Here is a 243,793-nt window from a genome sequence, read left to right as displayed (position 1 = left end):
GAGAGAGAGAGAGAGAGAGAGAGAGAGAGAGAGAGAGAGAGAGTGTGTGTGTGTGTGTGTGTGTGTGAGAGAGAGAGAGAGAGAGAGAGAGAGAGAGAGAGAGAGAGAGAGAGAGAGAGAGGACAAAGCTACAGTACAGATGAGATTTCTAAGCCAGAGTGTCCCAGTAATGGGAACGCTAGTCCTAATAGGAAATAAAGACTGTTTGGAAGGGGTACTACGTGCAAATATCCAGTCTCAAGTGGAGGGCACCAAAGGAGCTAAGGGCCCAAATGCCAACGTGAGAACTGCTAAAGGACTAGCAGCTCTGTGCTGGTGAAAACAGACAATGCTTTAGGGACTGTGCAGGGCGGTTCGGTGGTTACAGGGCCACAAAGCGTTTACATACAAACATACCTAGGCACCCACAAAATAATGTAAATAATGCCACCTGGCAAGGGATGCTCAACGCCAGGGGTGCCCTAAGCAAAACAGCACGTGATTTACCTTCAGTCGGCTTTTGGAAAAAATATCCAGGACTTCAAGGCGCAGCTGGTCATGGTTCTTATTTAGAAATTTGTGCACCTGTAAAAATGAAAAACATGCATGTCATCCACACAGGCAATGATTGGCTGATCATAACATAAGAAAACATAACGTGCATTTGTAAATCACACGTTCACCCAGAAGGGTATCTTGGCGCTGACTAACAGATGTTTTATTGTTATCCAACTCAATGCTACTCATTTTACCGACCTCGGAAGGATGAAAGGCTGTGTGGACCCGCAGGGATCTGAACCTGTGACCACGAGGTCGATCACAGGCCCCTATACTAAGCCACCAGACCCGGCTTTACATAAACAGAAAATTACCGGTACATCACCTGCAGGAGCATTCAATAATTTATCACACAATGACGCAATACATCTCAAACTGGGATTAATTACTGGATCTGAAATCCAGTTATTCACTGTTTTTACCTCACAGCAATGAAAAACAAAAGTGGGGTTCACTGCTGTTACAATCTCAGGGACATTCTGCACCATATGTTCGCCATATGAGTAAAAGGAGCCCCTACCTTACCCAGATGTTTGACCAAAGCAGTAGACTGAATTAGCAGCTCTGGTATGGACAAAGGCCAGATCGGCCGTATTGAAAGGCTAAAAATTGACACGGCCAACTAAGGCTTGGGCGAAGAGGCGAAGCATAGCACTCTTTAAGACCACAAAGAGGGTATGTGAAGGTTGTACAATTGGCCTAATCCTATGTGTAACATACGGAACTGATTTCAGGAGGAACTCCCTAGGGAGGTGCTTTAAATCAGTGCTGAATTTGCAAAAAAAAGTGCAGAGCCCCAAAGTGTTTCTTAGTAGCATGATGCTGTCGGATGCCAGAGTTGTCGAATAGCAAGGCTGCTAAGTCTTGATTTCACCTTATGCTTCTTTCTGCGCTCATTCTAAACTTCCTGTCTCTTTATTTCACTTTTAAATCTATCTCTTCCTACTTCTTTCTCTCTTTGCTGCCTCACTTTCTTTTGAACTGGTTCAAAGTCGAATGAGGCAAAAAAAAAAGTCACCGTCTCCAAACATGTTATGTTATTACTATTTGATATACTCACTCTCGAAGGAGTATATCGACACTATGCTGATGAGGCGAAAGTGGCACTATTTAAAACAACCATGTTTTAAACATCTTCTGAAAATTCATAAAGTTGAGAAAGGTGCTGATGTGAAGAGGGAGATTGTTCCTGGTGATGCAGGGCCAGTTACGAAAAAGATCTGCCCCCAAATCTGGTGGTACGAATGGGTGGGGTCTGAGAAGGGATTTGTTTGAAGACCTTAACTGTCAGGAAGGCTACTAGCTAAGTTCTGAGCGCAGGAAAGCAGGTTGGGTCTGGGATAAGACCTTGTGCATCAGACAGCAAAGCTTAAAGATCATCCACTTTCTAATAGGCAACCAATGCTTTTTATTTTTTTTAGCATGGGAGCCAAGGGCGACCGAACTGGTAAATTAAAGATTAGCTGAGCAGCAGTATTCTGTACGACTTATAGTTTAGCCAGCAATGTGTCATTTGCTGCTACAAGCAGTGAGTTACTGCAATCCAGACGATTGGTTATAAAAGCTCATACCAGGGTTTTCCTAGAGGTGGAAGGGAGCCAGGAAAAAACTTTATTTTACAGCCTCATTGTGGCGATGCAAGTGCTGCATGTAGCATTAACTTAATTCGTCATGGATAGTGTTTGATCTATTTTTACTTCAAAATTTCTCACCACTTGCTTGGGAGAAGGGGCTGAGAACTCATGAGCTTTGCCGAACAGCACAATCGTGGATTTCTCACTGTTCAGTTGGAGATGGTTGTTAACCATCCAGTCAGCAATTTCCCTCATGCAATGCGCGAATTGGCCTTTCACCTTGTCTTTCACACATATTGATTTCCATAAAATAGGCCGAAAGGTTGTTACATAGTTCCAGATGACGTGTAAATGATTCTTAATCTTCAACACGGCTTAGCTTCACTAGATAACTAAATGCTTAATTTCAGGTGAAAACAAGTTAGTCAAGAGTGAAGAATGGAAACACAGATCACAATTTTCCATGAAAACAACAATCAAGTAATGAGTTGAAAATGGTTGTAAAAAACATTAATAGCTTCAACAGAAATTAAGAGCCATGTTGTGTGATGAGGTGGGGGCTAAGGTTAGATGGTGGTGGTGGCAAGATAGCGGTGGTGAGGTAGTGTTTGGGTGGTGACAGGGTTCTAGTTGTTATGGTGATGGTGGTTAGGGAAGGATGGTGTGGTGGGTAGGGAAGGAAAGGATGGTGGTGGGTAGGGAAGGGTGGTGGTGGTTGGGAGTGGTGGTTAGGATGGTGGTGGTAGGTGGTGGTAGTGGTGGTTGGGGTGGTGATTGTAGGTGTAGAGCGGTGGTGGTAGGCTTAGTGGTGGTGGTGGTTAGGGCTGTGGTGGTAGGGTGGGTGGGTGGTGGTGATGGTTAGTGTGATGGTAGGCTGATTAGGGTTGTGGTGGTTGTGGTTAGAGTGGTGGTAGTAAGGGTAGGGTGGTGTAGTAAGGGTAGGGTGCAGGCGCGGCCCGTCCTTTAGGGCGGAGGGGCCACGCCCCCCCACCTTTTGCCCCTCATGAAGAGTGTCTGTCAGGCTGAACAAAGGTCAGCCTGACAGACACTCTTCATTTTCAGCTCAGACAGCCAGGAGCAGACATACGCGATTTGCGCAGACTCCTGGCTGCCTGAGCTGAACTTTGCTGGGCCTCGAGGGGAGACCAGTCTGGCCAAACCAATGAGTGGGCTTGGGTCTCACGATCCTGGGGGACGTAGGGACACCAGTGGTTCTTTTCTCCTTGGTCTGAGGTGTCTGGGTGCAGAGCTGCAGTGGACCATCGGGTCTCCATCAACAGAAGCGGTCGCGGAGAAGCAGGGTCTGAAGAATCAGGCTGCGGGTGCCGTCTGGAAGTGAGAGCAAGCTCAGGATAGGCTTCATCTCTGGAGGGCCTGGGAACCATGCTGGCACAGTTGGCTCACTTCAGCTTGGGCTAGGCGGCTTGGGTGCAGTACTGCTGTCCGGTGTCAGGTTTTGGCAGTCCCGGTCCTCACAGTTCTTTGGGTGCCTGCAGATGCAGGGATGCAGTTCCTGTGCTCCAAGGGAGTTCTTCTTTGGTGATTTTCAAAGCACTGGCAGCTCTCCTGGTTTCTTAGAGGCTATAGCGGGAGGACAGGTCAGTTGCTCCTCAAGGGTCGGGTGCAGCAGGCAGGTTAGCAGGGTTGGCTCCAAGTCCGTTGTGCTCCTTGGTTCTCGGGTTCAGCTGGATTCTTGTCCACTCCTTTTTTTGTGTCCAGCAAAGATCTGAAGTCCTGTTATCAGGGGGTCCCCTAAATACTCAATTTAGGGGGTGCGTTAATGGGAGTGAAGGGTAGCAGCCAATGGTCTACCTACCCTAGGGGTCACTACACCGGCTACATGACCATATCCTTTGGAGAGTGGGCATCACTCTGTTCCATAATTCCTAGTTCCACCACACTCAAGATGGCAGAATTCCTGAAGCTGTGTTCTTTTAAGGCTGGTCACCCTGGGAATGTGCCAGCTGGAAATGCAACATGCTGCCTGCATAGCTAATTTTCCCACCTGTCCAAGTGCCAGACGGGCCCGGGGGCGGGGGTCGGCATCTCCCTCTGCAGAAATCAAGTTCTGAATACCAAAGGCGGTAGGCTTCTTGGAAGCTTTCTGCCTTGGAATGCAGATTTGCAGGTCAATCTGTTGGGAGGGCTGTGTTAACACCTGTCCCAGAGTAGGCTTTGTTTCTGATCTTCAAAGAGCACAAGGCTCTCACCCTTGGTGTCAGATTCTTGTCTGTTGGTGGCAGACTGGCTAGAACTAGTCAGTGATCTCAGCAGCAGTTGGTAGGTTTTCAGGGGGCACCTCTAAGGTGCCCTCTGGCAACATGTATCAATAAAACTATCACTGAAACCAGTGAGGGTTTATTAATTTGAGACGTTTTATATCAAACATCCCTATTTTCACTGAAGCCATTATGTAGCTGGGGAACTCATATTGACTAGTGTCCTGCACATGTACTTAAAATGGCTTCCCTGTTCACTAACTATGCCTAAGATTCGACAAAGACACAGTAGGGGCATATCTACTCTTGCAGATTAGTCCACACATGTAATATAATGCACCCTGCCTTAGGGCTGTAAGGCCTGCTGTAAGGGTGACTTACAAATATTAAATGCAGTGTTTAGGGGACATGGCACACAGGCTGTGCCATGTTGTGTTTTCTCTGTTTAGGGAGCACCTTGTCACGTGGCCTGCAATGGCAGTCTGCATGAGGTTGGTGCTGGGTCCCTTGAAGTGGCACACGTTTTGCTGCAGCTCTTAGGGGTCCTCTTCAGTACCCATGCCCTAGATACCAGGGGTACTAAAGTGCCAGGCCACTTGGAGACCAAGTGTCAGTGTGTGTCAGTGACCAGGTGCATTATTTTGGGGAAGGAGCACTGGCACTGGGGACCTGGTTATCAGGAACCCAGTGCACTTCAGTCAAAGTTGCATCAAAAACAGGCAAAAAGGGTGGGATGGGGGTAATGCAACCAGAACCCAGCTTTCTACAGGAAGGATGTCATGAATATGTATAGGTGATGGAAAACACATTATTAACTTGAGTGATCATTGACAGGCTGAAATCACTGACCATAAAGTCTGACTTTTATCTAAATGTCAAGGTGGAGTCCCATGTAAAACTGGACAGTTGGGCAGTAAACTAGAAGCATTTGGACTCATGAACCGACTGGAAAGAATAGAGATAAACTACGTTTTGCTTCATTCAGTTTTAGGTTTTCGCTAGGCAGGGGCAAGTACATAGTTGTGCTTTATGTCAGTACTCTTTTCCTATATGTTTGATAATGGTGCATATTTCATAGGCATTGATGCATGTTAATATTTCCTTTGTGTGTGCACTGGGGATATGAGTGTTTGAAAGAAGTGCTATGCCACAAATGTAGGCTTTTATTAACATGGGCTTCTTATCTTCAGTTTTGCTAACTGAAGAGTACGTTCTAACAGTCACCTTTTCGCTGCTCACTTTGTACTAGACAGATAAGTATTTGTCCAATCTATGCAGCATTTCAAAGTATCTAGAAATCTGCTTTCAGGATGACTGTGTGTGTGGTGGTGGTGGAATTAGAGATACAACACAGTAGGATCTGTATGCTTCCTAACAAACAAACAGGAACACTGATTTCTGACCAGTGTAATAAATGAGGGAACCGAACGGAGGCGGGCTTTGTGCTGTGTAGACTAGAATGTATGAAAAAGTTATAGAACATGCTGGCAATTGTGGCAGGGCAAGCAGACTTGTTATTGCTGGAGAGAGATGCTGAAAACCGGGTCTTCAATTTGAGACCTATTAGAGTAAACGTTTGGGGTTGGGTTCACATGGCACAGTAAATATTATTACATAGATGAATGCATCAAGCTGAAAGCCAGCTGAATGGAATACATTTAAGAATTTTACAAACAAGTTAAGAAAATGTGGTGAACAATGTTTGGGCTGTACCTAGTTTTTACCCATGTTTAATTTCTGATTTCTGGGATATTTAGTAGTATGGTGATAATCCTTATGTACATTACTTGTATTAAAATAGCACATAGTAAATTTGAAAACTTAAAAAAATGCTGGCATTTCTTGTGTACTAATTATGTGATTCAGGGACTCTGTCATACCACCTATAGATGTAAGAGATTAGCTATTTTGTCTGAGTCCTAGCACCCCAATACCACAAAACATAACTCATTTGGAGGTAAGAGGGACACCTGCAGTTTTCCTTTTCTCCACAAAATTCTAAAGGCCTCATATTCCTTTTGGTGGTTAGGGAATCTATTATGTGTGACCCCCAAATATATCGGGGTAACACGGTATTTCTTGTAACTTAAAATGCAGCTGGGTGTTATCTGTATGGAAACGAAATCCCGTGTTAGAGTGGGAGAAACCCATGTGGGACTTCAAAACTGACAGAAGCAAACCAGACTACCCGGAGAGGGGCAGTTTTTGTTGAAGAATACGATTTGCTTAACGTAAGTTCTAAAAAACATTATGAGTAGTGTTTGACACTACATAACCCACATCAGCACCTCAAAGTAGTGCTTGGCAAAGGAATGAACTGAGGCAAGTGGCAATTTACAGCTCTCTGGTATTGAACGTGTAAGTTGAACTTTATAAATATTGAGTAAGTGGTTGCAGTGACATGTTCCCGTTTGGGATGAGGCATCCTGTTAACCTATTTTTATTGGAGTCCTCTGGAGACAGGAAAGGAAGCAATATCCGGCAGTAGGACCCACACCCTTGCACATGACTACTCTCCATTTCGATAGTTGATCCGTCCACCCCGAGCTAGTCACGCAGCAGGGACTGGGTAGCAAGGGAGCTCTGGGAAACCGGCATGGGAAGCAACATTAGGGAATTCATTCCTCACTCTGTTAATATCCTGTACACCTTATGCTTTGAAGGTGTGTGCGCACGCGACTTAATACCACACAGCTGCACTGTAGGCTACTAAAAGCTGCCTGGTGTTCTCCTTGAGGAATGTGCTCTTGGCATACTTGGCAGCTGTCTCCCTGCCAAGTGACAGCAAAAGCAAATAAGGCCACTGCCTATCTTGATGCGTTTCTTTTAGAAAGTGCCTTCCCACCGTGTGCTGGGCCTACAAACACAATCAGTTAGTACATACTTCTAATGTTTGCAGTTGTGTCAATGTAATCGCTAGGGTCCTTCTGCAATTCAGGCTGTGTAAACTTGCACGCTTTTGAGTATTCCAAATCCATTGACAGGCGCATTCCCGGCCTAGACACGGTCAGAGAGTTACCCCCAAAACGGCGTAAAACCCAAGACGGGATGGGAATAGTAAAAAAAAAAAAAAAATCAAGGATGTGTAGTGAAAAGGGTTTTTTCAAGCAGAAATTATATTCCCTCTAGAGAAACCAAAAAAGTTAGTAAGTGTAAGTGCGCTGGGTGATACAGATATATGCACAAAGGGACACTTGCGTGAGTAATTTGGAATGTTTCCAGAACTGCTCCTGGGAAGAACTCCTAGAATAGTCAGTGACTCACTAAACAAGTATTTGCAATGCATGGATCTCGTGTTTGCTCGACTTAGAGCTATTTGCTTTGTAAATTCCAAACTGGACTTTTCTTGCCACCTAAATTGAAAATGAAAAGTAAAACAGTTGACATAAGCAAGCCGATTCAAAGCGCCACTGATGAAGCAGAAAATGAAGGTTTTGATTTATTATAGCATAAACGTAGTGTGAAATAATCATGTGTGACTTTAACCGAACTAATAAAGATTGTACGGGGACAAAATGTGCCCTCAGAGTAGTTTGCCAACATTTATAAGCGTGCTTTATATAACGTGGTGTATTAGAATTGCACTAATCCGACATAATCATAAACGTGTGCTACGATTTGCTTGTTTGAATTGCTTTAGCTTAGCATGACTTTAGCGGAGGCTTTGGCCTAGTTGCCCGGTCTCACGGTTTAGGTGCTCGTATTTTTCCACTGTGCTAATAAACGTGTATTTTTGCTTGAAGCTGTACTTTTCCACAGAAGCTGTTCACATGCTTATCTTAAAGTTTCGTGCCAGCCTGGCATATTTTCTCTTTACTTCAAGGTCGACTTGCAGGTGCGGACAATGGAGGCTCTGAAAGTGAGCTAATTGGTAGACAATGTTGCAACTTGCGTACCCATCTCCAAGGATAATGTATGCTTAAGTAAAAGCTTGAGAACTGTCGTTTTTGATTGGACAATTTGAAGCTAACCTATGAACCCTCCAATGGAGACCCTACTGGATTCGAACTGTTGTCTATAAAAACCAGGTGCACGAGAAGAAAGTAGCTATTACCAGCTCGATACTACGCCATTTTGTAGACTTTGTATCTATTATGGCCCACTTTGCTGTGACGCCATTTTGAGAGACTTTGATGCTTTCTCTAATCGAGAGAAAGAGACTTTAAATGATTCTGGCCCTAGAGACTTTAACTTTGATTTGTCCCTTTGCATGAAGTAGTAGTTTTACTTTGCCGCCGTGAGGCAATTGCCCCGTCCACCCCTGCCCCTTTGTCCCGTCCCATGCCGATCGAAAAGGTACCCATGATGACCGAAGAACGGTACCTGTGAGACGAAGACTTCCTTGTATGCTGATCGTAATTGGTAAATATGAAAGGAAATTGTAAAATTGCATTGTGTTTCTTTTAGGTAACCAACTGCTGATTTTGATAAGAGTCCTAGCTAGGAGTTTTCTAAATTAATGTTGCTAAATTGTTTTTGCATGATGTCCCACATGCCGATGCTAATTCGAGGTTAGATGAGGATTCCTTTTGTCGCACGATGCAATTTGAGATCTTGTTATGCTGACTAAATGTATGCAATTAGCCCATTACAGATTATCGTATTAGTGCTTTGCATTGCCATTATCGAATGCCTTGTGATTCAAATGCTACATAGATTGCACTTGTTCCGCCGTTATGGACAGCTATTAATGTTCATATATGTTTATCATTTGGTGTTGAGACACATCTATATTGTGCTAGCTTTGTTAATATAGGGAAATAAAATTCACTAACTTTGAATAAACTGGTGTGGTTATTCCTGACTGAAAGGTCAGGGTTCGTCGAAATGTATTCTGGATTAATTGTTAAGTGTTATGTTGATCAAGGTATTGCCTATGTTCGTTATTGATTATTGATTTGATGCAATCGGTCGATTAAGAGTACAGAGAGTTCCCACTTAGTCAAAAGATTCATCGGCCTAAAGAGCGTCCGAACACAGGTAAATTATTACTACGGACCGCTCTATCAGTAGATGGTAGCAGAGGACGGTTACGTCTTTTGGGACCCTGTACTCTTAAAGTACATGGTGTTGAATTAACGCTTACGCCCTTTGAGACCTCATTCGACAAGTTGAATTAGATTTTTCTTGGATAAAACTGATTGACAGAATGATGATGGGCTAGGTCCACCGCGACTTTCCCGGGATCTCGGAGCTTGCGAATGGAGAGAATGGAGGTGTGGATTCGGCGTTGGCGGTACTAGTGATGGTATGAGTGAAGTTAGGGTTTTGCGCTTGCACAGCTTATTGCCGCAGGGTGTGTGAAAAGGTTGCGAGGATTTTTTTTCTTTTTAGAAGATAGCGGAGGTGCGACTCCGAGTGTAGAAGTAGTGAAGTCGTCGAACTTCATAGAGATAGCGGAGGTGCGACTCCGAGTGTGAGAGTAGGGAAGTCGTCGAACTTCATGTGCGTGTGGCGCTTTGTGCATAAAAAAAGGTCCACGTGGTTGTTGTTGTTGAAACGGGCCCTGCGAGGTCAAGAGACTCCGGAGTAGGTTGTTCTATGTTGTGGTCTGGGCGGTTTAGTAGGTTGATCGGGCGTGGTCAACAAGTCGGTACGTGTGTTAGGGAGTGAAAGAAACTTCGACTTCGGGCTTTGACAAGATTCTAAGTGCACTAGAACAGATCATTGACAAGTTGAGAGTAGATCTGCGGGTCAGATTTGCTTGCGAATGTGGGGACTGAGAAAGACGGAATAGCGGCCGAGGCTAGTGAAAGGTCCCTAAGGTCCTGAAGCGATTGTGTTACCCTTCCTGTAGTAAACCGACAGATCTGTTTTATTTTTGGTAGCTCGCGATACATGCAAGAAGTTGTTACGAGAGGAGGTGAGTGAAGGAAGACTAGCCGCGAGGCTTTGTCAGCCGCAGTGTGTGTGAGTGTGACGTCACTAGGAGCCGCGCTGGGATAGGTTGGGTGTAGAGAAGGGTCGCGCACGGATTGGACGCAGTCCGTGGGACTCGATTGGAAGGGGAAAGGCAGGTGAAGAGTATTCCGGGAATTAAAGTCACCTATTGATTACAAACTTTGTGAAATAAAAGGACGAGAAAATGAAATTCTTTAAAGCATTCAGGAGTGCGATGAAGGGGGAGTCTTACATTAAAGCGAGCGTAGGAGAGGAGACGCCGCCCGAAGGTACACCAGCTTACATTGTAATGGAAGAGAAGGGGGTAGCTCCGTGCCTTTGGCTAAAGCAATGGCACAAGTTGACAGAGAAACATGGGAGCGTAGCATTCCCGATACATGGGACATTCAATATAAGGATTCTAGAGAATTTGAGATTCACGATGTACGACATGAAGGTGCCTCCAAGGCCAGCACAGTTTGAGGCTCTAGCGATTTGGGAACTAATGGCCAGACAGCAACAGCAGAAGAAGTTTGAGACCAGGATGAGAAAGGTAGAAAAGACACTAGCGGACGCTAGGTGGGATAATGCACAGAAGGTGTGGAGGTCAGATGTATTGCAGGGGATAAAACTGTTTCCAGCAATTACTAAGGAAGAAGAGGAGACAGGTAAGAAAGCTACCTGTAAGACAGACAGGAAGTGTTCCAAGGGTAGAGAGGACGAGGAAAAGTTGAGAAGAGAAGAGGAGTTAGAGGATGAGGAGTCGATAATGCAATTGCTGAACGACCGTCCACCACCTTATGCGGAGGATGGCCAAGGTCCAAGTACCAGTTCTGCCCCTCCGGCATCGGTACAGAACAGTGAAACCCAGAGTTCAGGAGCATCATCGGGATCTAAGGACCCGAGTTTATTGTTCACCCCGCAGATACCGCAGGTTAGGAGAATATATCCAGATGTGCCCGTGTTAAAACCAGCAGAAAATTATCAGTCGCAGGTCCCAAGGTATTACAGCAGCGATAATTGTACGGGAATGATTTTAGACCCAGCCGCAATGGGAGGACAGAATGGTTACAACCAAACAATGGGACAAGCTGAATCAACTCAGTTTTTGATGCCCCAAAAGCAGATGCAGGGAGGAACTGCACATGCTCAGATGACGGGGAGTCAGATGGGCATGCCGGCAATGATGACCCATGGTGTGGGCATGAACATGCCACAGAACATGGGAAATGGACAGAACCCAGACGCGATATCACTACCCATTACTGTAGGTCCACCGGTACCTTTGTATAGTCAGCCTAACTTGGGTCCGAGCAGTCAGGGATCAATGCTGCAGAATGGGACCGAAAGGAGGTGCATAGAAAACACTCCAGGGATAACTCCGATAGCGGCTCAGCCAACTGGGTCTGGGTCCTTGATGGAGTTTAGTCCCATATGTGCTCAGTCAACACTGGTGAGGTCGAGCCCCCCACTGATAATACCCTTAACATCAAACACTGAAAAGTTGCCTCAACCATCGATGGCAGTCGATGTGAACGCCACGCTGATGGGGGTAAATGCGCAACAGCTGACACAGTGGTTCAACAGTCTAAATTCCACACAAAGTTCAGCCAGTGGGAAAGGAGAAGACTATATGAATAGGGTCAGGTTGAACATGGAAGCACAAGAATTGGTGGAAGGGACCATGGGTGTGAACAGGTTAGAGTCCTACACGGAAGAAGAGCTGAGGTATCTATGTCCCAGGATTACGAAGGAAGTGAACAAGGTACATAAGAGTCTGCAAGAAGCAGCTGACAGAAACGGGGTTGACATAGACAAGATGAAACACTTGAGCAGGAGCTACAGGTTAGATTTTGGGACCACAGATTTTGAACACATGAGGTCAGCAGGCATGAAGACACACCTTAGAGAATTTCTGCAGAGTGCACAAGTGTGGAGGTGCTTAGACAAATGGGAAAGCAGGTGGGTAAAGAGGAAGGAAAAGAGGAGGGACAGTGCTACAGAGCACAATGAGAAAAGACCGCAGAGTAGTGATACAGTAACAATGTTACCAATGAGGGAGACAGCAGGGGGAAAATTAGTACATGTACCATGGCACAGAAGCGACATTCAGTCTTTTACGGACGATTTCCCCAAACTGAGAGAGAAGCCGATCGAATGGTATCAACAGACTGACAGGTTTGTGAAGCTTGCTAAATGTCTCTGGGAAGATCTGAACACTTTGTTCGAGATTGTGGTTCCGGCAGATTTGTGGGAGGATTGCAAAAGAGCTGTAGGTTGGCCGACGAGTGAACCAGAGAGAGACAGGGAGACGGGCGCACCATCACCTATGGTGATGAGCTTGTACTATAAGGTGATTGAGCATTTGAAAACGAAGGTACCTGCGAAAAACGTGGATTGGCAGAAGATTGATCGAACTGCCCAAGAGGCTAAAGAGTCGATTCATAGTTATTATGAGAGGTTGTTGAAGGCGTTCAAGAATTACAGTGGCACGGAAACAATAGAGGCGAAGGACATGCTCCATTTTGTCTTCAGATTTGTGGAAGGGCTGAGGCCAGAGATAAGTCAGATGATAAAGTCGCATTTGATTTGTTGGCAATCGAAACCGATTGATGAGGTGTTGAATTATGCGAAATACTGTAGCGACGAAATCGAAGTGAAACAGAAAAGGTTGAAAGAGAAGGTGATGATGATGCAGCTTAAGGCAGCTCAAACAGGTTTGCAAGGTTTGCAGGGTTTGCAAGGGATGCAAGGGTTCCAACAGCAGGTACCGCAACCGCAGTTGCAGTTACAGGGAAACATGGCGTTTCAGCAACAGGCGAGAGGCAGAGGTAGAGGAGGTTTTGTGAATAATGGTCCGGATTTGAACACTGTTGTGACGGGTGTGCAGGCAATGAAGAAGGTGATGCCGTGTCACGTGTGCGGAATTGTAGGTCATTGGAAACGCGAGTGCCCGATGGTGGTGCAGGAAGGTGCAGGTGCAGGTGTTGGTCAGCAAAACAATGATGTCAATGCATTTCAGACAATGAGGGGACCGAAACTGAGAGGTCCAAGCCCAAATTTTCAGACCGTAAATCAATTGCAGGGATTACAACCTATGCAGCCGCAGCAGATGCAGATGCCTCGTATGCAGATGACGCAAATGCAGCCAATGCAACAGCAGTTACCTATGGTACCTAATCAGCAAATGCAAATACCCTTGGCACCAATGAGTCAGCAGCAAGTGATGGTTCCTCCACAGGTCTCGGGTCAGGTAATGAGCACAAATGGCACCGTACAACAGTTCCCATTACACAGTGAGAGTGGAATAAACAACGTATGGGAGAGTGAAAGTTCAGGAGAAGAAGGAGATTGTGTGCTTGCGGCATCCTTGGAAGTTGATCAAAGGGGTCCGTACGTAGAAGGAAGAGTAATGGGTCATTGTGTCTCGTTCTTGGTTGACACGGGAGCCACCCGTTCAACAGTTAAGAGCAGTGAAGTACCAAATTTGCCACTCTCAGGGAGGACAGTTCAAGTGGTGGGAGTAGCAAACAGACATCTGACGAACCCAATTACAGATCCGGTACCAGTCAGCATCGGTAACTATCAAGGGGTACATCAGTTTGTGGTATGTGACTCAAGCCCAATAGCACTGTTAGGGAGAGACCTATTGTGCAAATTGGGTTGTTCGATCATGTGTTCGAACGAAGGAATAACAATCCAGACGAGCAGTGATGGGGAAGAAGAGGACAGTGTAGAGGGGGATGAGGTGGAAACTGTCGATGAAGAGTATCCTCTGATTTGTCTTTTCCCGATGATAACTGAAGAGGACATCCCAGCTGAATTACGGGAAACAGTCGGAAGGGAAGTGTGGGATATGACAGGGAAAGAGGTGGGATTGATGAAAGGAGTGGAACCAGTGAAAGTCGCTGTAAAGCCCAATGCAATCTTTCCCCAGACCCCACAATACCACATGCCACAAGATACCCTCATGAAAGTTGCTCAACTCATTGACGAATTTGTAAAGCAGGGGGTACTGAAAGAAGTGTTAAGCAGTCCATGTAATTCACCAATAATGGGACTAATAAAGCCGAGTGGAAAGGTCCGACTCGTGCAGGATTTGAGGAAAATAAATGACATCATAGTCAAGTGCTGCCCTGTCGTACCGAATCCAGCTGTGATAATGTTTCAAATTCCTTGCGATGCCGAATGGTTCTCAGTCATCGATTTGTCACAAGCATTCTTTTCTGTGCCTCTTCATGAGGACAGCCAATTCCTCTTTTGTTTCAAATTCCTAGACAGAGTATACAGTTGGTGTCGAATTCCTCAAGGGTTTTCTGAGTCACCGTCAATCTTCAATCAGATTCTAAAGAAAGATTTGGAAGAATTAGAATTGCCATTCGAGTCAACCCTAGTACAGTACATCGATGACTTACTGGTTGCATCAAAGACAGAAAGTGGCTGCACAGCCGATACCATTGCTCTGTTGAATCATTTGGGAAGGAATGGACATAAGGTGTCTCCTTCCAAATTGCAGTTCTGCCAGAAGAAAGTGAAGTACTTGGGTCACCAAATAGAGAAAGGGTCACAGAGAATAATGAAGGAAAGAATAACAAGCGTACTTCAAATGAGTCCACCAAAGACAAGGAGGGAGGTGAGGAAGTTTTTGGGAATGGTGGGCTACTGTCGCCAGTGGATTCCCAACTTCTCGACTCTAGCGAAGCCTTTACTGAAACTGACCCAGAAGGATGCTTTGGATCAAATTGAGCTGAAAGGAGATGAGATGGATGCTTTTGTCGAATTGAAAGAGTGCATGTGCAGGGCTCCAGCTTTAGGTATGCCTGATTACACAAAGCCTTTCACATTGTTTTGCCATGAACGTGATGCATGTTCTTTGTCTGTCTTGACCCAAGCCCATGGTGGCGTAAACAGACCAGTAGCGTATTTTTCAGCTACTTTGGATCCGGTTGCAGCAGCACTCCCAGGGTGTTTGCGCGCCGTAGCAGCAGTTGGTATCAGCCTCACTCAGAGTGAAGGAATAGTGATGGGACACCCAGTAACAGTCATGGTCCCTCACTCAGTTGAGATACTTTTGACCCGCTCCCGAACGCAGCACATGACTGGAGCAAGACTCACAAGGTATGAAACGATAATTCTGGGCTCACCGAACGTGCAGCTGAAAAGGTGCACTACGTTGAATCCAGCAACCTTGCTTCCTGGAGAAAATGCCGAAATTGAGAACGCTGAAGACGTCGAGCATGACTGCCTTCAGGTGACTGAATTTTGCACAAAACCTCGACCGGACATCAAGGATACCAAGCTTGATGAAAATGACCAAATTCTTTTTGTAGATGGTTCATGTCTAAGAGACGGGATGGGGATTTTGAAAGCAGGATATGCTGTATGTACTGTAACAGGGGTCTTGGAAGCGGGATGGCTTCAAAGAGTCTATTCTGCACAAGTAGCAGAACTTGTAGCCCTCACAAGAGCCTGTCAATTGTCTGCATTGATGAAAGTCACCATTTACACGGATAGTCAATACGGGTTTGGGATTGTGCATGATTTTGGACAACTATGGTCACAAAGAGGTTTCCTGACTTCTTCAGGATCCCCAGTGAAAAACGGGGAGAGAATAAAGGAATTGTTACACGCCATTCAAGTGCCAGCTGAAGTTGCAGTGGTAAAGTGTAGTGCCCATACGAAAGGACAGGACTATGTGTCTCTGGGAAATGCATATGCGGATCAAGTCGCAAGATTTTGTGCCTTGAACTGTATATTACTCAGGGATGATTGGAATACGATAAATGAGCCAGAACTCGAACCAGCTGAAGCATTTGCCTTGAAGGTCGTAGATACAATAGATGAATTAAAAGCATTACAAAATAATGTCAGGGAGGATGAAAGAGATTCCTGGATTAAATCACAATGTATAAAGAGACAAGACGAGTTATGGGTTTCACATGAGGGAAAATTTGTTTTGCCAAATAGTCTCTTATCACAGCTTGCGCGGTTCTATCATGGGCAGGCTCACCTAGGGAGAGATGCCATGATAAGATTGTTCAAAACTGATTGGTTTAACCCCAGATTTCGTCAAGCTGCAGAAGCAGTTTGCCATCGATGTGTCACTTGCCAGCAGATGAACCCAGGAAAGGGAACAGTTGTGAACGCGAGCCACATTGGTAGGGCAAGCGGGCCTTTTAGTCGAATGCAGATGGACTTCATTGAGATGCCTGTGCATGGAGGTCTGAAATATGTGTTGGTGATTGTGTGCATTTTTAGTCACTGGATTGAGGCATACCCCACACGTAGAAATGACAGCCTTACAGTTGCGAAGCTATTGTTGAGGGAGTTGATACCAAGTTTCGGATTCCCGATCTCTTTAGAATCAGATAGGGGAAGTCACTTCAATAACGAGGTGATAAAGTTACTTTGCGAAGCGCTGAACATTGAGCAAAAGCTGCACTGTAGCTATCGCCCTGAAGCCTCAGGACTGGTGGAGCAGATGAATGGTACGCTGAAATCGAGAATGGCAAAAATATGTGCATCGACAAATTTGAAATGGCCTGACGCATTGCCCTTAGTACTAATGTCAATGAGAAATACTCCCAATAGAAAGACTGGATTGTCTCCGCATGAAATTCTCATGGGCAGGGCTATGAGACTTCCTGCAGTTCCTGCAAACGCGCTTTTGAATATTACAGATGATATGGTGTTAGACTACTGCAAAGGACTGGCTGACGTGGTTCGCTCTTTTTCTCACCAGGTGGAAGCGACCACCTTGCCACCGATCCAAGGTCCAGGACACGCACTGAAAGCAGGTGACTGGGTCGTGGTAAAGAAGCACGTGAGAAAGTCGTGTCTGGAACCCCGTTGGAAAGGCCCTTTCCAAGTGATCCTGACGACAACTACCGCTGTGAAGTGTGCGGGGGTTCCCAACTGGATTCACGCCAGTCACACAAAGAAGGTGTTGTGTCCCACAGATGAGGAAGTTGAAGCGCTGAAACTGCCAGTGCCTGATAAGACAGTGCTGAGTGCTGAGACAGAGCAGAACCGAACAGAAAACGAACAGGCAGAAACGGGAGAGAAAGAGATATTCTCCGAGGACGAAGACACCAACTCGCTTGGGGAAGACCAAGGAGAAAGTTCAGACAGCGACGCAGAAGCTGAAGGTGACAAACCACCTGAAGCAGCTGAGGGTAGCAAAAAGCCTGAAGCAGCTGAAGGTGACAAGGAGCCTGAAGCAGCTGAAAGTGATAAAGAGCCTGAAGAAAATAACGGTGACGAAGGGCTCGAGAAAGGTGAAAAGGCAGGAGAGCCTGATCAGAGGAGGGCTTTCCCAGAAGCAGACGATACAGAAAAGGAAAAAGAGAACGTGATTGATTCCCCAGAAGGAGGGAACGAGGCAGAACAAAAGGAAAAGGTTCAAGCTTCCACAGAAAAGACTGCAGGTCCATCAAATGGACACGGTGCAAAGAGAAGACTAAGTATCTCACCAATAAAAGAAAGGGGTAAAGAAAGTTTGAACGAAGGAGGAAGGCCAAAAGTGAAAGAGAAAAGAAAGGAAGTGACTGTCGTGGAACAATCGTCAAGTGAGGAAAAAGACTTGACAAAAGAGGAAAGTGCCAGCGAGGCAGAGTCGAAAAGAGAAGCAAAATTGAAAAGGAAAAGGATACCAAACAGGAGATATTCCGGTCCTGAATGGGCATATGCAGTCAATGACGATTGGACTGACGAGTTTGTATCTCTAAGCATCGAGAACGAAGAAGAAGAAGAGATACCAATAGAAAAGAAAAGTTTCATAGACTCTGTCGATTGAAAGAATAGTAAATGATATTGCTTGCTACAATATAACGTGAAAAAAAAAACAACAAAAAAAAACAGCTGAGATATTGCTAAACCGGATGAGACATTTGCTAAACCGATAAAGACTGAGTTATTGCCGAATTGAGACAAATGCTGCTAACCGATAAGTGACTTGGCCTTTTGAAGAAGACGGTGTGAACATTGCGCTCGTTCAGCTTTGTAACTGAATCGCTAAATAGTTTCATTTATAGGTGCTTCTAGCTCTCTGATTCTATACAGATCATGACTAGGTACGCTACGCAAAATAATAGAAAGAAATATTGTAAATATGTGTGTATAGGCTTGGTAATTACATGTGTACTAATAATAATGGCAATTGTGCTTGGAATGCATGGAAAGGGTGAGAGTGAGAATATTGAGGCTTCTACTTTTGCTCCTGTTACTGTCACTGAACTAACACCATTGAAAAGACTAGCATTGGATGAGAGGCTCTTGCACGATAAGAAAGAGCTTTCGTATAACGTTTTCTATCGCTTGCTAACAGAGTATGTTGAGACTATGGATGCGAAAGATTGTTACGTGTGTACACAGATACCGACATCAGTAAAGGAAGGGGTAATTTATCACCACATGCCTCTTACATATGGGATTACATGTAGTATAGTAATGTCTAGGTTTTATGGTCAAACTAACATACAGTATTTTTACTCGAATTATGATGTTACCTTTGCTTATGTTCCTATAATAGTGCAGCTAAGCCAGACTGCTAAAGATTGGGATGCTAAAATAATGAGGGAATTTTTCGAGCCAATGCAACCTTTTGAAACGGCTCATGCTCATAGGGAGAACCTTACTTGCTCAGTCTCTGCTGTAGAAATAAGCTTTTTAGATCGCACAGATGATAGAAGGGCACAAATGAAGGCGAAATTAGAAAAAGAGCTACATAAGAGGACTTCAGTAGATAACTATGATTTTGCTGCTATAAAGACACAAGGGAAAATAGCTTTAGATGCTTGGCATGTAGGGAAATTTTGTATATATCGAGGTGAATCTTATTACGACAATATTTTTGTAGGAGCGAGTGAGTGTAAACATACGTTTATTTTTAAGGCCAAATGGACATTCATGATGAACGGACTTGACCCTGTCATTCCAGGTGTATATTACATTTGTGGATATAATGCCTATTATCGTCTTCCAAAGGGATGGTGGGGGAGATGTTATTTGGGTATAGTGTTCCCAAAGGTTTATCAACTGGATGACATATCGATGATTCAAAAGACATCTGGATCCCATCGTATCCAGAAAAGAGAGACCGCAGCTGCTGTGGTAGGAGATATATTTGGAGCCATGATTCCTTCATTGGGAGTTGTGTTGAATTCCATCAAAATAAGAAAGTTGTCTACTATAGTGGATAACATGTTGACAAAGTTTTCAGGTGCTATAATCCTGATAGATGCTGAACTTGCAGCGGAAAGAGCTATGACTCTTCAAAATAGGCTTGCTTTAGACATCCTTTTAGCAAAGGATGGTGGTGTTTGCAAAATGCTTGGTGCGCGACACTGTTGTACCTATATACCTGACAATAGTGTGAAAATTAAAACTATGCTTGCTAATCTAACAAAAGAGAGTGCAGATTTGAAGGAACTGAAAGAACCAGGAGTGTGGGAGAAGGTTGGAAAGGGACTTGCTTCAGTGGGACATTGGATTGGGGGAATTTGGAATGGGATACTATTGAAAATAATAGAAGGAATATTAATAGTAATAATTTGTATATTTGGAATTTGGGGAATAAAAAGGGGAATAATAATGATTATGGAAAGAATTAAAAGAAGAAAAGAAGAGAAAATTATGAAAAGAATGGCAGAAGAATACAAAGCGCAAACTAGGGGAACTAAGAGGAAAAGAGAACTGACAGAATTTTAATGGAATAAAATTTGTGGGCGTGGTTTGGTGTGATGACAAGTAGTCATCAGAGGAGGGATTGATGAAGCAGAAAATGAAGGTTTTGATTTATTATAGCATAAACGTAGTGTGAAATAATCATGTGTGACTTTAACCGAACTAATAAAGATTGTACGGGGACAAAATGTGCCCTCAGAGTAGTTTGCCAACATTTATAAGCGTGCTTTATATAACGTGGTGTATTAGAATTGCACTAATCCGACATAATCATAAACGTGTGCTACGATTTGCTTGTTTGAATTGCTTTAGCTTAGCATGACTTTAGCGGAGGCTTTGGCCTAGTTGCCCGGTCTCACGGTTTAGGTGCTCGTATTTTTCCACTGTGCTAATAAACGTGTATTTTTGCTTGAAGCTGTACTTTTCCACAGAAACTGTTCACATGCTTATCTTAAAGTTTTGTGCCAGCCTGGCATATTTTCTCTTTACTTCAAGGTCGACTTGCAGGTGCGGACAATGGAGGCTCTGAAAGTGAGGTAATTGGTAGACAATGTTGCAACTTGCGTACCCATCTCCAAGGATAATGTATGCTTAAGTAAAAGCTTGAGAACTGTCGTTTTTGATTGGACAATTTGAAGCTAACCTATGAACCCTCTAATGGAGACCCTACTGGATTCGAACTGTTGTCTATAAAAACCAGGTGCACGAGAAGAAGTAGCTATTACCAGCTCGATACTACGCCATTTTGTAGACTTCGTATCTATTATGGCCCACTTTGCTGTGACGCCATTTTGAGAGACTTTGATGCTTTCTCTAATCGAGAGAAAGAGACTTTAAATGATTCTGGCCCTAGAGACTTTAACTTTGATTTGTCCCTTTGCATGAAGTAGTAGTTTTACTTTGCCGCCGTGAGGCAATTGCCCCGTCCACCCCTGCCCCTTTGTCCCGTCCCATGCCGATCGAAAAGGTACCCATGATGACCGAAGAACGGTACCTGTGAGACGAAGACTTCCTTGTATGCTGATCGTAATTGGTAAATATGAAAGGAAATTGTAAAATTGCATTGTGTTTCTTTTAGGTAACCAACTGCTGATTTTGATAAGAGCCCTAGCTAGGAGTTTTCTAAATTAATGTTGCTAAATTGTTTTTGCATGATGTCCCACATGCCGATGCTAATTCGAGGTTAGATGAGGATTCCTTTTGTCGCACGATGCAATTTGAGATCTTGTTATGCTGACTAAATGTATGCAATTAGCCCATTACAGATTATCGTATTAGTGCTTTGCATTGCCATTATCGAATGCCTTGTGATTCAAATGCTACATAGATTGCACTTGTTCCGCCGTTATGGACAGCTATTAATGTTCATATATGTTTATCATTTGGTGTTGAGACACATCTATATTGTGCTAGCTTTGTTAATATAGGGAAATAAAATTCACTAACTTTGAATAAACTGGTGTGGTTATTCCTGACTGAAAGGTCAGGGTTCGTCAAAATGTATTCTGGATTAATTGTTAAGTGTTATGTTGATCAAGGTATTGCCTATGTTCGTTATTGATTATTGATTTGATGCAATCGGTCGATTAAGAGTACAGAGAGTTCCCACTTAGTCAAAAGATTCATCGGCCTAAAGAGCGTCCGAACACAGGTAAATTATTACTACGGACCGCTCTATCACCACGAGCACCATAACAGCATGAGCGCGAAGGAAAGACAAAAGGAAAAAGAAATTTGCTCGTAGTCAAACGTATGGGCAAACATGCAACTATCCATGTAACACGGTTGATGGCCACAGCAGTAACAAATCTGCCCTAAGGAGGGACAAACGTAAAGCATTTACCAATGATAACAAAGGATTTTTGAAAGGCAAGCCCCCGGACGAATGACAGTGATGGGCTTGCGATGGGCGTGGTTAAAAGCCCTTGGATAGATTACAACAGGCCAGACCTGAAAAACCATACCGACACTTCAAAAAAAGCATTCACATATTGTAGGAAAATTCTAATTATTTAGGGGAATCAAAGCATGGGACTTTAACGGTTAGATATGACGCCTTTGTCAGAAATTAAGGAGCTGGGGGTGACAGGAGGCCGTTTACTCTGCAATCAGTCTTAAAGTTCAAAGTTTCGTTTTTCATATTTTTATTTATATTTTTGTTATAAAACAGAAGCAAAAATGTATTGAGTCATGCATCATGACAATACTCGGCATGGACCAACCTTTATCCTCATACGTGCCATCATTAGCTTCCTCAGTCTATCCTCCCACCATCAAATTCAGGGGTGGCTCTTCCGTTAGGGCAGAGGAACACTGTTCCCCGCCAGCAGCGGCAGCTGCTAAACCTTTACCAGAAAACAATAACAATCTGAATTTATTAGTGTTTTCTGGTAAAGGGGCGGTGCCACAGAGGGGACGAGCAGCGAGGGGGAGTGTTCAGCACTCCCCCTCACTGCGCATGTATGTTTGGCCAGCCTTCTCAGGGCAAACATACACATGAGCATCATCAGGATTGGCCACAGGGCAAGCTGGGAGCCTGTGCCTGCCTGAAGCGATGGAGGAGAGGAGCGGTGTGTCAGTAAGAGAAAGTAATTTTTTATTTATTTATTATTTAATTAAATTAATGTCTATTCCTAACTCTCCCTGCACCGCCCTGCCCCACCCCTTCTGCACCCCGAAAGCCGCTACTGGGCAAATTCCTGCTCATTGAAGTACAAGGTTTCTTTACATATGGTAGACAGTAATGGTTGGCACAAATTAATGGGCAGGCACACAAGCACAATCGTCAATTAGGGGGTCGCCGGAGACAGAAGCTGCTACTGCTGGCTTGTGCTGTTGTTCCCCCTGGCACTGCCTTTGCTACTCCAGTCTCAAGGACATAAAAAATGCAGCAGGAAAATAAACAGGATTCAAAGAGCCCTGGCGACTTTCAATAGTTTCCTGTCCCTGCCCTAAGAGGCTAAAATTGGGGCACGGCACTGACCTTGCCTAAAAGGGAGCACCATGTCACTTATTCTACCCAAGGCAACTTGGTGAATATCGGTCCATGTACACAAGCAGTACCTCAGCAGAACAAAATTCTTGAAACGTCACACTATAAAATGCGAAAGATGATTACTTACGGGACTAACATATTATAGTTAAGGCGTTCACGCACAACTGTGAAAAACCCTTACATCCTTGCGGTACAGTCAAAAGGCCAGATTTGCAGGATATAGATCTGGGTGAATAAACCCACCGCCATCCCCACTGCGCTTCCATTGCTGTAGGCAGAGCAACCCTGACAGCTGTTAACAGTTGCAAAACAACGGCTTCCTTGCCATCCTTGAACACCGAGGATCACCACCATCTCGCTTGCCTCGTTTTGACCATATGGCACAGAGGCAGCTCTATAAAAATGAACAAAACTGCCTTTGATCAATCGGATTAGTTTTGAATTTAATTCAGCTAAAGAAAAAAATCTCACTTCATAAACATTTTGCCAGAACTATAAATGGCCAAGGGAATTATGAGAGGACAAAAGAAGTTCAAGTAGGCAGGTCAGATGCTGCACTAAGTATATTTCTGTGCGCAAATGCCCCCCACCCCCCTCCCCACAAGATGCCTTATGTGGCATGAACCAGGGGCCTTCTCTTTTCGGTCCTTTGTGGGGCTTGTACAGTGTCAATTCATGGAGGTTAACCCACCGGCGTCGGCGGAAGTTGATAATTAAGAAGGCTTACTGATCTTTGACGTCTTTCTCTGAAAGGTTGCCACTCTCTTCTTCACCGCGGGGTAACTAGCTCAATAGATAAAGGGTAAAATATTTGTGTGAACAATTGCTCAAAAGCGTCATTGAAACCCAATGAAAACTGTTCTCAAGCTCCTGGGTTTTTTGCAGAGAACCTTTGAACCATTCTTTGCTTACATAAAAATAAGGTAATCATATAAAAAGAAAACGATATTTCAAATAATTGTGTGGAAAGGTATTATACATGTGACTCCCAGGGGAGTTTGTTATTGATTTTATGACCCAACCCCCGTGGGCATACTGGATACTGCCTGTATGTTGCCTAATGTTTGGGGAGAACAGCAAAATATGATGAATCATGTCAGCCTGACCTACAGGAATCTCATGACGACAAGTCCATGTTGAAGTGCTTCCTACAAAATTTTAGATTGTTTGAAATATTAAGGCTCACCTGCTTCAAAAGCAACAGTCTTATCTACTCCATGTTCCCTGGAAATGCTACATATGGCTGCCCTTCGCTACTGCCAAAGGTTGGTTTCCAAGTATCATGACCCGACGACTCAACGGTCTCTTGTAGTTCTAGCTTAATTCATGTGCAATAAGACCTTCTGAGGTTAGTAATCAGGTGTTTTTACTGTGACTGCTTTCTTCAGTCAAGAAAAGGACAATTGTTAACTTTTATAAAGCCCACCTGGCACTAGTCAATGAGGTTATTTTATACATTGCTCACTTTGATGGCACAATGGAGTGATATTTTATTCAACTGTAGTGTTACCAGTCTTAGTCACAGTTTTCTTCAATGACTTCATTCAGTGCGATGTATGGGCGGCAGAAAGACATTTTCTAGAATCAATGTTGTGTCAAATGTATTTATGCTAATACCACAATGCTGTTTGCCACTTTTGTTTGGTATATTGGTTTTAGACATACGGTCATTTGTGCCCAGATTTCATTCATAGAGCACACAATGCCTTTTCTGCTGGTTTTGGCTTTGGTGACAGTCAGAGCAATGTGAGGAATTTGTTCCCCCTCCTTGCAAGGCACCAGAAGCTGTTTCTGAAGGGTGTAGAGTAAATAATTAGTGTATATACCAAATTGATACTGTGCTTGAGGTCATCCATGACTAGCTCCAATATTTATTTTACATTTATGTTAGTTGTTCTTTGCTGCTGTCCAATGCTTGCTTTGGGGGAATTTCTTTATACATTCAGTCAGTCAAAATTGCAAAGATTTATTTTTTATGGCCAACTTCTTTTATTTTGCCAAGTCATCTTTTCTCACTTTCCACTCGTTTTATTTTGTTTTTGCTCATGGGCGTTCCTCTCAAAAGATGACAATAACCTTGTCTGAAAAATTGCAAAGCAACATTGTTTCTTTATTATGTGTAATTTATAAAATGATGCTTTAACACAATGGTGCAGTACACCCCAATTCACCCCACTACAGTCCACGTCACTCACCCCAAACCAGTCAACCCCCCACTCCAATCCTCCTAACCCACTTCAATCTAATCTGCCCCACTCCAATTCGCCCCACTCTAAATGAAAACAATCTGCCCCACTCCGATCCAAAACTACTTGACACAGGATGTGACTTGAGGCCCACTTTCCAAAGTTCCTCCCACAGACCCAGGTCAAAATCAGAAGGCAAGGAAAGGTGCATAGAGGCCCTCCTTTTCTTGGTTCAGCAGTTGTGAACTGTTTATTACAAACTTGAGACCTAGCTAAAAGCCTCTTTCGTGTTAGGATGTCATTTGTATCCATTCATTCTTTTTTATTTTTTTTTACTTATCATTTTATTGACATTTTCTGAATAACAATAGAGAACAGTATTTTGAAAGTGTTTCAACAATCTTAGCATTGCCATATAATGCCCTAATCTGTCAAGATACAGTATTCGAAGCAGGTGTGTGAACACAGCTTCTATCGTACCTCCTTTCTTCCATAATAGCACCTTTTCTTGTACTGACTATCTCAGTCATTAGTCCGATCTAAACACCATTGCCGGCAACTAAGGACGTAAAAACATCAGCACTCAACCTCCACCAATGGATCTCCGACTGCACTAATACATTGGCCCCCACTCAGGAAACCCTCTGACAAGTACCCTCCAACCCCCAAAAAACCAGCTGGTCCTCCCACACCCTCCAAGAGTCTGAGAGCACCTGCAGACGAATTGAGAGAAGATGGAGGAACAGCAAGACCCCAGCCCACCTCAGAGGATTCAAAACCGCAATCACCTCATGCCACCACCTCATTAGAACCACAAAGAAAATGGCCATTCAGGAACGCATCAATGCCAGCGCTCACAAGAACAAAGAACTCTTCATCGTGATCAAAGAGTTCACCAAACTCAGCAAGGACTCCACTCACATCCGCCACCCAAGACCTCTGCAACAAACCTTGCCACCTTCTTCCACCGCTAGAGCTTAGACATCTACCACAGCTTCACAACCAAAGACCCACCCACCCCACCCGCAACCACCGCACGCAAAGACTCCAGGTCCCAGCTGACCCTGCTCAACTGGACGATGCTCTCCACTGACGACACCCTAAAGATTATGAGAACCATCCCTTCCGGAGCCCCCTCGGGCCCGTGCCCCCACCACATCTTCAACCGAGCCGGCGCCAACATCGCCACGAGCTATGCTGCACCATCAACTGCTCCATCGAGTCCACCACCTTCCTGGAAGACTGGAAGCAAGCAGAAATCAACCTACTGCTGAAGAAATCCTCTGCCAACCCAGCGGACTTTCAAGAACTAAAGATCCATCTCTATGCTCCCCTTCCCAGCCAAAGTCATTGAGAAGGCCATTAACTCCCAACTCACCAAATTCATGAAAACCAACCACACGCCTCCCAATCAGGTTTCAGAAGCAACCACAGCACCGAGACTGCACTCCTAGCAGCAACAGATGACATCCATGTTCTCCTTGACCGAGGCGAAACTGCAGCCCTCATCCTCCTTGTACTCTCCGCCACCTGCAACACCATCTCCCACCACACGCTCTGCACTAGACTCCACAACTCCAGCATCTGCAGCAAAGCCCTAGAGTGGATCTGCTCAGTCCTCAAAGCCGAACCCAGAGAGTCAGGCTCCTGCCATTCTTCCTGTAACTGCCGTAGTGTAATAAGGATGCTAAGTTGGCCTGAATAAGGATCATAATTGCAATAAGGAGAAATTAATAAAAACATATAAAACTATCATATAAACCTAATAAAAACCTTTTTCAGAAATAAACTTTTGACAATAGACTGTAATTATAAATTAAGCACTGTGAGCTAAAGGTGTTGAAAGTGGTTGTACATATATTAAAATGCCTGGGATGGCTTTAGAATAATGGTGCCTTAGTATTCACATTGAACTGCAACAGCTGCGTGTTGGAAAGGAAAGCTTCAGGCACCTGCATGTGATTATTTACAAATAAAGCTCTGAGTAGCTAAAGGGGTTAAAAGTGGGTCTACATACATAAAAAATGCCCAAGATGGCTTTAGAATAATGGTGCCTTAGTATTCAAATTGAACTGCTGTGGCTAGAGGCATGGGGCATGGACCACACTGAGGGACCACACATATGCCAACGGGCAGGATACACATAAAATTGATGGTCAAGATCGTGCTGAAGACAGGGCAGTTATAGATGAAGGTAGCACATGGCAGGTGAAGCATGCATAGGGCACACAATGGTGGAAATGGATGGGCACTGGGAACTAGCAGAAGACAGTTGAGAAGGCTGCAAGAGACAACGTGCACTGGGGGAGCACCAACATGCCTAAAACTGTAGGTATACAAGGAGAAAGGGGCAGAATGCAGAAGTTACTGGTGCTCAGAATCTTGCACTGGATAGAAGCATGTATAAAGCAACTGGGCAGGAAAATGGCAATTTGTCACAATGTAGATGGATAAGGCATCCGAGAATCAGGCTCAGGGAGGGCTCTAAGACAGTTTTAAGATTTTGTTTTAATTTCAAGAGATTTTGCAAGCACTGTGCAGGAGAAACCTAAAAACATGCTACTTCACAGCAAAGAAACTGATGTGCCAAATGCGTTACACAGGGCTGATCAACGATGGCCAGACAAAGCAAATTAAATCAATTATAAAATTATATCTCGAGTACAGGTATTCACAAATGGAAGCACTATTGTGAAACATACTGAACAAGTAAACCAGGTCCTCAGAAAGAGTAAATAAAGTGTTTGACAACCAAGAATGACATCCATTGCTACTGTACTGCCAGAGCATAACCCAGGAAAATCACGGTTTGTGAGTTCACATCAGTGAATTGGACTTGTTGCCTCGCACACTGAGGCATAATGTCTTTGATACGATCATGCAGGGTGCTTGACTGCCACAGTTCTCTTTGGTATGTACGGCAGCAGGCTGGGTGTAGGGGGTATGGGTTCACTGTGGCTCTGTGCGCTAGTTCCACGGATAATAATTTTGTCAAATTCTGTGGCCTCCATAGTTCCCAGCCAATGTTTCCAGCATTTCACACAAAAGGTTGCTACTGCTCCTGGACCTACCCTCAACATTATCCATCTGATATATTAGGAGACAAATCCATTCCTGCATGTCCTCTCTGGCTCCACTTTTACCAGTCTGGTCTCGGGCTAAGCTACTTGCTCCACCATCATCTTCTGAGGAGCCCACTGTAATATGATGTTCAACAACATTGTGTCAATCTTTCTTTCTAGATTTATGTGGGGCCCTTAGATAGTCAGCTGCATTTACCAGTCTCTCCTTTGGTAAGATCTTGACATACTCTTTGGCAAAGATGTAACAGTTTCAAAGATACAGCATCTTTTATTTTATCTTCCTGGTAATGTAAAAACTCCAACTGTGGTTTTAAAGGTATAACCTCTTTTTTACAGGAATCTTTCAATTTTATGGGGATACCAATGTGCAGCCACCAGGACCACTTTTAGTCTGCCAAAACTGTAGACTCTTGTTGACTATGGAATACAAAGCACTGGGCACTAGTCAATGTCTCTTCTCACCCTGCTGTGTCTGAAGCGACATCATCAAGTAGGGCTGGGCTTTTCTTAGGGCTGGTGCCATTCTTCGACGTAGGCACTTTGACCCTATAAAACTCCACAGTCTTGTTTTTACAGATTTCTTTCAATTTTACCATTTTGTAAGCAGTACAACAAAATTCCGCAACAAACCAATGAGCTATTGGCATCAGAAATCACAAATATATATACATATATCTTATTATAATATAATATAATATGTTATCACTTCATTACACATGATCTTGATGATCACAAAAAGCAACACAAGGAAATCACATATAAAAATCAACTGTGCCACATCTGTGCTCAACCAACTGCCCCTCTGTCGCTGTACATGAAGCTACCCCAGGAGTCTTCCTCAAGTTCCTGGCATTCCTCTCTATTCACCCATATCTTTTTATGTTCATGGTGGCATCCCCTAGGCTCATATCACAAGATGTTTGATTCCTCCAATCCTGTGCAATATCCGTTTTGCCCACCGTGAGACCCAGTCATATCAGGTCATACCAAATGGAGTACTCACATAGGAACCTCCCAAGAGCAGGCATTACTACACCCATTGATGCTGAAATTAATCAGAAAGTAGTCTGACTATACCTGTGGAACAATGCTATTATAAGTTACCCCCACCCATGGGGCCAAAAATAAGGTCCAGCATGTGGGGGATCTTGGTGTTTAGAGCCTACTACTGCTTGCAAAAGTTAACAGCTCCAAAAGTGTTAATAAAGTGCACGGCCTGGGTGGCTGCTCTGCCCACACGTTAAAATCCTCCAATACTAAGAGAGCAGAAGGGAAGAAAGTAGCAACAACACAAAATCTAGAAATTAATCCGTGAAGGCTCGAAGGGGCAACAGGGGGCACTAACATACTGTTAAGAGGTTATTTTAGTCAGCTTTAACGGGCATGTTATTTTAGCAATAGTGCCCTTTAGCCTAATAACTCATTTTATTCAATTTAATTTCTGAGCAGAAGCTTCATTCTGCGGTGATGCTTTATTTAGTTAATCTCATAGACTTTTAGCCTAAGAACTGTTTTCATTCTGCGTAGTAGGACATTCTCATTCTGTGCCCTGCTTAAGGCTGTACTCCATATTGTTGTCAGTACAAAGTAGGAACACCACAATCTTTGCCACTTCACGAGAAACATACGTGTTCTTACGGATGGACAGTTATCTCAGAACACCAGCTGTTTTATTATAAAACATCCCTCTGCACCCTATACGTTAGAGTTAGAGGTCCAGTCAGAAAATTGCAACCGCAAGCTATTGCAGCTGTCTGCGGAGGCTTGCCGTCTTTTCCGCCCACATGGGAGAAGACTCTCAGTAGACCAACAGCCCTCTTCCCTACTACCACATTCAGGTATGGGGGATGGTGCCTTCCTAGGGATCCTGAAGGGCGGATTAGGGCTAACACTGCTGTGCTCTGGTAATGCTTTAATGATGTAGGTAGGAATTTCAACGCTTAGCATGCTGACACTATGGTGGGACTTTTCTTATGTTTCACTTTCCTTGTCACCGCATTGCTATTAGAATGTTTTATCATCCTAATCATTGCAGTACATGCTTTTTTACCTAGAACGCAGTTGATTCAATAAAGCACATTGAACCAATTTCTGCTTCTGTTTGTCTTTGCATGTGTGAGACAAAAGTAACTGAGGGCAAAGGAGGAGATCTGTTAGACCATGTTTTTCCTCAGAAATCAGAATGTCATGCGCACAGCTGCCACAAATCACTGTCACTTCCTGGTGTTGGTGAGGTAATTCTAACTGGCCGGAAGGGTAAAGCCGACAGTTGTCACAAGGTGTGGAACTGGACACAGGGCCAGATGTAGGTAAGTTAAAAATTGCGACTTGCAATTTGCGAGTCATAGCGACTCGCAAATTGCAACTCGCAATACGAGATGCAGAAAGGTGTCTCAGACACCTTCTGCGACTCGCTATGGGGTAGCAAAGACCCACCTCATGAATATTTATGAGGTGGGTCGCAGTTTGCGACCCCATAGCGAGTCTAGGCACTCACAGGGAAGGTGGCTTGCTGGAGACAGCAGACCACCATGTCTGTGACTGCTTTTAAATAAAGCAGTTTTTTTTTCTTTTTGCAGCCCGTTTTCCTTAAAGGAAAACGAGCTGCAAAAAGAAAAAATACCGAAACCATTTAGATTCGTTTTTTTCAGAGTAACTCTGAAAAATATTTTTGGTGGCATTCACAAAGGGGATGGGGTCCCATGGGGACCTCTTCCCTTTTGCGAATTAGTTACCATCCACTTCAAGTGGATGGTAACTGCGAGTTGGTTTGCGACCGCTTTCGTGGTCACAAAGCAACTCAACATCGCTTTGCGGTCGCAAATAGGAAGGGAACACCCCTTCTTATTTGCGAGTCGGAATCACATTTTGCGAGTCGGTACCGACTCGCAAAATGTGACTCTGCATCGCGTAAGGCTTTTTGCACGTTGCAAACTGCGTTTTTCGCAGTTTGCAACGTGCAAAAGGCTTCCTACAACTGGCCCTAAGTTCCCCACAACCTGGTGGTGCTGGCGCCCGAATCCAGCAGGCTCATTAGTATGAGAGCCAACACGACATGGTGCCACCAATGTTTGGTCAGGCCCTGAATTATGGATCTGCCTGAGTATCTCTGTCTCACTACATGCTAAAGGCACCCCAGTACTATATATGATGACATCCGTGGTATTGAGGATTTCCTTCTCCGCTAGATAAGTAGCACCTATTTTAGACTGAAGGTTGTTCAAGCGTGAATGTTAAAAGGATTAATCCCCAGTTGGTGTCCTTTCCTCTGAACCACTACATTTATTATGGCAAACCTGCAGGGGGTGGTAATTGCAGTAAATATGAGGCAACCCCGTAGGAAGCTAGCCCAGTGTGTGGTGGACACCTATGGTGTTACATCTTATACTGGGGCCAGGTAATCCTGATTAGATAGTGTTACAGTGCCTAGACAGCCAGGGCTCTCTAGGGTAGCTGTGGTGAGCAGTCAAGACTTATATAGAAGGCATGTGAAGCATTTGCAATACCACAGTAGGCACACTGTAACTTATCACACATGAAAGGAACTTCACAGTATTGCAAAACTAAAGGTACTTTACAATAGGCACACCAAGCTAGACTACCATTGGTATACCTCCCTCTAGGGGTATGAACACAGAAAATATACACTAGTATTTACTCAGGTAAAGCATAAATTAGTAAGGGCCTTATAGGGGGACCACACCATGTACTAAAACAATGGAATGCGAAAGGGTATCCCCTACTAGAGTGTATGGAGTAGTTAGCCAAGGGCTGGGGAAGAGTGGAACACCAAAAGGTAAGTACCAGTACAGTACAGTGGCCGGGTATGGACAGGTAAGTTACCTGGTTGTTCCATAGGCTAACATGGAGACATCGTGGTTGGAGAAATGCAGAAACAGTACCAGGCCGATGGAACCCAAAGGGGGATTCCGGGCAAGAAGGACCTGCAAAAGAAGAGGACATAGCCCAGTCCACGTAGGAGTGTCCAGGTGGGAAAGGAGGCAATACCCCCCTCCACCCTTCTGCAGCTAAAGATCCGGTTCGTGGGTGATCAATGAAGTCTAGCTGCGGGGTCCAGGAGCTGCAGAGGAGTTCCTAAAGTCGCCTACGAGCTGTCCCTCTATGGGCGCCGGTTTGCAGATGGGTCAGTGGTCTGGCAGACCACCAACAAACATAGGCAAATGGAAAAAAGCTGTTGGAGGTTTTGCACAGCTGTAGTGGACCAACAAGGTCCTAGGAACGCAACCTTTGGAGGGGAGTGCAGACTGACCCTCAGGATGCAAGAGAGCCAGAAGGACCAGTCAGAGCCCTCACAAGCAACCCACTGGCAGAAGGCACAGAAAGTCACAGTGAGGCCAACACATTCACACCTGAAGAGGAGACCTACATCGCTGGAGCTGCAGAGAGGACAGCTGCAGGGATGAGAATGCCCGTTCAGAGGTAGAGTTTTGGGGGCCAGTGCTACTTGGAGCCTGAAGATCCCTTGAAGCACGAGTCAACACGCCTTGGATGGTGCAACAGTTTCGGTGCACAGGGGTTCTGTCCCAGTGGCAGAGACAGGGGCTCACCATCTCCCACGTTGGACAAAAGGCAGAGAGGGCCCAGGATCCCTCAGAATCACCACCTGTGTTGGAAAATCTTCACACATCCGACGGATAGAAGATCCCACCAGCCGGACGTCTCTGCCTTAGGTGCCTGGCGATGCAGGGGAGTGACGCCTTCACACCAAGGGAGATTCCTTCTTGCTTCTTGGTGCAGTCAAAGTCTTTCTGTCCCCAGAGGATGCACAGCCTTGGAGATGTTGCAGAATGCTGACAGGAGCTGTGGAAGCAATGTTGCAAAGAGAAGACTTCTCGGGCGGTGCAGGCTTGTCTGGTTCCTGTTTAGCCCAGCAGCGGTTCCAGAGACCAGGAGCAGAAGATGTCTTGCAGAGAGTTCCTTGCAGTATCTTGCATGATGACTCTGGGGACCCACCCATAAGGGAGTCCCTAAATGGTCCAAAAAGGGGGTTTGGTCACTCTCTGAGGTGACCACGTATCAGGAGGGGTCATGTACGTCAACAACCTGGCCTACCCCAAGTCAGATGCTCCCAGAGGCTTCTGCGCATCTTGGTTCCCAGATGGCAAAACCAAGTGGCCATCTGGAGGAGCTCTGGGCACCACCCTAGGGGTGGAGATGGAGAAAGGAGTGGTCACTCCTCTTCCCTTTGTTTGTTTTGCAGCAGAGCGGGAACCAGTGGTCCCTGGACTGGTGCAAACCGGATTATGCAAGGACGGCACCAAATGTGCCCTTCAATGCAGTACGGGCTACCCCTCCCCAGCCCAGTAACACCTATTTCCAAAGGAGAGGAGGTTGCACTCCTCTGATACAGGAAATCCTTGATACTGCTGTCCCCTGCTCGAGCTGGTCAAGCAGTAGGAGGGCAGAATCGTCTCTGGAGGGGTGCAGTAGCGCAGGCTGCCCACAGACCCTGAAAGACTGGTAGGGGCAGAACTGGGGGATCCTCTAAGGAACACCCAGGGTGCATGGAAGCATGCCACCAATACAGGAATCAGTAATGGGGTATGATTCCGACATGTTTAATACCAAACATGCCCAGGTTCGGAGTTACCATTATGTAGCTGGACCACAAGTGGTGACCAGTGGCCAGTGCAGAGATAAAATGTCTTCCCCGCTCTTAGGAAGTCCATGGAATTGGAACTGGAGTTCATAGGGCACTTCTGCTCATGCATGGGTGCCCACACACACAAGGACCTGCACCCTGCCCCTAGGGCTGAAAGGGCCTACCACAGGGGTGACTAACAGTGACCTAGTGCAGTGACCAGCAGCAAAAAGGGTGCATGCACCATTGCACGCAGGCTGCAAATGGCAGACCTGCAGACATAGTTTGCAGGGGCTCCCCTGGGTGGCTTAATACATGCTGCAGCCGATTGGAGACCCCTGATTTAACAATGCTTTGGGTACCTAAGTACCATCTACCAGGGACTTACAGGGGTACACCAGTATGTCAATTGTGGGGTTTATGAGGTACCAAAACAACCAAATTTGGAGGAGAGAGCCCAATACTGGGGTCCTGATTGGTAGGATCCCAGTAAAAACAGACTAAGCACACTGACATCAAGCAAAAAGTGGGGGTAGCCATGCCAGAAAGAAGGGACTTTCCTACACCCCCCTCACTAATCATTTATGAAACAATGGCTTACAGCCCAGGAGGATGTCGTTGCATTTGTGTTTGGTGCTAAACCAGCTTATAGAATAGAAAGTTTCTACTCTTGGGTCAATTTTCCATCAGCTGATGGAAACACCTATACATTTCATCATTATGCACATGCTAATGCACCTGCACAATACAGAGCACACGCATGAATAGAAATACCTCGATCATTTCAAGACCACCAGAACTGGCTTGATGGCGCCCTATCCCATATAACACTACATGTTAGGCTAGGTCCTCTTAGTAATGATGGTCCTACCTGGCCTCAACTGGCCACATACACACCACATCCTGATGCAGACACCTTATAGGTAGCTGAGGTGCACCGCTTATATATTGAACTTCATTCTGCTGTGAAGTTTTATTTATTTTATCGCATACACTTTTAGCCTAGGAACTGTTTTTGTTCTTCTTATTAGGACGTTCACGCTCTGTACCCTGCTCAAGGCTGTACTCCATATTGTTGGCAGTACAAAGTAGCAATACCACAATCTTTCTCACTTCATGAGAAACATACACATTCTTGCATTAGGACAGTTTTCTCAGAACATCAGCTGTTTTATTATAAAACATCCCTCTGCCCCTATACATTAGAAGAAGAGTTCCAGTCAGAAAATTGCAAGTGCATGCTGTTGCAGCTGTCTGCTGAGACTTGACGCCTTACTGACCTACCTGGGAGAGGACTCTCAGAAGACCAACACCCCTCTTCACTACTACCAAATTCAAGTATGGAGGGTGGTGTCTTCCTAGGCATTCTGAAGGGTGGATTAGGGCAAACATTGCTGTGCCCTGGTAGTGCTTTAGTGGCATAGGTAGGTATCCAAACAGTTAGCATTCAGACAGTATGGTGGGACTTTTCTTATGTTGCACTTTCCTTGTCACCGCATTGCTATGATCATGTCTTATCATCCTAATTATTGAAGTAGATACTATTTTATCTAGAACACAGTTGATTCAATAAAGCACATTCTACCAATTTCTGAGATTAATGTAACGGAGAGAAATGGGTAAGATCTGTGAGACCACAATTTCCCTGAGAAATCAGAATCTCATACACATGTCTGTCACAAATCATCACCACTACCAGGTGTTGGTGAGGTACTAATAGCTGGCCGGAAAGGTAAGTCCGACAGTTGTTACACAGTGTGGAAATGGACTCAGTTCCCCACAACCTGGAGGTGCTGCCGCCCGAGTCCAGCAGTTTCATTAGTATAATGAGAGCCAACATGACAATACTATCCCACTAATTAGAACCGAGGTGGGCCTTGAGATTGAGAAACCCAACTGTTCTGCATTGGAAAAAGAGTGCAAACTCAGGTCTTCAACCTTTAAACCTGAAATATAGAGTAAGACAACCCCTCCACCTTGCTGGTGAGGACGAGTATGATGGAGGATTCTACAGTCCTCAGGGCAGGCGTCGGATATATCTGATGATGAATCATCAGTAACCCAGGTTTCAGGAATAACAAGTAAATCCAAAATACCCAAAATAAGAGTATCAAAAATGGCACTGGCATGTTTAAGTAAGAAGCGATTGTTGATTAAGGCACAAGTCAAGGTGCCGAACTAGGTGGGGGGGAGGCGAGGGGATCATAGTAGTCTACAACATTGTAGCCCACCATTACACAATTTCTTTGTGAGGGCTCCACTAGGGCAGAGAATGGGAAAAGCCAAACTAAGACTGACCAATAGTCAATAAGTCCACCTTAGAATAAACAATGCAATCTGTTGACCCATCAACAGGGTGAGATCTACCATTAGCTAAAAAGGGCTAGCATGGCTGGCACAGAGTGCAGCTGGAATGCCGACGGGCACAGATGAGCTTGCCTTCGGCACAGCAGGCGTCCTTAATATGGATGCAACAAGCAACTAGAGTGATTACCAAGTTGGCATCCTAGTTGAGTCTAGGTATGAGGAAATAAAAGTGGTGTTGGGGCGATGCGCACTGTGCAACAGTCCGATCAAGTAAATGTACTAAAATGTTATCTGGATCCCCAGAGAGACGCTGATCCCTCATATAATCACTCATCACACCACCCTACAACACCCAACTGATTGCCAAAATGCAAGAGTAGTACCCACTCCCTAATCACTCTATTGCAAGGTAAAAATCAAGCCAACATTTAAGCAGTACAAGTTAAAATAACGGTCAGCACAAGTAAAAAGAAATAATTATGTGAGCAGTACACAAACAGAAGGCCATTACCAAGGCAAACACACATCTGACATCCTTAAGTAGGACACTTCTTGCCCGCACATTGGGCTCCAACAACAACTAGACTGACAACCAAGATGGTGGCCTGGTTGAGTCTAGGTGTGAGAAAGTAAAAATGGAGCTGGGCCGATGCATACTCTGTGCCAGTCCAATCAGGTAATTGTAATAAAATATTTTATCTGTGCCACTAGTAATACCATAATCCCCCTTATAATCACCACCCGTCCTCCCTGAAACACCCAGGTGATCACAGAAATACTAGAGTAGCATCTAACCACATTGTGACAAGGTCAAAATCAAGCCAACATTTAAGCTGTACCAGATAAAATAACGGTCAGCACAAAAATAAAGAAATAATGATGTGAGCAGTGTACAAGCAGAAGGCCACCATGGAAGCTTTCATCCATTTGGCAGGTGTATAATCATCAGAAGATGAGAGAGCTACAAAGAAGCTAAAACTTTCAGGCGAAAGTCTTCTGTACTCACATTAACATGGTTAAATGAAGAAGTTTTTTAATTGATTTAAATTATATTTCTACTTCTATTTTTTGGGCCTTGAGGAAAGTTGAATGATCATTGCAGAGTTTATCAGAATGAATAATATGGGATCTAAAAGACTGAGGAAACCTTAGATAAATTGGGAGCATTAAGAATCCAGTTTGAAAAATGTGTTTTTTAGCAGCTTTGATCAAAAGTGTATACACCTTACAAGGATTAACATATTTGGCTTTTAATACCAAATCATACAGTTGGAGCCATTTCCACACAGCTGGAGCTCTACAAGTTTAAGTTTGTTAAGTTCACTGCTAAATCAGGGATCATGTCTGGGTGGTGCTTTGAACGTAAATGCATGGTGTTGCCCACAGTGCTATATAAGTATTTGTTAAAGCAATGAAGTACAATTTATTTTTCAATTGTTTTGATACAGTTTAAATGCTTTACACTTGTTCCTTTGTGTAAGTCTTGCTGCTCAGGACCACAGCTGCCCAAGGTTGAGCTGAAGATTTTACAAACGGAAGATAAGGGTCCTAAAGGGATTGGTAAGTGTATTACATGGTGAAGGCAGACAAACATACCATACAATACACCTCCTTTCCTCATAATGAGTAACAATAGCAACTCTTCCACCTTGCTTATTAAAACTACCAGCACTATAAATACTACAGCTAGGAGAAACTAATTTATCCAATTGAGGATGTTCCATTCGGAAAGTCATGATTCCAACATAAATAATATATTTCATCAAAGATGTCTGCTACAAGATGAATCTAGTAATGATCAGCTTTATCAAATCTCATTCTGGACAGTGCTATATGTGGCTTAGCCTAAGGGTACATTGTCGAATGGGCATGATCAAGGACCCATACCAAGGGACGATGGAAATAAAGATTTTAATTTAAAAAAATATTGTGGTAGTGCTGTCAAGCAGACATCTTTTAGGTAATAGTGCATACAGATCAGGAAGCAAATATATTAAAGAGGATTTGCTTGTTAAAGAATGAGAGGGACTGTGGGAGTCCGTGTGGGTGGCTGCTGGAGGCAGTCAGCCAGGGACAGATGCAGACAGGCTTGCCTTTGGCACAACTCCGGAGTGGCCTCGCATTAGCCCGATTTAGATAGCATGGCCAATTGGTCACTATATGAAAAACTAGATCTCCTCCTGTGAATTCGACTACTGAAAAAAACATGATGGCGGACATAAATAAAAAGATAAGATATTTAATGGGAGGCCTAGCGGCACAAAAAACTGAGTAAAAGTTTAAAAGGAAATGAAAAGTTAATAAGAAAGAGTAAGATTTGTTATCAGTTTTAAATTGACCACAATAACTACTTTAATAAAATAGGAAACAGGGACTGTAAAAAAACAAACAGTGCTCACAAAAAATGAAGAAGGAAATACGGAGCGCAACAAAGTCCACATGCAAGCAGCACACTATCGGTTTATAGTCTCAATGGTTAAACTCACATGCCGGCAATGAGCGCTCAAGATATGTGAGCTGAGTGAAGGGTGCAGCAGGCGTGATAGACATGGGCCAGGCATTTTACTAGGCCCTTCCACCCAAAGTCACTGAGCAGCCTTGTTGCCCCATTTTTGGTTCCTGCCACTGCTAATGGTTGTACACAGCTGCCTTGTGTAGTGTCTTGCGTGATTTAGAACAAACCCCTTATGGCTCCCTGAGGACTCCGTATTGTTGTCTAACATAATCACTAGAATAGAATGCTCGAAAGTTTGCTTTAGAATGTGGGATTTCACAGGTACACACAGAGGAATAAAGACGTGTGATTTACAGCTCTGTGTGTTGCCTAGCCATTCAGCGGGTACTAGGATGGGGAAGACGCTACAACTGGCGATGAGAAAGGGGATAAGTAACTCAAAGAAGAAAGTGCTCTCCTGGAGAGTCTGCATGGTCCAATAAAACTGCTTGTGAGTGCCACATGTGCCTTTGTCGAAGTGGCAAGTCAGTCGTTGGCGCATGTGGAGTCAAATCGTAACTCCAGCTGGTGTGAAGCGTGTGAATGGAAAGAGCTTCACGGAAAAGTCTATGCATCATTGGTCAAGAGAATATGACCAAGATCCTACAAAAAGCTACCAAGTTGCCACGCAAAATAAAGTTATATAATTTAATGCTAAAGGCAGATTCAACTAGGCTTACAAAGTGCAGTTACAGACAGTTATCAAAAATCAATTAGCGCTAAAGGCTAATCAACCAGGTGTAAGACAATACAAACTGAAGTATACAAAGAATAAAGTAAGGACTTACCAAGCCCACTGAAGAGAGCCGCTGCATCACAGCCGACGCTGGGCACAAGAAGAAGCAGAGAGGTAGTGATAAAATAGTGGTCAATATTTACAGTGGCCAGAAACGTAGGAGAAAGCTGCTCTGCCGATGGAGCCCATCAAGGACGACTCCGCAGGGCCAGGGCAGGGGCATGAATGGAACTGATCCTGATTTTCAGTCAGAGAGCCAAGGGAAAGCTCTAATCTCAATGTCAGTAAGTTACACACCTGTTTACAATGCTGCTGCCTTCCTCAAACCACCACCACCACCATTTGGCACTGCCAAAAGACAAATATTGGCAATAGAAGGACTTCATAAATAGAGAAATTTGAAGATTTCATTGATGCACTTGAAGAGACTGATAAGAGGAAGATTATCAAATATCTCAAGAATCTTGCTGGTGATAGTGAGAAAGAAAATGCTGAGAACAGACGAAGAAGTCACCTACCGTCAGATTAAGAATGTGTTGAATCACAAATTCAATCCAATACCAAATGTAAATTATGAACGATTTGTTTTCAGCCAAAAACGTCAAAGAGTTGGAGAAACAATCAATGAAATTGTGGAAGGACTTGACACATGCATCAAACACTAAGGCCCATTTTTATACTTCTTTAGCACCGTATTTTGTGAGTTTGTGCCGCTTTTGCGTAAAAAAAATGGCGCAAATGCGGCGCTAAAAAAGTATAAATATGGGCCTATGTTCAACAAATTTAATAATGAAGAAGCTATGCGTCAGAGTGATTGATCGATGCTTGTCCAATTCATTCAGCTGATGAATGCTAAGAGAAACTCAGTCTAGAGCGAGTGTTGATGACTGCTGGAGCTGAGGAATGTGCTGAAAAACAAGCTGCCCACATGAAGGCCAGAGGTTCCCAGTTTGAGTCAGTCATGAGTGTGATAAATAATTCGAAACAGCAGACTGAAAAATACACAATGATGTCTAGACGCAAAAAAGAAGTTGTGTTTCAGATGTGAATTTGCGTTTCCACTTGAAGAAAAGTGTCCCACCATTGGTCTGATATGTAAAGGCTGAAGTAAAGAGAATCAATTTGTGATGATCTGCAAAGCAAAAGAAAAATCAAGTGTGTCACAGAGCAAAGGCAGAATAGCCACCAGAACATTCCATAAGCAATGTTCGACGTGCACCCAGAAGGCCAAGTGGCGACATCAGTTGAGGCAAATAGACACTAAACGAAGTCGATCGTCACCTAAATAATTGCCAAACAGTTCTTGAGCCTCAATAATAAGTGTAAGTGAAGAAAGTGATTGTGCTATGTCAATGCTTACCTCAGAAAAACATGCACATGTTGGACTGATTGCCTGTGAGGAGAAAAGTCAGTCAAAGAAAAGTCGACATGTCGTAAATATGAAATCATACATACACTGGCTAAAGATTACACTGAAAATTAATGGATATTCTATACATTTCATCATCGATAGTAGTGCTTCTATAAATATAATGCCTGAAGAAAAATGAAATGAACTGTCTCAGTTACTGTGGCTCACGCCATCAAAGTCCAAAGTATACACTTGGGCTGCATCGACACCCATGAAGAGTAAAGGTTCATGTAGCATTTTGTGCATACCATATTGTACTTATCTTAGTATTTGCTCTGTGCACCCCTTCTCTATCTTTATTCCTCATGGAACATTGTGGGGTTGTTTTAGAATGGTCAGGATCACACAAAGGGAAAGGCTGAAGGCAGTTGATGCGGTTGGTTGAGATCTTCTTTTCCTACAATAAAACTACTCTTATTCTTAAATACAAGTTCCAGCTTATCATTCAGGAGTACCTATTTAACACTGTCAACAAGGGTGGTTGGGTGGCAGGAAGATCTCAACATCGAGACTGTCTGATATTTCATCACATCTATCGGGCTCCAACACGTCTACATATCGGCCTTCAAGTTGAAAGGTTAGTGACGGAATGCATGCCATGTGCAGCAAGTGAAAAAGCCCTAAAACCTAGAGTGTAACCTTAGGTAATTAGAAATTGTCCCAAGGGTCTGTGGAAAGAGACTGCTTTGGATATTTTGGGCCCAATTCGTTGTGATGGACAAGAAAGTTATCTCATTACAGTTGTTGATCTCTACTCCAGATGGTCTGAGGTGTGTTTTACCAGAGGGATCAAAACCAAACATGTAGTGGAATTCCTTAAGGAGCTGATAGGGAGAGAAGGTCTCCCAGAATTCCTCCTCACGGACAATGGAGTGCATTTGGTGTCTAAGGAAATGTAAAGTTTTCTGACTGGATGTGGAATAAAACACAAAAAAATGTGATCTCTATCATCCTGAAACCAATGGAATGATAGAGAGGTTCAATCGTGGTTTGAAGGAGACAATTTCTATGACAAAACATAACCAACAGGATTAGAGGGAGGAGGTGAGAAAAAGAGTTGAAACATTCAGGTTTGCTCCACATTCCACTACAGGCTAATATCCATTTGTTTTATTTAGGGGAAGACAGCCTAAACCTATAATTGAACCTGCGTGGGTGTGAGATTCTCTAACTAAACTAGGCAAGAAGTCAGTATCTGATGACTGGAAGTTGAAAAAGGACCAAAGAATGAGTGACAGTAAAATGCTTGGCTGCTTGAAAAGAAGCCTGTGGGAAAAGATGGTGTTGTTAAGTTTTCGAGACCTATGAAAGTTATCAAAGTTTTTACTAATGCAGTCAAGACAGAAGACCATTTTGTATGGAATCTAAATGAAGTTGTTCTCTACAAGGGAAAAACTATAGAGACTGATGTGACTGGCAACAATAAATTGTCATCAAGAAAGTCTAACAGAACAATCAAGAGACTTGCCTACTTGGATGATTATGTTAAGTAAGCCTTTAGAGTTTACTTTGCACACTTTGTTTTCTAGTGCATGGGAAAGGTGTAATCTCATTTGTATAGTTTTTTTATATTGTTGACAATATGTATCATAATATGTTGTTGTGATGTGGATCTATCCTATGCTATGTTATAAGGAGGGAGATGTGTGGCTTTTTGTGCATACCATATTGTATCGATCACAATAGTTGCTCTGTGCACCCTTTCTCTTTCTTTATTCCTCACAGAACATTGTAAGGTCATTTTAGAATGGTTAGGATCACACAAAGGCAGAGGCTGAAGGCAGCTGATGCTAATGCATCAGATCTTCTTTTCCTACAATAAAACTACTCTTACTTTTAACTACAAGTTCCAGGTTATCATAAAGTACCTATTCAACAGTTTGCTTACGGCAAAAGTGAAACATAAGAAAACTAAAGTCCAAGCACTGATCCATGTACTTTAAGGTACAGCAGCAAGTGCCTGCTTGCTCATGTTCAACACAGCTGCTGACATGGGACTGATTTCAGTGAATTATAATATGAATGCTCATCACAAAATATTAAGTCATCTCCCTTCAATGTTTCATGGTTTGTTTGTTTACATAATAATCGTTATAAACTGGTTACGTTCCTATTATGTAATGGTTTGGCGGAGACAGTTTTGGCTCTACCTAGTTTTGAGCTCAGTTGGGGAAAATGTTTATTATATCAATGTTATGACATCATCACATATATTCCAATAAATACATATAAAGAACGGCAGGACGGTATGGATTGGGAGAGGGAACAACACACTAATGATATATCATGCTGTCAGCACGTAATTACAATATTATCACTTGGAATGGGCGCGGAATGGGATCTATGCATAAAAGGCACAGAATATTGTCCCAATTAAATCGCCGTAAAACACACACAGTATACCTACAGGAATCACACCTCACCACCCATGAGGCGAGGAAACTCCACAAAAAATGGAGGTGGCAGCTGTTCTACACCTCGTACTCTGCGTTTGTTTGTGGGGCGGCTATATGGATATGATCTGGTGTCCCTTTCGAAGTAATAGACATGAAAGTGGATAAAGATGGCAGGTACACTTTGGTCAGAGGTAACTTAGATGGGAAGCCTGTGGTAGTGGGAGGTCTTTATACCCCAAACAATGGTCAGGATGCTTTCCTAGAACACCTATTGAGTGTCCTATCACAATGGGCGCACATACCCTGGATCCTGGGAGGGGAATATAATGCAGTATTAGATACATCCCTTGACCGCTCTACCCCCCGTTGTCGGGCACAAATGGGCAGAGACAGGCGGAGGCGCTACGAAAATGATTATGAGGCTTGGCTATCACCAACATATGGCGGGCACAAAATGAGGGGATGAGGGAGTACTCCTTCTACTCACACCCACACAAAGTGCACGTACGACTCGATCGTATCTTATGCACAAATACACTACAGACCCAGATGACCCATGCCACCTACTTAGGGAAAACACTATCAGATCATAATCCACTAGAATTGACAGTGAATTGGGGAAGGGCGTCCACACCGATTCGAACATGGCGATTACAACCAATGGTCCTTGAAGATGCAGTCCTGAAAGAGGAAATAGCTCAAGTAATAATAAACTTCTTTACCGACAACACAGGAACTGCTTCCTCTCCATTGGTAGAATGGGAGGCACTCATGGTGGTAATAAGAGGAGCGATGATGGGAGCAACGACGGGAGCACGAGCGGTTATAGCAAGGGAGTTAAAATGTGATTAGGGCCCCTAGAAAAGAAAGCAGTGCTTCAGACCCACCAGGCCCAGATGTTGCAGAACGCCAGGGCCGAACACGCAGAACTCCTTGAAAGACTACGAAAGGTGGCTTATATGAAATATAAGGAACGAGCAAACAGTGATGGGGATAAGGCGGGCACACTTTTAGCACGCCTTATAAAAGACGAGCCATCTCCCACTCCTATACTACACATCTATACTACATAACTAACTAGTATAAACACATAGGTGGAGTTAAACAATGCATTTCGAGACTACTACACAACTCTGTATTCGGCCCCACCAGCACTAGATCAGATACAGCTCAGTTCCTTCCTATCTGACATTACTCTACCGACACTCAGCGACACTGCCAAGCAAGTCCTAGGAGCACAGATAACGCAAGGGGAGATCCGAGAGGCCATTAAGGACATGGCTCGTAATAAATCACCAGGATCGGATGGTCTCCCATCCGAATTTTATTCCTCATGTAGCACAAAACTGGCTCCTCAATTGGAAAAATTATACCAAGCCTCGATGGCTGTTGGTCACCTCCCTGATACGACAAAGCAGGCAATAGTGACTTCATTACTAAAACCTGGAAAACTTGCAACAGATATGTCATCCTATAGGCCCCTATCATTACTGAATACAGAATATAAAATACTAGCTAAAATGTTAGCACAGAGACTCCTCCCCTTCATAGGTACCTTGATCCACACAGATCAATGTGGATTTATACCAACTCGTCCTAAATATACGCAGATTATATCACATTATAGATCATATGAGAGAGAGATAACCCCTAGCGGGTTGTATTTCCCTGGATCTTCACCAGGCATTTGATACCTTAAATTGGGATTATATGTTTGAAGTACTGAAGCGATTTGGGCTCCCGAATGACTACATACGCTGGGTGCGTCTGTTATACGCTGATCCCACAGCAAGAGCACGCACTGGAGAGAACATTTCAAACTCCTAACACATTTATAGAGGTACTAGACAGGGATGCCCTCTGTCCCCCCTGCTGTTTGTCTTGGCAGTGGAACCCCTGGCACACTGACTCCGACGAGACGCCGAGTCGTGGAAATTGAAATAGGCACTACAGTGCACTCAATATCACTATATGCCGACGACATTATACTATACGTGAAAGATCTAGGCCAAAACCTACAGTCTGCTGCAAAGATATTCTACGATTTCGCACCATTGTCCGGACTAGAGATCAACTACAATAAATTCATAGCATTCTTATTCTGTAAAATGGACATGGGTGACACAATTACCTTTGGTGACAAACCACTGCAGGTAGCCGTGGGCACTTTCCGTTACCTGGGAATCCAAATATATTGAACCCCATTGGATTTGTTAGAGGGCAACCTACAGAGAGCAATGGTTTTGCTTAAATCACAGGTCTAGTTCTGTATAACACTGCCACTGTCCATTGCGGGCTGACTAGCACTGGCAAAGATGGAAATGCTGCCCTGTATCTTGTACTACTTTATGAACCTGCCGGTGAGGGTGCCTGATGCCTAATTTAAAACACTCCATTCTATGTTGGTGGACCTCATCTGGGGGAACGGGAGATGCCGGATTAGCTTAGTAAAACTATAGATGCCGGCGGACCAGGGAGGTATGGGTGCGCCAGATTTTAAAGCCTACTGTGTGGCAGGCCAACTTCAATGGCTTGCATACTGGTTGGCTGGACGAAATTAACATGAGATAGAGTTCACCTAATCAATGCTAGATAGGGTCTGCCTACATTCGCTGATCTGTCCCGGATCCCGCCCCGGGGAGGCTACCACTTTTGTTATGAGCGGCCCTGCAGTACTGGAAGCTTGCTCCCAGATACACCACCGACACAGTTCCCTATGCCTCAAATATTCCACTGTTGGGGCTACCTGTGAATGTTGGAATACTGACTCAAAGTAGGATACAAGGGTGGACACAGGAGGGAGTAGATACTATTGGGATGCTATTCAAGGACCGTCAATTACTCACACATATGGATTTCATTCAGGAACACAACTTGCCTACCTCACTATTTCTGTTATATGCAAACATAGTACACTATATCAAAGACCACTGGGCTCCAGATGATATCAAGCCCCCAACGCACGATTTCATTCATACATTGCACATCACAGGGCACGGGAGACACCTAATCAAATGGCTTTATAGAGGGCTTAGAGTACATTTACAAAAGCCCCTAACACCGCTCAGAACCAAATGGAGGCAGACATGGGCAGGGAACTCTCAGATAAAGAGTTGTCTTCCATTCTGGTGTACCCAAAACAAGTATCCCGGAATACGAGGTTCAAGTTCATACAATATACCATACCACGCAGAGCGTATCTTACACCACATAGGCTACACATACTATTCTCGCCGGCATGTCCAAGATGCAGGGCGGATGATGCAGAGCTGCTCCATATGCTATGGAGCTGCCCTAGTATCACTCAATACTGGCACAACGTGGGTACATATTAGAGAGGGTGACGGGAAGATGTGACTGGCGGACGGCAGAGGCGTGCCTGCTCAGTCTATTCCCACACACCAAAAAAGGGAGGGTGTCGTCACGGTTTGCAGACTTGGCCCTACTGTTAGCAAAAAACCTTTTAACTAGGTGCTGGAAGGCTACAATAGCACCCTCGATACTACAGTGGAGTGCAGAGATGGTGGAGTGGGGCACAGCGGAGAGTAGCGCCCTCAGGCGGGAGGAGAGCAGGGAGCTAAGAAGACACCCGATGGCATTAGACTAGAATGCGTTGCTAGAAACTTTTAAAATAGCATGCGAAGATGAACGGGAGACTGACTGAAGAAATAAAGATCACTCATAACATATCACTGAGATTATTGAAGTCCACCTTTAGGAACTGAAGATTGGTGACACTAACAATGGACTATGGAGTTATTCTCTTCAGGTCACAAATACGCTGCGAGATCTCTTACGAGCTAGAACTATGGTGTGGTCGCGTGTTGCGTAGCGAATGGTTAAGGCGAGACACATCACTGCTGTGACTAACATATGAGAATTTGATGTCAAGTTTAAAGGGGAGGGGGAAGGGGAATGTTATTTGTTATTAGTTATTAAAAGAACGCATTACCAATTGTTGGAGTTATATATGCCATGATCATGCTAAATAACTATACATATGGCTGGAACGAGCCTCATAGACGCATTTTGACTTAAGGTTGGATGTTAAAGTTATAATATACAAATGTAAACTACTGTGACAAAGACTATACATAATAGGTAAAACATGCCGCAAAGCACAATATGCATGATGTTGTATAAACTGTGATGAAAACAATAAAAATGTGTTAAAAAAAAAATCATACAACGTACCACACAACCTGCTGTGAATGCATTTAACTATAGAAATAACATATTGGTTTTTGGAGCTATACAGAAGGAGCATGATAGATCCCTGACACAAGTTTGTCAATTACTCAGTGATGCATGCTTGACTTTAAATGCTGGCACGTGTGAGTTCAAAAAACACAAAATTGAAATTCTTTGGCCATGTATTTTCTGATGGGGGCATGACGCCTGATCCTGCAAAAGTACAAGCGTTAACAAATGCTGAACCCCCACAAGATGTCTCAATAGTACGTTCTTTTCTTGGAATGGCCGGCTATCATTCACAATACATTAAGGACTTTGCCACTGTCAGTGCTCCACTACGAGAGTTAATCAAGATTTTTTTATATTTTAAATGGTCAAGAGAATGTGAAAAGAGGTTTAACAGAATCAAACATGCCATAGAAAATGCTACAGAAATGGCATACTTCAATACAAAGCCCCATACTGAGATTGTTGTTGAAGCTAGTTCAGTTGGGCTAGGCGCTATATTTGCACACCATAGACACCCAAATGGAAGAACACATATGATGGCCTATGCTAGTAGACGTTTATCTCAAACAGAACGTGCTTACTCACAGCCTGAAAAGGAAAGTTTGGCTGTATTATGGGCTTGTGAACATTTCCATGTATTCCCGTACAGAAAGCCTTGGTGACTGATCATCAAGCCTTGCTGACCATCTTGGGCAATCCAAAGGCCAAGATGCCTCCTCGAATTGAACGAGGGGAATACGATTGCAAGAATATGATTATACAATTGTTCATCAACCGGGAAAGGATCAAAATCCTGCTATTTTTTTTTAGAGTGCCCATTCAAGGTCATGGCACTCCATCCGAAACGGTTGGGCGCCTACATCAATTTCATTGTCAAGTACACCAGCTGCTGTATTATTAGCCCAGATTGTCACTGCTACAAGTCATGATAGTGACATGGTAAAGTTGAAAGACATAATTACACATCAGTCGTGGAACAAGATCGACCTCTCAGTAATGATGGCGAATATCAAAAGTACAATAACGTCAAGGAGGAACTACCATAACAACCCATAAGTGAGGAAGGAGTTATTTTGTGAGGATCGAGAATCTTGATTCTAGTGAGTGATAGAAGTGGCTCACGAAGGACATTGTGGTATTGTTTCTACACAGAGAGCTCTTCAAGATAGAGTTTGGTTTCCATACCTAAATGAAAGAATTGAAAAGCAACTCAAGGCCCGTCACATATGCAAATGTCTGTCAACCTAAGTCACTCAACATAAGCTAAACATGTCATAACAACACAAACATGCCTAGGAGAAAGTAGCCATTGATTTCTTTGGTCCACTTGACAATGGGCATCATTTAATGGTGATAATAGATGAACATTCATGTTTTACATTGCTTGAAGATTTTTTATCCACAGCACTTGAATGGGTAATCAAGAAACTTGATGGCGTATTTGCAACATTGGGTTTGCCAGCCATTGGGAAGTTTGACAATGGTCCACCCTTTAATGGCAGAGAATCTAGGGAATTTCTGGAGCATTTTAATGTAAAGCATCAAAAGATCACACCATTGTGGCCATAGGCCAATGGCCTTGTTCAGCGGTTTATGGGTAAGCTAAAGAAACCAGTGTGCATGCAACTCGAGAAGCTCAATTTAAAATTGTATTGAACTCTACAAGCTTACTGTTTGACACCCCACTCAACCACAGGTGAAAGAGTCCTGCGAATTTGATGTTCGGGAGAGAAGTGACAACCAAGGTACCCATATGTACCACAGAAAGAGACACTGATAAAAATTTGATTAGTACGACGGACTTGGTTCAAAAACAGAAAATGAAAATGCATACAGACAAGAGCTGACATGTGTAAGACCTCTCATTCCGAAAAGGAGATTTGGGGATCGCTCGACAGCTATGGAAAAACACATCTGATGCACCTTATGATGCTGCACCTTTTCAAGTAGTGTCTACCAAAGGACACATGGTGACTGCCTGCTGACCAGAAGTCCTTTACCAGAGAATCTTCTCACTTCAGGCCTGTTTTTCATCAGTCTTCAACTCAAGATGGTGAAAGGAAGACTGACTGTGAAAACTTAATGACTGTTGCTGAGTCCTTACCATCACTGAAAATTTCTGACATTGAAGGGGACCGTTCAGCTTCTAGTAACCAGAGCGGGTCAACAGATCAAACAGCCCAGAAGATTAATTGAATAGATATAACTATACATGTTTCTAAATATATCGATATTTGTGTCTAATGATTTTCTAAAAATTAGCACTTTTTCATTTAACAGAGGGGGAGATGTAGTGTCTGGCAAGATTTAGAACAGAACCTTTATGACTCCCAGAGGACTCCCTATCAGTACATGATTTAATCGCTACAATAGAATGCTTGAGTTTTTGCTTTAGCATGTGAGAGTTTACAGGTACACACAGAGGAACAGAGACGTGTGTTTTACACCTCCTTGTGCGGCCTAGTCATTCAGCTGGTGCCAGGATAGGGAAGATGCTACACCTTGGATGGGATTAGGTTGGTTGTAATTTGTTTATTTGAGACATACAACCATATGAGAAGGTCCTGTCCAGAAGTGTGCCACAAATTGCTCCTGCAACTACATACCTGATAGGTGACAGGACCGGCATAGTGCTGCACAGTGAAAACTGGTAGAGGTACTTTGGGTTTTGTATAGCAGCGGCTGCCCCCATGGTGGTAATGGCACTTCTGCAGGAAAGTGTGATCTGTGGCCTGGAAAAAAAAGGATTCAGGTGAGGGGGTCAGGTGGAAAAGTAGGGCGAGTCAGACACCTCCACATGTATATGAATGTCAGACTTAAAAATATAGACATTCAGTCATGACCACCAAAACAAAGCACACATACCCACTCATCCAAGCAGATATCAGTCCATACAAACAGCAATCGGTCTTTAAGGCCTACAAGAGCCAGCTGGTGCCCCCATTCACAGAGGGGAAGGGGTCCCGTTTGCGAATGGGTTACCACCAATTTGAAATTGGTGGTAACTGCAATTGTTTTGCACCTGCATTCATAGTTGCAAAACAATCATGCACCCCCCTGCGACTCGCTATTAGGAAGGGATGCCCTTGGCACTCACCTTCCTAATAGCAAGTCACAAACCCTATTTTGTGAGTTGGTAATAGGGTACCGACTCGCAAAATAGGGTTGGCACATGGTGAAAGGCCATTTAGCTGTTGCAAAAGGAAAATTTAGCTGTTTGTAACTGCTAAATAGCTTTGTATATCTGATCCCTAAGTGCCTTTAGAGGAGCTGCCATGACGCCTGCACCTTTAAAGACTCAGAAATCACCAACAGAACGGAGGATATCTCTAAATATGGCAGGTTAAAGTCCACCAGGGTGTCGGAGAGAATGACTAAATGAGGACCTTGGTAAGGTACATTTAAAAGTAAGCAGAATCTCGAGGTCTTGCTATCTCTACTCTTGGAGAATCAAGTGCAACAACAGGACAACATGGTTATTCAACTGGATTGATATACTATCTTAGCCTCAGGCACAAAAATGATAAACAATAGTATCTATAACTGATACTCTCCAGTAACCACCTACTGCCACACAATCCAAAGCAAAGGCTTTACAATGTCCTTCTGCCAGTACTCCTTTATTGGAAAGAATTTGGAATGCTTCAAAACAGGTTTATTTCACGTAGTGAGTGCTCTACAACCCTTGACTGGATATGCAACAATGCAGCCAATTCACTGGGGTAATAAGGCAGACAGCACCAACCACACCAAACAATGCTGTCCAATAAACATGGCATCCAGCCATGGCTTTACCAAAACATGTTGGTGATAAAATGGGAGCAAGCCCATCCATCACAGTGGCATTCCCCACCAGCCACCCTTTTTGTTCTTCATGAGGTGCAGGACTGAAATAGAGGGTCTCATAGGACCCTATTTCAATATCAATTTATATCCTTTGCTTTGTGTATATGCTGTTGTGGCTATATTGAATTCTGGCATAATACCAAAGACCAGCATCTTTCTTCGCTCGTATTACCAAACAGCACAAAAACATGCAGATACTGTAGAAAGCCTACATGCCCTGGTGTTGCCAAGGCAGAACTTTATTGGGACACTTCATCAATTTAGAAAGCGTTAAACGTTTGGTATGACTATTTACTAGAACATTGCTAACAGTTGTTGGGATTTAGTTGACAAGTACCATAGACGAGTCATCATTGAAAATAATTATTTTAGAAAACTTTACAAAGAAAAAAAGAAACTCTATTCGGAGGGAAAGGTGTACCTGTTTTGCAGTGGAACAAAAACAGAAGCTAATGTGGACATTTAGAGCTGCATTGGGCTCAAACCATTAGTTAAAATTACATTTCTTCTGAGTGCTAACATGTCAGCTCCAGACCATGGTAAATAATCGGAAAAACATGCAAAAATAATCTGCACCTATTTTGTGTGCATTATTGGCATTTTTCACATTTTAGACACACCCCGTCGCCACAAGACGTTCATTGGCAAACCACAACCATACATAATTTACACTCAGCTCTTAAAAGGTTCTAGTGCTGAAAAAGAAGCCATTTGGGCCATTTCAGTACTGTGACATTGAACTCAATGCCCAGTATGCTATAAAACAGGTTAACATTATGTATAGGTAGTGGCCAAGATGGCGACCGGAGCGGACGCTTGAATTGGAAGCTCCGCTCTCGGACCATTAATATCCTAAAAAGATCCTGAATCCAGTGCCAGTCTAACACCAAAATCGCTCGCGGTGCCCCCCCAGAACTCCCACATGGAGATGTGAAGCCCCGGGGCCCGGAGTGAAGACGGTAATTAAAGGCGCATAACAGTCCTGCACACGGAGCACCGTGTGGCCTTATACACAATCCTAATTGAAGAGCTGAGCTGGGCTGCCCCACGTGCATGAACGGGAGCGGCTATCTGTGACCTGTGGAACCCGGCACTAGACACGAGGTGAGCGCGGCGGCAACTATCGGGGCCGACGCCTGCGGGCCCCGGGGGCCGCGACAGGACGATCGAGGCCATCGAGATCAGAGCGGATCCGTGCGGTCGCACGGAGGCGGCCCAGAGGGACGCCGTGGTGCTGGCCGGGCGCCCGCGAAACCGGACGCCGGCGCTGGACGCACCAATACGGGCCAACGTAGGCCGGATTGGAGGTATGAATAGGGCCCGGCGAGCTCGCGCCATGCCGTCTGCCGAGTGCCCGCGGACCGCTTAAGACAGCGGCCGCTACCCCAGTAGCATCCGAGGCGAAGAGTTGGGCGGCGTACGACATGGAGATATGAAGCCCTGGGGCCCGAAGTGAAGACGGTAATTAAAGGCACAAACCAGCCCTGCACACGGAGCACCACGTAGCCTTATACACGGTGCTAATCGAGGAGCTGGGCTGGGCTGCCCCACGTGTGTGAGCTGGAGCGTCTATCTGTGACCTGTGGGACCCGGCATTGGACTCGAGGTGAGCGCGGCGGCAACCACCGGGGCCGGCGTCTGTGGGCCTAAGGGGCCACGTAGGGGCGTTCGAGGTCATCGAGATCAGAGAGGATCCGAGCAGTCGTACGGAGGCGTCCCAGAGGGACGCCGTGACATCGGCCGGGCGCATGCGAGACCTGATACCGGCGCTGCACGCACTGATATGGGCCGACGTAGTCTGGATTGGAGGTATGAAGAGGGCCCGGCGGGCTAGCGGGAAGACATCTACCGGGTGGCCGCGGTCCGCTTAAGTTAGCGCCGCTACCGCAGTAGCATCCGAGGCGAAGAGGTGGGCGGCATACGATACGGGACAGACCCGTAACCCCGACAGTGGCGGTGACACAGGATACCCGGCCATAGGAACATCCTGGACAGAGTGCAGCCCCAAAAAAGGGCTCGGGTGCGACGGCACAATAAGCACTGCACTTCCTCCGGCAGCTAAAACCGTAGAGGGATCAGGCATAAACCATCTGGCCTACACACTAACGCGTCAACACCGAGCAGCTGATCTGGCACAACATTCGGCATTAAACCAAAGGAAGAGAGGAGGAACAAATACTATAACTACTGACATTAAAAACACATAGCACGGCGGTTTATCCACAACAGACTATCCATAATTAGCGTGTCCTCAATCTAACACCAACAAAATCTACACAGATGACCCAACTGAAGTAAAAAAATTAAATAAAAATAAAAAAATCATCAGAGAGGAGCGAACTCAACCATACTGGCCCTAGTAGAAACAAGCAACAAGCAGGAGCTGCGCGTGCTCCAACCGTTTATACCTGCTGGAAAAATGGTCAAACCAAAACTGCCCAAACCTGGGCTACAGTCGGACCGCGGCTCCCCACCAGATTTACAAATTACAACTATATCGCAAGTAAACGAGACTCTACGAACGCACTCGATGCAATTCGAAAAACTCCTGCAAGCAGTTCTGGACACTAAAACATCCCTCGAAAGTAAAATTGACTCTGCAATATCAGAAATCACCATACTACGGGCGGATCACCGCAAACTAACAGATAGGGTCACAGCCACAGAAACAACATTAGAAAATGTCCAACCAGAAGTAAATGACATGAGAAATAAAATACAACAACTGGAAGTCGAAATCATGCAGCTGCAACGAAGAACCGAAGACGCTGAGGGTCGCTCCCGCCGAAATAACATCAGATTCCTGGGCATCCCAGAAAGAGCAGAATCATCCAAAGCTGAAATATTTCTGGAGAACTGGCTTAAAGATATAATGGAAATACAGGACCCCACAAAAGTGCCAATCATAGAAAGAGCACACAGAATCCCAGGCAGACCGGGCGCCCCACCTCGCCCGCTGATAGCAAGACTCCTAAACTGCAGGGACAGGGACATAGTCTTACAACACTTTAGGACCTCAAGCACGGCCAGCATGGAGAATTGTATTGTCACAGCATACCCGGACTATACGAAGGAAGTGCAAAACAAGAGAGCATCTTTCTATAAAATCAAACAAGTCCTACGAGAGAATAAAACTACTTACTCACTCATGTTCCCAGCTCGCCTGCGGATAGTTGCTGATGAAAGAACACTCATTTTTTAAACCCCGGAGGACGTCTGGACGTGGGCTCATGCGAAAGGCTTGATGGAACCAACCAAAGAAGACAAACAGAAGGAGGACTGGATAACACCATACCCCCGACGGGGTAAAAAAAAGAAAAACACACCGACGCGCCCATCCAAAACACAAATGGCAGATGATCAGACGCAAGCCTTAAAAGTAATCAGCACTCTAGCGCGATCGCAGCTGAGCTCCAACAACGCAGCAGATCTTAATGACAGTAGCTCACAACATAGCTACGCCAGCCTCTCCCTCTCGCCGCTGATGGAAGGCCCAAATCTCACCCCGCGCACAGCCGACAAAATTTGAGGTCCTCTAGATGGCATCACCACGGCACTGATATATCACAATCACTGGTTCAAACAACAAGGGGCACTGAGCATGCGAAGCACCGATTTAATATAACATTGGAGACGGGCCGACCCACTGTGAATACACAAAACCACGGGAACAATTGTAGTGAACTATACAGAAATCTACAGACTGGCGCTGGAAATAAGCCATATGGAAGAGGGTCACGGGCGACAATGCGGCCCCTACTAACTCACGCCCCCCATTACCTGAACGGTACCTGAAAAGAACAAGACCACATTGGACACGATTTAGGCACCGGTTGTGCCATAGCAGTTAAAGTTGGGCCTCGCCCTATATATCCTTTTTATTACTATATGTTATTTCTCTCTCTTTACCCCTCTCTCGCAGGGGCATACACCACTTTCCTGGGGCTATTAACATTCTACATATTTAGGATGGTTTTCGAATGGGAAACTGGCACATCAAGCCGGTCATATACTGCAAAATATGCGCAGTCAACCCTGCTACTAAAGCGGGCTCAACGTGCGAAAGATGCCATAACATAAAATGACACACAGGGACACAACATATAACATAATAACATGGAATGTAAAGGGCATCGCTGGCGCAATCAAACGTAATAAGGTACGAGCATTATTAAAACGCCATCACATACACATTGCTATATTACAAGAAACACACATCACTCCGGAAGATGCCAAAGCAATGGAAAAGAGTTGGTCAGGACAGCTGTATGTAGCAGGGTCGTCGTCTTTTGCGAGGGGGGTTTTAATCTGGATAGCTCCCGGGGTCCCCTACACCGCAAAAAATAATATAACAGACAAGGAAGGCAGATATATCCAACTGATTGGATCGCTAGACGGGGAACCATTAACGATTACTGGCCTATACACCCCCAATATCAAACAGGGTGAATTCTTACAAACCACAATCACGCACTTGTCAAACACATTAAATCTACCCAGTATCTGGGGCGGGGACATGAACTGCGTCCCACATATAGATAGATCACACCCCCCATTAGTGGCGGCCCCAGTAAGGAAAAATTCACAAACACTCCAATCCTGGATGTCGGAGCGCCGCCTGATAGATGTGTGGAGACATCTCCACCCACTGACCAGAGAATACTCCTATCACTCACCTGTACACCTCCTACACACTCGCATAGACTTAATACTTAGTTCACAAGACTTGATACACAAATTCGCAAAGGCAGAATACTCCGCCAGAGTGATCTCGGATCATAGCCCACTGATAGCACACATCAAATGGGGTAGACCGCGGACACGAATCTCAACATGGCGTCTCCAACCAAGATTATTACAGGATCCCCCCTTCAGAAAAGAAATAGCCGCTCAAATCACCACATACTTCACACTCATTAGTGGATCTACGGAATCCAGAGCAAATGAATGGGATGCACATAAGGTAGTGGTAAGGGGCATATGCATGACAATGTCCAAGGGTGTACGCCAAACACTTATAAACGAAATCCGAGTGCTCGAACAAAATGTGAGATCCTCAGAATGTAAATATGCTGAGGGCACACTAGATAAAGCAGGCCTCACAGCACTGAGAATACCATTGAATGAAGCAGATCACCGCTTGAGGCAATATGACTATAGATATCACATGGCCCGCATGCACTCGGAAGGCGACAAGCCGGGCAGGCTCCTGGCATGGCTCCTGAAGAGCGAGCGTCATAATGCACCCATCGGTGCCATCCGCCTAAGCACGGGGGAAATCATAAACACCCAAGCCGAAATAAACTACACTTTCAAAGAATATTACAGTACGCTATATAGAGCGCACCCTCCTCCCTCACCTAGAAACTTGCATACGTTCCTCAGCGGATTACAAATAAACCACCTCACACCAACACAAGCGGAGGAATTAGACAAACCAATAGATATAGCGGAAGTGCAGCAGGCGCTAAGTCAGCTGGCACATGGCAAGGCACCGGGTAGCGACGGTCTCCCCATAGAATACTATAACATCTTCAAGACGCAAACATTAGCCCCATATTTAGAAATGTTAGCTGAAGCTTCAGCACGAGGCCAGCTAACTGAATCCCAACGCAAGGCGGTAATAGTGGTGTTGCCCAAACCAGGCCGCGACCCAATGGATGTTCGATCCTACCGGCCGCTCTCGCTATTAAACACAGATTGCAAACTACTTGGTAAAATATTACCAAACCGCCTGCTCCCCCTGATGCCAGAATTGGTACATTATGACCACTCTGGATTTATACCAGGCTGTAGCACATGTGTCAATATACGGAACCTAATACGTCTAATGGCAAACACCCCAGAGGGCGAATATGGAAGGGTAGCGGTGTCACTGGATATTGAAAAGGCTTTTGATACACTGGGCTGGCCCTTCCTGCTAGAAACACTTAGTCTAATGAGGTTTGGTAAGACATACACGAACTGGATCAGAACTCTATACTCCGAACCGACAGCTAGAGTCAAAACAGGAGAAACCATATCGGAGAAGTTCAGAATAGAAAGGGGAACTAGACAAGGTTGCCCATTATCCCCACTACTGTTCGCTTTAGCCATTGAGCCCCTGCCCGCTAGATTACGAACACACGCATCTGCATGGGGCATACAAGATGGTCTTAAGCATCATATAGTCTCTCTATATGCGGACGATGCATTAATATTTCTACGCGACTATGCAACCTCCCTTCCTGGTATACTTGAATTGCTGGATCAATTTGGCACCATATCTGGATTGAAGGTGAACTGGTCGAAATCCTGCGTATTTCCAATGCGCGCGATCCCAGAACCCTACCGTATAGACCACTCTTCGAGTGAGTTAAAAAGGTGTTATACCACATTTAAGGACCTGGGGATTAACATCTACCATGACCCCCACGACCTCAAAGAGGGCAACTTAGGAAGAGCGATCAGAGCCCTTTGCGGTTCCCTACCCTTCTGGTGCTCGCTCCCTCTCTCTCCAATGGGCAGAGTGGCTATAGCAAAGATGATTGTTCTGCCGCGCCTGCTGTACTTCTTCTCCGCACTACCATTAACACTACCAGCCTCTATCTTTAAAACCCTGAACAGCATACTGACGGATTTAATCTGGGGCAACGGCCGCCGCAGAGTGTCTCTAACCAAAATATGCCACCCACTTGGACAGGGAGGGATGGGGGCACCACGTCTAGAGCTATACTACGCGTCTGCCCAGTTACAATGGGTGCTTAAATGGCTACGCGACCCTGCCAACATAGAAGCACAAACCATACATAAAGAACTGGGACACACTAATATATTACGTCACCTAATGGATGGAGATGCACCACGATGCACGCAAAACACACTATTTCATAACGCACGGTGAATATGGCACCGTTACGTGATGGGTAATGACAAGAAGCCACAATATTCCCCCAATATACCACTACTAGATATACCTAAAGCTGGAGAGATAGCCACAAAACTAGACCTAACAGCTTGGCTGGAAAAAGGCATACAAAAGGTGGGTGATATGTTTAGCGGGTGACACATAATAACTTACGAAGCATTGGCGAACGCCCACAACTTGGGACGAGGAGACTTTATTACGTTTGGCGCGCTACGACAATTAATACGCGCCACATGGAACTGTGGTAACAACGAGCCCACAGTGGCCCCAATCTTACACGAACTACTGAGCGGCACACAAGACCCAATGAATATCTCAAGTTTGTATAGAACTTTGACCACACAGCTCACTCAATATCAAGAACAAGCTAAAAACAGGTGGGACCAAACACTGGGCACCACTATCTCACAACAGGCGTGGAATCAGACTCTAACATTGACACAGACCGTGTCACGCAACCCCAGGCTCCGATACACACAGTTTAACTACTTGCATCAGACATATCTATCACCACAACGACTGACACGCATGTTCCCCCAAACATCTCAGAAATGCACCAGATGCGGAACTGCCGACGCCTCCTTCTTTCACATGACATGGGAATGTCCTCCTATCTTAAACGCATGGAGCGACATAATATCCCAAATAACCGAATGGTTAGACATCCCACTATCCCTTAACCCGGAACTCTGCCTGCTGGGAATAAGAGACAGACCCAAAAGCAGAAAGCAAACACATAAATGCATAGCACTAGTCTTATACAGGTGACAAATAGCTATGCACTGGAAGGCGCCCAAGATACCAGGGATATAACAATGGCGCGCGGAGCTCTTGCATTGGGCAAAAGTAGAAGCATATTCACTGCAATCGATGCTGGACAGAGGGATCAAAGTTAAGGGCGCAGAAACCTGGAACTCCTTTGTAACAACTATGGAAAGCAAAGACGACAAGCTCCCCCCCTGAGAATAAACTTAATGAATAAGTAAATAAGTACAAAACAATCAGCAGCATATACCCAACACAAACCATGAAACATATCCCACACACTCACCAGCCAACAGCAGCCAACAGAATATCGCCGAAACCATCTGAATCGACCTCATCGGCTCCCAATACTCGCCCCCCCCTCTATTAATTCCCTCCTTATTTCGTATTAATATTTCTTACTCAGCTCCTATCTTGTTCTTCCATCCTAACTGTCTCCAAGCCTGCAACTTACAACTGCGATTTTCTGGCTCAGGTGCAAAATATAATTGATTCACTTTAAACGTTTTTACAAGATGACCTTTATTTTTCTTTCTCTCTCCTCTAACTTTTTCATTTTTGTGTGTAATGTTAAACAAATACAAATAAAAAGATATTTAAAAAAAACATTATGTATAGGTAAATATGAAAGGTTTGTGAACTTGCTGTAATATTTGAAGTGCTAAGCTTTGCTTTTATGCTTTTAATTTTATAATGTGGTCTAAGCAAAAATTATTGGATGAAGGTAGAGACACAGAATGAGTGGCGTATGTTGGACTTTACCCTAGCAAAAAGACTAACATGGGATCACCTCGTACCTGTCACTCCTATTCTCCATAATAAGTAAGAAATCAAGGACATATTGTGCATGCCACTACACACCTCTATAAATTCCGACAAATGAGACAAAGGGGGCATAAAGCCACATTTCAGACTGCCTGGCAACAGGAGTTAGGCATACAGCTAAATGGGGAGTCAGTGGCTGGACATCTTCACCAGACACACAAATGATAGTGTAGGAGGGTGAGGCAGAAGTGCGGCTTAGGAGGCTTTGGTCTTTGAGTAATATTGGCGTTTATTGTGCTAAATTATTGCAGAACAAGACACAATGTTCATCATTGAGTAGCTCCTTCTGCTGGACTTTGGTTTCTGGAGGGTTGACGACAAGATGGTAAAGTTATTTCTTTCCTTTTCTAAGGTATTCTGCGTCTCGCCCGCCAGCACCCGCAGAAGGGGACAATACAGTGAGCATTCTGTCCTTTGTCTGTTTCTGTCTAAACCACCACCATAACACCCAATCTAGTGGTAATTCGGACCGTGTCTCGGAGCCGGTTTATGAAAGAAAGGTCAAACCTCTATGCACAGGTGTGGTAAATAACGTGAGCGATATATATATATATATATATATATATATATATATATATATATATATATATATATAATAGAAAGAGGAGAAAGAAAGAGAATATATATGAGTGTGTATGTATGTATATATATGTTTATAAATATAAATATATAATACACACATATATATAAGATCTCGGGATTAGTAAATTTAGCTGTACTTCTCACAACCTGCCCTTTTCTTATAGGTCAGGGTGTTTCATCAGTGATGTCCCCGCCGCTCCTTTTTCTTTAAGTTATACGGAAGTGAGGGCCCGAGAGGAAAAATCTAATTATCTTAAATTCAAACCCAATGCGGTGTAAAAAGGCTGTCCCCTGACTACTCATCGTGTCTGCCACAACTCTCCATGTGTTGTGGCGGGCGTTAGCGTCTGGTTGGGTGGCTCTGGAGTCCACCACTCCTCTATCTACGTTTCCTCCTCCTCGGTCAGGTTTAATTCTTGCACTCCGTCTTGCTCCCTCGATATTGCCGTTCCTGCCTTGAGCTAGAGCGGGTCCTCCGGTCTCTCCTCGGCGCTCTGTTCTGCTTGCCTTTTCTCCTCCATGGTCCATGCACCCCGACTGGACCCGACGATGTTTCAGGTAAGGGGCTGATATTCTTTTCACAGATAGAGAAACTTCATTCAAATCTTATATTAATTATTCGGGAAGCCTGTAAAACTGAGTTTGATGAATCTGGGCAGAGGATATCAGCAGCAGTGATATCTCCAGTATATTACTGCAATGCCCCAAAACAGAGGAGTTGTAGTAGAAGGTACTAAAAGCTCATGAAGAGGACACAAGACGCCAAATAGATAAAGACTCTGAGGTGATCTATCAGAAGAGATTTACCCAATCTATATGAAAAAAGGCAGACTCACAGCAAACCTCCTCCAACCCGCGAAACAGGAAATGCTGGTGTTATTGGGGGAGACAACAGTGCAACCTTGAAGTCTTGGTGGGTAGGTAAGGTCATTACAGGGTTTGGAAAAATGTGTAGATAGGGATTGGGGCTTAGACGCTCAAACCTCTCGCAAGTTCTACATATTGTTGAACAACCCCATGAAAGAGACACAAGCGGACAGGGGTAAAGTGAGCACTCCAGATGAGATGGGAAAAATGATGCGCTCGGGAAAGGTGTGTCGGTTGATGAGTTCCAATGATGGCTAGTGAGGTGGGATAGGGAGAAGAAGAGGAGATGAGTGGTTGGGTGGATGAGGGCGTCCTTTTCTTGTTTTTCTTTTTGCTCCTCTTATATTGGCTGTGCTGTTCATTATAATTTGGGTGATGGCAAAGTCCACCGGATTGCTACATAATTTAAAACTAAAACTAATGTTTTCTGCACTTAGTTTTTATTCTACTTCCATCCATGGAAAGAGCTTGTTTGACAATATTTGCTGTTGGCTTTTCCTTTTGAGCTGCAGTTTTAGTCCCTACATCAATTCTCTAGCTTCAGTCTAGAGCCTACCATTTCCACAATCTATAGTCAGTGAGTAATTCATACCCTTTGAACAACAAATTTATTAGCATATTTTAGTCAGTTAGACTGAAATATGTGATTCTGACATTTCTCATCCATCATTGCAGAGGGTCCACCTAAAAAAGATGATGGGTCAAACTGGGGTCTTGGGGGTGACTGATGGGCACTGCAAGATTAGAGTCTTAGGCTGTTTGGGAACCGAATGAGAGGAAATAGGATATGCTGTCAAGCAAACATTCTTCTGGAAACCTTTCACATCAATCCAATCATCATGCTGTATAGGAAAAGCTTGAAAACAGCTGGTAAAAGATGAGTGATTTGAACATGTGTTAAAGAATTGTTACCTATAGAAAACAGTTACCTGTAGGTTGCATGCTCATGTCCAGTGGGATAGCTTACAAGTTTGAGGGTCTGCTGCAGCGATGCATGAGTAACAACTCTCAGGTCACAGGTTATAATACTGGGAACATAGCTTGGTGAACTGCACAATACATGGGTGTGTGCATGTATGTATGCATGTGTCTTTATACAAAGGTCATTTTATACAATCTTATGCTTCTGGTGCTGTGCATAGAATATTAATCTGCTCCTGAAGTCTGGCTGGAGCCAGCTTAGAGAATGGAATGTGACGAGGGAGCAGAGGATAACAAATGAATGAATGGAACCTTTCTGGAATTGGGAGGTAGGAAGATGAGCTTTTGGGTAATGAGCATTTCACGTGTTCCACCCATCAACCCAGCAACAATCAATAAAAGGCACCTTCCAGCATTCTGCAGTAGAGTTATGAAAGCTGAGAAGGGTAAAGGGACTCTAAATTCTTGCATATTCCCTACTTCCTCCTATTAAACATACAAATTACAAGGATGGATGTTGTGCACTTGTATTCTGCACTCCAGTCCAGAACTCTCCCTCTACCAAAAAACACAGAAGAGCTACCGAAAAGATAAACTTTGGTGTTTAATATGCTCTCCCCTTGCCATTAAAGATAAGGTATTTTGACACTGTCACTCTATACGTTTGCAAGTATCTGATAAAAAAAAAGGAAAAGGGAAAACTTCTTCTCTGCCAGTTTTGTTATTCCTGAGAACACTGGGTCCTTAGTGCTTGCCCTATGAGTCCCTCAATAAGTATGAGGAAATGTGGTGCTGCTGCATAATAGTGCTTAGCCCACACAATACCTCCCAAGAAAACAGCAATGCGTTTTGGGGAAAGAAAATGTTTTTCTGCTGCACATATAGATTCTCTCCAGCAGCTAGGAGTCAGGCAATGGGCAGAGGACCCACTTTAGGCTAGCCTGATGCAAGGGGCGTCTCTTGCTGTCAATTCCCTTAATTACGTGTGGGCAACTACACACAAATCGACCCCAAGGTGACATCTACTAGACATGAGGATGCTGAAGGATTAGTTTCTTATCTATAACTCCAGTTCTCTCGTAGGGGAATCTCTGAAGAAGTCATAAGCATTTGAATAGTTCCACCCACGTGCGGTATTCCAGAGTACTTCTTTACATAGGGGGTTATTACAACTTTGGAGGAAGTGTTAATCCGTCCCAAAAGTGACAGTAAAATGACGGATATACCACCAGCCGTATTACGAGTCCATTATATCCTATGGAACTCTTAATACGGCTGGTGGTATATCCGTCACTTTACCGTCACTTTTGGGACGGATTAACACCTCCTCCAAAGTTGTAATAACCCCCATAGTCTCTTCCGAAGTGTAGACGTTCATTTTGCTTCAGGAAGGCCTGCAGAGACACTTAAGAAAGAAAAAAACAGCAGCCTGGGCAAACAGGACACAGTGGTGTAATTCTTCAGATTGCACTTGGAAAAAAGGGTTGAAACGCCTATATTTACCCCTTCGCAGCCAGGCCTTTTCCCTTCCTGTGCCGAGCCTTTTTTTGGCTATTTGGGGCAGTTTGCGCTTAGGCCCTCGTAACGTTTTCTCCACATAAGCTACCCATGCCAAATTTGCGTCCTTTTTTCCATAAAATGGTACCTCACTTGTGGAGGTAGGACTAGCGCCCGCGACAGGAAATGCCCCAAAACATAACGTGGACACATCACATTTTCACAAAGAAAACAAAGCTGTTTTTTGCAAAGTGCCTAGCTGTGGATTTTGGCCTCTAGCTCAGCCGGCACCTAGGGAAACGTAGCAAACCTGTGCAGTTTTGAAAACTAGACACCTAGGGCAATCCAAGATGGGGTGACTTGTGGGGCTCTGACCAGGTTCTGTTACCCAGAATCCTTTGCAAATCTCAAAATTTTGCCCAAAAAACACTTTTTCCTCTGATTTCGGTGACAGAAAGTTCTGGAATCCGAGAAGAGCCACAAATTTCCTTCCACCCAGCGTTCCCCTAAGTCTCCTGATAAAAATGCTACCTCACTTTTGTGGGTAGGCCTACTGCCCGTGAAGGGAAATGCCCCAAAACACTATCTGGACACATCAAAATGATCAAGTACAAAACTACCTGTTTTTGCTGGGGGGGGGCACCTGCGTTTTTGGTCCAGGGCTCAGCAGCCATCTAGGGAAACGTACCAAACCCAGACATTTCTGAAAAATAGACACCTGAGGGAGTCTAGGGAGGTGTGACTTGCGTGGATCCCCCAATGTTTTCTTACCAAGAATCCTCAGCAAACCTCAAATTTAGCTAAAAAATCTAATTTTTCCCACATTTCTGTGTGGGATCACCACACCGGGAGACGTTTCATACCTCGTAACATTCCGCTTGCTCTCCCGGTAAAAATGATACCTCATTTGTGTAGGTGGGCCAAGTGCTTGTGACAGGCAAGAGCCAAAAACATGTCGAAATTGAGGGGGAACCAAAGCGGGTCCAAAAGGGCAGTTTGAAAAAAAACATTTTTAGGCTGACAAGTGCAGCAGAACATTTATCGGTATAGATAAGACAATGCTGGGTGGTAGGAATTTTGTGGATTCCTGCAGATTCTGGAAGGTTCCATCACAAAAATGAGGGGAAAATGTGTGATTTCCAGCAAAGTAAGAGGTTTGCAGGGCATTGTGGGTAAGAAAATGGTGCGGGTGCATGTGAAACACACCACCCTGGAATCACCCAGATGTTTAGTTTTCAGATGTGTCTAGGTCTTGTGGATTTTTCTAAATGGCAGCATCCCAAAGTCCATAAAGTGCAGCCCTCACCATTCCAAGTGGGACGATTTTGAGAGTTAGCCAAGTTCTAATGGCCCAAATGTAAAACCAAAACCCGAAATAATCAAATGTCCTCTTGCTTGCCGTGGGATAAGATGTTTTAGTGTGTGAAGGGAGAGCTGAAAGACTGTTACCCCCTTCAGTTGGGGTGGGGGGCATAACCATGCCCATATTGGTTGGTAGCCACCACCCCACTTTTTTTTTTTTTTTTTAATTCCCTGGCATCTAGTAGACTTTCTGCCCCCACGGGGTGTGGATCAGGGGTAATTGCCCCATCTGCCTACTGGTGGGCAGAACAACTTTGAACATTTCTCTTCCAGATCTGAGGTGCCCTGTCTAAAAAGCAACATATCACTCTCTTGTGGGGGAGAAAAACAACGTAACGCCTACCCATTCTGGAGAAGAAACGACGCACAGCCTCACTTGCGAGTAAGGAATCGACGCATTGCTGACCTTTCCGAAGCAAGCTCTCCCATGCAGCTTTATTCTTGACGTAAACCAGTTACTTTGTGTAACAACATTTTCATTGCTTTCTATGAAGTAAGAGTCTTATTATTTAAAAAATTTATATCTTGACTCATGTATGTTGGATTTTTGTAGTTTTGGTCTTGCTTGATTTAGATAAATATTGCCTATTTTTCTAATTTGGTGTGGTGTCCATTTTCTAGTATTTTCACTGTATTACTGTGTGTTTTGGTGAAAATACTTTACACATTGCCTTTGAGATAAGCCTGACTGCTTGTGTCAAGCTACCAAGGAGGTGAGCAGGGGTTGTCTTAGGAGTGTAACTCCCTTACCCTGACTAAAATGAGGGCCTCTGCTTGGACAGACTGCAAACTGACTGCCAACCAGAGACCCCATTTACAACAGGAGTACTCAATGGCTTACTTCCCTTCTTCTCCGATAGTACTGCCGGATTCACCAGCACCAGATCCTCCGCCTCCACTTCTTGCAGTGACTCCTGTACCACCTGTCCCTGTGACTCTGGCGCAGCCTTGTTCGTACTCCATGTCGCGCCAAAGGTCATGCCACCATAGACACTCATCTTCTTCCAGGCGATCCCCACACAATGGCTATTGTTCTCGCACAACGACAACCTCTAGGCATCAATCAGGACATATAACATCCTCATCTTCATCAACAAGACATTACTCACAGACTCGGACTCATTCACAACAACCTTGCATCTCACCAGTGGAAGACATATCCACCTTCCAGGAGGTGTTGGTAAGGGGAGCAGTAAAATTTAACATACAGATATCGGTTTCCACACCTACGACATCTGTCATCTTTGAGACGCTCCATCAAAGATTGGCATCAAGGGCACTGCTTCCATTAGTGCTAGGACTACTGGAGGAGTACTGGAGTCTGCAATGGTGCTTTCCCTCACTCCAGAAACCACTAAACCGTCTCCTTCTAGGCTACAGGCCTCCAGAACAAGAACCTCGGTTCCTAAGAGAGGATCCATCTCCTGACTTTGTAGTCATTCTAGCTGCAAAGAAGTATCATGCTAAGCTCCTGCTTCTTCCTTACCTCCTGAAAAGGAGAGCAGAAAGTTAGACTCAGTAGGGCACAAGGTTGAAATACAGCCACAACAACCATGAAGGCTGCTAGTGCCACCGCCCTCCTGGGTAGGTACAATACAGCGCTCTGGGCACTATCCCGCAATTTGCAGAAGACCTTCCCAGGGAAAGGAGAGAGGATTTTCTAGAAATAAGAAATGAACGTCCCACTTGGAATGGTGAGGGCTGCACTTTATGGACTTTGGGATGCTGCCATTTAGAAAAATCCACAAGACCTAGACACATCTGAAAACTAAACATCTGGGTGATTCCAGGGTGGTGTGTTTCACATGCACCCACACCATTTTCTTACCAACAATGCCCTGCAAACCTCTAACTTTGCTGGAAATCACACATTTTTCCCTCATTTTTGTGATGGAACCTTCCAGAATCTGCAGGAATCCACAAAATTCCTACCACCCAGCATTGTCTTATCTATACCGATAAATGTTCTGCTGCACTTGTCAGCCTAAAAATGTTTTTTTTCAAACTGCCCTTTTGGACCCGCTTTGGTTCCCCCTCAATTTCGACATGTTTTTGGCTCTTGCCTGTCACAACCAAATATTCAGTGCGGTAGCAGATTCCTCCTTGTTGGTGGCTCATCAATACTCTCATGGTATTGCCTTGAAACGTCACTCTTGGCTACGACTCACCTCCTTAACCTCTTAGCTGCTGGGCCGTTCCCCACACCCCCAGTGCTGAGCCCTTTTTTGGCTATTTGGGGTAGTTTGCGCTTAGACCTTCATAACTTTTTGTCCACATAAGCGATCCACCCCAAATTTGCGTCCTTTTTTTCCAACATCCTAGGGATTCTAATGGTACCCAGAGTTTGTGGTTTCCCCTGGAGGAGACCAAGAAATTAGCCAAAATACAGTGAAAATTTCATTTTGTTCAAAAAAATGGGGAAAAAGGGCTGCCGAAGAAGGTTTGTGTTTTTTTCCCTGAAAATGGCATCAACAAAGGGTTTCTGGTGCTAAAATCACCATCTTCCCACCTTTCAGGAACGGGCAGACTTGAATCAGAAATCCACATTTTTCAACACAAATCTGGCATTTTACTGGGACATACCCCATTTTTACTATTTTTGGTGCTTTCAGCCTCCTTCCACTTAGTGACAGGAATGGGTATAAAACCAATGCTTGATCCCGGAAAACATTTCTGAGAAGTAGACAAAATTCTGAATTCAGCAAGGGGTCATTTGTGTAGATCCTACAAGGTTTTCCTACAGAAAATAACAGCTGAAATAAAAAAATATTGAAATTGAGCTGAAAACAACAGCCATTTTTCTTTATGTTTTACTCTGTAACTTTGACTTTGCGATGTCAGATTTTTTAAAGCAATATACCGTTACGTCTGCTGGACTCTTCTGGTTGCGGGGATATATAGGGCTTGTAAATTCATCAAGAACCCTAGGTACCCAGAGCCAATAAATGAGCTGCACCCTGCAGTTGGTTTTCATTCTATACTGGGTATACAGCAATTCATTTGCTGAAATGTGAAGAGTGAAAAATAGGTATCAAGAAAACCTTTGCATTTCCAAAATGGGCTCAAGATAAGGTTTTGAGGAGCAGTGGTTATTTGCACATCTCTGAATTCCGGGGTGCCCATACTAGCATGTGAATTGCAGGGCATTTCTCAAATAGAATTCTTTTTTACACACTCTCTTATATTTGGAAGGAAAAAATTTAGAGAAAGATAAGGGGCAATAACACTTGTTTTGCTATTCTATGTTCCCCCAAGTCTCCCGATAAAAATGATACCTCACGTGTGTGGGTAGGCCTAGCGCCCGCGACAGGAAATGCCCCAAAACACAACGTGGACACATACCATTTTTTGACAGAAAACAGAGCTGTTTTTTGCAAAGTGCCTCCCTGTAGATTTTGGCGTCTAGCTCATCCGGCACCTAGGGAAACCTACCAAACCTGTGCATTTTTTAAAACTAGAGACCTAGGGGAATCCAAGATGGGGTGACTTGTGGGGCTCTGACCAGGTTCTGTTACCCAGAATCCTTTGCAAACCTCAAAATGTGGCTAAAAAAACACGTTTTCCTCACATTTCGGTGACAGAAAGTTCTGGTATCTGAGAGGAGCCACAAATTTCCTTCCACCCAGCGTTCCCCCAAGTCTCCCAGTAAAAATGGTACCTCACTTGTGTGGGTAGGCCTGGTGCCCGCGACAGGAATAGATCACACAACTGTCAATGTTGGTCCTTACATGAGGCAGCTGTTGACCCTGGGGTGATCCATTCCTGACGCAGGCACTAGGTGTAGGCACTCAAGTGGGTTAGTGTTTTTATCAGGACAGGTGAGGAATCACTGGGTGGTAGGAATGTTGTGGATCCCAGCATATTCCTGTAGTTTGTGTGACAGAAATGCGAGAAAAATAGAGTTTTTATTCAACATTTCAGATTTGCAGGGTATTCTGGGTAAGAAAACTATGGGGAATCCACACAAGTCACACCTCTGTGGACTCCCCCGAATGTCTAGTTTCCAGAAATGTTTGGGTTTAGTGTGTTTCTCTATATGGCCGCCGAACCCAGGACCAAAAACACAGGTGCCTGCCTTACAAAACCAGTTTGTTTTGCGATAGATAATTTTGATGTCTCCACAATACGATTTGGGCGGTGGAATTTGGGGCTGAAATAAATTGGGGAGCTCCCAAGAGAGCACTCTCTCTCTCTCTGCTTGCCGCCGCATTCACCTGCTCTCTGGGTTGGGCTAACCCACTATTACCCAGTTGCACAGACTGCTCGCGAAGGGACAGCAGGACTGTCCTCTTCACCTCCCTCATAATTTACTGGAAGAGGAGTTATCGAATGGGACTCCTCTGACTGAAAAATCACTCCCAGAGTCTGCGCCATTGTCCTATCCCTCAGATGCTGTCTCAGTATCTGATCGCTCAGTCTCTGATCCTATGTCAGAGCTATCCTCTATACCCCGAGTGACGGCAGCAGTCATCCATCAAGATGCCATCTCTGCTATTGGCTAAACTGTTGTTCTAAAACTCTAGCCTACGTAGACAGTCACAAAATCGATGGGGTGTGTGAGATACGTGCAACAGTAGAGGCCACCTTACCTGCGCTTCTTCCCTCAATCAGCACGTTCTTCCAAGACACTCAAAAAACACCTTGTCACATACCATTCGTCACAGTCTTTAGCACCTCCTGCGCCCAGTCCAACAATCATTTTTGGTGCTCCCACTCCCTCCTCCTCGGATTCCCTCATTACCACCCAGCAAAAGTGCCCTTCATCTCTCCATAGCCGCCCTCCACCCCGCACATACATTTCATTTGTATTATAGCACAGGTAATGGCTGACTTTACTAATGTACTCAGCTATTTACATAAAATACAGATTTGCTTTTTGCAGTAGGCATATAAACTTCTGCGCTTCTTTATGGCACTAAAACTGCCACTAGACAAGTCTGACCCTTTTGTAGCAGAAACATAATCACAATACTTACTTGACTTTTTTATTGCTGCCTAAAAGGTACAGATGAAAAGCGTCAGTTGAAGTATGTGCATTGCTTTGAAGACGCAAGCTGCAACTGCAAGACAACTGGTGGCAAATCACTTTTATATGTGGGTCTGGTTTTCCTGGAGGCCGATCGCAGTCCCCAGGGAAACCACACACGTATTGACAAAAGTGATATATATATATATAGATCTATCTCTATATATATATATATCTACATAGATATATCTATATATATATATATATATATATATATATATATATATATATATATATATATATACACACATATACATATATCTATAGATATATCCATGTAGATAGATATATCTACATAGATATATCTATATAGATCTATATATATATATATATATATTTTTTTTTGGTTGTTGTATGGTTTCCTTAGGGGCCAAAATGGCCCCCAGGGAAACCCTACAACAAATAAAAAAAATATTGCCCCCACAGGGGGTCGCCCTGCCCACGGGCGACCCCCTGTCCATTTATTTTTCTATTTTTTTTATTTAAAAAACCCCCACAATTTTAGCCCCGGGGGGGGGCGCAATCGCGCCCCCTCCCCACCCCCCAGAGTGCGCCTACCTTTAAAAAATATATATATATACGCCCGGGGGGGAGGGGAGCGGGCCATTTTCCGAGGTGGCCGACCCCCCACAAGTGAAATCCCGGGTGTCTAGTGGTGTTTCCTGGCCCCTCCCCTTTCTTACGAGGCCTTCCTGAAACTGTTTCCTGGCCCCTGATCGCAGCACAGGCCGTTTGTGGCCGTTTTACCCATCGGAGCAGGAAGCGGCCGCAAGGGGAAATCCACATAGTTACGTCACAAAGGGGCGGGGGGAGACACGGAAGAGCTTCTGTGTCTCCCAGGGAACAAAAACCTATTAACCCCCTCCCTGGTGTCGGCCACTGGTCGTGACCCGCACCAGGGAGGTAGTGCGGGCGTCGGCCCGCATTTAAAGGGTTAAAGTCTGAATCGCAACAAGGGATTTTGAACCTTCCATTTTCAGGATCTACCCTCTTTCCCAGCCACATTGACAATGAAATGGCTTGCATGAAGGCAGAAATGGAAACACTAATAGCAGTTGGCCTCGAAAGACCGAAAACACAAAGACCTCAATTCAGGCCTTACCAATGCCGTTTTTACCCTTACAGTGTTCCAGCCCCTCATTGGTACCAGGGTTGCCAGGAAACACAGCAGCAGCGCCCTTACCAACAACACCACCAGCAGAGGCTATCTAGAGGACAACCTTCACAGTAACCCACCCCATGGGGGCAAAACAACAACAGGGGCAAAACAATGAATTGTTCCTTCCCCCTCTTCTGTTACCCACTCCAGTAGGAGGAAGCATCTTACACTATCTAGCAGAGTGGCTAAAAATCACAAAAGATTCCTGGGTGCTCAATATTGTTCAGAATGGTTATTCTTTCAGATTCACCAGTCCTCCCCCAACCATACTACAGAAGCCATCCAACCATTATTTGCCCGTGCTTCAGAAAGAAGTTAAAATCTTGCTTCAGAAGAAAAAGGTAGAAGTCTTTTCCACAAACAACGGGAGACAGGAATCTACTCCAGATATTTTCTGGTGAAGAAAAAAAGACAAGAACTAGTACAGGTCCATTCTGGACCCAAAAAATTTTTTTAAAGGGAAAATGTTCAAATGTTGGCTTACATTAGATTTACGCTCAACTATGTCAGGGAGATTGGCTCTGTTCTATAGACCTCCAAGACACGTATTTTTATGTACCCATCGCAAAGAAACACTGCGAGTTATTGAGGTTTATAGTGGGGCAGGACCACTATCACTACCAAGTCCTTCCATTTGGCCTCATTTCAGCTCCCAGAACCTTCTCCAAATGCATGGCAGTAGTGGCTGCACATCTCAGGGGGCAACAAATTTTCATCGATCCCTATCGTGACGATTGCCTGATCAAGGCTTCAACTCACAAGAAGCCCAGCGTCAGTACAACTGGACTTACGAAGTACTTCAGCAGTTGGGTCTACAGATCAACCACAGCAAGTCTATCTCCAGACCAGTGCAGACTCTGCAATACTTAGAAGCCACTCCTAAAAGCAAAAGTGTCTCCTTCGGACGAGCGACTTATTGATCCGTCAGAAATGTCACACTCTAATGAAAACCTCTTATCCCACAGTGAGGTCAGTTTCCTTCCTCCTTGGCTCCATTGCCTCATGTATCTTCCTCACTCCGAATGCACGCCTTCACATGCGTCCCCTTGAGGAATGTATTGGGGATTAGTGGGATCAAGCAACAGGAATCTGGGAGGACAAGATCTCTCTCTCGCACACGTGAAACAGACTCTGACCTTGTGGTGCTCTTCAACTAACCTTCTTCACGGTGTACCTTTCCACCAGCAGCCACCTTCCCAAACCATAGTAACGGATGCATCACTACTGGGATGGGGATCATTTCCAAATACAAGGCTAATGGTCTCCACGGGAAATGATGTATCATATCAACCTCCTTGAGCTCAGGGCAGTCCACTGGGTGCTCAAAGCATTTTACCCATCATTCAGAACCCAATCCCTGCTTGTTCCGATGGACAACACAACCACCATGTACTACCTCAACAAGCAGGGAGGAACAAGGTCCAGACCTTTGTCTCACGAAGCCCAAGCAACTTGCAAATGGCTCACAGACAGAAACCTGTGGATCATGGCAACACACATGCCAGGTGTTCAAAATGTGCAGGCAGACGCCCTTAGCAGGGCCTTGTGAGAAAACCACGAGTGTGTCCTTCACAATAACATTGTCAAAGACATCTTCAGGCTATGGGGCACGCCGCACATCGACTTGTTCACCACCACAAAAAAAATAAAAAAAAATGACTTCGCCTAGAGGTACTTCCAACCAGGGAATCTAGGGAATGCCCTATGGATCAACTGGTCAGGCAAAGTTCTCTATGCCTTCTCTCTAATCCCTCTGATCCCGGCAGTCCTCCTCAAGTTGTCCCACTCTAGAGTCCCACTCATCCTGACAGCCCCGGAGTGGCTACATCAATGGTGATTCACAGACCTCCTTCACCGGTCTCAATGTCCACAACTAATGCTGCCATGCTGACCACTAAGATCTACTAATGAAATTCGGAGGACAGATGGCCCACCCCAATTTCTCCTCTTTGAATTTGGCAGCATGGCTAGTGCAGTACGGACACTTAAATCTGTCACAAGACTGCATGAATATTCTTAAAGAAGCTAAACGTCTGTCAATCCATACAACTTGCGCCTTCAAGTGGAAGAGGTTCTGCATTTGGTGTTTCCCCAGGAGCAAAGACCCTACATCTTGCCAGGAGGAAGCTACCCTTCCCTATCTCCTCTGTTTGACAACATCTGGTTTACAGTTTTCATCCATAAAAGTGCATTTGGCAGGTCCTACTGCCTATCGTAAATGTCCTTCACAAGCCTCTTTTTTCAAGATCGCAGTAATTAAAGATTTCCTTGAGGGTTTAAAAAAGATTTTCCTTCTCATCAGATGCCCTTTCCCTACCTGGGAACTTAACATAGTCCTTTCTCGACTACTGTAAGGTCTTCTTCAGCATCTATCTTGGAAAGCAGCTTTGCTAGTAGCTATTACATCAGCTCATAGAGTTAACGAAATCCAGGCACTGTGTGCTAATGAACCCTATACAGTTTTCCACTCTAATAAGGTGGTTCTCAGAACCCATCCGAAACTTTTTCCCAAAGTTATTTCGGATTTTCATGTCAATCAAACAGTTTCTTTACCCACCGTTTTTCAGAATCCTTCTACTCCAGTAGAGCGAACCCTTCAGTCCCTGGATGTAAGGAGGGTCTTGAGGTTTTACCTAGGCAAGACGCGCCACCTGCACAGATCGGACCAACTTTTTGTGAGCTATGGGTCAGTCCGCACAGGTTTGGCCACTTCCAAACAGTCTATCTCATGCTGGATAGTACCCTGAATAGTTTTATGTTACCAAAAGGCCAACAAGTCTTTATCTTGGCTTTAGCTTAACTGTCAGAACTAAGGCAAAGAGGCAAAGGGCAAAGCAGCTACAACCGCTTTGATGAAGAACGTCCCTATTGCTGAAATTTGTAAGGCAGCTACATGGAGATCTGTTCACACATTCACCAAAGTTTCTGATGCTAGGGCAGATGCTCAAGTACGACAAGCTTTCCTCGGGAATTTATTTAGCTAGTCCGATCTTCTGTACTCTGTTCTTTATGCCGCGTTTATTAGGGTTGGGCTTGCTATTATATTCAAATGCTTATGACTATCAATGGAGATCCCCTACAAGAGAAGGAATAGTTGCCTACCTGTAACTCCAGTTGTCTCGTAGGGGAATCTTCATTGAAGTAATAAGCAACCCTCCCTCTTCTCTGGGGGACAGATCAGAGAATAATATTGGACTATCACTGGTGCTTATTGTCAAAAATAACTGAGGCAAATGCCACCTGCTGAGCATGATGGGATACTGTTGATCTCTGACGCCTTAAAGACACAGTCACTGTTTTCCACTCACATAATAGCAGCCTCTGGGGCTACACTGCCTTTCTATTTTTCATCTCTTACTTTGTCAAAAAAAAGGGCTTGCAAAGGAGATTGGAGGTCTGGTGTAAACATTTACCTCAAATTATACATTTATTAAGAGTGTTTTTAACCCTTTTTTCTAAGTACAATTTGAAGAATTACACCACTGTAGCCTGTTTGCCCAGGCTGCATATTATGTTCTTTCTTAAGTGTCTCTGCAGCACTTCCTGAAGCAAGGCAAATGTCTAAACTTAAAAAGAGACTATGTAAATAAGTGATCAGGGATACCGCACATGGGCAGAACTCTTCAAATGCTCATGACTATCAGCGGAGATCCCCTACGACAGAAGAAGGAATTGCTGTGAGGTTCAAAATACTTGGGGTTTCACTAACCCTGTGAGCATGGAGAGGTCAAATCTTTGCTGTTCCATTTGTAGAAAAAGGTTTGAGACCTGATCATTCCACCATGGTGGATATTCACAAGGTGCTCCATAACCAACAGGTGGTCCTGGGGCGAGAAGGTGTGGGAGGGAAGTGTGCTGTTCAACTTAGGAAGCTCGCAACAATAAAGTAGCACATAGGTGACATCCAAGAATAGAAATTTGAAATTTTGGGGCTGTAAAGGTCTAGATTTCCCTGATCTTAGTTATGTCACTTAAGAGAGGAGGAAAGAGCTCCTGGGCATTATAAAAGAAAAACTGGCAATGAGATAGGAGGCCTCACTCTGGATTCTTGCTAAACGTAAGAGTTGCAAGTGGCAGAAAAATCCACGCATTTATGAATTCACTATCTGCACAAGACTTTCTGGAAAACAAGGGGTTGCATCATTGCAGCAAGAGGTCACTCAACAGTTCTTCTGTCAGATTCTTTAGTTGTACACAATAACCTGCTTGAGTCACTGACCAATAGTGACCAGGAATCTTGTAAATTCTCTAGTTTATAGAAGAGGGACAATGTTTGCTGCATCTATTCTGGAGCAGAGATGGCCACAATGTTTGCTGCATCTATTCTGGAGCGGAGATGGCCTATTGCTGTTGGAACGTACTTAAACACAACTGCTGGGACGCTATGTTTTGTTATAAGGGCGACTTATTATGTTGCGACACTTGCAAAAGTGATTTATACGTTTTTTTGTTGTTGTTTTTTTTACAGCCCAATTAACAAGATTTAAATGCACCTGGGGCAAGGCAGTCTGGTCATCAAGTATACGCAGGATCCCATGAGGTTTTGCACAGATCAGATCCAGACAGGATTCATCATCGGACCTAGAGAGCGGGATCCAGCTCAGTTGCTCCTGTCTGTACTCCATCTGGGGTGAAAGGAACAGACATGGAAAGAGTGAATGAGATGGCAGCCAAGAGGTGAGAAAATCAAATTGGTAAGCATGGAAAGAGGGAATAGGGGCTATGAAAAGGTAAAGTCAGTGGCTGGCAAAAGGTAGAAAGGACCAGATGGGGGTGAATGGCTAATCATGGAGAAACAAAAATAGGGGTGGGCGAAATGAGTAAAAGAGAGTCAAGGCAAAGGTTAAAAAAGAGCAAAAAATAGGCCAAGAAAGAAAGGTGATTGAAAGGAAAACGAAAGAAAACAGAAAAAGACAAAAAATCTAAAAGACGAAAAAGGACAAAGTGATCAAAAAGGCAACAGTGAGTGCAAAGCAAAAAAAACAAAAGGGTCATTATGACGCTCGCAGTCACTAGACTGCCAGGGTCACAGTGGCGGTCCCACCACTGTGGTCTTAGCGGCCCGACCACCACATTATGACGTGGCTGAGCCGCCATGGTCAAACCGCCGACACTGCGAAGCTGACGCCAGCCTGCAGCCTGGCAGCCCTGGCGGCTGTAATTACGAGTCCCCATCCGCTAGCCTGTCCTTGGCAGTAAACACCACCATGGAAAGGCTGGCGGAATGGGGGACCCGCGGGGGCACTTGGCATGGGCAGTGCAGTGGTCCCCATGCACAGCCACATCACGCATTCCACTGCCTGAAATACGGGCAGTGGAATGCACGACGGATGCTGCTGCACTGCCACATTGCAGGCAGCTCCATTAGGAACTGGCTGCAATGTTAAGGCCCACCGGGGAACACATAAAAGGGCCGGCGGGGTTCAGGCCGCCCGTGTGGCCTGATGGCAGTATGGCATTGGCGGGCGGCCTCCGCCGCCAGCCAATGTCATAATGAGTCCCAAAGTGTGAGAAAAGCCAAATAGGAATAAAAGGGGAATGAGGTGAAGGTCTAAGAGGAATAAAGAGAAAACCAGGAGATCGAATTGTAGCAGACAGGTCACTATGCCGAATTCTTTCTAATGAGTTACACATCGATTTAGTGATTCATTTGGCAACTGCACTCTGAAATCCATTTGGAATATGAGACACTTCCTCGCCATCTCAGGAATCAAAAATGTAACACAATTACTAACTACCCTTAAAGATGACTATTGCAATTCCCTCCCCAAAACCTCACACTTCTCATCAATCAGACATCCTCAAGTCTTGAGAACTTAGAAGCTTGCCTCATATCTGACTTTGGCTCTTAAGATCAAATGTGACTTGCTCTATGTACTTGCCTGCTGTTAATTCTTTTTTCCAGCACTTTATACAGTTTTTAAGTCTTCATTATTATCAAAAAGGACAAGAAATCAAAACAATTAACTAGATACTATTAATCTCAGGAAGTATTGAGCAAAAAAAAAAATGAAGTGAGAAGAGAGAAACAAGGGGGTGGTCAGCAGTCCATTTAGCCATGGGACAAAAAAGGATATAGTTACATTGTCGTCAATTTAGGCGATTGTTCCAGATTGTTAGAACGGAGGAGAGAACCATGGCTCCAAGTTTTCATTATCCTCAGCAAACTCCTACGGTGCTTCAGTGACCATGGTGTTATCTTTGGTGGATCAGGACATTCCGTAGAACCTCCCCTTTCTAACCAAGCAAGGGACATGTCTTGCCATTCTTCAACCTTTCACCAGGCTCTTGATAAAGGTCTTGAATGGTTGCCAAATTCTTCCCAATATGAACATTTTATCGCCCAAAATCTTGGTCATTTTTTCCACAGAGTAAATATGCCAGATCTTTGCTACTCATAACCCTAGTGGAGGCAGGGCACTTTGCTTCCAACAGTGGGCTAATGTTCTGCCAGTTAATAGGATTTTTGTGATCAGTCTTCTCACTTGTTGGGTATGCCCTGTCTTTTCCTGAATGGCCCAGCAATATTACAACTGGCTCAAACGGTATATGTATACCCGTTATATCCATTAAGGAATATATTATGGTCACCCAGTAAGGCTGGACTTTATGACAGTGCCATCAGACATGCCCCATCATAGCCCTCATCTGGCAGTTTCCCCAACATGCGTCAGAGCCCTCAAATTCGGCCTTAAGTCTGCCTGGGACCAGATACCATCTGGTGAGTACTTTGTAAATGTTCTCTATGTTTTGCACAAATAGAAGCAAATCGATCACTGCTGAACCACTCTAGTTCTGCCTCCCAACTCTACTTGTAGCTCTGCCAAATCTGGTTACAGGTCGTGTCTACAGCCTGGTACAGACAGGAGGTACCTCTCCAAATAGAGGCCTGCTCAAAAATTGTTTCTACAGGAGTTAACTTGGGGCAACCTTAGGCTAACCTCTACCTCGATCTGGCCCTTTTGTTTTTAAGGTTCCATTTTCAAAAACAAATTTCAGTTTACTTGGTGCCGACCCACCCACTTTTAAAAAACATGGGTAGTGTTGCCCTTAAGTAAAGTATGTATTATTAATTGTCAGGGGAGAACGTAGTGATGTTCCTGCTATGAACCAGGACCTCCCAGTAATCTGGTAATATTATAATGGTGTGTGGGAGTGTGCTTATGTGTGGCCTGTGATGTGCAGGGAGCCATAGCTGGTACGGTATTGGGGTGGGGGAGAGTTTCTTGTACAAAGAATGAGGGTTTCACCCTGACAGGTCTCATCCATTCAAAGGGCGGCCCAATCTGGGCTGCCCTAATATTTCATGAGACCGACGCTGCAATACAAAGTGCAGCAAGCGAGACTGGATCTCCCTCAATATCTGTCTAGAAAATGCTGGGGGAAGGATCTGCTTTACATATAGCATATGGGGAGGAAAGTAATCCTGATACTATTAATCCAGCAGGTCCACAACAGATACAGCCTAACCCTATGGTAGAGATCCTGAAAAAGGACATCTGGAGGAGCAGGGATAATGCTGTTGTACAAGGCTTTGCAAATAGCTGCTGTCCAAATCTCAAAGTAGAATAAGGGTCCCTCAGGTTGTGCAAAGCCTTAGATTTGCAAATATTGCTCACATTCTGTGATGGATCTTTTGCGTCCATACCCAAGGACTTATTATCAATCAATCAATATTTGTGAAGCGTTTCTACTCACCCGTGAGGGTCTCGAGGCGCTGGGGGTGGAGGGGTGAAGGGGGCGAGGGACCTCATCCGAAAAGCCACGTCTTGAGGTTCTCCTGAAGATGGTGAACGACGGGCTTTGTCTGAGGTGCAGAGAGAGGTTGTTCCAGCTCTTCGCTGCAGTGTAGGTAAATAATTGTCTTCCGGTGGTGGTTTTGCAGATGCGAGGGACGGTGGCCAGGGCCAACTGGGCGAAGCAGAGGGATCTGGCGGGGGTGTGGAAGGAGATGCGATGGTTCAGGTAGGTTGGTCCTGCGTTCTGTATGGTCTTGTACGTGTGGGTGAGATGCTTGAAGGTGATTCACTTCTCGACCAGTAGCCAGTGGATGGTCCTCAGGTGTTGAGAGATGTGTTCTCGGCAAGGGAGGTCCTGAATGAGTCTGGTGGAGGTGTTCTGGATGAGTTGAAGTTTTTTGATGTTCCTAGTTGAGGTGCGGCGTAGAGGGTGTTGCTGTAGTTGAGCTTGCTTGTGACTAAGGTGTGGGTGATTGTTCTGCAACGGTCTGCTGGGATCCATCTGAAGATCTTCTGGAGTGTGTGCCAGCAGGAGGAGGTGACAGAGTTTACCTGGCGGGTCATGAATACGGAGGAGTCAAGGATGATTCCTAAGTTGCGAGTGTGCTCGGTTGGCACGGGGGTGCTGAGGGATGTGGGCCACCATGAGTCGCCCCAAGCTGAGGTGGTATTTCCGAAGATGATGAGTTCCGTCCGTCTTGTCGGATTTGAGCTTGAGGCAGCTTTCTCTCATCCAGGTGGCAATGGCTTCCATTCCTGTATGAAAGTTCCTTTTGGCCGTGTCCAGGTCTTTGGTGAGGGAAATGATGAGTTGTGTGCCATCGACATATGACACGATGTTCATACGGTGGCTTCTGACGATGGCAGCAAGAGGGCCATGTATATGTTGAACAGTGTGGAACTCAGTGAGGATCCTTGGGAGACTCTGCAGTTGACTCCTGTGGGTCTCGAAGTGTAGGGCAGGAGTCTGACCCTCTGCGTCCTCTCGGAGAGGAAGCAGTGGATCCATTCCAATGCTCTTCCGCAGATTCCTATGTCATGGAGTCTGGTGAGCAGAGTGCTGTGGGAGACTGGTTCGAAAGCTGCTGAGAGTTCGAGGAGTATGAGTGCTACGATGTGGCCGTGGTCTAGGAGTAATCGGATGTTGTCGGTGGCTGCCAGGAGTGCTGTCTTGGTGCTGTGATTGCTGCGGAGACAATTAGAAAATCAGACAACCGCAACAAGGCTACCAGTTCTCCTTTAGAGCTGGGATGGACTCAGCAGGATCTGTTAGGAAACAGAAAGTCAACAGCAAAGAGAACAAGTTTAATTGTTTTGCCTTTAATGCTTATACTATGGATAGATTGCTTATTGTTTATCCTATATGTGAGGGGCTCCATGGCAAGGGCAAAAATGAGAGGGGACAAGGGGCATCCCTGACTCGATCCCATCGTAAGCTGGACACTATAAGACTGTTCACTGTTAATGTTTATTCATGCTGATAGGCCCACGTAACTCGCCATGATAAGCGTTGACTTGACAGCACCAATGGGAGTTTTGTATAAAAATGGGTTAATGACTCTCCAGTACACACTTTCAAAGGCCTTCGTCACACTGAGTGAGAGAAGGACCATTGGGGTTTTGTTTTTAAATGCCACGTCAAAAGATTCACTGCCAACCTTGGGTTGTCATAGGTATGTCATCCCTGAACAAATCCAGATAGAAAAGGAGATACAGGTTCGGTCTGATTAGATTTAACCTTATGATAAGAATCTTTGTGAATATCTATGCGCCATTGTTCAGAAGCACTATGGGCCAGTAGGACCTGCACTGCAAGAGGTCTTTGCCTGGTTTTAGGAAGCTTGTAATCACAGCTGTAGGCATGATATCCATGAGCTCTCCGGCTTCTCCCATATAGTTGAAAAAACTAGCAGAAGCTCAGCCTGGATATCTTGGAATGCTTTATATAAATACATGAAAAGCCTTCTGAGCCTGGAGCCTTATTCTGAGGCATCTCCTAAATGGCCATGCAAACTTCTAAAGTGCCTCGAATTCCAGTAGGATATCAGGGTGCAAGGCTGGAGGATTATATTGTCTTAGATAATTATCCTGTGCCTGTGCCTGTGCGTCTAGATCCTGCCACGATGCAACTCTCTGTAATAATCAGTGAACATTTTCAAAATATCTTGAATGAGTGACAGGATTGTCCCAAAAATGTTCATGCTAAAATATAGTCTGCCTTGCCTCCCTTCTCATAATACCTATGGTTGGTGTATATATTTGTTGACTATTTCTGCAATTTACAGGTGATCCAGTTCCCCTTGTGCCGTTGATCAGTGACTGAGCTGTATTGGTTTGGCAGTCTAGCTTATGTTAGTGTTTAGATCCACGATATGGGATTCTAGATCACGCTTCTTTTCTTTTGCAAGTTTCTGGAATGTGAAGTATGCAAAATCAGCTCGCCTCTCAGAACTGCCGTTGGAGCGTCCCAAGGTAACCCAGGTGGCGTTCAGCTATGTCGTTCTCTTGAAAACAATAGTAGATAGTGCCAGCTATTGGGACCTTAAGTTTGATATCCCTAACTGAAATATTGCTTAAACTCCATGCTCTCAATGTCGTAGGCCTGGGGACTGGAACCCTGGGGTGCAACAATACAGGCAAGTGGTCTGACAAAATGCAAGCCTCAATCTCTAATCTAATTTAAAAAATCAGCCTGTTTACCAGAAATAAATTTATTCTAGAATGAATTCTGTGCACTTGCGAGAAGTATAAACCAGTTCATTTGTGTGCTGTGGTGCCAAACCTCTAAGAGCCGAAGAGTTCCGAAGCCCTCAAACAGTGTCTGTGGTGTGCTATGAATGCCCTGACTTGGAATGGATCTTTCCAGGGTCCTGTCCACAGCTAATTCTCGATTCTTAACATTAAGTTCTGAATAACAAGTCCTCCAAGTACATTTCTGCCTGCATCAATTCTAATAACTCTATAAAACAGCTTCGCTCAGTGAACATGAACTTACTTAGCCCTCTTCTATTGAAAGCCCCACCATTCAGAGGCAGAGGATTCCGAGGCAGAGACCTCTGTTCCAGAATACATCTCCAGACACCTCACTTGTTAAAGTCCCTCACAAACTTTGAGGTTTACTAAAGCTTTTGACAACCTCCTAAACTACCTTAACTCGCTTCCACTCCAGATATTTTTACTCTCCTCATCTTCGTGGGGTGCCACATGTTGTACCCTATAAAAATAATAACAGAGAATGGCAAAGAAGGGCAGAATGGGTGGAGTGAAGAAAGGGCAGATGAAGGACAAAGCGAAAAGAACAGGGAGAAATGGCAAAAGAAGTAAAACTGTGATGCAAAAAGGGAAGGTAAAATGCAACTTTCTGTGAGAGTGAGAAAGTTAGAGAGGACGAGAGTGAGATTTCTGGCACATGTTTATTTGAACTGAAAAACTAGAAGGCACTCAGGTAAACATTCAGGTGAGTTTAGGGTGCATCGTAGGCACTACTGGAGGTGTCATAATAAAAGCATCAGACACTTGAAAACTTAAATTCTTCACAGCACAAGAGACTTCTCACAGATAACTGTGGCATGCATCAATGCATTGCCCAAACTATCACTGTGTTTTTAGAAGAGACTGCCAACAGGACATCTGTGCCTGCACAGGAGTGTGGCGACAGTCTGACTACTATCTTACTACCTCCTCCTGTGCAATGACCGTACGTCTGTAGAAATTCTGGAGATGTTCATTGGCAAAGTTGATGCAGAGTTGCTCCAGGCTGTTCACCCCTAAATCCTAAGCAAAGAAAAATAAGGTAAAATCAGCAATCCCCCAAGACTATGGTAGGCACCAGCAAACGCAGAACAGACTTGCACAAAAGTATTATTGTTAGTGAACACCCACTCTCCACCCACATAATATGAACCTGACTGTCAAAAGATACTGGAGCAATGTGATGAGAAGTCTCCTTATCCGACTACAGAGCCAGCCTTCAAGCACTGAGATCCTGCCATTCCATAATCTGTCTAGTGTTAAGGCATCTGAAATTATTGGGTATGGATATTTAAGACCTGGTTCTACAGGATGCGGCCGCACACCTGGTAAAAAAGCAAGTGTCAGTCTATTCATAAGGAAACTCACACCGTTTTTTTAACAAACGGTTGGTTCTCTAAAGATCAGACCACAGGATCGCTGCATCTTCACAATACTCACCATGCCTTCTCAGTTTAAATGCTGATATTTTACTAACAATTAGTTTGAGGTTTTTAATCCTTTCCCTGGCAGTATGAAAACCCTGATCACTTCACAAAGCCCTAATTATGTGGTAGCACACACTTTGAGATGGTGTGTGCTTGAAAAAGACTACATATTGTTTGGTTTGCTACTACTGTCAATCATAAGAGTTCCACGTATCATGACTACATATGCAGAGCCATTTTATATATTATAGGAACTGCTTTAAAAACGTTTGATTTACTTAATACAAGCTGCAATAAAAATACAATAGACATATTTGGTAGCACCAATAAGGAAACAAAGACACTTAACAAGTGCAGATCCTAGTAGGAAAATGTTACTTTCTCAGTAGGCATCTGTTTGTGGCATGTAGTGCTGTAGATTCACATATTTGGCATAATCCGGTCATCTAGTGTTGAGTTCGGATGTGTGCAAGTTGTTTTTCTTTAAAGAAAGTCTTTCAAGTCACGAGATAATGCGCATGGTCATTAACTCCATTGTTAGATTGTTTTCCCACATGGCGGGTGAGTATGAAACATGAAGCAAAGCGTAGTATAGAAAGATGTCCATGCAAAAACAGTTTGGGAGAAATAGTAAAAGTAACTGTAAGAGGGTGCTGCATGTGAATCTACAGCACTACCTGCTACAAACAGATGGTTACTGGGTAAGTAACCTTTTCCGTTCAAGGCATGTGTGGCTCGCGGGCAACACCTTAGGGGTGGTGCATGCAGGTGGGGCCACTCCCCCTATCCCTTGTGTAGTTTTCCCGCTGTTGCTCCTGCCGAAGTTGGGGGTCTGCAACAGGGGCGGCCATCAGCTGGTAGCAGCAGGGCTGGAGGTCGAGTTAAAAAGACAGTAAGCCCTCTGAAGCTCCCCGCCATAGCAGTGCACATTCCTGAGGGAGGGAGTGTTAGCACCTCCACCCAGGAAGGGCTTTGTCTGCAACCCAGAGAGGACTATCTCTCACCCCAAGGTTGTAGATTGGCTGTCTGGAGGTGGCAGGCTGGTTAAAACCAGTCAGCAACCATGCCAAGGTAGCTGGCTTTTGCAGGGGGCACCTCTAAGGTGACCCCTGGGTACATTAAGTAATACATTCAATACTGGTACAAGTTTGGATTTATCATTCTGAGTTGTTTGATACCAAACAACCAGGGTTTCAGAGTAGCCATTATGTAGCTGTGAAAGTCGTGTTGACCAGTGTGCAGCACATGTATTAAAATAGCTACTCTGTACACTCGCTAGGCCCAAGGTTTGGCAAGGACATAGTGGGGGTATATTGCTCATGCAACTATGCCCTCACATACAGTATGGTGCACCCTGCCTTAGGGTTGGAAGGTCCGCTAGAGGTGTGACTTACCCATAGTGTATGCAGTGTGTAGTTGGCAGGGCACACAGGCAGTGTGCCATGTCAAGTTTACTTTTTAGGTTTGCATCAGAGCACTCAGCCTGCACTGGTAGTGCTGGGTGTACTGGAATGCATGGCACCAAAGGGTGGCATAATCAGAGCTGCTGCCCCCAGGGGTCTACCCTTAGTACCCCATGCCCTGGGCACCTAAGTCCCTTTTACTAGGGACTTATAGTGGCAGCTAAAGGTGTTGCCAATTCCCTTTGCAATTGTTAGGGGAAGAGCACTGGCTCTGGGATTCTGATTAGCAGGATCTCAGTGCACTCCAATCCAAGTTGCATCCAGAAACCAGGCATAAAGTGAGGGGTGGGTGGGTTTGGGGGGGGGGGGAGGGTACTGCAACAAAGTGCTAGTTTTTCACACTATGCAGAGCTGGGTCTGGGAAAGGTCATCCTTTTAGCAGGTTGTTGGTGTTCCACCACTGCAGAGAGTGGCAAGCTTGATGGCCAACCAACACTAGATCTTCCGCTTTACCCTCCGCTTGAGTCCATTGGTGCGCTAAAAACTCCTGCAACGGATGCATGTTTAGTTTGGCATCAGGTACTATGGCTATACACTAAGCCATGATACAGAGGAGATGCATGACTGTCCTCACCATTACCTGTTGACCTGGTTGAAATTAAGGAATGATTGTATCCGGACAGTACTCGATTAAGCTAATCCTAGTTCTGAGTTGAGAATTGGCCCTGGGTAAGGTTGGATCTTAAGGGGTTGGAGGTGGGATTTTAAGGAATTGATTTAAATCTTAGTCCATGAAGTAGGTTTATGGTGACCCTTTGTGTTGGTGACACTTTTGACAAGCCATGCTTTTGATAAGCCACTCATCTAGGTATGGAAAGACATACATGCTTTGTCTGTGCAGGTGAGCAGCTACTACTGCAAGACATTTAGGGCCTCATTATGACCCTGGCGGCTGGCGGTAATTTGGCATGGGCAGTGCAGGGGCCCCCAGGCACAGCCCCATTGCGCATTTCACTGCCGAATTTCGGGCAGTGAAATGTGCGACGGGTGCTACTGCACCCGCTGCACATCAGCATTGCCGCCGCCTCTATTACGAGCCGGCTGCAATGTTGATGTAACTTTTCCGCTGGGCCAGCGGACGGTAACACTATTACCGTCCGCTGGGCCAGCGGAAAAGTCAAAATAGGGAGCCAGAAATACCGCCAGCACTGGCAGTATACTGGGGCCCGCAGCTTCGGCAGTCTTTCCTAAAGACCGCCAAAGTTGTAATGAGGGCCTTAGTAAAGATCCTGGGCGCTGTAGTAACCCAGAAGGGGAGCACTTTGAATGCGTAATGCGGACGCTAATGTTGCGGGAGAACAGGAATATGAAAATAGGCGTCCTTGAGGTCGAATCTGTGTCCATTAAATCGGCTTGTAGTTCTAATGGGATGACATCTTGAAGAGTGACCATGTGAAAGTGCTGAGAGAATGTACTCATTTAGCGGTCTTAGATCTAAGATTGGTCTCAGATACCTTTCCCTTTTGGGAATAAGGAAGAATAGTGAATGGACTCCTGTTCCCTGCTGTTGGAGTGGAACAGGTGCCATGGCTTTCCTTTTTTGAGGAATGCTTGTACTTCTTCCCTGAGTAGCTGTTGATACTGAGGGGAAGTCTGTGTTTGAGAGGTGGAATGTTGTGAGGTGTGGAAGTAAGCTCCAGACAATAACCATGTTGGATAATATCCAACACCCACTGTCAGAGGTGACGTTCCACCAGGCGGGAAATAACTTTTGTATTCAACCCCGGACAGATGATGTGTGATCGGGGATAATGAGGGGTAAGTCATGGTTTGGTGGTTGTGGCTGATGGTTTTGTGAATCTGCCCTTACTTTTGCCTTTGGAACTGTTACTCCTATATGACTTTCGGAAGTATCTTCTATGTGAGGTGGTTTGTGTTTGTGGACGCTGGTATGAGGTAGAGGGTCTCAGGAGAGGTAGTTTTGGATCCTCCACAGTACGATGGACAGCAAAAGGAGCCACAGTGAGGTGTCTGCAGCGCTCCCATGGCTGAAGCTGTCACTGTCTTTTTTTATTTTTTTCTAGTAATGTATGATAGCTCCAGTAGATTTTGCTGTACCTCAGGTTTAAACCCCATGACCAGAAGCCAACAAAGTCTGTATAGTAAAACACTAGAGTTTGTTCCCTTAGCTGAACTATCTACAGCATCGAGGGCACAACGTACAGTTGTGCTGGATATCAATTTTCCCTCAGAGGCCTAATTTTTGTGTTCTTCTGGGAGGCATTAGAGGAGTTCCTCCATCTCATTCCAATGGGCTCTATCCTACCTAAAGTGGAGGCAGATGGAATCTGCAATACACCAGTGATTAGTGGATTGTGCGGCTACTCTCTTTAAAGCGCCATCTACATTCTTGCCCTCCTTATCTGGTGGAGGGGCTTCACCAGATGTTTGGAAATTGGCTCTGTTGCATGCTCTTGCTATCACTAAAGGGCCTGGTGGAAGTTGACCATGTATGTATACCAGGTCATTAGGGGACAACTTATATTTTGTGTCCACAATTAGTGTTATCACCTTACAGGGTCATTGAATATGTCAGGTGTGTGACAGAGCATACCCTCTAGCACAAGTAGGTATTGTGCGGAATGCTGTGTGGAGGAAAGTGTTTAGAATAACAAGTCTTCCTCTAGGGGCTCATTGTGTAGTTGCACCTTATGGAAGCTGGCAGCCCTACCAATCAAGTTGTGGTAGTGTCATCTAGGGAGAGATGGTTTTGACGGGTATAGATCAGGGTCTTTATCAGCTGATGAGTCAGTATCATAAGTACCCCCATGGGTCATCCGGTGGTGAGGTATGAAAAGTGTGCCCATCATCTATACCCCTAAATAAGAATGTTTGACCCTTCAGGTGAATATGATGTAGGGACAGCTGTTGAAGCAGGTGGTGGGGTGAATGGTTTGCAACCGGTATAGATTGTGGGCTAATGTGTCCTTATTTGTCTTTTCCCTCTGTTTGGACAGAGGCAGGAAGTCCAAATCTTCTTCAAAAGACAGCTGCCTTTCAGAGGGTTGAGCAACAGTGTGTGGGGGTCTAGTAATTATCCAGCCTGTGTCTGAATGGATCATGATATGTTTCTGTCGAATATCTCTCTCTTCCTGTAGTCTTTGAAGCAGGGGTTCCGTGGACCCAGATAAATATATAGTTTTGCTGGTCATCATCGTTTTCCTCTCTAAAGATCTTGGCTTCAATGGGGCAGGTTTCATGCTGACAGTGTCCGAAATTGGAGTCGTCGAACCAAACAGAAGCGAAAGAGAGGACTGTGACCAACAACAATACTGATGGAAAGCAGGTATGAACCGAGAAAATGCAACACAATGGTGTTGAACCGGATCACATGTCCAAACCCAACAGGGGAGGAAAACAATCTAACAATGGAATTGATGACCATGCGCATTATCAACAATAGGAGAAGTTACATTGCCTTGTACTTTCTTCGAAGAAAAATAGCTTGCACACATCTGAGCCCAACACTAGATGGCAGGATTACGCCATTCATTTGTATCTACAGCCACACATGCCGTTTCACAATAACCCTGATTATCTTCCATTGTCTCAGTTCTATTGTCTTAGTTCTTTTGGTCTAAGTCTAGTAAGCTGAAATGGATAGGAAGACTTGAGAGTGGGAATATATTGCAGGTTTAAAAAAAGTAATGGGTCTTGTGGTCTATGAGTTGCTGTTAAATGTCTTGTACTAACTCATGTGCACAGCACCTGTTTTTTAAACTCATGGGGTAATCCTCAAATATAGAAGACAATGTAGGTGGCAGCTATTAAGAATTAACAGTGCTCAGACGCATATGTTCTTCAGTATGGTTTTCCCAACATGAGCATCAGACCTGGAACCAATATACAACACAGAAAGCCTTATTTGAAACAATATTGTAATGCACCTTTAGAGCAAAAACATCATCTTTCTGCATAATTTGCCTAGAAGCATAATTACAGATTTGCAGAAATGCTGGGTTATCAGCATTTTCACGGTGATAACCCAGCAAAAACAATTTAGCAAAATAAAAATACGAAGCTTAGACTTTACAGCATTTTTATGCTTATGTTTGTAAATCCTGCAATAATATAAAAGTAGTGCCAACTGGTATCATATATGAAATTTGAGAATTACTACTATGCCCTCGCCAACCTCTGAATGAGGTTGATTAGTATGTACATAAAAACATGGCTTAGCCCATGCCACTGCCATGCAGATCACCTCAACAAAAACTCTGCAAAGTCTAGAAGCCCCCAATGCTATTTCTTCATAACGACAAACTGTGTAATTCAAGCCTAATGAGTGACAGGTGGGGGAGGGTGTGGCGACAAAATGTCCAACAGGACACATGCCCATGTATTGACAAGTGAGATGTGCCTGAGACCAGTACAAACAGAAACTGTCCACTATTCAAGAGCTCAACCTGCTGGAGGCAAAGATTACTTTGGAGACGACAAGCAGTCATGGTATGTCCCATACTTACTGTTCCCTCACTACTGATGCACAAGGCAGAATCAGCTCCCTGCATTTGGCCCGATAGATGTATATAAGGACCCTGGAGGATGAGGAGTGGGCCATGGCTAGGCTGGCTACTCGTGAGCTTGCGATGCCCATGTTTCCACACCTCATACAACTCAAATTTCTATATAGATTTTATTATCCCCCACCAGGCTCTGAAGAGTGGGTATCATTGAGAACCCTGACTGTATGTGATTGTGGGGACTAGTTTCATGTTATTTGCTCCTGCTCATGCATAACAAGATTCTGGCAGAAAGTATGTGGGGAGGGGAGGTTTCATTATCCAGTGCTCTAGGAAGACCTGTAGAGATATTCCCAAAATTGTGCCTAATTGACATATGTGAGGGTTTGAATGATTCCACATATGAAATGATTTTATTGGCCTGGGGTATCCTGTCGCAAAGAGCAACATTACAAGGAACTGGAGCCCGGAACAAACTCCAAGCCATTCAGCTTATTATGTTATGTTACTGGTGTTTTATAGGACACTAATCACCTGTGAGGGTATCAAGGCACTCTGTAGCAACTGTGTGAGACCAGCCCTGGGAGTTGACTTGAAAACCCAGGTCTTTAGCTTCTTGAAAATGTTAGGAAGAGAGGAGAAGGAGGCTTTGATGTGTTGAGAGGTCATTCCAGGCTTTAGGGGCTAGATACGAGAAGGCACAGCCTCTCCTCTGCTTTATGTATACTTGGGATGTGTGCTAGCAAGATAGTGACTTAGCAGAGGTGTCTGGAAGGTTGCTAGAACTGAACGTGGCTGTTCAGGTAGGCAGGGCCAGCACTGTGGAGAGATCTGTACATGTGGGTGAGGAGTTTAAAGTGTGTGCGCTTGTGTATTGAGAGCCAACGGAGTACACTGAGGTATGATGTGGGCTCAGTGTGGGAGGTTAAAGACTAGTCTGGTTGCTGTGTTTTGGACAGTCTGCAGTCTTTTTGTGAGCTGGATGGTAAGTCCTGCATAGAGTGTTTCTATAGTGGAGTCCTCTGGTGATGAGGGCTTCATCACCACCTGGTGATCATTTTCCTGATGTTGTCTGATAGCCACTTGAAGATTTTCATCAGCAGTATTGAAGCAGGCCATGACCACTGTGTTGAGTTGGGCAGTTATGTTCAGTTTGTTTTCTATGATGATTCTGATGTTTAATACTTGTGAGCAAGGTGTGGGGGTGGGTCCAGGATCAGTGGGCCACCAGGTGTCCTATTGCTAGGTGTCCTTCCCAAAGACTATGACCTTGGTATTGTCAGAGTTCAACTGAGGCAACTGGATTTCAACCAGGTGGTTACTTCAATCATGCCAGTGATGAATTTGTTCTTGGTGTTGGGTTTTTTGTCAGAGAGGGACAGTATCAGTTGCATGTCACTGGCGTAAGTGAGGATATTTATGTTGCGTGCTCGTATGATGTTGGCCAGAATAGCCATGTGTACCTGAGCAAGGAGCCTTGCTGGACTCCGCAAATAAGTTCTCGTGCTTCAGAGGTGTAAGGGGGCATGCATACGGTTTGGGTATTACGGTGAGGAAGGAGCATATACATTTGAGAGCAAGTTCCTGGATGCTTGCTTCATGGAGTCGCTGGATTAGGATAGAGCGGGAGGTGATGTTGAAAGCTGCTGAAAGGTGTAAAAGGATGAGGATTGTGGTTTACCCTTGATCGAGGATCATCCGGGTATCATCCGTTGCTGCAATAAGTGTGCTTTCTATGCTGTGATTGGGTCCCAAACCTGATTGTGTGGTGTCAAGAAGCTGGTGCTTGGCGAGGTGTTTAGAGAGGGGCTTGTTGATAACTTTTTTTCCAGGACTTTGGCTGGGTAGGGAAGGAGACATGTCGGTTGGTAGTTTGCGAGTTTGGTTGGGTCAGCTGAGCGTTTTTTCAGGAGGGGATTGATGGCTGCGTGTTTCCATACTTCCAGGAAGGTGGCTGTACTGATGGAGCTGTTGAGGATGGGCGCGAAAGCCTTACTTATAGGGATTTCTCCTTTGTCAAAGGCAAGGTAATCACGGGGGTCTGCCAGGGGTCCCAGAGTGAATGGTCTTCATGACTGTTGTGGTTTCGTCTCTGCTAATGGTGTCCTATCTGGTGATTGTGTTGACTTCCTTTGTCACCAGGACACTTCTGAAGAGGGCCACGGGGTCCAGTTGTAGGGAGAAGATTCTGTATATGTTTGCAATTTTACTGCAGAAGAAATTCAAGATGTTGTTGCACATATCTTGTGATGGGTTGATGTTTCCGGTGACAGCTGTGGGTGTGGTGAAGTCTGACGATTGCAGATATTTCTTTGCTGCTGCTGGAGCTTCTATTTATCTGTTTGACTGGGAGCCTTCCTCTTGATTTCTCCGATGAGCTGGTGGTACCTGCTCTGGGCCTCTTTGGAAGCAGCTTTTTCTACTCTCCCTTTGCTGGGTCTCCATTTCTGTTTTAAGAAGCAATGGATTATTTTGCTGGTACAGAGAAGGAGACTTACCTTGCTTCTGGCTGCCTGAACAAGCAGGACAAAATATGGAACTGTTGGCGGGATTACTCACATTTAAATACATCTTGACTAAAGTAAGGTAGGAAAGGCTGGGTGCGACCTAGGGATTCTACTGGGTTAGTGAAGATGGGTCAATCTGCTTATGAACATCAGTATCTGTGTTGTGTTTCTGGAAAATCAATGAAATCGTTTTATAAAAAAATGAATAAACAGACCTCAAATCCATATATATCAATGACCCCAACAGTGCTGTCCCTCTCACGCGGAAGCAGCCAATCATTAATCCTCTCCAGCAGCCAGTCAAAGAGCAAGGAATACAGAGCTTTAGCGATGGAATCTCTGAAAGAAAGAAGGCAAAAGCTTAAAATGCAATCGACAAGTAAGATACGCAAAAATAAAGGGTGATGGGAATGTAAATAGAAGACACTGGAGAGGGGATATATGGCAGATCAGGGTGCCATGAATCACTGAAAGACAAACGCAGATAGCAAACGCCTGGAAAATACCTTGAGAATAAGGATCCAGGAGTAGAAGACAGTGTGCATGAGGGCCAAGAATGGGGTAAAGTGCCTTACAGGAAAACCCAATAAAAGAGGGTATTGAGAATTCTTATAAATTTACCTGAGACTTGGATGGGGTAGAGACTGAAAGCACATGGGTCCACGGACTGTTGTACAGTGTTCCGAGCAGACACCAAAGTCATCAAGAACTCCTTATCCGTTATGTGTAATGGCCTTTTGACATGCATTTGCTCGCAACTCTTTGTAGTAAGAAGCCTAGTTCATTTAAGGTAGCACTAGCAATCAGCTGTCCATGACTGGATGAACCTATTGGGGCATGGGAAAGGGCGTGGAGGTAAACCCCATCACCTGGAAAGTCTAATATTTATAGGTCATATATCTTTTTAGCACTATAATGCCTAAATTTCGTCTGGATGTAATAGGTTCTAAGACGATCCTGAGAAGGAATGCAAGTGAATGCAAGTGAAGAACGCAATCCAAGGAGCAAGTCCCAGTCAACATAGCTGCCCCTGCTACCTGGATGTTGTATTTCATATATTAATAAAAAAAAGACTAACAGTTATTGGTAAATCCGAGCCTGGAGCTCTGTCAGCATAGATCAGATGCTCCTGCCTTGCCATAAGGCATGCAGCTAATCCTCTTCACACACTACAGACTCCACGGAGCATGTATGTAGGAAATAGTTTCAAGGGAATCATTATCTTCTGTCAATATTATCTCGAATTGAACCTCTTTTTCTGCACTATACCATTCGGATGTTGCTATATGCATGTTAAGCTTGTATTCTGTGAAATCATATATATGATGGAACAAGTGGTGTAACAAAGCCCCCCGCAGTGTGCGGGCCCCCTCATCACACCACCTTAGCTAGGTGAAGAAAATAAACGAAACGCAGGTGATGCTAAGTAGACGCAGTTAGGAACAGATGGAGCGCGTGCCCTTTGTAAACATTTTTCATGCAAGGGGTCGAAGAGAGTAACTCCCAGAATTGTAAGATGGAGAATAGGATTCAGAGACAATGATTTCGAGATAGCATATGCAAAGGGGCAAGGAGCAAGGCTTGGCAACCATTTACCCCACTACCAGTGGAAGATGAAGCTATCTTTTGACAGGGAACAAAGAAGAGGCCAGTAAAAAGGTTAGAGAAGGAAAAGCAATTGTGGTGTATAAGGGATAAGCTGAGCAATCAGGAAAGGAAGCTGCAGACAAGACACAGATTAGTTCTACCAAAGCCAGTCTGTGAGATGATTGCACATTTAGCACATTGAGGGCCCCTGGAAAGAGTTTCTCTACTGCTATGATATGGGAAGTTCCCTTGTGGCCTATAATTTATGCGATGACTGAAAGTATGGTTAACATCCAGCTGTTGTAAGTGACAAACTGAAGGGGACAGGAGAGAATCTGTTCTCACATAATGTGGATCCCACAGACACATTGCCACGTTGTGCAAGAATATTACAGGCCCCTTTGAGCTGTTACCTCAAAGTGAAAGTATTTGGTAGTGGTTGGTGATTACAGCTTCAAGCAGTAAGTGGCTAAGAATGTAAGTAAGGCCAATAATGCATATGTTATTAAGTGCATTTAGTAGGAATTCGCGAGTGAAACTGTGCCACAGACCCCGATTATGGATAATGATGTTCAGTTTGTGTTGAATGACATTAGAGAGACTTGGGACGTGTGGCAGCACTCCATAAGGTGGCCCTATACTCTAATGTAGCCAATGGGCTTGTGAAGAGAATGAGCAGACTGCTCTAGTCCTGTGTGCAAAAGGCCTTGGAGGAAGTTGAACCAGTGAGGTCTGTGTTGTGTGAAACATTGTCAACTCATCTAAGAGCGCTTAATGCTGCAATATTTATGTTGCTGTTTGTAAGATTGAGATGGCATTTCAAGGGTCTAAAACGCTTGTAGCTGTTTGTAAAATTGAGATGGATTTCAAGGGTCTAACATACATAGGTCCTGCTCCAGCAGAAACAGGGACAAGAGCGCAGAGCAAATGCTCACGGAAAATAAATCGAAGTTAAAGGGCAGCAAAACATTTTATTAACAAATAGAGTTCGATTAGCAGTTCTTTCTCTGAAACATTTTATAAGGTGTCAATGAGGTAGATGGGCTAGCATTTCAAAGACAAAGTAAAAATTAAATAGAGCTTATATTAACATAATAAAGGATAAGTGGGATACAGAAGGCTCGAAAGACGCCTCAAAATGAAAATTATTCAAAGTATATTATCAATAACTATACAGAGCCTGGGGTGAAGGAAGAGAACGAGATATACCCAGATGAGGCCACTCTGCCTTCTGCCTCAAAGGCCCAAAGAGGCTGATTAGGGAGAGATATCAAAAAGGAAAAGTGATATCGGCTTTAACAGCGATAAGTCCATGCTCCTGTTTAACTACTATGTAGCTCTTAAAAGACCTTTGCGTCCACCAGAGCCCAGCCATCATCAACCAATTTAACTTGTTGAAAAGTCGGGTACAGTGAAGGAGACAATGATGAAAGCTAACAAAGCTGAGACACCCAGGGCAGGCCACAACCGTGCTGAATGTTCATGGCATCACCCAAGGAGGAACAAAATCTTTAAAAAAAATATCTTACCTTCCTGACTTAAGGGATTGATGCCAGGAAGGAAATCTTCCAGAAAAAAGGGGTGAAGAGTCATGATTCAGAGACTTGGATTTTTTAATCAATCTAGAATTTAAAAATCCAATTACTATCCATAGGAGCGTAGGTGAAAATCTAATTAACAGATGCTTGAGAAACTGTAACGCATATTTTGGTCTCCAATCCAGCTTGTAGACCAGTCTCAATCATGTGCAAGTAAGAAGTCATTCATAGGCTGTACAAATTCACCCCAACATTCGTCTCTGTTACCATTTCCAGGTTTTTTACTGATTCTCGGTTCTGCCAGTCAAGAGTATTTCATCTACCACCACTTTCCAGAATTTGATTGAGGGCATGAGGGCAGATGCCAGGGCTCAAGCAAACTTTAGAATCAAGCCTGCATCACCGAGACAGGCTGTTGAGTGTTGTGTCAAGAATATCAATGAACATCTAATTATTGATCTGTATCCGGCTTATAAACCGTACATTGAAATATAGCAGAGGCTTTGATTTACTAATAACTGGGAATTTATCGAATGCTGAGATCACTGTAAATTCTTCTTATATTTGACTTTCTCACAGTAATCAAAGTAATTAAATAGATCGATACCCACTGTGCTATGTTAATGGATTTCACCAGTAGCAAATTTATCTGAAAACAATTTGTCCTGCTCAGGGTTAAAAGGTCAATGCTGGCAAATTTAAATAGTGCTTCTGCCAAGCTACATAGTACAACCTAGTTACGACTCATGATACTGCCCTCTCGTACATCAGTTTGGTATAACCGTGGCCTGTAGTTTTGGCAAGCTTTCCTGCACTCCTGTACAGATTCTGTGAGCTGATCCTACCCGTTGCCTGCTTCTATAGTTTCATGCAGTCAGCAACAGTCTAAGAAGGAGAGAGGAGTCAATGATTTTAATAGTTAGCTTATTACTAGGCAGCGAGGAAATGAAAGTAGGGAGGGAAGGGGAGAGGCCTATGTCAAGTACTACAGTGCGATTGGGTTAGAAATAATGCATGCAATAATGGGATGTGTGAGGCAAAAGGGTATATTTGGTAAAACTGTGCATCAGGTATCAAAGTTACCTAGCATCGATGGCGCTCTCCACAGACAGCGGTGAGAAGATGCAATCATACGAGGTCTCCTGGTAGGGAGAGAAGAAAGCCGCTTAGGGGTATCACTAGTCATGGAGAGGATATACAACCCTACCACATTTCATATTCCCCAGCTAATGCCCTTGGTGACTTCACAACATATATTTGTTCTACAGTCGTCGATAAAACTATGACACTTGTTATTTCCATGGTTCACAATACCAACATAGCAAAATAGTTACTCACCTGTTCTCCAGTTTTGGAATCTGACACAGATTGGCATGGTTGAATCATCTCCACAGCTGAGCTGGAAGTTCCATTGTAACATTCGTATAGCAATATAATGTTAAACAAAGCCAAAAAGACTGTAAATATTGTCACTTAAGTAGCCTTCCTACCTCACTGAAAAAAGCCAAGCGTCAACCAATGAGGCGAGAGCACAGTGAAAACCACATTTCCCTAGAGGGCATTATCCTGCACATTTTGTAGCACTAGTGTCAATGGTAGGTGGGCCTCTTGAAGGGAGGTCGGTGGGAGTAGCTGAAGTTCTGAAAGCAGCCCTGCCAAGTACCATGCATCAGGGGTTAGTCTACCGCATTTTAATGCTAGTGTCCGTCTCACCACACTAAAATGTATTAGTCTTGCATACTGCAGCTCCAGGAACAGACATCATAGTGTGTGACAAAGTACTGCATATACAAAACCAGAGAGCGCACTTCAGCTTCTCCTGAGCTGCTGGCTCCATGCCTCACTGCAATTACCAACATGTGCTCAGTCAGGAGGGGTGAGTGTTTACAAAGTGTCAAACTGCTTCTACAGTGTTTCAAGTTGTCTCAATGAATAAAAACATTGCTGCCGGCCCGGTCTCTCTGGGCCACGTGGATCATGGATCAGTGAGTGAAAACACATGCCATGCAAAATCCAGCACCTTCTGTGATTTTATGGCATGTGACACCGCATGACTGACCAACGCAATGGCAGACAAGTCTTAATTTTTTTCCTTCTGTGCTGCAGTTGCCCAGGCAAGGTGGCATTGCACGACCGTAACAGTCCTCTGTGTGTTGGCCGTGCTGACACTGCAACAAGTGGGGTGTATGGTTTTTCCGCTCTCTGACCAGCTCTCCAGCCTTGTGGGCATAAGGTCAGAACCTATTGCTTATTTTGTGCTGGTGGTTTCTGGTGCTCAGCACCAGCACTTAACTGTCAACACCATCAATTATGACAGTCTACCACATGGTGGCACTGTTTGGCTAAAATAGAGATGAACACAACAACAGTTGTTTATTAATTAAATAGACATTACAAATAGCTAACACCTGCTGCCCAAGACATATTTATCGCATTGGGGTCTGGAGTAGTCTGAACTGTCACGCTTGTAGAGTGTGATGGCTAGTAGTTGTGTTGGTTCTGTCATTGGTGATGTAGTGTGGGGCAATGGGTGGTGCAAGCTGCAGTGGCTGCCCAACATTGGCCCGGGCACCTATTTTTATTTTTACACAAATTAAGCATTGTCAAACCTGCTGGCTGTTCATGTTTTTGACTCGAATTCAACAAGTTGTGGTCCTTATCTGCCCTCCAGTCACATGTGCATGGGTGTGGGAAGAGTCCCTGTAGTCCGATCCGTCAACGGCCAAGGGCACACTTAAAAGCGTCACCACCAGGTTGCCTACGCTCAGTCACCTGCCACAGGACTCCTGTGACCAATTGCACAATGCTTAGGACACCATCACAGTGAAACCAGGGCCTGCCAGCATGATCCCCAGCAGCAAGAACCACAAAGGCAAGCTTAGCTGCACAACTACCCTCTCAGAGAAGAGTAGTGAGATTCAAAATGGCCTGCAATACTGCATCCAAGAGAGCAACATCCAAAGTAAAGAGCTGCCTACCTGACAGGCACTTATCCTGCAAACAGCCTAGAACAGAGTCTGCAGCACGGTGGTGCCTAGTACTGCCCCTAATCAAAGACGCTCTCTGCCGGCCCAGCCTGGCAGTCACATTTAGTTGGCACAGGTGAGTCCAGCAGAACACTGTGATTTGAGTGCAATGGTGGTATTGTCAGAGTGTGGGGACCATGGAAAGGTTTGGCTGAAAAAGGACTAAATATTCTTATTCTGTCACAATTTTACAGACCTGCAGGTAACAGCATAAAAATAAACACTGCACACACCTTAAATGAAAGATAATTTCAAGTAAAGTAATCAATGGGAAATGCAGCCATTTACATTATGAACCTCATTGGTTAATGCAATCACTGGAAAGGGAGAGGGAGAGAGACAGAGAGAGAGAGAGAGAGAGAGTGTGTGTGTGAGTGTGTGTGTGTGTCTGTGTTCTTTTGTTTACTGGATCGGTCCCCATATCGTGGGTAAACACTGTCGGGCCCAGACAAACACCATCTTTGTGAGGACGGTGCATTATGAGGACCCGTCCCTGTTGTGTATTTAGGTAATTTTGAGCGAATTAATCAAATTACTAAAAGTGCAGTTATATTTGCCTCGGTCTGCTTTATAACCTTTCCTACTATCAAAGTGTGTGTGGAGTTAGAATAGTAAATACACACTTAATTACGGTCAATGGTCGGTCCTTATAATTATAGGTATTTTATGTTGTGTGTGCTTGTGCGATTGTGTGTACCTGTGTAAGAGAGAAAGAGAGGGAGAGAGGGAGAGAGAGAGAGAGAGAGAGAGAGAGAAGCCAGAGAAGAAACAGAATTGGATCAAGGTTGATGCAGGGAAATAGTGACTTGTTTTTATACTGCTTCGAAAAGACTTCTTTATTACTTAATAACATGTTGCTACAGTTGTTTTACAGTACAATAATCTTTAAAAGGAGCAGTAAGTTAGTAATCTATAATTTCAGGAGTTTTGCAGCAGTTTTAAGATCTTTTTAGAGTTTCTCATTGCTCAAACTTGTGTCATTTCATCAACATGTATCTTTTTTCATGGAATTCATTGTTTGTATTTACTTATAAGGAAGGGAGTGAATGTCACTCATAAGTACACTGAACCCATGAAAATGTCACACACAAGCAATCTGAAAACTTCAGCACTGTGTAAGAAACCACAGGAGGAGAAGCATCATTATAGGTAAGTAACAATTATTTTCCAGTATCTAGATCTTACATAGATTTACATGTCTGAATCAGAACAAGCAGTTTATTGATGCAATAAGCAAGCATAATAGTGGATAGCTGGTAAAGCAAAATTGGGTACATCTTACTAACATAGATGACAAAGGATCACCACATTTTCTCTTTTCGAGACAGTAGAGTTGAGTAAAGAGATGTTGATTCTTCCAGTTTGCTGCCTCGCTTATGTCTGCTAGTGGCACTCCAGCAACCAGAGCTGGAGAAATGGAAACCCCTTCTTGAGCAATATGCCGTAACAAGGCCTTGAAGAGGTCTGTATCCTTGACAGAACGTTATTGTCATTCAACCCAGGTGGCTAACAGTAGTTTGGAGATAAGAAGTCCTTTTTTTTTTAGGATTCACAAATGCCACTAATAACTGGTCAGGTTTACAAAAAAAACAATTTCACTCACTCATTCAGGTGAAAGTCAGTAGAAACATCGGGAACAAAAAAAAGAGTTATTCTCTTTGCAAAACTGGAGAAAGACTACTGTGTAGGCCTGCATCTCACAGATTCTCCTCGCTTATGTCAATGCTAGAAGAGGGGCGACCTTCCAAGATATGTACTTCAATTCTTGAAAAGTCTGTCATAGTTTAGCAGTAGGTTTTTTTCTGGATCCCTTCAAAATCCAGAAACAGCTGCAATATGGACCTTATTTGATAGAGGCATGTCTAAGGCCGGAGTATGTTAACTGAAGCAAATAAAGGAGCGTCCAGCATGACAATCCTGCTAATGGATGATGGTTGTGGTCTTTACAAAAGAAACAATCTTTTCAATTTCACTGTGTAAGCTTTGTTTGTGGACGAGGCTTTGGCCTATGCAAGTATCATTCTCAATTTGTCTGCAATATCTTGCTGGCAATCTCAATGGGAACAGCTTGAATTGATGGATAAAAACAACCACTTTTAAACATGGGTATTTTCAATGTTTGGGATCAATTAAGACATGAAAGTAAGGTTTTTGCAGGCTTAGTAGTCATGAATTATCCCTCCACTAGAATCTGAGGCATGTCCTTCAATGACACCATGCAAAATGTTATTTTAGGTATTTGTCTAACTGTTGATGGTCTAAAAAGAAGAAAGGTTAATAGAATCCTAAATTTCTCTGGGATTTGGAAATCTATTTTATAGGTCCCTTCTGTATCATGGAAGAAATGTTGCCTTGCAACAGGGTCCTCTTCTGTAGAGCTTTCAATTTCTTTCCCTCAGATATATACACAAATAACTGATTTCCACATGTTGCTCCTCGGAACGATCAATGTAAAAGCTTAAAACCATTTTGGGGCCCAGATGATAGATCCTCCTTTTCTCTTTCAAGGGGTGAGGGAAAGCTAGGAGAACGCAGACAGGGTGTTGGATTGTCCAATGTGAAAAAGAGTTAAGACTCTAGGCAAGAATGCAACATAGTCCTCAACACCAGCATGTCCAGAACAAAGGACATGCTGGTGTCCAACTCACAAAACTTGATACTGCATATATCTAAATGTGGTGATAAGATCTATCCAGGTTTCACACTGCTGGAATATGCACTGCACCACCTCGGGATGTGTTACGATTCATGGTCTATCAGATCCCATCTGCTGAGCTCATCTGCTCTGGCATTCAAGGACCATACCAGGTGCTTTGTGAGGATGCCCTGATGCTCCAACTCAAGAGGCGCAGATCCCAGGACCCCAACACCACTATTTGTTGCAGTACCTGATGGTGGTGGTGTCTGTAGGAACCTGCACAACCCTCAATCTGATGAATGGTAGGAAGGCCATCAAGGCCAAATGAATAGCTTGTAACTCCAGCAAGTTGCTATGGAATCGGGCTTCCACTGGAGACTAGAGTCCTTTGCTCTCCTCCTCCCTCAGGTGAACTCTCCAGTTCAGCAGTAACGTCCATCACCTTCGTCAAGAGAAGATGGGCAAGGGAGAGAGGACTGCCGCTGGTTTAACTGTGGTTGAGTAGCAACCACTGCAGGTCATGTGCAGTCTCCTTTTGAATTTGAAAGGTATCTAGTAAGGTTCCTTGGTGCTGGGCCCAGATTCCATTGCAAAACCCTCATATGCAATCTGGCATAGTTGACAAGGAGGCTACAGAAGGTTAAAAAGCTAAGAAGCCCAGAGCTGCTATCAGTGACATCCAGGACTGGGGCTGAAACATTGGGATCATAGCCCAAAGAGAATTTATTGCAACGGAAGAAAGGCCTTGAACGGTTTTACACCCAGAACGAATCCAATGAAAGGAAACCTCTGCAAAGGAGTCCAGTGCAACTTTGGCTCATTGATCGTGAACCCCAATAATGTCAGGAGGTTTGATATTGTCTGGAAGTAGTCTATGACTACAATTCAACAAGGGAGAAGAAAGCAAGAGGCTGCAGTTGCTGGGTCATGCCCCCTTGTCAAACTAAGCAACAACCACGGGTACCCTAAAGGTAAGGCAAGAAAAGGGATAATTGTGTTGTATTAAAAAATTCATAATTTAAAGGACGAAAGCAGAGCAATGATGAGACCTTAAAAAATTAGTTATGTAAAGGATGGAAGCCCTCGTGCCAAAAATGGCATGCTTCATCATAGGCCTCCTCCTCACACTGACAACATGCTGTCAATGTGGGCTACGACCCCACATCTGAGGAGAACACTCATGGGTGGAAAACCAAAGGGTTCTATGACATAAGATGTGGTTGAGGTGAAAATAAATTGTGGTGAAGAACAGTGATGGTCTCTCTCCAACTTAACATAGATAGAAAAGAGCAATTAAACGCATCTTGGCATGGACAAAATAATTTTATCCTTGTCCTCATATGGTACATTTAAAGACTTCGGATAGTAATTTGATTTTGGGATACAGTCTGCCTGTTTCAGCCCCTAAACCAACCCGTCTAAGATATGCTGCGGGCTTTCTGCGGGACCAAATCTCTCTGGATTTCTCTGTATTTAATGCATTGTTTAGGTTGTATGGTAAGGCTAGGATTGTGGAATTTGTTGTCCAGCAACAGGCAAGTCTGAGGATCCTTAAGTAAAGAATATGGGCTGTGGGTCTAAATCCTGTTTTCCATTGGTGCCCTGATACTATTTTGACCTATCTTCACCTGGGAGATGGTTCCAAAGATTTGTTACCAGTGGATTAGGCTTCGTCACAACGACTGGGATCTTCTTGATGGAAATGTCACCAAGGCAGTGTCATCTCTAACGGCGCAAATAGCCTTTTGGTGGGTATGCTCCCTATCAGGCATGAGGTGTACAGCTTTGGCCAAAATGGTGATGCTACTCCGCCTGTTTTATATCACCAACCTACCCCTTTACCTTGCAAGGCTGTTTTTTGGAGCACTAGATTTCCAGTTTGGGCACCTAACATGAAGAAGTGGTTGGAATAGGGTCGCTTTGGCCAAGCTGCGACTCCCAGTGGAACAGGGCGGCCTGGATGCTCTGAATTTTGTACACTATTAATGGGGTGTACAGATCCAAAGGATCACCTATTGACTTTCAGGGTATTTACTAGGAGAAAAAATGCTCTAGCAGAACCCAACTGGCACTAAATGAGCTGATCCCCCAGGGTACCAAGCTTGGGCAAGCTCTGCCCTGGTTGTTGCATACGGCTCTGAGCTGCTTTGCACGGAGCCTGCTTCTCACCAGCCTTATCATAAAAACTGCTGCCCACTTTCTTGACTTGACTTTACTCCTTGCTAAGCGTGCAGTCACCAGGAGATGGAAGGTTGCAGCAACCCCTCCACCCACCACCCCAACTCCTCCTTGCTTGAGGAATAGCGCCAGGCCACTGTCCTGTGGACTGAGAGTAAAGCTTTGCACAGACAAGAAATCAGAGGTCTGTGTAAGTGCCTGTGAGGGTGAGTAGGATGACCTGCTACCCACTCTAAAAGAGGCATCCAGAGATGATAATCTGTGGCTCAAATGTCATGCAGCTTTGGACGATTCCCTGGGTTTGTCATACATCTGGGCCCATGTATAGAAATGAGTCCAGTGTTGCACTTTTCTGAGAGCTCGTAAAGCATCAGTTAGTTACCTCCCTTGCAACTTACTCATGCCTCTTCCTGCACTGTGGCCCCAAACTCTCCTTCTCCTCCACTCGTTTTTTTAGGTTGAGCCTAGGCAGCGCACATACGCTGTCTCTCGAGACACACTGTATACACTGTATGTTTTGGACTTTTCTTGGTAATTTGCCAAATTGGATTGTCCTTTAGAAAGGCTGCTTTCTAGTGGGTAATCCTTCTTCTTTGTCCCTCCTTTTAGTTGTTTGTTAACGCCTAGGGAGCAGCGCCATACTACTGCTATTTTCCACTTTGGAGTTTATTGCTCTGTGTCTGGGACTATTTTTTTAATTTTGTGTTGTGACTCAGGATTCACGAGGGCACGTGTCAGGAGCGAGCGTGAAGCTTCACCTGAGTACCAACCGCTCTGCCAAAGTGAGCCTCAGGGCCCCACAAATCCACTGTACCATATTAACATGGCCAGTATACTTCTAGGCAAATCACAAAGAAAACTATAAGTCAGTGGCATAATACAACACCACCACGTTGGATTGCCTCATATTTGCTGAATTTCTCCATGCTTTTCGATAAGGTGACAACTGCCAGTGCAGCTACTTACACAGATCATCCGTAAATTTAGCCTAATGCACATTTTCCGTGCTGTGATCTTCTAACGGATCTCATTAGTCCATAATGTCAGTACATCCAGGTCACATGAAAACAGTGGATAGGCTGTGTCTTTTTTGCCGAGAGTCCTCATTTTGTAGGCTGCCCCTGTTTTTATTCTTTTTTTCTCTGGATTGTTGTGCATCTTTCCTTATTGAAACTTATGCTAGCTCTTCCTTGAAAGTGAGGATAGTGTTGCGGCTAGGATTTTGGCATCAATGAGAGCTGGTCAGCACTGCCGTACTACGATACCTTTCTGTGACTCTGCTGCTGAAAGGACTCCCAAGAGCGGAAGGAAGCCAGCTGGTTCAGGCGAATCTCTCATGCGAACACTAGGAGATCCTCAAGTATGCAATATTGTTGATGCTGCTTTGGAGCGAGTGCATAATCAGAGCTACAGACTTTGGAACCTGGTTCGAGTTTCTGTGTCAGCTCAACATCCTGTGATTCTGGGCAAATCACTTAATCTCCTCTCGCCTATAAAAGGAATCTGTCCTTGCATAATATAACTGGTGCTCAGGTAAAGCACTCCAAAAACTTTGGGTCGAGATTGCTGTACATAAAATTGCAAAAAAGAAAAGGGGGGAGAGGGGCTTCAGTCTTTCACAACATGAGCAAACTTCCTGTATCTTTTCTGCACATTATGAATGGCCTGTGTCGCTTGGAACGTGGTATTTTATTACTGTATTTATACTACCCTTATAAGGCACTGAAACAGATTAAAAATGTGTTGCTTGAGGTCAATGCTTGAGAGTTGCAAACAGTGCTTCACGTACAGGGCCTTGTGTAAGGCTGAATGATGATTGTGCAGATGGATACCCAGTCTCAAATTTTATAACTTACTAGGGATACACAATATGATTGAGAAATTGCTGAAGAAACGATGCAGCAGGATGATACTGTCACAGAAACGAGGCAGAAAAAACAACCATGCTGCAACCCAACCCAATGTGAAATGTCCCTATTTCTTAAGATGAATTTCTACAGTAGCTGCAGATGTATCTCATTTAAGAACAAATTGTGTATTCTGCATTGTGTTGTAGGAGAATTAATTTTAGACATTGAAGGTTCACAATGAAATAATCTTTTAATATGTACTGTGTCACTGCCAGGTTTTAAGTTTTATTTATCCAGGTTAAGTAGCGTTTTTTTCATTTATGTTTTTACAAGTAGAATACCAGCCCCCTCCAGCAACTGTCTGGTTTCAAGTCAAATGCTTTACCCTGTGGTGTTCAGTGGATCAATTAATAAAGATTAAGAAGATGCTCCAATAATAACATAAAAAATCACAAGCATCAGTCAATCACTCACAAGTTAAGACTAACAGTTGTACAAAAATAACACTTTAAATAGGTACTTCTCAATGCAGTGCTATAATGTGCCTAATAGGGTCACAACTTCCACGTTAAAGAACAGTAGATGTTGTAGCACCGAGGATTATGTGCTGGGTGGCTAAATACTTATAAGGTCCCAGAGGCAAAACCTATTGACTAGGCCAATGCTTGTTTTTTTTATTGCTCTATATCCTAATGTTTGGCACAAGTATTCAGACACATCCCTGCCCAAGCCACTGATGATATTCTAATTGCTTATCTACTCAATGCTCTAACATTGCCTACCCACTGCCTTTGGAGGGCGATGGTTTCTGTTTATTGTCTGTTAACATCATTGAGCCTCTGATTTACAATCGGACTGTGGATGAAGCAGCCCGTCACTTGTATTTCGGGCTTACACCGTAAAAATAAATATTTTTAGTGTTTGTGTGGCTCACTTTGTTGTGGGAGAGGGCTGTTTATTTCAGAGGGTGTTGGTTCATCTGAAAGGATCATACTGACCCTACCACTGCTTTGAGCTCATTAATCCATTTGTGTGTAATATATATTGTGCTAGAGGAGAAGGAATAACGAGCTTTGTTTACCTCTCTCAACTCTGTGATGTGGGTTATGGGGAAGATGTTAATTTCTCATATACAGGTGGTGCACCAGTGATGATGGCTCTAGAGTGGTGTTCGGGCTTGCTATTCCTCATTGGAGTCCGGCTTGTTTTGGAAATTATAGCCTTGTTTGGTAATTTGTTTTTTTAGGTATTGATAGCTAAGCTGATTGCTGTGTCTGTTCAAGTAGTTAAAGGCATCTTTGGCCAAGTGCCCCTGTTCTCTCTGTTCTGCACCTGTCATCAAACCCTAAAAGATCTTGATCTACTACCAGTATTTTGAAGCTACTGATGTAGCAGAAAATTTAGTATTGTGCCTAATTTCACAATGATCATCTATATGTGACAGTTTATGGTATACTAATGGAATTATTAATAGACTGATTGTAAAGTGATGCACTGAGAAGTAATGTAAGGGGGCTTTCCACTTAAACTACTCACTGAAATCTTGATGGTATCAAGATTAAACTACATGTTTGAAGAATGAATTTGCCATCATGTCATATTTTAGATTCTGAATTGATAGTCTGCATTGAAACGACATTAGATTTTTAATGTTAAGTGTTTTCAATTCGTATGCAAAGGTAGAGAGATGCAGTTCTGCCCCACATTAATGGAAATGAATTGACAAAGTTATTTTGTTTAAAGTTACTGTAACATGAATGCTAATGAAGATTATTAATGCTGAGTTTACAGTTGCATATCAAAATGTGTACTATTTGAATGATTAAGGTGCTGTTTTAATTCACTTGCATTAGCCTAAATGAGGCCTGCTAGGCCCTCTCTACGTGACTGTGCAGAAAATGTCAAGTCATTCTGTTAACGTGTGCCTTTCTTCCAGATTTCTTTCCCCTGAGAATGCTGGCTTGGTAAGAGGTGCCTATTGCTTTACACAAAGAGAGTATGAGAAAATGTCCTTGGTGATGGAACATCCTGGACTGTTGACTGACAAACTGTACAAATGCTTCAATCCTGCATGGAAGAATATAGATAGACACCAATCTCATGACAAACCTGGGAAAACCATTGTTTCAAGCTGGAGTCACATGATCGATTTCTATTGGATGTTGCCCCTTCAATGTCAGGTGGGCTGATGAGCTGACGAATCATCTTGCCCTATGACCTTTGCTATATCGATGCCCAGCTGGATTTTAGTCAGAATCCCTCAGATCCAAGAGCAGAATCCTTGGAGATGCCAAACCTGTAGTTCCCCTTGCAGAATCTTCCCTGCCATTCTTTGCTTCATGTTGAGCTCCTTGGATTTTGAGAGGTATTATCTTGTCTGTCACTGCCACTTTGAAATGTTGTTAGAAATGAGGTTTCTGGTTGGCTAGGGTATTCACCTCAGACAGAAACCACCACCCTAGTCAGGGCAAGTAAGATACACACCAAAGATAACCTGTGCTCAGCCCCTGGTAGCTGGCGCTGAGAAGGCAGGCTTATCTCTAGAGGTCATATGTAAAGCATTTGTGCAACACAGTCACACCAGTGACACAATAAATAGACCACAAAAGCGACTCCACACAGGATTATATAAAAACATACTTCTTATATTGTAAATATATCAATATATATCATAGACCCAAAAATGTCATACAGACTAAATATTGTGTACATTATGATATTATGAAAATGTAATGGGTTATCCTCACACTGTGGAGATCAAAAACATTAGGCACTCGCATGCCAGGGCCTGAAATGCAGCAATTGGTTCGGGACAACACCTAAATCCCCAGATGCCATCATAAATAGACCCATGACCACAGGTATTGCAGTAAAAACTCATATACATTAGGTATCATGCAAAACGCCCTATGTGTAGCCAAAATAAACACTTGTTGTGGGAAGTAACACTGCTCCCCAGAGCGCTTTCGCTCCTATTAGATGCTATACGGTAAAACATGTGGCCACAGACATGGATTAGAACTATCCAACATATGAGACAAGTACAGGGGTCGCACTCAGCGCCATCTCTCTCCAGACGAACTGTCATACAGGAACTTACTTCAGCTCATTTTGACTATGAAGAACTCCTTGTACTTGAGCGCACCCAAAGTAGCTGTAAAATGGCTTCAAGTGGCACAAAATCCTGCAGCAGGGACAATTTTCAAGTTACCCAAGTGGTCTTCAACCAAAAGTGCCCTGGACGCCTTGCTCTGCTCCCTGTAGAAAACAGTAAAATTCAAGGCACTATGCCTCACGGATAGGGCAATTAATGGGAGAGGGCCCCTTTTGATCAGATCACTGTTGACACTTTATACCCCAAAGAGGACTCTGAGCTCTTCCAGTATAGGTCTTCTAAATGTTCCACATATAAAGAAGGCCAGGTTTGGGGGAGGGGGAGATCATTTTCCTATCTGTCACCTAAATTGTGGAATTATTTGGCTAAAGGTCTGAGAATTGAACTGGGTGAAGCCAGATTTACAAAGATGCTTAAAACTTGGCTTTATGCTAATTAAGCTTTCTTATTACAACTGACAGGCAAAAAGGAGCACACACTTATCTTCTCAGCGCTAGGATGCTCTCGAGTAGCTACATGCTTTATGAATCTGCTTCACATAACATAACATAGTCCACTCCATACTATTCAGTTGAGGTAGGAGCAAGTGGTAAAGCTGTCAAAAATGTCACCCCGAATGTGCGTACTGCTCCAGTTGCACAAATCCCAAAACAAACAGTACAAGGTACACCAGCAAGTTCAGTGACACATATTCCTGAATCAAATCAACTAGTTCAAGGTGTTAGCACAGTTCAGCATGTACCGAGCCCTATTGTGAATCAGATGGCACCAAATTCTAATGGGTACCAGTCAGTGCAGACACATTATGCAAATCTGCCTGTGCTAAATTTTATTTTGAATCAACTTGTGCAAATGTTTAGCCCATGTCAGTCAATACCAAATGTTTTGCCAACCCAAACAGGACAAAGTTTCAGTACTGTCTTAACAGGACAGAGTGTAGTAATGACAGTTCCTCAGAATCAGACAAATCATTTTGGTCCAGATGCATTAACAGTTCCCTTGACTATAGGTCCAGTAGTTCCCTTGTATGCTCCGTGTACATCTGGATGCAATGCACATTCATTAAATATCCTGAGAGTTCCTGATATATCATTTACATCTGCTGGGATGTCACCAAATGATATGCAGAGATCAGTATATTCTAACAGCTCAGACATGGAAAGAATAGATTCTCTTGTGGGTCTGTTAACCCCCACACAAATTGCAGATAGGACCCCCATGACAAGTCAGACATGATTCACCCTTGAGGTTTCCGCAGACAGCCTCACCTTATTTTGTGCCCAGACAAGTGCAGGTCTCTAACTTTATTTGCAGCACTCTACAACGAGGAATGCCCTTTAACACTCCAGAGAACATGTCTATTTTTGAATATCCCAAGTCAGCTGACTGTAGATCTGTTAAGAGCAGAAGTTTAGCAGAACAATCCTGTGAGTTTACGAGGTTTCACTGCACAGCAGCTAAATGAATGGTTCAATAATTTGAGTCCTGATGGTGCCACAGGCATAACAAACTACAATGCTAGAACAGAAAAGAACCCAGAGATAGACAGATCGGTGAATGTGCCCAGACTGAAATTGGAATTCAATTAAATATTAGAACGTTAGATACAGCCCAACTGGAAACGTATACAGAAGACAAATTGCGATTAGTGCGCAAAGAAATTACACAACATGTAGGAGAGGCTTATGAAAAACTAGTGGAAGTTGCTGAAAAATATGATGGAGATTTGAAGAAATCAAAGCCCTTGAAAAGAAGTTATAGATTTGAGTTTGCCACAAAAGACATAGTCAAAATGAGATCCCCTGCAATGAAAACGCACATTAAGGAATCAATTACTTACATCCACAAATGGGGTTCTATAGATAAGTGGGAAGGTAGATGGAGGAATAAAAGAGAACAGAATAAAGCTAAGCCAAATGTCCCTCCGGCAGGAGTAAATCAAGCAGAGGACAATGTAAAATATTGCCAATGAGAGAAATACCAGGTGGAGGTTCTGTTCATGTACCTTGGAGTAGGAGTGATATTTTGTCATTCATCAATGATTACCCGAGATTTGTGAAACTTTCAAAATGCCTGTGAGAGGATTTGAATACATTGTTTGACACTGTGGTCCGAGTGATTTGTGGACTGAATGTAAAGTTAATGTTGATTGGTCAGACCGTGAACCCCCAAGAGACTCAGTAACGCCTGCACAATCGGAGGAAGTGATGAAAAGGTATCACAAAGTAATAGAATTTTTGAAAAATAAGGTGTCTCTGAAAGGCATTGATTGGCAGAGGACTGACAGGACAACACAGGAATCGAAGAAGTTGATTCATGTCTATCATGAGAGATTGTTGCAGGCTTTCAAACATTTCAGTGGTACAGAAACTATAGAAGCTAAAGACAGGTCATTTTGTGTTTCGATTTGTGCTAGGATTGAAACCAGATGTAACTGAGATGATCCAGCAGTATCTGATTTGTTGGCAGAACAAACCAATTGATGAGATCCTGGGGAATGGCAAATACTGCAGCAATGAACTGGAATTGAAAAGGAAAAAGTTGAAAGAGAAGGTTATGGTCATGTAATTGAAAGCTACACAGAAAGCTAGTCAAAACCCGCAGATGATGTTTAACACTGGTGATATGCAATGCGTGCAACAGCAGGAAAGTACTGAATTTACCCCTTTCAGGAAAAAGAATCCAGGTTGTAGGAGTCGCAAATAAACAGCTGACCAACCCCTTAACAGAATCTGTCCCCATAAAAATAGGTTCATTTGAAGATGGGCACCAATTTGTGGTCTGTGATTCAAGTCCTGTAAGTTTGCTTGGATGCGACCTACTGTGTAAGCTAAACTGTTCTATTAGCTGCCCACCAGAGGAATCACGATCCAGACTAATAAAGAGGATATCCCCTGTAAAACTGAACAACAGTACCCAAGTGTCACATTGTACCCAATGCTGACATTTAGTGAATTGCCCAAAGATTTGAAAGAAACAGTGACACCTGAGGTTTGGGATTTTTCAGGAAAGGAAATAGGACTCATTAAAGGAGTTGAGCCTGTAAAAGTAACAGTGAAGCAAAATGCAGTGTAACCAAAAACTTTCCCATATAACATAACCCCCAAGGCTATTGCCAGAATTATTACCCTGATAAATTATTTATTTAAACAAGGTATTCTGTAGGAGATATTGAGAAGTCCATGTAACTCTCCCATTATAGGGCTGCGGAAGCCCATTGGAAAGCACCGCATAGTACAGGACCTGAGAAAAATAATTGAAACTATCATTCCATGTTGTCCCATGGTACTAAATCTTGCAGTGATTTTATTCCAAATTCTATGTGCAGCACAATAGTTCACCGTGACTGATCTGTATCGAGCATTTTTCTCCACAAGTTGCAGGAGGAAAGTCAATTCCTCTTTGCTTTTCAATTCAGCAGTCGTGTTCTGGCATGGTGCAGAGCTCCACAACAGTATACCAAGAGTCCGTCCATTTTTAATCAGATCTTGAAAAAGAATCTAGAGTCACCTAAGATGCCCTATTATTCAGTCTTAGTGCAGCATATAGATGACCTACTTGTGGCATCAAACACTCGCAATCATGCAGGTGAGACACAATTGCTCCCTTGTATCATTTAGGAGAAAATGGACAAAGTTTCCCCAACCAAACTACAGTATTGCAAGAAAGAAGTCATTTATTTATGTCACCACATTGAGAAAGGTGTGCGGAAGGTGTCGCAAGAAAAAATCTCAACAATTATAAAAATGCATCCCCTTGCCACTCAGAAAGAAGTCTGTATGTTCCTGGGAATGGTTGGCTACTGCCACCAGTGGATTCCAAACCTTTCCCTTTTGGCCAAGCCTTTATAGAGGCTGACAGACAAGGATGTGTCTGATCGGGTACCATTGTATGACAACTGCATAGTACTTTTACAGGCCTGAGAGAAAGCTTATACTGCGCCCCAGTTCTAGAAATACTTGACTATAACAAATGTTTTTTTTGTTTTCCTGTGAGAGGGATGGATGTGCTCTCACACTTTTGACACAGCTGCATGGAAATGCGAGAAAGACAGTCGCATATTTTTCTACCACTCTTGAGCCTGTAACCTCAGCACTGCCTGGTTGTTTGAAGGCGTTCGCAACCCTTAGCGTCAGCACTGAACAGTGCCCAAGGCATTGTTGTGTTCCCCATTCCGTCTAAATATTCTTCACCCGAACAAAGACTCAGTATCTCACCTGTGATTTGACCTGTTATAAGCAGGTCATTTTCGCTCTGTCAAATATCAACCTTAAGAGATGTACTGTTGTGAATTCTGCTACTCTGTTGCATAACCATGTTGAAAATGCCAGTGAATGAGTGAATGAAGTTGAGCATGTCTGTCTCGATGTAACTGAATTATGCGCCAAGACTTGACAGTCAAGACATTCCTCTAATTGAAAATGACTATGGCCCTCATTATGACATTGGCAGTAAACTGTGAATACCGCTACTGTGACTGCCGCCAACATACCGCTGTGGAGGCGAACAACCGTCTGCCATATTATGACACATACACACAAAACTGACATAAAACAGCCACAATCACAAGTCCACCAGACCAACTGAATGTGATAAACTGTTGGTACTGCCACCCATACCATTATGCCACCAAAACAACACCCTCCAAATAACGACCCACAAATCACCACAGCAGACATTCAACGGCAGTAAACCATTGGCGGTGCACACCGCCATGGCAGATATGGCCACCCAAAAACAAAACAAGACAACATTGGCCAGAACCAAAAACCCACACCTGACACAAATACACCCACCCCACACTCACCAACAGCACTATAAAACACACCCACATCATCCACAATCCTTTGCAAACACAAGAACACCGCTACACTTTGCCACGCCAATCCCAGAGAGAACTGCACCTACATATCACAACCATCCATTCATCTGTCATGAACCACACACCACACCACACATCATCCTCCGCACAACACACTCCACACAACACACCCATGTCCCCACAAAGGCGCTCCTGGTTCACTGATGAGGATTTGCGGCTCATGGTGGAGGAAATAGTCAGGGTAGAGCCACAGCTGTTTGGAGCACAGGTACAGCAGATCTCCATTGCCAGGAAGATGGAGCTATGGCAGATAATCGTGGACAGGGTGAATGCAGTGGAACAACATCCACGCACAAGGGACAACATAAGGAAGAGGTGGAACGACCTAAGGGGAAAAGTGTGTTCCATTGCAGAAAGGCAACAACTCACCATCAGGAGGACTGGCAGTGGACCCCCACCTCCTCCCTCACAGCAGACAGCATGGGCGGAGCAAGTCTTGGCAATACTGCACCCTGAGGGACTCACTAGAGTAGCCGGAGGACTGGACACTAGTGAGTCAACATTTACTACCTATTACCCCCCTATACCTGCATGCCAAAACGCCCCCTCACTCTGATTCCCATCACCCCCACTCCATCCCACACTGTGCATCACCCCAATTACCAAACCTAAATGGCAACCCCTGCATGCCATACCCATTGCGTGCACATCCCTTCTAGCTCTGCATGCACACCCACCACCAATGCATGCACAGCATGGAGAACTAACAATCCCACAATCCATCACCACACACTACCATTGGTGGGAAAGCAACAACTTTGTCATTGGGAAAGCTAGGAACGAGGAATATGTCCCAGACATGTACCATAACACATCACTTACATCCCCACAGGTGCCCCAGCCAATGTCAGCGGCGAGGAGGTGCCATGGCTACCCAGTCCCCCACCAGAAGATGCCCCCAGTGATGACAGCAACTCAGGAGCTCTGGATGAACTCCCAGGACCATCAGGGACCACTGGTCAGTTGGCTACCCCATCCCACAGACAGTCTACCACAGAGCCCCCCCCCCATAGAATCTAACACCACAGCAGCCAGCCAACACCCCCAGACCTCTGTCCCCAGGACACTTCAATCAGTAGAGTGCCCACCTGGCAAGACAATGAGGGTCCTGGTGTCAGTGAGAGTGGGCACACTGTTCAGAGGACATAGGCACAGGGGGACAGGGGCAGTCAGAGGACAGCTGTGCACGGGGGGAGGACAGGCCCATGGAACGACCTGCCCAGGAGGCACTCACAAATGTCTTGGGGGCATAACAACAATCCAATGACAGGAAGTGTCAGGTGATCAACATCAGGCAGCAGAACCAGCGGCTGCAGGGGGTACACCACCAGGAGGAAGTGCAGCAGTTGCAGGGCCTAAATGTCAACATGGCCGCCATTATAGGGGTTCTTTGTGACATGGCCAACACCATGCGAAAGAACAAAGCACACTAGCGGCCCACTTCCACTAACCACTCCACCCAGCAGCCATCAACATCTGCTGCAGGTAGTGCACAGGAGGCCCTGCCACAGGACCCACAAGCCACCAGTACCCCCCCCTTGCAGAAGGTGAACCACCCCACAAACGTTCCCTGTGACCCAGACAGACACCAGAGACAGTTGCCAAGAACACCGCCAGGAAATTAGCCCCTCCAGAATGTCCTCCTTGTGTTCCACTGTGTCACCATGTCCACTTTGAACTGCCATTGTTCCCCTTCCTATGGCCTCTTGGACACTGGACCTGTGTAACTAACAGACTGGCCCACTACACTGGACTTTTCCCAACCATCACCCCACTCTATTGCGCTTTGCATTGTATACCTGATTTATGAATAAACACCCTTGGACACGACTTGAGTAATAGTCCTTTATCTGAAGGAAATGTACAATGTATTGAACTGCATTGAACTGCATGATCCTGTGCAAATGTCCTGCAATATGTTGCTCCATCATACATATGTGTCTCAGTAGTCTGTACACATCACAGCATTACACTGTTGTAACCACACCAACATATGTAATAAGGGAAGGCATAGGGGACAGACAGTTGGGAAGAAAAAGGTAGTGACTTGCATTATGCTACAGCCACACAGCACAACACTTAAATGGAGAAATGTTTAGTTCAACAGTCTTACTGAAGTGTCATTGGAGGTACTACTGTATTATATGTGTCCTGTTGTCAACATCCTCCTCCTTTTCCTCCTCCTCACTGTCCTCACTGTCCACTGTTGCCACAGGTGCATTATCACCCCCCTCTTCCTGCAGATAGGGCACATGGAGTCTGAGGGCCAAATTGTGCAACATGCAGCACACAACAACAATCTTGCAGACCTTCTCAGGGGAGTTGCATAGGGATCCACCTGTGAGATGGAGGCACCTGAACCTGGCCTTCAGGAGACCGAAGGTCCTCCCAACAATCCTCCTGGTACGCCCATGAGCATCATTGTACCTATTCTCAGCCCCTGTTCTCTGATTCCTAACAGGGTCAAGAGCCAGGACAGGTTTGGGTAGCCAGAGTCACGTGGAGGAAGTGAGGGACACACATTAGCCTGCACAATGTCATGGGGTATGACCCCTGAAGGCATACATTGACATATATTGGGTGGGGACTTAGGCTCACCCATAAGCCACACTCAGTTCCTCTCTAGTTGTGCCTTCAGTTGTGGGATGCTGCTATTCTTCAGGATAAAGGCATCATTCACCAACCCAGGATACTTGGCAGTGATGTGGGAGATGTACTGGTCAGCAAGGCACACCATCTGGACATTGAGTGAGTGGAAACACTTCCTATTCATGTACAACTTTTCATTGACCCTGCGGGGGACTAAGGCAATATGGGTCCCGTCAATGGCCCCATCACATGTGGTATGTGTCTCATTGCGTAGAATCCAGTCTTCACAGTGGGCAATTCATCTACCTTGGGGAATGCAATGTAGCTGCACATGTGCTTGAGCAAGGCAGCCAAAACCCTTGCAAGCACAATAGAGAACATTTGCTGTAACGTTCCTGCAGCCAAGCCCACTGTCACATGGAATAAGCCTGTTGCCAAGAAATGGAGCACTCATAGTGCCTGCACAAGAGGAGGTATTTCTGTGTGGAACAGATAGCAGGTATTAGATAGGGCTCCAATTGTGCACACATCTCTGTGATTGTGGCACTGTCCAGACGATAGGTGAGTATGATGTGCCAGTCCTCCAGTGTAGCCAAGTCCACAAGAGGTCTGTACACGGCTGCTTGCCTCCTCCTCCTCCTATTCCTCCGCAGTGGTTGGTACCTAAGTGATCCAAAAGTAAGAAGGGAGTGCAGCAGGAACTTTGGACACACAACATCAGTGTACACAGAGCATGTTTGTATGTTGGACACTGGAATTGTCTATGTGTGTACAGTTGACACCAATGACGCACATTTAAATCAATACATGTGTACTAGCAGTAGAAAATGGTATCTGCTTGTCCTGTATGCAGGGACAGGTGGAAGTGACCCCACTCCGCCAGCGTTAGGCATCATGGCGGGAGGCAGTCTGCACCACCGTGCAATTCCTCATTGGCTAACATGGGGCTCTATGGAGTACAGGAACCAATGATGATCAACGCCAGCGGTGACTGTGTTCACCGTCGCGGATGTGACCGCCATTTTCTTCCTACTACTTCACTTGATTCCGGACTTTCCACTGACTACACCTCCACTGCCTGTGCTGCTATTACCTGTGTCTAGTACCTGCCATGGCCCGTGCTACAGGGGAAAGGGCCCCAGTCTTCATGTCAGAGGAGTTGGAGTGGCTTGTGGATGGGGTCCTACCCCTGTAAGGGCAGTTATATGGGCCTCCACACCAACAGGTGAGTACATCATGATACGTTGCATGAGACATGGCTGCGTGTAGATGTATGTGTGTGCTGGCAGTGTGTAATTTGGGGGTTATGGCTGAAGGCAGTGTTAATGCAGAGTTACAGGTCATGTGTGTGCCTGATGAGGGGCAAATGCAGTATGTAGGCCATATATGTGACAGGCTGGATTGTCTGGTTCATGGTGTCCCTCTGTCTGTGTTTCCTCTGCAGGTCAGCGCCCATCAGAAGAAGGGGTTGTGGCGTGCCATCGCCAAAGACATGCGGACCCTGGGGGTCAATAGCCGGCAGAGCACCCACTGCAGGAAACGGTGGGAGCACCTGAGATGCTGGGCCCAGAAGACTGCAGAGGCCCAGCTGGGGAAGGCCTCCCAACGAGGGAGGGGTGCCCGTCAGAACCGGACCCACCTAATGGCCCGCATACAGGCGGTGGCCTACCAAGAGCTGCATAGGCGCTTGAGGGCATCGCAGAAGCCACAAGGGGGTGAGTAGAGTGTGTGTGACAACTATCATATGTTGACTGGCATGGGATTTGGGTGGAGGGTTCTAGTCAGTGGATGACCCAATATGCAAATTCAGACATTGCTGCATAGTCCAGCTTAGGTATTTTGGGTGCAATGCACATTTCAGATAGCTAGGTAGCTGGCTTTCCATGTCAGACAGGGCTTAGCTGGTCCCAGTGGGTGTGCAGATGGCAGTGTTTGGCTCCTACCTGATGTAGTACCAGCCAATGGTATGCTAGTGTGGTCCATACTGCCCATTCTTAGTCTCAGTGAGTGATAGTGATGTGTATGCCATCTGTGCTGCTGGTGCTGTGATTGACCCTGTGCTCCCTTTCTTTCTCCCCCCTCTTCTTTTGTCATCCTGTCCATGTGTGCATTAGCATCATCTGGCGAAAGAGCGGGGGCACCGGCGGGTGATGGAGCTGAAGCCCAAGGGACCCAGGAGGCAGAGTCCACTGATGCCGAGGGGAGCACCACGGGGGGGACAGAGGCTGATAAAACTGACTCCGATTCCTCCTTCGATGGGAGCTCCCTAGTGGTGGCGGACCCCTCAGGGACCACCCCAGCTATAGGATCTTCCGCCACCCCAGTACCAGCACTGCCCTTCCAGTAGCCCCCCACCGAGTTGCCCGTGTCTGCTCACCCAGGACGCTGGGTGTCTACTTCACCCCAGGCACCTCAGGCCCTGCCCCAGTCAGCCCTGCTGCCCACAGTGAGGAGGCTAATGACCTCCTGAGATCCATCTCTGTAGGGCAGTCAACCATAGTGAATGCCATCCAAGGCTGGCATATCAGATGCAGCAATGCAATGCCATCCTGGACTTCACCAGATGACTTGGATTCACAGTGGCTTGGCGGCCCTGCAGAGATCGTTTCAGGCTCTGGCCTCCTCTCTGACGGCAGCCAGTGTGTCCCTGTTTCTTCTATCCCCACTCCAACTACCACTTTCCAGTCCCAGTCACCTCTCCCCAAACTCATCCCACGCACGCATTCTAACAAGCATGCACCCAAAACAACAGACAAGACTCACACAGACAAACACAGACAGCACTCTTCAGTCCACAAGCACTCACACAGCCAACACACAGATGGACACACAACATCATACACTGTCTCCCCCTCCTCATCCTCCCTCCAGCACTCACACCTGCATGCACAGCATCAACAGTCAAAGAACCTGCCACCTGCACAGCCTTCCCCATAGTCACCACAACAGCAGAACCCCATACACACAACACATGTGCAGTCACCACCACCATCACCACCACCTCATGGAACATCCATCCACACATCCTGTTTGACCTCCCCCACCCTGTCTGCCGCCATCCAAAGTCACACAAACGCTCGCACTCAGAACCCCAACAGCCATCCACCTCACACACGCACACTGTCCGTGCACCTGCACCCAAATCCAGCACACCTCCTCCTCCTACAACCACTCCGTCTACCTCCAGTCCCATACCTCCTCCCACAGCCTGCCCCACTGGTCCTAAGAAGCGTTTCCTTTCCTGCCTTGGCCTCTTTTCACCTGCCCCCTCCCATCCTGCCTGTAAGAGAAAAGTCCCCCCCCCAGCCCAGTACCTCCAGCACCAGATCTAGCCCTGTTCCACCCCGTAAGACTTCAGCTGCCACTAAGGGGCACATAAGTAGCACTCCTGCCGGCCGCCCCAAGCCCACTCCTCCGCCCCCAACACGGAAGGGTAAAGACCTGCCCCCTCCCAAACCCAATGCCCCCTCCCAAAAAAATGCCCCTGAGGTGCCTGCCTATTTCCAACATGATGCCCCTGCACAGTGGAGTCCAGATGCTGTCAGGAGTCAAGCTGGGCCTTGGACTTTGCCCAGTGGGCATTGTCAGACTTAGGACTGGCCAATGGCCCTGCATGATAATATGCAGTTCTGTATTTTGTTGGGATTTAGGCTCTTCATCCTTCTGGATTACAGTGGTTGGAACAGAGGTATGTGTCCTGGCTTTCTTTGCTCCTGGGTCCTGTTACTGTCGATTTACTCTGCAGATAGTTCTGTGTGTATGGTGTGTATTTTGCGTGTGTGTGTCACTCTCCCCTCACCTCCCTTGTGTGCTAGGCAGCTGTACTCACCGTTGTCGTCTTCATCTGTGTTGGTACTCCAGGACGGTCATGGCATGATACAGCATCGGGAAGACTTCCAGTTCTGGTTCTATGGCGGCCGCGGACTCCTCTGTGTCTCTGGAGGCGAGTGTCTCCTTTTATATGATGTGTTTCTGCTAGGCTTTCGGTGGCGCTGCTACCGCCCCTGAAATCCTGGTGCTGTGTTATGTCATAATATGGTGGGCGGATCCTTGTCTTCCGCCTGCCTGGAGATTGCTACTGCCGTGTTCAGTGGTCGTACCGCACTGGCGGTTGGGGTGGAACATTGGCTGTCTATGGGAGGGATCACCACCATGGTCATAATTTGGTGGTCATTACTGGTGGCGGTACTACCGTCATCTCCGGCGTGGCGGTCACCTGACTGCCAATATCATAATGACCACTTATGTTATATTTGTGGATGGCTCCTTTTTAAGAGATAAATATGGTGCCCTGAGAGCTGGCTATGCAGTTTGCATAGTCTCAGGTGTGATTGAAGCCACCTAGCTTCGAAGAGTCTTTTCTGTCCAGGTACCCAGGTTGGTTGCACTTACTAGAGCACGCTGTGTTTCTGAACAGTTGAAAGTGACAATTTTCACTGACAGTCAGTATGGTTTTGATGCCGTTCATGATTTCGGACAGCTGTGGTCCCAGATAGGGTTTATCATCTCCTCTGGAACCCCTACCTGCAATGGAGATAACATTTATGATCTGTTGACTACATTACAGCTGCATGCAAAAATGCTGTTGTGAAGTGTGCTGCTCATAAGAATGAGGTGGCAAGATATTGCACCCAAAGATATACCTCCTTTAATGGAGAATGGAACAATGATACAAATGATGAAGCAAGTCAAAGTTCCTGCAAACTGCTGTTGATACCTGAGAGGAAGTTAAGAGACTGCAAGAAGTGACAGAAGAGAAGCAGCAAAGCTGGGTTGGAGCAGGATGTGTCAAGAGAAATGAGGATGATATTTGGGTTTCAAGTAATGGACGAGCAGTACTGCCAAATAGTTGGTTTCCACCCATGGGTATACACTATCATGGACATGCACACACAGGTGGAGATGCAATGATCAGAACCTTTAGAGAGACGTGGTTTAATCCCAGATTTAGAGTGATTGCAGAATCCGTGTGCCACAGGTGTGTCACATGCCAGCAGATGAATGTAGGAAAATACACACTGGTCACACTGAGTCACATTGGTAGATCAGGTGAACCGTTCTACAGGATGCAGGTGGATTTTATAGAGTTGCCTGTGTGCAATGGACTGAGAGAACGTTTTAGTCAATGTATGCATTTTCTCTTATTGGGTTGAAGCCTACCCCACCAGGAGAAATCACAGTCTCACAGTATCAACACCATTAAGGGAGTTGACACCAAGGTTTGGATTCCTGACTTCTCTAGAGTCAGACCGAGGAAACCACTTCATCAGTGAGGTCCTGAAGTTATTATGTGCAGCATTACAAGTTGAGCTAAGATTACATTGTTGCTAAAGACCTAAGGTTTCTGGACTTGATGAGCAAGTTAATGGTACTCTGAAGTCTAGACTGGCGAAAGTATGTGCTTTCACCACTTTGAAATCTCCAGATGCATCGACTCTTGTCTTGATGAGTACGTGCATTATACCTGACAGAAAGACCAGTTTGTCCCCCAATTAAATCATCATGGGGAGGGCCATGAGATTGCCAGCAGTGCCTGCCAATGTGCTTGAGAACATATCAGAAGACTTGGTGCTGGATTATTGCAAAGGACTGGCTGATGTGGTTTGTTCTTTGTCTCATCAGTTTGGAGAGGCCAAAGACAGGCGTACAAGGAGCTTTGCCATGAGCTGTGCTTTATGAGAGACATTTAAACCTTTATTAGAAGCTTTTGAACATTTACAACTAGAGAAAACTCTCAGTAAACTTTCTAGAAGATTGAGGAACTTTTTATGAATAATTTTAACTCTTAAAGAGACTACTGTTGATTTTTGCTTTGCTCACAAGTAAAAATGACTGAAATGAGATAGCGATGCACTGAAGCGCCTTTGCATTTTTGAGTTCTGATTTTTTAATTACATTTTTGGCTGCAAATTAGAGAACTCCTGACATGATACTTCAGAAGCTTTCTCACAGCTTCATATTTACTAACATTTATTTTTGAACCCAGTTTGGGAGGCCAAGGGCTACACAGGAGCCACTGTGGACCAACCATGGTGGTTGAGGTGATTTGGCACCTGCGCCCTGTGGTCTCTCCTAAGTTGCAGCAAACCGGGCCAAGTACAACCCTTTGCACACTTGACTCTCAGGGCATTGAGGGTCAGCAGCCAAAGACTTCTCACGGAGGTAGTGTGGGGAGCAAGAGCTCTGAACTCACCAGCCAAACAACATACACAAATAATGATGTGCATCCCAGTGCTTGCTTTTATCAAAAAGGCAGTACTTTTTAATTCCACAGCAAAACTAGATATACACAATCCAATTTAAAACCATACAGGGTTGTTGTACTTTGTGCTAGCAGTGAAGCACTGCAATCACCTTCCTTCCCGCTAACCATACCCTTTCTCTCTCTTGGGTCAGGATTCCACTATTGCCATCCCTTCTATGCTAATGGACCAAAGTAAGGATTACGCTCACATGTTCTCACACATTAAATTAGGTTGCTAACAATCTTTTTGCAGAAAGTCTAAGGTGGGGCACAACAGGTTCTTTTCCTCCCCAGGTAAAGCTAAGCTGTCGGTTACCTGTTGGTGCTTAGAAGCCATTTGGGATATGGGGAGGGCACGGGTGGTGCTCCCACTCTCTTGGGATGGGCTCCCCTCTTGTAGGAAAATGCAGCAGTTGCCACATGTAGGATGATGTTCACATGTTTGGCTCTAGGAGGCAGGAGAACATAGAAGCACCAGTCTTCACCAGTAGCCGCCTTCTAGAGGTCTTCCGCAGACTGGCATTCAGCTTGTGGTCTCCAGACCAAGTCATCAGGTGAAGTCTAGGGGCAGCTGCACAGTTCAGACTCTTTGAGCTCACTGCAGAAGCATTCATTCAAGTACCTCCTCTTCAGTGTTGGTGGCAGCACAAATCACCTGGCTTGCATCAGACTGACGAGTGCCATAGAATCACTAGATTAGCTAAATCGTATCCACAACTCCTCAGGAACTGCACAGAGACTGGGAGATTGTTTCACAGCACACATTACTTGTGGATTACTGTTTTGGGATTGTCAGCTTCCTGTGGGTATTCATGATGCCGGGAGCATGCTTGGCCTCTATGCCAGAACAGTCTCACATCATCCTGCAAGCACACTCCTTCCCTCTCTCAGAAGGCAAGCATGCTTCTAGGTGTTTCAGGTAGATAGTCAGCTCATCCAGCAGAAAGGTTTGACTTCAGGTGATGTCCCCCTCATCTCGAAGAGGTCTGCGGCTGTGAGGCATATTGCAGCCCAGGGTAAACAGCAGCTCTGTGAATACTCTATGGAGCACTGTCTTCCTTGGTAAATATGACTGAAACAAAGTGGGGTGGTTCACGTCTTAAGTTTATACTCATTCTCTAGACAGGGGATGTGGATTCACTGTGTCATGCTCCTGAACCAGTTTGGGATGCTTTTCTTTTAAATGCCATTTTCAAACCACTCCCCAGCTTTTGTGTAAAGTGAAGATTCTGAATGAACGTAGCACTGGGGCTGGTTCAAAGCAGGAGTACCCACAAAAGGGGCACATGAAGACTGATGGGTATTATCAGCTGTCAACAGAAAAGCCCTGGGCCCTTTACACACAGGAGGTTAGATAACAGTCACTAACACATATTCAGAATATTGCATGGAAAAAAAATCACTACCTTTTTTTTTTAAATCAACTAATCATTTCTAGAGCGCACTACTTACCCATAGGGTCTCAAGGCGCTGGGGGAAGATGAGGTGAGGGGGGAAAGCGGGAGGGGGATCCTCAGAGATCAGTTGAAGAGCCAGGTCTTGAGGTCCTTCTTGAACTAAGGCAGTGATGGCGACTGTCTGAGGTACGGTGGTAAGGTGTTCCAGCCTTTAGCCCAGGTATGAGAATAATCTTCCTCCAGCTGAGGCCTTGTTTATGTGGTGTACGTTGGCGAGTGAATGCTGGGACGAGTGGAGAGGTCTGGAAGGGGAGTGCCAGGTGATGCAGTGGTTGAGGTAGATGGGTTCACTTTTGTGGAGGGCTCTGTAGGTGTGTACGAGGAGTTTGAAGTTGATCTTCTTCTCAACGGTGAGCCAGTAGATGTTCTTCAGGTGTTCTGTGATGCATTCTCAGCAGGGGATGTCTAGGACGAGTCTGGCAGCGGCAATCCAAATTTGTTGCAGCTTGTTCAGGTTCTTTTTGGAAGTTCCAGAATAGAGAGCACTGCCGTAGTCAAGTCTGCTTGTGATTAGGGGGTGTGTCACAGTTTTCCGGAAGTTGGTTGGTATCCATCTGGAGATATTTTGGAAGAGTCCGAAGGTGTGGAAGCAGGTGGAGGTGACGGAGTTGACCTGCCTGGTCATGGTGAACATTGAGTCGAGGATGACACAGAGGTTTCTTGCGTGGTCTGTAGAGGTGGGGTGGGCTGCCGAGTGTAGAGGGACACCAAGAGTCGTTCCAAGCTGACGTGGAGGGTCCCAAGATGAGGATCTAGGTTTTGTTGGAGTTCAGCTTTAGGCAGCTCTCCCTCATCCAGGTGGTGACTGCATTCATCCAGTCTCTGAAATTCTTCATGGCTTTTGAAGGGTTCTCGGTCAGGGAGAGGATCAGCTAGGTGTCAGAGTAGGAGACGATGCTCAAGCCGTAGTTCCTAAAGATGGGGGCGAGTGGGTCATGTAGACATTGAACAGCATGGGTCTCAGCAATGATTCTTGGGGTACTCCACAGCTGATGTCAGTGAGTTCCGATTGGTGTGGTGGAAGTCTGACTTTCTGTATTCTGCCTGTCAAGAAGGAGTGTATCCATCGAAGAACCTTTCCGCATATGCCTGCCGAGTGGAGTCTGGTGCATAGTGCACAGTGGGACACTATGTCGAAGGTGGCTGAGAGATTCAGTAGGATGAGAGCTGCTGTTTGTCTGTGGTCGAGGAGGGAGCAGCTGTCATCTATGGCTGCGAGCACAGAGGTTTCGGTACTGTGGTTGGTTTTGAATCCTGATTGAGAAACGTCCAGGATGTTGTTGTCCTCGAGGTGTTGGGGTAGCTGAGTTCTGATTGCTTACTCAGTGACTTTAGCTGTGAAGGGAAGCAGTGAGATGGGGCAGTAGTTCTTGTGGTTTGTCGGGTCAGCTGTGAGTTGTTTCAGAAGTGAGTGAAACTCAGCATGCTTCCAGTCTTCGGAGCAGGTTACTGACTCAAGGGAGCAGTTGATGGACTTGAAGAGTTCAGGCGTGATCGAGGCGCTAGCCATGCTGAAGATGTAGTGTGGGCAGGAGTCGGTCGGGGCTCCTGAGTGGGTGCTGCCCATGATGGAGTGGGTATCAGTCACAGTGAGGGGTTTCAGGTGTGTAGGAGTCGTGGGGTTTGGGCTGGTCCTGGCAGGGATGTTATTGGTGGGCTCGGAAAGTCTTGGGGTCCGAAACGTAGATATCGTAGATATATTGGATATTCCAGTGGAAAAAGGTGGGCAGTCTGTCGCAAAGATCCTGCGATGGAGGGATGTCTGTGATTTCGGCTTGTGGTTTGGCAAATTCTTTGATGACATTGTAGAGTTCTTTGGTGTTGTGGGTGGTGGTGTTATACTGATCAAAGGAAAATTTAATTGGTCGATCAGAACCAACATACATTGAAGTATTTAGTTCAACATCTTTTCAATCTCAGCTTACGCTCATACACAAAAACAACTAGACTCAGTCAGGAAACAATATGTCAGAAAACAACTGAATTCACATCAGAATGGAAGAGTTCTACTATATCTTGTTCAAAATTGTTTTCACCAACTGTCTTTTTTTAATTTCAAATCCTGTTTGAAGAAAATATTGTGGAACTGGTCCATTCTCATGTGAATCTAGTTGTTTTTTTGTTAAAACGTACACATGTATTCACAGATGACAGGTCACATGCACAATGGAATGCTTTATATTTTATGTACTTTTGAAGTGTGAGTGTAATAAGAGACTGAAAAGCTTGTGAACTGAACACTTCAATGTATGTTAGTTCTGGTAGAACGATGAAATGTTCTTCTGATCACTATAAAAAAGTTAAAGTGATTTACACACAAGGTTTAGAATCCTTGTTGTTATCAGTTGTCATCAGCCTTCCTGAAACAGTAATCAAAGACAGACAAAAGGGAAGGACCTAGAAACTTCTTCAGCTTAAACAATAGAAACTGTAGTCCCACTTTTCATCCCCACCATCAACCAAAAGGCAGTGCTTAGGAAGAACTAACCAACAGATCTTTGCTAACAAAGTCTTCATGAAATTTCTAAAGGTAACCTTGTCTCCATCCCTTGTCAGTGTCCGGCTTTCCACCCTACAGCCACAGGAATGCAGGTCGTACGCTTCCACTGTTTGGGGAAGCTATCCTCACTCTTCATCTTGTGACATGCTACAAGCAGGGGCATTCAAAATGGATCCCACTGGCTTCATTACTCAGACTCACACACCCAGACTCAGACTGTCACTTGTTCACTCAACATGCACATAATAAATAACTCTGCTCTAGGTCTTGGGCCTCACAAAACAGCAGAACTCCACACATGATTGATATATAAAACAAGGTGTGTTGCCACCACTGCTTTACGTGATGCATCCAGAGAGTAGCCTTCAATCCTATGAGGGCACATTTGTTGGCCCATCAACCTCACAGGTCAGGTCCTGGAACTCACTTTGTCAGAGGCAGGTCATGGCTTCTGCTCTCACAAAAGATTAGGGTGACATGAGCGCCAAAAGAAAAGTCTGGATACCAGTTCCATATGCAGCCTGGCACTCGGGGCTTTGGAACACACTTGTATACTATGCAGAGAAGATTCTCATCCCCAAAGCTACTAATTGAGGTGGTGGTGTTTAGCCTGAAACAGAGATTTCCTGCATACACCCAATTGCAGCTTTTGAGCAAAAAAGTTCTAGTCAGCAGGAAACCAACATATCCACAATGCAGTGTGTACTGGTAGGCAGTGCTTAATTTGTAAATAAAAAAAATAATTAAATAAGTGCCACGGCCCTCGTCAGAGGACATTACAGCCTGCATCATCTGTTGCCCCTGCTAGAGCTGCCAATGACAGTCCCAACATAACTATTAACCGTCATACTGTTATAAGTGACACGTATACTATTCCAGGGCCCAAAAGCTATAAGAATGGCTTGGATGGTAGGTATTAGTCATTGTTAATGTATATTGAATTAATAAACAGTTGCTGTTGTGCTGATACCTAAATCAGACAAACAGCCCCACCATGTAGCAGACTGTCATAAGCGCCAGTGCTGACAATTAAGAGCTGGTGCCAGACAAAGGAACCCACCTGCTCAAATTAAGCAGTGTTGGTATAACCATTCTCTACATTTACAATTCACCAAAATAATTTTTTAGGCCTAAAAAGCAGTTACTAAAACTCAATACTTTGTCAAGAACTCCAATAATAAATTAGGATTTTCCTCATCTGTGGATGTGAATGGCATTTATTCTTACATCTGCTGCAACAGGAGTCTAGTCTGGAGACATTTTGAGTCACATACAGACTTCCTTTCTTCTCTGCACGCCTTATAGACCTCTCTAATCTACTGGATGTATCATGGTTAGATTTCAGAAATGTAAAGGGTGAGCCCCACAATGTCCAGTGAGTCATCACTATATTTGGACAGTGTGTTTCATCACATTTGGGCCAAGAATCAGCAACTCTGTGAAACTGTTTGTCGATAAACGTACTGGGAATAAAATCCAATCCCACCAAAGCTTCAAACAGAGTATTGCTTATAGATTGGTATTTTTGCTTGTCTCTCATCCTCTGAAGACCTCTTCATTTGGAAAGCAGTAGTTCTCCAATAAATGTATTCTTCAAAGATTTGGTGGTGCGGTACTGATAGCGACAATCAACTCAATTACATTTACATATTGCAGTACTGTAGTAATCCAGTATTCTGTTGATTCAGTACAGACTGTGAACCAAATAAATAAACTATGCTGTAGTAGTACTCACAGTGACCCGATGAGTGATGGCTTTTTGCAGTCGCTCTGCAGAGACATGAAGCAAACTAGAGACAATGCGAATTTCCGCATCATTGAAGATGGACGCCAGCTCATAGGATTCTTTCTACAAAAAAATAGGCATAAATTAAAATAGGCCTGATGTACTATGTGGCAAAAGACGATACTGCATCCCAAGGATTACTGGGTCAATAATCGGAATTTCCTCAATTGTTCACCTATTGCATATAATTTTACCCGATTGTGTTAAAATGCCCCTTTTACAGACGATAATAAACATAATATTCAGTGAATTGTTCATTCTCCAATTATTTAATAAGAAGATCCTGGACTGCTGTTGGACAAGTAAGCCCAGGTGTGGCAGGCACTGCACTTGTTGATGGATTTGCAAGCCTTGCTGTGTGATATGAAGACCTTGCTAACCCCTTCTGTGCCGCGCACGTAACGGTTACGTCCCGCGGCACAGTGCTCCTGTGCCGAGGACGTAACCATTACGTCCTCGGCACGGAGCCCGGAGGGAGCGCTAGCACTCCCTCCGTGGGGTTCCCCCCCACCCCCCAAGGCGGGGATGGAAAAGGAAGACCTTCCCCTTCCACCCCCACTCTCCCCCACCACCCCCATAATGACGTCAGCGCGCAATCGTGCGCTGACCTCATTACCCACTGCCGGTCGCACTGGAAGCCATTTTCTTCCAGTGCGATCACGGAAAAACAGGTAAGTTTCTCCTCCGGCAGGTGGGGGGGTTTGGGCCAAAGAGGCACCAGGGGAAAGGTAAGGCTTTTCCTTTCCCCGGTGTCTCTTTGAGCATTCCTGCTTCCCGATCGCATTGCAATCGGGCAGCAGGAATGCCCACTAGACGCCAGGGATTTTTTTATTTTATTTTGTTTGCATTGTTTGTGTGTGGGAGCGGCCCCTTGGGCAAGGGTCACTCCCTTTTGGGGGCATGTTTATGTTGGCCATTTCTATTATTTTTAGGCCGATCTGCCCCCAAGGGGGGCAGAATCCACTAGACACCAGGGATTTTTTTTTTTTACTCTTTTGAAAATGTTTGTATTTGGGAGCGGCCCCTTGGGCAAGGGTCACTCCCTTTTGGGGGCATGTTTATTGTGGCCATTTCGGCCTATGATTTTTAGGCTGATCGGTCCCCAAGGGGGACAGAAGCCACTTAGACACCAGGGATAGTGTGTGTGTTAGTGGAGGGGGGGGGCAACCCCTTGGGCAAGGGTCGCCCCCCTTTGGGGGCACGTGTACCAAGGCCATTTCTGCCCCCCTTGGGGACAGATCGGCCTATTATTGGGGGCAGAAACCACTAGAACGCCAGGGATTTTTAAAAATATGTTTATTTATGTGGGGGGGGGGGTGTCCCCTTGGGCAAGGTGCACCCCCCCAAGGGGGGCATTGAACTGTTGGCCATTTCTGCCCCCTTTGTTGGCAGATGAGCCTATTAGACACCAGGGATAGTGTGTGTGTTAGTGGGGGGGGGGGCCTTGGCCAAGGGTCACCCCCCCTTTGGGGGCACGTGTACCAAGGCCATTTATGCCCCCCTTGGGGACAGATCAGCCTATTATTTTTAGGCTGATCTGCCCCCAAAGGGGGCAGAAACCACTAGAACGCCAGGGTTTATTTATGTGGGGGCGTCCCCTTGGGCAAGGGGCACCCCCCCAAGGGAGGCATTGAACTGTTGGCCATTTATGCCCCCCTTGGAGGCAGATGGGCCTATTTCTTTTAGGCCCATCTGCCCCCAAGGGGGGCACAAGCCACGTAGGCACCAGGGATAGTGTGTGTGGTTTGTTAATTGTTTGGGGGTGGGCCCTTGGGGACACACTACTAAAGGTATTTTCTGCCCTCCTTGGGGCAGATAGGCCATTTTTTAGTAGGCCCATCTGCCCCTATGGCAGAATCCACTTAGGCACCAATTTCTAAATGCTTGATGGTGGGATGTTTGTCAACTGACGAAGTATTTGCATTTGTGATAATTTGTTTCCTCTTTTTTGTTCTAGTTCAAAGCTTTTGCTTTCTTTGCTGTGGCTCCTTGCAGTTTTGGCGGTGGTTGACCTGCGGTTTGCATAGTTGCATGTTTTAGGTAAGTAAAAACAATTTACTCCAAAGGAGTATTGTTGCCATGCATGAATGACATGTTTGTAGGTGGTGTGCAGAGTAGTTGCTGGTGATTCAAGCTTTTTCAGGCAAGTGAGCGGTATAGTTTTTGAGTTTATAACTCTTACTAATAAAGCTACACTTTATTACTTATCTTACACAGTGCTGGTTGTTGGTGGTGCATTTTTCCAGTTAATTTTAGTAGGAAAGATCATGGCTAGCCGCAGGATGACCGCTCAGCAGGTGGTTGGTATGCGTTTTGAGTCATTGTCTGATCATGATTATGAGACGGACTCTGCATCTGAGGCAGAGGAGGAAGTGAGGGATTCTGGCAGTGAAGTTTCTGCTGGAGAGGAATCTTCTGATGAGGAAGCCACACTCAGTGCAGATGAAGGGCCTGTTTCAGAGGAGGACACTGATGTGCCATTAGTGCAGCAACCTGGGGCTGAAAGGTTTCCTGTTAGAAGACCTGAACTCTGGGTTTCCCCAAACATGGAGCAGCCAGAGTTGCCTGCCTTTACTGGTCTCCCGGGGTGTAGAGTCAATACTGAGAAGTTTTTGCCAGTCAATTTATTTGAGTTATTTGTGGATGATGTGTTTTTAGAAGAGATTGTTGAGCAGACTAATTTGTATGCGGAGCAGTATTTGAGGGACAAGGCTGCTAGACTTAGGTCGCACTCTAGAGCTGCCAAGTGGATTCCCACAAATTTGGAGGAGATGAAAAGGTTTTAGGTTTGACTCTTTTGATGGAATTGATAAGGAAGCGATCACTGTCTTCTTATTGGTCTACTAGTCCCTTGATGGCAACAGCTATATTGCCTGCAACAATGAGTCGTAATCGGTATTTGCTTCTTCCTAGGATGCTGCATTTTATTGACAATGCATTAGCCTTGCCACAAGATCATCCTGATTCTGACCGTCTTTTTAAGATTAGGCCTGTCCTTGATAATTTTGTAGATCGGTTTTCAGAGGTCTATGTTCCAGGCAAAGAAATAGCTTTGGTCCTCTTCAAGGGTTGTTTGGTTTTTAGGCAGTACATTCCTAGCAAGAGGGCACGATGTGGAATTAAATTGTATATGCTGTCTGAAAGTAGTACAGGATATGAGTATAATTTCCATGTCTACACTGGTAGGGATTCCAGTATTGAACCCCCTGGTTGTCCTCCCACTTTTGGAGTTACTGAGAAAATTGTGTGGGAACTTGGTAGACGACTGTTCAACAAAGGTCACCATTTGTATGTAGATAACTTTTACACTGGAGTGCAGTTGTTCAAGGAATTGTTTAGAGTGGACACTGTTGCTTGTGGCATAATTTGTTGTAACCAGAAAGGCTATCCAAGGGAGCTTGTCTGTAAAAAACTTGAGAGTGGACAGTGCAGTGCCTTGCGGAATGATGAGCTGCTAGCTTTGAAGTTTTCAGACAGGAGGGATGTCTACATGCTAAGTACCATCCATGATGAGAGTACTTCCCCCGTGACTGTTTGGGGCCAGGTTGCTTAAGTGCGCAAACCTGTGTGCATTTTAGATTATAATAAGCACATGGGAGGTGTAGATAGAGTTGATCAGAGATTGGAACCTTATACTGCTATTCGTAAGTCTTACGTTTGGTATAAGAAGTTAGCAATTCACCTCTTCCACTTAGCAACTTTTAATGCTTTTATTGTGTTTAAGGATAGGTCTCCAGAGTCAAAGATGACATTTGTGAAATTTCAGGAGTCAGTGATAGAGAGCCTTATTGTGGTGGAACAGGCCAGAGTTCCTAAAGAAGCAGTGGTGGAGGATGTGGCTAGATTGAAAGATCGCCACTTTGCTGAGCACATTCCTCCCACACCCAAAAAAGACTTTCCGGCTAAGAAATGTAGAGTGTGTTTTCGAAGAGGTATCCGGAGGGAGACTTGAATGTACTGCCCAGATTGTCCTTCAAAGCCTGGGCTGTGTGTGGGCGGTTGTTTTAAGAATTACCACACCCAGAAGAATTACTGGGAACAACCATGAGTGTAAACTCATGTCTGTTTTGTATTTTCATGTCTTGAGTTTCATGGTTAGCATTTCTGTCATGTACTTTTGTGTTTGTAGTTTTGTAATTATTTCTAATTAGTTAGAGGTTTCTTTGTTAAAAACAAAAAGTGATGCCATTGTGTGTGGAGTGGGGCTTGGCTGAGGGTGTACATAGTGTACATATTGACTTGCTGTTGGCTACTGCAACACACTGCCAGCCAAACACCAGTCCACTCACTCCCATCAGCTGGTGTGATTGTTGTATCAGGCATGTGGGCGTATGTAAGTGATGGGCCCTTGAGTTGCGCTGTCTGTCGATGTGGGTGTTGTAATGTGCTGGGCCCGTGGCTGGCGGTATGAATGGTCTTGTGCGTGTCATGTATGAAAAGTGTGTGAATGGACTGTAAAGCGGTTGGTGCCTTGTCGCGGCTTTACAGCTCACAAGCTGTGAGTCATTGGTTCCGTTTTTTGCCTTTCAGTTATTAACAGTGCATTTCAATTTTGTGAAATCTCTTGTTAATAAAATTTGATCCACTGAACCATCACTCACCCTCGTGCCAAATCCAACCAGTATGTGTAGTAAAAATGACAAAACCTGCTCCGCTGTAATCAGGCGTCGCAGCACACCTGTGACACACTAGGTGCCTCGGGTGGGACCCCGATGATGAAGCATGCCACCAACTTGGTTGGTGGGTGAGGGGTCTTTTTCACATAACCTAAGTGCATTTCTTTTCACAATTTTAGTGTTTGGCACATCACAGACGTATGTGGACACATCAAAATGATATATTACAAAACTACCTGTGTTTGGGGGGTGGGGGGCACCTATGTTTTTGGTCCTGGGTGCGGCCTTCATCTAAGGAAGCCTACCAAACCCAGACATTTTTCAAACTCGACACCCCAAGGAGTCCAGGGAGGTGTAGCTTGCGTGGATCCCCCAACATTTTCTTACACAGACTCCTCTGCAAACCTCAAAATTTGCTTAAAAAAGTATATTTTTCTGGCTTTCGTTCGTACGATCACCGATCCAGCACAAAATTCCTACTCCCCAGCGTTCCCCTCAGTCTCCCAAGTAAAATGACACCTCACTTGTGTGGGTCCCCAAAGCAGAGTCAGCCTAAAGATGTATAAAAGAAGAATATGTCCTTATCAACTCGCTGTGCTATCCCCTCTATCTCTACAAGTTTTGGGCCTTATTCTGTTGCAGGCACCTGGTCCACCCACACAAGTGAGGTATCATTTTTACCAGGAGATTTGGGGGAACGCTGGGTGGAAGGAGATTTGTGGATCCTCTCAGATTCCAGAACTTTCTGTCACCGAAATGTGAGGAAAATGTGTTTTTCTAGCCAAATTTTGAGGTTTGTAAAGGATTCTGGGTAACAGAACCTGGTCAAAGCCCCACAAGTCACCCCATCTTGGATTCCCCTAGGTCTCTAGTTTTCAAAAATGCACAGGTTTGGTAGGTTTCCCTAGGTGCCGGCTGAGCTAGAGGCCAAAATCTACAGGTAGGCACTTTGCAAAAAACACCTCTGTTTTCTGTCAAAAAATGGGATGTGTCCATGTTGTGTTTTGGGGCATTTCCTGTCCCGGGCGCTAGGCCTACCCACACAAGTGAGGTACCATTTTTATTGGGAGACTTGGGGGAACATAGACTAGCAAAACAAGTGTTATTGCCCCTTGTCTTTCTCTACATTTTTTCCTCCCAAATATAAGAGAGTGTGTAAAAAAGACGTCTATTTGAGAAATGCCCTGTAGTCCACATGCTAGTATGGGCACCCCGGAATTCAGAGATGTGCAAATAACCACTGCTCTTCAACACCTTATCTTGTGCCCATTTTGGAAATACAAAGGTTTTCTTGATAGCTATTTTTTACTCTTTATATTTCAGCAAATAAATTGCTGTATACCCGGTATAGAATGAAAACCCACTGCAGGGTGCAGCTCATTTATTGGCTCTGGGTACCTAGAGTTTTTGATGAACCTACAAGTCCTATATATTCCAGCAACCAGAAGAGTCCAGCAGACGTAACGGTATATTGCTTTAAAAAATCTGACATTGCAGGAAAAAGTTACAGAGTAAAACGTAGAGAAAAATTGCAGTTTTTTTCACCTCAATTTCAATATATATTTTTTTCAGTAGTTATTTTCTGTAGGAAACCCTTGTAGGATCTACACAAATTACCCCTTGCTGAATTCAGAATTTTGTCTACTTTTCAGAAATGTTTCGGTTTCTGGGATCCAGCATTGGTTTCACGCCCATTTCTGTCACTGACTGGAAGGAGGCTGAAAGCACAAAAAAATCGTAAAAATGGCGTATGTCCCAGTAAAATGCCAAATTGGGTTGAAAAATTGGGTGTTCTGATTCAAGTCTGCCTGTTCCTGAAAGCTGCGAAGCTGGTGATTTTAGCACCTCAAACCCTTTGTTGATGCCATTTTCAGGGAAAAAACTACAAGCCTTCTTCTGCAGCCCCTTTTTCCCATTTTTTTGAAAAAAACGAAATTTTCACTGCATTTTGGCTAATTTCCTGGCTTCCTTCTGGGGAACCCACAAAGTCTGGGTACCTCTAGAATCCCTAGGATGTTGGAAAAAAACGACGCAAATTTGGCGTGGGTAGCTTATGTGAACAAAAAGTTATGAGGGTCTTAGAGCGAACTGCCCCAAATAGCCAAAAAAAGGCTCGGCACAGGAGGGGGAAAAGGCCCGGCAGCGAAGGGGTTAAAGGATGTAAATACATCCGTTGGAGTGTATTTTCCGGGCTTCCTATAGGTGTACATCTTGATATGGACACATGAGCCTCAGTGTAGAACATGCAGGAATCCCTGCTAGATCTACAGGTCTTACTGCTGAATGTGAAGACTTACTGTAGGAAGTGCTGGTTTAACTCTGGGGCTTTGAGGCTTTGGTGCAGTACATGTATTTGATGACCAGAAGCTACTGACTTTGGATATAAAGTGCAATTTAATAAATGTGCTTGTCTGAGAGGCAAATCCATGGCACCTACCTCAAAAGAGGTGAAGCATATGTTACCCAGTTGCAAGATGGATGCCAGCACAGCCCAGATGGAGGCCAGCTCTTCCTCAGAAAGGCCAATCATACGCAGGGATTTTCCCAGCACCAGGAAGTCACTGCCATCATCCTTTTCTGGAAGGTCACATGCTCTGCCCTACATCAAAGAGATATAGTATATATTGTAAAGCAAGTAAGAAAATATAAAAAGTCTAAACTTCAGAAACCATGCTAGCACATGGCACATGCAGAGAGAGTACAGCAGGTCAGGAGAGGAGTAGAAGAAAGGAAAAAGTTTAGAGAGGACAGAGGGCCACATGAGAGAAAAGGGAAAACAGTGTGGTGAAATCAGGTTTCCCAATGAGGAAGGTGGTGATTTGTTTTGTTTATTTATTTGTTTTCCCTTTAACCATGTTTTTCACAGGAGGAGGACTTTTGGCTTCAAGGAAGTACCGGTAACTGCCATTGTTGAACAAGTTACTTACCTTCAGTAAAGCCTTATCTGGTAGAGACACTGTTGCATATTCCCTATCTTCGAATTCTCCCCCATGCGTCAGACTGCATCCGGAAACCTTTCTTTAGCAGTACCTCTGCCCGTCGGTAGAGGGTGTTGTGCGACTCCGTAGCGACGTCAACCCCGGATTTGACGTCAGAGTCCATATAGTCCCATCCCCGACGCGCTGACGTCAGTTTCTTCTGTGACTAGAACCCACACAACAACGCGAACCCACATAGACACTGGCAATGGAAAAGTGTATACAACAAAAAGGTGGAAATAATAATGATGTTACAACCACTAACTGAAAAGCGAACAAAAGAATGCCCTGAAGTGAAACTGAAGCCAGATAACAGTTCACAAAGAGAGGAGGATGGGTGGGTTGATAAGGAATCTGCAGCTAGTCTGTGTCTCTACCTGATAAGGCGTTACTGAAGGTAAGTAACTTGTTCATCTGATAGAGACAACTATCCACAGATTCCTTATCTTAGAATTAGATACCAAAGCAATATCATCCCAGAAGGAGGGCTTCGAACACATCTCACCCAGTCTCGCGATAAACAACCGGTCAACTAAGGAGTAGTAAACCAGATATGAGATAGACAAAGGTGAGAAGAAGCACGTAGCTCACTAACAGAGTAGATGCCCCACAGATTCCAAGAAGATATAAAAAGTCACGGGCGTTTAAGAAATGTCCATGAAAATGAAACTGGAGGTGGAGTCACAAGAGGTAGGAACCTGAAGTGCTCCCAAGAATAGCCTGATGAATGAGGAGCAAAAGCGTCCAATAGGGACTGCTAGAGATAGGAACGCCACACCTATCAAGGGAAAAACCCCAAAGAGTAATTACGAAGGGAAGCTACGCATAGCGCTGCTTGCACTAGAAGCAGGAGCATCACGCTGAAAGAGATATGTACCTGACAGTGGAGTGTACGTGTCCAAGAACACCCAAAGAGGAAAAATGCGTGGACAGAAATAAAAAATGTGAGGCATGTAGAGACATCCGACAAAACACCCTAAAGGTGTACCAAGAGCATGTTACTAATGGTTAAGGTAGAAGGACTGGAAAAACCAGCCGGGGAACCCACATAGAGAGATAGACTTGTAAGAACATGGATATGCCCATGCAGAAAGTGTCCAGAGACACACACATCGTCAGGACAACACAGATGTCATAAACAAAAACAGAATACCATAGGAGGGATGTGATCAGAACCCTCGATTGAAGATGGCAGGATATCAAAGGCTCAAAACCTGAATATTGAGCTATGCTTATGCCCTTTTGTGATAAGATTTTCCTCAATGGGTGTGTCTCTACATTGTGCTTCTGTTCTTACTGTACCTCACAGTATCCGACGGTTTATCTGAGCAGGTGGTTCTTCCACCCTGTACTTCCTTTGATGTACTGCCCTTTTGGTTGATTTGTCTGTCTTGAGTGGTATTTATTCCCCCACACACTTTTTTTTGGGAAGGAAAAGCCAGTGCAGAAAACAGCTATCCAAGATTCGATCAACACTGAATACTACTAAAAGGAGTATATAAAGTTTGATTCCCAGAATGGAATCTATATACCAGACCTTAGAAACCTTTACGGTCACAAAGAAATATGTGATAGAAAAAGAGAAAAACCTTCACACCCTTGAACCAACAATAAGGTCGCAATGGTAGGGGTAGAAGCCTGCTGGGAGAAACCTGCATTAGGCGATAACAGGTAACGAAGAAGATACATACAGAAGGAGAAACAACCTTCCAAGACAGTCACAAAACCAGTCATGAAAGAATAGGGGTCAACAACATCCTATAGGCCCACTACCCATCCCCCTCATAGAAGGAAGGGAGCCAACAACAAGATCCATTGCATAAACCAATGGTGGTATACAGTATAACCCTGCCACAGTGGACTGATGAGTAGGAAATATGTCCACAGAATAGGTGGTCTATGCCTGAAAGGAAAAATGGCTTTGAAATCAAAGGCGAAGGAGCTAAATGTCCTAGACATACGTGGATGAGAACCCTCACTACTCAGTGTGAGCATCTGTGATCCTGGCCATGAAGCCAAACGGAAGTGCACCCGTGAGGGACTGTAACCATGACCACTACTCCACCGTAAATGTTTATACACAAAAGGGAAAATGTGATAACAAAAGATATCATCATGCAGAAAAACAGAACAATAAAGGGATTACCCTCACGACCAAGGCAGAAGGAAGCTGAAAGTTGGGGCCTCAAAGGGCAACAGCTGGTTGCCTGAGTATGGAGAAAAGATAACCAAAAAAGAAGATCTGTAATAAAAGTATTACTCAATCGACCAAAGGAAGTTCCATGGAAAATGGCCAGAAAACCCTCTTCCATAATGAAAATGGTAAGGGACACATGCCAAAGCAATCGTAGAAATCCTGAGACATTAGGAAACAAACTGCTCTCATAGGAGTACCAAGGAAGTTCAAAATAGGAAACAAGAAGCAGGAAGGAGAAGCAAAAAACTTACACCAATTGCTCTGAAGAGCTGGGGCTGAACACAAATCTCCATAAAAATCACAGAGATTGTAAGTAGAATACAACAGAAAACACGCCATAGGCGGAATGAGACTCAGTCCTCTTCTGAAAGAACAACAAAAAAGATTGACATATGTCGAACAATAGAGAAAAATGAACATAAATGTCATTGGCAGTACTGCAACTGCTGAACAGGAGCGGCCTGCACCATCAGATGCTCGTAATTGTGCCGCTACGCAAAATCTCCATGTTGGACAAGAACATAGAAGTAACAACTGAACCTGCATGGAGCAGGAAGTTGACACTGGATGTTAACTGACAGCAAAAGCACACTCCAGAATGATAGCACTGCTACAGGTGGTGCACGTTTACAGACACACCTGGAAGAGGACCCTCGTATCTCAGTAGAAGGGTATGAGACCATGAACACTATGACATGGTAAATGCTCCTTAAAGAAACTGTAGAAGAGGACCTGACATTAAGTCCCACCATGAGAATCTCTGAAGTGGCGTGCATGCACGCTAAAAAGGGATTTACCATCAAATGGCATATCAAGCAATGAAACCCGCACAGGTTCTGAGAAATTAGAAGAATGTAGCCAAGCTGTTCGCCATAGTGCTGCCAAGGAAGCCATAATATACCCAACAGAATCAGTGGTATCCATACCACAGCAAACACTAAGTTTGGCAGCCTGCTGACCATCCCGTACCAGGGGCATGAGAGCAGTTCTAACTGCGTCAGGCAGGGAGGGCAAAATATGCTCCACTGAGTCCTACAGAACATGGGAAAAGCGGGCAAGTGCTCAAGAGGTATTAGTGGAACGCAAGGCCAAACTATATAAGGCAAAAATCCTCCTACCAAAAGAGTCCCGCTGCCTGGCTGCTCACTCTGGTGGTACAGGAGCAATCTTAGTAAGACTGTGTGCATCCAAAGCAGTTTGCATCACAAAACGTTGAGTCGTCAGGTGCTGGAAAAGGCATGAAGAATCCTATGGGGCTGGCCTGTGTCTGTGGGAGATAAAACGCTCTACAGGGGGACCAAAAAGTGGCTTGGACCAAACTCCCAAGAGGATATCATAAAGAGCCTCACAACAAGGAAAGACCAGCTCTACAGAAGACTGGTCAGGATGTAATACATCAAGTAAGGGATCTGTGGACATTTGCACTGTAAGAAGCTGTAAATGCAACAGCTCCAAAACCCATTTAAACATACCTGCAAAAGCAGAACTAGCTTGAGTAGCCAAACCAGGGGATGATGGGAGGCTGGAGGCCAGCAAGGAATCAAGACCGTTTGCATTGGCCAAATCAAGTAACCAATCTGAGTGTAAAAGCGGAATGGTGCCTGAATGAAGAGGCTGAGGATGTCCAGGCCCCTCCAATGGAGGAACAAGAGGTTGAGGATCAGCGAATGAAGGAACATCCGACTCCAACAGTGCTACTCCCGGCGTCAGTGTCAACCGACGCCGAGAGGGAGAGACCTCAAAGGTGGCGTTGTCCGACTCTGGAGAGACAACAATAGGTGCATTGAGCAAATTCGTATGCGCCACCACTGCTGAAGATGGCATCAGAAGGGAGGAATCAAGCGTAGTCGATAGGAGCTGCAAGAGGCTGTGCATCGGTGCCAATCCGAATACGGAGTTGAAGTCGGAGGGCCCAACAGGCACCAAGGACAAAGCCACTGGTGAGGATCCCGTAGGGCACCCGCTGGCTCCTTAGGACCCGAAGGCGCTCCAGGGAGAGAAGGAGACCCCAAAACAGCATTCAAGGATGAATAATAGTTCCGCAGTTGGGCCAGAGTCGCCCCAGCGCCAGGATAAGGCGGAAGGGAAGGGGTCGACTCCTTCACAGACTCATCCTCAGAAGTGACAGGGGCGGTGAAGCTGGAGGAGGGCACGATTTTGCCTAAGTACAACGCTTACCTGGTGACGTCGTTGGAACCGGAGTTGTCAAGGGAGCCACGTGCAATCAACTACTAGAACGGTCTCAGGGATGCGAAGTAGAAGATGACGGATTACTATGCCTCAGAGACTCCTACGAAGACTGCAACACCCGCCCCGCCAGGAGTTTCATCTGCCACTCTCACAATGTCTTGTTTCCTGGCAGGCGTCACAGTCATCGGCGTTGTGGTGGTGCCTAGGCACCACATGCAGACGGAGTGAGAGTCCGTGACTGACAACTGTGGAGAACATGACCCACAAGGCTTAACGCCAGTAGGCATATACACTGTTCCAAGCACAAAAAACACAGTGAAAAAGGGAAGGCCAAAAATGGCCATAGAAACTGCTTCTGCAGATCTGATGTCAGCACATTAGGGGAAGGACTATATGAACTCCGTCGACATCATATCTGGGGACACCATCACTACGAGTCACACGACACCCTCTGCTGACGCGCAGAGGTACTGCTGAAGAAACGTTTCCAGATCCAGTCGGACGCCTTGGGGAGAATTCTAAGATTAGAAATCTTCGGCTAGTTTTCTCTACCAGATACAAGAGGTTGCATGCACATAGATGGCAGGAACTGGAGACTGATTTCCCAATCTTCCAGAATATGCACTTACAAAGGTTCAGCTCATTCTGAGAATATAAATTCTCTTTTGCATCATTTTGCATTTTTATAAACCCAAGGGGCAGAGAAAACTTTGGCGAAATAGGAATATGTCATGATAATCAGACAGGTCATCTGTGATCACCAGGAAGCTAAATAGCAAATTGAAGTGATGCAATTCGGCCTGGTTACGGTTCAGACAGGGAAATTGTGAGTACCAGAGATCTAGCTGGTATAAATAAAATCCGGTATAACAAGTAAAAATCATGGACCGACAGAGGCATATTTGGAAAACTGAGGCAAACAGAATTGCAAGTCTCTGCAGTCGTGTTTGGCAGGGTTATAAATGTTACAAACACAGCAGGACTGATTGTATGCCACCATGAGAGCACTAACTCTTTAGAGTTTGTTGAGAAAAACTTAGGGCTTATTAAAATAGTATTCTGAATGGTGCTAACATGTTTGTGTGATCGCCATATTATTTTCAGAGCTGATTGTTGACATTAGCCAAGCTAACAAAGCAGAGCATTGAAAACTTTCCACTCTGAAAGATGCAGGGCTACATGCACAGATTAGAATTACAAGGCCATCCTCACTTGTACAAATCGGACTTGGAAGGAAATAAAGATGGCTACACATACTTGCCTTCAGTGTGCTTCTGCAACAGTCTCGCGATATGAGAAACTGTGCAGAAGCTCTCCTACCCCACTACAGAGAATAATTGGAGGAGAAGGTATTAAGGAATGTGAGCATTTGGTCCGGGCAGACGCACAAACTGATTTCGAAGGTAGGCGACGATATCTACAGAGCTTGGCATTGAAATAAATAGGGAGTTCTAACATCCATTCTGTCAATCTAACAATCATGAATCTGTGAACACATAAGTAGATATTAGGTAGGGACTAGACTAATAAGAAACGTAGGGATGACTGATAAAATGTGTGTTAGTTTTCCTAATATAATATGACTGCTGAGATTACCACAATAATTATCATTATTCTGATACACAAGTCTTAAGTTATTATAAATAAGTGTATGTTGTAATATACCAACAACTGTGAATGCCTGCTGATTTTAGGGAGCAGGGTGGGGATCTATGTCTATATACAATTCTCCTCCTGCAGAGGTTTAGCAGTTGAAAAATATACAAACTGGACCATTTACAAAAGAAATAAACACAGGAATCCTCAAAGTGGCTCCTGTGGCACAGTGGGAGAGCCAATACTACAATATTCACTGCACTCGGGAAACTCGCCCCATAATGCTTTGCTGGGCATTTCTTTTTCTACATTTTTTGTACATAACTCACCCTGTGGTGGTCGAGACTACCATCAAACCACTCAGCATGAAGCACTCTTTCTATCTAGGTCATCTCTGGGTTCCCCACCCTAGGTTGGAGGGGAGAGGCAGGCAAAATAGTAAACTCTCCCACCATTGATTATATTTTTAAGCTCTCTCGTGGCTGGAACTTTTGTTTTGCAGCTGAAAGTAGTTTGTGTTTTAAGGGCCTTATTTGTCATTGTATTGCAGTAGGCCTGCTAGGTCTGTAAACGTGTAAGGTACTACACCCTCTAGGGGCTACATATATGATTACACTACATTAGTTTCTGCCATTCTGTTTTTATGTAATTATGCCCTTTAGGGGCTGACTATATGGTTACAAGACCATATTACAAATGCTATTTTTATGATGGTGTCCTCTAGGGGCTGTTCTGAGCATTACAGTCAACATACTACAATATTCGCTGCAATCAGTCGGTGGGGCATTCCTTTTACAAAATATTTTTGCCCATAACTCACCACACAACCTGCTCTGTATATGTCATCTCTGAGTCCCCACACTAGATTGGGAAAACCCCAAAATAATAATATAAAAAAATATAATAAATAATGGCAATATTTCTTTTTTTTTCCTGCAGATAGAGGAAGAACGTAAATGGAAGTGCTGTAGTTATATGCAGGACCAATTGAATTATGTGGCAAATAGGACCAAATCATGCAGCGGGGTTGACCAATTAATGGGGCAAGAAAAGTCCAGCTATGCATTTACAACACCAATAGCTCTAACTCAAGCAAATGTGAGACCTATTGTATTGCACATGCTTGTTTATATTACCCTATGAAGATGGAGTCTCCCCGTCGCAGAAATTTGGGGTGCGTTTGTTTATATGGAAATAGGGAACTGCATTCCCTTTTCATATTTTTGCAAAACATTCCCCACAAATTATATTCTCTCCAGCAACCACACTGAAAATGGGACATAAATGTGTACTTTATCAGTCTTTCTGCACAAATTAAATTTGGTTGATTCAGGATGTAACTTTAGAAATGTAATAAGTGTGGGAAATGCACAGATAAGATACATGGGTATCCACCTATAAAGTTGAGTACAGACGACATTAACATCAGTGTTCACTTCCTTTGCTTTGCTTTTTCTGGGCCACTCCAGCAACACATACTGGTACACAATTTTACGTCATCTACAAATACAATGCATGACAGAACTAGAAGAGTAAAGACCAAATTTGTTAACCCAAACTGTCGAAAGACGACTTTGGTGAAAAGCCGCTTTGATAAATTGCTAAAATGCTGAACTACAAATGAAACAACATGATGGACCAAGTGTCGAATAACACGTGTAGAGAGAGCTTGATTTGTGCCTCTGTTCTAGTAGCTCAGACCAAGACAGCTACATAAGCATATCGACCATTCTGTTAATAACAGTCATCAACATGCATTCATGCCTGCTGTCCCACCAACTCGTATCTTGCTTCAGTAGTGCATACTGACAGAAGATGTGCGGCTCCAGTGGTGGCATCCTATAATAGATTTTTGGCCCTGGCACTCATCTTCTTGCAAATTAAGCACAACAAGCACATGATGAAAAAGGTTTTCAAAACTGAATAACAATGTCCTAAAATTTTGGACATTAAAATGAACTGGAAGTTTGCTCTGATTTTTTTTTGCACAGGGTAAATAGGAAAATAGAGCAATCAAAAGTTTAGGGCACTGTAATGTTTTAAAAAAAAATTAGTGTGACCATAAGCATAACTTAAACCGAGAAACAGCACTGAGCATCAGAATAAAGAAGAGACTACTTAATTGCTTCCATGCATCGGATGGCCAAGAGCCATTCAACGCTACAGTGCTCATGTGCGTCGGACCTATCCTGGTTAATTGCGCACAAGGCACTTAAAATCCCTCTGGTGCGGGCACCAGAGGGATTTCTTTTAGAAAGAAACAGCCTCTGGAGATGGGGGGAGAGCTTCCTTTTGTTCCAGTGAAATGACGATCAGCATGCACAATGGGGGCGGGGGAGGGTAAAGATGGAGGCAGTAGACCCCAATCTGCCCCAGCACCAGGGTTTTTATTTATTTATCTAGGGGTGGAGGCAGCCTAGAGTAGGCATTGCAATACCCCTATTCCCACTAGGCACGAAGTATTTTTATTTTATTCATCTAGGGATGGGGACACTGCAATACCTTCACCCCTCCATAGGCACCAGGGTTTTTTTTTTTTGTAGTTTAGGGGCAGGGGCTGCCCAGAATGGGCATGGCAACATGCCCCCCCCATTAAAAAAAAATTGGGCATGGTCTTTCTGCCCCTCTGGGGGTAGAGGAGGATTATTAATTCCCTGGGTGGACAGAACTCGCACTAGACACCAGGGAAGCATTTTTTTCAATAGATGGGTAGAAGCTGGCCACCAACGTCAATTGAAGGGGTAAACAGTCTTTCTGCCCCACCTGTGGATTACAGCATCTCATCCCAATGACAAGCAAGACAACATTTGACTCTTCTGAGTTTTGATTTTACATATGGGCCAAAAGAGCTTAGCTAACTCCCAATATCGTCCCACTTGCAATCGTGAGCAGCTGCACTTGTTAGACCTGGTTAGGATGCCACCTACAATAGAAACACCTACCAGACCCAGACACTTCTGAAAACTAAACATCTGGGGAGATCGAGGGTGGTGTGCTTCACATGCAACCCACAGCATTCCCTTGCCCACAATGTCCTGCAAACCTCAATCTTTGCCTGAAATCATACGTTCCCTACGTTTCTGTGATGGAAACTTCTGTAATCTGCAGTAATCCACAACATTCCTATCACCCAGCATTGCCTGATCTGTACTGATAAAAACTCTGCCCCACGTGTGTGGGTGCCCAAAGCAGAGTCAGCCTAAAAACGTATGACAAAAACTTGCCCTTTTGGGCCCTCTTTGGATCCCCTTCCGTTTCTACACGTTTTTGGCCCTTCCCTGGTACTTGACCCACCTACACTAGTGAGGTATCATTTTTCGGGAGACGAGGGAAACACTAGATGGTAAGAAATTTGTGGCTCCCCTCAGATTCCAGATCTTTCCATCACAGAAATGTGAGGAAAATATGTTCTTTAGACAAATTTTGAGTTTTGCAAGGGTTTCTAGGTAAAAAAAACCTGGTGAGAGCCACACACGTCACCCCAATCTGGATTCCCTTGGGTGTACAGATTAAACAAATGTACATGTTTGCTAGGTTTCCCTAGGTACCAGCCGAGGTAGGGCCCAAAAACCACAGCTGCTCACTTTTAAAAAAACGGACAGTTTTGCGTGGAGGAATTTGATGTATCCATGTTGTGTTTTGAGCCGTTCCCTGCCGAGGGGACTAGGCCTACCCACACAAGTGAAGTACCATTTTCATCAGAAGACGTAGGAGAATGCTGAGTGGAAGGAATTTTGTGGCTCTGCATAGATCCCAGAACTTTCCATCACAGAAATGTGATTAGAATGTGTTTTTTAGAGAATATTTGAGGTTTGCAAGACATTCTAGGTAAAACAACTTAGTGAGAGCCACACAAGTTACCCCATCCTGGATTCCGCTGGGTGTCTAGTTTCCTGAAATGTATATGTTTGCTAGGTTTCTCTAGGTGCCGACTGAGGTAGGGCCCAAAAACCACAGCTACCCACTTTGCAAAACAAATCTGATGTATCCATTTGTGTTTTGGGCTGTTTCTTCTCATGGACACTAGGTCTAGCCAGACAAGTGGGGTACCATTTTCATCAGGAGACTTAGGGAAACACAGAATAGTAGAAAAAGTGCTATTAATAATTGTACTTCTCTTCATTTGCGCCTTCAAAATGTAAGGCAGCTTGTAAGAAAGAGGTCATTTTGAGAAATGCCCTCTAGTTCACATGTTATTATGGGTAACCACAAATTCAGAGATGTGCGAATAACCATTGCTTCGAAACTCCATATCTTGTGCCCATTTCGGAAATACATAGGTTTCCTTGATAACTTTTTTCTCTCTTTATATTTTACCAAATGAATTACTGTATAACCTGTACACAATGAAAAACCATTGCAAGGTGCAGCTCAGTTATTGGTCCTGGGTACCTTGGGTTCTTGGTGAACCATATATCTCCACAACCAGGAGGGTCCAGTGGACGTAATGGTATATTGCATTAAAAAAATCTGCCATAGTTTGAAGAAGTTACAGATGAAAACAAAGACACAAATGGGTATTATTTTCACCTCAATTTCAATATTTGTTTAATGCAACGGTTACTTTCTTTGGGAAAACCTTGACGGATCTACCAAAATGACCCCTTGCTGGATTCAGAAGTTTATCTACTTTTTAGAAATATATAGCTTTCCAGTATCTACCATTGGCTTCACACCCATTTTTACCACTAACTGGAAGGAGGCTGAAAGCACAAAAAATAGGAAAAATGGGCTATATTCTAGTAAAATCCCAAAACTGTGTTGAAAAATGTGGTTTTCTGATTCAAGTGTGACTGTTCCTGAAAGCTGGGGAGATGGTAAGTGTAGCACTGCAAACCCTTTGTTGATGCCATTCGCAGGGGAAAAAACAGACACTTTCTTCTGCAGTACTTTTATCCCATTTTTCTAAAAAAAAAAAAACTTTCGCTGTATATTGGCTAATTTTTCGGTCAACTCCAGAGAAATTCACAAATCTTGGATACCTTTAGAATCCCCAAGATGTTGGAAAAAAAGGGGGCATATTTGGCTTGGATAGTTTATTTGGACAAAATATTATGGGGGCCTAAGCACAAACTATCCCAAATACCCAAAAAAGGCTTAGCACAGGGGGTGGAAAAGATTTAGTACTGAAAGGGTTAACCATCTGCTGGACAAATTATACATATCTCCAGTTCTGACAGCAGCTGGATAAATAGCTGAAACCCTCACTACGTATCCAGATGCAGGGTAAGTAGCCGAGATTATGTATTATTAGACAGGTGATTAGATAGAGTATAGGAGGTCTTCATTTTATAAGTGAGGCTATTTTACCCCATGAAAATCATCAAAAAAGGCGTTTACTGGCAATGGCAAATTAGTGACCATCTTAGAACAGGTATGCCAGAAAGTGTGTCGAACATTTGGAAGTGAGTGCATTTAAAAAGGCACAAAAATATTATCCACAACTAATTCCATTTATGACAGTAAGGGCCTCATTTTGAGTTTGGCGGACGGGAAAGCCCGACTGCAAACTCCGGACAGGGTGGCCGTCACCTTGTGGAGAACACCCTGCCAGAGTTATTAAGAATTTCCTGCTAGGTCGGCGTGCAGAAATCTCAGTTTCCGCCCGCCGGCCGAGCGGGAAATAGGCTACCGCATTGTCTCCGGCTTGTAATCGTGCACCAGCACCCTTGCAATGTTCACTGTCTGCAAAGCAGTAAACACTGCGACTGTGCTGGGCAGGGTGGGCCCTGCACTGCCCATGTCAAGTGGGCAGTGCCGGGGGCCCCCCGTGGCACCCTGCACCTGTTCTCCACCAGCCTCTTCATGGCGGTGTTACTGCCATGAAAAGGCTGGTGGAGAACAAGGTTGTAATCCGAAGGGCAGCGCTGCATGTAGCGCTGCTCTGGCGGATTACGACCTCTGCCACCACCAGGCCGCCGGAATAATGGATCCTGGCAGTGCTGGCGGTTCCTTGGCGGTCTGACTTCCAGGGTTGTAATGTGGCAGTCGGCCTGCCACAACCGCAGCGATCTTGACCGCCACCGCAAGTGTGGCTGTCTGTAGACTGCCACACTCGTAACGCAGCACTAAGTTGTTAACAGATAAATACATTATAAACTAAATGTGTTATAAACATAAACATCGGTATAATACTAAAATAGGAAAAACTGACAACAGTTGGTACAAATTGCAGCCTCAGTAAAAATCTAAAACTCAATGGCTGCAAACTGTTGCCTCAGGAGTATCAGCCTATGTCACATGCATTTTTCGTTTAACAGTCAGCATATTTTGTTTGTCGACAAATCATTTACTGAAGATAAATCAAGGTTTTCCTCTCTTGTTAGAATTGATTGTTTTTTTAAGTTTGTAGCACCCCACGCCGTACCCTCAAACCCTTTAATGATTTTTGAGAACTTTCAAATATTGTCTGCTTATGTATGACATGTATATGTTTTCAGCGCAGTAACGTGCAACATTAACAGGTCTCAAATGTGACACGCTGAGTGACACTGGCCCACACAGATATATTTAATTTAGAGCAGCAGGAATGTTCCCTGATACACAACCAAGAAGCCTTTCCAGATCTATACCCTGTCTCTAATCTCATGTCAGTGGGCACCCTGAGCCTCTCGCCAGGGACTCTGAGTAGACATGCGAGTACCGGCTTTTGCAGTAAGCCCACTGGCTGTATTTGGCGGTGATCACTGGCTAGCATGCTGACAACTCATAGGAGGAAACAGTCGTTTTTCCCACACTGGTTAATTGGTGGCACTGACAATTGTAATATTCTGCTACCAACCGCCTGTTTTTTGTGTGAATCTAAGATGTTTTAAGACCACATTCTATTCCCCCACAAGTCCTGCAGAAGTGGATCTCCTGATGGGTATTTGGTGACCACTTTACTATTTTCTTATTTTTTGTGCACTATTTGGTATAACTTTCGAGATTATCAAAAGTGAATCAATATATGCCCTGATTAAGTCCCCAACACCTTAGACAAGGGTCATTTTGAGTGCAGAAACATGTTGAATAATATAGAGACATTGTCAGGGTTAGTTAAATTCTCTCCTGCATATTCGCTTATGCATATTTTTAATTCTGACCGAGACCGACAACAATAAAGCGTAACCTCTGTTTTGGAGTTAGTTTTAACCACACTTGTTTTTGTATTCTGTTACACATTAGCAGTTATTACACTCTGCATCTGAGCTTTAAATCTTCCCAGCCACTCTTTTGTGTGTGTTTGAGACAAAGAGACAGCCAGAAAAACCAACATGGTAGGATGGTGCAGCTTTTCCAAACCATGTAGAGGATGTTCACCCTTGGTTAAATATTTCTGATCTTGTGAATGCTTTGAAATAATCAGTCATTAACACATTCTGAGTCAGTCCCTTTTCATTTTGAGTCACTTATTTACCAGTCTGCTAAAGCCCAACAAAAAACATTTAGTTTTAACGTGGACTTCTCATGATGATTATTCTTAGAATATTTCAAACGGTTTTAGTTCCCGCCACATTATCTGCTATTACCACAAGGACCACAGTACTGGTGTTGGGGGTGAAAGCTTTCATTATCAGCCTATGGGACAAAGGAAGTGACGTCTTGAAAGACTGCATGTATCTTATTTACATGTATAAAATGTGAGAGGTGCTCACTTGTAACCCTAGCTGTTCTTGTTAATTCTGTAGTCTAAGTGGCTGGCTAATTGTTAAAAATTATAAAGAGTTTAATAAGAGGATATCCAGTACCTTACATGTTCGGAAGACCAACTGTGTCAATTGTTTGGTAAATGTAATACTTACAGACTGCTTTTAAAGAATCACACAATTTGAAACCGGAGTATTCAGGTTATTTCATTGATTTTTAAAGAAATTGGAGTTAACTGACAATGTCATTATCAAACCTCGCAAAATCATTACCCATCGACATTTACTTTTATAATGCTGCTAGGAGGTTAGAAAACAAACAAAAAACATGGCTGAGAGTTGGCTATACAGCAAAAAAAAAGTTTTTTTAAAGAGATATATTTTTTCTTCTTTATGTAATTAGATTCGGGTTAAACCTCCAAATGACAGTGATTTGGAAACTTGCGTATGGCACTATTTAGACATGATTCTACTTTAATAATATCACTCAGGAAGCTATATGACAGGGTTACCAGATGGCACATGTCACTGGGATACATCGTTTCCAGGTCAGGCCGCTCCTTCCACATATTATTGTTTCCAGGTTTGTTAGTCTGATGTCTAATTAAGCTGACGCCGAATTACAATTTCCAGAATGCACAAATGTGTTAAATTAAAGCTCGGAACATTTAACATGTCCTCGTAGCGTGAAGCCATTTTGGAACCTTATATCTGGCCCAGGTACATTTACATATCTCTGAAAGTCAGAGTAAGAATGCAGCTCTAGAACAGAAAACAAGTCTAACCAGTCTTGCACAGGGTCCGCTCATCCGTATTATTAGTCACTTCTTCAACTAAAATTGTATTTAAACCAGCTTTACTACTTACTTACATAAGGAAGTGGGTGCCAATATTGTACATACTTATTTACAGATCTACTTAGTAGCAAGTGCCTGTTGAAATCTGTGATAGGCATAATAATGCACCATTTCAGCTGCTTAGCACATAGTTGTGTAAATAAATACCTTTCTTTGTAATCTGCATGGTAGTCGGCCAATTAGTACATGGAGCGGTGCCATTTACCCAGCAGTGGATAAATAGTGAAGTTTATTTGCCCCTCCTACAGTTACTGGCTAAATTAAGCATATCTACTATTAAGCCAGTGGCTGGTTAATCTCCTTTGCTATTTGCACGGGAGCTGGACTAATAGTGAATAATACCTGATATTTAGTCTGCAGCTTTGTAAATAGTGAAGTTGCTTTGCTATTTGCAAGGGGTCGACCGAATAGTACATAATGTCTTTGATTTATAGCCAGCTGCAAATAGAGAAGTTATTTTGCCATGTGCACATTCACCAGCCAAACTACCTTCTATTTAACAACACACTGGGTAAAAATAGAAGATTCCTTGCTATTTGTGTGGCTTCTGGTTAACAGTGCATAATCTCTATTATTTAGCCAGCAGCCAGGTGAATAATGAAGTTTACCTGCTATTAACGCAGCAGTTAGCCAAACATATTCTATACTATTTAGCCAATGGCCAGGTAAAAAGTGATTTGTTTTGCTATTTTGCATGTCTGCCGAACTAGCACATACTGGGAATAACCACTGCTTCAAAACTCCATATCTTGTGCCCATTTCGGAAATACATAGGTTTCCTTGATAACTTTTTTCTCTCTTTATATTTTACCAAATGAATTACTGTATACCAGGTATACAATGAAAAACTATTGCAAGGTGCAGCTCAGTTACTGGCCCTGGGTGCCTAGGGTTCTTGGTGAACCTACAAGCCCTCTATATCTCCACAACCAGAAGGGTCCAGTGAACGTAATGGTATATTGCATTAACAAATATGCCATAGTTGGGAGAAGTTACAGATGAAAACAAAGACAGAAATGGCTGTTATCTTCACCTCAATTTCAATATTTTTTATTTCAACTGTTACTTTCTTTGGGAAAACTTTGATGGATCTACACAAATGACCCATGCTGAATTCAGAATTTTTTCGACTTTTCAGAAATGTATAGCTTTCTGGGCTCCACCATTGACTTCACACCCATTTCTACCACTAACTGAAAGGACGTTGAAAGCACACATCATAAGAAAAATGGTCTATGGCCCAGTAAAATGCCAAAGTTGTGTTGAAAAATGTGGTTTTCCGATTCAAGTGTGCCTGTTCCTGAAAGCTGGGAAGATGGTGAGTTTAGCACTGCAAACCCTTTGTTGATGCCATTCGCAGGGAAAAAACTGACACTTTCTTATGCTGCACTTTTATTCAATTTTTCACAAAAAAAATGTAGCTGTATTTTGGCTAATTTCTCGGTCCCCTTCAGGGAAATTCACAAACCCTGGGTACCTTTAGAATCCCCAAGATGTTGGAAAAAGGGCACAAATTTGGCTTGGATAGCTTACATGGACAAAATGTTATGGGGGCATAAGCACAAACTATCCCAAATAGCCAAAAAAGGTATACCACAGTGGAGGAATGATACACATTATCTCCAGTCCGACGGCATCTGGATAAATAGCTGAAAACCTCACTATTTATCCTGCTGCAAGGTAAGTAGCCGAGACTATGTACTGTATTATTAGACAGGTAGTTAAATAGAGTATAGGAGGTCTCCATTTAATACAGGAGGCTTTTTTACCCTATGAAAATTATCAAAAAAGTGTTTACAGGCAATGGCAAAGTAGTGGCCACCTTAGAACAGTTGTGTCAGAAAGTGCTTCAAGCATATGGAAGTAAGTGCACTTAAAAGGCACAAAAATATATCCACAACTAATTCCATTTATGACACTAAGGGCCTCATTTAGAGTCTGGCGGATTCAAAAGCCTGTCTGCCAAACTCCCAACAGAATGGCAGTCACCTTCGTGGCGACCACCCGTCGAAGTTATTAAGAGTTTCCAGCTAGGTTGTTGTGTAGCCATTTTAGTTATAAGCTTCAAGCACGTTATTTTAGCATACTAGGCCTGCCGCTGTGCACTTTCACCTAGATATGGTTTATTCAGCGTCGCTTTATTATTTTTACAGTAGTCACTTTTACGGTCTTGTTTTCTTTTCTTATATCTGACTGTTTTTGCCTAGGCCAGCACTCTGTTCTCAAACAAGACATTCTTGCTCACTCTTTGCTTCTTCCAAGGCTATAGAAAGATAGGTTTGCCGGTGAACATGGTATGAGTTTAATCTCTGACATTCATAGAAAACACACATCCTTACATAGGGACAGTTTCTCAGAACATCAGTTGTTATATTATAAAAACACTTCCATGTCCTTTACACGTTAGAGGGAGTTCCAGCCAGAGAACCACAACTGTATACTGATTGCTGCATGCTTCGCTACAGATGCTAATGCAGAATTTGGGCCTTTGCTCACGTATGGGGGATAATGTCTTCCCGGGGGAACCTGAAGGGCAGATTTAGAGCTAGCACGCTGTGCTCTATTATAGCCTAGGTAGGAATTAGTCAATTGACTCTAGTGACAATATGATAGCGTTATTACTGTGCTTTACTCTCTTTGTCACAATTTTAATCTTATTATGTTGTGTCGTCCTGGTTATTGCAGCTCATAATTTGCTAACTAAGATGCAGTTGCTTCATTAAAATCTTACTGACATATATACTGCTTCTGTTTGTCATTATGCATATGAGGCTAATGTAACTGAGAGAAACGGATGAGACCTGAGTGACCACGGCTTCCCTGAGAAACCATTTCTGTCATGTGGTCGGCTGTCAAATCATCCCTGCCCTTGGGTAGAGATGAGGCACTGCTAGTTAGCCAGAGCAAAACCCAGATTGGAGCGACAGGTGTCACCCGCAGTGGGTCAGACTCAGTCTCCCACACCGCAGGCGATTCTGGCGCTCAAAATCCAGTAGTCTCATTAGAATAATAAGAGCCTACGTGACAAGGTCAGCAGGCAGAAACTTCAGTTTCTGCCCTCCGGCCTATCGGGAAACAGGCTACAGCACTGTCTCCAGCTCATAATCGATCCAGCAGCAATGCTGTAGCTCATAGGGTGCACCACCAGCACCCTTGCAATGTTCACTGTCTGCAAAGCTGTGAACATTGCGACTGTGCTGGGCAGGGAGGGCCCTGCACTGCCCATGCCAAGTACATGGGGATTGCAGGGGCCCCCGTGACCCCTTGCACCTGTTCTCTGCCCGCCTTTTCAGAGCAGTGTTACTGCCACGAAAAGGCTAGCAGAGAACAAGGTTGTAATCTGCAGGGCAGCGCTGCATGTAGCGCTGCCCTGGCGGATTACCATCTCCGCCACGGCCAGGCCGCCGGAATAATGGATCCTGGCGGTGCTAGCAGTTCCTTGGCGGTCTAACTGCCAGGATTGTAATGTGGCAGTTGGGCTGCAGCATCAGCAGCGGTCTTGACTGCCACCGCGAGTGTGGCGGTCTGTAGACGCCACACTCATAATGTGGCCCTAAATTATTAAGAGATAAATACATTATAAACTAAATTTGTTATAAACACATATACATCAGTATAATACTAAAATAGGAAAAACTGACATCGGTTGGTACAAATTGCAGCCTCAGTAAAAATCTAAAAATCAATGGCTGCAAACTGTTGCCTAATGGGTATTAGCCTATGTCACATCCACTTCTCGTTTAACAGTCAGCATATTTTGTTTTTCGACAAATCACTTACTGAAGTTAAATCAAGGTTTTCTTACCTTGTTGGAATTGGATTGTTTTTTTTAGTTTGTAGCGCCCCACGCCGTACCCTCAAACCCTTTAATGATTTGGACTTCCATATATTGTCTGCTTATGTGTGACATGTATGTGTTTTCAGTGCAGTAACGTGTGACATTTACAGGTCTCAAACATCACATGCTGAGTGACACTGGCCCACACAGACACATTTAATTCACAAGTGGCAGTAATTTTCCCCGATACACAACCAAGAAGCCTTCCAGATCTATACCCGGTCTCTAGTCTCATGTCAGTGGGCACCCTGAGCCTCTCGCCAGGGACACTTTGAGTAGCAACGCGAGTACTGGCTTTTGCAGTAAGCCCACTGGCTGTGTTTGGTGGTGATTACTGGATAGCATGCTGTCAACTCATAGGAGGAAACAGTCGTTTTTCCCACACTGGTTGATTGGTGGCACTGACAATTGTAATATTCTACTACCAACCACCTGTGTTTTGTGAACCCAAGATATTTTTAAGACCACGTTCTGTTCCCTCACAGGTCCTGCAGAAGTGGATCTCCTGATGAGTAATGAGTATTTGGTGACCACTTTACTATTTTCTTATTTTTTGTGCACTATTTGGTATAACTTTCTAGATTTTTAAAAGTGAATAAATATGGGCCCTGATGAATTCCCCAACACCTTAGACAAGGGTCATTTTGAGAGCAGAAACATTTTGACCAATACAGAGACATTGTCAGGGTTAGTTAACTTCTCTCCTGCATATTCGCTTATGCATATTTTAAATTCTGACCCAGACAGACAACAATAAAGTGTAACCTCTGTTTTGGAGTTAGTTTTAACCACACTTGTTTACACATTAGCACTTATTACACTCTGCATCTGGGCTTTAAATCTTCCCTGCCACTCTTTTGTGTGTGTTTGAGACAAAGAGACAGCCAGAAAAACCAACATGGTAGGATGGTGCAGCTTTTCCAAACCATGTAGAGAATGTTCACCCTTGGTTAAATATTTCTGATCTTGTGAATGCTTTGAAATAATCCATCACTAACACCTTCTGAGTCAGTCCCTTTTCATTTTGAGTCACTTATTTACCAGTCTGCTAAAGCCCAACAAAAAACATTTAGTTTTAACGTCAACTTCTCATGATGAAAAAAAAGAAGAATGGGGGGTGGTAAGGAGCGGCACCCTCCACGCCATATCACTTTTTGCAGACGATGCCTTGATATACATACGCAGAGGGGAGGAGGTGTTGCCCCCGGTGATGTCGCTGCTGTCTGAGTTTGGAGGGATCTCGGGCCTAATAGTAAACTGGGGAAAATCCTGTATATTCCCACTAGCCAGCTGGCCCCCAGCGAAACAAGAGAATGCCCCGTCAGGTCACCTAAAATGGTGCATTTAAATACCTAGGGGTCAACATCTACCACAGAGTAGAAGATCTTAGGGATGGTAATCTGGGGAGAGCGGTGGCCTCTGTGAGGGGCTCAATGCGTTTCTGGAATAAACTACCACTTTCACCATTGGGCAAGGTCGCCTTAGCAAATATGCTGATATTACCTAGACTGTTGTATTACTTCGCGGCCCTGCCAATCATTATTCCCAAAAGCTTTTTCAACAGTTTGAACTCTACCCTACTACAACTTGTGTGGGGGAAGGGCAGAAGGCGGGTCGCACTCACCACGCTACATTATCCGGTGGCTGCGGGTGGACTGGGCGCCCCAAACTTTGAGCTCTACTCCGCGGCCGCACAGCTGCAGTGGATCTTGAATTGGATCCATAGACCCAGCTCAGCAGAAACTATTTGGCTGAAATCCCGACTTCAGGGAGTCCCCCTGCTCGTATGGCTTACGAGTAAGCAAACCAAAAGCACATGCGAAAACCCACTGATGGCAGCGGCACACGCATGCTGGAAGAGGTATATTCAAAAAGACGCAAAAGAATTTCCCTACTCACCGCTTCTCCCACTAGAACGGCTCCCCGGGTGGGTGGAAGCCGGATCACATTCGCCCACAATCTGAATAGATGCGGGCATAAACACAGTGGGAGATTGCTTCGAGGAAGGAAAATGAATGTCCTTTGAGGCCATACAGGCCCTCACAGAGATCAGCCCGGGGCAGTTCCTAGCATACCATGCTATATGCCGCGCAATTAGAAAAACATGGGCGTCTGGAGATCTAGAACCAAATACCTCAGTTACCCTGCACCATATGCTGAGCTGTGACACCCAAGCAAAAGCAGTTTCAAACTCATATAAACTTCTGAACACACCCCCGGAACCCAAACTGCAAAAAGCTTGGGAGAGGTGGAACGCCGTACTGCCTACCCTGATCTCAAGGGCAGAATGGCCAAAAGCCCTAAGTCACACACGTGAGGTCTCAAGAAACCCCAGATTCCGATACACACAGTTTAATTACATACATCAGACATATTTGGCGCCAGCCAGGATTAAACGTATGTTCCCCAGACGGACCCGGCCTGCCCCAGATGCAAAACACCAGCAGCACAGTTCTACCACATGGTCTGGGAGTGCCCGCCGATATGGGGGGAATGGGCTGGGCATTATTCAACCGAGTGACGGGGGTCAAATTGTTTTCATAATGCATCTGGTTGTGTGTATGGTGTGTGTGTGGGGGGTGTGTGTGGGGGGGGGGGTGTGTGTTGTGGGTGTGTGTGTCATTCTTTTTCCTCCCCCCCTTGTGGGCTAGGCAGCTATACTTACCGTCGTCGTCTTCGCCGGTGTCGGTGTTCGTGGTGGAGCAGAATGTAGAAGATCATTGGGAAGACATCCAGCTCAGGTTCCATGGCGACATTGTTGTTCCCGGTGTCTCCAATGGTGAGTTCTTCCCCTTCTGAGCTCCTTTTCCGCCAGGCTTTTGATGTCGTTGGTACCGCCCCAGAAAAGGTGGCGGTTTGGCATGTCATAATATGGTGGGCGGAACACTGACTTCCGCCTGGCTGTAGTCGGCTACCGCCGTGGTGGCTGTTGTTTCCACCCTGGCGGTCGGTGTGGTACATTGGCTGTTTTCGGAGATCTTTCCGCCAATGGTCATAATTTGGCGGTAGTTACCGCCAGCCTGTTGGCGGTATTACCGCAACTTTATCACTGACTGCCAGGATCGTAATGACAGACATATATCCAACCTCATATACATCCCAATAGCAATCACACATCCTCCATTAACTAAAACCACACTCTGCTTATGCTCATTAACGCCTCCTCTGCAGTAGTCCATGCTCCAAATATTGCAAGCTTGATCATTCCTCACAAGCTTGACACCCTTGAGGAAGACACAATGCTTACCCTTACATGCTCAGACATCCTAGATACCTTTGTTTCAACAGGCTACAGCATCCAACAAGCAGCCCGCATATTTAAGATGGAAGAATTCCTGGAGTCATCTATAAGCACACTTAGGGGGTCATTCTGACCCTGGCGGTCTTGGACTGCCAGGGCAAGAATGACGGAAGCACCGCCAACAGGCTGGCGGTGCTTCATTTCCCATTCTGACCGCGGCGGTAAAGCTGCGGTCGCACCGCTGGGGACGACGGTGTCCTGCCGATTTTCCCCCGGTGGTGATAATCCTCCAGGGCAGCGCTGCAAGCAGCGCTGCCCTGGGGATTATGACCCCCTTACCGACAGCCTGTTTCTGGCGGTTTACACCGCCAGGAAGAGGCTGGCGATAAGGGGTGTCCTGGGGCCCCTGCACTGCCCATGCCACCGGCATGGGCAGTGCAGGGGCCCCCTAACAGGGCCCCGGCCTGCTTTTCACTGTCTGCATGGCAGACAGTGAAAAGCGTGACGGGTGCAACTGCACCCGTCGCACCGCCGCAACACCGCCGGCTCCATTAGGAGCCGGCTCCTGTGTTGCGGCCTCATTCCCGCTGGGCCGGCGGGCGCTAACATGGTTAGCGCCCGCCGGCCCAGCGGGAATGTTGGAATGGGGGCCGCGTTATTGCGGCCGCATGGCGGCTGCTTGGCGGCCGCTTGGCGGTTCCCGTCTGGCGGGCGGCGGTAGCCGCCCGCCAATGTTAGAATGACCCCCTTAGTCCCGCACCCTAGAAAAGCAACTCCAAGCAGCGCCTACATGCCACTTTCCACTCTCAACAGCTCAGATTGCCACCTTCCACCTCATCTACAAGCATTCCAGACAGACCTAGTACTTCATAGATATATTCGCGGACCTCCTCACCACCTCATTTTTCCAAGAAGTCCACACCACCATCCTTATTGACTTTCAATCAATCAGTCGCATTTATAAAGCGCGCTACTCACCCGTAAGGGTCTCAAGGCGCTGTGGGGGGGGGGGGTTCAATGCTCGAAGAGCCAGGTCTTGAGCTGCCGTCTGAAGTGAAGGTGGTCTTGTATGGCGCGAAGGTGGCTGGGAAGGGAGTTCCAGGTCTTCGCTGCTAGGTAAGAGAAGGACCTGCCTCCGGCAGTGGCTTTGCGAATGCGTGGTACGGCTGCCAGGGCTTGTCCGGTCGAGCGTAGGGTGCGAGGAGGAGTGTAGAAGGAGATGCGGTGGTTGATGAGTTCTGGTCCGCGGTTGTGCAGGGCTTTGTGTGCGTGGGTGAGGAGTCTGAAGGTTATCCTCTTGTTGACTGGGAGCCAGTGGAGTTTCCTCAGGTGTCCGGAGATGTGGTTGTGGCGGGGTATGTTCAGGATAAGTCGTGCAGCAGCGTTCTGGATTCGTTGTAGTTTCCTCTGTAGCTTGATGGTGATGCCGGCGTACAGAGCGTTCCCATAGTCCAAGCGACTGGTGACGAGGGCGTGGGTGACGGTCTTCCTGGTGTCGGTGGGGATCCAGCGGAAGATCTTGCGGAGCATGCGGAGGGTGTTGAAGCATGCTGAGGTCACCGAGTTGACCTGTCTGGTCATGGAGAGGGAAGAGTCCAGGATGAAACCGAGGTTGCGTGCGTGGTCGGTGGGTTGGGGAGTGCTGCCTAGGGCAGGAGGCCACCAGGAGTCGTCCCAGGCGGTAGGTGTAGGGCCGAGGATGAGGATGAGGACCTCCGTTTTCTCTGTATTCAGTTTAAGCCGGCTGTCTGTCATCCAGTTCGCTACTTCCTTCATGCCTTCGTGTAGTCTGGTTCTTGCTGAGGTGGGGTCGTTGGTGAGGGATAGGATGAGCTGGGTGTCGTCTGCGTAGGATATGAGGTTGAGTCCGTGTTTGCGTGCGATGTTCGCCAGGGGGGTCATGTAGATGTTGAAGAGGGTGGGGCTGAGGGAGGATCCCTGGGGGACGCCGCAGATGATCTCCGTAGCCGTGGATCTGAAGGGGGGGAGGCGGACTCTCTGAGTTCTTCCGGAGAGGAAGGAGGTGATCCATTCCAGGGCCTTGCCTCTGATGCCGGCGTTGCTTAGGCGACGTATCAGGGTGCGGTGGCAGACCGTGTCGAATGCTGCAGAGAGGTCCAGGAGTATGAGGGCCACGGTTTCTCCTTTGTCGGTCAGGGATCTGATGTCGTCCGTGGCTGCGATGAGGGCGGTCTCGGTGCTGTGGTTAGCTCTGAAGCCGAACTGTGAGGGGTCGAGTGAGTCGTTGGTTTCCAGGGCGGTGGTGAGTTGAGCGTTGACGATTTTCTCGATCACTTTGGCGGGGAACGGTAGGAGCGAGATGGGCCGGAAGTTTTTGAGTTCGGTGGGGTCTGCTGTTGGTTTCTTTAGGAGGGCGTTCAGTTCAGCGTGCTTCCAGTTCTCCGGGAAGGTGGCGGTGGAAAAAGATGTGTTGATGACGTCTCGGAGGTGGGGTACGATGATGTTGTCGGCTTTGTTGAAGATGTGGTGCGGACAGGGGTCGGATGGTGATCCTGAGTGGATGGAGTTCATGACGCGGGCGGTTTCCTCAGTGGAGGTTGAGTTCCAGGTGTGGATGGTGGTGTTGTCGGTGGCGGGTTCCGGTGGAGGGTTCGAGTTGGTTGTGGTGAAGCTGTTGTAGATGTCGGTGATCTTGTGGTGGAAGAAAGCTGCGAGGGAGTCGCAGAGGTCCTGTGAGGGAGGGATGGAGTTGTTTTCGGCGTCTGGGTTGGAGAGCTCTTTGACGATGCCAAATAGTTCCTTGCTGTTGTGGGCGTTGCTGTCTAGTCTGTTCTGGAAGGCTGATTTTCGTGCTGCGCGGAGGAGTTGGTGGTGTTTGCGGGTGGCGTTTTTGAGAGCAGACATGTTTTCGTCGGTCTGGTTGAGGCGCCAAGTCTTCTCGAGGGTGCGGCATTCTTTTTTGGAGTCCTTGAGGTCGGGGGTAAACCAGGAATTTTTCTTGTGGCTCTTTCTGTTTGCTTGGGTCTTCAGGGGGGCCAGGAGGTTGGCGCAGTCTGAGATCCAGCTCGTGAGGTTGTTGGCGGCTTCGTTGGGGTCTGTAGTGCTGGTGGGTGGGTTCTGAGAGAGGGTCGATATGAGTTGTTCCGAGGAGATTCGGTTCCACTGTCTTCTTGGTGGTTGTTGGGCGTGGTGGTGTACGTTGGTTTTCTTGAAGCTGAAGTGGACACAGCTGTGGTCTGTCCAGGAGAGTACAGTGGTGTGGCTGAAAGAGATGTGTTTGCTGGAGGAGAAGATGGGGTCCAGCGTGTGTCCGGCGTAGTGGGTGGGGGTGTTGACTAGTTGTTTCAGTCCCAGGTTGGCGAGGTTGTCCAATAAGGCGGTGGTGTTGTTGTCGGTGCGATTCTCCAGGTGGAAGTTGAGGTCCCCTAGGAGGATGTAGTTGGTGGACGGGAGTGCGTGTGGGCTGATGAAGTCTGCGATGTCTTCGCTGAACTTTGTGCGTGGTCCTGGTGGTCTGTATATCAGGGTGCCTCTGAGGGTGGTCTTGGGGTCGCTGTTGATTGAGAAGTGGAGGTGCTCGGCGTCGGGCAGTGAGTTGTCGGTGTAGGTTGAGATGCGGATGGAGCTCTTGTGGGCGATGGCGATGCCTCCTCCGGTGCGGTTGGTGCGGTCTTTCCTGATGATTTTGTAGCCGTCGGGGATGGCTATGGCGATGTCGGGTGCCGAGGAGGGGTTCATCCAGGTCTCGGTGAGGAAGGCGATGTCCGGGTTTGTAGAGTCGATGAGGTTCCACAGTTCGATGGCGTGCCTGTGGACGGATCTGGTGTTGACCAGGATGCAGTTGAGGTTGTTTCTGGGCGAGTCGTTCCTGTTGGGTGTGGTGTGAGTTCGTAGGCAGGTGAAATGGCAGTTGCGGCAGGTGAAGGGTCCGTGGGTCCGCTTCGGGGTGGCGCGGCAGCAGGCCGGCGTGCGGCCGGGGTTGAGAGCAGTGAGGAAGGCGGAGTTGTGGGTCAGGCGGGGGAGGTGGGGGTCGCGGGGGCCAGGGGTTGTGGCGCTAGGCGCGGTCCAGGCGCGGACGGGCGCAGACGGGCTTGCCTTAGGCGCACCTTCGGCGCGCCAGCGGCGCGCCCGCTGCGCGGCCTCGCAGCGGCCGCCATTTAAAGGTAGCCGGGGAGGAGGGGTCAGCTGGGAGGCGGGAGGCGGGCGGGCGGGGGAATCTGGAGGCGGGAAAAGAAAAAGCAGCGAAAAAGGCGGCAAAAAGAACGGCGGCAAAAAAACGGCGAGAGGCCAGGTAAAACTCTAAAGGGAGGGGCTGAAAATGAGGGAGAACGGCAGGAGGGGGCACACGGCACTCAGGGGGACACGCACGGGATACACGGGAAGAAAGGAGGATTCCGGTCAGTCAGTCAGCACAAGCACTCGGGGTACACGGGTAAAGAGGGGGGACACTCGCACACACTCACAGGATGAGAACGGTGAGGAGGGCAGTCAGGGACTGGTGGCGCTGCGTGAGCAGGGGAGCGACCTACCCGAGGGTCAGTGGTCGCTACCTCTGCCTCGCAGCGGCCGCCATTTAAGGGTAGCCGGGGAGGAGGGGTCAGCTGGGAGGCGGGAGGCGGGCGGGCGGGGGAATCTGGAGGCGGGAAAAGAAAAAGCAGCGAAAAAGGCGGCAAAAAGAACGGCGGCAAAAAAACGGCGAGAGGCCAGGTAAAACTCTAAAGGGAGGGGCTGAAAATGAGGGAGAACGGCAGGAGGGGGCACACGGCACTCAGGGGGACACGCACGGGATACACGGGAAGAAAGGAGGATTCCGGTCAGTCAGTCAGCACAAGCACTCGGGGTACACGGGTAAAGAGGGGGGACACTCGCACACACTCACAGGATGAGAACGGTGAGGAGGGCAGTCAGGGACTGGTGGCGCTGCGTGAGCAGGGGAGCAACCTACCCGAGGGTCAGTGGTCGCTACCTCTGCCTCGCAGCGGCCGCCATTTAAGGGTAGCCGGGGAGGAGGGGTCAGCTGGGAGGCGGGAGGCGAGCGGGCAGGGGAATCTGGAGGCGGGAAAAGAAAAAGCAGCGAAAAAGGCGGCAAAAAGAACGGCGGCAAAAAAACGGCGAGAGGCCAGGTAAAACTCTAAAGGGAGGGGCTGAAAATGAGGGAGAACGGCAGGAGGGGGCACACGGCACTCAGGGGGACACGCACGGGATACACGGGAAGAAAGGAGGATTCCGGTCAGTCAGTCAGCACAAGCACTCGGGGTACACGGGTAAAGAGGGGGGACACTCGCACACACTCACAGGATGAGAACGGTGAGGAGGGCAGTCAGGGACTGGTGGCGCTGCGTGAGCAGGGGAGCGACCTACCCGAGGGTCAGTGGTCGCTACCTCTGCCTCGCAGCGGCCGCCATTTAAGGGTAGCCGGGGAGGAGGGGTCAGCTGGGTGGCGGGAGGCGGGCGGGCGGGGGAATCTGGAGGCGGGAAAAGAAAAAGCAGCGAAAAAGGCGGCAAAAAGAACGGCGTCAAAAAAACGGCGAGAGGCCAGGTAAAACTCTAAAGGGAGGGGCTGAAAATGAGGGAGAACGGCAGGAGGGGGCACACGGCACTCAGGGGGACACACACGGGATACACGGGAAGAAAGGAGGATTCCGGTCAGTCAGTCAGCACAAGCACTCGGGGTACACGGGTAAAGAGGGGGGACACTCGCACACACTCACAGGATGAGAACGGTGAGGAGGGCAGTCAGGGACTGGTGGCGCTGCGTGAGCAGGGGAGCGACCTACCCGAGGGTCAGTGGTCGCTACCTCTGCCTCGCAGCGGCCGCCATTTAAGGGTAGCCGGGGAGGAGGGGTCAGCTGGGAGGCGGGAGGCGGGCGGGCGGGGGAATCTGGAGGCGGGAAAAGAAAAAGCAGCGAAAAAGGCGGCAAAAAGAACGGTGGCAAAAAAACGGCGAGAGGCCAGGTAAAACTCTAAAGGGAGGGGCTGAAAATGAGGGAGAACGGCAGGAGGGGGCACACGGCACTCAGGGGGACACGCACAGGATACACGGGAAGAAAGGAGGATTCCGGTCAGTCAGTCAGCACAAGCACTCGGGGTACACGGGTAAAGAGGGGGGACACTCGCACACACTCACAGGATGAGAACGGTGAGGAGGGCAGTCAGGGACTGGTGGCGCTGCGTGAGCAGGGGAGCGACCTACCCGAGGGTCAGTGGTCGCTACCTCTGCCTCGCAGCGGCCGCCATTTAAGGGTAGCCGGGGAGGAGGGGTCAGCTGGGAGGCGGGAGGCGGGCGGGCGGGGGAATCTGGAGGTGGGAAAAGAAAAAGCAGCGAAAAAGGCGGCAAAAAGAACGGCGGCAAAAAAACGGCGAGAGGCCAGGTAAAACTCTAAAGGGAGGGGCTGAAAATGAGGGAGAACGGCAGGAGGGGGCACACGGCACTCAGGGGGACACGCACGGGATACACGGGAAGAAAGGAGGATTCCGGTCAGTCAGTCAGCACAAGCACTCGGGGTACACGGGTAAAGAGGGGGGACACTCGCACACACTCACAGGATGAGAACGGTGAGGAGGGCAGTCAGGGACTGGTGGCGCTGCGTGAGCAGGGGAGCGACCTACCCGAGGGTCAGTGGTCGCTACCTCTGCCTCGCAGCGGCCGCCATTTAAGGGTAGCCGGGGAGGAGGGGTCAGCTGGGAGGCGGGAGGCGGGCGGGCGGGGGAATCTGGAGGCGGGAAAAGAAAAAGCAGCGAAAAAGGCGGCAAAAAGAACGGCGGCAAAAAAACGGCGAGAGGCCAGGTAAAACTCTAAAGGGAGGGGCTGAAAATGAGGGAGAACGGCAGGAGGGGGCACACGGCACTCAGGGGGACACGCACGGGATACACGGGAAGAAAGGAGGATTCCGGTCAGTCAGTCAGCACAAGCACTCGGGGTACACGGGTAAAGAGGGGGGACACTCGCACACACTCACAGGATGAGAACGGTGAGGAGGGCAGTCAGGGACTGGTGGCGCTGCGTGAGCAGGGGAGCGACCTACCCGAGGTTCAGTGGTCGCTACCTCTGCCTCGCAGCGGCCGCCATTTAAGGGTAGCCGGGGAGGAGGGGTCAGCTGGGAGGCGGGAGGCGGGCGGGCGGGGGAATCTGCAGGCGGGAAAAGAAAAAGCAGCGAAAAAGGCGGCAAAAAGAACGGCGGCAAAAAAACGGCGAGAGGCCAGGTAAAACTCTAAAGGGAGGGGCTGAAAATGAGGGAGAACGGCAGGAGGGGGCACACGGCACTCAGGGGGACACGCACGGGATACACGGGAAGAAAGGAGGATTCCGGTCAGTCAGTCAGCACAAGCACTCGGGGTACACGGGTAAAGAGGGGGGACACTCGCACACACTCACAGGATGAGAACGGTGAGGAGGGCAGTCAGGGACTGGTGGCGCTGCGTGAGCAGGGGAGCGACCTACCCGAGGGTCAGTGGTCGCTACCTCTGCCTCGCAGCGGCCGCCATTTAAGGGTAGCCGGGGAGGAGGGGTCAGCTGGGAGGCGGGAGGCGGGCGGGCGGGGGAATCTGGAGGCGGGAAAAGAAAAAGCAGCGAAAAAGGCGGCAAAAAGAACGGCGGCAAAAAAACGGCGAGAGGCCAGGTAAAACTCTAAAGGGAGGGGCTGAAAATGAGGGAGAACGGCAGGAGGGGGCACACAGCACTGAGGGGGACACGCCCGGGATACACGGGAAGAAAGGAGGATTCCGGTCAGTCAGTCAGCACAAGCACTCGGGGTACACGGGTAAAGAGGGGGGACACTCGCACACACTCACAGGATGAGAACGGTGAGGAGGGCAGTCAGGGACTGGTGGCGCTGCGTGAGCAGGGGAGCGACCTACCCGAGGGTCAGTGGTCGCTACCTCTGCCTCGCAGCGGCCGCCATTTAAGGGTAGCCGGGGAGGAGGGGTCAGCTGGGAGGCGGGAGGCGGGCGGGCGGGGGAATCTGGAGGCGGGAAAAGAAAAAGCAGCGAAAAAGGCGGCAAAAAGAACGGCGGCAAAAAGAACGGCGGCAAAAAAACGGCGAGAGGCCAGGTAAAACTCTAAAGGGAGGGGCTGAAAATGAGGGAGAATGGCAGGAGGGGGCACACGGCACTCAGGGGGACACGCACGGGATACACGGGAAGAAAGGAGGATTCCGGTCAGTCAGTCAGCACAAGCACTCGGGGTTCACGGGTAAAGAGGGGGGACACTCGCACACACTCACAGGATGAGAATGGTGAGGAGGGCAGTCAGGGACTGGTGGCGCTGCGTGAGCAGGGGAGCGACCTACCCGAGGGTCAGTGGTCGCTACCTCTGCCTCGCAGCGGCCGCCATTTAAGGGTAGCCGGGGAGGAGGGGTCAGCTGGGAGGCGGGAGGCGGGCGGGGGAATCTGGAGGCGGGAAAAGAAAAAGCAGCGAAAAAGGCGGCAAAAAGAACGGCGGCAAAAAAACGGCGAGAGGCCAGGTAAAACTCTAAAGGGAGGGGCTGAAAATGAGGGAGAACGGCAGGAGGGGGCACACGGCACTCAGGGGGACACGCACGGGATACACGGGAAGAAAGGAGGATTCCGGTCAGTCAGTCAGCACAAGCACTCGGGGTACACGGGTAAAGAGGGGGGACACTCGCACACACTCACAGGATGAGAACGGTGAGGAGGGCAGTCAGGGACTGGTGGCGCTGCGTGAGCAGGGGAGCGACCTACCCGAGGGTCAGTGGTCGCTACCTCTGCCTCGCAGCGGCCGCCATTTAAGGGTAGCCGGGGAGGAGGGGTCAGCTGGGAGGCGGGAGGCGGGCGGGCGGGGGAATCTGGAGGCGGGAAAAGAAAAAGCAGCGAAAAAGGCGGCAAAAAGAACGGCGGCAAAAAGAACGGCGGCAAAAAAACGGCGAGAGGCCAGGTAAAACTCTAAAGGGAGGGGCTGAAAATGAGGGAGAATGGCAGGAGGGGGCACACGGCACTCAGGGGGACACGCACGGGATACACGGGAAGAAAGGAGGATTCCGGTCAGTCAGTCAGCACAAGCACTCGGGGTTCACGGGTAAAGAGGGGGGACACTCGCACACACTCACAGGATGAGAATGGTGAGGAGGGCAGTCAGGGACTGGTGGCGCTGCGTGAGCAGGGGAGCGACCTACCCGAGGGTCAGTGGTCGCTACCTCTGCCTCGCAGCGGCCGCCATTTAAGGGTAGCCGGGGAGGAGGGGTCAGCTGGGAGGCGGGAGGCGGGCGGGGGAATCTGGAGGCGGGAAAAGAAAAAGCAGCGAAAAAGGCGGCAAAAAGAACGGCGGCAAAAAAACAGCGAGAGGCCAGGTAAAACTCTAAAGGGAGGGGCTGAAAATGAGGGAGAACGGCAGGAGGGGGCACACGGCACTCAGGGGGACACGCACGGGATACACGGGAAGAAAGGAGGATTCCGGTCAGTCAGTCAGCACAAGCACTCGGGGTACACGGGTAAAGAGGGGGGACACTCGCACACACTCACAGGATGAGAACGGTGAGGAGGGCAGTCAGGGACTGGTGGCGCTGCGTGAGCAGGGGAGCGACCTACCCGAGGGTCAGTGGTCGCTACCTCTGCCTCGCAGCGGCCGCCATTTAAGGGTAGCCGGGGAGGAGGGGTCAGCTGGGAGGCGGGAGGCGGGCGGGCGGGGGAATCTGGAGGCGGGAAAAGAAAAAGCAGCGAAAAAGGCGGCAAAAAGAACGGCGGCAAAAAAACGGTGAGAGGCCAGGTAAAACTCTAAAGGGAGGGGCTGAAAATGAGGGAGAACGGCAGGAGGGGGCACACGGCACTCAGGGGGACACGCACGGGATACACGGGAAGAAAGGAGGATTCCGGTCAGTCAGTCAGCACAAGCACTCGGGGTACACGGGTAAAGAGGGGGGACACTCGCACACACTCACAGGATGAGAACGGTGAGGAGGGCAGTCAGGGACTGGTGGCGCTGCGTGAGCAGGGGAGCGACCTACCCGAGGGTCAGTGGTCGCTACCTCTGCCTCGCAGCGGCCGCCATTTAAGGGTAGCCGGGGAGGAGGGGTCAGCTGGGAGGCGGGAGGCGGGCGGGCGGGGGAATCTGGAGGCGGGAAAAGAAAAAGCAGCGAAAAAGGCGGCAAAAAGAACGGCGGCAAAAAAACGGCGAGAGGCCAGGTAAAACTCTAAAGGGAGGGGCTGAAAATGAGGGAGAACGGCAGGAGGGGGCACACGGCACTCAGGGGGACACGCACGGGATACACGGGAAGAAAGGAGGATTCCGGTCAGTCAGTCAGCACAAGCACTCGGGGTACACGGGTAAAGAGGGGGGACACTCGCACACACTCACAGGATGAGAACGGTGAGGAGGGCAGTCAGGGACTGGTGGCGCTGCGTGAGCAGGGGAGCGACCTACCCGAGGGTCAGTGGTCGCTACCTCTGCCTCGCAGCGGCCGCCATTTAAGGGTAGCCGGGGAGGAGGGGTCAGCTGGGAGGCGGGAGGCGGGCGGGCGGGGGAATCTGGAGGCGGGAAAAGAAAAAGCAGCGAAAAAGGCGGCAAAAAGAACGGCGGCAAAAAAATGGCGAGAGGCCAGGTAAAACTCTAAAGGGAGGGGCTGAAAATGAGGGAGAACGGCAGGAGGGGGCACACGGCACTCAGGGGGACACGCACGGGATACACGGGAAGAAAGGAGGATTCCGGTCAGTCAGTCAGCACAAGCACTCGCGGTACACGGGTAAAGAGGGGGGACACTGGCACACACTCACAGGATGAGAACGGTGAGGAGGGCAGTCAGGGACTGGTGGCGCTGCGTGAGCAGGGGAGCAACCTACCCGAGGGTCAGTGGTCGCTACCTCTGCCTCGCAGCGGCCGCCATTTAAGGGTAGCCGGGGAGGAGGGGTCAGCTGGGAGGCGGGAGGCGGGCGGGCGGGGGAATCTGGAGGCGGGAAAAGAAAAAGCAGCGAAAAAGGCGGCAAAAAGAACGGCGGCAAAAAAACGGCGAGAGGCCAGGTAAAACTCTAAAGGGAGGGGCTGAAAATGAGGGAGAACGGCAGGAGGGGGCACACGGCACTCAGGGGGACACGCACGGGATACACGGGAAGAAAGGAGGATTCCGGTCAGTCAGTCAGCACAAGCACTCGGGGTACACGGGTAAAGAGGGGGGACACTCGCACACACTCACAGGATGAGAACGGTGAGGAGGGCAGTCAGGGACTGGTGGCGCTGCGTGAGCAGGGGAGCGACCTACCCGAGGGTCAGTGGTCGCTACCTCTGCCTCGCAGCGGCCGCCATTTAAGGGTAGCCGGGGAGGAGGGGTCAGCTGGGAGGCGGGCGGGCGGGGGAATCTGGAGGCGGGAAAAGAAAAAGCAGCGAAAAAGGCGGCAAAAAGAACGGCGGCAAAAAAACGGCGAGAGGCCAGGTAAAACTCTAAAGGGAGGGGCTGAAAATGAGGGAGAACGGCAGGAGGGGGCACACGGCACTCAGGGGGACACGCACGGGATACACGGGAAGAAAGGAGGATTCCGGTCGGTCAGTCAGCACAAGCACTCGGGGTACACGGGTAAAGAGGGGGGACACTCGCACACACTCACAGGATGAGAACGGTGAGGAGGGCAGTCAGGGACTGGTGGCGCTGCGTGAGCAGGGGAGCGACCTACCCGAGGGTCAGTGGTCGCTACCTCTGCCTCGCAGCGGCCGCCATTTAAGGGTAGCCGGGGAGGAGGGGTCAGCTGGGAGGCGGGAGGCGGGCGGGCGGGGGAATCTGGAGGCGGGAAAAGAAAAAGCAGCGAAAAAGGCGGCAAAAAGAACGGCGGCAAAAAAACGGCGAGAGGCCAGGTAAAACTCTAAAGGGAGGGGCTGAAAATGAGGGAGAACGGCAGGAGGGGGCACACGGCACTCAGGGGGACACGCACGGGATACACGGGAAGAAAGGAGGATTCCGGTCAGTCAGTCAGCACAAGCACTCGGGGTACACGGGTAAAGAGGGGGGACACTCGCACACACTCACAGGATGAGAACGGTGAGGAGGGCAGTCAGGGACTGGTGGCGCTGCGTGAGCAGGGGAGCGACCTACCCGAGGGTCAGTAGTCGCTACCTCTGCCTCGCAGCGGCCGCCATTTAAGGGTAGCCGGGGAGGAGGGGTCAGCTGGGAGGCGGGCGGGCGGGGGAATCTGGAGGCGGGAAAAGAAAAAGCAGCGAAAAAGGCGGCAAAAAGAACGGCGGCAAAAAAACGGCGAGAGGCCAGGTAAAACTCTAAAGGGAGGGGCTGAAAATGAGGGAGAACGGCAGGAGGGGGCACACGGCACTCAGGGGGACACGCACGGGATACACGGGAAGAAAGGAGGATTCCGGTCAGTCAGTCAGCACAAGCACTCGGGGTACACGGGTAAAGAGGGGGGACACTCGCACACACTCACAGGATGAGAACGGTGAGGAGGGCAGTCAGGGACTGGTGGCGCTGCGTGAGCAGGGGAGCGACCTACCCGAGGGTCAGTGGTCGCTACCTCTGCCTCGCAGCGGCCGCCATTTAAGGGTAGCCGGGGAGGAGGGGTCAGCTGGGAGGCGGGAGGCGGGCGGGCGGGGGAATCTGGAGGCGGGAAAAGAAAAAGCAGCGAAAAAGGCGGCAAAAAGAACGGCGGCAAAAAAACGGCGAGAGGCCAGGTAAAACTCTAAAGGGAGGGGCTGAAAATGAGGGAGAACGGCAGGAGGGGGCACACAGCACTCAGGGGGACACGCACGGGATACACGGGAAGAAAGGAGGATTCCAGTCAGTCAGCACAAGCACTCGGGGTACACGGGTAAAGAGGGGGGACACTCGCACACACTCACAGGATGAGAACGGTGAGGAGGGCAGTCAGGGACTGGTGGCGCTGCGTGAGCAGGGGAGCGACCTACCCGAGGGTCAGTGGTCGCTACCTCTGCCTCGCAGCGGCCGCCATTTAAGGGTAGCCGGGGAGGAGGGGTCAGCTGGGAGGCGGGAGGCGGGCGGGCGGGGGAATCTGGAGGCGGGAAAAGAAAAAGCAGCGAAAAAGGCGGCAAAAAGAACGGCGGCAAAAAAACGGCGAGAGGCCAGGTAAAACTCTAAAGGGAGGGGCTGAAAATGAGGGAGAACGGCAGGAGGGGGCACACAGCACTCAGGGGGACACGCCCGGGATACACGGGAAGAAAGGAGGATTCCGGTCAGTCAGTCAGCACAAGCACTCGGGGTACACGGGTAAAGAGGGGGGACACTCGCACACACTCACAGGATGAGAACGGTGAGGAGGGCAGTCAGGGACTGGTGGCGCTGCGTGAGCAGGGGAGCGACCTACCCGAGGGTCAGTGGTCGCTACCTCTGCCTCGCAGCGGCCGCCATTTAAGGGTAGCCGGGGAGGAGGGGTCAGCTGGGAGGCGGGAGGCGGGCGGGCGGGGGAATCTGGAGGCGGGAAAAGAAAAAGCAGCGAAAAAGGCGGCAAAAAGAACGGCGGCAAAAAAACGGCGAGAGGCCAGGTAAAACTCTAAAGGGAGGGGCTGAAAATGAGGGAGAACGGCAGGAGGGGGCACACGGCACTCAGGGGGACACGCACGGGATACACGGGAAGAAAGGAGGATTCCGGTCAGTCAGTCAGCACAAGCACTCGGGGTACACGGGTAAAGAGGGGGGACACTCGCACACACTCACAGGATGAGAACGGTGAGGAGGGCAGTCAGGGACTGGTGGCGCTGCGTGAGCAGGGGAGCGACCTACCCGAGGGTCAGTGGTCGCTACCTCTGCCTCGCAGCGGCCGCCATTTAAGGGTAGCCGGGGAGGAGGGGTCAGCTGGGAGGCGGGAGGCGGGCGGGCGGGGGAATCTGGAGGCGGGAAAAGAAAAAGCAGCGAAAAAGGCGGCAAAAAGAACGGCGGCAAAAAAACGGCGAGAGGCCAGGTAAAACTCTAAAGGGAGGGGCTGAAAATGAGGGAGAACGGCAGGAGGGGGCACACGGCACTCAGGGGGACACGCACGGGATACACGGGAAGAAAGGAGGATTCCGGTCAGTCAGTCAGCACAAGCACTCGGGGTACACGGGTAAAGAGGGGGGACACTCGCACACACTCACAGGATGAGAACGGTGAGGAGGGCAGTCAGGGACTGGTGGCGCTGCGTGAGCAGGGGAGCAACCTACCCGAGGGTCAGTGGTCACTACCTCTGCCTCGCAGCGGCCGCCATTTAAGGGTAGCCGGGGAGGAGGGGTCAGCTGGGAGGCGGGAGGCGGGCGGGCGGGGGAATCTGGAGGCGGGAAAAGAAAAAGCAGCGAAAAAGGCGGCAAAAAGAACGGCGGCAAAAAAACGGCGAGAGGCCAGGTAAAACTCTAAAGGGAGGGGCTGAAAATGAGGGAGAACGGCAGGAGGGGGCACACGGCACTCAGGGGGACACGCACGGGATACACGGGAAGAAAGGAGGATTCCGGTCAGTCAGTCAGCACAAGCACTCGGGGTACACGGGTAAAGAGGGGGGACACTCGCACACACTCACAGGATGAGAACGGTGAGGAGGGCAGTCAGGGACTGGTGGCGCTGCGTGAGCAGGGGAGCGACCTACCCGAGGGTCAGTGGTCGCTACCTCTGCCTCGCAGCGGCCGCCATTTAAGGGTAGCCGGGGAGGAGGGGTCAGCTGGGAGGCGGGAGGCGGGCGGGCGGGGGAATCTGGAGGCGGGAAAAGAAAAAGCAGCGAAAAAGGCGGCAAAAAGAACGGCGGCAAAAAAACGGCGAGAGGCCAGGTAAAACTCTAAAGGGAGGGGCTGAAAATGAGGGAGAACGGCAGGAGGGGGCACACGGCACTCAGGGGGACACGCACGGGATACACGGGAAGAAAGGAGGATTCCGGTCAGTCAGTCAGCACAAGCACTCGGGGTACACGGGTAAAGAGGGGGGACACTCGCACACACTCACAGGATGAGAACGGTGAGGAGGGCAGTCAGGGACTGGTGGAGCTGCGTGAGCAGGGGAGCGACCTACCCGAGGGTCAGTGGTCGCTACTTCTGCCTCGCAGCGGCCGCCATTTAAGGGTAGCCGGGGAGGAGGGGTCAGCTGGGAGGCGGGAGGCGGGCGGGCGGGGGAATCTGGAGGCGGGAAAAGAAAAAGCAGCGAAAAAGGCGGCAAAAAGAACGGCGGCAAAAAAACGGCGAGAGGCCAGGTAAAACTCTAAAGGGAGGGGCTGAAAATGAGGGAGAACGGCAGGAGGGGGCACACGGCACTCAGGGGGACACGCACGGGATACACGGGAAGAAAGGAGGATTCCGGTCAGTCAGCACAAGCACTCGGGGTACACGGGTAAAGAGGGGGGACACTCGCACACACTCACAGGATGAGAACGGTGAGGAGGGCAGTCAGGGACTGGTGGCGCTGCGTGAGCAGGGGAGCGACCTACCCGAGGGTCAGTGGTCGCTACCTCTGCCTCGCAGCGGCCGCCATTTAAGGGTAGCTGGGGAGGAGGGGTCAGCTGGGAGGCGGGAGGCGGGCGGGCGGGGGAATCTGGAGGCGGGAAAAGAAAAAGCAGCGAAAAAGGCGGCAAAAAGAACGGCGTCAAAAAAACGGCGAGAGGCCAGGTAAAACTCTAAAGGGAGGGGCTGAAAATGAGGGAGAACGGCAGGAGGGGGCACACGGCACTCAGGGGGACACGCACGGGATACACGGGAAGAAAGGAGGATTCTGGTCAGTCAGTCAGCACAAGCACTCGGGGTACACGGGTAAAGAGGGGGGACACTCGCACACACTCACAGGATGAGAACGGTGAGGAGGGCAGTCAGGGACTGGTGGCGCTGCGTGAGCAGGGGAGCGACCTACCCGAGGGTCAGTGGTCGCTACCTCTGCCTCGCAGCGGCCGCCATTTAAGGGTAGCCGGGGAGGAGGGGTCAGCTGGGAGGCGGGAGGCGGGCGGGCGGGGGAATCTGGAGGCGGGAAAAGAAAAAGCAGCGAAAAAGGCGGCAAAAAGAACGGCGGCAAAAAAACGGCGAGAGGCCAGGTAAAACTCTAAAGGGAGGGGCTGAAAATGAGGGAGAACGGCAGGAGGGGGCACACGGCACTCAGGGGGACACGCACGGGATACACGGGAAGAAAGGAGGATTCCGGTCAGTCAGTCAGCACAAGCACTCGGGGTACACGGGTAAAGAGGGGGGACACTCGCACACACTCACAGGATGAGAACGGTGAGGAGGGCAGTCAGGGACTGGTGGCGCTGCGTGAGCAGGGGAGCGACCTACCCGAGGGTCAGTGGTCGCTACCTCTGCCTCGCAGCGGCCGCCATTTAAGGGTAGCCGGGGAGGAGGGGTCAGCTGGGAGGCGGGAGGCGGGCGGGCGGGGGAATCTGGAGGCGGGAAAAGAAAAAGCAGCGAAAAAGGCGGCAAAAAGAACGGCGGCAAAAAAACGGCGAGAGGCCAGGTAAAACTCTAAAGGGAGGGGCTGAAAATGAGGGAGAACGGCAGGAGGGGGCACACGGCACTCAGGGGGACACGCACGGGATACACGGGAAGAAAGGAGGATTCCGGTCAGTCAGTCAGCACAAGCACTCGGGGTACACGGGTAAAGAGGGGGGACACTCGCACACACTCACAGGATGAGAACGGTGAGGAGGGCAGTCAGGGACTGGTGGCGCTGCGTGAGCAGGGGAGCGACCTACCCGAGGGTCAGTGGTCGCTACCTCTGCCTCGCAGCGGCCGCCATTTAAGGGTAGCCGGGGAGGAGGGGTCAGCTGGGAGGCGGGAGGCGGGCGGGCGGGGGAATCTGGAGGCGGGAAAAGAAAAAGCAGCAAAAAAGGCGGCAAAAAGAACGGCGGCAAAAAAACGGCGAGAGGCCAGGTAAAACTCTAAAGGGAGGGGCTGAAAATGAGGGAGAACGGCAGGAGGGGGCACACGGCACTCAGGGGGACACGCACGGGATACACGGGAAGAAAGGAGGATTCCGGTCAGTCAGTCAGCACAAGCACTCAGGGTACACGGGTAAAGAGGGGGGACACTCGCACACACTCACAGGATGAGAACGGTGAGGAGGGCAGTCAGGGACTGGTGGCGCTGCGTGAGCAGGGGAGCGACCTACCCGAGGGTCAGTGGTCACTACCTCTGCCTCGCAGCGGCCGCCATTTAAGGGTAGCCGGGGAGGAGGGGTCAGCTGGGAGGCGGGAGGCGGGCGGGCGGGGGAATCTGGAGGCGGGAAAAGAAAAAGCAGCGAAAAAGGCAGCAAAAAGAACGGCGGCAAAAAAACGGCGAGAGGCCAGGTAAAACTCTAAAGGGAGGGGCTGAAAATGAGGGAGAACGGCAGGAGGGGGCACACTGCACTCAGGGGGACACGCACGGGATACACGGGAAGAAAGGAGGATTCCGGTCAGTCAGTCAGCACAAGCACTCGGGGTACACGGGTAAAGAGGGGGGACACTCGCACACACTCACAGGATGAGAACGGTGAGGAGGGCAGTCAGGGACTGGTGGCGCTGCGTGAGCAGGGGAGCGACCTACCCGAGGGTCAGTGGTCGCTACCTCTGCCTCGCAGCGGCCGCCATTTAAGGGTAGCCGGGGAGGAGGGGTCAGCTGGGAGGCGGGAGGCGGGCGGGCGGGGGAATCTGGAGGCGGGAAAAGAAAAAGCAGCGAAAAAGGCGGCAAAAAGAACGGCGGCAAAAAAACGGCGAGAGGCCAGGTAAAACTCTAAAGGGAGGGGCTGAAAATGAGGGAGAACGGCAGGAGGGGGCACACGGCACTCAGGGGGACACGCACGGGATACACGGGAAGAAAGGAGGATTCCGGTCAGTCAGTCAGCACAAGCACTCGGGGTACACGGGTAAAGAGGGGGGACACTCGCACACACTCACAGGATGAGAACGGTGAGGAGGGCAGTCAGGGACTGGTGGCGCTGCGTGAGCAGGGGAGCGACCTACCCGAGGGTCAGTGGTCGCTACCTCTGCCTCGCAACGGCCGCCATTTAAGGGTAGCCGGGGAGGAGGGTTCAGCTGGGAGGCGGGCGGGCGGGGGAATCTGGAGGCGGGAAAAGAAAAAGCAGCAAAAAAGGCGGCAAAAAGAACGGCGGCAAAAAAACGGCGAGAGGCCAGGTAAAACTCTAAAGGGAGGGGCTGAAAATGAGGGAGAACGGCAGGAGGGGGCACACGGCACTCAGGGGGACACGCACGGGATACACGGGAAGAAAGGAGGATTCCGGTCAGTCAGTCAGCACAAGCACTCAGGGTACACGGGTAAAGAGGGGGGACACTCGCACACACTCACAGGATGAGAACGGTGAGGAGGGCAGTCAGGGACTGGTGGCGCTGCGTGAGCAGGGGAGCGACCTACCCGAGGGTCAGTGGTCACTACCTCTGCCTCGCAGCGGCCGCCATTTAAGGGTAGCCGGGGAGGAGGGGTCAGCTGGGAGGCGGGAGGCGGGCGGGCAGGGGAATCTGGAGGCGGGAAAAGAAAAAGCAGCGAAAAAGGCAGCAAAAAGAACGGCGGCAAAAAAACGGCGAGAGGCCAGGTAAAACTCTAAAGGGAGGGGCTGAAAATGAGGGAGAACGGCAGGAGGGGGCACACAGCACTCAGGGGGACACGCACGGGATACACGGGAAGAAAGGAGGATTCCGGTCAGTCAGTCAGCACAAGCACTCGGGGTACACGGGTAAAGAGGGGGGACACTCGCACACACTCACAGGATGAGAACGGTGAGGAGGGCAGTCAGGGACTGGTGGCGCTGCGTGAGCAGGGGAGCGACCTACCCGAGGGTCAGTGGTCGCTACCTCTGCCTCGCAGCGGCCGCCATTTAAGGGTAGCCGGGGAGGAGGGGTCAGCTGGGAGGCGGGAGGCGGGCGGGCGGGGGAATCTGGAGGCGGGAAAAGAAAAAGCAGCGAAAAAGGCGGCAAAAAGAACGGCGGCAAAAAAACGGCGAGAGGCCAGGTAAAACTCTAAAGGGAGGGGCTGAAAATGAGGGAGAACGGCAGGAGGGGGCACACGGCACTCAGGGGGACACGCACGGGATACACGGGAAGAAAGGAGGATTCCGGTCAGTCAGTCAGCACAAGCACTCGGGGTACACGGGTAAAGAGGGGGGACACTCGCACACACTCACAGGATGAGAACGGTGAGGAGGGCAGTCAGGGACTGGTGGCGCTGCGTGAGCAGGGGAGCGACCTACCCGAGGGTCAGTGGTCGCTACCTCTGCCTCGCAGCGGCCGCCATTTAAGGGTAGCCGGGGAGGAGGGGTCAGCTGGGAGGCGGGCGGGCGGGGGAATCTGGAGGCGGGAAAAGAAAAAGCAGCGAAAAAGGCGGCAAAAAGAACGGCGGCAAAAATACGGCGAGAGGCCAGGTAAAACTCTAAAGGGAGGGGCTGAAAATGAGGGAGAACGGCAGGAGGGGGCACACGGCACTCAGGGGGACACGCACGGGATACACGGGAAGAAAGGAGGATTCCGGTCAGTCAGTCAGCACAAGCACTCGGGGTACACGGGTAAAGAGGGGGGACACTCGCACACACTCACAGGATGAGAACGGTGAGGAGGGCAGTCAGGGACTGGTGGCACTGCGTGAGCAGGGGAGCGACCTACCCGAGGGTCAGTGGTCGTTACCTCTGCCTCGCAGCGGCCGCCATTTAAGGGTAGCCGGGGAGGAGGGGTCAGCTGGGAGGCGGGAGGCGGGCGGGCGGGGGAATCTGGAGGCGGGAAAAGAAAAAGCAGCGAAAAAGGCGGCAAAAAGAACGGCGGCAAAAAAACGGCGAGAGGCCAGGTAAAACTCTAAAGGGAGGGGCTGAAAATGAGGGAGAACGGCAGGAGGGGGCACACGGCACTCAGGGGGACACGCACGGGATACACGGGAAGAAAGGAGGATTCCGGTCAGTCAGTCAGCACAAGCACTCGGGGTACACGGGTAAAGAGGGGGGACACTCGCACACACTCACAGGATGAGAACGGTGAGGAGGGCAGTCAGGGACTGGTGGCGCTGCGTGAGCAGGGGAGCGACCTACCCGAGGGTCAGTGGTCGCTACCTCTGCCTCGCAGCGGCCGCCATTTAAGGGTAGCCGGGGAGGAGGGGTCAGCTGGGAGGCGGGAGGCGGGCGGGCGGGGGAATCTGGAGGCGGGAAAAGAAAAAGCAGCGAAAAAGGCGGCAAAAAGAACGGCAGCAAAAAAACGGCGAGAGGCCAGGTAAAACTCTAAAGGGAGGGGCTGAAAATGAGGGAGAACGGCAGGAGGGGGCACACGGCACTCAGGGGGACACGCACGGGATACACGGGAAGAAAGGAGGATTCCGGTCAGTCAGTCAGCACAAGCACTCGGGGTACACGGGTAAAGAGGGGGGACACTCGCACACACTCACAGGATGAGAACGGTGAGGAGGGCAGTCAGGGACTGGTGGCGCTGCGTGAGCAGGGGAGCGACCTACCCGAGGGTCAGTGGTCGCTACCTCTGCCTCGCAGCGGCCGCCATTTAAGGGTAGCCGGGGAGGAGGGGTCAGCTGGGAGGCGGGCGGGCGGGGGAATCTGGAGGCGGGAAAAGAAAAAGCAGCGAAAAAGGCGGCAAAAAGAACGGCGGCAAAAAAACGGCGAGAGGCCAGGTAAAACTCTAAAGGGAGGGGCTGAAAATGAGGGAGAACGGCAGGAGGGGGCACACGGCACTCAGGGGGACACGCACGGGATACACGGGAAGAAAGGAGGATTCCGGTCAGTCAGTCAGCACAAGCACTCGGGGTACACGGGTAAAGAGGGGGGACACTCGCACACACTCACAGGATGAGAACGGTGAGGAGGGCAGTCAGGGACTGGTGGCACTGCGTGAGCAGGGGAGCGACCTACCCGAGGGTCAGTGGTCGTTACCTCTGCCTCGCAGCGGCCGCCATTTAAGGGTAGCCGGGGAGGAGGGGTCAGCTGGGAGGCGGGAGGCGGGCGGGCGGGGGAATCTGGAGGCGGGAAAAGAAAAAGCAGCGAAAAAGGCGGCAAAAAGAACGGCGGCAAAAAAACGACGAGAGGCCAGGTAAAACTCTAAAGGGAGGGGCTGAAAATGAGGGAGAACGGCAGGAGGGGGCACACGGCAGGAGGGGGGACATGCACGGGATACACGGGAAGAAAGGAGGATTCCGGTCAGTCAGTCAGCACAAGCACTCGGGGTACACGGGTAAAGAGGGGGGACACTCGCACACACTCACAGGATGAGAACGGTGAGGAGGGCAGTCAGGGACTGGTGGCGCTGCGTGAGCAGGGGAGCGACCTAACCGAGGGTCAGTGGTCGCTACCTCTGCCTCGCAGCGGCCGCCATTTAAGGGTAGTCGGGGAGGAGGGGTCAGCTGGGAGGCGGGAGGCGGGCGGGCGGGGGAATCTGGAGGCGGGAAAAGAAAAAGCAGCGAAAAAGGCGGCAAAAAGAACGGCGGCAAAAAAACGGCGAGAGGCCAGGTAAAACTCTAAAGGGAGGGGCTGAAAATGAGGGAGAACGGCAGGAGGGGGCACACGGCACTCAGGGGGACACGCACGGGATACACGGGAAGAAAGGAGGATTCCGGTCAGTCAGTCAGCACAAGCACTCGGGGTACACGGGTAAAGAGGGGGGACACTCGCACACACTCACAGGATGAGAACGGTGAGGAGGGCAGTCAGGGACTGGTGGCGCTGCGTGAGCAGGGGAGCGACCTACCCGAGGGTCAGTGGTCGCTTTCAAGCTTCTAGGCAACAAAAGCATAGGGAAAACAAGACACACCCTCCTCGACCTCATCGATACACTTAGGGGGTCATTACAACCCTGGAGGTCAAAGACCGCCAGGGTTGTTGTGGCGGATTTCACCACCAGCAGGCTGGCGGTGAATCCCTGGTATTACGACCGCGGCGGAAGCGCCGCGGTCACACCGCCGGGACCAGAGGTTTCCCGCCACTTTAGTCCCGACGGGAGTAATCCTCCAGGGCAGCGCTGCCTAGGGGATTACGAGTCCCCCTCCCGCAAGCCTTTTCATGGCGCTTTGCACCGCCATGAAAAGGCTGGCGGAAATGGGAGTCATGGGGCCCCTGTGGGCCACTGCACTGCCCATGCCACTGGCATGAGCAGTGCAGGGGCCCCCTGCCACGGCCCCGTGCAGCTTTTCACTGTCTGCTATGCAGACAGTGAAAAGCGCGACGGGTGCAACTGCACCCGTCACACGCCCGCAACACTGCCAGCTCCATTTGGAGCCAGCTCCTGTGTTGCGGCCCAGGGGGGATCTCCTGATGGCTGCGGCGGTAGTGCGCCCGCATTGGCAGCCGCCCGCCAAGGTCATAATGACCCCCTTAGTCTAGTACAGAATGTCACCCGATTGACACAGTCTAATCTCCAAATCCTGAACCTCATCTTCTTGTCAGGACATAAACAACTGTCTAATACAAACCTACTTCTGGACTGGGCCACTCATCTCACCATCCCCATCACCAGCACACCAAAAACTCTTCTAATAACAGCATCAAATTTCACCAATGCACTGAGAATGCACAGCTGTACTTGAAGATGTCCTCTGCACCAGACATCCAAAAAACATATCCAGATATACACATTCATGTATACCAGCTCCTCACTACCACTACCATGTGGATATGCACAACTGACTACCAGACGTTCGTCCTGGCTGAGAGTTAGTGGGTGCAGATTGACCTTTTCCTACATTTATCAATGTAAAAAGTGCGGTCATTTACCACAAATCTCCGATACCTCGTCAAAATCGTAAGTCGGGGAGAGTAATACACATGAGTGTCTTATTGCCTTCCTAAAAGTAATACAAAATTTAGAATCCCTAATTATCTCCTCCCCTGAACAGTAGATAAAAGGCTGCTCATATTATTTGTGTAGTAGTCAATCCGACCCATCAATGGGTCTCATCTCCAAAGCGTGGGAAACAGTGAAAAGGTAAGGACTGTTATAGGAAAAAGTAGGGCTCAACGTAATGTAGGTTACTGATCAACAATCAGCTAATTGTAATTGTCTCTCTTGCTGGTCACTCTACTCTTACAACTATGAAAATATACCAAAGCAGTTTATCGTGGATGATCAGCTGAAACGAAATACACAATGTGATAACAGAATATGCACCACTAAGATGTATTCATTCTAGTGAGAACAACCGTACAAAAGGCTAAAATTACGCAAACCCGATAACAGAGCCCTACCACCAAAATTCTCTGCCTCAGTAACACCGATAAGCAGCCTGCAGTGCTGCATTAATGTGTATGTGGGGTAGCTCACGCTGCAGCATTACATATATCTACCAAGAACTTCATCACTCAGCTCAAGATTCTGCTTTGCCACTTGTGAAGTAACCCTGAACCCTTCTTGAAATCACTAGCCCCTTGCTGGGCACTGAAATCAAAAATCTACCTCAGGAGCTCTGAGTAGGGACCAGTGACCATGGGATTAGAAAGACCTATGTCTTGCTCTATTCACGTCTGTCAAAGTACAGGTGGTTCAGATAGGAACCACTAGGTCAAATCCCTCCCCATACAACATGGGGTGTCTGAGGCATAATCCTGTCTGACTTTAATTAATATCGCTGTAGAGCTTCTAGGTAACTTGGAGATTGATGAAGGCACATAAGCTAGTGACACCGTATATAACTGAGGGGGTTACCTTTGGCAAATATTTTCCATCTGTAAGAATACTTTATTTTCTTACATAATTGGATGTCTTTAAAGGTAAATCCCAAAAAATAAAAATGTTTGTAGTTCATTTTTACACTGAGTACACTTTAGTTCCTACTTGGTCTTTCCACTCTTTCAGCGTGCAATAAATCTCACACATTAGCTTCTAGTGTCAGTTAAATGTCAGAAAATTGTTTTACATCTGGGAAGTAAAACCAATGGAGGACTTGGCCTGGTTGTTTGGCCTCGCATCTGTGGAGAACACTGCAGTGCATCAGTGAGCAGTCACTATTTTACACCTGTTCCACCTGGCCAAAACTGTAGCATTGATGGCCACAACCTCTTGGGGACATCCCCAGTCAGCTGCATGGATCGCTGAGCTGAGTAATCCTATGCATATTTCTTGAGTGAAGCACCATTACCCTGAAGAAGAAAGCTTGGCTATCCTGAAATCTATTCTTATCAAACATGGTCGCATTCCCAGTATTTGTTATCAGAGTTTCTCAATCCAAGATGGAGTTAACCCCTTTCCTGTGATGTTTAGTCCTATCTAAACCATAAAAAAGGGAAGCTTGTATCAGAGATGGTTATATGCCAATGCTATTCATTAACTATTTTGTGTTGCATTTATTTTTGCATTTATTGCTCAGTTCAATTCTGTTTGTTCCCTGTTTTTTGCTTCCATTTTTTTCAGCAGATTCCTAGTTGGGTACTCTCACCTGGAAGCCTTATGGAAGGCTCTTTTTGTACTCGGTTTCAGGTTTGGGTGCCTTGCTTATCTAGAAAATACCAATATTACCAAAGAGTTTTTTCTGCCCTTTGTGGCTTTCTTCTCCCAGCTGTGCCCATCTTAAGAAGACAGTTACCTGTTTGTACTTGTACTTTAAGTGCAGAGAGGCACTGTGGCAAACGAGTCAACCGTTCCTCGGGCAATCAGGAAGGAAACTAGAAACACCTTCACAGGATCCAGTTCTTGAGGATTCTGTTGCTAAATATTGTGCAACAAAAATATGATATTCTGCCTCTAAACTTATTCACAATTTGGTCCCCCGAACCATTTCGACTTCCCATTCATAAATAATGGTAATAATTTATTTCAGCTGCCTTTCCCCATCTGCAATCGAATGATGACTGTCATAGCGACAACGGAGATACCACCTGCACTCTTAGTGAGCCCCCAATGAGTGTGAGAGTGGGTCTTAGCAAGGTCTTTGATTGGGATCGGTGGCAATAACACACGTTTTTGGATTCAAGTTTTTTCTTACTGACAGATTGTGGGTACACGTCATGGGAGACGTTGCTTTGCAGCACAGACTGTTATTCTAAGGGATATGGCAGCATTATGATTCATGAGCATTTAACAGCTTACAAAACAGAAGTGCCCAACTCCTCTGAACCGAGCAAAATATGTATGGGTAGCATAACACGGGAAAAAGTTTACCAAATAAATGACCTCACTCCACGACCTGCTAAGGTGTCCCAATTCAACCTCCATTCCTTGGGTCAAACATGTATCCAGTTGGTTTAACAAACTCGGCCTTAGTCACTTCTGGGAGGAACCCTATAAACTAGAAAAGGCTCACTCCATTGTGCTGAAACGCATATATTGGTCCTATGTATGTAATGACTATATTACCCACAGAACTTATGGCACCTTAACAAATCACTTTACAGATTTTAAGTGGTATCCACAATTTGAACCCTACTTAGACAATATTCCTGACATCCTTGGTAAAAGCTTATATGCCAGATTCCGTTTCGGGTCACTGCCGTTGATGATGCTGATGTGTAGATGGGGTACAAAAACAGAAACAAGTACATGCCCAGCCTGTGGTGTAAAAGCAGAAACGGTTGAACATTTTATGTTTTTTTTGCCCCGTATACTCCCTTCCCAGGTCTAAGTGGATCCGTCATATTTGCCGCGATATGGGGATAAGAGATTGTGCCTCTGCTTTGAGGATTTTAAAAAGTCACCATTCCACGGTTTTAATACTTGCTGTCAGTAAATATTTATTAGCAGCATGGCGAATACGCAATTCCATTGTAAAGACTGTGTCTTCATCTAGAGCCTTATTTTCATTCTTTTACTCTTACAAGAACTGTAGGAAGGGGGGTGGAACCGTATTATGTGTATTATGTGTACTGAGAATTTTAATTAGACTATGCTTTTAGGAATCCATGTTCTAAAATAACCTTCATTTATGTTCTATAATATTATTACTATTGGTTTTAGTTCTATTTTATTCTTTATTATTGTACATTCGCTTTGATGATTGATTGATCGAATAAAGCATGTGTTAAACTGAAATGACTAGATGACAAAAATCCATCTGATCTAAAAAATGTTCGAACTCTTCACTTGTAACATAACTTCTGAGCTACAAAGTATACAAACTGGAATGGGATATTAAATGAAAGGTACATATAGTTGACAGGCACAAATTCTGAAATAGAGAATTGTCACTGTTGCACACGTTTTTGCCTCCTAGGCACAGTGGCGTTGCACTGTGGACTGAAAAATTACTGAGGTGTTTACAGTAAATAAAAATTGAACTCCGTTAAAACCGGCACTACTCCGCTCCTCTGATGAGCTCCAAATAAATTAAGCTATGCATCAGGTGTTGCACTGACGCAAAAACGGGAAATCAATTTCCACATGTAAAATTAAACTGACCATAAAGGGTTACACTGAAGCAAAATGTGCATAAATGCATTATCACGTAGTGAACTACAAAACATACAACTACAAGGCCTGCAGTGAAATAAGAGACGAGAAACAGGGCCAAGGAACACACCTGAAACTGCTAATTGTGAGGAAATGGGGTGTATTATATGTGGTGGCTGTGTGACCCCCACCATGTAAAACACTCACCTAATCTTTGAGACCAGTAGGTTTTGTTTGTCAAACCTTTAGCTCAACTTTGGGTAGCTGTGGCTCTGAGCAGCAAGCCTTACACAAAGGAACATGTGTAAAGCATTTAAAAAGCACCAAAACACTTGAAAAATAAATCCACAGGACTCTCCAGAGATCCAACACCAATTTATAAACAGACTGTATTTTAATGGATTTTTAAACACCACAATTGAAAAAAAGATCCACTGGGGGTTTCTGGAGGAATAGCATTTACAAGGTATAGTAAATCAAAGCATGTCACTCAACAGCGAATAAGCACTGGCAAATTCAAAGAATTTGACATTTAGGGCCAGATGTAGCAAAACGAGATTTTGCGACTCGGAAATTGCGACTCGGTGCGACTCGCAATTTCCGAGTCGCAAAACCATATGCAGAATGGTGTCTCAGACACCTTCTGCGAGTCGCTATGGGGTCGCAAAGACCCACCTCATTAATATTAATCACAAGGATGGTGGCCTGCTGAAGACAGCAGACCTCCATGTCTGTGATTGCTTTTTAAATAAAGCAGTTTTTAAAATTTATTTTGCAGCCCGTTTCCCTTAAAGGAAAACGAGTTGCAAAATAAAAAAAATAACGAAACCATTTGGTTTCGGTTTTTCAGAGCAGGCAGTGGTCCATTGGACCACTGCCTGCTCTGAAAAACCCTTTTTGGCAACATTCCCAAAGGGGAAGGGGTCCCATGGGGACCCCTTCCCTTTTGCTAATGGGTTACCACCAGTGTGACACTGGTGGTAACTGCGAATTGCTTTGCGACCGCATTCGCGGTCTCAAAGCAATTTAGCATAGCGATGCGAGTCGCAAATAGGAAGGGAACACCCCTTCCTATTTGTGAGTCGCATTCACAATTTGCGAGTCGGTACCAACTCGCAAATTGTGAATGAGCATCGCAAATGGCATTTTGCATGGCACAAACTGCGATTTTCGCAGTTTGCGCCATGCAAAATGCTTGCTACATCTGGCCCCTAGAAAAACATTCAGCAAAAAGGTGGGGTAGTTGTATTGTGGTCACTTAGAGTCACTTTAGGCAACCAACAGCAGTAGGGAGTCGGTCATGGGGGCCAGCAAAGTTCTCAGAAACAGTTACCTCAGTAGCAGAAGCAGGCTTCATTCAGTTCTATGCACTTTTATCCGTTGCAGTGGTTTCCTATGGAAGTGGTCCTGATGCAGCAGATACAGGATGCTGAAGAGGCTTAAGGATGTTGTGGATGAGATGCGGTCAATGGGGGTCTTCCTGCGGATACTTCTCAGTCCATGATTGCGGTTAGGGGGTCATAGTCACAGGATAAACATCCCTCAAAGTCCTCTCAGTACTGGTAGAAGGCCAGTCACCACTGAACTACTAGTTGTTGTGTATCGTGGTCACAGCCAAATCCTTCCATGGGCAATAAGTTGTCTTCTGTGTGACTAAACTGTACTCTGATGATTCTCCCAGGCTCAGCAAACTCTGGTGCAAATTTCAGCATCGGGTCCCAGTCTCTGGTGCTGCATGGGGGCAGTTGGCAGCAGTCTGAATATTCTGCGCTGCTAACTTGCCCCAGCAGGCTTCTTCAGCTGTTGTGGCCTTGTGCAGCAAACAGGAGGTTAGCCAACTGACCCTTGGAGTCTCATGCTTCATCTGGGCTCTGGAGACATCTTCTCCATGAGCAGGCACAGTCCCTTCTCCTTTGCTAACTACCAAATTCAGCAGGTGGAGTCCACGCTGGTGCAGGTGAAACTCTTTGCCAGCTCCATGGTGCAGCATGGCAGTCCTTCTTTCAGTCCAGTTGAGATCAGAATTCTGGGGCCCATGTAGGACCCCATTTGGCCTCAGAAATTGCCCTCAAGTAGACACTGTCAGTAACCAATGGGCTACTAGGTTACCTCCCTCTTGATGACCACTTCCTGGGAAGTGTGGCATCTGGCTGTCCCAAGATGCATCATTCTGTCCACTCCTAAAATGGCAGAACCCCTCGGTGTCCAGAGCTCTCAGGGTCAATCTAGCGGTGTGGCCACCAAGGAGGCTACACACCCCTGGAAAGTTGTTTTGGGAAATGAGTTCCCCCTTCCTTGTCCTTTCAGTCCACCTAGGCAATGGAGCAGCACCTCTCCCAAGTGTTACCCATTTTCCCTCCAAAGGCAGCTTCTCCTTTGAAGATCGCCTTTTAGGCCAATACCCGTATGACTTCCTGGAGGGAGCTAACGCCCCACATCAGTGCAAGCTTCTATTGTCGTCTTTCCTGGAAGTCGTAAGCATGTTTCCCCAGAAGGACAGAAAGCGCTCTTGGGGATAGGCTCCTCATGCAAAAGTTGAGGGTACAGGAGACTGAAGGCAACAAAGTGGCAACTTGGTAACAGTTGCACATTGCAACATATCACATACATTTTGACTCGAATATCACGTAGCGCTTAATGTAATGAGTTGTTTGATGCCTTCGAATACCAACTTTGGTGGCACAGTTCAAGAGTAAGCATAGCTGAGTGGTCAGCGTGTAACCCTGTACTCACCAATGGGGCGACCAAGTCCTTCCACAGTAAAAATTACAGTTTTGCGTTGTTACTGCCAGAACATGTAAAATACATGTTATGCTCATAAAACATGCTGTAACCAGCGTTAGGGCTCAGTAGGCCACCCAAAGAAGTGACATAGTGCCGAGAATGCGTGGCTTTGCTACTGCTTTAAATTGCAAAGTCAGGGTAGAAGTTTAAAACTTCTCTTACAGTCTGCAATGCGGACAGGGAGTGTAGTTTTATGTGTGTTACACAGAGGGTGGCACAATCAGTGCTGCAATGCCTGGGGTGACTTTCTAACCTATGTACCCTGGGTACAGTTGGACTTACAGGTAAATTAGCCTATGCCAATTGGGTATAGCCAATGTAACATACACATTTTGGGGTCAGGGCATTGGCACGTAGGTCTGATTAGCACACCTCAATACACTCTGAGTCCAAAAACCAGCAGCATCAACCAGAAATCTTGGGGGTTACCATACAAAAAGAGGTATTTCCTTAAACTAGTGATGTTTTGCTGTAGTGTTTCTTCAACATTTTGTTTTGCATTGAGATAATTTCCTGCTTTAAAAGTCTATAATCCCTCATATGATGCGGGGTACAAGGAGAAAACACTTTCAAACTTTAAAGCTTTTTCTCTTGTAGCTCACAGAGAACAAATAAAGTAAAGCTAACTGACACTGCACTGCGGGACTCTGGAGAAGCTTGGCTACCTTAAAGTGGGAAGTTCTTAAAGTATGGCTGCGTGCCTATCTGATTCTTTTTTATTTGTTTTTATTTTTAAAACCGGGACTTGCAAAAAGGTCAAAACAGTACAGTTGTGCTTTATAGTTAAAAGTTATCAGAAGTTAAAAGAATAATGGAATAAAAGAATAATGGAACAGGGAAGCCAGATAGGCATGTTCAATTAATTTTGAACATGCCTCTCTAGATTAAAGCAAACATTTCTCATTGTTATAAGTGATCCGAGATGTAACACATACATGCCAATATTCAGTGCTGATGAATATTTATGAACAGCCCTTGATTTGGCTCAAAATTATCTGCAAATCACTACTGTATTATTTCACCACAAAAAACTAGGCTAATAATGTTCACCTTCATGACAAATCTTTTTACTAATGACCTTACCGTTTACACTGTGTTTAAAATAACTGCACAGTCCTAAAAGGTCCCTTTATCTATATGTGGTATGGGATCCATAACACTTATTTTTTAAACCATTTTTTATCAAGTTTCCTCTGTTATTCGCAAACATGTCAATTACAGTAGGATCTGCAAAGTTTTTATAGCAACTATAAACCCATCCTAGGATCCGTGCATGCATTGTAATACAGTTTATGGGCCAGGAGTCACTGATCCGCACTATAAACGTATAAACAGGTAAGAACAGTAGGTCATAGCAGGTCTATACTTTTGGAAGAAATAAACATGTTAGCAAACCTATCGCCTTCCCCTTTAGTAGTCAATATCCATGCGCCCGTAGTACCATGCGTGGGGTGGTGATGTAGAATGTACAGCAAGATATTATCATCGGTTGTATTGGGTGCCAAGGCGAGGAGGAGAAGGGGAGATAAAAAAGGAAGGGGGATGGGGAAGAAGGGAGGGAGAGGATATGTGATAGGTCAGAAAGACATGGCGATTAGGCAAACTTATAAATATTGACTAATCCGGGAGACCCTCCTTAAAAGTCCATAGGTCATGAAGCAAGGCTTCCCAATCTGCAGTTATGGGAACCCTACGCAGACCCAATCTGAGTATTGCTGCACGCTTGTGTTTAAATCCCAGGAGAGTATGGGCTTTCCAAAGCTTTGCGATGGATCTACGCAGTGCCACATCAATGAAACAATTTAGTGTTCTCTCAGTTTTCTTACATCGAAACACTCAGGAGCGACACCTCCATTGTGTTTTGGCCCGTCATCTCAGATAGAGCACCTGCGACCTCCCCCCATAGGGCTACTGCCACTGGACAGCCCCAGAACATGTGTGCCATGTCAGCATCTGGCATCGGGGGCAGACAGAGGCAGACCCGACCATTCTGGGTAGGGCACCTGGTGAAAGATAGACTCTATGTAAAATGTTGTGTTGTATATAGTGGAACTTAGCATTGCATGATAGCTTTTTTGAATATATGAGTGTTCTCACCCATTCTTTTTGCATTAGTTCCCGGCTTATGTCTCTTTCCCAGCATTGGCAAGTCGGTAGTAAGGGATCGTGCGTGGTGTGCCCCGAGACCTTGGTGAACCAGGTGATTAGTCGGCAACCGCTGGCAATAGTCTGGAGCACGTGGACTAGTGGGTGTTGTTCCGGGTCCATGTCAGTCATGTGCCACAGCCAGCCTAATTTGGCTAATTGTCGACTGTGTGCCAGGAAATGTCATGCTGATAATTCACAGTATGTCTTGCAGCTTTTCAAAGGGTGTGAGCCCAACGTGAAATAAGGCGCCTAGTGTGCCCATCCCGGCAGCCTCAAACACAGACAGGCCCTCCCTTCCGACCATGTAGCAAAATAGTGCGATGGAACTAAGTTGAATTTCGAGGGAGTATGATGGGGTGGGTGGCATGAGTCATAACCTTTTGTGGATGCTGTCATGTGTTATGCACATTCATTTATTAGACTCACAGGGGGTCTCCTTTGTGGTAGCAAAGCCTCCTGTACCATACAGTGTACGCGTCTAGTTGAAGACAGTACCAGCTCCTCCAGCAGTCGTCCCGCTTTCCAGCGGGCAGGCATTTGAAATTGTGCCACTAGATAGTAATGCTGGAAGTTAGGAGATCCAAGGCCCCCTTTGTCTGGTAGCTGCAGTTTGCACAGCACGACTCAGCGTCTACCTTTATTCCAGATGAAACTTCCTAGTGTAACATGTAGAGTGTGAAAGGTTCTGCAAGCTATATTCACAGGAAGATTGTGATACTAACATAGTAAGCGGGGAGCATCATAATTTTAGACAGGGACACTGTTCCCTGGATTGTGAGTGGAAGCATACTCCAGAAAGCCATCTGGGGGCAAAGTGAAGGAATGGCTCTAGTGAGACTGTCATCTATGAGGTCATGCGTTGCATGGTTGACATGTATGCCAGTGGCCTAAAATACTTGAGGGAGCTCCCCTGCAAAGTACATGGAGAGGCCCCTCTCCGAACTCACTCAGGAGCTCTCATGCCAGGGTATTGACCTGAGGTGGGGACCCTCCTCACCATGGAGGCTATGGGGCCTTTGATACGCCACTGATGTATGCCTAAGTAGTGGAATGTGCGGGGCTCACAGAGAAGATGATGTGAATACACCTTCAGGTGTTGTGGCAGGCAATCTGGATGCGACAGAACCAAGCAGGACTTTGCCCAGTTCACTCCTAGGCCCGAGGCCCTGATTTCCGATATGCCATTCCAGACATCATGGATATAGATGAAAATGTCGTCCATAGTGAGACTATATGCGTCACTGTTCAGAGGAACGCCCCACACTTGACCCTGTTGTTGGAATTTCCACACCAGTTTGCTAGGGCAAACAGGAGCGCAGACAGAGCCTTGTCACGTTCCTCTGCTCACCGAGAACAGGGGAGAGACACATTGCCCTTCAGGCAGTGGCTCTGTATAAAAGAATAAGATGAGCCTTTGGAGCCTGCTTGTGATGCCTTAGGAGGTCAAGTTCGAGAATAGGTATTCCCTGTCCACTGTCGAACACTTTCTTCAAATCCAGCACCATGCAGGCTGCATGTGGCCACTGGGCGGGAGAAAGCCCTTTATTCTATGAAGTCTACGGCTGTTGAGTGGGGTAGATCTAAGAGAGATAAGGCCATCTTGATCTGAATTAACCAGTTTAGGCATGTGCTCAAGCAGTCGGACCGCAATGATCTTCCTTAGTCTTATAATCTATTCCAAGCCTAGACAATGGGTGATACAAAGTTACTTCTAGGGGATTCTTAGTGGGTTTGGAAATGGATACAAGGAGAGACTCAGCATGACGGAGGAAGCTGGCCTTCCGTCAGCGCTGCCTGGTACATTTCGAGGAGCTTAGGAGCTAGTAGGTTCTTTCATACTTTGTAGAATTCAATAGGGAGCCGTCCAATCCTGGGGTCTTACTAGAAGCTGCACCCTATGGGTCCCCTGATTTCCTGTATTGTGATGGGCGTGTTGAACTCTTTTCTGTTTAGGGGCTTAATGGCAGGCAGCGTGATCTTACTTAGGAAGTCCTAGATATAAGGCTAATGGTCAGGGGGCATATAGTTTGGAAGTGGGTGGTGGCTGTACTGTGTATGTCGACTTGGTTTGTAACCAGGTGCATAGGAGTCATTCTAATCATGGTGATAGGGGAGGGCTGGTGGTGCGCTATGCAGAAGCCATGCTAAAAGGTGGCCGGACTAGTTCCCTTAAGCATGCATCTTGGCTTGGTAGGCTCTAAAGTCCAGGCAGCCTAATTGTGCAATGAGTTGGGCCTGTGTCTCCGTGGTTGCCGTCAAAGCCTGCTGCTCCATGGGATTTGTCTGGGCTGCTGCTTCCAATGTTCTGAGTGATGCTTCAGTGCAAGTTAAGTCCGTGTGGAAGTCTTCAAATGCAGTGATCTCTAATCACAACATTTGGTGCTTCCCATTCTACCAGCCTGGAAGAAGCTATGCCCCAGTTTTCTGTCCAATAAAGAGATATTGTCTCTTGTGTTTTGTTCCTAAAGACCTGATCCTCCAGCATGGCTGGCTGTAATTGCCACATGGGAATTGGTGGGCACGGCGCCCCCCAATTCTAGGTGTAGTTGGAGTGGATTGTGGTCTGAGAACGTCTTCCCCAAGTATTCCGCAATAATAACCTATAACTGAGTGGTTAGATGGCAGAGTATGCCGTTCAGTCTAACATGCAAGTCATATGGAGGTGAGTAGTACGAATATTCTCTAGTGGATGGATTAAGAGTGCACCAACTATCAAGCAGGGACCAGTGAACAAGCCATTGGGAAAGGCAAGTGACAGTAGTCACTACGGGGGAGGTCAGCAGGGGGGCGGTTTAGCTGCGGCCCGAGAACATAGTTCAAGTCTCCCCCAGAAACCCAGGGAATGTGTGTCAATCTGATGAGAATAACTGAGAGGCCTGTTAAGAAAGCTGATTGTGCTACATTAGGTACATGGACACTCCATAGTAAGATGGGCCTGCCATCCAGTTGCTTCTCAAAGAGTACATATCAACTTCAGGGTCTATATCTGTAGCTAAGCATCAGAATGGGACCCCTAGTCCCACACAGAGTAGCAACCCCCCCAGGCAAAGCCAGAAAATATGGCACAGTAGCACAGTAGACCCGATGCCATCTTTGCGCCAGGATCGCTACCCCAGTAGGGTACTCACTCAAGTGTTGTGGGGGGCAAGGCCCACGTAGGGGTCAGTCTTGGCCCACTGAGGCTATTGTGACTGCCACAGCCCAGGGTGTTCAGTTGCGGGCCCTTGTATTGCTCTTATCTCCAGCCAGGTGTTGGACACATGTGCAGCCCTTCGCTCTGTTTTTGAGGTCTTCAAGAGTGTTCAGGACACTCAGGATTTAGGGCGCCCCTTTTTTTGATGCGATGTAAGGTAGGCTTGTATGGCGGGCCCTCTTCTAGTGCCAGCATGTGACATTCGGGAGGAAATGGGGTTTCTGGCCTGCTTGGGCCACAGCCACATGTCTCTCTGAGCCTCAGTAGGGGCTCCATGCCAGTCACGGCTCCCGATGTGCCCCATCTCACTGCCTGGTGCCAGATCTAGTGGCAACACCAGTAGCAGGAGGGGCGACCAGCAGTGGGGAACAGCATTGTCTTCACACTGATGGCAGCCATGCGCAGGTAGAGAAATGTAAACTCCTGCAGGTGCCCCCATGGTGTTCTCGTGGCAGTCTGATGGCCTCTGTTCTCCTCGGAGGCCACCTGCATCTCTTGCTGGCTCCCGGTTCATGCCCCTCAGATTCAGGCAGGTGTGAAATAGACAAGTCACCATGTAGGAGCACCTCCCCATCAGGAGAAACATCCTGGAGCCGGTTCGCTCTATCTCCTCATCTTCAGCTATGCCTTTGGGCCTCTAAAACTCACTGGCCCGTTCCCTGCCTGCCAGGCCACAATGCAGGCTCAGGGTCATGGCAGACACTTGCTGCAGAGGCTATCTGGCTGTCCTGCTGCCTGGACAAACAGCTTAAATGATGCCACTCAGGTTCCGCGCTACAGGCTACCTCAATTCTGAGCCAGCAGAGTACGGTTGAAGATGGGTGTTGTTGGATCATGGGTCTTCCAGCAGCGCAGTCCTAAAACGCGACAACCATCTTGCCATCGCTGGCCTTGCCATCAATAGCACTTTTATGGTGGTTGATACAGCTTCAGAAGTTCCAGGTTTTGTTGGTTTCAATGCCACTGGACTAAACAAGACATATATGGTGCTGATGGTTCTGAAGTTTCCAAAGAGAGATCCTGCAGCAAAGGGACTGCAGTAACTCGCGTGTGGCATTGCAAAACTTACCACAGCGAGACGCAGGTAGATAGGCCTTCACATCTTTCTCAAAGGGCTGCAGTGGCAAAGCAGTCAAACCAGTAAAGGCTGAGGCGTGAAGAGGTGGTAATACACAATGACATCTATTGCCTGGCTTCAATTGCAAAGTTCCCATGGAATCCAGGATCCATACTTTCTCTGAATCCTGCACCCAGACATTCTTTTATTTCACTGTAAGAAAATAAATTTGCCTCACTGTCTGATGACTGCCTGCCAGGGGGGATTTGAGAGCAGGCTCCAGGTTCTTTTTTATGCAGCTGTGGGGAGGATGTAATGAGTTCCTCAAAATGCTCTTAGAAGCCAAGCAATGATTTTCGTCTTAGTACAATGTTGCTGACATAAGGAACGTGGCACGAAAAAAGGATGAAGTTGTTAACGGCCCAATGCACTTTCCAAAATCTGACCATTAACTCCACCATTAATGTATAGAGTTACATAATATTTGTTGTGACTTCCACTGTCATTTTTGGGGGGTTGTATGATAGTGGCTGGGCAGTTGCTGTGAGTGGTTGGAATATTCTTACCACATTTTGCAAGCGACTGTCATTCTGGCTAACAACGCTTGGGAGGAGAACACTTATCCATAGAGGTCAGAGAGGTACAATTTTAGTAGGATGTTACAGGGAGCAGGTGAAGCAGAGCTAAACGTGTTAGATACTAGTGAAATGAAGAACCATTTAACGTCCCTGGTGCATAACATCTCAGTTGCCCACTCCACTATGTTGAGAGTGGAGAGGGGATTAATATATTGAATCTTTACCTGGTTTAGGTAGAAGTAGGTCTCTGCCTCCTGCAGGAAAAACAATTCCTTCTGCTCTGCAGATAACCCAGCCAACAGCTCATAGAAAGCATGGAAGTTCCTCTCACCTTGAGCCTAGGAACAAAGAAGTAGAGAAGGAGTCTGAAATACATTGGTGAGAATCAAGTACTACAGAGGGGACTGAAACATACAAAAGTGTGACAAGATACTACTACAAAGGGGACATAAAATATAGGAAAATGAAAGAAATAGACAAGAGAGAATAGGAGAAGAAACAATTGCACAAGAGATGGAAAAGGAATCTTTAAGAGGCAGGAAAGAAAAATACCAGTGAGCAGGACATGATCTTGCAGGGGATGTAGCAATATAAAAAAGAGAAAGAATTATACAACAGGGAAACACAGCTAACGGGGATAAGATAAAGGTATACACAAGTGAAGACTGAATTGTGTGATGGGGAAAGGAATCTGCTGGAAGGTCACAGGCTGGAAAATGGGTCAAGATGGCGACAAAGGGGTAGAAATAAAAATATTTGTGTATGGTAGCATGAAAGGGGCAGGATTATGCTAGAAAATGTCAGATACTGTATAGTGTACAGTAACATGTGGTACATAGGAAATCAGTCTGTAGCAGGTACACAGTACCCAACAGCATGATGTGCAGCCAAACCAGAGAAGCCATTTGTTGCAGTAATGATAGAAAGATGGGGGCAGTACACTACACAACAAAACCATACAGTGGGTATTGTGCTGCAGATGGGAGAAAAACATACTAGAAAAGGCAGGATATTGGATGTAGGAAAGTATCCTCTTTTTTGGCACGGTTTCCCCCACTTTTTGCCTGCTGTCAGTGTGTTTTGACTGTGTTCAATAGGATCCTGCTAACCAGGACCTGCAGCTGTGCTTTCTTCCTTGAAATTTGGTTACTCAGAATTTAATTGGCATACTGGTGCCCCATGTAAGTCCCTAGTATATGGTACCCAGGGCATTGGGGCACCAGGGGTTCCCCATGGGCTGCAGTATGTATTATGCCACCCATGGGAGCCCATGCAAAATGTGTCTACAGGCATACAATTGCAGCCTACGTGAAAAGGTGCATGCACCTTTTTACTACAGGTCACTGCAAAAGGTCACTGTAAGTCACCCCTATGTCAGGCCCTCTATCCCAGAGGGCAGGATGCTAGTAGCTTTGTGAAAGGACACCCCTGCAGAAGCAGAGGTGCCCTGCGAACTCCAGCTCCATTTTCCTGGACTTTGTAAGTGCAGGGAAGCCATTACACCTGTGTACTGGACACACCTGTGTCCAGTTAGATAATGGTAACTCCAAAACTGGGCATGTGTGGTATCCAACATGTTGGAATCATACCCCAATACAGTTGCCAGTATTAATTGTATGATTCCATGCATTCTGGGGGCTCCTTAGAGGACCCCCAGCATTGCTCCTACCAGTCTTCTGGGTTTCCTGGACAGCACTGCTACAACCCCACAGACAGGTTTCTGTACTTCTACTGCTTAGCCTGCGCAAGCAGAGGAAGGCAGAATAAAGGATTTCCTTTGAGAGAGGGAGGCAACACCCTCTCCATTTGGAAACAGGTGCTACATGGCTTGGGATGGGTAGCCTCCCCAAGCCCCCAATATGCTTTGCACCAGTCCAGGGACCCCTGGTCCCTGCTCTGGCACAAAACTGGACAATGGAAAGGGGAGTAGCCACTGCCCTGTCCATCAACACCCTAGGGGTGGTGCCCAGAGCTCCTCCAGGTGGCCACTTGATTCTGCCATCTTGAATCCAAGGTGGGCAGAGGCCCCTGGGAGCATAGGAGTGGCCAGGTCAGGCAGGTGATGTCACAGCCCCCTCCTGATAGGTGTCCACCCTGCTAGGTGACCAATCCCCCTTCCTGGGCTATTTAGGGTCTCCCTCCATGGTGGGTCTTCGGATTCGACGTGCAAGATTCCAGCAAGACTCCTCTGCATCATTTACTTCATCTTCTGGCCACCAGGACTGCAACTGGACCCTCCACGAACCGACAATCTGCAACTCCAGTGATGTCTCCCCTTTGCAACATTGTTTCTCTGGCTCCTTCCAGCAACTACTCCCTGGCTGTGCATCCTCTGAGGGTGACAAGTCTCCAGTCTGCGTGAGAAGTAAGAAGGAATCTCCCTTGGAGTGAAGGAGTCACTCCTCTGCATCCGCAAGGACCAACCGCTACGATGTCCGGCTGCTTGGATCTTCTCTACTGCAAAACTGTGTAGATCCTGCAGCATAGGTGGTGGTCTGGAGTGGTCTCCTCAGTCCTCTCTACCAGCTGTCCAACTTGGGAGACGTTAAGCCTTTGACTCTCCTTGCAGGACAGTACCCCTGTGCACTGCAACTCTTGCAGCTACCAAGCCTTGTTTTTTCCTCCTCCAAAGTATCTTCAGGCACTATGTAGCCCGTCCCCCAGCACTTCTTCCTGCAAAGCACAGTCTCCTGCCTGATTCTCCAGCGACGTGGCACACTCCTTGAGGTGTGCTGAGTGGGCCTCACTGCGACTCCTGTGCCTCCTGCCCGTTTGTTGCCTGCGGGGGCTGCCTCCTCTTCTTGTGGCTCTCCCAGCTGCTGAGGGTCACCCTGGACTCCCTTCCTTGGGTCGTGTCCCATGGACCTTGATTGTCCTCTTCAGCCTTGCAAACCAACTTCTCAGTCTCTTGCATTTGCCAAGGTTAGTCAGTGGTTTTTCAGCACCACTTACCGTCTGCATCTCGACCACCGACGTGGGACATCGCTTGCTTCACTTCTGGGACTCTCTTCAGCTCCCGTGCTGCACTGCTGACCTTCACTATTCACTGTCAACCTGGTCCTGCATCCACAGAAGGGTGGATAGTAGCTGCTGCCACCACTAGACACTTCAACTCGAACTGGACTTGGTCCCCTTTCTTTGCAGGTCCTCTCCTGTCAGGATCCACCTATGAGTTCTTCCAGTTTTGGTTGGGTCTCGCATAATCCTTTTCCAAAGTCCTCCTGTTGGTTTTGGGGAAAACCAGGTACTTTCCTCTGCACTCTTGGTCCCTGGGGGTCACTCTAGTACTCACCTTTTGGGCTTCCTAATTCCTCCAGCTCCCTTCCACTGATTCTACTTCCTTGGGTGGGGGACTGTCTTTCACATTCCACTTTTTTAGTATATGGTTTGGCCCTCCCCCAGAGCCCTCACTATTTGCTATTGCTTTTTCCAATGCTTATTGCCTTCTATGCTATTTACTGATTGCTAATGTGTATATATTAGTGTGTTTACTTGCCTCCAGTTGGGGGACTGCCTATTCAGTATTCTAGTATTTGTGCTACCAAAATAAAGTGCCATTTTTGTGTAACACTACGTGGTTCTTTCATGTGTGTAAGTGCTGTGTGACTACTGTGGTATTGCATAAGCTTGCATGTCTCCTAGATATGTCTTGGCTGCTCACCCACAGCTACCTCTAGAAAGCCCTGGCTTCCTAGACACTGTCTCCACCTCACTAATAGGGGATACCTAGGCCTGGCATAAGGTGATAACACCACAGGTGCTCACTACACACCTGGCTTCCTACATTGGAGATGCAATAGAACTATACATGTGAGTGCAGGATGTTTAACAAGAGTAACAATACTAAAGGGATATGCAGAAGGAGGTGCGAAATGACAAACAGAACAAAAATGTACACAAGTTGGGATAGAAACTTAGCGGAATGTATAGGGTTTGTAATATGCACAAGTGAACTGGTTACACCCGTAGACGAACAGATTAACTGCTTCGAGGAGAAGGAAAGACTCTTGTGAATTTTTCCTCCTGGAGTGGTGCAGGTCTTACCTGGAATACAACACGGGACTTTTCTAAGAGATATTGTGAGACTGAGGTTCCTGTAACAGTCCCACTGTAAGACCGAGTGAGAGAAAGAAGTGAAAGAATGTCAGAGTAATACAACCAGGGTCAAAGCAGCATGAAAAGACAATGCCAAAAGATCAATCAAAGAAAATAAAACACATCAAAATCAAAAGATGATCATTATAAGTTTCACACAACCAATCAGACCCACTAGTGGTAATCACATTTTAAACAGAAATGTATTTTGACAGAATCAGTTGAAACACAAGTTGCTTAAAAAAAGGGTATTTAGTTCCAGTCAAAAGTACATAAACATGGCCACTGTTTTCTATCGAGACACTGGGTCTTCACTACCCTTAAAGAAAAATAGGCCACAGACTATAACAGATTGAGCTACACAGCTGGAGTGGCTGCTGTCGCCAATATTACTTAAACTTAAGCCGGAGGCAGAGACGATTAACTGTCTACAAAATTCTGCGATTCAGGCTAAAGGAAAGGAAGTATCAGTCCAATTCTACGGTGTGTGTGTGTCACGGTGAATCACATGAAACCCAGAATCTCAATTTGCATACTGGTACCTACTACTGAATTTACATTAATTTAGGGGAACAAGGGGTCGTATAGCAGCTCTGAAACAGTATATATACCCAAAAAGGGAATCAGAGGTTACTCAAATGCCCCTGCTGTATCATCTGTTAGCCAATCTTCACATAAAAGAAACCAGGCTTGGTAATGTAACTTCCTGTGGGCAGGGGGTCCCTCTTTTTTAAAGGTTGTTAAACAACATGTAGGTTTTGACTTTTTTTCCACGAAAAGCCACCAAAATCGTGGTTAAAAAGATGGCAAACCCTCACCCAGTAATAGTGGCATGCTCTATTAGTGGGTTCCTTCTTTCCGTGACCTGCATATTATGGTTCATGGAGAACTTTCTGGGGGCTCTTGACTTTGGGACTTTTCAGTGTTTTATTCAATTGCTCTATCGGGGTGACCAGTGCTAACTCAAATGGGACCCTCAAATTGAAAATGGGTTAGGATAGTGTTAATCGCTTTTATTTGAGTAACTGCCCTTAAAAAGAAAACTTAAGCCACTAGACATCCCTATGGTCTATGTATTAACTTGTTTCTTCCTTATGACGAGTGCCCTTTCTGGATCATCAGCATTTGTAAGGGCAGGTCCTTGGTTGTAAGCGTGTGTATGTCGGTAGATGAGTATTTACATGTGTTTATATTTTGGTCAGCATTGGGACTGATGTTGTTAGTATGCAGGGAAGTGTGTGGTATTCATCTGCAGAGAAAGTGCTATAGACTTTGGCAACCAGCGTGCATATGGGAGGGTTTTTAAATAAATGTGTGCATGAGTCGGTAGGGCTCTCTCCAAACATGTATCTGTGGTAGAGCGTTTAGGAGGCCGGCTCAGTATATGGTGTACACCTATAGGTAAGGCACCCTGTACTGAGTCCAGCAACCCTTAGTGACAGTGTAGGTGGCTCTAGACAACCAGAGCTCTCATAAGGATAGCTGTGGAGACCAGGTAAGGCTTATCCAGGAGCTGTCACAGTTACCCCCACTTTTTGCCTGGTGTCAGTATGCTTAGACTGTAATTTACTGGGCTCTTGCTGACTAGGAACCCAGTTGTCTGATCTCTCACCTAAATGTAGTTGTATGGTAACTTTTACACCCCACATTTGGCATACTGGTACCCCCATCTAGGGGTTGCAGCATGTATTGTGCCACCCATGGGGACCATGCATAATGTGACAACAGACCTTCCATTACAGCCTGTGTGAAATAGTGTATGCACCTTTCCCTCCAGATATAAGGTTTGCCTCATATCATGGTCACTGCACTCTGACCCTGTAAGTCACCCCTAAGGTAGGCCATTCAGCCCAATGGTCCTAAGTGTGAGGGCACCCCTGCATGGGCAAAGGTGCCCCTATGAACCCCAGTCTCCATTCCTCAGCTTTGTAAGTGTGGGGAAGACATCTTAAGGTACGCAGTGGACACTGGTCAACATGGGTTCTCCAACTACATAATGACTTTACTGAACCTAGGCATGTTTGGTATTAAACAGTTTGGAATCATGCAACTATGCCGTTTCCAGTGGTAGTTGCATGATACCATGTACTCTGGGGGTTCCCTAGGGGATCCCCCAAAGTCTGCTTGTACAGCCTTGCAGGGTCTGCATACCAGCCCGTGCTGCTGCCGACCCCAGACACTGTTCTCCTTTCCTAACTCGGGCAGGGGAAGGTAGAACAACGAATTTCCTGTATGATATGGGTGTGATCACCCCTTCTTTAGAAATAGGTGTCACTGGGCTGGGGTGGGGGTTGCCTCTGAGCTCCACCAGATTGCTTTGAAGGGCACATTTGGTGCCCTCCTTCCATAAACTGGTTTGCACCAGTAAAGGAACCATCAGATCCCACTCTGGTGCAAAACCACTCAAAGGACAGGGGAATGACCACCCCCCTGTCCAGCTCCTCCCTGAGGAAGGGGCACAGAGCTCTGCCAGGTGGCTACTTGGGTCTGCCATTTTGGAAATAAGATGGGCAGAGGCCCCTGGGAGCATCTGACTAGTTAGTTCAGCTGGGTCACTGCAGTAGGTGTCCAACTCCTTCCTGGGTTGCTTAAGGGCTCCTCTGAGGGTTAGAGCCTAGATTTGTCTGCAAGACTTCAGGAACCATCTGCAAGTCATCTCTGAAATACACTTCTGCAACCTGGACACAAGAACCGCTGCCGCTCTTCGCTGGAACCAGAAGCAAGACTGTAACCAATAGGAGGGCTCCTACTGCAACTTTGTTTCCAAGTTCTGCAAAGACTTCTGCAATCCTGTGGTTGTGCATCGTCCAGAGTCACTGGGACTCTGCCTGCATATAGGAACGCAAGAAGGAATTTCCCTTGGAGTGAAGGAGTTACTACCCTGCACCTGGAGGCACCTCAACAACGATAAAAGGCTTGTGGATCCTGATGTCCCATGGACTCTCCAAGGCTCTACAACACAGGTGGTAGTTCTGTGGCTCTCCAGAGGGCTGACTGGGAAGGCTGTAGTCCCTTGCTGGAGCTCCTCCGCTAGAACCCCTGTGCACTGCGCCTGTTTGTCTTTGTCAAGGCTTGTTGGTTCTTCAGTCCAAAGAACTCCTAGCTCCAATAAGCCCCGGCCTCCAGCACTCTCCAGCTCCAAAAATGACATCCTCTCTGCAACTCCTGCGACATAGGCATCCCTCCTTGCTGTGCTATTGAGGACTCCCTTTGACTCCCTGTGCCTGCTGCCAGAGGGTCTTGCTGGGGACTCAATGATCCCTGCTGGCTCTCCTGCGTGCTGAAGGCTGGCCCTGACCTACCTGCCAAGGTTAAGTCACCTCGTCCCCACAAATTCTGCAAACTCCGTGCTACACTTTCCTGCATTTGCCAAGGCTTGTTGGGGGTCCCACTGAACCCTCTGCAATTCGACAACCAGCATGGGACAGCTCATGGACTACTTCCAGGATCTTCTTGCATTATATTGACTCCAGAGATGCACTCCTTCGTCCACCGTCCTACAGGAAAGCATCTCCAAGAAGGGTGGGCAACGCTTGAGCACCTCTGGGTGGTCTGGACTCTGTCCCCTCTTTCCTTAGGTTCTCTTCTTCTGGAATCCATACCTGGGTTCCACCGACTTGGTCCACGGGTCCCAACAGCAGCTAGACAGCTGAGGTTCTCCATTGACTTCAACGGAGGTTCCAACACAACTTCACCCCTATGCACCTGGGCTCCCTGGTGTAGTGGTGTAGGTACTCCATTGTTCTGGAGTTTGGGGAACTATCCAACCTACCTTGCCTCAACGGGTTTCCTCAGGGTCCTCTGGGAAGGGTCCTAAGATGCAAAAACTCCAACCGTGACTTCCCAATGTTAGCCTATGGACACTGACACAAGATTACTACTCTGCACACAGGTGCCTGGGGAACCATCCTAACTTACCTTTGGGGTTTTAGTACTTCCCCAGTCCTAAGGGTCCTTCGGTAGTAGAGTAGGTTGGGAGTGATTTTCACATTCCATTTTTTTAGTATATTATTTGCTCCCCCAGCCCCATGGGGGCCCATGTTATTTTATACCCTTACTTACCTGTTGCTAAGTATGTTTTGTATGTCTATATCCCCAGTTAGGAGATAGACCAAAGTAAATTCTAGAGTGTGTTTTACAATAAAAATAATATATATATATTTTTAACACTGGTGTGGTTCTTTCCTGTGTGTACATCACTGACTGACCTGTGTGGTATTTGCAACTGCTGAATCCCTCCTAGATAAGCCTTAGCTGACTTCGCAGCTACCATTATGAGAGCTCTGGTTATCTAGAGCCACCTACACTATCACTAAGGGTTGCCTGGACTCAGTACAAGGTGCCTCACCTATAGGTATACCCAATATACAAAGCCAGCCTCCTACAGGGTGTATGTGGAGTTGAGATATGTGACTGTGGTGGGGGAGTGGGTTGAGGTGTGTGTAGGTGTGTGTAGGTGTGTGTGTGTGTGTGTGTGTGTGTATGTGCGCTCACGCATGGTTGAAAGAGGTCAGTTTCTCATACTCACCTGAGGATGTGTATATGTAGAAATTTTCCAAAGCGGCTGGAGTTATGGTTCAGGATGGTTTTAGCATTGCCGAAACTCTCTAAGATCGGATGGACGTGGGAGGGCTGCAGGGAACAGTAAAGCACAGAGGAAGGAATGGTGTGCATGCCCTTGTAAGGTATGTCTTTTTGATGGGGATCAGGCACCTTTAAACCAAATTACTTGATATAAAATAACCAAATGCTTCAAATAATAATACAAAGAACATGATGTCCTAACTGTTTCCTTGGTTTAGCGAAGTCTTCAAATTGCTTTAGCCAAGGGTAGATGTTCCTAATTTTCAAAGTGCTGTCCTGGATTACAACTGCCCTTCCTGATTTACGACAGTTTGAAGCTGTCTTTTCTAGTTTAAAACAGTCTTCAGACTGCCTTCTGTTGGAATCCAGTGTTGCTGCTATGTGTTAAGTTCAAAAAGAAAGTTCTGACTGCTTTCAATATTTTACCTAATTCAGAAATTTTGCGAAATACTATGAAGAAAATATAAATGTACCCTATGGTATTCCAGCCAAACCATCACATGCCCTCTGGCACAAAGGACACAACCACAGCAATACGTCCGCCCAATTCAACTTGAATTATCAACTTTAAATGTGTTTAGTAATTGCAATATTGTCTTCATCAGCGTATCTGTTTCTGAAAATACACAGTGTTCTATCAAACAGTTTTTCCATTTTGGGCTAACAAACTCAAATTTCCAGAAACAAAATATGTTCTGGAAAAATAAAATGTTGCCTTTAAAATAAGTTTTCATTCTAAGGAAATAGTCCCCAACATCAACCTGCCATTTTCATTGAGTCACAAGTACCAATCCTCACATGGACATATTTTTTTCATGACCAGGCATTACAGTCATGGGCCACGGATCCTCACTATAACACCAAGGATGCCAGCCATACAGCAATAATGCCTTCCATCATACCAGGGTTAACCCTGTGCCAAGGCTTGATACCATGAGTGCCAGGATGGCCATATCAGTCAAGGCCACATATTGAGATGGCTAAAGTTAGATGCACCTTACATGTCAGTGATTGCTGGCAGTATGCTACAACTAAACCATAAATGCCCCCAAAAAGTCATGGATTACCATTTTCATGCTCTTGATGCTTTTTTTACTTTGTGCCGGCATGAACTCGTTATGATGTGGGGCAGTATATACTTTTGATGGCACCTGGCATAGCTTCCAGAAGGCAAAACTGTTTATTAGGGAGGGACACGATGTCACTAACACGCACATTAATATGCACAAATGCATACAAATATGGTAAAACTCTTCTCCTCCAGAAAGAAGTACGCCTGACTTTCAGTGATACCAGGCGGTTTATTCAACATTTACACTCTGCAGCAACTTGCTTTCATTTTATTGCTTTCCGTTCCAACGCATTTCAGCTCTCGTTGTGAGCCTTGATCACAGGTGAACAGGCTCTATGGTTTTGAGATAACCACGTGTTTTTATAGACAAATCACAGATGACCTTTTTACTGCCATGTCTTAAAGTTACATGTTCTACGGAAGGCGCATAGAAAATACATATAAACAACATTGTGTCTTTAAACTGCAGTTTAATGTCGATTTTAATCTCCATTTGAAAAGCCTGCAGTTACTCAACAGCATTTATGCAGTTTCAATGCGTTTGGGAGAGAACAGCCCCGTAATTACATCTATAAAAATGATCAAACAATTACATTTGCATCTTTAATTATGGAGGAAATGCATCAACTTTGTAAAATGTATCAAAGTCTAAATAAGCACAATGCTAACAAAGTAAGCTGATTTCAAAGAGAACTAGGCTACAAGAAAAACCTATGCTAAAAACTTCTAATCCTAAGACTTTTCAGTGATGGAGCTCAAGCGTTCCATGGGGTCTCCAATGCAGACTCAAAAACATTTCTGGTAAATGATAGGTGCTACTGAGAAAATACAATTCTCATAATACTCAAATCAACTTTAACTAGAGCATTAGGGGCCAGATGTAGCAAAATGCTAATTTGCGACTTGCAAATTGCGAGTCCCTGCGACTCGCAATTTGCAACTCGCAAATTGGTATGCAGTACGGTGTCTCAGACACCGTCTGCGACTCGCTATGGGGTCGCAATGACCCACCTCATTAATATTCATGAGGTGGGTCGCTAATTGCGGCCCCATAGCGAGTCTAGGCACTCGCAAACATGGAGGCCTGCTGTCGTCAGCAGACCTCCATGTTCGTGACTGCTTTAAATAAAGCAGTTTTTTTTTTTTTTAAGTGTAGCCCGTTTTCCTTAAAGGAAAACGAGCTGCACTTAAAAAAACCAAAACGAAACCTTTAGTTTCGGTTTTTTTTCAGGGCAGGTAGTGGTCCCTTGGACCATTGCCTACCCTGAAAAAATATTTGTGGGTCCATTCACAAAGTGGAAGGGGTCCCATAGGGACCCCTTCCAATTTGCGAGTGGGTTACCATCCACTTGAAGTGGATGGTAACTGCGACACCATTTGCGACCGCATATGCGGTCGCAAATGGTATTGCATACCACTCAGAATCGCAAATAGGAAGGGAACACCCCTTCCTATTTGCGATTCTGAAATGCATATTGCGAGTCGGTACCGACTCGCAATATGCATTTCTGCATTGGGAAACGCGAATAGCGAGTCGCAAACGGCAATTTTTGCCGTTTGCGACTCGCTATTTGTTTCCTGCATCTGGCCCTAGATTTCTTAATTTTAATGTGTTAGTTGTCTGTGATAGGTGTCCTTCACCAGTTTCGTATCTATCAGGGTCTTCTTCACTGGATGTGTATGATTGAATTGGGTTGCTTGGGAATGTTCCGTTACTTACCAGTAATATTCATTACCCCAGTTAGGGGTCCTCCTCGTCCCAGTCCTAACAAATGAGGCTTGTCCTCCAACTGACAGCAGTAACACTGGAAGTCTTTTATTTTTTTATATATAACAGCTCTTCCCCCATGCCTTGTGCTGTATGTTACCAAGCAGAGCCAGAAAAGGTGAAACAGGGAGGGAGGGAAGAGGACTGGGACGATGAAGACCCCTAATAGAGGTAATGAATATTACCGTTAAGTAATGGAACATTACCCCTTATGGGGTCCTCCTCGTCCCAGTCCTAACAAATGAGGAAGTAACCAAGCAGAAAGAAAACACAGATGCAATAAAGTGACACCAGCAAACGTGTTTAATGAGCAAAACAGAATTACGAAGCAGCAGTAGACAAAACTGACGACCCAAAATGACCATCAAGATCTTCACACACAGAAAGACGGTAATGAGTGAGGAACATAAGAGGAGACGACCAAGTGGCTGCCCTGCAAATCTCCAAAAGGGAAACCCCCCCAAACCTCTGCCAAGGAAGTGGAAAATGCCCGAGAGGACCTCCCTTGGATATCATCAGGAAGAGATTCCCCCACAGCAACATAAGCAGGAGCAATATGCTGCCTGACCCACCTACTCAAAGTCTGGGTGGAAACATTGGAACTCTTGGAGACAGAACCAAAAACCACAAACAGGGACTGAGACAACTGAAATGGCTTCGTACGATCCAAGTAAATCAGAAGAGCCCTTCTGACATCCAAGGAGGACAGAAGGGATGAAGAGAAATCAGAAAAAAACAGGCAAAACCACCTCCGGTGAAAAATGAAATGAATAAGAAATTTTAGGAACACACCTAGGATCCAACCGGAAGAATTTCAGGTAGGAAAAGACTGCTATAAGAGCACCCAACTCACCCAAACGCCTGGCAGAAGTAATGGCCACCAGGAAAACCACCTGAGCCGAAAGCCAAAGCAAATCAGCCTCTTCCAAAGGCTCAAACGGAGCCCCTTGCAGACCCCTCAGGACAATAGACATATCCAATGAAGGAATCAACCGACTGACAGGAGGACGCTGCAACCTGAAACTACGGAGCAAGCGTAACACCAGGGGAGACAAGGAAGACAAGTCACCAGAAAAAGAGCGACAAGCGCGGATAGCAGCTCACTAGGCAGACAGTGTGCTGGGGGCCAACCCCTTCAAGAGCCCATCCCACAAAAAGTACAGGATCTGAAAAAGAGCCACAACAGCAGGGTCCACCAAATGAGAACCGGACCAGGAGGAAAAAGACCTCCTATGCTTATTATAAGACTTTAAAGTAGTCTGCTTCCTGGAAGACTGAATGTCCAAAGCCACCTGAGAACAACAGCCCAACTGAACCAAACCTACTTGTTCAAGAGCCAAGCCACCAGACGCAACCGGGAAGCCAACAAGCCTGTCAGGAGAGGAAAATGAAGGGGAGAAGGCCTGTGAGGGAGAACCAGAAAGCGCCCCTATGCCTGATAAAGTGATGGCAAGGCCAGTAAGGAGCAAAGAGATTCACATGAGATTGCAGTACCCTGATCCTCTGCAGAACCCGGGGCAGGAGAGGGTTCAGAGGAAAAGCATAAAGCAGCCCTGGTGGCCAAGGGACGGACAGAGCATCCACCGCCCAGGCCAGAGGAGATTGAAGTTTGGTGCAAAACTGATGGCAATGTGCGGGGATGCAAGCAGATCCAGCCAGGGAACCCCGAACCTCCGGCAAATCAAGAGGAACAAAGGCCAGGCCAGGTGAAACATCATAGAGGACGGAAGTTTCTGACTGAGACTGTCTGCCCAATAATTCATCTCCCCCTGATGTATACTGCTTTCAGGAGGAGAACATGAGTCTCTGACCAAGCAAAAACCTGGGATTCAAGCTGATTGAGGGACCCGCACCTCGTACCGCCTTATCTGTTGAGGTAAGCCCTGGCCACCTGGTTGTCGGTCCTGACTACCACATTCTGACCCAACAGATGAGGCTGAAAAGCGAGGAGGGCCTGCATCACTGCCATGAGTTTCCTCCAATTCGAGGACTGTCAGCTCTCGCTCGAAGACCAAGGGGCCCTCCTCTCTAGATGACCCAGAACCGCACCGCAACCCCACTCGCTGGCATCCGTTGTCAAAAGAACAGGGGGTGGAAACTGGAAAAGGACATCCTTCAACAGATTGTCCCTGACCAACCACCAGGACAGGACACGAGTCACCTGATCCAAAAGAGGAATAATAACTTTGTAGTCTTTGGAGCAGGGTTCCCAGTGAGCAAGGATGTGATTCAAAAATCTGCTTCAAATAAAACCGCACCCAGACGACCACAACAGTGGGGGCCGCCAACAGACCTTGCACTCTCAACCAGCACCTTGCAGAACTGTGCGAACAAGTCAACAAGTCTGACACTGCCAATTGAAAGAAAGAAAATCCTGTCGCCCGGTAGGAAGTCAGCACCCAGTTGAGTATCCAAACGAGCACCGATGAACATCTGCAACTGGGATTGAACATGGTGAGACTTCGGAAGATTCACCAGGAAACCGAAGTCATGTAGGGCTCCCAGCACCAACTCCACATGTCGCTGAGCCTTGAAAAGAGATGAAGCAGAAAGTAGCCAATCATCCAAATAAGGATAAAGGACAACACCCTGCAAATGCAAGAAAGCAATAAAAGGGACCAATACCTTCATGTAAACTCTGGGCGAAGTGGCAAAGCCGAAAGGGAGGACCTGAAACTGAAAGTGCTGGTCGAAGACTGTGAACCTCAGGAATGGCTGACTCTCCAAATGGATCGGGACGTGAAAGTAAGCATCCTGAAGATCCAGCATGGCCAAGAAATCCCCTTTCACGAGAAAAGGAATGATTGAAGGAAGGGACACCATCCTGAAATGTTCCACAAGCAGAAATTTGGTCAGAGGCCGGAGGTTGGGAATGGGCTGAAAGGAACCGTCCGGCTTTGGGACCAAAAACAGAGTTGAGTAAAAACGCAAACCCCTCTGTAACTCTGAAACTGGAACAATTGCCTGTTTCAACAACAGACCAAATGCCATAGAAAAAGTGCCCAAACAAAAGAAATGTGTAAATAAGAGGAAGCCACCAACCGGCCCTCGCTGCTGCAGCGCTCCTGATGCCAACAGAGCACCCTGTCCCAGCTCCGCACACGGACAGGGAGCACGTCCGAACTGGACCAGAAAAACACTGTGCGCTCCCGCAGCACGGAACAAAAAGGTAAGACGAAAACATTTAAAGAACATAAATTCACAATGGAAATGTACTTATGAGTTGAAGAGCGCGAAGGGAAGGACCGCCAGTGAACCCACTGCTCGGGACAGTAAACAAAACAGGACGAGGCAGGGGGGAGGAGCTGTTATATATTAAAAAATAAATAAATAAAAGAAGGACTTTCGGTGTTACTACTGTCGGGTGGAGGGCAAGCCTCATTTGTTAAGACTAGGACAAGGAGTACCCCATGAGGGGTAATGGATTGTTCTAAAGAGAATATTTTGTCAGTGGTTTAATAAAAGGTTGAATGTGCAAGCACCCCTTTGGCTGTCATTACTTGTTGCGTTATTTCACCTGGAGTAGTTACACTGATTGGAATAACACAATTCATATTTGTAAGCGTTTCATGGTCCAGCATTATTGTGTCTGAGATCTCCAAGCCCGATAACTCCGAGCACTGAGACACCAGGTCTCTCGGAGAGTCTGCTGGGGCTGCAGCAACCAGCACTACACCACACCGCACGCTGCAATCCAGAAGGTGCAGATAATTATTCAGTCATTTACCGGTAATCTTCATTACTTCAAATACCTTTTTTCTAGTAACAATACTTACTATATGAGGTGTCTAACCTCTGCCAGGGCACCACGTGACCTAGATGGCCCAATAGAAAGTAAAGAAAAACCCACACCCTTACTCCACCTTTATGTCCCTCCCACCATTATGGTAACAAGAGAGGCTGAAACCTCTCACACTTACTGTTTATCCCCAAGCTTATAGAAAATGGGAATCTAGGATATGCAACAGGGGATCGGGAGTGAGGATCGTCAGTACGGATACAAGAAAAAAGGGTATTTGGAGTAATAATGATTACCTGCAAGTATTTTGATCAATACCTGAGCTGATGTTATGGCCACCAAAAAACAAACCTTCGAAGACCGGTGTTTCAAAGTGGTCTCTTGCAAAGGTTCAAAGGAATGAGATTGCAAAACCTTTAGTGCCAAAAGAAGATCCGATCCCAGGAGGGTGAGGCTGATTTAAAAGTTAGCCTTATTAAAAAAAAACAAAAAGAAAACCTTCAATAGTCTTAAACCTAAAGCATCCATCTCTGAATTACCCAAGGTGCCCTAACCGGCCTCTTGCTGCCCACTGAACTTTCAAGGTAGAGATTGATAAACCTTTGTCAAGTATCTCTTGTAAGAACTGAAGGATCCATCTAGATTCACAGAGAGTAGGGTCCAGAGACTTTCCAAACACCAATTAGGGAAAGAACCCCAATGATGATCATAAACCCTTCTTGTGAATACCTTTCTTAACTGCTGAATAGAGCAAGTTGAGAGGAAATACCCAACTTCCTTAAGCCCTCCTTTCAACAACAATACCAATAACTTAATTCTCCTACACGTGTCTAGAGGAAGAAGAGGCAATTGGAGTTAGCACTGGTCTACGAGCCGTAACTATTCCAGAATTATCGACATTAGCTTAACAAGAGGAAAACATCCCATCCTCGATTAAAATGGAACCTCACTTTCTCCTGGCTAGTAACATGTGAATTTAAGAAAATGGAGGGAAAGCAAACAGAAGAACAGGTGGCCTGGGGGAAGTTAGACCCTCTACTCCCTAATAAGACTTTTCCTGAAACCAGGACAAAAATGCTAGAAGCAGAGAGTTTTCTGCTGTGGCAAATAGTTTCTAGTTGAGGAGTACCAAAACGTTGGCAGGGAAACGTTGTGGGAAGCAGGGAAAACCCTGCTTAGCTTGTCTGCCAAAATATTGTTCTTCCCCTGAATGTAAGTTGCAGACAGGACCATTAGATGATTTTCCGCCCAACTGAACTACAAGCAAAGCGAGCTCCACAAGAGACCAGGATCCTGCCACTGATTGTTTGTTTAAACAGATCTTCATGACAGTGTTGTCTGTTCTTCCAAAGAAAACCTGATTTACCATATGATCTGTAAAATGAAAAGGCACATGATAAACTACCATCATTTCCTTCCAAATGAAAGAGTGAGATTCATCCTCGTGCAACCACCTCCCCTGAATCTATAGGTTTCTGAAGGTGGCACACCAACCTATCGTCCTTGTATCCCTTGTTAGCATACAGGGCGTAGGCACTGACAGATTTACAGGGCTCAACCATCACTGCATCTTCCCCCAAATGTCCCTTGTCACATGCACGATTTGATTCAAATTATGACAAGCTGGATTCCAATAGTCCAAAAGATGACAAACCAGTGGACCAAGGTAAAGGCGAGCCCACAGTACAAGAAAACACACAAGATGCTCATAGAAAAAAAAACACATAAGAAATCATGAAATAACTACCAGCATGGAAGAGGATAAAATGGCCCTATTAGAAATAGAAAATGGCTATCCATGTGTCCCTGGAGATGCAACCATTCTCTGGCCGAGATATCCAAAGTTTGTCTCAGAGACAGAAGCAGACTCCTGATAGTGCACACACTTGCTACTGGAAGGCTCACAATTCCGAATTGAGTCTGAAACCATGCCCCTGATGAACTCCAGATTCTGAGATGGAATGATATGACATTTCTCCCAGTTGATTAAGCCACCAAACTCCTCGAGAGTTTGACAAACCAACTATGGGTGGTCCATCAACATTGTCTGTGAAGGAGAATGAATAAACCAATTATCCAGGTAAGGGTGGATTAAAATTTCCTTCATGTGATGATTGTCTATAATTGGAGCAAGAAAGTTTGTAAATAACCTCGGGCATGATGTAAGTCCAAAGGGGAAAACCCGAAACTGCCAATGCCGACCCTCGACACAAAACCTGAGGAACCTCTGGTGAGGGGAATAAATCACTGAGTGGAAGTATACATCTGTCAAGTGCAATGATGTCATCCGTTCTCCCGAAGTCACCAGAAGAATGATTTTCTGAAGATTTCCCATCTTGAAATGTGTCTTTCAGAGAAATTGAGCATCTTTAGGTTGATTATTAACCTGCATTTTCCTAAAGGCTTTCTGACCAGAAAGACAATGGCAAAAATCCATGTTGATGCTGGACTAAAGATATTCTTTTTGTAACAGCTTCAAAACTTCCTGAGAGAAAGCTAGAGATTACCTCAGATGTCCTGGACTAGTGAGGTGAACTGGTCCAAAATCTGGAGGAATGTGCTTGAACTCCCACAAATACCCATTTCTACTATTTGAAGAACCCAGGCATCTCAAATATTTTCTTGCCATCTTTGTAAAAAAAAAAAGGAAAGGCGACCTCTAACTGGCATATCCGCATACCCAGGAGGTGTTCTTGGATTTTAGTTGCAGAGGAGGGAACCGGATTCCTAGCCGAGTAGGGATGATAAGATTTGGTCTTCCCAGGTCAGAAATTAAACCGAAACCCTCTCTGGTGCCTTCTGATGGCCAACCTTCTAGGAGAATCTGCTTTGATTGTAACTTTAAACAATATGACATGCTTTTGAGTTTTAAAAGCTCTGTGGAGTATGTTTTCTACTGATCTCCAAATAACTTACTACCAGAAAAGGACATTTTAACCACACCGGCTTTCTGAGGATCATCTTCCTTCCAGTCCCTTTAAATAAATATGATGCCTGACAGCTACGCTGGATGCCATAGAAGAGGCTGATGCTTTCAAAATGTCATAGGATACTTCAGAGAGGAATTTTGCCTGTAACTCGATTCTAGAAAACAAATCAGAGCATTCAGCAACTTCCTGGGCAGCTAAGGTTAGAGCGTGAAAGTCTAATTAGAGATTGCAAAGCACAGACAGTGTACATCAATGCCCTCGGAACAAGATTCAAAGATGAATAACCCTTCTTGAGAGCGCTCTCCACTTTCCGATCCACCAGATCTCCAACAGGATCATCCTCACTCAAACAGTGGACCGACCTGCAAGACTGGATAGCATTGGATCAATCTTAATACATGAAGGAATCTCAATGTCATTCTTAGCCAAGGGGTACAGTGTTCTCTTAACAAAAGATCAAATACCTATGTATGGATTGCCAAACGAGTTGGAGAATGTGATTGCAACTGTTGAAACTGGCCAGAGCTCGTACTCAGTAATTCATCTTCCACAGTAATTGATAAATTGTCCTCCAAATATTTAAATAAAGCGGAAAGTTCAAAATTCTGAGTGAACTTGTCTCTGTGTAGATTCAGGGATCTGTAAGCCTTCATCATCAAACTCAGGAAAGGGCCATGAAGAAAAGGGTGAAGGAGAAGAAACATCAAAAGAAAATACGATGAAGTAGGGGAAGAAGGAGAATAACAGCCACTTGACTTATTTTTAGATCTGTGAAAAGCATCGGAGAGAGGAGCAATCAGATACTGCATCTGCGAACCAAGACAGTTGAATCCCATCAGCCAATGAGGAGAGGAGTCCTGTCTGTGCTTTTTAATATTCACTTCCTGGAGATCAGCACAATGATGGTGCTTGGAGGAGTGTTTCCTATGTTCCATGGTAAGATGGTGCTGTCATTCATTATCTTCATCTGTTATGTTGCATTCTTTGCTGTGGCGCTCATGCCTGTTCCCCTGATAGAGTTACTGCTGGCAGTGTTCTACTTCTATGCATATTCTTCAAAACTTAACGAGAAGTTTAAAGAGATTCACTGGCCTGACTCGGTAAGTGAGTTGTGAAACGTCACCTGACTTACAGTTAAAACATATTTCAAATCTCCTACACATTCACGAAATTTAATATGCAGAAAGAAGCTAGAAAAAGTCAAACCGACATCTGGCTTGTACTATATGGATGCGGAATAGACAATGCCCATAAAGGTTGTCTGGCAGTAGGACATGGTACTTCAGTTTTACAGAATTATGTGATTGTTGTTGTTTTAGAATACACATGAATATTATAGGATAGCATTGATGATAAATATTCATGTTTAGATTTTCATGTGATAAAATCACCCTCCACCTGGGCCCAAGGACCCTGAATTGTATCCGCGAGGAAATGCCTGCTCATGATCAGCCTTTTCCTTGAATACTCCTCAAAAGATTCATTTGAGACAGCTTTACAGGAGTAGTCTTGCAAACCTTTAGTAGTTCCAACAATATGTATTATAACCCAAAAGTAGCATCATACGTACAGGTGTAGATTTGTAATCTTAAAAAAAAAAAAAAAAAAAAAAATGACTGCACACAATTTTATTTTTTTGTTATCATCTTTAGCATATAACACACTTTTCTGTCCATAAAAACCTCTTCTCACTGCGCATATTTCCCAGTCTTTCGAGTAGTGCAAAAGCATGTTTTGCATTACCTTCTCTAATATTCACATAGTTCACTCATACTGCAGAGATTTATGAAATATACTTGTAAAGGAAAAGGCACTGCCACAGAATAAAACAAAGCTTAATATATCTTTCGTAAGTGTATTTTAAGTTAGTGAAGAAACACAATAGTTTATTGCTGTGGTTCATAAATACGACTAGCAAGAGCAATGGCATACATATCCAAACTCACTATTTAGAGATGGCCTATTTATTGACGGAGCACCATGGTTATGCTGCTTTCAGCAGGTTACCAAAACGATCACGAAAAGAGTTAAATGAGTGAAAAGGAAACGAGGTGTTAGTGGTTCATAGGTTATGTCCTGTATGTGTGAAAACAGACATTACCTATCGGTGTGATTTTTATTGGCAATAGGAAATGCTATATAATTAATACTGTACGTTTGCAAATATGCAACTTGGTCATCGCAGAAAACATGTTTCCTTCTCGTTTCTGTTCTGGGCCATTTGTCTCTCATCCTCGGTCCGGACGGATCTTCATAAGTATATGCAACAGCTACAAGTTTTCAGTGTAAGTGTCATCCTCAGATTAGCCACAGTGACCTCCATCAAAGACCTGCCCTCTTCAACCTGTGGCTGTTTACATGAGGAACGTCTAGATTTTCGTCTTTGTTCTAGTTATTTGGATATGTGGGGAGTAAGGGGGTTATTATCCCAAGGAAAGGCCTTTATGTTAGGTGACAATTAGAAAAGTGTGCCATGTGGCAGGCAATCCTACAGAATGTTAATTCCTTTCATTCCGAATATTTTTGGTAAACGCATTTGAGAGAAGATGAGAACTGTGGTTGATGCTTTCTATTTAATGCACATGTTCTGCACGCATAATGTAAATGAGTTTCAGGGAAACAACATGGCTCTCTTTCCCTTTTTAGTCAATTCTGTCAACACAGTGAAGAGGTTTACTGAAACAAAACACACCATCAAATTACGTGCTTAAGCTCGTACCATAATTGTCTCAGGAATGCAAATAATATAATGTTCTAGTTGACACACCCCTGATTTAACACACGTAATCACTGCTGCCTTATAATCAACGGTATGAACGCCACTTTAGCTTTGAACAGCCTTATCTATTTCAGAAAGGCGTCACGCCCATAGGATGAATTTAGATGGTGTTATTGTGCAGTTCCTGGAGGATCATAGCCCGTCGGTACTAGAAAATGTGTTATTTGAATATCCACCTACACATCAGACACTCAAGCCTCTGGTATATGAGTGGTATATAGCACATTGGCTTCCCATGTATATAGAGATCAGCGCATGTCACCCACCTCTGTGTTGCTACTAAGCAAAGTTCACAGCTGAGCAAAGTGCAGCCAATGTTCCTTCAAGACTCGCCTGGTCCCTTGGTCAGAGGAAAAGAAGGTATTCCCTCTTTAGTGCATGTATTTCTCTCACTATTTCAATTCCCTTGGAAGCTGGAGTCATCGGACAGCGCATATGAATTATATTTTGAAAGTGAGTCCAAACTGCAATGAATAACAACTACTTTGTTTTGCATGGTTTGAGCCCCTGTTTGCTGAGAAGTATACCCCAATATTTGAGAGTGCTGAAAAGGAGTACAGCCACCATAAAGCTTGGGCCGACATGATGGATAAAGAGAAATACCTTGTCATTTATAATCTTGTAGGTGCCAAAAAGGTTAAGGAGACTCAACAAGGTTGTACCACTGTGGTGTGTTGATTGTGCCAAGCTGGTCATACTGCGGTATGTGCCAAGCAGAACCAGTATGTTGCTTCTATCTGCTGGCATGAAAACTGGGCCGAAAGCAGTGCTTAGACTATGCTTTCTCCTCTGGTTCTGCAGCAGTTGTTCATTTTACAATATGGGCAAACGGTTACAACATTTGATGAGTAGCATGCACTGGAAACAAAATACCATGTGTTAAGATTAAAATGACTGTGAAAAATGGTTAGGCCTTTTATAAAATAATTTACCAGTGTATCCTTGAGAAACAGGGTCAAAGTGTTTGAACTGTTAGGTACTTTGGGGGTCATTACAACATTGGCGGTAAAAGGCGCTTACCGCTGTGCAGAAGACCGCCAATACACCGCCGCGGTAGACCGCCACAGCTATTATGACACAGATATCGGAATCCGCCGAAATTCAGACACCCACACAACACCGCCACACCAAAGGTCAGCGATAAACATGCGGAAACAAATCCTCCACGCCAACAGAAACACGCCCATGCAATTACGACCCACGAATCCACGCGGCGGTCTTTCAACCGCGGTATTCCATTGGTGGTACACACAGCGCTCAAAATACACACACATCTCCAAAACACCACCACATTAGACAATTTAAAATATACACACCTGATACACATACAAACAACACTCCCACACACCCAATACAATATAAAACACACACCCACATCACCCACAAACCCCTACGACCAGAAATTCTGAAAGAAGGCCAGAGAGACAGCACAGCAATTGACAACCCCATCACACAGACGCACACAACACCATTACCCAAACAACATCCACGCACAAAACACCACACACCACTACACTCACCACACTCATCAACACATACACCACCCCACGCCACACCCACCCCACCCCATGGCACGCAAAAGACACCCCCGCTTCTCCGAGGAGGAGCTCAGGGTCATGGTGGAGGAAATCGTCCGGGTAGAGCCACAGCTACTTGGCTCACAGGTACAGCACACATCAATAGCCAGGAAGATGGAGTTATGGCGCAGAATAGGGGACAGGGTGAACGCCGTGGGACAGCACCCAAGAAATAGGGAGGACATCAGGAAGAGGTGGAACGACCTACGGGGGAAGGTGCGTTCCACGGTCTCCAGGCACAACATCGCGGTACAGCGGACTGGCGGCGGACCCCCACCTCCTCCCCCACAACTAACAACATGGGAGGGGAAAGTCTTGACCATCCTGCATCCTGAGGGCCTCGGAGGAGTCGGTGGAGGATGGGACACTGGTAAGTCAATTCTCAACTATCAGATCCCCCACCCTACCTGCATGCTATACCACCCTCACCCCCTCCCCTATCACTACAACTCATCACTAATGTACCAATAACACAAACCACACATCCCAACACCAAGCCCTGCATGACACAACTAAGCATGGTCACCCCTCACCAAAGCATGCTCACTGCACATACCCAGAACACCCCCCCAACCATCATCACACAAGCCCCCACACAGGAATGCTTGCACTGGGGTACACGCACACCCACCCATTGCACACCATTACACACACACATGCAATAATCATGCTCTTATGCCCCTGCAGGAACCCGAAGGACCGTCACCACACCAGAGGGTCCAGACAACACCACTCCACCCCCAGAAGAGGCCCACAGTGACGATAGCAGCTCTGCCCTACTGGATCTTGATGACCAGCCCGGACCATCGTGGGCCTCAGGACAGTCGGTTCCCCTTGCACAGGCACAGCCCAACACCGACCTTCCACCCTCTGGTAACCCCAGCACAGCACCCACCCAGCGGGCCCAAATCTCCCTACCCAGGACATGTCATTCAGCGGTGTGTCCACCACTACAGGGCACCCAGGGTAACCCACCACCCCAACAACAACAGGGACCTGGGGGCAGTGGTAGTGGGCACATGGTCCAGGGGACGGAGGCACAGGAACATAGGGGAACTGGGAGGGCTGCTGTGCGACAGTGGGAGGACAGGCCAAGGCAACCAACTCTCCACGAGGCCCTCTCCTCCATAATGGGAGCGTACCACCACTCCCAGGAGACGATGGCGACGGTCCTGGACAAGTTGCAGGAGACCCTGCGGCTGCAGGAGGAGCAGTATTTGTGCTTCAGGGAGGAGCTCAGAACCATCAGCTCCGCCCTGGGCACCATCGTAGGGGTGCTGAAGGACATACAGCAGACCTTGAGGGACACCGTGGCACTCCAAGGGGCCCCTGACACTAGCCAGGACGATGAAATGCCCACCACCTCCGCCGGCGCTAGTGGACAGGACGCCCCGCCACAGGACCACCACACCAGCACCCCACCCCCTGCAGACTGACAACCACCACGCAAGCGGTCCCTGAGATCCAGGAACAGGACAGGGCAAGATGGCAAGACCCCCGCCAGGAAATAAGACCACCCTGATTGTCCTCCCACTGTCCCACTTTGTTACCCTGTCCATATTCGAACTGCCCCAGCTCCACTTCCTATGCCCAGATGGGCAGTGCACCTGTGAGACTAATAGACTGGACTCTGCCATGGACATTCCTCCACCATCACCCATCACCAATTTACAACCCCCCTTCATTTTTTGAGCACTTAAATAAACACCCTTGAAACACAAAACAATCTGGAGTCAGTCTATGATTTTGTACTTTGTATTATCAATGACAGTGTCATAATGGCTGTATCTTTGTAAGGCTAACATACCTATGTCACACATCACAAGCCCTTGAAGGATGCAAGCAGTTGACACGTAGGTTACCACACCTGTGAAACCGTAATGGAAGGGTACAACTCAGTTAACAAATAGTGATTGAAATCGACAAACAGGATAGAGGTAGACGTGTGAAAGTTAATGTAATGTTAAACCAGAAAATGTTCTCACCTGTGTGTCACTGGAAATATTGCTGTATGACTGACTCCCTGTTGTCGTTTTCTTCTTCCTCAGCTTCATCCTCATCACTGTCCACAGGCTCCACAGACTCCACAGCTGCTACAACACCGTCATCTGGATCATCCTCCTGCAGAAAAGGCACCTGGCGTCGCAAAGCCAAATTATGGAGCATGGAGCAGGCGATGATGATGTCGCACACCTTCTTCGGTGAGTAGAATAGGGATCCACCTGTCATATGGAGGCACCTGAACCTGGCCTTCAGGAGGCCGAAGGTGCGTTCGATCACCCTCCTAGTCCGCCCATGGGCATCATTGTACCGTTCCTCTGCCCTGGTCCTGGGATTCCTCACTGGGGTCAATAGCCAGGAAAGGTTGGGGTAACCAGAGTCCCCCAATAGCCATACACAGTGCCTCTGGAGTTGACCCATCATATCAGGGATGCTGCTATTCCACAGGATGTAGGTGTCATGCACTGAGCCAGGGAACATAGCATTTACCTGCGAGATGTACTGGTCTGCCAAACACACCATCTGGACATTCATGGAATGATAACTCTTCCTGTTCCTGTACACCTGTTCACTCCTGTGGGGGGGGGGGACCAGAGCTACATGGGTCCCATCAATGTCACCTATGATGTTGGGGATATGTCCAAGGGCATAGAAGTCACCTTTCACTGTAGGCAAATCCTCCACCTGAGGGAAAATGATGTATCTCCTTACGTGTTTCAGCAGGGCAGACAACACTCTGGACAGCACGTTGGAAAACATAGGCTGGGACATCCCTGATGCCATGGCCACTGTTGTCTGAAAAGACCCACTTGCAAGGAAATGGAGCACTGACAGCACCTGCACGTCAGGGGGGATTCCAGTCGGATGGCGGATCGGTGACATCAGGTCTGGCTCCAACTGGGTACATAGTTCCTGGATAGTGGCACGGTCAAACCAGTAGGTGACGATGACATGTCTGTCTTCCTTTGTCAACAAGTCCACCAGCGGTTGGTACACCGGAGGATTCCGCCATCTTCTCATATGTCCCAGCTGACGGTGCCTACGAAGGACAACAGCGAAGAACCAGTCACTATTCCTCCAGGTATGTACCCACAGTTACACACAAGACTACACCACTCACAAAACCCTTCCTGTATGTGTGTTGAGTGTAGGCCTAGCTATGTGTGACGCAGTAGTAAATGAAGCCATGTGGGCCCCTGAAATGGCGGCTGCCTGACCTCTAAACTGGGACAATGGGATTGTGGGGTAACTGCGCTGGCGTTGCACACCGTCACGGTAGGCGGTCGTAGACCGCGGCGCAATGCTGCATTGGTTAACAGTGGACCCTATGGGTCCCAGGAGCCAATGAACAGGTGCCCCGGCGGTGATGATGCGCATCGCCGCGGACGTCACCGCTGCGGACGTCACCGCCATTTTCTATCTGTTCACTCACTAGATACCTGACCTTCGACAGGAGAGGACCTACACTGCTAGTGCTGCTGTGACCTCGGTCTGGAAGCGACGATGGCTGCGTCTGGGGAAAGGGCCCCTGCCTTCACTTCACAGGAGTTGGAGAAACTTGTGGATGGGGTCCTCCCCTAGTACTCGCTACTCTACGGTCCTCCAGACCAACAGGTGAGTACACAGGGAGCACGTTGTATGGGCTAGGGCTGGGTGGAAGAGGGAAGGGGGCAGAGTACTAAGAACATTAATGCATGGGAATGAATGGGCCACGTGGCCAGAGTAGGGAGGGGGCCACTCACAACGACGGTACAGTTGGTAATGACTGTTCCTCTTCCCTTGTGCATGTCATGTAGGTCAGCACCCACCAGAAGAGGGACATATGGCGTGCCATCGCCAAGGAGGTCCGGACCCTGGGGGCCCACCAGAGACGGGGCACCCACTGCCGGAAGAGATGGGAGGACATTCGCCGCTGCAGCAAGAAGACGGCGGAGGCTCAGCTGGAGATGGCCTCCCAATGTGGGAGGGGTGCCCGTCGCACCATGACCCCCCTGATGTTCCGGATCCTGGCGGTGGCCTACCCGGAGTTGGATGGGCGCTTGAGGACATCACAGCAGACACAAGGGGGAGAGTACAACCTCATTCTGCAGACTTTGCGTGCAGTGGAGGTGTCTGGGTGGGGGAGGTGGGCTGTGGGTGTCCCTAGGCCAGGGCGAGTTAGGTAGGCAAGGCCCCTCCGTAATGTAGGCCATGTGGCACTCAACCCCACCTCAGCAGAGTGCCAAGTCGAGGTATATTTGCCCCTGTGGCATCCAGGTGCGCAGATGTCCACCATTGCCATGTAGGCCATAACCCAGAAATTGCGTGTGCAGAGTGCAGGAGCACGGCGTAATGCAGGGGGCTGCTGCGTCTGTCTTGTCTGCCAATGGTAGCGGAATACCATGCACTAAAACTCTTGTTCTTCTGTCTCCCCCCCTTTTCCTGCTCTCCCTGTCCTTTTGTACATCAGCATCAACAGGCGGAGGTACAGTGGCACCGGAGCACGAGGGAGCTGCATCCCACATGGCCATGGAGGGCCACACCACGGACTCTGAATGCACCAGTGGGACGGAGGGCGAGGGGAGCTTCACGTCGGCCACCGGATCACCAACCAGCGACACGGACTCGTCCGCCGATGGGAGCTCCCCTGTGGTGGCGGCACCATCTGTGCGCCCCACTTCTACAGGTACAGCCGCCACCTCCCCTACCAGCACCGCCCTCCCAGCAGCCCCTCAGCGTTCGCCCGGTGCCCGCTCACCCAGGAGGGTGGGCATCACCTTCGCCCCAGGCACCTCAGGCCCTGCCCCAGTCTCCCCTGCTACCCTCAGTGAGGAGGCCATTGACCTCCTCAGGTCACTCACTGTTGGGCAGTCTACCATTGTGAATGCCATCCAGGGTGTAGAACGAGAGTTACAACACGGTAATGCATTCCTGGAGGGCATTCATTCTGGTCAGGCTGTCCTTCAGCAAACCCTGCAATCTCTGGCCTCAGCACTGATGGCAGCCATTGTCCCGGTGTCGAGCCTCCCCCCTCCAACTTCCTCCACCCAGACCCAATCCCCTGTACCCCAGCCCATCCCAAGCACACCTACAGACCAGAATGCACACAAGTCACCACCCAAAAGTAGCTCAAGCAAACATAGGCACCACACATCCCACAGGCACTCACACAAGCATCACACTCATACAGACACAGCAACATCCACGGTCTCCACTGTGTCCCCCTCCTCCTCTTCTCCCTCCTCCCTCCCAGTCTCGTCTACACACACACCTGCATGCACCACATCTACAGGCACCAGGAATCACACCAGGACACCCAGCACCACAAGCCACTCACCTGCACTCACCACCTCCACTGCCATTTACACATCCCCTGTGTCCTCTCCCAGTGTGTCTGTGACGCCCCCTCCCAAAGTACACAAACGCCGGCAATCACTCACCCAAATCCATCCACCTCACGACAGCCTCCTGTACCTGCACCTGCACCCAAAACAGCTAAAGTAACACCTCCGACAACCACCTCCTCTTCCTCCACTCCCAGACCCCCTCCAGCTACCCATCCCAGTGTTCGTCAGAAACTGTCCCTGTGTAAAATTGACCTTTTTGCCCCCACCCTCCCCCCCTCCAATTCATCAGTCCCATCGTAGCACCTGAGCCAAAAAGCCTCCAATACCAGTGGTGCGTGTTCAGGGATTGTGGAGTGCACCGGCCACTAGGGCAGGCAGTAGGACCCGGAGCCAAGGCACTGGCAGCCCACCCCCTGTAAAGGCTCTAAAATTGGAGCGTGGACGACGGGACCGTGTTAAGATTCCTGGTGGGACAACAACTGACCTGGGTTCGAAGGGGATTGGAGAGTCAGCTGTGACTCCACCAAAGGTGGGGAAGGTCCAGAGGAAGCCTTGCCAGCCTGTTGTGAGTGTCACGGCGGAGAAGTGCGCCATCATTTCCGGTGGTCCAGACACAACCGCCAGCACCGTCGTCACTGGTCCAGAGTCCACCGCCGGAGTCACAGCCCAGGAGGGCCCAAGTATCGTCACTGGTCCAGAGACCACCGCCGGAGTCACAGCCCAGGAGGGCCCAATTATCGTCACTGGTCCAGAGACCACCGCCGGAGTCACAGCCCAGGAGGGCCCAAGTATCGTCACTGGTCCAGAGTCCACCGCCAGAGTCACAGCCCAGGAGGGCCCAAGTATCGTCACTGGTCCAGAGACCACCGCCGGAGTCACAGCCAAGGAGGTCCCAAGTATCGTCACTGGTCCAGAGTCCACCACCAGAGTCACAGCCCAGGAGGGCCCAAGTATCGTCACTGGTCCAGAGACTACCGCCGGAGTCACAGTCCAGGAGGGCCCAAGTATCGACACTGGTCCAGAGTCCACCGCCGGAGTCACAGCCCAGGAGGGCCCAAGTATCGTCACTGGTCCAGAGACCACCGCCGGAGTCACAGCCCAGGAGGGCCAAAGTATTGTCACTGATCCAGAGTCCACCGCCGGAGTCACAGCCCAGGAGGGCCCAAGTATACTCACTGGTCCAGAGTCCACCACCAGAGTCACAGCCCAGGAGGGCCCAAGTATCATCACTCGTCCAGAGTCCACCGCCAGAGTCACAGCCCAGGAGGGCCCAAGTATCGTCACTGGTCCAGAGACCACCGCCAGAGTCAGTGCCCTAGAGGGCCCCGGCTGCCACAGCCCCGCTGGGCAATAATGGAACGTCATGCCACACACCAATGCCCAGTGTAGAGATCGTCATGCCACACACCAATCCCCAGTGTAGGGAACGTCATGCCACACACCAATGTCCGTACCAGAACCGCCATGGCAAAGCACCGCTGAACAGTCCTGAACCGCCATGGCAAGGCACCGCTGAACAGGGCAAAGACCGTCATGTCAAAGCACCGCTGAACAGGACAAAGACCGCCATGGCAAAGCACCGCTGAACAGGGCAAAGACCGCCATGGTGAAGACCGCTGAACAGGGCAAAGACCGCCATGTCAAAGCACTGCTGAACAGGGCAAAGGCCGCCATGGTGAAGACCGCTGAACAGGGCAAAGACTGCCATGGCAAAGCACCGCTGAACAGGGCAAAGACCGCCATGGTGAAGACCGCTGAACAGGGCAAAGACCGCCATGGTGAAGACCGCTGAACAGGGCAAAGACCGCCACGGTGAAGACCGCTGAACAGGGCAAAGACCGCCATGGCAAAGCACCGCTGAACAGGGCAAAGACCGCCATGGTGAAGACCGCTGAACAGGGCAAAGACCGCCATGGTGAAGACTGCTGAACAGGGCAAAGACCGCCATGGTGAAGACCGCTGAACAGGGCAAAGACTGCCATGGCAAAGCACCGCTGAACAGGGCAAAGACCGCCATGGTGAAGACCGCTGAACAGGGCAAAGACCGCCATGGTGAAGACGGCTGAACAGGGCAAAGACCGCCATGGCAAAGCACCGCTGAACAGGGCAAAGACCGCCATGGTGAAGACCGCTGAACAGGGCAAAGACCGCCATAGTGAAGACCGCTGAACAGGGCAAAGACCGCCATGGTGAAGACCGCTGAACAGGGCAAAGACCGCCATGGTGAAGACCGCTGAACAGGGCAAAGACCGCCATGGCAAAGCACCGCTGAACAGGGCAAAGACCGCCATGGCAAAGCACCGCTGAACAGGGCAAAGACCGCCATGGTGAAGACCGCTGAACAGGGCAAAGACTGCCATGGCAAAGCACCGCTGAACAGGGCAAAGACCGCCATGGCAAAGCACCGCTGAACAGGGCAAAGACCGCCATGGTGAAGACCGCTGAACAGGGCAAAGACCGCCATGGTGAAGACGGCTGAACAGGGCAAAGACCGCCATGGCAAAGCACCGCTGAACAGGGCAAAGACCGCCATGGTGAAGACCGCTGAACAGGGCAAAGACCGCCATAGTGAAGACCGCTGAACAGGGCAAAGACCGCCATGGTGAAGACCGCTGAACAGGGCAAAGACCGCCATGGTGAAGACCGCTGAACAGGGCAAAGACCGCCATGGTGAAGACCGCTGAACAGGGCAAAGACCGCCATGGCAAAGCACCGCTGAACAGGGCAAAGACCGCCATGGGGAAAACCGCTGAACAGGGCAAAGACCGCCATGGTGAAGACCGCTGAACAGGGCAAAGACCGCCATGTCAAAGCACCGCTGAACAGGGCAAAACCGCCATGGGGAAGACCGCTGAACAGGGCAAAGACCGCCATGGTGAAGCCCGCTGAACAGGGCAAAGACCACCATGGTGAAGACCGCTGAACAGGGCAAAGACCGCCATGGCAAAGCACCGCTGAACAGGGCAAAGACTGCCATGGCAAAGCACCGCTGAACAGGGCAAAGACCGCCATGGTGAAGACCGCTGAACAGGGCAAAGACCGCCATGGTGAAGACCGCTGAACAGGGCAAAGACCGCCATGGCAAAGCACCGCTGAACAGGGCAAAGACCGCCATGGCAAAGCACCGCTGAACAGGGCAAAGACCGCCATGGTGAAGACCGCTGAACAGGGCAAAGACTGCCATGGCAAAGCACCGCTGAACAGGGCAAAGACCGCCATGGTGAAGACCGCTGAACAGGGCAAAGACCGCCATGGTGAAGACGGCTGAACAGGGCAAAGACCGCCATGGCAAAGCACCGCTGAACAGGGCAAAGACCGCCATGGTGAAGACCGCTGAACAGGGCAAAGACCGCCATAGTGAAGACCGCTGAACAGGGCAAAGACCGCCATGGTGAAGACCGCTGAACAGGGCAAAGACCGCCATGGTGAAGACCGCTGAACAGGGCAAAGACCGCCATGGTGAAGACCGCTGAACAGGGCAAAGACCGCCATGGCAAAGCACCGCTGAACAGGGCAAAGACCGCCATGGGGAAAACCGCTGAACAGGGCAAAGACCGCCATGGTGAAGACCGCTGAACAGGGCAAAGACCGCCATGTCAAAGCACCGCTGAACAGGGCAAAACCGCCATGGGGAAGACCGCTGAACAGGGCAAAGACCGCCATGGTGAAGACCGCTGAACAGGGCAAAGACCACCATGGTGAAGACCGCTGAACAGGGCAAAGACCGCCATGGCAAAGCACCGCTGAACAGGGCAAAGACTGCCATGGCAAAGCACCGCTGAACAGGGCAAAGACCGCCATGGTGAAGACCGCTGAACAGGGCAAAGACCGCCATGGTGAAGACCGCTGAACAGGGCAAAGACCGCCATGGCAAAGCACCGCTGAACAGGGCAAAGACCGCCATGGTGAAGACCGCTGAACAGGGCAAAGACCGCCATGGTGAAGACCGCTGAACAGGGCAAGCACCGTGTAGGAATGAAAAGGCCGCCACATCAGGCATCCTTATCCCATGTGCAGCTGGGACAGTGACAGGACATGAACTTTCACGGGGTGACTCATCCAGTATGGGCACCAGTCCCACCCAGTACCAGTAGAGAACTGCATCTACTTGAGAGACTGTAGCTTTGCACTCCCCAGGATGGCACAGTGGGCAACCCACCCACTGTAGAGACTTGAGAGACTGTGGCTTTGCACTCCCCAGGATACATCAATGGGCATGGAGCCCCGTCGTGGATCTGGCTTCGCATTCATCTGGCTGAGGTGCCCCCCATTCCTTTCCCCCTGAGGTGCCTGTAGTATTTCTATCTGATGCCCCGGCAGTGTTCTCTCCGATTGTGCTCAGGTATCCTTTGTGGGCATTGTTGTGTACATATCTGCACTACTTCTCGTATTGTATATATAATTGTGAGAGATTTTGAAATATATATCTGTATATTTTTGTATGACATGTATCTTGGCACATTATAATGTTTGACCGAATTTCGCATTGTCTTTTCATTCTTCCGGGGGGATTGTGGGTTGTTACTGTTATTTTTGTGAATGCATTGGTGTGTATGTTGTGATATGCGAGGGCGGGGGTGTTTGGTGGGTGTCCCCCTAACTTTTGCCTCCCCCCTCCCCCCTCCCCTGTGTCGTAGGTGCAGTACTCACCGGTGTCTTCTGCGCCTACGTAGCTGTTGTTCGTAGAGGAGCAGAAAGACAAGGGCAGGGAGTATTTGTAATTCCAGGTCCATGGAGTCGTTGTTCCTAGTGGGATGCGTTCAGGTGAGCGTTTTCCCATAGCAAAAGCTGTTTCCACCGTGTTTTTATCCATGGTGAATCCGCCCCAGAAAAGGTGGTGGATTGGCGGGTGGTAATAGTGTGGGCGGTACATTGTCTCCCGCCTGTCTGTTGGCGGTAACCGCTGCGCTGCTTGTCTGTACCGCCGTGGCGGGCGATGTGTTAAAGTGGCTGTCTTTGTTGGCGGTTTCCGCCAGGGTCATAATTCCCTTTTTTTGTCCGCCGGCCTGTTTGGGGTATTTCTGCAGCTTTAACACCGTCCGCCAGGGTTGTAATGACCACCTATATGCTTTCTATAATCCATCATATTCTTGAAAATCACCTAACGGCTATGGGGTGGTGTTCTAATTATAATCCCTCACAAATGTGGTATTTTTGTAATGGCATTTGAGGTCTGTTGGCCCATCTCAGTGCTAAATCAGCGACATATTTGCTTTATTAGGCATTGTGACCCTGTGGACAACTTTAAGTGGTCTTAATGGATTGGGGAAACTTTTTTGATTAACTGTGGAGTTTGTACTCATTATACAGGTAAAGAACTAGGCCCCATAAGATGTGAAAATGGTAGTTCTTTTAGGGGGAGATGGTGCTTCCACCAACCCACAAAAATGATGACAGCATTTTCTAAATGCGTCAAATAGTCCCTTGAACACCCTTGCAGGATTTTTGATAATGCCCACACTGCTTTCCACACGTGCACACACATTCCAGACGCAACCGTTCTGAGCAATATGCTAGACAGATGTACCTGTCTTGTAGGCACTCACACATTGGACTACATCGACTGCATAGTATGACCAACCCCAGGCAAAACTAGAATCTAACTAGTCTCCAACTAGTACTTGTGAGCCTAGCTTTTTCCCTGTGCCCTAATACAGCCCAGTGATCAAGGATTCCTAGGAGACCTAGGTAAGGAGCCCCAGACTTTTCTGGGAAATCTTATTATTTGTTTAAAAGTGTTTTCTACTGCTACCCGTGTCTGTTTACTGTAGACGCTCTGTGTTTCAGGCAGCTTGGCCTTTTTAAAGTGCTGTTTGTTAGCTGTGACTGAAATTTCCCTCCTAGTTTGTGGCAAAAGACTGCAAAAATCACCCTCTTTCTTTTTTAGATAAAAAGGCTACAAACACCTCCAGTGGCTAACCAGGGTGTGTTTAGGAGACTGCTTAATCTGCTTCTGTGAATTAAATTGTGTTTAGAAACAATCTAATCACCTGTTTTTGCCTTGAAAAAGCCAAATTTCTTAGTGCGTGACAAGTAGTATTTCAGTGTTTTTTACAATCTCTCCCTTACCTGGAAAGTAGACTCTGCTTGCTTGGAAGTGTGGATTCAGCCTCTGTATCCAAGGAGATTCTGAATAGAGCAGCAGCCCCCTCCTTCCCTTCCCAAAGGAGCTGGGGCTTCAGTTAACTTGGCCCCTATATACGTTTCTATTGGTTATTGCACATGGTGTTGTGATAGGTTATTGGGCTTGGTCTTTCTATTGGCGTAGGGATTAGGGTTGGGGTTGTGATTGGTACTAGGGTTGAGATTCCTATTGGCTTCTGGTTTTAGGGTTAGGGTTGTGATTGGTTGTCAGGATTAGGGGTATGATTGGTGAATAGGGTTGGGTCTCCCATTGGTTGTGAGATTTTGGGTTACAAATCTGATTGGTCAGGGTTAGGACTTGGTTTCTATTGGCCAGTAGGGCTATTTAAGCCTAGAGCTCAGGGTTTCTCAGCCCGGGCATAGTGGCAAAGGGCAGAGAGGACAAGGGCATTTGCCTGTTTGGGCCTGGTCGAGTCTAGGGCCAGAAATGCTGCCCAATTCTCCACTGACCAGAAAGGACCTCACTCCCTACACATCAATCAACATGCAAACACATTATCAGCAAAGACATCCAACTCTTGCATCACAAACTGACCTCATACAGATTACAGTGTCTCATCAACCAACACAAACCCCCATATACCACACCTATACACATATCCACCACAATTACAACAGTAAAACACCTTCATTATCAAAGCAAACACTACTCTGTCCATTCCCATTAACACAACCTGCCATCACCCACAGAACACAAAACCACATTATACATTACTTTCAGCCATCCAGATACACGCTCCCTGTTCATACAAACCAACAGCACTATCCTCTATTTTCTCCTGCCAGACCCCCTTTTATCATGACAATGCCTAAACCCACCATCTACAAACACCCTTGCCCTCTCTTCACCGATTACACACAAACATACAATCCTCACACTCCACCACACATTACCTCTTCCAGTCATCACAACTAACACAAACCCCCAGACACACATCCATCCCCTCTTACATACCTCATACACTCATCTCCAAAACACATCAACACTCCCTGTAATTCTCTAATACCACTCACCAGCACTAACTCACATACAAATCCTCCACAGAAAACCACTACATCAGTAACCCCTCTCCCTATTCCACAAAAACAATACAGACCACGCACATCAGCACATCAAACTAACACAAACTTTCATTATACTTTCCATCACACTCACTCCCACCCTCATGACTACACAAAGAATACAAATCTTGACCAATCTTTACCCCTACATTCTCACTCTTCACAAACATCTACCACAAGCACCCCAACACAGAAACATTCATTCACCTGCCTCTCATCCATTGCACAGTTTAGAGCCTTACATTATGATCCACGTGCTCCTCCACCACCCCTAACCCATACTCCTTCCACACTAAACAGATACAAACAAAATAAATAACATGGCACTCTTAACAACTTCACATCCTCTTGTCTATTACATAATAGGGCTACCGTACAAAAAAAGTACACTCTTCAAGTCTCTCTCAGCCACCACGTCCACCACTGACATACACAGACCAAACAAAATGCCTCCTAAGCCTGCTGGAAGAGGAACACTATATTGAAAAACAGGACTATTGTGACCCTCACACAGTTATACCAACTAACACACCTGCTACAAGCTCAAAATATACTGCTCTCCTTTCTCCTAAACAAAACACCGCCACCAACACACTTTTTCTAAACTGCCAGCTCATAAATGCTTGATCACTCTAAAAAACACAAGCACCACTTCTACGACCTTCTCACAGACATACAGCGTGACTTACTATTCATAACCGAATCATGGTTGGGAGATGACATCGCCCCAGTGTTGCATGAAGCCATTCCTCCGGGATATCAAACCCTCACAAAAAAAGTCTAGGCAAGACAGGAGGTGGACTAGCTATAATATTCAAACAAGCAATAACTCTCAGTAAAACAGACATTTCCATAGAAAGTTGTGAAGCCCTCCTCACCAGAAGCCACCCTGCTCTAACTTCCTCCTGTAACTTTCTCCTCCTTTACAGACCTCCATCTAACAACTCAACATTCCCAGATGCTTTTCTAGATACAGTCTCAAAACTTATTACATTATACTCAAACCTATGCATTCTTGGAGTCCTAAGTATTTGTTTTGACAAACCCAATATGCCCCATCCAAAAGCTATCACCACTGGTCTAGTCACATTGAATCTACATCAGATTGTACACAATCCCACACACATTGCTGGACATACCCTAGATGTCATTTTTGCTAAGCCTGAACTAGTTACCGTTCATAGCATCACGCCCATCACATGGTCAGACCACCATCTGATACCTTTCCAACATAAAACACCACAAATCAACACACCCAACAACTACTTACATACATGCACCTATCGACCATGGAGCAAACTCAATTTTGAAGACTTTGAAACACAACTAACAGTCAACACAGATCTAGATACAATTAATTCTGTTCCAAATCTTTATGAGTGGCCACAGGAAGCTTTGATATCCTAATACCACTCAGAAAAACTAAACAGGACAAAAGAAAACCAACACCTTGGAGAAACACAGAACTTAAAAAGATAAAGCAACAAATAAGAAGCTTGCAGCGGACCTGGCTCAAAACAAACGACATTCAAGAGCAGCTACACAAACTTAACAGAATACATAAATCATCAATCAAAAAAGCTAAATAAGGGTACTACTCAGACAGAATTCTAAATGCTAAATCTGCAAACAAAGAAATTGATCAAATTCTTAATGAATTTCGAAAACCTAAATGCATGGAAGGAAGTCATCCCACTACTCAAGATTTCACAAACAAGCTGGCAACTCATTACACAACCAAGGCAGACACACTGGACTCCTACTTATAACAGAAGAAAACCATCTGCACCAACCCCTTTCCTAAAATCCCCTCTAAGAATAAACCAATCCAGCCTCTACAGTCCTTCAAACAAACATCACAAGGTGAATTTATGGATTTGGTCAAAGCAAGCAGACCTTCTAATTGACCTTGACACTTGTCCACCACACGTCTTCAAGAACATTCTTTTATCTACTTCTGCTGCCACAGCTGTAAGAAGAATCATCAACAACTCTTTAACTACAGGAACTTTCCCTGAAGACCTGAAAATGGCATATATACGTCCCTTATTAAAGAAAACAAACCTAAACCCACAGGACCCCAACAACTACAGACCAATCACAAATGGACCTTTTCTGGGCAAACTGATAGAAAGAGCAGCATTCAACCAGATGTCCCAATTTATTGAAGACAATTCCATACTTTCAGACTACCAAACTGGATTCCGCCTAGGAAGAGGCACTGAATCGGCACTCATAGCAATCTGGGATGATCTTAAAAACACAGTTGACCGCAATGGAGTTGCTGCACTATCTACATGATATTATTACCAGAATTGATCAATGATTTTCAGCTCAGTTGCTACAACTATGCAGATGACACACAAATACTACTTAAATTGGAATGCCCCAAAGACATTGAAAACTCACAAATCTTCACTTGCCTCGGAGTCGTTGATTAGGGGAAGACTCAGAGCCATCTCAAACTAAGGGGGTCATTCCGACCCTGGCTCATCCCAAACCCATTCTACTCCTTTCATCTCCAAAATAACCCTGCCTAAGATCTTCACTCCTCTTCCACATCTAGCTCACCCAAACCTCAGTTTACTACCATGATCTTCCAAACAAGCCTACTAAATTTTCCCTCATTTATCTCACCTTTGACTCATCCAAAAACCCTCCTGTTACTATGATCTCCCTAACCCTTTCCACAGATTCTTCCATCCTCCATCTCTCCTTTGCTCATCCCAAGCTTCATCCTATTGTTATAAACTACCAATTAACACTTCTGCATTCTTCCCTCCTCTATCCCTCCATTACTCTAGTCACTCCAACTAACAAACTCACATATCCTCTGCTCAAATGAACTCATAGTAATACTAGAACTGTACTCATATTTCCCTTTACCAATCCACCACTAATTCCTTTTGGGGTAGTAAGCGCTATATAAATACTATTATAACACAATTACAATGTGCGGGAAATCAGAAAGTGACCTTATATACATCTGCAAGGAGGACCCATGTCTGTCTAAAAGAATGCCTGCTAGAGGTTATTTCCCTCGGAAAACGTTAATACTGTATAAAAAAAATTTAACAAAATTCTTTCCTTTTCAGATATCTAAATTTCAAATTTAAAAGTTCAAATATAACATATACTGGCAGCACACTGAGTAGAACCCCTGTTCGCAAGGATGAAGAGCTGTGGAAAACTCAAATAGAGCTATAGAGCTGTCTATAACCTAAAAAAAGAGACCTCTAACAAACAGGCATTGTGGTAGCCACCTCTTTCCATTACGGAATAATGGCTCCAGGGGAGGTGCGCTAGATCTGGAACTTGAGTTCATGCCTCCCCAAAGCAGAAAAATTCTATCACCAAAGGTAAAGTTGCCCAAAGGAGGCCTGATGAAAAATAAAAATCATGAGCACTTTCCTAGCATTAATGCTAAACACACAGCTGATTTCAGTCAAGTTGAACATGCCGCCAGGATGCGCAGTTAAGAAAACAACTTGCGCCTCCCAGAGAAGCCGCTCCCCACATAGCTGCTTTCACAGCAATCCACCCTTCAGGAAGACATGTCAAGTAATCGGAAATCAGCTTGTCTGCCAGAAAACAGCCAAAGCATGGCAGGAACTGCTCTGGGAGCATGGGTGGACGACAGCTGTAACTAAAAGGGAGCAGAAGGCCCAGGTAGGAACGACCAGGGGAAGGTAGAAGCAGTTATTCACCATTTTGAGAGAAAACTCATAATGGCAGGCCTTTGCAGCCAAGATACTGGCTGGTAAAATTTTATTCAGCCTTCTGGCATCTGTGCTGCATAGTTCAGCTAACTCCTAATGAGGCTCCTAGAGTTTTATTTATGCATGCAATCATCTATGCAGAACTGTACATCGACTGCAAAAGGGCAGATGGAAATGTTGCTACTTTAAGTACTCAAGAACAAGTAACACTGATTTACTTAAATACACATAGGATCATTTGGTCCAAGCGTAGAACATCTCTAAGGGAACTAATTTCCATTTGTTTTCCTTTGTAAATCAGGCCACCTTTGTAACTAAGTTAGTGGCACATATTTCAAATGAATCTCTCCCAATACTTATACCACACCCATTACACTTTTGAAGCATAGCTGGGAGTGTCCTATTTGGGTCTTCCCAACCTCCCTTCAACCAATCATTTATCACCAGTGTTTGGGCCACCCAGTAGTACAAATGGATGTTCACCATCCCTAACACCCCATCATATACCAACTGTTGACACTACCCAGGGAATGCAGGATGTTCACTCCGCCCATAAAAAGTTGTAATAAGACACAAATGGTTCCTAAGGGGGAAATGTCACCCTTGACTTCCACAACCACTCTTTTTATTGTTCAAAAACTCCTCTTGGAAGGAAATCCTTTCGAGATTATATATAATTTTATTAATATCAAAACAAGAATTTCATAATATCATGATACTAAAGGCGCTCCTATACAGTGACGGCACAGTGCTGAGTGACAAGGTGAAAAAAGTGTACTGGTGCTATATACAAATCTACATGTGACTGGAACAAATGATTTGTTATGATAGGATCTCTGTTCTTTGGACATGTACATCCACATTAACAAACTTAAAAACCAGCCCACACTTATGTATGCTGTTGACGTTTCGACCCTAATAACAGATTAATCAGTGCAGGGTCATCATCAGGACAGCAAATAATATGAAGACACCAGAGGATATACAGTTACTCTCCCTTGCTTTCCATGTAAGATCCAGGTCGAATAGACTTCTCCATCAATCGATTTCTATTAATGGCCATCGATATCAGAGACTGTGTGAATGGAATTCTGAGCCGGGAACCAAACATTTACTGGCGGAGCTCGGCTGTTTGGTAGCCTTGCCCGCTGTCCAAAGGGACCCACCGACTGCACTGTCCCCTTGCTAATCACAAAATATATCTTGAGTTCAGTCAGAAAGTATTCTGAGTATTGTGCATCTCCAAGGCATCATGTGTTGAGTGGCCAGAGGGGGCGCTGTGTCCTTCTGGCTTCCTTGAACCAGGGTGTAATGGGCGAGTGGTTTGATACTCCCCTGGGGAGAATTGTGGTGTTTGTCACATAGCACACTACATTTTTTATGATTTCTCTGCACTCCAATGCACTTTATGACAAGTGTAAACTACTTGTGGGAATGTTGCAAAGTTCGGAGAATTAGTCCCATGAACATAAATTATGACAATATCATGATGTAACTTATAAATGTCATATTGAGATGTTTTTGTAACCCAGTTTTGCAGTCTTCTATTAAAAATACTACACGGTGTGAAACTACACAGTACTCTTGAACATTGTGCAAAAGTGTTTAACTTCATGAAGATTATTTTGTGGGATGTGCAACACTGTTATGGAAATATGCATAGCTGTTTACATATTGTATAACTGTACAAAAAATAATTAACAATTATTTTTAAAATCTGATGAGTCCCCATCACAGGGATTTACCATTTGAAATTATTTTCAAATGCAGCTAAATGATCTAAATATATGCTGTCTGTTTTTAGAAACTCAATTTTAAAACATCGTTTCTAACTTTCTAAAAATGCACATATGTATGAACCTTTTACAAATCACATTGTATTTTGCAAAAGTGCTCACAAAGTAAACAATCTGTCTTTAAAAACAGATGCATTGATCTATTTAAAAAAAAAACATATTAGACCTTTCAGCCTTAGGGTGGCTAGCTTTGTGTTCCATTAGGCAACGGTTAGACCTGGAATCCTTGGCATGGTTTCCCCTGGCTTGTTGTCTTCTGACCTCCTGCTTGCTGACATCATTTTTGCTGGCTTTAGGATTCTGTGCACTTCACCACTGCTAACCAGTGCTAAAGTGCAGGTGCTTCGTGCACTAAATATGGTAATATCGGCTTATCCAAATTGGCATATTTAATTTACTTGTAAATCCCTAGTAAAGTGCACTATATGTGCCCAGGGTTTGTACATGAAATTCTACTAGTAAGCCTGCAGCACTGAGTTTGCCACTCACTACAGTAGCTCTTTAAACATGGCTCAGGCCAGCCAGTGCAGAGCCTATGTGTGCAGTTTTAAACTGCCATTCCGACCTGGTAAGTTCAACTACTTGTCAAGCCCAAACATTCCTTTTTATTACATGTGTGTCGCTCCTTAGTTAGGCCCTAGCTAGCTCCAAGGGCAGTGTGCTGTGTATTTAAATAGTTGGACTACTTTTAAGTTTAACATGTCCTGGCTATTTCACTCCTGCAAGGCCTATCTCTCCCATAGGTTAACATTGGGATTACCTTGATATAGTTTTTAAGTGGAATTTCTAATTGGGAAATGATAGAAATTTGGAGTTTGGTGTCTCTGGACTCACAATTTAAAATTACAATTTATGATTAAGTATGATTTTAAATTGTAAGTCTGAAAATGCCACTTTTAGAAAGTTGGCATTTTCCTACCTTAACAATTCAGCACCTCTGTCTCTGAATACACATCTGGGCAGCTGACAGCTGGGCTTTGTGCATTCCTTTTAGACAGTCACACTCAAAGTAAGCTGTGGTGTGACATTCACATCATGATGGCCCATCACCAGGCTGATAGGACTTCCTGAGCTAGATGGCAGGAAGGTGCTGACACTTGCACCTTAATAGGGCTGTGCCTGATCCCACACATAGAGCTGCTTTACCCCGTGGAGAGTGTCTGGAGCCAGGGAAGGGAGAAAAAGGGACAGTGTGCACTTCAAAGGCCTCTCTTTGAAATCTTCCCCACTTCAAAGGCACAACTTGGTATAAATCGTGGACCCAAAACACCCCAAATCAGTACAAATTCTGTCAGGAAGAAGGACTGATGTGCTGCTCACAGGGACTGCTACTCGGCTGAACTGCTTTTCTGTGTTGGCCTGCTACCTCTTACCTCTTGCCTTGCCTCTACATCCTCCAAGAACCTATGTGACTCGAAGTCTGAGGGCCATCAAAGACTTCTTTCAACCCGGTTTCAGCTGCAGGACTCTACCAACTGTGTGTCCTGCCCTGAAAGAGGTGCCAATCCAGTCCTGGACCTAGAAAGGGGCTTTGCAGCTGTTTTGTTACAAAAGTCGATGCATCGCTGGCATTGCGCCAATCGGAACCGCTGCAACCCTGCTTGCCGCAGATGCATCACCACCGCCACTGAGGAGAAGGACTTCGCATCGCTGACTGTGTGGCTCTGGACTGACGCATCAGCTCCTGTGCATCGCCTTCGCATCGCCAGCTGCAAAGCTCAACGCTGCATCGTCTTTATTGCAAAGGGTTCGAAGTCACATCTCAAGGACATCGCATCAACAACAGCACGGCTCAACGACGACGCATCCCCTGGCTGTGCGGATGAGAATGGACACTTCACCTTTGCATCGTCTCCCGCACTTCAACGCAACCCTCCATCCAAGGTAAATTTCAGCAGGCCCTGTATGGGTCCTGTAGTTGGCTTGCCCTCCATCGTGGTATGCCTGAACTTTGGATTCACCTTGGTCCAGTGTGACCTCAAGCTCTAATAATTTCTAAGCACTATATAGCAGTGTATTCTTTAACAATTCATATCTCAAGTTCTACTTATTCAAACTTTGTCACTTTGGTCTTATTTTACACATAAACATATTCTCTATTTTCCTAAACTAGTGTGGAGTCTTTTAGTGGTGGTTTCACTGTCTTACTGTAGTTGAAGTGTTGCACAAATACTTTACATATGTGCCAATCTACCAGAGGGTGAGCACAGGTTAATTTAGGTTGTGTATCTGACTTACCCCGACTAGAATCGTGGTCCCTACTTGGACAGGGTACATACCTTTGCCAACTAGAGATCTAATTTCTAACAGCAACCTACCTCTGCATCAGGGCCAGACATAGGTATTTGTAAGTCTGCACCTTGCAAATCAACAGCGTCTCACCAGCACAGGAGCAGGATGTGTAGAGGTCTCACCAGGTGTCAAAATGGCACCTGTTGATGCCATTGCCGCGTAGGCTCTCATTATCCTAATGAGACTACTGGATTTTTGGGTGGCAAGATCGTTCGCAGTGTGGGGGACTAAGTCTCACCCACGGCGGAGGACCCTTGTCACCCCAAATCCGGGTTGAGCTCCGGCTAACTAGCAGTGCCTCATCTCTCCCTAACAGAAGAGACAATTGGGCAGCCGAGCGCATGACATCTTAGTGCTTCCCAGGGAAGTCGTGGTCACTCAGATCCCAACCAGTTCTCTCATACACAGTGTGGTCTCATATATAAATGACAAAGGCAGTTTGAGTTTTATAGATTGGTTTAATAAAACTACTGCATTTTAGATAACAAGGCGTGAGGCGCAATAACCAGAACCATACAACACAGTATGATTGGAATAGTAATGAGGAGAGTAAAACATAAGAATAACGCTATCATAATGCAACTAGATTACGTTCTCTCTCCTAAGTTCTATTTTGAGCACAGCATGTTAAGCTCTAAGCCTGCCTTTCAGGTTCCCCCGGGAGGACATAGACCCTCATACCTGAGCAAAGGCCTGTGATCAGGATCAGCATCTGCAACATGGCAGTCAGCGTCTAGTTGTGGGTTCCTGGTCGGAATCTCCCTCTTACGTGTACTGGGACTAGAAAGTGTTTTTATACTATTGATGTGAACTAACACCCCGATGTTCCTGCGTAAGAAGGTGTACTGTCTACGAACCACAAAGACTAAACTTCTACCACGTCTATCGGCAATGTACCAGACTGTATCCTTGACGGAAGCACAGAGTGAGCAAGAATGTATTGTTTGCGAACCCAGTGCTGAAGTAAGCTAAACAGTGTGATAGAAGGAAATAAAACAAGACCATGAAACTGGTTATAGTAGAATAACAGTGCAAGGCTAAATAAAATGCATCTAGGGCAAAGTGCACAGAGGCCTAACACGTTAAGCAAACGCGCATAAAGCTACATTACAAATGGCTACACTACACCCTCCCCTTGTTGGCAGAAAGTGGTTTAAGGCAAAGCTAAAAAATGCCCTATGCTAAAATACAATTAAAAAAAAAAAACTACTGAATTTCAACAAGCCAAGAGGACAACAGAGCACTCTAGTCCTCAATTTAAAAAGGAGCATGTGGCTGAATGTCAAATTCATATAACAATGTCAATTTAAAACATAGTCAATTCAAACATTGGTCATGGAAAGCAGAAGGTTCTCCACTTCAGCAGATGACAAAACCGGAAAATCCACGCCAAAGACTATCAAGGAGCAGGTGTGTTCTAAAGCCCCAGTGTCAACCAGGGCGGCATCCCGTACAAGGCCTGTGAACGAGGTAACATCAACTTCCTCCAGGAAGGGTATCTCGTAAGCAGCCTCACAAAGCAAACTCAGCCGCAGCGCGCATGTCTGGTAATGAGCCCTCATTGGGAACATCAACAGATCAGCATCAACCACTGGGGGGCGTGGCTGTGAGAGACAGACGGCTAGTGCATGTTCCAAATCGCACCAACAGCACCGAAACACGGGCTGCACACAATCCAAAACCGGTCTGAATGACAGAGACCAGTCACACTCCATATGTCCTAGGAGTGCTGCTCCAAAGTGCTGCATCATGCGTTCACGACACAGCTGTGCTAATGGGAGCGCCCACATTCGTCCTTGTTGTGGCGGGACAGCCATTGCGGAAAAACAACAGCAATAGCAAAATGCCAGCTAATAAGGCCAAAGTTATCGGAAATCCCCCAAAAATGCTTCCGAAAATTGAATGAATAGCCGAAGGTATTAAACCGAATATGGAAGAGAAGGTGTGAACGAAACCAACACCAACGGCTTTGAAAAAATGTGCGAATCCAGCCGTGCTGGACGCATTAAATATACGTCCCACGAGTTCACCAAAGTGGCTTGGAAAATTCATATTTAACAGGGACTGTATCTCTGCTGATGACCTTGCCACCTGAAGTGCGTAGGTCTTGCGTGCAGATGTAAGGGCCACATGCTTTTGAAACAATAAAGCCTTCAGTCTACTTAACTTGTCGAAATTCACCTTGGAAGTAGCAATGTGAGGCCAGATATCTGCTACCTCCCTTAATTTAGTGGGGGGAAACAACACATTCCCACAGCAAGTAACAACCTTGGTGACCGAAACAACGTAAACTATTCCGTCCCGCATGTCACAACAGTATTAACTATTGAGAAGGACGTAGCTGCCGTTTGAAAGCACCTGGAACGTGCGTTTAATCAAGGGGACCGGAACTCCCTTCAGATAGCAAGCCAAGTTCGCAACCGAGGCATTACATGCCCATGCAAGGACAGCTGCTTACAAACCATCGAATGGCTGACTGAAGTCTCACATTCACTGCCGCTAAGAAAGACCTCTTTCATGCCATTGAGGCATTTGTACACGAAAGGAAGCTCCCACACCTCATGGATGTAACTATCTCCCAGCTTCTCATATCTGCCTACCGGAACATGTTTCAAACAGGAAGTGAACTGTAATGTAGAAATAGGCAGATTAATAACCCTGTGTATTAACCACTCCGCTGAGGGAATCTCGGCCACGGTATAAGGCAATCCTTCTAATTTTTCAATGTTGAGCATGACATAAGTCGCCTCCTTCTTAGCCATTAGTAGTTGTTGTCGCGTTAAATGAAAGGAAGAAAAGATCTCCCTGGCACTGATGTGCTGCCACGGAACGCGACCCGCCCTTAATGTCTGAAGTGTCCAACCCAACTGCATAATGGACCTAGTCTGACTTTGGCCATGATATAAAGAAGACATATCAGATCGTATAATGTCTATGGCAGAAGAAACAATGTTGTTAATTGTATATATTCGTTCGGACAAGGTGTGAATTCCATTATCCACAACAGCTAATGCCTGTTTCAAATTTTCCTGATCTATTTGCCTTAACCGGGCTGCAGCCTCCTGTTGGGAAAGTTTCCATATTTCATTGTACACTTCGTACAAGAAACGCTTCCTACGTGGTGTCTTCGGGCCTGACAAAAAATCTTGCATGTCAGTGTTATTAGACAGGAGAGTGAGATGTGTCTTGACTGCATCTAGTGAGGATGATTTTAACCATTGTTGGCACAATTTACCCACACTATATGTAGTAATTATTTCAGCATGTTCTGGTGATATATAGCGGGGGTCTGGCCGACTCGCCCTGAAACCCCCTGATGAGGTGACAAAACGTTGATGACACTCGTTGGTGTCTATAGGCCACAATAACCACCCGCCCGGACGTGTCAATGAAGTGTTAAATGTACCATTCTGGACCCAATCTGCAAGCTCACTAAAAGTGGCATTTATGTATTTCTGCCAGTTATTAATTTTTGCAGGGGAAGGTATACTAGGCACGTTCAATTCTCTAATCGTTGCTAAGCCCAAACAGCTAGTCTGTTGTACTGTTTCATTTAAAAAAATCATTTGGACTGGGATGAGACACGCTCTAAACAATGTTTCTATACCCTTTGTCTGCCAATGTTTTGTTCCCCAAACACTTTTCAAATCAACATTATTTGACCAATATTCATAACCTTCAATCGACAGTCGGGAAACAAAGGAATCGGAGTATATGAATTTCGTATTAGTCAACAACATTTGCTTATCTTTAGACGGAGTTAACTTAAAATAATATGACTTAGCATTCAATCGATGATGCCCAGAAAAATACGGAAATTTGTCAGAATAAGTTTTGGAACTCCCTTGCGGGGGAGTTGGGCAATGCTCCCATTGCGTATAGTCAAATATCGTTTTTGGACTACTGGCTTTATGTATAAAATGGTGCCCATAATAATTATAGCAAAACATGTCACCATAATTGTCTCTAAACTGGTAAACATCTTCATTTTCATAGACCGTATAATATTGTAATTCAGTCATCATGGAATCAACTGTCTTCACATCCCAATCATCAGATACAATGCCTGGTATTACGATATCATTCATTGATAACTTTAGGACATACGGTATTTGAATTATCTCAGTGGGACCGTATATATCAAACATTACGTTATCCCACACAATCCCATCCGGAATTGGCACTGCAGAAATGTTCACAAAGGACAAGTCTCTTCAAACCTTATGTGATGAAAAATGTGGCTTCAACACCTCCTCCACCTGTTCAACCGCTGATCTCTCAGGAAGAAAATTACCATGTATCAACAGAAAAAAGGTAATAACAAACCCTATCCAAAGAAAGAATGCTGATATAGTCAATAAGAGCCATAGATAGTTCCAAGGAAAAACAAAATACGTATCTTTAAGCCAGCACATCAGCTTACGTGGACCTGGGTCAGTAGTTGAAGAGGCAAACGAGGCCGATAGACCATCGCTGTTGTTGGCAAAGTACCCAGAGGCAGTTCGTGCAAAAGGTGTCACCGTGTTCAATGGAGGAGTTGGTGTTTCTCGCGGTGGTACACTGTAGATAGCACCAGCCGCCACTTCAGTAGTCATGGTGACTCCATCAAATGTTTCTAAGTTATTTGTTGTCAGTGGAAGTAAAGCAAGATCATTGTCCACCCTCCCCAAGCTCGGAGAGGCAACGGAACATCTTCCCCAGTAGTGAGAAGGATTCGGGAACTACTGGACGTTCCTCTTGGTCTGCTGTGCAGAATCGGCCACATGTTGTAACTTGACATTGTCAATAGAAACAAAGCGATTTTCTTTGGCCCCCGGCAACAGTGGTAAAATTACAGTTCTCGTTCCGTGTATTCCCAACACAGGGACAGGTGCTCGATAAGAAGGGCCAAATTCTTTTTTCACTGCGACCTTTTCACGCACAAGATCCCCGAGTTATCTTCACGGAACTGTTGTAATTCCTGTAAAACAGTGACACGATCATTTATGTCAAAGGGCGTTTCCGCCGCCTCCACACCAGGACCATCAAGATCCGGAACAAACACGAACAGGCGCTCATATGGAGTACGACCCCCCAAGGATCTTCTAGGCAGGTTATTCAGTGCTCTCTGAACTCCATACAGGTGGGTTAGCCAACTACGACCCGTACCTAAAACTCTGGCTGTTAAGGATTGCTTTAAAACGCGGTTTAATCGCTCCATGACAGAATTTCCCTCAGGATGAAATGGAGATGAGAACTGGAGCTGGACCCCCAACGAAGCCATGGTGTCCCTGAATGCCCTTGAGGCAAAAGCAGGGCCCTGGTCCGAATGGAATGCCGCAACTGCATATGTACTGACAAAGACACGCAAATCTTTAATAACAGTTTGAGCGTCAGCCGAGCGCTGTGGCCACACCCACACAAATCTGGAGCAAGAATCAACAGCGACTAGTATATATTTGTATGCACTATCCGGTGTGAGTGGACCGCAATGATCCAAATACACACATTGTAATGGTCTGTTAGATATTAAGAGGGGTGTCTGCGGCGGGCGCTTAGCCGTTGAAACTTTAATCTGTTGACAGATGTCACAACAAAGGACATACTGCTTAGTCTCCTTATAAAGACCAAGCCACCAGTAATGGGCCTGTAATAGCGAAATTGTGGCGGCCACGCCAGCATGTGCAGAAGCCACTCCCTCATGCGCTGCATTAATCAATTGTGGTCTTACAACTTTATTGGGGATCGCGCGTATGCCTACACTAGGTATTTTAACCTCAGCGTTGAGCATACTTCCCATGAAGTATTGATATTTATTAGGAAATCCTTTAGGAAAAGGCGTACCATCAACTGTAGCTTTTATGGCAGCCAGAATCTCTGTGTCTGGTTTGGAACTCAAACGAGTCACTGCGGCCACAGTGGCAACTGCCACTGCCGACTTGGCGGCTTCATCAGCCAAAGTATTCCCAGCAACGTGTATTCCAACGCGCTGGTGTCCAAGAGTATGTACAACATGGACTTTGGGTAGCGTCTCCTTCAGGTCCGCTACCTTCCCCCACAGCAGTCTGTGTTTTATGGTGTTACCCTTTGAATCTCTGAACCCATTCAAGCGCCAGTAATGGAGGTATTCATTAAAAGACTGGACACAATAATATGAATCACAAACAATCAGTGTGAACTGTGTCGGATTCGTATGTTCTAATGCCATCAGTAGAGCTTTCAGCTCAGCCAATTGTGCTGTACAATCCCCTAATTTTTGTGTATAAGTATGTTGGGGGCTGAATTCTTCCCCCTCCATATGGCCACTCACTACAGCACATGCAGCAGAATATTGGTGTTTTGTCTCCACCGCCGGTTGCGCAGAGCCATCTGTGTACATGACTACTTGATATTGATCAATAGGCAACATATCAGTGGGAACTGGGTATTCGACTTCATATTGCAGAAATTCTTGAGTTTGTAATTTTGGGTAAAAAATGTAATCTACATCAGTGGCTGTTAAAGACGTAGCCCATTGTATCCATCGCGGGTGTAGTGCTTTTGCGTCAGGAACGCTCGCTTTTGTAACAGCCTCTAGGGCTAGAATAGGGGAAACGACTATAATGCGTTTACCCTGGGCAAGAGGTCTTTCCTTAATAACAGCCATTTGTACTGCAGTGAGAATTTTCTCTGTTGGTGCGAATCGTTGTTCAGCAGCCGAATACAAGTGGAACTTGTATCCAATCAGGACTGTCTCACCTTCATTAAATGTGACATACTTAAACACAATGGCCCCACCTATCACCCGGATGACCAAATGCGTCTTATTGTCCTGTGTATGTAAATGTTTAGCAGCTAGGAGATCTGTTTGCAACTCCCGAAGAGTATGTGTGTGTTCAATCGTCCAGAATTTGCTTGAAAAATCAGGACGTGTTAATTCGTATAAAGGTTTTATGCGTGTAGCATAATCAGGAATGTATGTTCTGCCAAAATTTAGAAAGCCCAACAATGATTGGAGTTTCTTAATCGTATTAGGTGGTTGCAATTGTGCACATTTTTCTAAAAATTGTGGCGCTAGGCTCTTACCTTCATTCAACAGCTCATATCCCAGGAATATGACGCTGAGGAAGGCAATTTTAGATTTTTTGAAGTTAAATTTGTAGCCAGTTTTGGCAAACCCTACAACAATGCGGGCTACCCGTCTTTAATGTTGTACTAACTCGTCATCCGTAAGATATATATCATCTACATATGATAATGCTGTCGGGTCCAACTCGTGTAAAATTTCAGTCACACGAGCCGCAAACAGTCCCGGGCTATTCTTATACCCCTGAGATAAACAACATAATTTTTTCTGGGAGCCTAACGTGCTAAAACTTGTCAAATCCCTGCTTTCGGGTGCTATATTCTGGCAGAAGAAACCATTGGAGATGTCTAAAGTCGTTTTGTATTTTTTCCGCACAATGTTATTCATCAGTGCGGCGCTATGTGAACTTTGTATAGCATATGTCCGTGTATGTCCGTTCAAATGTCTGTGGTCTAAGACTATTCTATATGAATGGTCCGGTTTAGCTACAGGGAACAAGGGATTATTCATAGGTAAAACACAGGGTTCAATTACTCCCTGGTATTGTAGTTGTGTAAGTATTCCCCTCACCGGTGCCCTTGCTTCATGTTTTATGGGCTACTGCGGTTGCAGCTGAGGTTCATCTTTAATCGGAATTACATGATATGGAGAATCCCTATCCCACCCTACATGATTTCTATATAAGGCAGGTGCTTGTGCTAGAGCAATAGGACTCAGCGAGTTCCCCTGGAACAAGTGGTGAGAACGAAGGTTTAATAAGCTCCTCCCCAGCTGGGCAAGTGCGAACAAAGTCAGGTGGCCAATCCTGCTCAGCCAGCAAAATGTCATATATCTTGACTACACGATCCCAAAAGATTGCGTTTATAGTGCGTTCAATGTCTCCTTCTAATTCTAAAGTCGCTGTATACACCCTATCGGGTTCAGAGACACGCATATCTGCTGTTTCAACTTGTATGAAGTCATCAGTTGCTTTCACCTCCAGATGCTCTAGAAGAGTCCGGCGAACTATTGTGACCTCTGCCGCGCTGTCTAGCAGTGCTAGTGCCCAGGTCGTGTTCTTCAAGAGAACTCTCTTCCTGAGTGACATGTCTAACTGAGACTGCCGCCACTTTTTTCTTTTTAAACTGTTGTTTTTGTTGTATTGGTTTCTCTTCCTTCTTGACAGAAACCTCTGAAGAGCGTGGTGAGTCCTGTCTCGGTTTCACGTACTCTGTTCTCCGCTCTGACCGCCCACCTCTCTCATTTCTCTTTTCCAATGAGTCCTGAAAGGAACGAGATTGGCGTGTATCAGTGTACTGATATCTATCAGGCGTTTTCAAATTATCCCTATTTCTGAGATTATACCTAGTCTGCGGGGTCTCCGTGCGCGGAGATTCTCCCCTTTCTTTTTTAGGTGTCTGTTGTTTTTTCTCCCAGCGCTTCTTATTTCCCTCAGGTTGTTGTTTAGAATTTTCTTTACTAATTTTTCCATGAAACTGTGGTTTTTGCGGTCTAGCCCCTAGGCTATCTCGACCAATACTGGAATATGATTCCGCTATTATTTTAGGCAGTTCCCGCTCCTGATCTAGTTGCGGGACGTCACGAAGACGTATACGCACCGCAAGTGCAACAGCCTCCCCTTTAAGATTACTTAGTATTATTGAAGAAACCGTGGCAAAGTTGCCCATCAGTTGCATTCCTAAAGCTAAGGCTGGGGCAGCCCCGTATTCATCCTGAATCTGTTTAAGCACTTCCGGTAGGTTCGCTAATGTCGGTGTACCGTGTGCCGTTGTGTAGAGCGCGGCAAACACCGTGCCCCATGTATTACAATGTTCCACTCTGGGAACCATGCCAAATGGTAAACACATAGTTAATATTCTATGTTTGTCCTGAGGTCCCGTATGGGGAAATACCGCCTCCAGCGTATTCATTTTCTGTGCCAGCCAAAATGGAGTCTCCTCCCGTTTTGCTGCAACTTTACCCATGATAGAGTGTACAGTCGCCGGGTTTATACCTGGAGCTACTACAT

The 243,793-nt window shown here is 46.6% G+C and overlaps 1 protein-coding gene across 1 annotated transcript; it reads right to left on the bottom strand.

Moving 5' to 3' along the window:
• Nucleotides 1-444: 444 nt before the first annotated feature.
• LOC138247003 (unconventional myosin-XV-like) lies at nt 445-231,715 on the bottom strand. The gene is made up of 16 exons (XM_069201752.1): nt 231,645-231,715; nt 206,876-207,062; nt 206,001-206,270; nt 205,669-205,904; nt 204,701-204,746; nt 200,480-200,583; nt 195,901-195,964; nt 192,081-192,194; nt 133,858-134,019; nt 126,754-126,867; nt 95,623-95,681; nt 91,630-91,753; nt 82,482-82,577; nt 75,558-75,689; nt 49,914-50,039; nt 445-564 (listed from the first exon to the last, which is right to left on the bottom strand). The coding sequence occupies exons 1-16, from the start codon at nt 231,713-231,715 to the stop codon at nt 445-447; spliced, it is 2,025 nt and encodes a 674-aa protein (XP_069057853.1).
• Between the last annotated feature and the right edge of the window lie 12,078 nt (nt 231,716-243,793).

This window comes from Pleurodeles waltl, chromosome 7 (assembly GCF_031143425.1).
Source record: "Pleurodeles waltl isolate 20211129_DDA chromosome 7, aPleWal1.hap1.20221129, whole genome shotgun sequence".
Taxonomy (NCBI): Eukaryota; Metazoa; Chordata; class Amphibia; order Caudata; family Salamandridae; genus Pleurodeles; species Pleurodeles waltl.
Note: the sequence above shows the minus strand (reverse complement) of the source record. Positions and strands in the feature narration are given on the sequence as shown.

Coding starts and splice junctions, on each gene's coding strand:
- LOC138247003 (XM_069201752.1), bottom strand. CDS start 231,715: ATGGCCATTAATAGAAATCGATTGATGGAGAAGTCTATTCGACCTGGA. Junction 200,584..204,700: donor GTGGCTTGGCTCTTGAACAA/GTAGGTTTGGTT, acceptor TGTTCCCTGCAG/CCCTCCCACGTCCATCCGAT. Junction 91,754..95,622: donor GAGAGCGCCATCGATGCTAG/GTAACTTTGATA, acceptor TCTTTCTTTCAG/AGATTCCATCGCTAAAGCTC.